Source organism: Epinephelus fuscoguttatus, linkage group LG3 (assembly GCF_011397635.1).
Source record: "Epinephelus fuscoguttatus linkage group LG3, E.fuscoguttatus.final_Chr_v1".
NCBI lineage: Eukaryota > Metazoa > Chordata > Actinopteri > Perciformes > Serranidae > Epinephelus > Epinephelus fuscoguttatus.
This window is the reverse complement of record NC_064754.1, coordinates 24,036,531-24,240,546: the sequence shown is the minus strand read 5'-3', so window position 1 is coordinate 24,240,546 and position 204,016 is coordinate 24,036,531. Positions and strand designations below refer to the sequence as shown.

At 40.4% G+C, this 204,016-nt stretch overlaps 1 protein-coding gene across 4 annotated transcripts; it reads left to right on the top strand.

Moving 5' to 3' along the window:
- The first annotated feature begins 6,064 nt into the window (after positions 1-6,064).
- fbxw7 (F-box and WD repeat domain containing 7) lies at positions 6,065-168,535 on the top strand. Of its 4 annotated transcripts, XM_049571244.1 has the most exons (15): positions 6,065-6,555; positions 20,640-20,791; positions 30,764-30,840; positions 60,994-61,242; positions 61,522-62,064; positions 140,015-140,097; positions 142,278-142,419; positions 147,376-147,510; positions 150,302-150,425; positions 150,605-150,741; positions 151,365-151,478; positions 157,594-157,775; positions 159,808-160,033; positions 161,043-161,253; positions 166,043-168,535. In XM_049571244.1, exons 4-15 carry the CDS (start codon positions 61,063-61,065, stop codon positions 166,309-166,311), a joined length of 2,346 nt encoding a protein of 781 aa, XP_049427201.1. In that variant the 5' UTR covers positions 6,065-6,555; positions 20,640-20,791; positions 30,764-30,840; positions 60,994-61,062; the 3' UTR covers positions 166,312-168,535. The 4 variants fall into 4 exon arrangements, with proteins under 4 accessions (XP_049427201.1, XP_049427202.1, XP_049427203.1 ...); XM_049571245.1 differs by lacking the exon at positions 20,640-20,791; XM_049571246.1 differs by lacking the exons at positions 6,065-6,555; positions 20,640-20,791; positions 30,764-30,840; positions 60,994-61,242; positions 61,522-62,064 and adding an exon at positions 77,187-77,588.
- Positions 168,536-204,016: the final 35,481 nt, after the last annotated feature.

Below are 204,016 nucleotides of genomic sequence, written 5' to 3'. Positions count from 1 at the left end.
TTAGAAGGTAGACAGGATGGTGTGTCACCTGGGTTAGACGCCTGCCAAATCACTGCAGATCACTGTTGGACACCAACAAACAACAAAACTGGTTGTGCTTCATAAGGCTCAGACACACCAAACTGACATCAAATGTCAACTGTTGTATTGCCTCACATCACCTGTGTCTCGTCCAAAAAGATAAGCCTGAACACAGCGCAAATGCCACAGCAAGCTCCCAACTAGCACGTATGCTGCTATCTGTGGTCTGTATTCATCATTCAAACAGAGAAACAGGACAGATTAACGATGCTAGTTAGCCAGTTAGCACATAAAAAACACATCCTGGTGTTAAAGAAGAAACAATATTTACCATGCGCTAGCGAACAATGACACAAAATTATTAACAAACATTTCTGCCAAAGAGCAATGGCTAGAAAAAAATCTTACTTAAAATAACAAGTTTGTTTCGATCTCATGCCCCCTTGACTTTAACCATCTGCTTACTTTCCTCACTTCCATTTCTCTTCTCGTGCAGTGAGCTTAACCCTATGGGCCCGAACGACGATAGTGTGTCCAAATTCACACCTGTTCTTCTCTACTGATTTTCTCTGCGACTGTTCTTCATAGCGAGAAGCCACGTATATCAAGTGAAACAGCGGAACTGTAGCTTTCCGACAAGACCAAGCACTTCACTCCACTTAGCTCAATCATGTTGTAACTAAGACATCCGCTGGAAAAAATATTTTTTTCACGGACCGTGACCGGAGTTATTACAGATACCGCTAATGGCTAACGGCGTCCCTGCTGTGCTGTCATCCCATCACGCTATAAATCCAGATCAATTGTCTACAAAATAAAAACCTGGCGAATTTCTTTACGATCCATTATACAGATCTTGTTATCAGTCACTTCATATAGTGAATATTGTATCTTACCACGTCTTAGGCTTGCGTGTGTTTCTCCCTGTCTATCCACATTTGTAGTCTGGCTTTCAAAATGCAAATATCTCCATATTGTCCAGTTGACACTCCATCAAACTTTGTATGACAAGACCACCACACTTCACCTTTGCGCACCCAGACAACTGAGGCCTAATTATGCATGCATGACAGGGCCGTAGTCACCATATTCATTGATATAAAAATTAATACAAAATACAGGCGCATAAAATCAAAATCAAAATCAACTTTATTTATATGGCACTTTTCATACAGCAGTAACACAAAGTGCCTCACAGAGGTTAAAAACAACAAAGATCCAAAACAGAAAACAAAAAGAAAAGAGAAAACCCAACCCTCCCACCCCACATAGAGATACGTAAATATACATATACGCGCGCACACACACACACACACCACACACACACACACACAAGCTATCACTAAAGAGACATGGCCTAGCACTGAGACCCGAGGCAAGGAAAAAGCCACCTCTGGGAGCCGTCCACACCGAGAGGGCCCATGGTCCACGGCCACAGGGAGCGCCACCATAGAGACCCCCCAACCCGGGCAGACATGAGGCCCCACACCGAGGTGCAGTGCCCTACAGCCACCCATGTCAGAGCGGTCTCCCGACGGCACCCGCATCGGGAGACCAGGAACAACTCTCAGTGTGGTAGGCCCCCATGAGGAAACACTGGAGCTAAAAGCTGAGGGACTAAAACAGTAAGATAGGATAAAAGGTCATCAACAGTCTCTGCAGCTCTGAGGTTCTCCGGCAGGCTGTCCCACAATCGGGGGCCATAATAATTAAATGCCGCCTCCCCGTGTGTTTTAGTCATAACTTGTGGTACGGTTAAAAGGCCGGTGCTGGAGGACCTCAGGATCCGCGAGGGTTGATATGGTAAAAGCAGGTCAGATAAATAAGAAGGCCCAAGACCGTTAAGACATTTAAAAACTAATAAAAGAACCTTAAAATTGATCCTGAAGCGCACAGGGAGCCAATGCAGCAATTTTAAAACTGGTGTAATGTGCTCCTGCCCTCTGGTCCTCGTCAGCACTCGTGCAGCTGAATTCTGTAATAATTGTAGATTTGAGATACTCTTTTTGGGAAGACCAGAGAGCATGGCATTACAATAATCTAACCTACAGGAGATAAAAGCATGCATCAGCACCTCCGTGCTGGCCTGAGAGAGAAACGGGCAGACTCTGGCTATATTCTTAAGGTGGTAGAAACCTGCCTTTGTTATGTTTTTAATATGTGGAATAAAACAGAGCTCAGAGTCAAAAATCACACCCAGATTTTTTTACAGATTGTGTTGGTTTAAAATCCTGTAGTTTTGGTAAAAGTTTCTCTCTCTGGCCTTCAGGACCAATAATTAAAACCTCTGTTTTGTCCTGGTTGAGCTGCAGGAAATTCACTGCCTTCCATGACTTTATATCTAAAATGCAGTTAAAAAGGGCATCAATTGGCCCTGTGTCATCAGGAGACACGGTGATGTACAGTTGCGTATCATCAGAAGGACATGGAATGATGGCAAATCTGGACAAACAAGATATAGCATGTGTATGTAGCATTTATAATGACTGTGATATGAGCTTAAAAGTAAAGACAGTAAAAATACTCCAGAAAAGGCCTAGGGCCCATAGGGTTAACTTGTAATCACATTGATTTCATTCACTGACAAGCTCAGCCAGCTCCGATTCACCATGCGGAAAAAAAGGTTGCAAGGACCGATGAGTGACAGCGGTCCAGGATACACTGCAAAAACAACTGCTCACCGATGGACTGACATTGACTAATGCTGGCTAATTTAAGCCAAAACATGACGTTTTCCTAGACACAATCAAGTGGTTTTGTGCCTAACCTAAACCACATGTTAACCACGGCCCTGTTGAAATGTAAGGTTCTGACATTTGCTACATAATAACATGCAAATGTAATGTATCCATGGTTTTCATAAAATTACCATTCTAACATTTTTTTCTGGTGATTGGGTTGGGATACCTACCTTTTTGGGTCACTAAAAATTCTGTAAATGAAGCAATCCAAGAAGGAAAATCATATGAGATATTACTTTATTTTCAGAGGTCACTGTTTAAGACAACCATGTATGAAAACTCTGGGACATAAAACAGTTTCGACATGAAGAAAAACTAACAGTATATGTATAACAAAACAGTTTAAAGAATTAAGCATGTTATGATGATTCATGTCTCTTCAAAGTGATCGTGGTTGTGTGTGTTTGTGGAAATACTGAGATACGATCTCAGTATTTCTAAAATCCTGGCTGCGGTGCTGACATTATCACACACACCACTCTGGTTTGTGCATTTTAATGTTTAGTTTCACTGACAAAACGATGAAAACAGCATGTAGAAGGATAACTCCGATGAGAAACTCAAGCCAAGAGCTCAGATTTTTTTGAGGAGTCAACTTCAAGGAGCAATTTCCATAAAAGCACACACACCGCTACAGAGAGTATTTAGTAACAAAGTGAGGATATTTACAGCCGTCCTTTGTTTCCAGGGTCTGCTTTTCAGTCTTCATTGACCAGATGCCAGTCTCAATTCCACACGTCTCAGGATCACATGTTTGGTGCTTAGTGATATCTCAGGGTTTCAGACTCTCCCTGGAGGATCCAGATACAGGGCATGAAAATGACCATGAGCCAAAGCTAACCATGGCTGGCACTGCAGGGCTAACTTGAGAAGCAGCAGCAGCAGCAGCAGAAGCAGCAGCGGCAGCAGCAGCACTCTAATCCACGATAACTTGCTTTTTTTTTGTGCCTATGAATAAATGAAGCTCAACATTCTGGAAAGAATTAGGTCTAGGTTTTCAGCCAGCATGATTTCTGACACACCATGCAAATTTGGATTTGGAGTCCTCCCATTTTTTCTCCCCCAAAACTTTATTGATGAAAATACAATAACACAATTACATTTTATTATAACAAGAACATTTAGGAAAGTGAATGAAAGGTACAGTCAAAGCTTATGTGGCACTACCATGCAAACTGCAAAACTTTTGTAGGGGCTCTTTTTGTTTTTATGTACATTTAAAGAAGAGTAAAATGTGAAGCCTTGAAGGAAGACTGCAAATATGGGTGTCATTTTGTACATAAACAACATCCACAAGTGACGTTTCAAGGTGCTGAATGCTCCTCTTCAGACTGCGTGAGGAGGAGCTTTGATAGTTTTAATGTCATTTTAGAAAAACAACATTTGTAAATAATTCACAAATGTGTGTAAAGCAATTTTAAACATCTTGTCTCATGTAATGAAAAGCTGCATTAGGTATAAAGATTATGTATTATCTTGTGACTTCTCTTTAGATGAACAACTTGTGAAAGCATCAAAGTATCATCAGCAGTACTGATGTGGAGGTTGTACAAAATTTTAGATTAGGTTTCTTTATAAATAACCCCCCTCATGATATCAGTCTTGCATCTTAAAGTTAAAGTTAAAGTCCCACTGACTGTCACACACCTGAGTGTGTCAAATTTGTTCTCCGCATTTGACCCATCTCCTGAGGGAGCGGTGAGCAGCAGCGGTGCCACGCTCGGGAATCATTTGGTGATCTAACCCCCCAGTTCTAACCCCTGATGCTGAGTGCCAAGCAGGGAGGCAGTGGGTCCCATTTTTATAGTCTTTAGTATGACCTGGCCAGGGATTGAACCCACGACCTCCCAGTCTCAGGGCGGCTTATTTGTTTAATGATAATGAGCACATATATGCTTACAACAAATTCATGCTGACTTGTCTACCAATGGAGAATTTGCATCTGTTTGCAAAACTATTGCATGGTCTGTCTTATTTAATGGAAAGAAATATTGTCTTTAAAGTCATTAAAAATTTAAACCACAACCAAATTAGAATCAGTGGTCTAGATAACACTTATTAAAATGCAATAATTAGCATATTCAAAAATACATTTCACAGACAAATAGAGACCACTTCAAATCCTCTAGGAAATTATTTTGGAATCAATTAATTGAAGATAATAAATGGAATAAAAAATGGGTCATTACCATATAAATTCTGCATATCCAATAAGGATTGAGAAACACACAAATAACCCTGCAGAACATGTTATCCCCAATTAATTCCATGCTTCACTGATAATAATGTTAATTGTAGCCTCATTAATTAGAATCACTGACTAGTATCAAGTTGAGGACCTTAACATAACATAGTACAAATAAAAATAGAGAGTAAAATATAACAATTAAATATAGCAAGGAATATGTTTCTTACATACTCAACCAGATTATGAATAAATAAAATTAAATATTAATAAAATTAAATACATGACATAAAACCTACTTTTATATGATTAGAACATTGTATTATTAGTAGTATATTATATATAATATGTATGAATATACGTAATTTGGGTATTTTTAAATATATTTAAAAAAGCGCTTTTTTTTTTTTACACTTTTTAATTTAAATGAAAAAAAAAGGTTTTTTTAGCTATATTTTTTCATAGTTTTTGCTGCAGTTTTCTTCCATCCTTTCTACGTCTCTTGATTTTTGCAGGACCTGCTTTTATATTTTAATGTGTGTATTTCAGTTATTCTGTGCCACTATCAATCATGGGCGTACAGTATCTGTATAAGTGACAGGTGTGTGGAGTGTATATGTTTTTATTTTGTTTTTATTTCATATAATTTGTACCTTTGTACTGTTGTATTCTTTGTTAGTCCTCAGTATTTTCCCTTTCTCTCTAGCTTCTGACTCTTGAGCTGCTGTAACGTGTAAATTTAATTAAAAATTATCCTTTTTTATGTATTTTTATTGTTAATTAAGTTTTTTGTCAACATGTTAATGTAATTTTTTTTTATTTTTTATTTTTTTTATCTGATGTTTATTAGTATGTCACTCTTTGTGTAACTTCTTGTGCTGCCTTCTTGGCCAGGATCCTCTTGAAAAAGAGATTATTATCTCAATGAGAATTCCCTGGTTAAATAAAGGAAATATATAATGCACCAGTTCCTTGTCGTGAAATATGAATAAATAAAAACCATATTCTGATTGTGATTTTCTCACGTGGATGTCGTCCAGGGAGTATATTATTACGTCATATTCGGGCGCCCACTAGCAAACAAAAACGTGCCATCATCATGTCGCGACAGCCATTCTCTCCAGTCGGTGGAGAGTCAGGAGACGAACAAACCTGGCGGCTGTTGAGGAGCCTATGAACGGCAAATCACTCACAACTGACACGCTGTTTGGTCTCACTGGATGTGTTTTCCCTCCTGTGATGGTCGGACGCCATCGCATGTCGCCCAGTCAAACAACAGAGCCAAAGGGGCGACCAAAAAACACTCCATTTGTCAATTTGACAGAGCAGCTAACGTTAGCGGTGTTTTACTAGCCAGCTAACATTACACGAACACGGCTTGTAGAGGCTAGTTAGCTCCCCCAGCTAACGTGCTAGCCTCTGTTAGTTACAAACACTTGACTTGCTGCTGGTGGAGGAGCCCAGGAGCGAAGAAGGAGCGTTTTAACCTCACCGGAGCCTGTGCCGTTAGCTTCACCAAGCTCCAAAGGATATATCTCGGTTTGGATACACGACCAAGAGGAATCACTGGAGAGGCCTGCTGTCTTTGTTCACCTCCACATTTCTGAGGTAAACACAGTATAAAATCACAAAGTGCAAGATCATAACTGGGGGATATTGTAGCGATGGACCAGTGGAAGTGGGCCTAGCATTAGCCAGCTAACGAGTAGCTCCTTCGCTAGCTGAGTTAGCATTGCTAACGCTAGTCAGCTTAACGCACTTCTGTTGATGTGGAGCTTGTTGGCTTTTTGAAAGAAGTTGTCGGTGTCAGGTTCGGCTCTCAGTGGCCGATCGTGCTCTGTCGTAATGTTTGCATCGTTTGTTAAAACAATCTGACCGAGTTTGGGAAGTGTAGTGGCTCACTTCGCTGCTGAAAGTTTGGCTTTAAAACAAGCTGCACAAACTTGAGTCAAACGCTGCACTGAGAGAAGTTCAGTCCGCATGCAACACGTTCATTATGTAATAATAATAATAATAATAATAATAATAATAAACGTTATTTATATAACACATTACGTGGGCCGTAGCTTAAAGTGCTAAACAATAAAGTGACTAAACAACACAATAGAAACAGGCAAGTGCAAATTCTGCAGGATTAAACCAAATAATAAATGAATAACAAACAGAAGAGGCAGCAGTTAGCAACAACAGATATGCTAAGAATAAAACGTGAGAAATAAAGTTAAATAAAGGCATAATAAAATAAAATAGAAAGAGTTTGAGTTAATTAAAGGCAGTGCTTTGTAATGCATTTTCAGTTGTTAAAAAATGCTCACAGAGCTTTCATCTTCTGCAGCCTTAGTCAATAGTGTTGTTGCCTTTTTTCTTACTTGTGTGATAGTTTGATAAACAAAAAGCCTTGTCGCAGTGTTCAAAATATGAAGGTGTAATTTAGGAGCTACATGATCGGGCTTTCTCTTGATTTGATGGAGGCATTAAGTCCCAGATGCTTGCAGACCCCATGCAAAGTTAACCTGTGCCACACTTATGTAACATTGGCTAAATCCAGATGTTCTTGGGGGGGGCACAGTGACAACAGTTTGTAGGTTGTTTGAACACACTGGATTGCTCTGATCTAACAATGCACAGGAGCTATTGTACTTTTACAGAAGGCAGTTTCTTAAGTAATGGTGGCTTTGCTGATTGTTAGACAAGCTAAACACTGTCCCATGTCTCTAATCCAGTAATCCAGTCATCAATAACAGCTCTCAAATAAATCCAATCTCCTTGAGGGGATTGTGGATATTTGGGATTGTTACCTGGGTACTTGTATCACTGTAGACAGGATTTTGTTTATCAAGTTCTAGATTATTAAAGTTTCTGATTATCTGCTGCAGTACAGCCTTGTCTTCTTGATATCCAGCAGATCTGTCATGTCTGTACTGACCGAGCTTCCTCAGTTGTTGAGGATGAACCCAGCTTGGTTTCTCGCTGCTTTAACCACTCTGGTCTCCATATACTGTTTTATAAAGGAAGACCAAATTACAACAGATTTGTCCTCTGCATTATTTACTTTACTTCATGAAGTAGACCATCATTATGCAATTTTTGTTTTATTTTTTTGTTTGTTGACTAATTTTAGTCAAGGATGCTCCTGCACGGTCTCTCAGCTGCCAGATTTCTATGAGAGTACTCCAGCTGGCAAATTCAGGTTTTTCAGAACTGGGATAAGGTTTCTGATACCAAGATATGATGTTTACACGTGCTTCACGTAACCAGGATAGTGCTACAGCACATTCACTTTCAACCTGAGTTTAACCTCTTCACTTCATGTCTTCAGTAGTGAAATCAGTGGGCGTGTGTTCACACAAACTCACGTCTGGAACTGTTCATTATGTGTTACTGTTATGCATCAGAATTGCACAGAATTACATTGCATAAGTAGTACAGAAAGTTTTGGTTTCACTTCTCTCCACACCCTGATTCTCTGTTGTCTGATCATATAGTGTCTTTCTTGTGTGCAGTTTCTAGTCTGGAAGTTCAATTTAAACTTCAACTTCAACTAACACTGAAATAAATTACAATCCCTAATGGAAAAGACAGTTCACTGAACAGGTGTCCAAAGCATGTTAAACCAAGGTCAAGAGGAGGGGTGTGAAGGCAGGTCAAATAACACACGTTGACACAGCAGGCACAGGTTTAACCTTCTTCACTGTGTCTGTTTCAAGATTACTTTGTCTCCAGGGAAATTCGCCTTGGACATAAAGGCCACCACATAAACAGACACAGTGCAGAAACACAAGTAAAGCATAGCACAGACACGTGCAAAAATAAAGTGTATGTGTGCAACATAGCTCCTCATTTTACACCACTTTTATGTCCTGGCTTTAGAAGATTCACTGGTAGAGGGCAACCCAATCACCAGAAAAAATGTTGGCATCATATGTTTCTGCAAACCACAGATGCGTCACATTAGCACGTTATTTTGGAGTGGATACGCTGAGACTTTACGTTTCAGCAGTGTTTTCGGTAACGCATGGTTGTGGTTACGCACGAAAACCACTTGGTTATGGTTATGTAAAGGTAATATTTTGGCCTTACATACCTGGTTTTGGGTGCACAGTCCTGGCAGGAAATGCAATGTCTTGGTAAAAAAAAATACATCTGCCTTACAACGAAATGCCTGCGCTTGGAGGCTAAAAAAAAGCATGTGAAAATACAGCCAGCAATGGCTCGCTAAAACACAACCACTTTTGTCTGCAGCTTGGCAGGCTTCTCGTCTAGGTAACATGCTGTCTACAGTCCCCTTCTCCTCCCGATGACAAAATTAGCTTGTATACTATATCACTTAAATTTGATATGATGTGTACGAAACATGAAAATGTACAGTGTTTGTGGTTTGTAGAAACATGCAGTGCCAACATTTTCTTCTGGCGACTGAGCTGTAGAAGGATGACAGAGTTTTTATATCTTCTCCAGTTTGTAATTGGACTCTATCATCTACCTGATGGGAGCCGTTTGTATTCCGAATGCAGGACATGAAAGATGTAGACTAGTGGCTCTTATTTCCTCTCCAGAAGATGACTGCTTCGTCCCCACCCTACCTGCCAGTTGAGTGAATTCACTTGGCCTCTCAGGTCTGAGCCTGTCCCTCTTGAGGTAGCAAGAGTAAGGAACATCTGTCTCTTGGTCACCACAAGTGGTTTTTCATGCGACAGAAACAGCATGGTAAAATGTGTGGGTTACCTTGAAGGTCTGAAAGCTGTAATAAGAAAACAATGAAAGGAAAGAATATATAGATGATGCTTTTTCTGGCGGTTGTCTTTTGTATTTTGGGCAGTATCTTCAAGGACAATGTCAGATGAGAGTCCTGTCTTGACACAACATCCTCGAGGTGAGAAATTGAACATTTCTTTTAGGCTATATAAAACAGATTACAGGAATGCGAGTGCGAAGATGCTCTTCTTTTTGCTCAAGCTCCGTGTGATGATGCACAGAGCCAGTCCACAGAATCCAACTGTTTACACACAGTCAGTCGACTTGTAGAATAGATACTTTACTATTTGCTTTTCAAATCTAAAACTACTCTGAGAAGACTTTTTCCTTTTTAGATAATTTAAAACAACTCTCTGTAAAACCATCATGAGAAGTCAACACCTCTCTGAGACAGTGTCAACAAAAGCTGAACACAGAGAGCTTAAAGACAGGGTTTATTTCAGTGCTGTTGGTTTGCGTTGGGCTTTGAAGCAGTTACTTATTTTAGTGAACATTTTTAGCAACATACTGTCAAGAGGTGCTTTGGAAGGCATTTGTGCAGCAGATGAAGTAGTCTGGACAGCCAGCAACATTTGCAGGTTTCCCACTTAATGCTGGGAATCTGGCTTAATTTGTTGAAGTTTGATATTTTGGCTTTTCATCAGCTTCAACAACCTACCGTACTTCTGTTACAAACACAACACTACTGACTATTCATCCAAATAAAAAAGAAGTTTGGTCCTAATTTAACAGTTTTGTGATTGCCGAGTATCAAATGAATCTATATGTGTATAGACTTTGTCTTTGTCTTTGATAATGTGCCATATACTGTGTGCATGCATGTCCTTAGAGGAGATATTAGAAGAGATCCATTGAGGACAACATGTTAGTCACAGTCACCAGAAATAAGTTTCTTTATTTGATTTATCGTCAACAGACAAGAACCACTTTGTTGTCTGGAGTTCAGCCCGTTCAGTTTCACCTTTGGCTTGATAAAGCAGCAATGTATTGAAAGCTCATTCGAAAAAAATAGAAAAATCATATCTGTACCAGTAACTTAGGAATCTATAGTAAGTGTGGGGACTTTGATTTGATCTCAGATACTAGTATTTTCATATTTTGTGCCCTTGTGGCATGCACACTCTTATTACTGTTCATCCGGTCATGGTCCAGTAATTGATAATTTTGCATCCTAATGTGATGAATGAAAGAGGCTGTTTATTATCCACAAACCAAGCAGCTACAGTTTTTTATTACCCACAACAAGTCAAACTACTTTTTATGTATCCCTCTGAAAGTGCATGAACATAGACTGAACTCTCAGTTCATTGTATGATGTCACGCGGGACATGTGTTCCTCCATCTAACCGTTAAGATCATATATATAAGTAAGGATTAGAGAAGTACGAAGATAGGCTGGCGATACCGAGACAAGAATGGCATATTTTCAGTTCACGTGGATCAGTGTGATGAAATACTATTTTTCTGGCTGTGATTGTTGTTGCAGGCCCTCGGAGAGTGAGAGATGAGGGGTATCCTAGACTTTGTTTGCAGAAAGCTTCACATTCCCACACTCCTGACTGTTGCCGCGTAACTGACCCCAGGGCCTTCCTAAAACTATTCTCATATGGACAGTGAGATTTCCTGGCTTTGAAGCTCGTATTGACAAAACATGAAGGGGGGGTATGAGTGAGTTTAGTTATTGAGGATGTCAACAGAGGAGACGTGTTTCAGGTGGCGTACATTCCTGGAGACACGACTGGTCTTTTTAGAATTAGAAACAATTAAAAGCACATTTGTAACCTACATGCATAAGTGAAACTAATAATTGGCAATAAACTCTTTGTTCATCAGGCTTATTTTGTGGATCTGGGTTGATAAGATATTCCCTGTAGGCAACAGCTTATCCCTCTGAATGTTTAAGCTACAATTAAACATATATAATCTTGGATTTCTGGGGAAACTGCTTTGATACAAAAGTTTCTTTGGATTTGTTGACTATTTCCTCCTGATTTTGCTGCTTTATACCACATCTCTTGTCACTGTTATCTCATCCGGGGATGCTTTATACAGGTCTTTCCTTTTTTAAGGCAAATTTTTTGGTTTTCGTCCTTCTTTGACCAAAGAGAGAGAAACAGGAAACATGAGGAAACTTGCAACTAGGACTGCCCCCTCTAATGCTTCGTTCATGTGGAAACAGGGAGACTGTAGACAGCAAACCCCATATCATTTTAGTGGATGAGAACAGGATGGTAAAATTAGGCGAAGCCATCTGAGAATATTGGCAATGGTAACGGTAGATGGCAGCATGGCAGGCTATAACCTTTGATAAAGCAAGACTTGTCTTAAACCAACTTGTAAGTACAAACTAACTAACGTAAATAGCAATACAGTGATGGAAATGAAAGACAGCTCTATTCTCAGCTCTGCTGCTAAATGTTAGCAAAATTGGCTACAACCTCTTCAGCCGTTGCTCAGTCTGTTTGACTCCATGGTTAATATGAACAGGACTTTGATAACTGAACTATGACCACGACACAATCTTCTTTTTTCTTTAACTGGGTGGAAATCCGATATCTGGAAAGCCAGATATTCGGCCTAAAGTAGCTCGAAAAATTGTGATTGGGATACTTTAAACAGAAGTCTGCAGTCACAGTTGAACGAGGGATGTTGGGATTATATGATTTGCATTTTATAGATTTATTGATTATATACCTCCTTGTCACATGTAGCTTGCAAGTGAGGTTCATGCTGTCCCATAAACTTCCCTCTGTTTTTTGTCAGTCCCTCAACAATTGAGAAGGCATTACAGGTGGTCCAGGGCAAGAACTTCTCCTACTAGTGCGCCCTCTGTTAAGTTGTTGTCATGTAAATAGACAGTGTAATTGTACAGTGGCGTCCAGTTTTTAGGAGACAAATCAGGAACACTTTGGCAGGATATAGAATAATGAGATCTGGAGTACATGGTCATAGTAGGATCTTTCAAAACAAAGTGCAGACACTACCGTTTGGCATAAAGAATGTCTTCATCAGAGTCTTAAGAGACTATGGCAGTGTAGATGTTTAAATTTGCTGCCATACATTGGAGATACCCCCAAGTCAACAAGGACCATCTGGTTTATGGTCGTGGAGGAAGTGGAAAGGACGAGGAGGTCGAGGACCGAAGAGAGAAGCATCTGTGTTGAAGTGCAGTGCTTTAGTAACGCAATGAGTGCAGTCTGATTAGAATGGGCAGTCCTCCAGACCTTTTGGGACCCAAAACAAGGTTTAGTGAAAGGGACATTTGGATAATGAGTGATTCATGACATCCGCTGGATTGGGGGGAATTGATGAGGGTAGTTTGATGAGCATCCACAGCTCAGAGAGGAGAGAGGGGAAGGGACTGAGGGCACAAGTCAGGTCCTCTGGTCAAGATGAGTTTGAGGACTTGGGAGATTAATGATTATGATGTCAGTCCAGAGTTTAAAAAAGCAGTTAGATTTTCACGTGATGAATGGATGTTTTAGCTGCAGAGCTTGAGTTTAGAGGGGAGAGTGAAAGTGGGAATTGTTACTTGAGTCAGTCTTGTTAAATGTGCCACTTACTTTTTATCCATTTTAATGAATTCAGACAATCATGGGGTTGTTGAGGATGGATGTGCTGCTCTAGAGGAGAGAGGACAGGGGATAGAAAGAGGATGAGAGGAGAGATAAAAATGTAGATGTGAAGGAATTGGTGGAAAAAGAGAGAAGACCAAGTGGAGGAAGTATAGTGAGTGTGGTGACTTATTTAGAGGAGTTAGTAAACTGGGGAATGGAGAAGGAAACAAAACATGAAGCGAAGCAAAAAGATTAGCGGAGCAGCCTCTATAAAAGTCCAGCCTGCCGTCAGCATTGTGTGTGTGTGGGCAGAGGCACTTGAGAGAAAGTGAGATCAAGGAAAGAGGAAATTAAAGGGCTTTTCTGTGGGGAGGTCCAAGTCACCTTGAAGAGAGAGGGATCTCCCATCTCCTGGAGATCTTAAAGAGAAAAAAAAGTCTCTAAGAAACCCATCAAGTAGGACTTCGGGGCAACAGCAGACAACAACATCAAGGAGGGTGGAAATAAAGGTTAGGCTGCAAGTAGGTCAAATGTTTGGATTTTATAACACACACGTTAGGCCTTTTATCTTCCTTCCCTCCTCCAAAGCAACTCTCTAGCCTCCCAAAACTCCTTATTGCTGCGTCCAGAATCCCTCCTCTGTTCATGCATTCAGTACTCCTTACCTAATAAGGAGTTTGCTCAAAAGTGAGCAGTGAATTTAGGTTTTGGAGGCTTGTCATTTTATTTTATCGATCGCTGAAAGGTTTAGAGTCACACAACAATTTTTGGATCTATAAACTCATTACATTGTGGGCTTGTTAGCAGAAAGTAGCCTAATTGCCATGGACAGTATTATTTTAACTTCCTTGTGTTTTTAACATAAAATTTCACACTCATTTTGGACACTCAAAAGCTTTAAGGGTAAATTATGTACACAATATATTTTATGGGGTGTTAGTTTGGCAACAGCATATGTTTTTGCTCTTGATGCATGTTGGCTAGCTACTTGCCAGCAGTAGGAGCAAACAAGTCGCTAATGGTGTGATGACGGGCTGATTACTTTGCGTACGGATACCTTACTTTAGTTCCAAAACAGTATCGTGTTGGGGATTTTACAGGAGGTAATGAAGAGAGATACATGTTAGAGGCAGTTGCTGCAGAAAAGCCTGTGACAGCCTATAAAGATCCATTATTCTTTTTGTTAAATCATGCTTTTTCTGTGGCGTGGTATCAAATATTCTGTGGTCTGGTTCCAGTCGCTGGTCTGGAGTTGACAGTCCCTGAACTCTACATAGCCACATGAATGTGAGGCATGCTTACACTAGCATCCACACTCAGTAGCACTATGGCTTCATCTCACCTGAGTCCATTTGAAGCATTGGGAGACATAGGTACTTGCAAGTGTAATATTTAGTAAGATTGGGTAAATACAAGGAATGGGCATGAGTACTTGAGTACACAATTTGGGTGTCAGTATTAGATCAACATATAGAGTAGGTACCGCCCAACCTCCAACAGGTGAACATGACTATTCTATTTTTTTGTCATTTAAATGGGTAAAATCTTATCATGAAACACGAGCAGACTACAGCTGTGGGAGTTTGAGCTCTGTGCTTGGAAACATTGGTGCGAGTTTACCTGCAAACACACACACTGGCAGGGCTAACTGTTTGCATCACATAGCAAACATGCCCTAACGGTCATTAATGGGTTTAACAACAGAGTTGTGCTGTTTTGGTGTTGATGTAAGTTCGTTTGCCTGGAGTCGGAAGTTCGTGGTGTCTTTGGTGTCAGCTTGTGCTAACCTGGCAGACGTTGAACTGACCGTGAGCAGAGCGGCTTGGAGATGGTCTTTTGGTGCTTTGTCTAACGTATGTAATGACAGAGTTTTCCTATGTTAACTTTGGATTTATGGTTTAAAAGGTAATTAAATGATCAATAAATGACATTTAAATTGCACTTGTTGACCACTTTATATTCCACAGTACTCTAATAATTTAATGAGCGTATTCTTACTTAAAATGCTCATCCCTAGTAGTTCTAGTTGTTATGATATGTAGTCTCAGCTGTAAGGGTATTATATTTTAGCATCATGGGGTTGAATACTGGAGTGAAACTATATTGTTGGTAAATGATGTGGAAGGTGATGTTTTCAGATATTAATCAGATAACGTTCTGTAACACGGAACCTGTCTGATTGAAATTACACTGAGTTTGTGAGTTATGTAAAGTTGTTGTGTCTGTCAAAGAAAAAGTTGTCAGTGTTGAGATTCATTTCACAGTTTTAATTTACCTGAAACTTTTTATGTATTCACTTCTCAGGCCTTGCTGTTATTCAGCACTCTAGTATTGTATACTCTTGTCACGCTTACGAAAAAATGAAGCTCCATATCTTAAAATTTAGTATTTCTTTGTTTGTTTTATTGCATGCTTTCATCATCCAATTCCTGCATCTATACTGCTGTTATCAATCATGTGATGGTATTTTCTGGTTCGTGCTTCCTTAATATGCTTTCCTAATGAGTTTTCAGGGTTAACTGGAAATTTACAGGCAACTACAGCCGAGCGTGGGTGTGTTCTGCAGTTGTGAATGGCCCTCTGCTCTGTATCTGTGAGGCACAAGGAGCACGTTAATAATTCAGTGCTGTGCCATGTAGCTCTGAGTTGGTTAATGAACACAGAGAGGAATCTCCCAGGCATATTGCTTTGATGTGGGCTATACTGTGAACGCTGTGTGACATAGTGGGGGGACGAGAGGAAGTCGCAGATTGGGACATAACAAGTCAATAGTGGATATATTATAGTTCAAAATTATGCTGTGGCAGACAGATTTTAAACTAACTGAATACAGATAGGAGAATGGAGCACAGTCTTCATCCTGTCCTAGGAGAGACACCTGCTTTGTTTCTTGGTGCTGAACAAGCACATTTTTAACAGTGCCAGTGTCCTTTCACTCATCATATCTACAGGAACACAGTGTTAGCACAAAGAGCAGACCTTCCAGCTGTAGTTTTTTGACAAATTTCTCTCCGAATAGAGTCCACATTTGTGGATTTGAATCAATAAATTCACATGTTTGAATCATCAATTAATCTGTACACCCCCACAGTTTTAAGACTGAAGCGGTAACCAGTTCTTAAAATGATCAGTAGTGATAGACAATATTGGTGTAAATTACAAGTTTCATCACAATACAATACTATATTGCTTCTTTGGACAACAATACAATATTTGCTGATACTATGGGATTTTGTTTTGATTCAAATCAAGGTCCTGTGATAGGGTTGTAATGCTATGAGATTTTCACAGTACGATAACCATCTCAGAAAATATTGTGGTTTCACGGTATCACAGCATTACAGAAATTATATCAATCAATGACCCTTAAAGGACTGAAAAGTGGAAGTGTTATTGTTGGTTGGACAAAGGTTTTATTACTATAATTGAAACTTAAGAACATTTTGTTAATGGAAGTATCCTTTTTGAAGATAAAAAATAAAGGGAAGATTCTCTGTCCAGTTGCATATTTCTTTTTTGTCAATTTTTATATCATGTTATACCTTAAAACCAGTATATCTCTGCAGCCCGATCCTGCGATCAACATGAGACGATATCAGTTAATATCTTGTCTTTTCTTTAGCTGCTTGCCATGCTCTGCCTGGCACTAGGCCGCTAGAACTGTTTTAATGTTTAGGAGGGAGGTGTGCTTGGACAGAAATGGTACCTTGAAAATTTCACAATAAAGGTGGCATGTTTTAAAGAGGACAATATGTGTTGATGTTATTACTTTAAATTGATAATATTTGATTGTTGATTATTGAATTGGTACATCGATCCAGATTAATGTATTGATCTCCTAATGAGCAATATGAAAAATATATTATTGTATGTAAAGGCGTGTATGTATCATCTGTGGTATCAGTAATTTTCTGAAAATTCAATTGAGGATCAGTTTTCAAAGAAATGAATTAGGCCTAAACATTTCATCAAGTCAGCCTCCTCACTTAAAACCTACAGTAACTGGTGTTTTTGGCCACATAAAAGCAGCAGCTTGTGAACACAGCATGAACATGTTACTAACTTTTAATTTGATACAGCTAAATTATTAGCAAATAGTTCTTTATTTACACATTTGGCAGTTAGGGTGCAACATTATCATTTGTTTGGTTTCCTGTTTATGGTGATGAATATAAATCCAATATTCACTCTGTTTTAGCTCTGTTTTTGGTCTCTACCAACTCCTGAGAGGAATTTTTGGCTCTTTAGCTGCTAAACGCTGCTAAACTATGTTCACCAGCTTGTTGCTAAAAGTATCAGTCTGCTTCTTGATTTTCTGCCTTCTCGGGCAAAAAACAAGGTTATGAGTGATGAGAGTGAACCAAAACGGTTAACTTCACTTTCAGAAAGCTAAACAGTGATCTGAAACTCAATATAAAGCTCAGTCGGAGGCGCTGCAGACTCTTTTCTGTAGATTTATCTTTACAAGTGTCCTCATTCACATTGTTGTCATTTGATATAGTTTTACAAAATATTTAATATAGCTCCTGTAAATTCAAGATTGCCTCAAGCATTTCTACTCATTGACTGATTATTTAGTCAATAATCTAATACAGCCAACTATAGATAGAGTTATAATGGAATAATGACATCATTGGTGGTTGGTTAATTTCTATTGTCTCATGATATATTTTTCATATCACCCAATAGGCTACTAATCAAAAGTTTAATTAGTATTGCTGTAGTCATTAGTATGAAGCCCTTAATGCATTCATACTGACAGCAAACATGGGTTTATATCATGTCACAGTGTTGGTGTGAAAGCGATATGAGTAGCTCCACAGCACACAGATGCATCTCCTGCCTTGGTGTGATTCGCTATCAGAGGCTCTGGGGCTTTCAGCTCAGACCTTTTCCATCTTGCCTTAATACAATTGCATCTCTTCACTGCCACCCACAACTCATTCCCTCTCAAATGCCCACCAGTCCTTCTCTGAGACTGCAGCAGAGGTGCAGGATGAAAACCATTTGAAAGGAGGCCTCTCCCAGCAGAGGTCCTGTTGGCATGGAAACGCCTGTCTTTGTGAATGGAGGCTTCTTTTACACGCCTGGTCAGAGGTTTCCCACTGTCTCATGGTCCAAGAGGACCCTGTCAGGCTGCTTACAAGCAATAGTTTACCTTTACAAGTTCACCAAAACCTGAGTTTATATTGGTTTTATGGTACTTTATGGTTACGTTCTTTGTTTTCTAAAGATTCTTAACTGTTGATTGTTTGTGTGATTGTGTTCCTGCAGGTTGTATGTTTTAGTTTCCCCATTTGAGGAACACTAGAGTGCTCTCATTCTTCTGGGGCTCACACTAAATATATGGGGTGAACGTGGACCTGAAGTTTAAAGAAACCGGACATTCAAAAGATTGCTGAATCAAGCAGGGAGTCCTCTTTGTTTCTTTTGTATGTGTTCAACACAATCAGCCAAAACTCTCAGGATTTCTCTGAACTGGTTCCATGGCCTACAAATCAGTTTTCAGGCGGAAGATTATATGCTTGTTTGGTACAGACCCCAGCAAAAATCACAACATCTCTAAAATCGCAACTCACAGTGCAATCGCAATATCTGTCAAAATAATTGTTTTTTTTGTTTTGCATATTGGCAGCCCTAGCATCTTGTTCATGGACTCTTCAGTTCATACAATTAATGCTGTTTCTTTTTAGTCATACAGTTTGGTAGATATGTCTGTAGGTAACAACTTACTGGAGGAAGAAATAGAAATGTTGACCAAATTAGGATTACATTTGATTTAAAAGTAGAGTAAAATATAATTGGAAAAGTATCTTAAAACATTTATTGCCATCTCCTAAACAATTGCGCTTTGCTTTTACAATCATAATACTCACTTATCTAATCATAATCACTTCCAAATATTGTAGTGTCCCTACCTGCCACTACAGAGTCAAATGTTGAATAGCTACAAATTAGTAATTAGCAGACATTTCAACAGTCCAATAGAGGTCAGGAAGAACAAACCCACTAATGATAGAGGTGAGTCAATGGTGAGACAAAGAAAAGAGTGTATTGTTAGTTTTCTATGCAGTCAGCCACGTCATTTTTCTAAATTAGACCGTGACAAGACGCCTTGAAGGAAAACCACCAAGTGTGTATACTCTGTGGAGCGGGACAGAGAACCACTGACCTGATTATTCATTTCCAAATTCAGTTTAATCAACTAAAAAGCCAAGGTCACTGCAGCATCCCGTCCTTGTCTTTTCTCCACCACGCAGGTGTCTGCAGCTGGCACACTCATCATCGTCTGCCCTTCATACTATTTCCAAATTGTGATAAAAAGTGTGGTTGCAGTGTTTGGGGTAAATAATAATTTCTCCCATAAATGTGCACCGTATGGTAGAATTTTGGCCATCCAGCTTTAAAATTGCCAAAACCAACCTAACCATTTAAGGCAATTAAATCTAAAACATTGTATTTAGGCTGTTTGTGGATTCAGTACAATTTTATGACTTTTGCACTGTGCAGTTTGCCAACACAGAAGTCGTCTCAGTTTGATGCTATGTAGATCACAGTTCTCTGGCCCACATTCCCTTTTCTTCTGGATGAATTATTTACTGTTTATCAAAATTAAAGTAGGTTGGGTCACGCTTACTGTAGCTCTAAAATGCATCTGATTTGATCCCAAGTTGACAGCTTTAAGTAGGCGTGAATGCACCCAAAATGCTTGAATAGCATGCTCAATAAGAAGGCAGTTTTAATACCTGCATTTAAGTTTATTTTCAGTTTTAATTCCCTTAACTGCATTTTATCCGGTTACTCTTTAGATCAAAGTTAAATAACAGGTTATTTGGGTGTCACAAAGAAGTAAAGGCACCATAGGAATGTGTTGCATTGTCATGGTAGGATATCCTCCCTCAAACTTGACCTGGGTGGCTTTCCGTTGGGGATGCAGGCAGCTGGCGGCTCAGTTAAAGTGCCTTTAAGTCTATTAGAGAGGATAATCCTTGAGGGAGAGTTGCAGTGAACAGAAGGAGCAGGCAAAACAGTCTGTCAGTTCACTTTCCTCACTTTTACCATCTGATTGTACATCCCCTCCCGATGCAGCCTATCGCTCTCCAACACATGGCCACCATATGCTTTCCTCATTACTCCCTAATACGAAAGACGGCCTCCCTAAACAAGACATAGAACACGAAGGAAAAGCAGTGACGTGACCTTAAAGTTTTATCTCTCCTCCTAACAAAGTTGCCATAAACGATCTCTGAGGTACATTTTTTTGACATTACAAGATGAAAATGAACATGAATGTTTTGTTTATGTCTCTGCTGTTGCTGTGTCTTTTGTAACCCACAGTTGTTTTCTCACCTTTTATTGCTTTCTCTACATTCTCTCTAGCCTCCCACCTTCCACCCTCGGTGCCCCTGGCTCGGTCGGTGGCTCAGCATCACTTCAAAGGGGAAGGTCTGTGGTGCTGCAGATAACAACGCTGTACCCCCAAGCACAGGCAAGCTTTTCCAGAGCCCCTACGCAGTCCCTCGACTGACAAGGTTCAGCCCCTTCTGTGTCTTGTAGGAAACGGTTTCAGTTACTCTTGTTCCTTTGCTGCTGTTTCTAGTGTTTTTTTTCCCTGTAGTAGCTTTTTGGCTGTTGTTCTGTGAGCCTCGGGCTGAAATATACACTTGAATTGCATTGTTGCCTAACAGCATTTGTGTGTACACATGGAACTTGAAAAGATGAAAGGCTGAAGTAACTTGTTGGTATTTTGTTAGTAGGAGTATTATGGCCTTTAACAGGTGGAGTCTTATTTTTTATGTCTTTCCTGTGAAAATTACAATTATACAAACATGTTTGACTGACTAAACTCACTGATCTGATACAGATTATGAATTGACACCTTAATACCTCTACATCAGAGATCCTGTAGAAGCTGTAGGCCCCGACTCATAATTATGTCAGTCAAATGCATTTTCACTATTCAGTACAAATATTTGCAGGGTGTCTGCAGGTCCTTAAAAGTCTTTAAAATGCCTTAAATTCAATGTTACAACAATAAGGCTTTAAAAGTCATTAAATAGTTTTAAATTTGAATTTGTGAGGTCTAACTACTACAAATATTTTATCTAATTTAATTTTTACATCTTTTAATTTCTTATTATGTATGTAAAGGTCCACTTTTCTAATGTTAGAAATCTTTAAAAAAACAAAAAAAACAAAACTATAATACTGTTATTTTCTTCATACTTGCAGTTACATGTTGGCAAAATATAGATCAACTTAATTCACTCTAATAACCATATTCTTACAACACCTACCTCTGCACAAGACCACATATATACTACCTACCTGCAATACCTAAATATGTAACATGATTTTGCCAAAAATCGGTCCTAAATTTGGTTAAAAGGTGTCTTGAAAGGGTCTTAAAAGGCATTAAATTAACTGTTTGATACCCGTAGACATCCTGATTTGACTGTTGTTTCCTTTTTTTCCATAAAGAGGTTGAGAGTTTGAACAGGGTTCGGCAGGACGTTCAGCGTGACAGCATTGTTTATGTGATATAGTAAATAAGCCAAGTTAGCCCTCCGAGCCAAGGTGTGCTAACCAGGCTAGCAACGTGCAGCAGCAACATTTTTTTTGCTGACACTGGATGTCCAACAAAAGCCAGAGACCATCTTGTATTAAGTTTCCGTGAGCTGTTAAGTCACCACTTACAAGCAGGAGGCAGAAGATAACGTTATCTTGGAGCTGACACGGCAAAGCCTCTCTTCCACCAGGCAGCTGCCTCCATCTCACTCAGACTCACCCTGGATCTGGGTCTGCAGCTGCCTGCACTGGAGAGCAGCATGAAAGAGAGGAACACTCACGCTACAGCTAAATCTGGGGACCAAAACATCCCTAAAGGTACACTGCATGCTTAATGAAAAACAGACAATAATAACAAACAAAACTATTGCGCGACTTGAAAAATCCCAGTCGACTGAGGGGGCTCCGACTTCTGGTCCGAATCTCCAACTTTCAGGCGGCAGCCCTAGAAGAAGCCCAACAGTGCTTTTCTAATGTATTGAAATATTCCCATTACATTAAAAAAAATGCATTTTACTACTTGGTGTACTTCACAGCGATTAATTACATCTTGTTTCACCCTGTGCGTGCCTCTGTGAATGATCACATGGCAATTATAAAGATCAAATATCCCTGTTTGCTTACACAGTAATTCAGTTTGATTCATGACCTTGTGGTTGGCAGATTGATTAAAGAGCAATTACTTTTCTCTCTTTGATTTTGTAAAATCATAATTTGACTCACATTTGGCCCAAGCTGTATAAACAAAATGTAATAATGAATGTCACGCTACTCAGATACACTTTAAACTTGCTTAAAAGTGACAGGAATTATATTTCAATCATTTTACTCACATCAGTGCTGTTATATAAATGGTAATGTTCCTTTCTGGCCAGTTTTGATCTGTGGATTTGAGCATCCCATAAATGTTATGGAGAATAGATGGCTGCTCGATAGAGTACCAAAGTATTTTGGTAATGTTCAAAGTCATGGCATCTGTTGGCTTATCAGTGTTTCCATGGCAGCAGCACGTTGCTGCTCAGGTTCCTCATGATTTCCTCTGAGATGAAACACCTCTTAATCTGCTCTCTAAGAACATTTTTGTCCGCCTGTGGATTTCTGTGTCACTGACTGTCTCTAGTGAAAAAAGACCATTATACAAGCACGTCTTCCTTGTAATTCAGAGCCAGATAAATCTCGCCAAATGTACCATCAATATTTAATATAAACGACTGATGTCATGCAGAGAAAATACAAATTATGAAAGAAAGCACCTAAAGATGAGTGAGGCCTCTGATAACAAGCTTCACTAGACTGTTGGACTACTTGTTAGCATAACAGAAAAAAGAAAAGATTGTATCACACCCTGAATAAAAGATCACTCACCTGTTAAGACATTGAAGTTAGGTACATCTTCGTTTGGTTTATTCTGTGGCATTATGCTGGTATGTCCCTCTCAGTATCATGCAAGTTATTTATTCATCCGTTAAAATGTAGGATATAAAAAAATATGAACAACACATTTTTAGACCTGCTATTTAATGATTAGATGTGATTTTTATACCCTCATTTCTAGACGTTATGACTCATTATTTGTAGGCATTGCAAACCAGTTTACAGTTAAATGTTTACAATCAAAAAATTACCTTCCACTGTTGTAACATTGAAAGTAATTATAGTAATTATAGCTTGTGCTGTGAAATCTACCACATTACATTTATCAATTCACATAAAGAAAGCAAACTTTTCAGACTTTCAATAAACATTAAAAGGCCTATAACTCAGCCTCTTTGATGGTCATTATTTTCAGTGCAGCTGTATGCAGGGGCATTTCTAGACATTGGGGGCTTAACCTGGACCTGTGTAAGGTGGTCTGTGGGATCCTCCTCTGTTACTTGATTTTGTAAACAAGATCTATTTTGATGCTTTAATGCACCCTGGTACTTTATTTACATTTTACAAGTACAAAAAAATCCCAGCGTGAATCAGTTTGTTGTCATTGTGAATTTGAAAATGGTTTGCAAACCACTTGGCACTCTTTTGGGCTAGTATCCCTACTCTGCCAGTTCTACCAGACTACTCGTTGCTTTTCTTTCTTATTTGTTGGAAAACCTTGGCTACATGATGTCTGCAGACTGAACGTTGATATGGTGCAAATTAGGCATGAGGCTAAATATCAAATCAAATTTTGTGATACTAAAAGTGGCCTACTGTTTCCTATCAATTGACCTGGTTTGGCCTGTTGAGGAAGTGTTTTTGTGAGTGTATGTGTGTGTCTGTGTGTCCGTCTGTCTGTCTCGGTGGCATGAGGAAAAGCTTGCTTGCATTCACTGTACCAGAGTTTTCCACAAGTGCCAGCTGTTGGCTGTTTAGCCAGACATTAAAGTATTTCCAGACGACTACTGTCTTATAATATTAGGTCATGCCACTGTCACTTGTTAGATCTTGGTTGTTGTTAACTGTATCCTGTAAGCAGATGAAGGATTTTAGTCATTGGATGTGTGGAGCTTACAGAGACGTGAGTTAACTTTAGCAGCAGTGGCTTCCATTTAAAAATCCTTACAAACTTGCTTTTGTTGCCATCTTCGGAGCCGCTCTCCGCTAATAGTCAGTTCATTGTCTGCTCGGTTAGCACAAGCTAACATAGGCAGCAGTGGCTAACATCCAACACTGAGCTGTCAAAAGATCTGTACAAACTTACACCGGCACCAGAATGGCCTGACACTGTTATTAGATGTGTTAATAACCATTAGGCAATGTTAGCTGTGTGATGCTGGCAGTTAGTCATGTCACTGTAGGTGTAGCTGGACAGACTCTCGCCACTGTACCCAACGCAGAGCTCACACTCCTGCAGCAGCAGCAGCTACAACCCATACAGTCCACGGTTTGGTGCAGTGGAATGTTGTGTGTTTGACAGAATTGGCAGCTGAGTGTGCTGAGATGCCACCAAAATGTTTGCCACCTTATTTGCTTTAGGTATTGAAAGAAGTACTCCATTGGTATCAGTATCCTTTTAATGGAACCGGTATTGGTATTGTAACTTTTTTAATGATACCCAACCCTAACAGCAGCTCAGCTCCCCCCACGTCAAAACCTTGTGAACAATAAACACTGAAGGAGTCCTAACCTTAAAATAAAATGGCAATTAGTTGTTTAACAATGAAGTCAGCAAATTCACAACGTCATCAAACTCTGTCTTTGGTCATTATTTTGACCCTGGGTGCTGACCACCCGCCCAGCTGGCTACTATTTCACCCAGCTGGACATTGTGTGCACTTGTGGAAAACACTGCTGTATATTGGCGGTGTGAAGTTCATTCAGTTCAGTGTGAGACGCTAATCAAACCAAGTGTTCATTCAAAGTTCAACATTAATGAAAAGACTGAAAAGACGTCAGTATGATTAATGATGTCATCGTCATCATCGCCGCTATATTCATTATTGTCACTGTTATTAATAAAACTCAAACTATCACAAACGATAAAGACCACAGTCCAGCAGAGGTTTTTATTCATCAGTAGAAATTGTTGTGAGTCTTTGCAGAGCCAGTAAAGTGGTTCAGAATCTCGACTCAAACCTGTAATGGAAACTTTAAAGGATGAGAACAATGTCTGCAAAAGCTTAAAATGATTATTCTTCGCAGCAGTGACATTAATCAACTCTGAATCGACAGCTCGACCCCAACATGAATGATCTTACCCTTTCATTAATTCTGCCTCCTCTCATTAGTGTCTGTTTTGCTTTGTAACGCCTGCTCTGCATGACTGGAATGTGAGCTAGTTTTCTTCAGGGAATTCTTTTTTTTTTTTGTTGGGACTCACAGCTGCAAATTGTGTCATGATTGTGATGGTCAGGTCTCAGTTGCTTGGTGAAGAAAGCTCCTGGAATCAGAGGAAGAAGCTGTTGAGAAGGTGGGGTCGGGGAGGAAATGAGGCTACATTCCAGCTGTGATTTATGAAGTGTCTTTCATTCTCTCTGTACTGCTGGCTAGTTTGCAGCTGCTCCAGACAGTTCCTGACTTTAGCTGGACCCACCTCAGCATACATATCGAGAGAAAGTCATTAGTTGCCACATGAGCCAAGTTAATACTGTGCAGTTTAAGCTGAGTTATAGTTGCTAATTTTAAGATTCACCTGTGGCTCTTGAGCCTTTTTTACCCCGAGTTTCGAAACCCCTTCACATTTTACTTTTCACTTATACATCATCCCTACTTGCATATTCCCCCCCTTGGCATCCTCATCAGTTTGAGACTGTGGTTTTCATTCACCCAGGAAATATCCTGAACCACACTCTCTTGTGGACCACAGAGCTTGGAACCAAAACTAAAAGCTAACTAAATCCAGGATGAGTCACCTCTTAAGCACGGGTCCAGTGTGACTAGACAAGGCCTGTTTTATTATTAATCTGTAAGACTCACTGCTCTGCTGTGTGAGAACATGTCAACCAGACTCGGCTCGAAGTTCACACCTGCAACAGGAATTAAAGACATTGTTGTAACAGCTCTCAGGTTTGTCCGACCATGTTGGAATAACAATTTATAGTCTACAGTGTGTAATGTTTTTGGCATATTAAGATTACAGTGGAAAGGCATCTGAAATTGGATTTGTCACTCCAAAATATTTACCATTCAGCTATTAATAATGTTAACAGACTGTTCATTATGTAGCAATGATCCTTTTATTCTACACCATCCAGATATTTCATAATGTAATCAAAACAATTAAAGCTTCTACAACCAAAGGTCCATATTTCACTTGAAGCAGGGATACAAAAATTTATTGGCAGAACACTGGTGTTAGCCGATATTTGCCTGTTGACTGCCATTAGTCTATTGGCCACTAAGATATGTTCACCCATGGCAGTGGCCGAAGTTTTCTATTGTCACGTCAATTCTGTGCAGGCTAAAAAGCAGGGCTCAGTGACTAACATCGTTCCATTGTCCAAGGGGAACAAAAAATGAGTTTGGGGCGAACAGAGATCGTCCTAAACACGACTGTTTTTCTGCAACAAATCCAGCAACAAGAGCAATGATTTTGTTCACTGAAGTTGCATAACCGAGTGCTTCTCTCATATTTTGACCAGAGTTACTCAAACTGAACCGAGGCCAGGAAACACGGCAGATGCATTCCTCCATGTGGACTCATTTTATTTGGCACATCCTGACACAGCTGACCCAGACTGGAGTTGCAGGCATCCATAACCTCTGTGCGTGTCTCACATAAAGGCCTCTGGGAAACATTCAGAACTTTTCCTAGAAAGCTCTTGAGTTATTTCTCCTGAAATAGGAGATAAAAGGTGGCTTATTTTGATTCTGAACACAGGAGTTGGCTGCCGAGTGGGCAAAACTGAAGTGGCAAACCTTTGTGTTTGAATTAAAAGAGAGGTGAAGAGATCACACTCACGAGTGTAACCCCCCACTGTATATCACAAATATGTGTATAGGCCTATTTAGTTGTCGGGGTAGTGGGTGTTACCGGTGTTAGATGTTGTTTTAGTCATACACCGATTATATTACCCACCGTTTTGATAGTCAGATGACAGACGCCACAATTATAAACTCACAGTGTCTGCTCTGTACAGCAGCAGCAGAGTGGCAGCACAGAGTGGCAGGAGTCAGATTTCACTTTTGGAGAGTTGACCAACAAAACGATGGCAGAGGATTTGGTGTCAAAGCCAAAAGCAAAATATTTGGCAATAGCTGGAATGTAAACCTAATGCTAATAGGGAACCTGATAACGTTAATGATAGAAAGGAGTTGGATACATCGCTGAAAAGTTGCAGGTTGCAGTCAGTCGCCTGCAGCTCTTCATCCACCAGCTCACTGTGGCTGCTCCTTCTTATTCCATTGCTCTCTGCAATATTTCAAACTGATCCTCTGTCAAAAAAAGCTGAAAATGAGTTTTGTCTTGTTTTGTAGATGCATTTTTGATGAATGATAGCGGTAGTGCTAATCTCACTAATAAACACACAGCATTTCCCGTGACTACTTCATAATAAAAACCAACTCTTGTTTCACCAGTTAAATGATTTAATGTGAAGCAGCAGGAAGTAAAATTTGATTTAACATTAATTTAGCACTCGATTTAGCACAGATATTAAATGTGAACAGCGATTATCTTTTCTTGTAAAATGTCCAGTGTGATCGGTAACACAGGTGTTGTTCATTAACTGGTGAGAAATTTTCCTCACTGTGGCATCCCTTCTTAGTAATCTTCTCTTCAGTCAGTCACCCTGGCTGAGTAATAATTTAATAATAATATACATAATTCTTTTTTTCATGAGGAGAGAGAGAAGTATGACATGAATTAAAAGTCTCCACCTGGAACAGAACTGGGGACGCCACGGCCACCACGGCCACCACGGCCACATTGCCTGCATCCCAACCACTAGGCCTCCAGGATACCCCAGAAGCAGATTCTGCACGTTTTTCGTTGTCCACTCAGAGCTTCAGTTTGTGCATTTTTTGACTCCCAATTCTGCATTTCATAGCAAATAAAAAGCCTATATAAGAATCCTGATTTGTGAGGCTTTTTATTCTGTCGACTGTCTTTCTGTCTCACGGTTATCAAATGTCAAACAGCTGGATAGCATGTCTGGGCATCTGTTCATTTCCCAGAACTGGAAGTTCATATCCAGTTTTGTTTACTTCAACTTAGAAATCCTATTCTCTCTGCACAAGCCAGCTCTTCGTCATCGCTGCTGGGGAGTCTAGTGGGTCTAATTATGTTTGTACCCAGCTGTCCAAAAACAATAGCTCCATTTCTCATATTAAAACACCTTTATCTGTGTTTTGAACTGTTCTTGAGCAAATTAAACTCAAGGGTTTAGAAATGAGCTGTTCATGGTTTCTGCAGTGTTGATTTAAGGATGAGAATTTCGTTAGATGAACAAATGGATTGTGTCAGATTGATCACAGGGACTCTGACATACAGACAGAGTGGTAGTAGTGTAGATCTTGCCCAGAAGTCAAAGGTAGTTTCCAGAACCCCAACAAAGTGATATGTCTTTTTACGAGTTTACGAACTGTGTCGTGTCAGTTTAATGAGTCATTCATTTTATGTCAATAATTTAAGCATAGAAGCGTTTTTTCCAGTATTTGTGTCCGAGTTAGTAGTCTCCAGTAGGGTTGCAGCTATTGATTATTTTAGCAATCAAGTGTTCTACGAATTAATCTATTGATTAATTGAGTAATCAGATAAGAAATACTTCTGCTTTATAAAAGAACAATAGTAAAGAAACATAGGAAAAAATAAGACAAGTCTCATAAATGAGCAAGTTGTTGGTTTCCATCCCTTTTAAAACACACTTTTTTGGTTATCGGTCAAATTGCATACAATGCTTAGACTTCTTACACCTGCTTGCTACTTGCACCACCTGATATTATGCTTTTTGGGATATTTTCTTAATCACTCACACTGAGAAGAGTTGGTGTGTGTGTGTGTGTGTGTGTGTGTGTGTGTGTGTGTGTGTGTGTATTTTTGTGTGACTATAATAATAACAACATGAATGAAGCTCAGGCTTTCATGAATTGACGGCAGCATTTTATTTTCTGTTGTTATGTCCCAAAGTTGGCTCAGTTTCGCTAAAAAAACAAAACATAGTTTGTGTTCGTGAAAGCCTAACCAGCTACCACATTTATTTACATTCTTAAAAGGGAAACTTTGCTGATTTCCATCCAGCTCTGTGCCGCCCCAGTGTGGGCAGTTCATGCAGATGAAAGGTGTTTGACTTCCATCCGTACTGCCTGGACCTCCTCGCTCATTTGCCAGCAGGGGTCCTTGGGTTTCATGTCAACCGGTGGATTAGCAGGGACTTCTAGATGCTGACAGCCTACAGGGAGACTGAGTATTATTTATGTCCATTTAATGTTACTGTTCACTTTGCAATGACACAGAGCAGCACTCACATTGATTTTCGTTAAATGCTAATGTTTATGTGACCTTGTGTTGGGTCTGCTCCATGAACTGGATGTACAGACTGGATGTTTTCTGTTGTGTTGTTGCAGCATTGATGTTGTGCTATTCTGGAAGGCTAGATCGGCTTTTAAATAGACGCACCGAGTTTCCGTTTTCTTACAGTTTGAACTAATCTCCAACTTTGGTCATTTTTTGGCCTATCTCTTCTCTTTGCCCCTTGCTATTTTCTCTCTCTTCCTCCACTTTGCAATCCATGCCATCAAATCATGTCTTATGAGATGACTTCTTCATGTCACATGTCCACAGCATAAGTGTGTCGTGCTATAGTAATAATCATCAGTGTGAAACACAGTGCACTGTATTATCTGGATTAAATAAACCTTCAATTCAGATAATTGCAATTAATGATTTTCAGTAATGGAGTTACTCGAGTTTCTTGAGGAATTGTTTCAGGTCTTGTCTATAGCTGTTATTTAAATGTTTCAAATACATCTTTACTAAATATTTGGGTAAATATAAGTGTTCAATTGGACTCTGAATCAGCAGATACCCATTGTTAAATTAATCGGATCTGGGCCAACAAACATTGGTCAGGAGATGCCTATTCCTTACTCAAAAAGTGAGGAGGATTCAAATTTCAGGTCGATTTTCAAATTTGCAAAGAGGCACCATCCTGTTAATGCTGTTATCTGTGCACTGGTTTGCCAGCAGCTTCCCCCTATTCACTTCCCATCAGACGAGACAGAGGAAGAACTGACGCATGTGGTGGTGACTCACTGTTACACGCTGATGCAGGTGTTGTATGTTGTGCCAGGTTGTTAAATTGTTCTGTTGTAGTCTTTTTGGCAAACCTATTGAAGAGCTGGCGTGTTCTGTCGGGGTTTTGGAGAATAAACTGTGAAATCCCAGCATCTATATCTCACTACTCCGGCACTCCTGCATTCTCCTCTCCTATTCCAAACGGCCCCACGGCCTGTTAACTCTTTGATGACCTCTGAGATAGCCGCACTGACAGCTCTTTTTTTCCCCTCTTTGTCCACAGAAAGAAGCAACCCTTGGAGTCGGACCTGGAGTGGAGAAGACCAATTGTGGCCTGAACAAAGACAGACAGAGAGAACTGTAAGTAAACACTGCAACTGTGTGAACTTCTCAGGGGTCAGGAAGTTTTTATGAGTGACTTGTGCTCAATGCAGTGCTTGTTGTGTTGGTTTACACACAGGAATGGTGTGATTTGTGGTTGTTTTGAACGGGTCATAGTGCACATGTGTATCTGAATTGCTCCTTGGTGTATCATACTGTGTCTGAAGCTTTTTTTGGATGTTTGGATCAAAATATAAAGGCTATAGATGTCTAACAGCCATTCATGAGACTGCTTGCAATGGTTTTTGTTTTCCTCAGACTGTGGGCTGTGTGTCTCTCTGTGCGTGAACAGCATTTTGTTCACAAGCTTTGTTTTCAGAAAATAAAACCTGGAAGACAAACAGTGAACAAAGCAAACAAGGATATTACACTTCTGTTCAAAAGGCGATGAAAAGTAGGCTGGTAGTAGTCCAAGTAGGGTTGTCTGTTTTTGCTAACGTATAGATCATTTTACAGTTTTCACACATCCACAAACACATTGAGAAACATTATAAACAGACTCAAGTTTATGTCATGTTGGTGTTTGTTGTTAGGAGTTACCAACAGCTGATAGGATGTAAGCTTGAAATCCGTTGTTTCCTAGCAACACATTTCCCATGTAAGGATCTGTTATGAAGTACATTTTATTCCCACTTCACTGTGGCATCAACCACCACAGATAAGTGCTCAACCTATAGGTAGAAATGATACCAGAGAATAAGTGCTTTACAGAAAGGGATCAAAAGCAGGCTATTTTATAAAATGAACATTAAAGAAAAAAAGTATGTACAATTAACATTATGACTGTACAAGATTCAAACGGGGGGTATGAAAAGGGTCCACAAAGTGCTTTACATCAGTATCACACAGAGGCTGTTGTACAGTCTTGTATTTCATGTCTTAAGTAACAGAAGTGAACTGGTGAATATGACTTACTTTTCTTCTTGACTCTGATGTAGTAAAAGATGATACAGCTTGTATTTGTAAGTAATCCAAAATGCACAACCACGTGTTGTAGATTAAAGATTGTTTTGGAGCTGTACAGGCATACTGTAACTATAGTTCCTACGGCTTGTTAACCAACACGTTCTCACTCCCAACTCGACAAATATGACAGCTTGGTCAGTGGCCCTTGCACTTCAAACTGTGATGCTCAAGGTACCTCTGTAGCGTCAGTTTTTTACTTGTCAGTTTCCACTTGTTACATGCATACGGTGCGTTTTCAAAATAAACTTGCATGTTCACAGGAAATGTAGGTTTCAGCATCTAAACTACTTTGCTAGGAAAAGATTATGCTTTGGGTTAAAATGACGCTGACTTTTGGGTTCACACGGGACATGAACAGCAGCCTACTGGGTGAAAGTCCTGTGTGTTTTTCACACACCTGTCCACCCCAACCTCCTCTCTGTGCAGACGTTTCGCTCTTTATACTATGTCACTTGCTCTAGGCGTTTAATATTGCCATGGAAGGTTCACATTGGAATTGAAGGCCTGGTGCATCTTATACAGAAGCTAAAGGGTGCCTCAAGTGTCAGTATCAGACGCTGACAGACAGAGCGTCACTGTGTGACGTCCTGGGGATGTGACAAAGTGTGTTTTCAACATCACTTAACCTGCAGATTTATTTCTAGTTCACAACATGTCATAGAAGTGAAACATTTTCATCACTAGTTCTCAGAGCCCAAGGTGCTGTCTCCAAATTGCTCGTTTTGTCCAACCAACATTTCAAAACCCAGATATGTTAAGTTTGCACTAAGAGAGTAAGATTAGACTGTCATGTACTGACTGATTGACTAATTGCTCTTGGTGTTTAAACGTTAACATATTGTGCTAGTGATTAACTTCATGTTTATCAGTACATAGTCACACTCACGGGATGTAGACTGTGGCTATAAACTGCCACTGGCGGGCTGATTTAGGCCGGTATTTCCCCCACTTTCTCAATCTGTGTTATCGTTTCTAAATTCCCTTTGCAGTGGTTAACAACAATAAACAACAACTATCTCAGAGCTAACAACATTCATGCTGAAAATGAAAATTTGGATCGTGCAGTAAGTTGGTGCGTTTCATTTGAGGATCCTCACCAACCCCAATCTCATGATCCAATATGGCTGCTGCGGGCATCAACGGCAGTAAAAGCTGTGGTAATATACCGTTTATTAGCATGTCTGTCTTAGGGCTGAAATATTTTCATCACTAGTTCTCAGAGCCCAAGGTGCTGTCTCCAAATTGCTCATTTTGTCCAACCAACATTTCAAAACCCAGATATGTTAAGTTTGCACTAAGAGAGTAAGATTAGACTGTCATGTACTGACTGATTGACTAATTACTCTTGGTGTTATTATCCTTTGCCTTTCTGGTCCCCTACCTCTTGTTCTTGTTTGAAATACTGGTGTTTTATTTGATAACATAAAGTGATAATGTGCCTAGCGTGAAGTAAAAGATGTCTTTTATGTTTCACATCAGTCTGTACTGCGTAGCCTACATTGACTCCCTTTTTGAGGACGTGTAAGCCATGTGTTTATCTAATGAAATGGAAAAAAAGGAGGACAGGAACATGACTGCTGTCGTGGATTTACGGAAGGCCCCACCCTGTGTTTCATTGTCAGCATCTCAGGCAGGATGCAGAGCTTTCACACTTGCACACGAGACACAGTGGAAGTTGTTGGGAGTTGTTATGAACAAACAGGAGGTGAATTCACTCAAAGGCATCCTGTGTGTGTGTGTGTGTGTGTGTGTGTGTGTGTGTGTGTGTGTGTGTTGGTCATTTGTGGAAGTGTGTGTGGAAGCAGGGAGCTGAAAAGGCGTATGAATAGCTGCAAAATAAATAATAAATACTGCAGCTGTTTTTGATTTGTAGCTTTATACTTTTTGTCTAGACATTGGTAGGGATCACTGAAATTCCTGGAAACCTTTTATTGTGTATTGGAAAACTTATCAGATGTCTTTTTTTCCTGTAAAGTTTAAAACTAAAGGCCCATTTTTGTAAAGTCAAGGTGCAAAAATTGACCACTGTGTACCTTGAGGTAGATGGATGTGTGGTTGAGGGGCCAAAAGCATACAGTTAATGTGTTTAAGGTGTATTTAGAGCTCATTGCTGTAAGGGGGATTCGTTCTTTAAAGCCATGAATGTGGTGCAAGTTGTGAATTATTCATCCTCGGCACACGCCGGTGAATTAGAGGTAAAGTGATAGCACATAGCAGTGCCTTGCTTGGCTTGCTGCTGCATTTTTAAAGTGTGGACTGGCACTCAAATGTCAAAATGTTAACATTGTCTTCCCCCTAAAACTGTTACCCTGGTCTCAGGGACCGGATAAAGGAAATTTGATATGGAGTTTTGAATAATTCAGGATGATGGTCTGGGATTGAATTTTCATCCAAGTGCAACTTCCCTGTGTGTATCCCTTGCTATATGAAAGACTCCTGTTGCAGACAGAAATGACAAATACTTCTAGGGAAAAAGAGGCTGAAATCAAATTACTTTGATATTTGCTTATTGAGCTGTGTGTGTTTCTGCTTGTTACATTCGTTGGAAGAAATTTTTGTTTTTAGATTGAACACGCAGGAAACAAAGAAAAGTGAATTACAGTGGAAAGGTGACTGCAGAATCATTGCGGGGAGAAGTGCACCGCTGTCACTTTGTGAAAAGGTCCTTTTTAAAATTTGAATTTGAAACTGCTTCCTAAGCAGACTTTTGAAGAGGACTGAGATTTAGCCATCCTCTGTGTCACTCCCTAATCAGTCCCACACCTCTCACCCACTCATTCTCTGTAAATAATTCAGTACAGCCTTTTGCCTGCTCCACAGAAGAGAGTACACACAATTGATAATAGAGGATAGCTGGGGACGTTAATAAAATCGCTGCTGACGCACATTTTAGATTTCTAGAAAGTTTAAAGAACTTTAACTACAGTAAGTCCCTCATTTTAAACATTAACATATTGTGCTAGTGATTAACTTCATGTTTATCAGTGCATAGTCAGAATCACAGGATGTAGACTGTGGCTATAAACTGCCACTGGCGGGCTGATTTAGGCCGGTATTTCCCCCACTTTCTCAATCTGTGTTATTGTTTCTAAATCCCCTTTGCTATGGTTAACAACAAACAACAACTATCTAGAGCTAACAATATTCATGCTGAAAATGAAGATTTGGATCGTGCAGTCAGTTGGTGCGTTTCATTTGAGGATCCTCACCAACCCCAATCTCATGATCCAATATGGCTGCCGCGGGCATCAATGGTAGTGAAAGCTGTAGTAATATACAGTTTATTAGCATGTCTGTCTTAGGGCTGGGCGATATAACCAAAATCTCATATCATGATATAGGTCATTTCATATCCTGATAACGATACATATCACGATATAGCACATTTTAATCCAATGAATAAAAATTTGCCCCCTTCCACCGGCATCTATGCAAAAGATGGACAGACTCCAAATGATGAAAAATATTGCCGTAAAAAGTGTAATTTGCGTCACAACGATATAAACGATAGAGCAAAATATGAAACGACAGGCATTTTTCTCTCATCACACGATATATATCGTCATATTGCACAGCCCTAGTCTGTCTTATTTGTGTCTCACTAAAACGGCCATACACACAATCCTGTCCAACTTCTATCTGTGTACATGTTGCTACAAGGTTTGTAAGTGAAAAATGCAGCGTCATGTGTTGTTATCAACTGGTATTGCTAACAACATCTTGATTTTCCGACTTGTTGTACTGGAACGCGATCAACTTTGGTATCATTTCCAGCTCCAACCTCTGACTTTGAGGTTAACATATAGATCTACAGTGAATAAAACACTTTGCGCGCACCTTGGAAAAATCCGTAGTCGGTCATACAGGACTCTCATTCCTGATTTTTTTATTGATTCTTTTTCTGACGTGGTCAGTCAAAGTTGAGTTGCCACATCTTTTTTCTGGCAGCGGTATGTGGCACACTCCACTCCACATAATGTTCTGCAAGAACCACATACAGCCAACAACTCATCTGTGGTCCAGTGAGCTTCTCCAGAACTTAGAGCAAGTATAGTATAGTATAGTATAGTATAGTATAGCAAGTATAGCAAGTATAGTCCGAATCAGTAAAAGTTGAATCACACAGTCGACATATGCCTTTTTAATGACAGTGCTCGCATCCCCATGTGCAAATGTTCACCAGAACAAGTTACCCCGACACTATTTTGCAAGGGCACCGTCACTGCATCCTGGGTTGAGGGTCACCCAAGATGACTGTGATTGGTGTAAAGAAATACAAACAAGCCAGAGCATTTTAACCCTATAGTACAATCACAGTGTGTGCTTCCAGACCTTTTTCTAGTTCTGACATTGTGCACCGTAAACAAGTCTGGCTGCACAAGACTAATCTATGCACATGAGTCCTAATGGACATCACTGAAGTAAACAGCCAGTAGCAGATGAAAAGTAAATGGGGTGCCATATGTATCTTCTTTAAACATATCATCAAATTGTATACACTACAGAGGAACAGTTATTCCCAGTGTGAGCCAAGTGGGTCAGTATTTTTCAGTAAGGCCTGACCTAGTGACAGTAGGTCAGCAGTGATGACAGTCAGCACTACTTGCTTCAGGCTTTGTAAGTGTGATAACAAGTCATGTATTGTTATGTGGACGTGTACTGCATTTTTTAATGACTTTCTTCTAAGAATGTCAACTCTATAATGTGAAACAGGATATGGTATGGGTAATAAATTAGCAACAGCCTCTGGGTTTTAGCTTGCAGCTTTAATTTTGTGCTCTATATGATGTTTTTATGGTTGAACATTTTATCTCTCTGTATAAGGAATGCTCTCTAAGTGTAATAGGAAAAGATGGGTATTGATGTGAGGATCTGTGTCATCCTTTGACGGTGCGGTTAACACTTTCTCAGTCATTCATGCCGTCGAGATCAGGTCGGAAACAGGAAATCCTACTTTGTCCCTGTGTTAGGGAGACAGGAAGTTGTGACTTTATGGGAACTCTTTTTGGTCTGGTGACTGGCGCAGTGCCAAGAGATGAGTTCTGATGACGGACAAATCGACTTCACTGTGTAATTTTCTGAGGTTATATCAAGTATGTATTAGTGAAATTATAATTATTTGTGTTATTTGTGAAAGGTTAAACCTCATCATTGAAGGTTTTACTGATGAGAATCAAAATAACTGATAAAATACATGTGCCAGTGAATTCACGCTGATGCTTTTAATAGTTTCAAGTAGAGAGAAATAACCCACAGTCTGCCTTTTCTCCACTAGAGTGCAGCCTACTCAGACAAAATGTTCTGTCTGTGAGCTCTGTATAATGTTGTGGTCATATTGAGGAATTTTTTTGTTTAACAAATCACCAATTTGTGTCATTGTTTTAATATTCATTTTTTGTTCTTTTAAAAAAATATATTTTATAAAATTACCTCACAAGAGTTAAAGATACAAAACCTGTATATTTGACTTGATTTCACCTCTGCAATGAAGCACTATTCATCAAATATGTATTTAAAATCCGCCATCCCATCCCTACCACCCTATCCACCCACCTTAAGGTTTACAGGTTACAGAATACATTAAGGTGAAGGAGGGAAAACACGATAAGATAATCAAATTATTGTATTAATTATTCAAACCAAAGGAAAAAGGAGTGGAGGAGAGGGGGAAATGCTCACTGCTGTAATGGGACATTTCTGGCTTCTACCCTACTCTTTATCAAGGGGTTCTTTTGGAGTCATAAATATCCAGAAAGGACCTCCATATCTTAACAAAGGCTTGAGAGCATCTTTGGTTTGTATCTTTATTTTGTAACTTTAAGAAATGTATAATATATTTGACCCAATAAGAAAAGGATGGGAATGCAATCAATCAGTCGGTTCAGTGTATTGTCATTTTGCCATACATCTCTTGTGCAAGGCAGAATTAGAAAGCAGTTTTTGGGATCGAGGGGCAACATAGATAAATTACACAATGTAAAAGAACGCAAACATTTATACAGCATGACACAGTCCCTGAGCCTGCGAATCTAAGATGTATGGCGCGCAAGTTAAAATAGTGCAAGTTGAAATAGTAAAAACGTAATAAAATAGTACAGACAATAAAACAACAGTGCTATGAAGTTTAAAAGAGGTGTCCAATGTAAGATAAAACATTTTATTGATTGTAACAGAAACTAGATAGATTACTTTTTTTGGCATGATGCAAACTGTAAGACAAACAGCGAAGAACCACACTTTAATTTATATATAAATTCACTTCAATCAGTTTTTTCCTTTCAGTGTGTCAAAATTTGGGAGCTTCATAATTACTTGTATATTGTATAATTGACATAATTTGCAAGCCCACTTAAATGTATCAACCACAAATTGGTTTGTAGAGATTAATGAGACCATTTGCCACCTGATTAACCACTGAAATAATTTGTCTACAAATTTTATTGCTCTTTCAAACCGTGTTGCTTGTCATTTGATTTAAACACTACTGATTAGGTCAGTGTTAGGTGAATAATTTACCTCTGCGAAGTTCTGATAACGTTAATGATTGCCTTGTTTTGTTTGGGGGAGTTCAGACTCTAAGCTTTGTCCATTAGACAGTGGTCACAACAGTCTGCCTTAATGTCTCATTAGTGGCTTCATCAGTCTCCTTGATAAAGACCGCGCCATAGATTTACTCGGCAGAAAGCAGTTGCAGCACAATAGGCTTTATACATCTGAAGGGATCATGACTTTAAAATGTTAAATCAAGGATATAGAGGCAGGTAAACCTTTTCTAATTTGCAGAACAAGAGGGAAGTAATTGACTCTTAGAGAACACCTTACATGACATCATGACACGTGTAACTGTAAAGACAATATGCTTTTACGATTAACCTGGAGAAGTTTTATCTGGGTTTTTAGGGATAGGCAGTATGAATATGGTATATCATAAGATATTGTCATGATACACAGTAACAGTCAATGGTTTGGACATACTTTCAGTCAAGTAAATGGGAAAGTGCAGGCTTTTCCTGGCTCAGCATAGGTCTTTGGGGGGTGACTATGCATTATCATTTAGCATACATTAAAAGCAATGAGCTTGTGTTATATTTGTCAGAAATCTGTGCTGTTTCCTGTTACCTCTAACAATATGATAAACAAAAATGTCTATTATGCTTGAATAAATGAAGCAGCAACTAACAAAACTGGTTACATTTTTTTATTACAACATTAGAAGGGGGGAAGGGAGTCAGTGTGAGGGAGAAGGAAGGCTGTTAGTTGCAGAGGTCACATCCTGCTTCAGAGCATTTCACTCTCCTCTTTTTATTGACTACATAAAAGGATCTGACAAGGACATGGTAGTCAATATACCCATATAAATACATGGAAAATAAGCAGATTTTCATTGGAAATGCAAGGCTAATGTATGCTCAATGTTAGATGTGTACATGGACACAGACGGAGCCTTCTGTCTGTACTCTGTGTTCATATTGTCCATATTTGTGCATGTTGTCTGAAAGCTAACAGATCCAGGCAAAATGGAACAGTAACACTGGACAAGGTGGGGGCAGTGTATGACACAAAGACATTTTACAAAACGAGAAACGGAACAAATTAGTAATATTTTGACGATATATTTCTTTTACAGTGGCCCAGTTTTCAGAAAAGCGAGCACACTCATACTTTGGCAAAATAACCACGTATGTAAGGCCAATACACCTTTTTTGTGTCCGCGTCTCTGCAATAGTCTGCTTTGGTCCTTGTGATGTAAATCTCATCATCCACCCATGTCAGCGAGGGTCCACCTGTCCACGTGCAACTCATTTTTTGTGGCCACGTGGACTGTAGGCATAGCAAGCGTGCTGACTGTGCATGCTCCACACTCCGGTACAGTCCAGAACACTGCTGTCAAGCCAGCCGCAGCCGCCCCACCGCTGTGAAGTTAGTTTTAAGTTGGATATTTGACAGATATTCATTCCCATACCCAGCAGCATCGTTTAGTTTCACTTTCAGCCCTCACGTTCACTGCTGGGGGCTGAAGCAGACTGTCAGTTGGACTACGAATAGGACCATGTGTGCATCCATGTGACCGCAGCTCTCCGAGGATGTTCATTTTGGAAAGTGTGTCTGAGCCATAATAACATCAGAAACGACATAAATAACAACGAAACATCGGAGTCAACTATTGTCCAAATTGTAATTTTAAACATCGGTATTGGTATCGGCCCAGAATCGATACATCCCTAAACAAGTAGCCCACAGAAAGTCTAAAATGACAACTGAAATACACAATGCAATCTTTCCTCCTCCCCTGCCATGTGAAGGCTTTAAAAGACATAATAAAACACACACAGGAAAGCTGGGTAGTCTCTGATTTGCTACTTGCTTTTAAGCCCCTCTCCTCTCTTTCTTGTTTTTCTTTTTTTTTGTCAGAGGCTCTAAACATAAATAAACCTAATTACATGCCAAGAAAAGAAATATGATCACATCTGACTTTATCAAACACAAGCCATATCAAATAATATGAGATCATCAGTAGTAGTTAAGTTTTTAAAGCTGTTGTAAATATCTCAATTGGTTTCATAAAGCTAGATGTGCAGTGTCTTAAGTTCTGTATCTGTGTACCTTGATAAACAAGAGCACTGGTATTGGATTGGCCCATAACAACGATTTAGGTATCAGAGTTGGCATCAGGAGAGAGAATGAGTGGAACTGGTGCATCCCAGCATTTCTGTGCAGCCTAGGAAATGGCTCAGAAGTAATTTTTCAAGATTGAAAATCCATAAAGAGAAATGTGATCTTTAACTAATGAAGACTAATAGCAGGAGGCCTTGCTAGAGAATAATTAAGGATAAAGTGCATTTTGAGTCAAAGTATACTGATGCATTTGCGGTAGTGATACAATTAAATATTTTGAGTGCTGAGAATGTGAACACACAACCACTATGCATGACTGTATGAAATATACATTTGTCTTGAGTAAGTTTGAACATTTCCTTGCAGAAGGCGTTTACATGTGGACAGATCTTAAATTGATGTCGGTTTGTCAGTGACTTTGACAGAAAATCATTTGTAAAAGCTACTTTTTTCCACAAAAGCAAGTATTCTAAAGACTACATTTAGAAAATGACATTGAAAAAATGACAGGTTGCAGCAGGGTTTGCATTTGTTTCGTCTTGTCTTTGAAGTCTCAGCTCGCATTGAAAACGTTGTGCTTTTAGTGCTGCTTAGCTCCACAGTAAACAGTGTTGAATATTTTAAGGCTGTTGCTGTAGAATGGAGGGCCAATCTGGTACAAAGTGAGAAATTTTCTTTTCTCACTTTGTGTTGGCCCTCCATTCTATTAAATTCCTCTCCAATTATGGACTGTCTGAGGTGTTAATATAGACCTCTGACACACTGAGACACATTTTATTGCTCACCAAATTCTGATTTGAAAAGCGCTAATGCAAGAAACAAAACATTCTGTGTTGACATTTTTCTTGTTCAGTTTGAAGTGCATCAGAGATGGATAATTAAAGGTTATACATGTGTTCATGTCAGTCACGCAGAATAAGTGGAAAACATTGTTTTTAAAATGGGCTGTATTATCTTCATGAGGGGATCAGTGTGTGGTGTGATGATGCCACATTTTCAGACGACAATGGCTGATGAGGCAACAGTGACACAGCTTTTGGTTTTAGCCACACGGTGATGGTTTGTGGTTAGATGAGTACAATTGTCATCATCCAGGGCATAGGTTGAGGTGGTTTTTGGTTGAAGTTAAATTTGAAGTGCCAAAAAATGGTATTGGCTTTCAGGCTGCTTTTTGTTTTATATCAGGACTGTCCTCCTCCAAAGTAGGTCCACATAGTGCTTTGTATACAGGCAGAAATTACAACTCATACTTGTTTTTTGTAAGGCACCAACCTCTAGTGGCCCTAGTAATTATTACGGGAGCAAAGGAGGAAGTCAGGCAATGTCATATTAAGAGAGAAAGTCCAATAAGGGTGGAATGGAGGGGTGGATGAATTGGTCAAACAAACACAGGGCATTAATCCAGGAGATCAGTGTTTGTGTCCCGTTTGAAACCAAAAGTGACTATGTTTTGTTGTTAAAGTAATTCTACATTCACTTTTGAGACGTAGAATTACTTTAACAACAAAACATAGTCATTTACATTAATTTAATAACAAACAATTTTGAGCCAAGCCATTGTTTTTTTCTGAACCTAACCAGGAAGTTTTAATGCAACTGCGACCATTTCACGTTATCCCCTTGTTCAGAATTGTGACCTTTAACAGTCATACGAGCTGTTCTGTCATCCTAGGTTTGGAGCACTTACTTAGGAAACGCTCCTGTAGGTAATATTCAGGGGTACAAACATACAACTTGTGTGGTCGTATGAGTTGGAGGTCTTGTTCTTTACATTGGTCGTTGAGATCAATGTCTGATGAATATTTTTTATAGCCTTTCATTTTCAGAAAGCCAGCTTGCGGGTACAGTGAAGCTCAAAGGGTTGTCATCCATTGTTAGGCCTTTAAACTATAGACTGTATATGAAGATGGAAAACATGACAGCTCTCCAAAAGTTAAGCCAAAACATCTCAGTTGCCTCCTGGTGGCAGGCTGCAGTATAAGTCATAAACCCCACCCCCTCCATGTTAGTACGTTAGGGGATGGGACATGGGCCAAACAAAAAGATCAAAGTACATATTGTGGCTTCCAAACAAGTAAAAAAAAATAGCCGCCCACCAAAATGGGAGATATGATAAACTCGCTGTCTTTTGGTTTAACTTTCTCACTGTTTGATGATCCACGGTGCTTCAGTTGGTTTAAGAGTTGATTGATTTGTAGGATATGTGAAGAGTTGTAGGATGGATATATATATATATATATATATATATATATATATATATATATATATATATATATATATATATATATATATACTGGCTCCAAATGACTTCCACAGCGCAAGGACATTTTGGCTTCTTTTCTGTACAGTGGTAGTAAGTAGGGACATGCTCTCTGTCTTCAGAAACAGCCTGTGCTTTAAAACTATAGAGATTTTATCCAGTCCATAAAGGACTATGAGGTCATGACATGGAGATGGCAGTGGTAATAGCTTTAAAATGACTTTGCATATTTCACTTGTAAACTCATCAACAGCTTTGTCTAATGCCTGATTCTTCTCATTGAGTACAAGAATCAACACAGATCATTATAGAGCCCAGTATTGATCTGTAAAGCTTATGCTCTGTTAATGCAGTGCTGAATATTACTCGAGTGGGCACACTGCAGAATGTAGGATTTACATAGGACAAACAACAATACTAGTGATATTCATGCCAGTCTAGCCTGCCCACTGGGATTTGATACTACCTAGCACTGCATGTAAGCCTTGAGTCATTATGTCTTGCTTTGAAACTCTCCGCGATGGTGCAGTGAGTCTCCTCTTTATGGATCAATACTGAAGCAGTGAGCTGACACAGTGAAAAGCAATATTCATAAATAATGAACAGGGCACCCTCTTACCCTGCCCTGTCTGTGAGTCCTGGCCAAGAAAAGAACAAAACCGTAAACAGGATGCTTATTTTTGTTTATGGAGTATTCTGATTTAAGATGAAAGACTGTGTCACTGCACTGCCTTAATGTTGGCTGCTGTATACATTATGTGAAGGCTGGACTTTTTTGTAATACAACCCTTTGTCCTTGCTCCAGTTTGACAGTGTTACACTTTTTCTTTATAGATGACTGTAGATAGAGGTCCCTGTGTTTGCTGTGTTCAATTTCTCTCCCGATGTGCTGTTTGTTCCGCGGAGACAGCAACCTGGTGTTTCAGGAAATCTCTGCTGCAATGAATCACAGTGAGGTGTCACCTTTAGTAGCACTCCCATCAACAGCACAAAGATGTGCCAGTGAGTGAGTACGGAGAACAGCTTTAAGTGCTTCATTATTACCCTTTTCACCACCTTTTTTTTTATGTTGGGCACAATTGGCAGTTGGTCACAGCTGCACACCAAATCATGATGCACTTCACCCAAATGAACGGATGTTGCAATAACAGTTCTTGTCATTTTTGCAATAGCCACCTGAAAAGAGACTAATGGCAGTCGATTTTAGAGTGGATCTCTCTGCGTCATTTAACCCAGCCAGCCAGCATGTAGAATACTGAGCAGGGTGGACAGCCCAGGGGTAGAGATTCTTTGTGCTCTCCGTGGATACACACTTTAATTGACCTCTTAAAGGTGTATTCAAACATGAAGCCAATTTTAGAGGCGCCGTATTGGCACATAAACTCGATGTAAGGACATTAGTGGATGTTGCTGGACCCAGATTTGCTCTGAGCAGGCCAAGCTGAGATGAGACGAGTCTGCACAAGTTGAAAACACTTCAATTTGAGTGAAAATGTTGCACTTACCTTGAGGTTTTATTATCCCTCTTCATAATTGTAAAGAGACAAGAGGAAAAAGAACAATGCTGTTGGAAATGTCAAAGAACTGGTAGAGAGCTGTTAGCATCTGAGCTGTCAAACAAACACACAGCCAGACTTCACATACACACAAAGTTACTGAGTGGGTTATGACTAATGTTTGTACAGTGGGTTCATTGGCTTTTTGAGGAAAATAAATGTGAACCTCAAAATTTACATTTCAATTATAAGATTGATTGTTTGTCCATACATTTTCAGAAAAAGGCAATGTTTGCATTAAACATTGCAGTACTTCTCTGAGCCATAGCTCCGCCAAATCTTAATGCACAGATATAAACACATTTACAATTCCAGAGGACATATCATCTCCAATGTCCATCGCAAATAAAAAGATGCTCTTTATGCCTGCAGAACTTGGTGGAAAATCATCACGTTTTTAAGTTTTCTTCAATGTCAAAGTAATCTAGTGATAGTTGCTTATACATCCACGGGTGCATTACAAAAAAGAACTGCTAAAAGCTCATTCAGCATGCTTTAAATGGTGCCAATTTGCTTAATAGGCAAAAGAAATTCTGTCTGACAAAGGGCTCCCGTTGTGTCAGACTTTAAGAGCTCCTGATGTAAGACAAAATGAAGCGTCAAGTCTTTACATTTGAGAGTCTGGAGCCATTTTTATTTTTCACTTGTAAAAATGGTTGAAACCAATAATTGATCAAAAATATCTGCTAGTTAATTATCTGTTGATTGACTAATGATTCAACTAATTTTTAAACTTTAAACCACAATATTTTAGAAATTGCAGTACATATAAAAGCAGCACCAGAAGTACCAATATTGGGCCTTTTCTACTTTCACTTCTGGCTGCGCCGGGTAAAGCCATGCCGCGATGATGTGCATTCCCATCGTGAGTTTAGATGCATCGTGCCACGCTGAACTGCGCCAGATTTGGACCCTTTTCAGAGTAGGTCCAAAAGCCGAGCCACCCGTCCTTCAGCGGGTAGCAGTGACGTCTCGCCAACTGCAGCCAACTGTGGAAGACTCTGCGGCTCTCCCTCAAACAAGCGGTGTGTTGCGTTTTTAAAAGTCTCTGTCTGTGCGATTAGCTCTCAGTCCTTTTGTAGCTTCTAACTGAATCTCTGTGGTTTGGAGTGTAGTTTCTGTCTTGCGCCCTGTTTGTACTTTAGATATCAGATTTATCTTACTGTTTCATGTTTGCCATCACCATTATTAGAAGTTGTGTGAAGTTGCTGCTCGAAAACCCAGTATTTCCCTATTTTTCTGCTTCACAATGAAAGTTTTTACATAACAAAATAACAGGGTCTTTTATTTTGCAGAATGTATGGGAAATTAAATTTATCACTGAATTAGTGGAACTTTGTTAGAAGCTTCTCTTCAGTGAAGGCAAGTCTGATAATACGGCAGGGAGGAAAGTGAAAGCAGAAACTGCCACAGTGAGATGTTGATGAAGAGCTGCACATGATAGGCTCTTACTACACCTCTGCAAACAGCTCACCACCAACGGGTAAACTTCTCTTACCTGCCCTGCTGTGGAAAAACACAAGCAGCAAACATAACAGGGGCACTAGCCATGGATCAACCCATTGCTCTTGAAAGTCATCGCCCAAGACAAGCCGTCATCAGTAGCCCTGTTGTGATGAAAATGGAAGTCCCTTTCCCCCATGCCCGCCCATGGCTGTCAAAAAGGGGAATATGATACCTTATTTTTATGTTGATTGTTGAGCCTATTAATCAATAGACTGTTTATTATCTGATAATTCTTTAGAAGACGTGCTTCTTGTAGCCATGTGTGGGGAAACAGTCAGTTCAGTTGAATAGTGTTGGTACTTTGCTGCATCTGCATAGCCTTGCCGCTTTTCATTGTCTTTGTATTGGTGGTGATAGCAGGCAGTGATTTTGAAAAGTCATTTAACTTTATTATGTCGGTGCTATTAATAGCAAGCTGCTGCAGTTCCTTTTACAGAGGACCCATTCTCAGTTTTTTTTTGTCAACCTATCTTTGCCGTGCCATTATTACCGCCCCTCCAACTTGCTATCTCTCCCTCCCCAGGCCTTACAGCTTCATCAACTTTGGTGACTATTAGCTTCTGCTCTGAGCAATGTTCATGTCGTCCCCGAGCATCACTAGACTCGTCAGGTTAAACATCTGTGATAAAGTGAGCGGTGAATATTCAGTCTCACTGAAGCTGCGGCAGATGTTGACACACACAAGGGAATTACAAAGGCTGCACTTCTTATTGCAAATGTTTGCACTGGCACTAATCACAGACATGCTGGCTGCATGTAGCATATAAGAATGTGCTTTTTCTAGTCGCATTAATAAAAGCTTAAAGCACTCCAGCCAGAGTCGCTCCCTGTTTTTCATTCAGTGTTCTTTTGTAAACAGAGAGTGGGGGTGTGGTTGATAGTCAGGAGTATTCTGCTAAGGTGGCAACCAGATTGCTGTTCTAGTGTGTCACGGTCAATATCATTAGCAAGGATAGCAATAGCATGGATATGAGCAGTGTTTTAGTCAAGACCATGACTGTATACAAAAATGGACGTAACCACCGTGATTTCACCCTTTGTTTAGTGGACATCAGTTTTAAAGCCTCGTGTTTGGCATTTTGGCCTTCGCCATCTTGACACTAGCTGCTAGCTTTGTTAGCATGGTGCATTCACAACTATGGTTAAGTGTGATAATACTCATGCTAACTTTCGCTATCAAAAAGAGGTTAAAAGGGGCGGTGGCCCCGTCGGTGGCTTAGTGGTAGAGCAGGCGCCCCATGTACAAGGCTGTTGCTGCAGCGGCCCGGGTTCGACTCCAGCCTGTGGCCATTTGCTGCATGGCACTCCCTCTCTCTCTCCCTTTCACACTTGTCTGTTCTATCCATTTAAGGCTAAAAAAGGCCCCAAAAAAGAGGTTAAAAAACAAAAAATCTGACTCCTTAGCGAGTCTCTTAGCACAACAAAATGCTAAATAAGACAATAACGTTACAGTTGACTTTTATGAGCTAAAAAATGGAAAATAGTCACTCAATGGTACCCACTTGTCATTCAAAGTGACCACGCACTAAAATTATGTATGACTTTAAACTTTAATAACATTTAAACACGTGAGTTATATTAAATTTAACCTCTCGTACAGTTGTCATAAATGGGGACATTGGGTAAAGAGACCAAAATTGTTTTTGTAACAGACTGTACACGTGTTTATTTCTGCTGTAAAGTTTGGCATTTTAACATACTATAAAAAAATCAGTACTTTGTGTTCGTGTATAGATACACAATTGCCGCGCAAAATTTGCGATACTAAACGATACCCCCCCGCCCCTTCCCCCCCCCCCACCACCACCACCACACTAAAAGTCTGTCTTCAGAATTGGGAAATAAGGGTTTGGGTTGGGTAAGGGGAAGTATTGTGGATTTTCAACCAGCTCTGTCATTGCGGAGTGGGCAGTGTGTGCAGATAAACAGTGTTTGGCTTCTCCTCATGCCACCACAGTGCTGCCAGCAGATGAGCAGGGAGTTTTCCTTTTACGGCTATCGCAACTTGAATTCAGCCAGTTGCTGTTGGTAAAAACAGATAAACACAGGGAAGGCATACATGTGTAAACAAAACTCAATAGATAAAGGACCACAAAATTAAGTTATTTGTCAAAAGAAAAGGCAAAGAGTGTGACTAATAGACATTGTCAGGAAATGACTCGGAAAATGAAATATCATAAAAATGCCATAACACACTGGAGTGATGCTTTATTAACTATGAATTGCTGTGATCAAGCTTGATAACTGCAGCTTTCCAAGTGTTTATTTGGTTCAGCGAGAGAAACTGTCATTGTCATACATTTTCAGCCTTGAAGTGGCCATTTTATTTCACTGATTATTACGGCAGACATCGGCGACATCTTGACCACTGTGACAGATTATTATCATAATAATCCTGTCTGCTCTGTTATTTTCTCCTAAATGCTTACCCTGGACCCCTCCCCCACCGCATCCCTGACTGTATCCTGCTTATCAGTCCTTCTGGTGCATGCAGAGTGGCTTGGATTTCTTATAATATTCTGTCCACTGCTTCCTCAATTAATGGAACAAACAGGAGCTCAGATGTCATATGAGGGAAGCACTTTTATCGGCAAGTTGGAGGAGCTCGGTCTGAGTGGTTTGCCGCTGGAGTTGCTGCTGCTGCTGGTGGTGGTGGTGGTGGTGGGGGGGGGCTGTACAGTGGTGGCAGCAGCGTTGCCGGGGATAGCATCCTCATTGCACAGCAGCCGAAGGCAGTGGAGGCAGTGGAGGGAGTGGAAAGAAACGCATGGAAATTGTGGGAGACAGAAGGGAGTAGTTGCAGACGTTGCATCCTGAGTATTATTTGCAATATCAGGAGAAGGTGTGTTGTGGATGGGATTGAGTTTGGAAAAAAGAGAGGGTGCTACAACGGGAGGCGTGTGCTGTTAAGAGATAGAAGTACAGCAGAGGGAGTGGAGTAAGTGAGAAGCAATCATGAGGGAAATGGACCGACAAACTGTACTTCTCAACTCACGTGCCCTCAATGTGGATTAAGGTGAGCATCGGCATCTGTATTGTGTGGACTGTAGATCAAACCAACCTGATCTGAGTGATGGAGTACCTGTGGATCAGCACCATGTGGAATAATAACAGAAAAGGCATCAGCTGGGAGGACAACTGAGGGGATTCGGCAAGGACCAGGAAGTGGCTGCGGCTTGCAGCTTGGCTCCTTTTTTCCACACGTCTTCTAACCCCAGAACAGCCAGGCTACTAATGAGCAAGTCGATGTGTGGCTGTGGCTGCAGCATCATCTCCTCTTTGATGAAGAGACTGGGCCGCACAGCGTGCTGCTCAGACCTCTTCTCCAGCCATACTTCAGAACAGCTGCAGCGACTGGCCACTGGCTGCCCACCTCAACCAAAGGTAACAATACGTCAGCGCCCACTGGCACGGCCACATCTGTGTCTCCATGCCCACCTGATCAGTCAGCTGTATGTTTTTTTTTATGTGTTATCACCCGTGTGCAATGCAGAAAACATATGGGGCCCGATATCAAATTGCAGAAAGCACCACGTGTGAAGTACAGCATCCTTCTTTATCTGCTCTGATTGTCCGAAACAATTTCTCCGGTATAAGAAGTGTGCTACGAGGGGGAGCAGCACAGCAATTGATTCTTTAATGGAACCAGGTGATTTAATGGCTGTCTTGCTGCCTTGACAACAGTGGACTTGCTTTCAGCTAGCAGAGTCATTTAAATGGATGAATGCCTTCAGACTGCCTGTGGTTTACAGTGACTGCTGCCCCTCATCAACTGGAGAAAAAGCTTTTTCTAATGGAACAAATAAAAGCCAAACAAGATTGTGTGTGTGTCTGAGTGCTTGTGTGCACGTGCCAGTGTCTGTGAATGAGAGTGTGACTTTGCTCTAACACAGGCTTCTGTCTCATGGCTGTAGCTTCTAGGGTTCCCTCTGTTTCATTGTTTGTTATACACATGACTGTTTTAATAGTTGGCTGGCACTGACTGGGATTTCAAGTCCCTTCCAGAGTCCTTCTGGCAGAAAGCCATTCTCACAGTAGAGGAGACTGATTCTCTAAGTTTCCAAGAAGATTTATGCTCTCATGAGTAATGATAGAAATCCACAAAGGAAAATGTTGTGGTATTATTGTGCTGTTGCGTGGCAACAATTCAAATAAAGAGATAATGAGTGACAGTTTTAGAGGAGGCGTAGTGCTTATAGACAAAACCTTAATGTCACTTTTATGTTGAACAGAAGTTATTGTTTTCCTCAGAAAGCATTGTCACAGAGTGAAGTACTTGAAACTGTGGAAATGAATGTGGAAAAATCTTGTCCCTCTGTCAAGCGGCTCAGGGATTGAGGTTTCACTTTCTTCCTGTGAGACATCACAGGGCACCAGCTCTAAATAGAAACATTGATTAATAGCTTCTGTATTGAATTGGAGACAGAAGGGTTTCAACAAACACTGTGTATTTATAGGATTTCTGGACTTTGTAGGAATCCTGGAAAACATTTTTCAATATTGCATTTCTTGGCTCAAAGACTTTGTAATTGCAAAAGTCAAAATCCTCATTAACTTTTATTAGTTTTTGTGTCACATGTTGCTGTTATTCGGTCGGCAAGTATTAGACATCATAACGTGTCTGTCTGCTTTAACACACTAATGCTGGTTTGTTCAGTCTTTACAACTGTCCCACTGTTAATATTTGAAAATCTAAGTGGAGCCATTATACATCCGCTCCTCGATCTATATCTGTTACCATGTGCTTTGTGGGCAGCCAATATTTTCTCCACTCTCTCCCACTATTCTATTAAGGTCATATTGGTGTGATTTATTGCTGCCATTTGAGGGTGTTCAGCTCATTCCTCTAATATTTTCCTTCCCTTATTCTCAGCGAGGTTTATGCACTCGCTGTGTCCAGTGGCCTTGAAACGATTGAGACTCTTTTAAGTTGGGTTTCATCTTTTTCAAAGCTGGAGATCATTGTCACACTTTCGCCCCCTCAGGATCTCAGTTTTCATAATCCATCATTAAACACAGAATCTCCTCACAAGCATATTAATCATGAACTTGAATGATTTGTATGATTGATATCTTTATAGATGCCTCACTTTTTTTAGACAGTCAACCTCCAACTCGGACAGCATTGATATATAAATAAGCAAAGGTCAGCAGAAAAGGGTGATTACTTTAACCATAATGATTTCAGTGCACAATATAGCCTCAGTTACTGGAATGAAAAGACAATCTTTACACCCCATTAAACCATACTTTAATGACAAAAGCCACTTTATTGCTAGTGGTGGTGACAGATGTTACATGAAGTTTGTTCAGTTGCTCAGAGTCACACTCTTGAAACATTTTCAAGAAATTGTAAAGTTTTACATTTGGTTACTCTTTCAGAACTAATTGTGCCCGAGTGTCTTCATGAACTTCTGTCCGAACTGTCTTTAATGGGAGAGAAAATTTTGTGTAATTTCTCCTAACCTTAAAACATTACTTTCTCAACCAACTTAAATAAAACAGCCATTTACTGGCAGCCTATTAAAAGAGGGGGAAATCACAGGATTAATGGGACATGATAAAAGAGTTCTGCCTGCTGTAAAGGCTATGTGGTGGAAACCATTAGCTGTGTTTGAGAGTTTTTCTGTTCAAGCTGTAGTTGGTAACTTTTATTAAAAAAAAAAAAAAGTTTTTTTTGTGATATTTCCTGAAACTGCCACTTTATTCACACTGTGATAAATGAGACAGATAATATGTAAACAAAAAAAAAAAAATCATATTCCTCTGCCTACTTTATTGCTTTGTAGCACTTCTAATAGCCTTACCGCACTTAAACTAAACTAAGCAGCGCTGATCAAATATTAACCAAGATTCTGTTACTGCATTGCCTATATCTCTCCTCAGATGTTTTCAGAAACATATTTAGTGTACTGTTTAACTGTAGCATGAGAAAGTTTGGGACCTGGTGGCCACGTTGGAAAGAGGTGAGCCGAAACAAAACACCGCCCATTGGCCTTTCTCATATTACAGCTAAACTGTACACTAAATATGTTTCAGAAAACATTTCAGGCGAGAAATAGGCAACACAGTAACTGAATCTGACAGCTGTGTTTGAGACTCCTTGACTGACTCTGGTTGTTTTCAGTAAGCTGTGGTAAATTCTTACAAATTCCATTAGAAGCAGTAGGAAGGGAAGGCGGGACATGATTTTTTTCTCCACAGACTGTTTCATGTACCTCTTTCAGAATGCAGGCACTCTTTCAGCAAATATGACAAAGTTATTTTCATAAATGTAGCTTTCGGGATATTGACTGATCGTCATTTGTTTTCACAAGCAATTTATTTGTTGCATGGAAATCATAAAATATGATTTCAGTAAAATGTCATAATTGTCAGTTTTGTCAAGATAAAGTAGCAGTAGTAATAAATAAATGCCAATCTTTAGGATAAGATATCATTCAGTATCCTTGTGGCCTGAGGGTAGAGGCTCCTCCTGAGATTCTCAGTGCTGGCCTGGTTTTACCAGTACCTTCTTCCCAACCTCAGCAGAATGAAAAGGCAGTTATCCGGGTGGCTGGACTCTTTAATGATTCTCCTGGCCTTATCTTTGCAGCGTCTGGTATAAACATCCTTTATGCGGGGTAGAGCAGTGCCTATAGTGTGTTTAGCTGAAAGAACCACTCTTTGCAGGGCCTTGCGGTCCTGTTCGGGGCTGTCTCTGTACCAGGCAGTGATGTTCCCTGTCAGGACGATCTCGATGGTGCAGTAGAGATTGCTCAGTATTTGAGGGGATACCCAGAATTTCCTCAGATGCCTGAGGGAAAACAGTCTCTGCCTTGCTTTTCTTACTACTGTGTCAGTATGCAACACCCAGGTCAGGTCCTCAGTGATGTGGACACTAAGGTATTTGAATCTATACTTCTCCACCGAGGACCCGTTGATATTAAGGAGCGCATAGGTCCTTGCCTGTTTCTTCCAAAAGTCCACTATTATGTCCCTAGTTTTGCTGACGTTCAGAACGAGGTTGTTGTCCTGACATCAGTGGGTCAGATCCTCTACTTCTCTCAGCAAAGTTGGCAGCAAAGTTAATTATGGTGTTGGAGTCTGAAGTAGCTACACAGTTGTGTGAACAGGGAGTACAGCAGGGGCCTCAAAACGCAGCCCTGGGGTGCTCCTGTGCTAAGGATGAGGGTGGAAGAGGTGTGTCTGCCCACTTTCAACACCTGGGATCTGCCTGTCAGGAGAGAGACAAGGATTCATCAAAATAACTGCAAATATAATTTCTCTGGCAGTAGGCAGGGTGCTGGGGGTCGCAATTGGTGTTGCAAATAGATTAGACCTTACAAGTGATACAGAACACTTAAAATGGCTTTATTGATCTGATACTGCATATTAGCACAGGACATGCCCAGAAATAATTTTGAAATAACAAATTGAATTTGAAATGTGTTACTTCTGGCTTGAGGCATCACAGCCATGACTAGATGGTATCTCAATATGCCTTTGAGTTTAATTTGAATGAACAGTGATTGAGTGTTATAGGAACAAGGAACACTAAACTGTTAATTTAGCTCCTGAAAAAGGTTTTACTGACTTGCAGTTTTAGTTTTCCTCTGTAACAGTAGGGAATGAGTTTGGATGTCAGCCGTGTGGTGGGGCAGGCAGGTTAACTGCTGCTCTGATGCTGTCCATTGAAAGTTAATGCATACCTGTTACCCACCCATCACAGCACGTCGAGAACTGAGTCCAGATCTACCCAAGAGAAACACACTCTTGCTGAAGTGCCCCATGTTGAGCCTGTGCACAAGGCTAAAGTAATAAAGTCTGTGCGTGCCACAGCTGTGGCTTTATCTGTGAAGTGCCAGCTTGGCACTTCCCCCTCCTCATCAGCAGCTCCACCAGGGACTGTCTGGATGTATGTTACAGTGCCAGACTGCTGGGCACACATTATCAAGGCTGATCTATATACATGTTATTATTCTAAGAAAATGGAAAATCTTTTGGACACTAAGCATAAATAGTAACATGTTTAAGGGCACAATAAAAGGAAATCTGTCTTAAGTTGGCACTCCCCACACTGGCTAGCTAAAGGGGCTCAGCATAAGCTTTCATTATATTTGCACAAATACTTTAAAGAAGTGAAACACTCTTTGTGTAAAGCAACACATTTGAATAATGAACGAATTGTTATGGTGTTTATTTTAGCAAACAGTTGCCCCTTTACTAGAGCTGCACATTTATTCCAAATATTATCAGAACTGCAATATGGCCAAGTGCAGTATCCAAATTGCAGGAACAGACATTTTTTGATAACGGTAAAATGTGTCACAACATACCATTATATTGCAGCATTGTGGTGCTACAGTGATGCCCCTGACTACATATCATATTCCAGACATAAGGGATCATGATTGTTTGCTACAGACCTCAGCAAAAAAACATCATCATCATATTTCTCTTTTTTTTTTTTTTTTTTTTAATGAAAGTGAAATGTAGAAATTACCATTCCTACTAAGATTGCTACTGTCATCGCAATCTCCAACTTTTAAAAAATAATGGCAATATATTTTTTTTGTGCATATCATGGAGCCCTATTATTTACACATCCACCAGACACATAACATTTGCATTTGTTTGGAGTTTGTGTTTTTGGCCACCTGACAAAACGTAAGTCCAGTATTTTTCCACTTAGTAGCTCTGTTTTGGTCTCCACCAACTCCTGAGGGAACTGTCTTTCTTTGTAGATGCTAAAGGCTCCATTGTGGTTTACCAGGTAGTAGCCAGTCTTGTTCTTCCTTGTGTGGTGTTGAGCAGGTAGGGCATAGTGTTTTTTGTAGCTTTTTTAAGGAGAACCCTGTCTTGTCAGGGTTTTCCCTGCATAGAAAATATTTTGGTGGCCGCCAAAGCCGTTTTAGCCCTCCGCCAATGGAAAATCCCCTCCGCCAAAGAGGGGTGTGGGAACAGGTAAGGGAGGAAAAAAATAATTTTTTTTTAAAAAAAAAATCAAATGTCAGTGCAGCCACTAATTTATTCAGTTATTGAGCCGAAACAAAGTTATCAGTTATTTGATTCATCAAAGATCAAAGTAACATGTTGAGCCCAACGCTAATGTGTATACGGTATTCGAAAGCAGTGGCGATATGTCCGGCTTTTCTTGCTGACCAACGTCAGCAGGAGTGATTAGCAAACACTACAGCTAACTAGCTGCCTATGGTTAGCTAGCTAGGTAGCTTGCTAGCTTTAAGTCTAGTGTAATATTAGTGATTGCAAATCACTTGTAGAATATATGGCATCGCTTAATACATTTGCAAGCACTAACATTACACTAGGCTTAAAGCTAGTTTAATGTTAGTGTAATGTTAGTGCTTGCAAATCACTTGTAGAAGATATGGCATCGCTTAATACATTTGCATGATCTGTAAATGTATACCCCCAAAATTTTGCGCGCGCTGCAGACATCATCACCAAAGCCCCTTTCTGAGCTAGGGAAAACCCTGCTTGTATGTCTAAAAACAAGACTGAGAGTAGAGTACACAAAAACCAAAACAATGAGCTGAAAGATGCTAAAACGCTCCATATGGCTGAGACAGACTGCAGAGTTTAGTAATAATTCACCATGAGTTTCATATTACACATATTTGATGTACTGTTGGTATAAAATCATTGTTAGAGCAGCTTTAATTATTGTCTGTTTCGACATGTTAGTTTATTGGCGATCAAGCTAACATGATCAGTAAAAGACGTTAAATAATAAAAACGACTGGCTAGCTCTGGGTATTATGGAGAAAATCAAAAAGCCTATCACAATATTTTTACCCAATATAATATACTTCTGGCATTTTCACAAAATATTTACACAGTGAGATTTCTGATAAATTATCACCAGTAATGTGGATGTTACAACTGTGTGTAAAGGCAAATAATAGAACAGCTCTTTCAGTTCAGAAAATTACATCACCTTACTGTAATGCAGCCTTTAAAGCCAGGAAAAGACAACAGTATCAGAATTTCCAAAATCTAAGACGATATCAGGTCTTATATCATGATATTGATATAATATCTATATATCACCCTACAGTGGACAGAATTGTGCCCCATAACTTAACAATGCCATAATTTTGGTTAAAAAATAAATAAATAAATAAAAAAATAAAAATCTCTGATCTCATTTCCTCGGTTTGCTCTCAGAGGCTCTCTGTCTCCTGGGCACCTGTGTCACCTGTTTGCTTTGGGAAACATAAATTCACACCTGCCCTCCCCAGCTTCCCAAAGCTATTTTTGTCCACTTCATAGCTCTTGTATGCACAAGTTTCATTCATCAGTCTCTATTCTTAGTCCTGCAATACTGAAGATTGTGTGCCAAGTCTTTGTTCACTACAAGTGCTCCTAGACTCTTTCTATGTGTCAGACGCCCCAAAACACCAATTCAAACACTTAATAGAATACAACAGAAGAACAATTCTTATAGTTGTACATACTTCTATGCTGAAATGATTGTCTGCTTGCTATTTCAAGGTGCATTTAAAGTCACAGAATGATCCACCTGAAAGGTGGATGATAACAACCTGTCTAGAAAAAAACCCCACAACTGTTATTTGGCCTATAGATGAACAAATACAGTAAATCTCTTGGCCAACAATGAAATCAGAACTCAGTTACGTTTATCATGTTTGATCAGCAACACGTTTTTATTGTGGGTCAGCCCCCCTCACCCTGTTTGCACTGCTCACAATTGTTTGAACAACAATAACAACAAACACATTTCATGCTGTGTTTAGGAAACTAATTACGGAAACCTTGGCCGTTCCGGTAAAAGGCAGGGACAACTTTAGCTATTCATAGCCTTCCTCTTCTGAGCTCACAGCAATGAACTGGCAGTCCCGAGGGGGGGCTGTGCAATCTGAGATAGGTCTAATGCTTCCCACCACAGCACCGGGACCATGCAGCCAAGACAGGGAGAAGACTTACAAAAGGGGACCAGTGACTTTTTCCTCAAGGTCAAAGCAGTTGGTTTTCACTGAGACAGATGAAGTATGTGAGCCTCCCGAAAAATATGTTCTCATCCGTTATGTAGTGCATAGAGGAGATTTGGAAGTGCAGTCTGCGTAGCTGAATCTTAATTTGTCACAGTTAAGATTAGTTAGAGACCTCATGTGAGCATTAAAAAGGCCTATCGGCACCATTTAAAGCTACATTAGCTGAGATTATGTGCAATTCAAAAGACAAATATAAACTTCTGCTCAGTAAGATGTGTGACCAGTAGTGAACCTGTGACCTCTTGTGCCTGATAGTGAACCACCAAATGTACCTAGTCTGTAAATAAAGAGAATAAAAGCTTTAAGTTAAGGATTAGCCTGGAAAAATGTATGCCAAATTTCCCTTCTTTGTGTTATTCACAATAAAATATTTAGAAAAAAGACCCCTTTTGTATTTATGATAGACTACTTTGAGAAATGTATGTAACGGCATGATGATCATATGGGCTTAAATCACAATGCCCAGAGTTATGTGACAGGAATGAAATGTGTGTTCAACTATAATAATGTTTTTACTGCCTTGTGATGCGCTGTAGTTTATATACTTCTTTATGACTTGCAGAATATGTTATTTACTTGGTCTTACAAAGCTCACTGCCACTACAAATGTACACACAGTTTGTGCCCTTGCATAGTACTTGTTGTTTTTACTACTTGTCTTTACAGCCTCACATGTATTGATGGAAGTCATTGATACAAAAGAGCCTTAAGGATGGAACTGCTTTGCATGCTACCTACTCAGCCCACTACCTCTTGGATAGGACAAATCCATGAGTCACTCATCCCACTTCCCTTTATTTACATAAGTCTTTCTCGCCACTTGAACGTTTAGTCAGAAGAATAAAATTCGTCTGTTGCTTTTGAGTGCTTTAAGTTGTGTTTGTTTAAGCTTTAGTCTTTGTTTCAGAATAGATTTAGATGTTATTAAAGACTAAAATGCCAAAGCAAAGAGGATACAATGCCCTTTTTGTTTTCCATTGAATCACAGAGGTTATATCTCAGCTGTTTTGATCCTGATCAACTAAAGAGGCTGGACTCAGTGGGCATTCAACACATGATGTGTAGAAGGTTTGTCTTCCAAAAGCCTGTTTTGTTTTGAAAAACACAGTTGCTAGTAAATGCCTGGCATGTGTGTTTAAAGATGTGATGCCTGTGTAAATATAGAAACATGACTTGCAAATCTAATACTAGTAATATATATTGTTTGGACAAGAAGAAAGATGGGTTTTAGTAGGATCATACTTAAGTATTCACAGCGTGTATGTCAGTAGAGCAAGCAGACTGTCCTCCTTCTCCAGTTTTATAAGGAATAAACAGACTGTGATCAGACCTTAGATGCAACAATTTAGTCAATTCGGCGACATCTTGTGTCTGAGGGGCTTTGTTACTGTTTAAAATTCATTGACGTTGACAACTGAGATTTTGTTTCCTGTTTGGTAGCTTTGCCAGATGTCTGAAAGAGTCAAGTCAGTTATGTTCATAGAGGCTCATCACAAATTTGCTTTAAAGTCTGCACGACATACACCAAACACTCTCTATCTGTAGAGCCTTTATACAGATAAAGAAAAGTCCACAAACAATCCTGGCTGTAAGATTGTAATACCATTTGGGTTTTTAAGATGCCTAGTGACTCTTAGGAGAGGTTTGCATGTTTTGTTTTTTTAATCCAAATTTGTTTTATTTATCTGTCCAGCCAAATCTGAACAAACCGACAGTACTGTTTATGGAACTCAACATATCCACAGGCACCTGGTAGCTTCACATTCTTATACCCATGATAGTAATTTAGCAACCACAGCGGTACAATTCAACACCACATTGTTACAGTTCAGCAGACACACTGCAAACAAAAAAGCCTGCCCATGACCTCTTAAAGCTTTCAACTTCATTGCTGACCCTAGCTAACGTGTTCGTATGACACAATTTCAAACATAGATTCCTTCCATTTTTCAAACTCTGGAGGTGATGAACTTTTCCAGAATTTAAGGATCACTCGAGCAGCTGTGACGACCCCTACATTTATCACAACAAGGTCATATTTTGATACATTTGGTATTTCTGTTTGGTCCCCCATAAGGCACAACCTTGGTGATTTCGGTACTGACATACCCAACCACTTCCTCCCTGTGTGATCCGCAACTTTTTCCCAAAATGGGTCAACCAGTTTACCTTCCCAGATTGCATGTAGAGATGTTCCTGTTTCTGTCTCATATTTCCAACATAAATTCCCAGACATAAAGACCCATCCTGTACAGCTTCAAAGGAGTAAAGTAAATCCGAAATTTCCCCTTGCTTCCTTTATATATCTCCCAGAATTTGATAGTATTTTCCAACCATCCGTCATTGCTTAATTCACACCTTATGTCCTTCTGCCGAATGATCCTCAGATTTTTACAAATATCTTTTGGTAACCCACTAAAGATTTTGTAGAATAGCCACCTTGTCTTGTGTGCTATACCAGGTAACTCCAAAAAACAGTAATACCGGGTTCTTATCTTGAATGAATTGGCCTCTAGTGATACAGCTTCTGATTTGTAAATACTTTCAAAAATTACCTTCGTAGTCCAGATCGTATTTTTTCATGAGTTCCATCTCCATCTCCATCTAAGTACAGGTCACATATCTTGTGAATCCCTTGTGCATGTAAAGAGGATGCATCTGCAGATTTTGGCAGGTGTAATGGAATATAACACGATGCAATGAATCACTGCTCACATTAGAACAACCTGTTCAATTTTTAGTGGCTTCTAGAAATAATGAAAAGTATAAAAAGATTATAGATTGGAGCTTAATTTGGGAAACAACACGGTTAAAGATATGGACATGAGGGAGGCATGAAGTGGTGACTTTTACAGGGTCTTTTATGTAGGGAGCCCTTTGGTTTATTTCTAATGACACTGACTTGCAGCAACTGTGATAATGGCGCTGTTGACATTCATGCAAAATGGGGAACACTGATAATTTAACTATAGTCAGTAAATGTCAGCTAAACAAGTCAGTCAGCCTTTTACCATTTGAATAGTGTCTTGTTCTTGTGTAGTGAAAGCCTGTTGCCTGCTGATACTGATCTTATTGAATCGCTCTGGTATTGGCCAGATGTGCCCAGTCAACATTTAGTTATGCAATTGCAGCAACACAATTTTCTAAATTGTATAAACAGTTTAATAAAGTTTACACAAGCCTGAAGAAAAGTTTGATTTATGAACATCTCCACTCCCAGTTAAGAAGTTATATTTACAGCAGCAGGAGTTGTTGTAGCAATGATACACAATAGGTGGTAGTTTGGGTATCTGATTTGGCATGTTGAGAGAAAAAGCAGAATCAGTGCATCCCTAGTTTTTGCAATCATGCGTGCAGTCAGCTGCGTGTTGGTTCAGGGACACATGGATTCAAAATAAATAAACTTCCATCTTGAGATAGTTGCTGCTTTGATGGTGACAGATTAACACTGTGTATTGGGTTGGATTGCTGTCTGCATTGCTGAGTCTGTGACACAGCGTCAGAGGGAGAAGCTGCCTCATTGTAGATAAAGCTCTGGTGCCTATCCTTCAATTCCACATATGGTTTGAGATGTTACGGAAGCACGCTATGTGACTTGTGTGTTTATTCAGTAGGTTTGCCATCATAATCCAGCGAATGCATAGCAGCAACCTGGCGGATTTAGAAGATAAACAACGAATCTTTCATTTTTCCGAAGCTTTTAGACTACTCAAATCTTAAGGACAGTTGTTGGACTAGCTTCTGGTACATTTAAGCCATGTTGTGCTTTCGTATTTGACAGATTGGACTTTGTTTATTGGCTTTGTTGGAAGCTGGAACACTAGTAGCTCTCAAGGCTTTTCTGCCCATCCGTCCGCATGTGAGGCACCAGTATCCAACGCTGTGTGATGTGAAGCCAAACACAATCACTCCCACCTTTTTTCCTTGTCTGCTGCTGAGCAGCAATAGTGTGGCTCCAAGAGCAAATGTTTAATGTCCATTATTGTAATTCAGAGGCAGGAATAGAACATGAAGAGGGATATTCACACTTTCTTTTGGAGGAAATAAGCAATTAAGCATGCGTTTGTGTGTATGGACTGATATCCAATAATCTTTTTAGCAGTTTTTTTTGCCTCACAAACACAGGCTGAGTGTGGACACAAGAAAACAATTAACATATTTTAACCATCTGTGTCTTTTGTCCTGTTTTTTTTTGTGCGTCTCTTTGCAGAATGCCAAGCCCTTCTCCTCCTCAGACAGCCTAGCGAAGGTCCAGGAGGTAGCAAGCTGGCTTTTGGAAATGAACCAGGATCTGCTGTCGGGGGGCAGCAGCAGCAGGCGGACTCGGGGGCCGGGGGGTCCGGCAGTGCGAGGTAACGCCTCCTCCACGGCCCGGGCACCCCAGCAGGCAGCAGAGGAGGGTGATGAGGATGAGCACATGAACCGGGTAGTAGAGGAGGAAGAGCAGCTGCAGCAGAGGGTAAGGCTGACTGACATTCAACAAATGATACTGAGTCACATAAAAGGATTTGATATATAAACCCATAGGTTTAAAGGGGATTAGCAGATTGTAAACTGAGGTGTAAACATGCGTAGATTAAATCAGGTATTGTAACTGTGGAAATTTGCTTTAGACGTGCACTGTAACTAAGTAGGAACTTGAAAGCAAATATACAGTGCAAGCAGAAGTGCAACAGATTACATTTGGCATCAGCCCTTTCCTCTAAGCTATTGTATTGTTTTGTCTGGCACTTCACAGCCTGAGGCGTCGCAGGTTGATGGCGAGAGAGAACAACCATGGGCGCCAAGTGAATCGGGAGCCAGCAACGGCCCTCGGGGAGAGGAGGAAGGGGAAGAAGACGAGGAGGGCCCTCCAAACGAAGTGAACGGAGGAGAGAAGGGAGCCCGATGGATGTGGGGGGCAGAGCAGAGGCGACTGCGAGGCCAGCCGCTGGGCGAGGAGGACGAGGAGGAGGAGGAAGAGGAAGAGAACAACAACAGCAGCAGTCACCAAGAGGAGGAGGAGGCGGAGGAGAGGACAGAGGGAGGGGAGGAGCAGGGGAGGGAGGAAGAGGAGAGGGAAGAGGGCGAGGAGGAAGAGGAGGAGGATGAGGATGAGGAGGAGATGGACCAAGACAGTGATGACTTTGAACATTCTGTGGAGAGTGGGAGGGAGGAAGAAGAGGAGGAGGAAGGAGAAGGGGAGGAAGGGCTGCGGTCTCCCTCTCTCAGGAACAATGTGTCTGCCCCCAATAACAACCTGGACTCGGGTTGTACACACCAAAGCTCTTCCAACAAGAAGGTAAGCACAGCTGTTGTTTGTTGAACAGTTTTCACTGGAAGTATTGTACCTCCTCCTGAAGAAACAGCTTCTATGTAAACAGTGAGCTCTGAGCTCTCCTCCAGAGTTAACACAGACACTGCTTCTGGAGAAGAATCAGCTGTTTGCATACTATGGGCACCACAAACAAAATTCTATTCACTTCTGTTGTATTAGGCTGAAGGCAGACACTGATACCTCAACACTTGATCAAATAAAACATAAAGCTTGGCCAGATTCCATTAGACTTGAGGGAGACAATGTGCAGTTTGGGTGAACTGACCCTTTAGGATACTTGTGCAGCAGGCACAGCAGTTTCAGAAGATTCTCACAGGCGGTGTTTGGTTATTATCACATCACTGCTGTGAAAACTCCCCATAATGTCCTGCACTGGCAGCACATGGTTCATATTTAAAACAGCAGCTCCCTCTTTTGGCACAATTGTGTTACTGCACGACACACTCATGTAGTGTACCCTAAACACTATTGAAACTGCATTATATATTTGAAAATGTACATACAGAAGGATGACAAGGATTAAAAAGGACAAAGCATGAATATGAGCTTGAGGCAGCACAGAAGACAGCGCTATGATTTGGGATTAAACATCAGCCTGGACTGATGCACTTTTTAAAGAATACTTCCCTTGCAAAATGACCGCTGGTATATCAATTACTCACCACATGTAACCTTGAATATGTTAAGAAATCTTTGCTTTTCATGTATGCCTTCGTGGTGAATGGAGAGGCCAAAAAGAGCGGAACATTCTTCATGAATTGAAGTCACTGGGGTACCCATTCAACAACAAAACTATATCAAAACATCATTTTACGAACTCACACAACACATGCAGTATTATCCAAGTCTCATGTATCCAGTCATATAGTCAGTACTTCCCAAACACATGCATTTTCAATGAAACGCTACAATATAAAACACTTCCGCCTATGAGTAGTGCGCCCTGAGTGTGCCTGAGCATACGCTTACGTTTGATCACTGCTTGAGAGAGTTTAAACACATGCGGGTGTCCAGGCTTGCGACTTGTCTGTGCACGAAACTATTGGTATGACATGTTTTAAATCAGAACGAGTAAGCACAAATGCATGTGTTTGGGAAGTGTTAAGCATCTGACTGGACACCTTAGACTTGGATTATACTGCAGGAGCTGTGTGAGAGTTTGTATAGGGATGCTTTGGTGTAGATTTGCTGTTAAATGCAGTCCCGGTAAATTCATGACGAAAGTTCCATTTTTGGATTCTTTGTTCACCATGGAGACATGCATGAAAAACAAAGTTTTCTTCTCAAATTTAGCACTACGCTCAGTGATCAATTGATATTCAAATGTCCTGATTCATTTATTCCCACTTGGTCATTTTACATTTGTTGCTGCAATTTCTGTCTCCCCGAATGCGTCATGTTCTTTCCCAATCTTGTATCACTCATGGGCAAGTGTTGACAAAGCTACCTAAAATCCTGGATGAGTTTTTCTTGTTGTTTCTTATCATCCTGTTGATAATGGTCTCTTCCAGGCTGACAGTATCTTCCATCCACAGGTCTCAAACGTTTGATAAGCATTCAAATGATGTGAATCATATGCCATAATCTCCACAGTCATCATATGTCAACCCAACTGAAGAGAGGAGAGTATAGACTCACATGTTAGTCACTACCGTCATCAAACTACGAAGCAAGGGAACAATGATGGAAGAACATCGTCTCATTGCCCCTGTAAAGCTTAATGAGTTGAAGAATTTAAAACCCCATCAGAAAGTGCATGACAAAGAAGATTTTTAACATTTTCTCAAGTTGGTAGCAGGTGGTTACCTGGAAAGGAAACATAGCTGCAAATTGAGAAACTGGTTAAAAATCTTACTAAGACAGTTGTGGTTTTTCTATCCTGTGTTTGCTTCACTGGATGGGAAGATCCAAGCTGGAACATATCACAGCATTTTGGATGGAAAGATGATCGTCAGAAGAAGTTTGTCATACTGCTGTCATCAGTACCAAAAAACATAGAGGTGGTTCCTGATAAATGCTGAAAAGTGCAGAGTTTATCACCATGGTCAAAAAAAGCAGCTGCAGTGTTCGGTCACAACTCCAAAAATTATCGGGAAAAACAGATTAACAGTGAGGAATCACAAGTAAAAGTAGGGGCGTCTTTCTTTGCATCTTGTTTCACCAGTTTAATCTGGAACTTGCATATTCTAGGACTAATTTGTCATGTGATTTTTGTGATAGAGAAGTTAAAGCACAGTGTGACATAATTATATCTCAACGGCCTCCTCATAAAATTCTTCATGCATGTGTAGAATGCACAGAAGCTTGTTTTAGGACATGTTAAAACTCCAGGCACGTTCACGCTTCACTGATTGATCGCGGCCTCGATGAGTGACAAGTACAGAGAAGTGCTTGATGTTGAGAAGACAAGTGTAACAGATTGTCATATCTTTCCTCAGTAACAAAACTAATGTGCTCAGTGCAAAGGGCTCTGATGTAGCACAACACCAGTGTTTGAATGTTGACGGCGGTGTCTCGTCTCAGTGGTGACTGATGGCATGCTTCAGTGGCCTTCACAGCACCTGTATTTAAAGGGAGGAAATGGATTTGGCCATAACGTTTTCTAGAAGCTAGAGATGATATTCATAATTTGCAGTGTGTTTGCAATGCACTGACACAGATTCTGACAAGAGCAAACATAAATCCAAGGGATGCCATTCCTAGATATTGGAGAAGGGTTCAGTGGTGGACACGCTGTACCTTATTGACCTCCCACTCCTCACTATACTTGTTCTCACGATCCTTCCCCTACGACGCTGTACCACGTGTCATGTCTCACCACATTTCTTCGCTCCCGTCTTTCTCTGTCTTTGGTATTGACCAGTCACTTTGTTGCTGTGCATGGATGTATTGTAAGAACAGTGTCATTATGGCTAGCTAACATTAGCTTAGATGCTGGTGGAGATGGGCTGTGTGTCAAACTCTTACTTACCCCCACTATACCTAAACAAAGCCAAAGTGTCCCGGATGTGGCCATTGCCATCTTGTACTCATGCATCGTTTGGCTAAGTGTGTTAAACTGAAGTCCACAGTGACTAGCTAGCATTAGCTGAGTGTGTTAAACTGAAGTCCACAATGGCTAGCTAGCATTAGCTGAGTGTGTTAAACTGAAGTCCACAGTGACAAGCTAGCATTAGCTGAGTGTGTTAAACTGAAGTCCACAATGGCTAGCTACCATTAGCTGAGTGTGTTAAACTGAAGTCCACAGTGGCTAGCTAGCATTAGCTGAGTGTGTTATGCTGAAGTCCACAATGGCTAGCTACCATTAGCTGAGTGTGTTAAACTGAAGTCCACAGTGGCTAGCTAGCATTAGCTGAGTGTGTTAAACTGAAGTCCACAGTGGCTAGCTAGCATTAGCTGAGTGTGTTAAACTGAAGTCCACGATGGCTAGCTAGCATTAGCTGAGTGTGTTAAACTGAAATCCACAGTGGCTAGCTAGCATTAGCTAAGTGTGTTAAACTGAAGTCCACGGTGGCTACCTAGCATTAGCTGAGTGTGTTAAACTGAAGTCCACAGTGGCTAGCTAATGTTAGCTGAGTGTGTTAAACTGAAGTCCACAGTGGCTAGCTAATGTTAGCTGAGTGTGTTAATCTGAAGTCCACAGTGGCTAGCTAACATTAGCTGAGTGTGTTAAACCAGAGGCATTGGATAAAGCGAGATACCCAGGCTCTGATTGGAGGGAGAGCTAACCACGCCCACTTAAGAGACAGGAAGAGTAACCGTTTTCTTAACATTGGATAAGCCTACGGTGGGGTATCTCCTTTATCCAATATCTCTGGTTAAACTGAAGTCCACAGTGGCTAGCGAGCATAAGCTAAGTGTGTTAAACTGAAGTCCACAGTGGCTAGCGAGCATAAGCTAAGTGTGTTAAACTGAAGTCCACAGTGCTAACATTAGCTGAAATATCTGATGGAGAGATGTTGTAGGAGGCAATGAGGTAGGGTGCCAGATGTACTTGACATTTTGCATATTACATCTCATACCATCTTATATTTAGGCAAAAAAGCACATAAAACGTTAAAAAGCATTGGGGCTAATTTAGATCTAATGCCATCATGATAGTGTTCGTGTATCATAGCTTGTTGTGGCACATGAGCTGTTGGAGTATCAGGATCACTGCAGCAGACGATGGTTAGAGTCTATTAAGAATAAAAACCCTTCCGCCAGTACAATTCTTTGTTTCAATTAAACTGATAACTATATTGTGCATTTGTGTCATGCATATGAATTAAAATCTGCAGCATCAGCCCCTAAATCCAGTATTTGTCTGGTTTAATTTTGACCTATGTCCAAATTACAGTTTTCTTTTCTGAAATAATACCAGAGGCAGATATTTGTATAACGTGTAATGTACCAATTCTTACAATGTTGTATGCGGTTGTATGGCATCATACATTCTCCTTAACACACCACAGGCAACTTAGAGGACACCGGAGATAATACACCCATCTCAACAGACAGTAATGACTAAATCAGTGACAGATTTGTCATCGGCAGTGTAGTCTCATGACAAGCACACCACTGTCCCCACGCCTTTCTGACAATAAGAAGCCGCACAGCAAGGAAGTTTTAATGATTGCTGTTGAAGAGCATGTGTCTCTCTAAACTGTCCCAGTTGTTTCCTGTATCGTATGTCATACCTGCGGTCTCAATATAGAGTGATGTTATGTGTGTGCTTGTCTGAGCCTTTGATGGAGGCATTGCCCTTGCTTATATTGGCCCTAAATATAGTAGTCAGTCTGAATTTGCTCCTGTGTGCCTCTCACCATCTGACACAGCTGTCAGATAGGTTTGTCAGGGTCTTAGTCACTGCAGTGGGCCAGCTGGCTTTGATGTTGAATGTACACATTTTACTTCAGCTGTGGGTCTTGTATGCCTGGAATTAGGAGTGGTGTTGAAAGAGTGGAGTGACATTTATTGACAGCTCAAGTGAGATTCATCTAACACATTTACACTCTGTGTTTTAGGTGTAATGTGCCAGTGTAGATGATGGCCTCTAAGTGAGAGTGATGTTGGATTTTTTTTTCCTGCATAACCATATAGAAGATTTTGACATTTCCAACCATAGAAAACTAAAATAAAAGCTAAAAGCATCTTAAGAAACATCAGTACGTGCTTTAACTTTTACTGTTAAATTTGTCCCCTGATTCCAGTCTGTACAAATTACAAATTACACGAGGCTTTTGAGGCCACTTCTGTAGCACTTTTCTAACAGCCGAGGTTTGGAAAGTGCTTTACAGAATGTAAAGACAGAAAATAGATGTGATCAGGCAAACCTAGGAAAATAATCCAGAGATAGGTGAATCAATAAAACCTAAACAGAATAGAATGAATAAAACAAGTTAAAATAGGTATATTCTACTTGTTTTGCCAACAGGGGACACTTTTGCAGAATGGCAGGAGACCAGTGGCCAGTTTATAAACGAACAGTAATACAAAAAGAAAGTTTTAAACCTCTTAACATTTGCTGTCCTCATTCATCTTTGCCACGGGGCAACAACAATCGCAGCACCCCTGCACAGGTATGAAGGGGCATTTCTAGGATTTGAGGGCGTTCAGGACTTGGCCCAGACCTCTGTCGGGGGCCACTTTTCTTTGATAAGCCATCTCTACTCTTATGCTTTTTATGCACTCTGGCACCTTATTTACATTCACAGTACAAAAAATTCCCAGTGTAAATAAATGGGCCACCTGGCACCCTTCTGAGGGCAACATTTGGCCCGCAGGCTGTATGTTGAGTATCGCTGGGTTAAATTGTTTAAAGGTTAAAACAACTAATTCAGCCACTTTGAAGCAGAGGTATAATTAATACCAAAGCTTCAGGTCGATAGCTGCACATGTACATTTTCCTTTAGTTCCTTTCTTTTCTTTGGGACACCCCTAGTAAGATTATTTCCATTATCAGTTAATCTCCCCATTATTGTTTTTTAAGTCCAAGAAATGTTAGAATAGTGAAAAATATCCATCACAACCCAAAGGGACATTTGGAAATTTTCTGTTTAGTGTGACCAACAGTCCAAAATTTAATAATATATTTAGTTTACAATAATATATAATAGCAGAAAAATGCAGAAAAATCCTCACAAGTAATACACCAGAACTAGGTAATGTTCTTTAAGGAGAGACACTCCAGGTGAAAACTAACAGATATCACCATGAAATTTCCCCTGCTGGTTGTTTAGATTAAGATAATTAGTTTGTGTATTACAGGTTTTCTCAATTTTTGTGTTTAAATATGCAAATGAAGCATCATCTAATGAAAAATGCACAAATTTTCATATATTATCAGAGCAGACATCTGAACACCAGATAAACCCAGGTTTGAAATTCTTGTTGTCTCTTTTTATCAGTCCATAAAACAGAAAGTACTATATACAGCAATAAATAAATAAATACATAAATAATAAAATAAAATAGAATAGAATAGAATAAAATAAAATAAAATAATATATAAAAACCACAATTTTTTTCCACGTCTTAGTTAATAAAACGTTATATGAATGATATATGAAGAAACCCCTCTGTAAAAACCTTCAAAATATAGATGGGAATAAAACTGGTGCTGACAAAAAATGGCCTTTAAAAAAAACCCTGAATATTTAAAATCATGAGTCCTATTAGGTGTTGATGACTTACTTGGGTAAAATAATCCTTCAGCCATTTATTTCACCTGCGTGTGATACCGTAGCTATCAGCATATCTTCAAATGCAAACAAGCAGTTGTAATCTGTGGTGCATCTGTTCACTAAATTAGTTTGCTCATTATGTAAAACTTAATTTGTATTTAATTTTTATTTTGTGTTTATATCTTTTATACTTTTAAACCCAGGGTAATAACGTGTTTATCAGTAGTAGTAGTAGTAGTAGTAGAGGATTGATTCAACTATGTTGCTTTGAAATGTCATGTTGTGCACTGCACGCATTAGAAGATATATTACCTTCATATAAGTTACACATTTAAAGGTCCTGTGCATGTTCCCATAGAGCACACGTATGCAGTCCTACAGACTATATGTGCATTTTGACAGCTGCAGTATCCGTGTGCCAAACAAGGGCCAACAGGTTTGTAGTTGTGGATTAGTACCCATGTTTGGACCAAGAATGTGTTGGTCCACGTGGGTTAGGTAATACCTACGTGCTCTGTATGTGTGGCAGACGTGTACAAACACAAAGACCTACATGTGTAAAGGTGTGAAGCAGAACTGTAAAAACTCAAGATGATGATGATCAGTTTTCTTTGCATGTCTTTGCATGTCCATGTTTAGGACAGATTGTGTTCCCGGGCTGCAGGTGGCGTAGGCTTGGGTCTCCAGAATTGGACGCCTCACCTCCTCTTCTTACTTGACACTCTTGTCTTTTGACCCTGTGCCAACACGGGGTCATGCCCATCATTTAAACTTTTTAAATTCTTAAAGAGCTTCATGAATCAATATTCAGTCTGTGCATTATCGTCCCTGCTGGCCTGATGTGCAAAGATGTTCTGGAGTTGAGTCCAAACTTCATTTAGATTTACATTTCTAGCGGATGCCTTTCTATTCAAGGGCACTAAAACTAGATTGCATGCATCACATGACATTTTCAAACACTGAGTGACAGAATATAGGGTGTTGGGTTAACATGAGGCTTGTATCTGTTGGGCTGTAGCAGGTGTTGATATCTGCATGGAGTATCATATACATAGGCCTCTGAGAAAGCAGATTATTTGACAGTAGCAGGTGGGAAAAAATGTTGAAGGTTGTTTAAGGTAAATGTTAAAGGTTGTGACATCATGTTTATAAAAGTGGAGGACATTTTTACTGAAAATTGTTAAGGATCCCAACTCGAATGGAAATGACATTTTCTTCACTGAACATTAAAATAACAGTATCTAAAGTTTTGATATTAGCAAACATTCAGGCCATTTGAGAACCCCCAGCAATTGAGAGTGTACAGTTACTACTACTTGGACTTGAAACCCTTCGTAGAGCTCAGCTTCAAAGACAAAACAGCAGGCAAGCTTTAAGGGTATACTATGCAGGGTTGTCAGTTACCATTCATAAAAATGCTTTCCATTGAAAATACAAGTAGAATCTAAACCCAGATTCACTCTCGTTTGGCATTTCACCTCGCTATATGTGCGTTTCTTCGGCGCTGTGTCTCTTGGATGCCTGCTGCTTATGGTCTGGCACCTAGTAACTACCTTTTTATAAAGCCCCGACTTCACCTGAGCGCTGTGGGGGTGCACGGTCATACGTGTCCCAATCAGCAACAGAAAATAAGAAAATACAGGCAGAGAGCACTCTCTGTATAAAAGAATACCACCACACACTACTAGTAGGTCTAAGTGATGATTGAGAGGGATTGCTTGTGTGTGAGTCTATACATTTTTTTCAGGAAAATCCTGCATAGTATATCTGTAAACTAACATTTAAGCTAATTTTCTTTTGTTAAACTGTAGAAAAAGTAGGAATTTGATTATTTTATTCCAGTATTCTCTATTTACATGACTCTGCATGAAGGGTTTGCAAACAGAAGTGGCAGACGTTGATATGTTTCAGGTGCAGTTTGTTGTTTTGTCCTGGTGTGGAAATTAAATGTGTTTTTCCATTCTACTTTAACAGCCTTTAAATCTGAAAATCAGGATGACAGATGATTGTTATTACTTTTTATGCTGCACGAGAGCATTAGACACATTTTTATAACCATTTATTTCCGAACCATAACCACATTTTAAAGTCTAAAAGTTATATTTAAGTATGTGATAAGAATAAACAGGAACGTGTTTGCCCATTTTAGGCTCCCTACAGTACACCGCTGCCTGCCCATCTAAGAATTAATTTTAACATATCACTCATGACTAATGACTAAGGCATTATGTGATCTTGCAGGATTAGATGTCTCATAATGACTCATCAGAGACCTTTGGTAGCAAATGGATCTGCAGAGCTATGATAAGGCAAAGCTGGAGGGCAGTGTGTTACATAGCTACCAATACTGGTTGCATGAAGCACTGAAGTATTTGCATTAGAGGGAATATATTGTGTGGTGGGTGGCTGGTATGTGAAGTACATTTTGTCTTGATTAAAAAAACAAATTACGATACCTTTTCAGCCTCTCACCTCGACCATATGGATAGTTAAACTGAGAAGATGTTTACATAAATAATGAATGTGAAGTATCTATTTAATCTGTTTGTGTCATCCATAGTTGTCTCCTCTTTGTGTGGTGTCTTATCATAGACCCAAAGCTGTTACTTTGTGAATAATGATGAAAGGACATTTAAAGGGAGAGAACAGCAGCTCAGTCGAGTGCTCATTGGTTAATGGCTTTGGGAACACTGTGACTTCTACAAGGTTGAAATAATATTTTTCGCTCTGTTGCTACAGCCATAGGAACACTGAGCTTTATGGCATTGAGCAATGTGGCTCTGAACTGTAGGAATATGAACTACACCTCTACAGTAATGTGTTCACTGTACTGCAGACTGCTCAGTATGCAAACAATTTTCATGCATTACTGTTTGAGGAATGAGCAATAACTTGATTCTACTGTAGCAAACTTGGACAATTTAAGGTACACTCAGTGCTCCGCTTTTCTTCTTCACACACACACATCGCCGCTCATTGTCACTAATTAAATGTTTTTCCAAAGGAAAGGCAGGCTGCTTATTGTAGGTGGCGTCTCCCACACACTGGCCTTGTCACACAGACAGAGATGAGCCACAAAGGACCAGTGTTCTCATCCTCCCACATGAAAGCAACTAGTTTGAATCACTACCAATATATATTGACAACGAAGTGTCTTCACTGAAACTCTCATTATATGCTGACACACTTGAATTGGTCATTTCCCACCAGTCTCTCTTTGCTGACGTCTTCTTTTACTCAAACCCAAGGTGGCAATTAATTGTCACAGTTGCTCATCTGTCTTGGTTAACACATTTAGTTTACTTTATTTGACACAATTAAGGCATTAAATCACACTCATATAATGGATCACACAATCATTTCACAGACTTATTTCCACTGGTGCAAAAATACAAGTTTCAGTTTGACAAGGCGACATCACAGGAACAGCAGAAACACACAACAAACAGGTGTATCATCATTAAGAAAGTAATTTGGAGTGAAACGTGAAAATATAAACTATAAAAAATTACACACAACTTTCAAGTTTGCCATAAGCTGTCTGTTCTTATTTATTTATTTGTATTTTCAAAGTTTTGTCTTTATACATAGCCACATAGGAGCTTCACAGGTGGAGGTTCACTCAAGGTTCACGCACCCATTGTGTGTGTTTTTACCTTAAACAACCCGAAGAGCAGCAGAAAGGATAATCCCTCACCGGCTTCCCACTTGCTGGGATTGGGTCGTCCAATCTTGCTGCAAACAGAGCCGCCGATTGTCGTCTGTGCTGCCTGAGATAGGATTTAAAAAGGGATAAAAACAAATCCAAGTTTTCACAATGTATAAATCCAAGTATTGTGCTAATTGATGTCAAAATCGTTCTGACTTATATAATTGCCTCGGGTAGGCTTTGCTCAGAAAATACTTCAGAAACAAACCAGGTCCCCAAATTAGCAAGGATATGCATGTGTGGTAAGAGACGGAGCTGTTCTGTTGTAAGGCGTGTGTGTGTGTGTGTGTGTGTGTGTGTGTGTGTGTGTGTCTGCGCGCCCACCACTCTTGCACACTCAGCGTGTTTTTTGTCGGCAGCTTTTTCTGCTTTAGAAGGTAACAACAAAGAAACATGGAGTAAAAGGATTTGCCCTTTTATGGAGCATACAGTTACATTAGGCTATACTCCTCAGGTTTTCTGTGCAGTGACAAATCCTGCAGTGGTGATCTGGTTAGGGCTTGTTAACGAGCCGATCAGGTTTAGTTATGGATGCTGAAATTGTAATTGGATTTATTGCATTGTGCAGCTTTAGCTTGCATTACAGACTAAAGTTCTTAAGGAAAAGGTTCATGGTTGTGCTATTCTTAAGGTCTCAATCGAAATCATTTAAGAGTTTAGGGATTATGTTGTCACCACAGTAGATTCATGAAATTTCCCGTAAAGACCTGCCTCTGACAGGACTTTGTTGCATTGGGGGATTTTGCGGTGCAGCGTTGTTGTCCCAGTCTTAGACACCAGAGGGAGGCAGTGTCCTGACAGTCATGTACATACAATAATACGTGACCCACAGGTTGTGGGTGCTTGTTGCAGCTGTGCTCAGACTGCACTACAGGCTTTACCCAGTAATGAACTGTAGCCTGTCTCACATGGACACTGTCCAGGAGTGAGTGAGCGTTCATGTTTTTGTTTTCTCTAGTACTGCCTCTGGGGTTTGGCAGAGGTTGTAGCCTCATCACTAGCTGATGTAGAGAAGGTGTGGGGGTGAGATTTTTTTGACTGAAAACCACAATTTTCCCATCTTCACTTCACATGTATCTACTCTATGGATAATTAAATGTAATAAACCATGCCTTGCTGCATGTCGGGTGGAAAACCAAATCATCTGTTACAGTTGCAGAACATGCACCGCAATGGTATTATACCTTACTTAAATTAAAAGGCTGAACAATCCCTTATGTACTCGTCACTTTAATCTAAATGCTTTGTTTTGTCCATTTCTCACTGAATTGGCGATAAGGTGGCTCCTACATATGTTTGGATTTGAGGCCTGAACACGACCTGCTCTCTGCAGGTTTGGTCTGCAGCATTCGTTACCATAGTTGCAATGCTGCTTTTCTGACTTTGAGATTCAATGTTAATAGATTTATATGACACAGACAAGGCCTACAGGGTCTCCCTCTCACAGTGCCGACATCTGCAGCCGTACCCTGTCATTTCTGTCGTGCTTGAAAGCTGGGAGTGATTTATAAGTGTACTGAGTTACTAGAAGCTAAACATTCCTGATCTTTAGCGCTCCAGGGATAGCAAACTCAATGACCAGGCAGTAATACAGGAGGACGGTATTAAAAGAAAGCAGACAAACAGACAGGAGACATTTGCCCCTGTAACAGCTCTGTTAGTGTACTTAATGTGTAGTTATGAGTTTGTACAGTAGTGATATTATGACCATAAAATGTTTGTGCAAAATTATTAGAGTGGTTTTATTTCTGGCATTGATCCTTTTATGTTTGGGTAGTCTTGATAACTGTAATGCTCAATGGGGCTGCGTGTTTCTATCTACCTTTTGTAGGTTCATACTTCAAATCTCCTAGGATACTCTCAACGCAGTTTCAGGCTTGCAGTATGTAGGAGGGTGTAAGGCTTGTCACTTTTCTACTGCACAAAGTTAGCACACCCGATGGGAACTTTGTCAAGAACTCCAGGAACTTTATTCCCTTTTTCCACCTGAGTAATCTCTTATAAGCTTTGGTTTATTGCTCATGGGAAAGCAAAAGCAATACAATCAAATTGTTTTGATGTTCCTTTACATGTTATTTCCTGGATCATTTGATGTAAAATGCCAAAATAGGCATTGAAGAAAAGTTTTCTTCTAAGCACTGCAGAGGATCCAAGGGTAAATATGCTTGCATGGCTTGCTATTTAACGAGTTACTTTGAGCCGATCACGTTGTAGCCGACTGGAACAGTGTCTGTCACATAGCTTTGTGGCCTAAGATTAGTCTGAAAGCTCAAGTAGCCTCTACAAGGCCTGGGGCAAGTCAGAGACAAGCAGCCGTTCACAGGTGCCTCGTTGGTTATTTCTCACTGCATGTGGACTACTGTCAATCATGGTTTGTAAACTGAAAGGGGAAAAGAAATTGATTATGTTAGCCAATCATTCAAATAATTAAAATTCTAAAAGCATCACTCTAGGATATTAATAAGGCCTGTTTTGTAGGTCTGTGTTGAAATACATTGCTTTCTATCTCGCAGGGTGGAAGTACCTCAGTCTGGCTGTTTTGGGAATCGGAGCATTGCTGTTCAAGTCAAGCTCAGACCAAATACAGAGTGTAGTAATTGGAGAGGTGCCTGTTCACCTCCTGGGCACTACCGAGTTACCCTTCTGCAAGGCACTGTTGCCCCAGCTCAGGGCATCATCTTATGAGGCAGCCCCCTTGCTCTGTACATTAATGTGAAGGACCTCATACAAAGACTGGGTATCAGTACCTGACACCTTTAGGGTATCGAACAGAATAATCACGTACCAAGCAGTATTGAAATCTATCCAGTCAAGTGACACCTGCATTTGGTCCTTTTTGTGTCGGGGGTCTGATCTTTCTGTCCATACTCCCCACTGAATCAGCAGACTTTCTGTTGCTGCCTTCTCCAGAGCCGTTTTCTTCATGACAGACGGTCAGTTCGACATCTTCGACCTTCCATTCACATTATTGGTATCGAATGAAGTACTCTGGTATTGGTATCACTTTAAGGGTACTGGTATTGGTAGTGTAATTTTTTAAACGATACCCAGCCCTAACACGCCAAGCTAGATCTAAACACCTCGTGCCTACAAAAGACCAATAGATCAAACAAATTGCGTCCCCTTAAGTTGTCTGTATGAAGCTGCACACTTTAACACGCTGCAAATATTGTGGCTGATGGTAAGCAGACTACAAACTGTATCATTGTTCTCATATGCTGTTAATATTTTGTGATTATGCTGAACAATATATATTTCTTACTTCTGTCAAAGCCGTGATATTGCCTTCTTCAGTGTGGAGCAATTTGTTAAAATGAAATAGAATGTGACTACCTCTTTTGGAATCCAAAAATCATCAATAAAAGGCAATTTCGCACAATATTTTCACCACCATCAATCTGTTTAGTCTCATTAAATGCTTTGAATACGAATTGTCAATATGTGTGTTTTAAAAGTTGCTGCTAGAAGTCTAAAAATCTTTGTCTCGCACAGGTGTTGTCATTGTGGCTTTCTGATTATGAACAAGCGGAGAGAAAAGACTGCAGTAGATTGCTGAATACACTAATTTGGACGGCTGAATGTTCAGTTAGAGAGCTCTGTCTCACAGACAGCCTCTGCTGTTTGTTCAACATGCTCGATTGGCTGAACAGCTGCCGATAAGGCGCCAACTTGCTCCAATTGTGCTGAACATACTGTAAAAACTATGGGCGTTGGTCTGCCACAGACACTCAATGGCGTCCAATGGCCTGGTTTGTCAGGGCCCTCAGTCAACTCTGATGGATGTTCTGGCTCTGTAATCCTCCTCAAACAATGGTGGATGTGAGAATAGAAGAGAGGTTAAGCCCTGTAGGTCTTTCTGTTACCATGTGCTCAGACATTTAAATGCAGACAGGGAAGGCTGTACATTTATACATATTCAGCACTGATTGTCAGCTGTTTTAGGCTGCATATTAATCGTCTGCCGGAGTCAGCAATTATAACTTTTCTTAACTCCCTGTTGTTGCACCACTTATTCACTCCTTCACTTCATTAGCACCCCTTTGTGTAGCAAAGTTTAATAAAAAGACCGAACTCCCGCTGCTGCTTCCCTCTTTGTCGCTGCATGTGAACACACTTTAATAAAAGTCCATCCCTCTTGACACTTGGTCAAGTGAATCCCTGTTTAAGTGCATGTGTCATACATACTAACATTGAACTACTATGTGATCGTCTCCTGAAATATCCTCAGCCTCTTTGCTGACATGGACAGAGTTAGTGACATTCCTGAACACCTTGGTTCATGGAGGAGTCACAGAAGGTTGGCATATAACAAATCCCAGCTTCAACTCTTGCGTTGATGGAGGTGATTCAGACGAGCATATCGTAATCTGCTGTTTTGTTGTATGCTGACAGTTTTCATGGCGTTAAGTTAACTGGGCTCAGTGATGATGTAGTCCACTAAGTTGGGAGGACCCGGGGGGGGGGGTCAGAGAATGACCACAATGAGGAAGCTCCCTGGACACGTGTGCTGCGTTGGACGACTGCTGATACGCATTCCACCACTGAGGGGTCATGAGAGCAGATTCCACAGTGCCTGTCTGAGGGGGGAGAGGCTGAGTTGGTCCATCCTCTTTACAGGCCCTGACGGCAGCTGCTCTGCCTGGCTTGGGCGCAAAAGTGACCTCACACCCCAGAGATATTTTAAAGGGTGCCAGTCAGCAGGGAGATGAGTTTTGAGTAGGTAGGTGAAGAGGCTCGGCGAGCGCAGTTGTGAGACGTCTGCACGATGGTTGTAAGGTCCAAGGGAAGTACTACGTTTAATAAGTAAAGTTATCTGCTTGCGACAATAGTCAGCCAGGTTTCGGAGCTCCTTCTGGGATATGATCCAGTAGACGGCCTGTTTTGCAATGCTGAGGCATTGCCCTATTCCCCGTTTCTCGTCTGGGGCTCGGAGAAAGATGCCAAATGTTGCCTCTGGAAAAGACAAGACCTCGTCCCATGTGCTGCTGGAGAACCAGCCACTTGACTGGGCAGATCCGAAGGACGTTGCCAAGGAACCGTTACCCCCTCAGAAAGTGCTCAAGATATTTAGCATCAACATCATCGCTCAGGGTTTGCCTTTCTGTCGCAGACGGGTGAGTGTTGTATGGGTTAGGCCATTCCTGCAGTTCGGAGTTAGTTGAGCCACAGAACCCAAAAATGTCAAAGGTCATCCTTTACTCTCAGCCCCTGTCACATTGGTTGTTGTTGCTTTGCGTTGGCTTATCACAGTTGCAAGTGAGGATGTATTACTTGCTTTGTTTTGTCAGCACAATGAAGTTTCCACTTCCCATATTTACTGCCAAAATAACACTTAAGTTCTGCTGAATTTAAAAATCAGTCAAATTAATGTAAAGTTACAACCCCACAAAACAAATGAGCAGAATATCTTCCTTTTTAATGATGACATGTTTTAACTTGAATACCTCGTAGACTGCTTCAGTGGTATTGGTAAGAATAAATAAGAACAATTAAGATATTTGCTGTTGCAAGATGGCGTTGGGTTTTTGTCAGATGTACTTCAGTCGTCTACGTATGTTCACAGAATCAAAAGTGCAGCGGCTCCGCCCATGGCAGCTGAAGGACACTAATATATAACCTTAAAAAGATCGATGCCAATAAGCCTATTTTTAGGCTGTTGTTAGATAAAGATACTGTATATGCATTATCGGAAAGTAACTAGGAAAAATACGTTCTTCATTTGCAGCTCTTGGAGAAATTATCACAAAATAAATAGTAAATTTATGCTACATAATTAATATCTCCAATAATCAGATCAATAAATATTTTGTTCATTTTAGATGGGGTTGTATAAGTTTTATATACAGTAATCTATACGTCTTGAAGTGTATACAAATAAAATAAATAGCCTCCATCTGTCAGTTTCATCCATCATGGCCCGTTTAACGGCTGACGATTTAATATTAGGTGTCTGCAGGTTCTTAAAATGTCTAAAGTCCTTTAAAGTCATTGAAAAGTCTTAAATTTGAATGTTTTGGGGGTATTAATTACCCCAAACATTTTACCTTATTTCATTTATCTATCTTTTAATTTCATTATGTCATTGTGAGTCAATATCTTCTGTGTGAAAGTTTTTCATGTTACGTGTCTTTAAACGTACCACTGAACCTATTACAGTCTTTTTATTTTATATGTGCACTGACTTGTTGGCAAAATGTAGTTTGACTTAATTGACTTTCTTAAAACTTACCTCTGCACATGAATACAGATCTGCTACTTATTTTTATACTTGCTTGCAATGCTTGAATAAGAAGACGATAATTTATTAAAAAATCTGTCTTAATTTTGATTAAAAATGATCTTGAATACGTCTTAAAACGCATTAAATCAAAGCGTTTGATACCTGTAGACACCCTGTAACATAAATCCCTTCTTTATGCCTTCTTTTGCTCATGAGTAGTTTTGTTTTCTTAATTGGGAGTTATGTTTGCATTATAATTGGCAATTCCTTAAACATGTTTGTGCAAGTTGAAGGTTGAAGCCGCTCAGAAACATCAGCGCTCTCTCACTATGACATTAGTAATTTCTTCTTCTTTGACAGCAAATTAGGTTGCCAGTAAGGAGCTGTAACAGTAACACTACTCGCATAAAAAGTCTCCTCTGACACGCCCGCTGAATTAATTCAGCTCGGAAATTAATACGATTAAACTCTCATGTCAAGTTAAGATGCTTCCCAAACGAACCCAGGGTAGTGTTTGAAAGACATAAACCCTCTAAATGACTCTCTAATCTCTCCGTGTTTTGTCACTGGCAGTCTAACGTTCAAACATCAAGAGATTATAGCCAGTTATGTATGACACTTTTGGAAATTGCTCAACCTTCACATTTTAATTGTATAATAAAACGTAGATTAAATAAATGTGCATAAACCAGGTTCATCAACACATGTTTTATTTATGCTGCCATTTGAGTTTTTCATCATTTTGATTTATATATTGTGCTTATGTCACTCCATTGTTTTTCTGTGAATTGTAGAAGATCAGAAAACAACGTTTTCTTAAAATGTAAAAATGTAAATGTAAAACAAATGCAGACTGAAGAAGTCAACATAGTAAATATTCCCTGAGGTCAAATGTTCAGTTTTGGTTGATTTAAATGTATAAAGCAGATAATGCTCTTTCTAGCTTTCTTGTACTGATCACATAATTGCGTTTTATAATAAATGTCTGACTTACTTCCACAGTTAAGACAACAAGAACTTAACAGGCATTTTTTTTTTTTTTTTTAAATTAACTTGACAGGATTTTAATGAAACTTTTAGCCGAGAACATCTCGGCAAAACAGACACCAACTGTTTTGTATGGCTGAGTCTGACCTCTGAGTTACACAGTGGTGCTGACAGTGTTTTCTTAATGTCACGAGAGATAAAAAGATAAGCAGTTAAAAATACCAACCTCCAGTCTGTCAGAAAAAAATCAGAGATAGATGGGTTAGTGAGGAGAAAGGTTGTGAAATATCAGACGAAAATAGATATAAGGGTCGATGTCACAATGACAGGGGAGTGTCAGCATGTCCTTTTTTCCATTCCTGGTTTTCTGTCAGATCAAAGCGAGCTGCTCTGTCGACCAGCTTTTTCCAGACAAAGGGTCCATTATGGTGATTTAGTTTTAATTAGTGATGTTTATGCAGTAGTTAAACAGTAGGTTCAAAGGATAAGCTGAGACAGACCACAGCAGGAGGTTTCTTTAGTTTAACCAGCCACAGGCTTAAAAATGTCCAGTCAGATCTTTGTTGCAAGGCGAGGCAGGGCTGATTTCAGACAGAAAAGGAATGCAGACAAAGAGCAAGACATATTTGTTTCCAGACTATTGCTCCTATTCTGTCTTCTTAAAAAATAAAAGTCAGAATTTCTTTGTAGCATCAATAATATTTTTATTCAATTTTAAAAGGTTTACACAATTCATGTCCACAACAAGTATCAAACTTAACAAAGCAAATATATGATGAGGAACAAAGCGTGAAATCCAATCACAGTCCTCCCCATTCCACTAACCAAGAATAACAGCCAGAATATCGTCAGCAGGACGGTTCTCCATCTCCTGAATAGTACAACAGTGACAGATGAGCTGAACATTTGCCTAATATTAAACTTGAGGAGAAGAGATACCTATGTAAAAAAAAAAACAACAAAAAAAACATAATTTCTTAAAATAAATCGATCATACAAGTGTTGCAAATGTTTTTAATGGTATTTTACGTTCTGTTCCAGTTCCTGCACCCAATTTTGAACCGTTCGGAGCATGTCGACCATAAAAAATTGGTTCGGAACCCCAAAAGTTGGGTCCCAGTTAGAAAAGAAATATCAAGTTTTCCTTGAACCTAAGTGCGAACCATGACGATATCGAGAAAGGATGGGTTCTTGCACTTGATAGTAATCTGTGTTTTCTTATCGTTATTAGTTGGTTCTATGTCGGGTTTTTTATTTTGGACAAAAATAAACATCTCGATCCACTATCGTGCTACTAGTGATTACTTCCGTTGAGGATGGTGCAACGCCTCCATTGATGATTACAATGGTTCTGCTCAAAACCTGTGAAAATGCAAGCTGGTTGGCTTGTAAGCATCACGGTTCCAAGAAAACTGAATGGAACCGGTTCAAGAACCAGCACTAAGTTGGTGGTAAAAGGGAATGTGTAAGAGTGTCGGCCAGAGCGAGATTGATGTCCTAGTAAGGAACGAAGTATGTTTTGCGACTGAAGACATACTCCTTCGCAGAGCTGCCTCCATGCCTGTACAACACAGCCCACAAAACAGCTTTGCTGGGGTTAACTGAACCAAATTTGGACACTGATGACCAAATTAGTTTGAAAGAAAATGCCGCAATATCTTTGAATTGCATATTTACAAATCACATCACAGTTAACCAAATAGTTGTCATGAAAAATAAGCAGACTACCCTTTTTGCATAAAGACACCATTACGACTGTGTTCATCGTCATTTTCATGGACACAGTACATAAATAAGGCTACAATAAGGCTGTGAAAATTCAGTTATTGATTTTTTTTTAAACTCATTTTGTTTGTAAATGAAACTAAAGTATGAGGGAAACAGTAATATAATGTATTCAGTGTGTTAGCTGCACTACTTAGCTACTACTTACTGACAATTATTTGGCAGTATAATGGAATACATAGTCAGAATGTTGAACATGTTTTTTTTTTTTTTTTTTTTTTTTTTTTACATAATAAACATCTAGATATTTGTACTGAGATGTCAAATATGCTCCGAAAATACTTCTGTTCTATTGAAAAGTCTGGAAATTTGACTCTGTAAAAGTATGGCATTATGATCTCATTTGTCCGCTTTTTAGTTTATGAACAGATTCCTGTAATAGTAACAGTACTCCCATCTGCCTCAGCTGTGTTTCAGGTGAGCCTCTAGCATGGCTGTTTATGTATGTGGTGAAAAGATGATTGCTGAGACTTGTTTATTTATGGGCTGAATTATGTTGTAAATGATGGGTTTCACATCTGCCAGTCTGTTAACAAACTTCACAGCAGTAATGAGATGGTTTTGTCTCTTGCAGGATGATAATTGGTTTGACTGTTAAACAAGAAAGAACTGGGGGAAAGCACAGTTGGGATTATGCCTTGAGTTAACATGTTAAACTCTGCCATCTGTATGCCAGTGGATTAGACAAAGGCATCTGTGTTTGTGCCCAGGAATACTTTTACTTCTTATTATTTTTCTTATTTCGTTGTGTGAAAGAAGAAACTTGAGCTGTTTGCAAAGTTGGTTTTGCTGGATGAACTAAATGGAGGGTCCCACAAGGCCAGATCATGGTGTTGGTGCTCCATGTGGAGCAGGAAGCCACGTAGCCGCTACTGGGCATGTGGCAGCTGTCTCCAGTGAATGGCATAGCTTGGATTTCCTAGGGTCTCTGGGGTATGGTGCCAACTTAAAGTCGCCTGAAACTCTGTCTTCAGACTGAACAGACTATCCTGAAAATACATTTTGTATGTTTTAGCTTTTTATAATGTTGCTTGTGTCGTCTGCTTTATCATTCCTCTATTTTATTCCAATTAAAATATTCATTTGGAGGTGGATGTGGGAGATTTCTATGAGGCAGTGTTTTTTCACTTATCTATAATGTCTCGTATCTTACTGTGATCTGCATCGGCCCTAAACCTTCTCCTACTGTGCTGATAAAAAAAAATAGCCCTAAATTAAATTTGAAACGTGACCAGGAGGATCCACACTGTATTTCCGGGAGCCAGAATGGGCATCCAGCTGTTGCAGGAGATAGTGATCAAGATATAGAACATTAACAGCAGGACATTTTAGTTGCGGTATTGCTTTTCTCACCCACCACACCCTGCGCTGCAGGCCTGTTGAGTAAGGTGATCTGGACTTGCCCATGGCAGCTATGTCTATATCAACAACTACCAGCAAGATGCATTTGCTGTCTGAGCAGGTGTTGTGGGTGTGTTGCAACTTTCTTTAGCAAGTTTGACTTGAGCCTCTGCGTTTCCTGTGGTTTTGTCTACGGACATGAGGATTAGAGCCACACAACTAGGGTCTGGAAATTTCCCAAGGGAAGTTAAGCTTGGGAATTTTGATGAAGCTTTTTTTTTTTTTTTTTTATACTTAATTATACTTTTTAATAGGTCTAAACAAGTAATCAAAGTTTTATTGAAATCCTACAATGGCCTACTGCAAATTTTAAATAGCAGGAGGTGTCAAAATATTATTTAAAAATCAAGTATTGTGAGGCGTCGGTGGCTTAGTGGATAGAGCAGGCCCCCCATGTACAGAGGTCTTGTCCTTGCTGCAGCGGCAGTGGGCTCAATTCCATTCATTCCCTTCATCGCCACGCCGTCCTGTCAATTAAAGTCATAAAAGCCCCAAAAAAATCTTTATAAAAAGCAATTAAATATTGTGCTGCTGTGATGCCCTAGCCCACACATCATATTCCCCAGACTTAAGAAAACATTTTATCTTGGTACAGACCCCTGCAAAAATTGTACCATAAATGTTTTAAAAAACAATTTTCAATGAAAATGAGGATAATGAAAAAAAAAATCAATACTGTCGCTATTGAAATCATATCGCAATTGCAATGTCAGTCAAAATCAATCAATTAAGTAAAAAAAAAAAAAAAAAAAAAAAAAATCATTCAGCCATACTTTTTAGTAATGACCTTATTTGGATGGGAAATATACATACATACATAAAATCTGACACAGAGGAAGTCCAATTAGAGAATATGGCCTTAGAGGAAAATCATAATTTTTATAGGTGGTTTTTAGGAAATGTGTTTGATTGTTTTCAATCAATGAAAGCTCAATACAATGTTAGATGAGCCAACCCATTGAATTAAAGTTCACCTCTACTAAATTGTTAATTTTTTTTTATACTGATATTTGATATTTTTTTTCGATTATTTAAGCAGACAGACAGAAAAAAGTAATAGCTACCAATAATGAAAAGCACAATGAAGAGCGATTGTCAGTGTATAGTTGCTTTGATTTACGCATTCGAAAAGGAGTGGGAAGGAGTATAAACTTACTGAATCCCGCCCCTTCTCCATAAGTCATTGACTGAAATGAAACAGACAGCTTTCTTATAAAGATAGACCAGTACCTAAGACTTTTCTAATATACCATTGTTATTATCTTTTAACGTTGTCACACAAAAATAACCTATGTATATGTATATGATAGCAATAACCAAATATCTATCTTACAAAAGCCTATCTTAGTATATAATATAAATTACCACTTATCCGTGACTTACAAGTACAAACCAGTCTAAATGTATCATACTTTGCCGCACAAACAAAACAAATGTAAGTATTAATGTTACATATCTTCATTAACTTGTCCAGCTATCTTTTTATATTTAAATAAGTGAACATATGAGTTATACGAAGTATGAATATACGTTTTTCTACCAATGTATACTTGTGTGTACACCCATATACCCATAAATGAATACTTATTTACATATTAATACATTGTTAATTACAGAAAAATAGAATATATATTTATATATATTCATACATATACATTTTTGAAATTTCTATTAAAAGGGTTTACATTTATGTCTGTTTCTGTCATTAAAATGTTTGACTCTATCTGCATGTGACACAACATGGTAAATACTGCCTGAGCAAATAATCTCTATATTCCTATTGTATTCATCTTACTTCCCATTAATTCCCATGAAATGTTTCCACCTTGACTATTTCCAGAATTTTACAACCCTACACACATCTCCTATATTTTATTACTCTGTTTACGTTTTGTTTGCTTCTAAGACTACGAGTTGCCATTATCCTGGTGGCCCATTTGTCGTATCGACAGAGGAACTGTTGTCGCATGTGTTTCCACGTTACAACAGTTTCCACTGTCAACTGGTTAATTAGGACAGGATGCCTTTCAAAAAAAAATCTTGAACAAATGTGTGAACAGAGTTTTATCCGCTAATTAGTAAGTTTGTATGCACATTTTTTAACTTAGTTGTGAATCTCGGCATCAAAATGACACCCAGAAGCCATCTGTCATTGTTTGAATGCGCCACTTTTTTAACCATCTATTTTTGAGAACATATGCCTGGATACACCGAGGATATTCGTATTCACTTTCAATTCGAGTTGTCTGTCCCTGCCCCGTTACGTGACAACCGGGGGTGACATGATCCGGCTCCTGATCCTGCTACTACCGAGTCAGATGATCTTATGGCAGCTCAAGTGTTGTTTGTCTTCACTATTCATATTTCAAAACCAACTGTTTTCCATCAACAAAACCTTGAAATCACCTCGGCTTATTCAACGTGGGGATTGTGCTCAGTTAATTTTAGCATCACTATCATGACCCTGCTCTTTGCTGCTTCTTTTCTGTTTCATATTTTTAGTTGTTTTGCAAAAATGCAACCTGTTGATGCAACTGCTCTGTGATTATCTGTGCACATTTAAAAGTATTTAAATGCTACATTTCTGAGTGGCAGAGTCGAGCAGCTTGTTAAATTAAATAACAAAACTGTGCTGCCTTATCTGAGTGAAATGAGAAATTAATATTAGCTGGAAAACAATTTCACAAGCAGCATAAATTTTCAAGTAAGGTGCAGTGGGGGGAATTCTCTGTGCTCATAATGAAAAATAGCCACAGCAGGAACACTAACTAACAGCAACCACCACAGGAAAACTAGATTTGTGCATCAAGCACCTGATTAAAATACTTCAAGTCTCTTAACAACATCACCAGCGCAGATTTTTTATGTGCTTTTTATTAAGTGCTATTAAATGTAAGTAAATTAATCTCCTCAGCCTCTCAGTAACACTAAATTTATTTTAAACTTCTCCGTGCTACATAAACGCTGCGGCTCCTACCTGCCTCCCTCGTTATTCATTAGCAGTCAGCATTTCACTTTCGATAAGCTCGCTGCCCTGGAGGAGCAGCTGCCTAAACTAATGTCGGCCTCTGTAGATAAGTGTTGTGAAGAAAGTGAGGCTCCCCCTGACAGTATCTCGCTGCTTGACAAACACCATCACTCAGGCCTTTTAACCGTTTTTCTCCTGTTTTTAGATAGCCAGATGTGGAATATTGGGTTTGACAGCACAAGAAGTTAATTAGTTTTTTGAAGTTTTTTTCCTCTTCTTCTATAACTGATGCAACACATTGTAACTCGGTGGTGTAAAGTTGCCACGGAGCTGGAGGGAGATGAGATTCTCTGCTTGGTTTGGTGTTTAACGATGTGTATTCAGAATTTCAGGCTTTTCTACTTTTGTTTCATCGCATTATCTCTAAAAAACTAGAAAATAATGATTAATTACTTGGTTTTTTTTACCAAGTAAGACATGTGGGAAGACTTTAACTGTCATGAAAATTTAGTTTTAATAATATTTTGTTGGTTTAGAATCGTCAACAGGTATTAGATAAGATGATTAGTCAACAAAAAATTAATCTGCATCTATTCTGATTATCTATTAAGTGATATTTCAAGAAAAAAAAACAACTGTTCTCTAGTTGCAGCTACTCAGTTGGGAGGATTTGAATTTTTATACGTCTTATTTGACAGTAAATTGAATATATTTAGGATTTTTCTAGTTTTTATTTTCTTAATTTTCACTAGGAATGCATTGTTTGCGAAATTCTGGGCTGATACTGATGTTTAAAATAACAATTTGGCTGATAGCTTATACTGTTTGTATAATGTTTTTTTTGTTGTTTATTATTTGTTTTTTGTTGTTATTTATCCCCACTTATTTGTCAGGGAACAAAGAAATCATCACTATAAAAAATAACTACTGTTTCAAAGTAATTGAACCCTTCATTTCACTACTTTTAAATGAGCACAAATTCAATCATACACATTTATGATGTAACCTTTCATACAATCTTTCACATGAAAAACCTAAAAAAAAAAAAAACCAACATTTTATTTATTTATTTATATCATACTTTTCTCTCCAATATTTATTTTATATTGCTGTGAACACATCATGAAGATGTTGTAATTTACCTTTGTGCAATAATTAGTGTTACTGAATGGAGTTTGAACACATCATACTGTAACTCAGTGTAACCTCCGTCAGCCGTTAGTTCCTGCCACCAGCTGCTTAGAGCTAACATTAACTAGCTCCCCTCCTGCTGATGACATCATGGATTTGTTGTTCACAGTGTAGCATTATCAGGGAAACAACAGGGTGCGTCCCCTGATGCGTTGATAGTGAGTTTACTGCATCCTTTCATCCCAACGGCACCCTGGGGAAGATCTCTGATCATCCCAAACATGTTTTCTGATGTCTTTTGGACATTGATACCAATGTGCGACAGATAAATCGGTGCATCAGTAGCTTTTGCAGAACAGCAAAACATCAGCACATTAAAATACACAAACCACATTAAAAAATACACAGTAAATGTTTGGTTGTCTGGAAATGTTTCAGGATTTATACATTTTTATTTATACTAGTAAGGCATTTATTTAGTTGGTGTTATGTCTCGTGAATGTTGCATTTTTTCCTTCTCTAATTTTAATTTATTTTTGGAATTTTCTATTATTATTTTTTTTAATTTTTTGAAAAAAATATATCATGTTGAGCTTTTGGAAATTGTGCATTTTTCACTATTTTTCATTATAATGAAAATAGTAGTTGCAGCAGCTGTAGAGAGTGAATCTGTGCATTGGTCGGACGGGCTGCTGTGGTATGTTCATATTTTATGTCACTGAACCTCCTTGGCTTGCACAAAGAGTCATCCAATGATGTTACCTTGATGTCCCATTTGTTGAGCACCTGCAGAGTCACTGATCGAAAGACGGCTGATTTCCGTCCGCCGGACTTCAGGCCTTTTTCTCTGTCCTGAATTAAGGACCACACCACAGTACACTGCAGGAGGTTGGATTCCATTGCCCTTGGGCTCCAAATAACACAGAGGGGAGGAAGGCATCTGCCATTGGCTATTCTGAGAAGCAGTCCCATTCCAGGGAGCACACAGATCCAGTCAGCCAGCTCCAAAGCACCCAGATGAGCCAAACAGTTTTGTTTACCCCTCGATTTTGATTGCGTCTCATGACTACAACACCCAAATACTGGGGTGTTTGTTGAGAAGCGTCTCTGCCTTGATTGAATGCTATTTAGCTGGGCCTTTTATGATTTAAGTGCAAATAAGATACCTTTTAAAATAGTGTGTTAAAAAAATATACATCTGGATATGTGCTCACACACCATAATCAGTAATCGACGATGTGAAATCTGTCTTTTTGACATTGCACATGATCTTTGAACTTTAAGCCTGATCTAAATACCTCTCGGGTTCAAGCTGTGGGCGTATAGTGATATACTGTTGTTGTGCTGTACATACAGAGCATACTGGATAGCGATGTGCTCCCACCTGCCACGGGGCTGCCTGAAGGCGCTGACATTTCCCACGCTAGTAGATGCTGTAGGAGCTGAGCAAAAGATCCACTCCTCCTTTAGGAAAGTGTCACAACTCCTAAACATGATTTTAAATGAAGATGTGAAGCAAAGTGAAAGCTCTTTTACACTTTCACACATACAGACACTTGCATTACTTGCCCAGTTTAATTATTCATCTCAGCTGTGCTGCATGGCACACACACACACACACACACACACACACACACACACACACACACACACACACACACACACACACACACACTTTGCTCCATAATTCAGCACAATTGGACACATTCAATAGACTTGAATCTGAAACAGCCACCTGGGTAACCGGCTCTCGAGGTTCAACTGCATTTCGGTGCTTTTTTAGCTCGTTCTTGTGAAAAGCTGTTGTTTATATATTACCTCCTGCACCAAATCTGCTGAGGTGTTCCTTTAAAACGTATGTACTCTTCTCTGATTGAAAAGTGCAGCCCTCCTGTGACAGTGACCACACTCGAGCTGCTCCGAGACGTTTGAAATATTTGGTGTTATTAAGGAGTCTCTAAGCTGCCAGCTATACGAGCATGGAATTTGTAAGCTGTCTATCATTTCTTCTCCCCACAAAACAAAATTTATAATTCAAGGGACTGTTCTCCCATGGTTCACACTGCATTAATTTTAAAAGCAACCAATATAGCGTTATCTCACTCGGGCGGCAAGCTAGCAGGTGAGTCCTCAAGGTTCTGAGCTGTTCTCAGTAGCTGGGACAGATATATGCTGCCATTCATTGTGAATGGGCTGTAAAGCACTTAATTCTCTTTTGAAATCTGATTATAATGATAAGATTTAACTTTATTTGTAGAGACTTTTCAAAAAATGGTACAAAGCTTTACCAGGATTTAATACAATGCAGTGTATGTTAAGGTACAACAAAGAGCACATGGTAAAAATAATAACAAAAATAGTCAAATAAGACTAAGGATCTGAACCTGCTGGCTCATAGGGGAGCAGCATCTAAGCAGTGTAGCTGGGGGCTGAACCATAAAGTGCTTGAAAGATGATTAGTAAAATCTCGGAGTTCAGTAAATTATATAACTGACTGGTAGCCAGTGAAGAGAAACTAAAATAGAGCTGGTATGATCATGTCTTCTAGTGTTTGTTAAAAGTCGAGCAGCTGCGTGTTGTGCTAGCTGACAGTGTGAGATGGCTTCTTGACTCTATTTTACAAGTGCTGTACAAGTTTTTAAACAGTTGTATGTGAATTGATTCACACATTCAGTTGTCTGCTGCTAGTTTGGTTGTTAGTGTTACTTGTGTGTAGAATACAATGATGTGTATAGAAAATTGCTGAATATTTAATAGAAACTATTGTAGTATAAGTTTTTGCTATTGAAATGGTATTATCTTTTCATTTTGAAAGGCCCTCATACTCTATACTCTTAATCCCACTGAGTGATAGGGTACAACAAGATCATACTATAGAGAGGTGAAGGTACGTCCAGTGGACCACCATGGGATTTTATTTTGGAAAAATGTACAGTAGATAATGTTGAGAGACATATAATTTATTTTAATCCCTGTTGAACTGTGCCATTTATGACACATATGATGTTTAGAAATTTAAAAGATAATTTTGCAAGTGAAGACAGTTTCACTTTGTTGTAAAGTATGACAAAGTAAGACTGTGGAAATACATTATTAGAAAAACTGCACACCCACGTGCTGGTAAGTGACGTCAAATAAGGTCTCATGGAGGACGCTGGAAGGGAAGGAACTTTGCCTATTTTCTACCAAAGTTTGATCAGTTTTGGTTGTTTTAGAGGTTTCTGTTTTTGTGGGTCAGGGTTGTACTGTACATCTGACTTTTGGTACATTCGATCAAATCCTATGACAGTGGGCGGGTTTAATGTTGATGTTGCCAGGAACATGTCAGGTAAATGTGATCAAACACCAAACACGCAGTCTGTGATGAAGCAGAATTATTGAGTTTTTGAGTGTTAAGCTCTTGTCAGATACAGCTATGGAAGTTTTTGTCCAAATTTTACGTTTGAGTTTAAATATTTAATGTTACAGAGGAATACTCATGGGCTCTAACAGGATCTGCAAAGGTCATACAAGTGATTCAGTTTGTGCTCAGAACTGTGCAGATGCTGTTTAGATGCCACATCTTAATACGTACATATATTTGTGTGATCCTGTAGGGGTAGGGGAAAAAATCTATACAGCATAGTATTGCTATATTTTTGTATGGCAATATCGTATTGTCACACAGAGCTAAGCATCGATTTTTTATTATATAAATTATTAATGTGACAAATACAAGTTAAACTTTACTATAACCTATTAGAATAATATAATCAATTGCTTTTTCAGTCCATGAGACACATTTTGCTGCTACAAAAAAAATGCCTGAAATGAGATAAACAGACTGAAAACTTGATCATACTGGATTAAACAGATGTTGACAAAGTTTTCCTTTATAATCTTTTACAATTTACAGTTGAAAAAAAGGTAATAAATCACAATATTTTTTGCAATATATTTTATCTCAATACTCAGCATATTGCAACATATTTAAAATCGCAATAATACTGTATTTTGACTTAAGTATTGTGATACTATCACATCATGGATCCTCTGGTGATTCCCACCCCTAGTACGGATGTAGGTGACATAAACACTACAGTTGATTGCTGTAACCCTGTTGACAATATTAATGGCATCATCATTTATGTTCCTTGGTGTAATTTCATCTTTACAATCCACCTGGCTTCGCTGTGATTTCCCTCCAGAAATGTGAGCTGTGAATCACCGTGTCTGGTCCTTCTCCCCCGTCTTTGTATCAGCATTTCTCAGCGCTGACCTTCAACAAGCCGGCCCTGTGCCTTTCACAGTGTCCTGCTCACTATATAATCTGGTCATCAGTGAAGACAGCCTATGAATGGATAGCTGACCGGCTGTAACTGATGCGGCCGTCTGCATAGTTTGTCTAATCTGTGTATGAACCCCGCTGTCTGAGTCACAGTGTGTGGTCCCTCTGCTTTTGATGTGCACTTCTGTTGTACAGCAGTGCTGTCTGGACACTTGCTGCCATCCTGCACGATCACATTACAGCAGAAATGACAGTGTCTAATGTCAGGTTTGTGACGTTGTTTTGCCTTGTTTCTGTTTAAGCAGTTTGAAAGTTTATGGTAATGTGAATGCTATATACCAAAGTTTGAAAGTTACACTACATTATCAGTCAGGAAGTTGCAACCAAACAAGCCTCATCAACGTCTTTTTAATATCAGAAAAAGGAAAAGTGTCTCTTACAAACAAAATCACGGGGATATTGTCACATCCATAATAAAAACCATGAAACGAAAGAACACTCACATTCAGGTCTGTTATGACTGAAGCTTTACTCAGTTGAAACATCCTCTAAAGCTCTTCATACTATTTGTAAAGGCAGAACACCTTGAGCTCGCCTCCCTTTAGTATTCACCTGCAGCCGATGAAGTATCAAGTGCCTCCTCAATCCTTTAACGGCAGGAAGACAAGGTTTTGTCGTTGAGTGTATGAGTGTGCATACCTTAGCTAGTGTCACGGAGGTTTCTTGTTCTAAGGGTAAGCAGGAATTGAAATACTTGCTCAGCAACAAGAAGATAACAGAAGAGAATGCAAGGCCTCTGAGAGGGCAAGACGATCAGAACACTTTTGAAAAGACAGGGAAGAGTATTGAAAAGAATATGTCACAATAATAGAGCACTAATGCAGCACAGGCAGTTCTGCTGGTGTTGAAGCTGTGTCTTTAGCATGTGTTCAATCTCATCAAGGCAACGGGACAAAGGAGCCTTGTCGGGTGCAACACTTTGTACATTACATTGTAAAATCAAGCTGAATACTGTGTGAAAATTTCTTTTACAAATAATTTGATTTTACATTGTTTTCCAGTGATTCATATCTGAAGCACACACTCTCCAAACATTCAAAGACACAAGACAATGAAAAACAATTATGTTGTGCGAAACGCTCATGGGTCAAACTGTTTTAACAAACTGTTCTTTGATTGTAGCATAAAAGTAATCTGTGCAAACCATTTATTGCTAAAAAAAATAAATAAATCAACTGTCATGAGCCAAGAAAAATGGTTTGTTTTCAGCTTTGGGACAAAGCTTTTTTTGCTAACTCAATTGTTTTTAATGTTGTTGTTTTTTTGTTTTCTTTAGCTTTTTAGTTGATTAATCAATCGGTTAATTGACAGAAAATTATTTGGCAACTGTTTTGGTGATTGTTTTAAATCCTTTATTCAAGAAACAAAAAATGCTGAAATTCTCTGGTTCCAGTTCCTTCATGTTTTATTGCTAGTTTCTTCAATCTTCTAATGTAAACTGAGTATTTTGGGGGGTTTGGACTGTTTATTGGACCCTTTTTTTAAAGGACTAGTGTGTAGGATTTGGTGCCATCTAGTGGTAAGGTTTGCAAATTGCAAGCAGCTGAAACTGATCCTTTGTGCCAAACACGTAGGAGAACTATGGAGGTCTATCTAGAGCCAGTGTTTGGTTTGTCCGTTCTGGGCTACTGTAGATGAACATGTGGAACCTGTGGAAGGGGACCCTCTCTGTATGTAGATATAAATGGCTCATTCTAAGGTAATGAAAACACAACAATTCTAATTTTTAGGTGATGACTAAATCCTACACACTGACCTTTAAACCATAAAAAATCAAAATAGCCAAATTTGGAGATGCATCTTGTTTTCGAACTGCTACATTATTTATCTGTAATGATAATCGTAACATAATTACGATGACTTAAGAACAAACTGCTGACTTTGTGTACCAAAAGTTAACCTTACATCCTCTCAGAGATGTTCAGTAACTCCTCTCGTGGCTGTCAGTGGACAAGTGAGCATATTCAGTCTATGTGAGTTGTGAGATACTGTACCCGATTCATCATCTGACATTGATTAGCAGCATGTACAGTGTGAGAGATGATGGATGACTGCCAGGTTGGGGCCATGACATCCATATTTATAATTTGTGCAGTTTATAAATGACCTTGGGTCTGGTGTACTTGTACCTCCAGATCTGACAAGGAAGGCCATGTTCAGACCAAAAATAGCACTCTGTTTAAAAACCACAAGGGGCTGCGTTGCTACAGGTACCGGTGAGAAAATGAAATATGATCCAGGAGGTTTAGTTTGAGGAGTACATCCATGACTTTGAAGGCTTATCACATGCCAGAACACTGCCCAGGGGTTTATAATAGTATGAGGTAGAATTTTACAACACCGGAAGGTTATCATGGCGGCAGTCATTTGATCCTCGGCCATGGCGTTCTCAAGGTAAACAGAGGAATTAACGCTCTTAATGTTGTGAGGTAACCTACCAGTAGTGTACGCTTGCACATACATGGTTTGATTGTGTGAGCTGTTTAAATGCAGTGTCCTGTAGGCAGTGGTGGAATGAAAAATCATGACCAGGTTACTCAAGATAATCGCAGATGGAAGCATGCACCTACTCCCGGATGAGAGGCTCGTGTTCATCACAGATGATATCCTCCTCGGCTGAAATGTAGTGTTAGCTAGCTCAGTGATGCTAGGTGAGCTAGCAGTGGATGCACACGTCTTTCTGCTTAGTGATACGGCTGGTGGGTGTAGTTTGGTAAAAAGAAAACAGTTCGCACATAAAAAAAAAATTGCTCACAACAAGGTAAACAGGTTTTGAGTAACCGGATCATGATTTCTAGAAAGAGACATTGCTGTTGAGTTTTTCGAGCGCCAACTAGTTCCATTACATTCAAGAGATATCGCTGGTTTCTCCAACACCCAGTAACTTACACCAAAACAATCTAGATTGATAACTAGCACTACTCCTACTACTTTTTAATTTGGATGAACTGTCCCTTTAGGTACAAGTTTAAGGTACTTGTACATTACTTTCGTATTTTCTTCTCACACTACTTTATACTTATATTCCACTACAATTCAGAAGGAAATATTTTACTTCGTCCTCTGCTACAAATATTTGGCAGCTTTGATTACTTTACAAATGAAGATTTTTGCACATAAACGTAAGAAAATGTACAAGAAGAGCTGGAATTATTAGTCAATAAATTGACTGACAAAAATGCAAAAACATTTCAAACGTAAAATCATGATTTTACATCAGTGCATGAGTAATAATAATCTAATGATACAGTATTTAACAGCATAACAGCCACAGGGGACATTGAGTACTTTGAATACTTTAAGTTTTCCTGATTATACTTTTACACTTTCACTTCAGTAACATCTTCAGTGCAGGACTTTCTCTCTAACAGATGACCCTGTATTTGTCTGCTGCAGTACCAACCTAAAGGGCTCATTGAAATGAACGAGTGAGCAGTGTTGTTAACAGTCTGAATGCAGCCAAACACACGTAATCCCCAAATTCCTACTTTTCTTTTTTAGTGCCTGCTAACATGGCATGAAAAGTTTAAACATTGTTACTTAAACTTAGTGTTTAATTAAATTAGTCTTCCTGCAGCCCTCTGACTTTGTGCATTTCATTATTCAAAACATTAAGGTATTGTTGCTGAGAGGAGGTGGATGCATTCATTGAAAATGTGGTAATATAAACGTGGCCAAAGGATACATCAACTGATCTTAGATATGTTAAGAATATTATATGAGTGACTGCCGCCCTGTAGCATCATACTTGATACTCTCTTACAACATTCAATTAGAGGATTTTTCTTGCTGCAGTAGGTGGAACAGGTAAAGCTTTCTTCCTCCTCGAGTTCATACTTGAGAGTTTCATCTCCATGGCAAAGAATAATACGCAATCCTCCCAGTCTGTAGAGAAATATGGCTTTGTAGTCTTTCAAGGACATACCTCTCCTTTGTGTCATTAACAGTACAGCGATGTGAAAATTATAGCTCCCTTTCACTTGCCCTCTGTGGGTATAGAGCAGACGGAGGATGGCTGCATTCCTGGCAGAGTATTGACTCACTGTTCATAAAACTTGCTTTACTTAACTTTTATGTCAATTTCATCATTCTGCCTTTCGACTTCTGCAGTCTTTTCTTTCATTCATTCATTCATTCATTGGATTTTTCCTTCCATCAGGAGAGATGACTTCTGGTCTTATCTCTGATGAGCAGAATCAACACCCTCCCTCCTCTCACTGGACGGGCAGCTTATTGTCCCGACTGAATTGAGTCATTCGGTCTCACTACAGATGACTCTCTCTGACTGAGCATTTCTCCAACACACACTGTTACAATGATTGATTTTGAAGCTTTAACTTTTCACAAAAGGTGCCATTGTTAAAGTTTGAATTACTTATTTATGAGCAACAAATCTATATTATATAAGTTTTTAAGAGTGACAGACAAAGGCAAGAACATTATAAACACAAAAAACATCTCCATCCTCTTTTGACTTTTGCCATAACCACTAATGTCTGCTGTTCACTTCTCATTTGTATGTTTACATGCTGAGTCTGCATACAGCAGCAACTTGCACCTCTCAAAAGTGAATTTCAGTAGTGAATGTATATAAATGCAGAGATTTATCGAAAAATGACATAAATTTGTATTTAACGTAGGCTTGGATGGTCACAAGTTATTGAGATATACCGGGCTATTTTGTAATATCCCATAGCTATGATTTTCAATACTGTCAAAAATACAGATGCTCCTCTTTTTATTAAACTGATATGGAGATGCTGTACTGAAGTGATGTAGTGCACAGCACACACCACCAGAGGTCATTATGCACTGGTGGAACAGGCAGCTGAGCTGAGAAAGATGGTGCAAGTGGTAGGGATAACATTACAGGAGCATTAAGGAAGAAAAATGCCTCTGTTCCTGTTTGGGAGTATTACCACATATCACTTTATCTTAGGGTGCTTTCACACTTGCCCTGTTTGGTTCGGTTCAATCAGACTCAAGTTCATTTGCCCTCCAAGTGTGGTTCGTTTGGGCAGGTCAATCACACCAGGGTGCGCACAAAAACAACCAGACCGAGACCTATTTGAAGAGGTGGTCTTAGTCCGGTTAAAAATGAACTCTGGTGCAGTTCGTTTGTGGTGAGAATGTGTTCTGGCTTCAAGCCGCACCAACTGCAGTTGTATTACGGATTGTTGGTGTTTAACAAACATGAGCATGTTACAATCCCGGATGATTATTAATGTGCGCCTCCTCCTGTACTGCCTTAATATGCACATACAGCACATCCAATGCATCAAAACATTGTTTTCAAACTGTATGGTTTGCCTACAATGAACAATGACAGCAATATAGTCCACGATGACCAGCGCTGAAATCAACCTGCGCAGTTGTCCCTCCATTGTGACATTAGAAAGTGTCACATTTATCTTACAAGTGTACTCTTCTTCAACGTTTTGTTTACTTCCTGGATTGTTCCACATGGAAATTCTGACCAATCAAGAGCAGCTTTCTCACCCAGGCATTTTATCTGGTCTGCTTGTGAATGCTGCCGTGAGAACAGGAACCAACTCAAAGCAATTTTGCAACAAAATTAGTCCGTGGTAAAATGTCAGGAAGGTATGAAAAAACAGATACCGCCCAATGCATCATGTTTCGAATTGACTGTCTTTTTGTACATGTAGCACATTTTTTTAAATTTGTTTATTACTTCTCCAAAGTCTGTGAAGCAGGAGAGTAAATGCTACAGTTCCCCTTCTATATTGCAGTAATTTGCAATGCAATTTGCAGTACTACTTAATACAGATAATGAAGATAAGGTGGGCTGGTGTATGCTCCTTAGAAATGAAAGTCACAAAATAACTCAATAATATTGTAAATGCTAAAGAACAGACTACTTTCAGACACAACACTACTTGAGAAATGTTTTCACTGGACAGTTTCCGGCGGAGACGTGATATGGCTGTGGTGTAGCTTGCGTGGACGTAAGATAAGACAGAATGAGGGAAATTGTTGGGCAGCAGTTGCAGTACAAAGTAGGAAAGAGTGCAAATATATTGCAAATAAAATACAGATACCCCAAATCAAAAATTTCCAAAATCTATACAATGCAAAAAATATAAACAAGTTTAAGTTGCTTCCTTGTGAGTTGCATATGGGTTTATATGAGAATCCCATTGTACATGAGGGGTAATCCTTAGGCTGCTGATGCTGTATTGTCACTGAACTTTATGTGAATCATTTAGCTTCACAGTTGATCAGATAGTTCAGTTGTATGAAGCACAACGACGAGTGTAGCAAAGCTAACAAAGGAGCCTTTCATACTGGAATGAATGGACCCAAGAATGTAGCCTTTACAGTCTGTTTGGGCCGTCCAGCTTTGGTCCGTCTGATTAAAGAAAAACTTGTCACAGCAATTTCAAGAGCTGCCTTTGAGAAAATGTTTGGAATGATTGCAGCAATTTTTGTTAATTTAGTTTGTTAGAACATTTTGGTCTCAGGGTTTGCAGTGTGTATAACTTTTGAATGAAGCAAAGAAATATGTGACAGTTAAGTGGGGAAAAAGTAAGTGTGGTTTCATTCTTGTGACTCAACGCCTTGGTCTCCTCACAGCATGTGGACCTCTGTGATTTGTGCGTGGGAGTTGTAGTTTTCACATTTTGCTTTCAGACTAACGACTGCACACTATCACTGTTCCTCACTTTTTTCAGCTTGGGTTTGTTCCTTCTGAGCCGAACACAGAAATTGCTTTTACTTTTCAGCTGTTTGTGCTGTAAAGGCTCGGTGCTGATACCATTTCAGCCGATGCCAGTCTGAACAATCAGTAGAGAAACTAAGGAACTGAAATTGATTGCTATGAACCAAAAGTGGATTGCTTCATCATCCACACAACATTGCATCAGACAACCACAACAAACACCTTCATCACAGAGATTTATGAATCCCACCCTTTAAGTCGGCCACACAGAAGGCCGCACAGTCCGTCTTTATAGGTTCAAAATGCTTCACTTGGTATGAATCATTTATGATTTTTATACTGAGCAGTTTGTTGTAACCCTGCTCTCTTTTTAACACATACCTCATTACTCATTCCTCTGCATCTTCCCTGCATTGATTGGAAGCTCTTACACCTGCAGTTCTGGTGTTTTAATATTCAATTTACAGGTTGAATGATCAGGTCTTTTCTGTGTGAACTCGCCAGGTAGATCAAAAGCTACTTACGAACAGTTCGACAGACATTTTAGAGTGGTTAGCTGCTATTTAACATTTCTGTCCATATCGTCTCCACTGCTGCAGTTCAGCATTATTTGTATGGCGACAATAATTTTAAAAGGTCCGCTCATCCAAATCACAAAAAAACTATCACTAAAGCCATGGTAGTATCCAGCAGTGAAGACTGTTTTCGCTTATATGCCCTTAATTTCGTGTTTAAATTCATTCATTTATTAGGATCGAACCCCTTGAGATGTGCCATCTTGTTTTTGAGGCAAACATGTATCGCAAAGCAAACTAAGGCAAAGCAAAGCAAGGAAATTTATATAGCAAGGCATTTAAATACGATAAAAAAACGAGCAAGGACTAGAAAGTAAAAACAAGCTAAAATATACTAAGACAAGTGAAAAATACAAGAGTAAAAGCTACAGTGCTGTGTAAGAAATGAATAAATATTTGATTTAATTAAAGGTTTCAGCAAACCAAAAAGTCTTCAGCCTGGATTTGAAAGAAATGAGAGTTGCAGCGGACCTGCAGTTTTCTGGGAGGTTGTTCCAAATATGTGGTGCATAAAAACTGAATGCTGGTTCTCTGTGTTTAGTCTTTACAAAACAACAGAGGAGTGACAGAATAAATAACAAAATCTAGACGTAAAATTATAAATGCCGCAACATACAAACAGACGAGAAACCACAAACATAAATTTATGGAAATTTGCAAACATCACAACCACAGGGTGAGTGGAGCACCACATAAAATCAGGTACAAACATCATATGTAAACACAAAGTAAAGACAGCTTCATTGTTTCTAACATTTGTTTTTTGGGGAGTTTCTCCTTATACGCTGTGAGGGACCAAGGGCAGAGGGATGTCGTATGCTGTAAAGCCCTCTGAGGCAAATTGTTATTTGTTGTATTGGGCTTTATAAATAAAGTTGAAATTAAATAACAGGAGCAGTCCATCTCAAAGTAAGAAGACAACGTGCCCAATGTAGGCTTCTTCTCTGGCAGCAGACCAGGTTCGATTCCAACCTGTGGCCCTTTGCTGTGTGTTCTTTCCTCTTTCTCTTCCTTCTTTCAAGTCACTCTCCTGCTGTACTATAATAAAGGCAATAAAAGCCCCAAAATGGCATCTTCAAAAACACATCAAGTGTTAAAATGGTTGAAATATCAACAGGTAAATTATTCCAATCTGCTGAGGCTCCAAAACTTCACATTTCTGTTTGTGCTGCTCCAAAAACCCAAAGAAATGGCATCTGAATAACGTCACAGAAGTGTGTGTTTCCAGAAACAATGTCCTCATTACTAAGAATAGTCCACAGATTTTATTGAGAGATTATATGGACGATTTTTCTGTACCATTAACAGTTTGCATTAAGTGTTGTTCATTAATGAGCTCCCCTCAAATTATTTTTGGTTGCTGCTGTCTGTTAGATTTTGTCTATCCATCCATCCTTTTTCTAAACTACTCACCCTGCTCAGGGCTTATTGGCTGGAGGAGACACAAGATGGGGTAGGACAGGTCAACTGTCCACCACAGGGCTCATGCTGGATTTAATAAATGATAAAGACTGAAGCACTTCGCTGCACATTAAACTGCTTGTATTGCAATTGTTGCTCTTAGCCTCTAACAAAGAGCCTTTTAGTAACAGATATGTGTTTTCTTCTCTCCTATGTCCTGCTCTCCTGTTATGGAACGCTTTGAACACACAGGTAAGACAAACCTCATCTTTTAATTATGTAGCACTTAGATATATTTCCACATCTTCATCTATAGCATTTATTCTATCGTTTCATCTACAACAGAGAGAACCTGAACATAATCCCACTGTGCTCTTCACTGGTGCTTGAAGCATTTTCTCTGCAACACATGCTGTTTTGTCACCTCTAGGGGGCAGCATGAACTAAAAGTTAAGTGGGTAGTAGAAAGCTCAGTGTCACCCTGGATCTTCCTGGTGTGTATACATATATATATATACAGCTGAGGGAGTTTGTGCGTTACGACTGTGTCTGTATTTGCACCCTGTGTGTTTAATTTCTCCGTCTTTGGCAGCAGTGAGGACATTTTGTGGTCTGATAGGATTCCTTCATGTTGTTTGCTGCAGTTGTTTTTGTATCAGCAGCGGTCTCGTGGCTCTCTGTTGTCATACTTTAGCGTTGTGCAATCATAGACACCTCCCAATCACATCTTTTGTGCCTGAAGACCGTATGACTCCTGCTGCTTTCCATCCACATCACCGCCTCTCGCAGAAATGAGTATTTATAAGCAGTTCTCGTGTCCCTCGGATACACATCTGCTGTTTTTCAAGCACCAACTCTCCCCCTCTTCACTTATTTTCCACATGCAGACACTGCCGGCTAAGAGCTTCAATAAATGTGCAGGTTGTTATGACGACTATGAGTGCAGCACTCAATACTACATTAAGAGTCTGAAGAAGCTCTTACACTGTTGCACATCTCTTCAGGTTTAATGCAATGGTAATTGTACAGAAAATCCTTGGAAAACCATTCCCAAAAAGCTCTGTGCGAAAAGATCAATAGGTTTTGTTAAAGTTTTGGTTTGAGAAACAACTTAAATTTAAACACGGTAATCTAAAGTATATTGATATAAAGTATGTCAGTGATATTGTTTCAATTAATGTTGTACCAGTTTTAAAAGTAAAGTTGTCCAATTTTTAAAAATCCATGGTAACCTTGATGTTGCTTTTTGGTAACTGGCCCATCCAAGCACACAGGTACCGTTGACTGGTGGCCTGTACCTGCATCAGACTACAGTGATATGCAGTCTGCAAATAGTTTTCCCTGGCATAATATTCTTTGCTTAATGAAATACTGCCGCACTGTTTGGCCTTCAGTCACTTCGCTGGGGTCTGGAGGTGGAATTGCTCAGCCATCAGCCTTGGGTGTGCTACACTTTGATGGGGCTCGAGTCAGCAGATGCAAAGTGACCGCCAGCATCACAACTGGGCATGACATAAAGTGGCGCCGGGATAATTAAGGACCTTGTGCAGCATCAGTGCATCCTGACTTCTCAATGGCAGTGTGGGGTCAAAAGCTGCATCTCTGCGTCTGACTCACTGCAGGCTCTAAGTCTGGTCTAGTGCACAGTGTTAGTCCACTGTAGTCATATGTGACGTCAAAAGAGCATCTCGTTTTATACTTTACAAACTGGTTACATTAATGTAAAAGAGCATTAAAGAACTACATTGTCACTTATTTTCTCAGACCAAAATTATTATTTTGCAAAGCTAAGGGTTTTGCCTATGTTAAAGGGTAACTTTTGTAAGATATTTTTTAACCTTAACCCTATTTTCCCATGTTTTTGTGTCTAATGGGAGCAACAATTTTTAAAAATGGTCCAGTCCACGGCGATGTAACAAGTTGCAGTTTAACCACTCGGGGCATGTGTACACCGTTAATGTACGCCTGCTGAAAGTGTTTGTTTTTGCCACTGACAGGCTCACATTATTGTTTTAAGTGTCTGACAAATCCTTTTAGTGGACGTAAATTGATGCACCAATGCCCTGAGTGCCCACTGTTATGCCTCTCTCTCAATACTGGACCAATTTCAAAAGATTGTTTTTAAAAAATACTGAACTTACCTTTTAAGTCTTGTTCCTTGTCAACAAATGTACTTTGTTTGTGCTCAACTGTTAAGACAGGTACGTTATTGCAAATTAAACCTGCAATGGAGACAATTGAACTGCTTATTATTAGTGGTTACTTATAAAGAAAATCCAGGAATTTATCTGTGTTCGTTTTCAATATTGAAAAAAAGGCAATGGAAAAAACTCAGGATCAAAAAACGCAGCTTATGTTGCCAATATTGTAACTTATTGTTTGGATAGGGAGGGGATAAAATCTAGATTGGACGTCACTTTAAACCACCCCTTTTTAAAAGCTCCTACTGTAAGGTTAAATGAAGAGTTACATCCTCTTGGTGAATTCACCGACATCCAAAACTTAACTAAGTAAACAGTATGACTTGTGTTGCACATCCTACTTCATCTTTTGAGTCATCACCAGCATCCTCCCTACCCCAATCTTACTGTGCCTTTGGCAAGTTTCCAATTCGCTTCATGTGGAATGAAATGCGCAATTTTTCTAATTTATCCGTTAAAAAATATGGACAGCATCCATTTCCACTTTTTCCTGCAGCACCATGGAAGTGTTGACATTTTTCAGTTCTGCCAGGTGTCTACAAGCATGAAAGGCATAAAAATCAAGTTGCCAGGCAGCACATCTGCATTCATGTCAAGGTCACATCAGGCTAACACAGAAGCATGAACCAGAGACATTCCTGTTGAACTATCATCTGTCCGATTGTGCATGGATGTCCACAGGATGGAAAAGTAGCTGCTTTCCCAGTGTGATGGTATTTTTCCTCATATGTATTCTCACTACTAAGGACAGCCTTGACCTCAGGTTGAATCGAGGTATTGTCCACGTAGAAGAGAGTAAGAATCTCATTTCAGCATCTCATTGATTCTTACATTCAGCCAGCTGCCTGAGTGTGTATGTCAAAGTATACACACTTTATCTCAGCGTGAAAGGAAATTATTTTGCAGCCTGAGGGATAATAATGGAGGAGTACCAATTGGAAGGAGGTGCGTGTTAAGGAAGTACTTCAAACGCTCCAGTGTTTTCTGGAGTGTGTTATCACCATCTCAAAGTGCTCAGACATTAGTGGCATGAAGTGCCAGGCCAGAAAAAGTATGTCACCAGTCATCTTTTTGTTGCTGCCAAGACAACATTCAAAGTGTGTGATAGGTCTTTGTATTTTCAGGCCAAGTTTATGGTATATAAGTATGCCAATAGCACCCACAGGGCTTTGATGTGATTTCATCAGAAATGGCAGTATTTGCAATTCATAACATGTTTTTTATCTGGAAAAAGTACATTATTTTTTAGAATTGTAAGATATCTAAAACTGTAATTGCACGCTACACTAACTCTGTATGTGTTGTTTAAAACATTATGGCAAAAAGAAAAGGATAAAAATTTGTTTAGGATGTAACATGTACCATGACCAGAGGGATCTAGGGGGGTATATTTCCAGAAATTGGATATAATATTAGGAGCTCACGATATATATCAGACCCATAAATTATCAGCCTATAATGGGACATTTCTATAATTATGCATTATTGTGATTATTTTGAAATTATAGCAGATAAATAGTGCCAATAGTATGAAGCCAGACTGCTTTCATTGACTTAACAAGGACAGCACCGACACACCTGACACAGTGGGTGGCGGATTATGCCCTTAAACTTGGTTTGCGGGCTGCAAATAAACACGAGAAGAAAAACTACAACAAATGCAACACACCACCCAGAGGGCATAACATATCGCGGAAGACAACAGGATTGCGCCGAGGATCTGATCTCCTAACCCCAGACACCAGTTAGACAGTGCGTTAAAGGACCGTCTCCAAAGTGTTAGCACGAGCTAATTAGCAGCAGTGGCTTACATCCAACACCAAGCTTTTAAATCAGCCATATTTTCTCACTACAGGTTAAACGCTTCTTTTAAAAAAACAAAAATGTGAAATAATCGGTTATCGTATCAGTTATCGGCCATGAGAAGCAGGTAAGATTTATTGTGTTTTTGTTATATTAGATTGAGCTGTTTTTTTTCTACATACAGAGGAGGTCCTCTTCTGCAGAGTCCACCATGTTGTTTCTACAGTAGCCTAGAACAGACAAACCAAACACTGGCTCCAGATAGGGGCATTTGCAATTTTCACCAACTACTGTAGTTCTCCTACAGGCTTGGCACATGGGAGTTGGTTGCAATGTTGCAACCTCACAGCTAGATACCATTAAATCCTAAACACTGCACCTTTAAGAAAACTTTTAATTGGCATCTTTCACTCTTCACTCTGAATGATTAAGCAAACAGTTGATAATGATAATAATCATGAGTTAAAATTCATCCTGGGCAGATGTCAGTCTTGCCCAGGATACGTTCTCATGTTTAATACCCTTAGAAAGTTTTTTCATGTCTCTTGAAGTATACATTATGCCCTTCATAAAAAACCCTTGCCATTCCTGGATTTCCAAATTAACAGACTAATTAAACAAGGTCACAACCAGTGACTCTATTCAGTTTTCTCTCGGTCCCCCAACAGTTGTTTGTTTTGCATGGCCAGGAATTGAATATTTACCCTAATGCAGTTCCCTGTAGAATTTGGATTTTTGATTAGCAATTCATGGCCTCCTTAAGGCAGTATAACCAAGCAATCAATATACTCTCTACTGATGAGGGGGGAGGAGGGGGGGGCACGATGTAGGGATGAATTTACTAATACAAAATGGAAAATCAATGACAGGCCGCTCACATAAATGCACACACAACGATGCACACATACATGTGCAGCTGGATCTTCAGAGCTTTTTGTTTACCTCAGCTGCAGTGTGTCAGCAGCAGCCTGTTATATTACTGTGATGGATGACAATGAAAGGGATTCCATGGCTACATTAGATTTTCCAGCTACGTCACCTAACTGGGCAGCAGCATCCGCAGTCTTTCATTTAAACAGAGCTCTGATGTAATTAGCACAGTCTCATTACTCTGCTCGTTACCCCTCCCACTTGTTTACCATTAGCCCAGTGGAAAAAAACACAGTCATGTCAGGGACAGACTTCAAGTTTAGCCAAATTAAAGTTACCACTGAATTACAATAAAGTTAACTTTAAGAGGCAGGCGTTTCCCACTGGACTTTTCCCCCTGAAATGTTGTCCATACTTATTTGCTGACTCCCTCCTCACAAATGGAATATGCTGTAATGAATCATTACTCTCAGTGAAGTATGTACAATATAGCTGTTTGACATCTAAGGCTTATTGGTGGTTTCTTTTATGGTCGAAAAAAGTTTAAGAAAAGACACCAGTCAGTCACCTTTAGTGGATTCTAATGAAATTAAGTGGCAACTCCACCAATTTTACACGTCATAACAGGTCTTGAAGAACACCGCTGCGTATGTGGGGAAAAAGATGTGAAAGCCTTTTATGGCTCCAGAGGGAGCTGCGTGAAGTCTGATAAGTTGCCACCATGTTGCTATTTGAGTCAGTGTTGGTTGTGTCTGAAGACGACAAGTTTGAAAATGAAAAAAACCCAGGGGGTGTGTTCAGTTCCCCGTCTACTCTCTCGTCAAAGCCACCAGACTCTATTGACAATTTTAGCTTTTTAGCTTGCAGTATGCTGGAGCTGCTGGTCCACCACTGGCCCGATCAGTTGGTTTCTTTTTGTTGAATCCGAGTCAACCCTGGTAAATGCCACACAAGTCACACATTAATACAAACAAAACTGATAGAGTCAGGTACATCAGCAGCTCCTGTGTTCAACAATGTTAAATGTTTTTCTTACTGAGGTCTGGCGTTGGAGACAGCGATATAATGGTTTCAGTTCCCCATCAGAAATCTCCATCTGACAGCAAGGTGAAGTGATGAAAATATTCACAATATAGCATACAGTTAGGTGGCTAAAATATGTTTTGCTGCGGCCCCTGTCCATCACAGTGCATTGCATGTCTTGTGTGTCAGCAGTCCTGTCTGCTTCTCCAAATTAGAGACAGGCCAACAGACATCTACTGTATGTAATACACAAGCTCCAACCTTTGAGGCTGAAATAGGAAACCAATGCAGAAGTGCCAAAACTGCAGAGTGTAAATCCCCATAGAGAAAACCAAGCGGTACAACGGCACTCACGGATGAATATACTTATTTAATGTGGGCAAAATAAACAGAAATGGACGCATTTCAGCTTCAGAGCCATCCTCAGATTTATTGTTACATTGATGATGGCTAGTTCAATAACACACTAACAATGTACAACCCCAATTCAAAAGATCCGAACTATCCCTTGAATGACTAATGCTGTGAAATAATATTTAAAATTTGCCAAGTTTCCTTTTAATATTCCATTTCCTATCTAGCAGTGTTTACTAATTAAAATGACCAAATATTTGTGCTTCACAAGTCTACAATGGTGGCCTCCCACACCATCTGCAATACAGAATCTTAACACCTGCATTAAAGTCCTTACTTTAGAAACTTAATTCTGAGCTTTTTTGGTATTCATAGTGGAGCCCCGTCATAACAACTAACATATATTACACCTGGCAGTACATGACATATTGTATAAAGAACAAAAACAAAAAATGCCTTCAACCTGAACTGCCATTTTGGGGCAGTTATCTTCGGGGTAATTTTATAGGACCATGACTTTACAGGATGAGACAGCACAAAGAGTTCCCACATATTCCCATATTCCAAGACTATTCTCCCATATACATGTCGGTCCAGTTGGAGTGTTTTCCTGAATGCCAGAAGGAAGTCAGATGTGAGCTTTGGCCTCCTCAACCACAAAAATCTACATGATGAAATCCTTTTGAGAAGTTGTCATGCACGTTAGATTTAACAAAGTCAGTGGAGATGAAGTTTCCTCTGGAGTTGCTTAAGGCTCACAGTACCCACATGTGCACTTCATGCCTCATCTCCCCTGATCTTCTCAGGGCCTCCCTTACACCTCCGTACAACCTCAGCATGCTATAGTGGATAAGATAAAGTGCTGATTTGGTCCGACTGGCCTCTTTAATTTGTGATGAGCGTGGGAGAGTGGGACCTCATGGGGCCATCGGAGAGCCTTGTGGCCAGGTTGGGCTGCTGCTCCATCCCCCTAGCCAGCTGTAGATGCACCTGCTAAGTCAGCGCCAGCTACCTGGTTCACTTTCTTGTTCCTCTCACCTCTCACTACTGGGAAGAGTAGGATTTGCAAGCTCAGAATTGACCTCCTTTTTTAAGACCAGAGAGCAATATGAAAATGTCACTTTTCTTCGGGTAGATTGGTGAAATTATTCTTAAATGTTACCCTTTTATGTAAAACTATTGCACACCAGTTATCCCCAGACTTAATTTACTTTTAGGTCACAGAATACTTTGGTGTCCAGTCTCATTTTGCCAATATGCAAAATCATGTTTTAATACTTGAAAAGGACTTTACTACTTCCAGTGCTACCAGGCCTTTATAGCATTATAGATAATTTGTGGACCCTTAACAAACTGTAAAACAGGAAAGTATGTTGTAAAACCATTTCTGGAAGGTAACAACATAAGAGATTCAATTTCACAGTATGTGTTTTATATACCTTAGCTGTTACAACGGATAAATGTGGTTAACTTGACTCGTTAAAAGGGATAGAATTACTCAAGATAAAACCTGCTGAAATCGTTGAGTGCATCTCACACCAAATCTGCACAAACCTGATAAACTCAAGATGATCCGCGCATTAAAGTGAAAGCCTGACATGAGTAATGTGGAGAATCAGTTGAGCATCGCTTGTTGCTCTTGTCCTATATCACTGGTGATCAGATGGAGAATCCAGCAGACAGTGTGAAAGTGCAGCCGAGTCCAGACAGCAGTAAATTTCAATGGGTTCAACCTGAAATGTGAGGAGAATTCTGTCTGTGCCGAAATGACAGAGACTTGTCTGCACAGATAGGAGACATCAGTTTAAATATCATGTCCTAAATTTGACCAAAAAGATATAACAGTGTGCGTATAAAAGTACTTGGTGAGATATGAATTCACACATTGGTGTTATTTCCCTGTGGCAATCATTGGTCGCTATAGTTTAACAAAAAAAGAGTATATCTATCCTATATGTGCAAATGGTGAAATACTGCTTATGTCTATTTTCCTGGGGCTGTTCTAGCCTCACAAAGTAATTTAAAATCCAAATATTTATAAGACATAATGAAAGCAGAAAGAAAGCTACTTAAGATAATTAGTTGTATTCAGTGTTGGAGAGATACATTAACATTTTATTTTCATGTTACATGCCCATATGGAAATTGAAACAGGTTTCCCTTGCTGTAGTCATTCCTCCTGTCCATACTGTCCTGCACTACAACTTCCTAAAAGGATTTTAATGTAACTTATGTAAAAAATAAATCTTAATGGGACACTACACCGATTTTCAACCAGCTCTGTGTCATATCAGTGTTGGTAGTATGTGTAAATATATTGTGGTACACCTCTCTCCATCTAACCAGCAACTGGAGTTTCACTGGCTTTGGGGCTGTCATTCGAATTACAGGCTGTACTTCCACTTTTTTGTATTGACTGCCGTCCATGTTGCCACCACGGACACAAAGAGTATAGAAAAAACAGGTCTGCCCCGCTAACTCAGACCAAACTCCTATCACACAGTCCAACTAGGCAGTGCTGGGGGAATATAAAACAAGATTACTAGGCGTGTAACGGTACACAAAAATCTTGGTTCGGTACGTACCTCGGTACACAAGTCACGGTTCGGTTTTTTTTTTTTCTTTTCGGTACAGTAATGAAAAAATAGACAACTATTAAATATCTTTTACTTATTGGTAACCTTATTAAAACATACCACCACAGCAGTTAACTCTTTTTACACAATTTTTGAATGAAACAAATATATATATATAAAATCCTGCTTTTTCACACTGTTTGAATGAAAATAGAAATATAAAAGTGAAAAATAAAATCCTGCTGTTTTTTTAACACATTTTTTGAATGAAAAATATAAATATACATTTCTGCTTTAACAGTTTTACTCAATTAAAATAAAAAGTATAGTGCAGCTGGTCAGCTTTAAAGCCTTACTTAGCTTTCCCACTTTGTTAAAGTGCAGTAAGCAAAACATGCTTATATCTAAAGTGCAGCTTAAACAATTTTACTCAGCTCCAGTGGTGTTGGTTATTTCTTTAGCGTGATGGTCAGGGAAACGCTCTCTTTTTAAACGAGGACAATATCGTAGTTTGCACGAGATTGCTTTTTCTAGTCGTGCCGGTTAACGTTCAAACTTGGGTGGTGTTGCTTTAGATGCGTTAGCATGTTAGACCTGTTTCCCAGTACATACCCCACCGCTGTTCTGCAGTGTCGGCACACTGCTTTTGTCTTGTCCACTTGTTTATCCATCTTCGTATTTTACCCTGAAACAAAAGTGTTCCCGAACGGAGGACTTAAGGTTTGCAGGTGGGTCTTCAGGTTTGTCAGGCTCACTTGCTATGTTGTCAAAATGCGAGAATGCGCTGCACAAAGTGAAAGCGGAGATTTACGGTTGGACTCGGTCCGTCACTTAATTTTGTCCGTCGGGGAACTCGATAATTTAAATGGTTCGGCTCGCAAAAACGGAATTAAAATAAAACAAAATAAAATAAAATAATATCCTGCGCCCAATAATTCGGTACAGGGTCGTGCCGAACCGAAAGTCACGTACCGAACGGTTCGACACAAATCATGTACCGTTACGGCCCTAAAGATTACATAACTGTGCTGCCAATTTCTCACCTAAAATGTTTTCAGAAACATATTTTACTGCCTTGTTTAGCTGTAATGCGGAAAGCTTCTGAACAGGAAGTGGGTGCCATACTGTTATTCTAGTGTTTTCATAGTGAAAATGGAGGCTGAAAGAACTGATTCTGTCACTGAGTTGCCTATTTCTCATGTCAAATGTTTTCAAGACCATGTTTTAGCTTACTGTTCAACTGTAATATGAGATTGTTTGTTACCAGCTGGCTGCCATTGCGCCTAACGTATGAGTTCGCATTATTACCTACCAGTGGGAGCGTTTATTGGTCTGATGGGGCGCAGTGCGCTCTGTTGGTTGTAGGTTTTCTACCTCTCAAGCAAAAGCAAATGTCAAAGACCTTTTTCCTGGTTTTATTGGTCACGCAGCCCAGTTTTATGAAAAGACCATCTCCAGTGGTGAAATACTTCTTCAAGTTTTGGTATTTTTAGTTGGACAAATTAAATGGGTATCTCTGAGAGTTACAGTCTCTGTAGTCCACATTTTCCTCTTTGTGCCTCTATCTCTCCGCTGCAGCTCGGCAAGGAAAGACTGTCCAGGGAAACTAGAAGAGGCAAATTTGTGCTAAAAAATATTGTAAATGTGGAAGATAGTCATGTGATTTATCTAACTCAGACTGCTGGGGGCTCATATTAGTTTTGTTTTTCATTTTGTTCTCCATCTCCTGCATTGAAGAGAACTCTTTGCAGCCAGTATTGACAGGAAGAATGAACACGGCCATGCAGCAAAACCTGTTAACTGGGAACCAGTCGGTGGTTCTCTGTGGTAGGCAGAGACCCACTGGTTTGTACTGACTTCACCTTGGAAGACCAGCTGAATGCAAAATGAGAAAGTGATTTTAAAAGACAGCTGAACTTCAGAGAGCGGTTTGATGCATGAATGTGTTAATTTAGAGTGCTGATGTCTAAGGAGTGTGTTATATAACTAAAATTAAGGTTCCCATGCTCGGCTTGTCTGTCAGAGACTTCAAACTCATCCTCAAAAATGCTGTGGAATATTTTTGCACTTCTGGGAAAAAATCTTTCACTTAAAAAGAAGAAGCGCACACATCTTTTTTCTGCTAAGACCAATTAGTAACCGGTGAACGTAAATATTTGCTCCGAGCAGTACTGCCTCAAATGTAACCCGCTGCTGTTGATTTGCTTTGTTTATTATCAGGTGTATTCACATTTCATTTCTGAGAAGCTCAGCACTTTTCCTAATGAAAAACAACAGTCTTTCATTAAGACATACTTTGGTGTGTTTTAATGTCATATGAAGTACAGCAGCGTGCGTGCTGAGGTGTTAGCTGAGTGTGGAGCCTCTAAGCCTGAATCTCTGTCAGCTTTCCCTCTCAGCCCCAAAGACAGATGTTTTCTCTTGTCCTTTGACCACACATTCTTTCTCACTTATGTGTGTTAGAAGATTTTATTGATACCAGTGCCATTTCTGCTTGTCGGTCTGATTCTTTCTTGATTTCCTTATTGATTCTGGATCAATTTTCTCTGTGGAAAAATAGTAGGCCTACGCAGGTTTTCAGCATCAAAGCAAATGTTTTGTTACCTCTAGTGTCTGAGTCTAGACACATAGATGAGATGTGAGAATATTTGCACAGCATTTGTTTTCAATTAATTTGTTTTTTTTTTTTTGTCAAAGGAAAAATCTGCTAAGCCTGCCTGCGTGGCACTAATGTTATTATAACAAGATATTTACCCTCAGTAACGGACGTGCTGATCGGTTGGGAGGCAGCGGCACTCATGCGTAGAGTTTCAAATACATGGCAATCCTGAGATTTGAGCTCATGTTGAGGAGAAAGATGTAGTGTATTGCTGGTGGTTGAATTTTTAATTGAAATGATCATTTTACAGACATTACAAGCAGCGTTGTTGTCATCTTTCTTTGTGAAATGAAGCCACGCTGCGGACCGTTTCTACCTCACCGCCATGACTCCTTCAAGTTTGCAGCAGCTCATTGTTTTGCTTTGCACAAGTGTCAAAAAAATGTGCCGGCATCGATAAAAGGAATTGATGAGCTCGGAGGCATACGATTCTGATGGAACAGACAATTTGGAACCGGCTCATAACTGGAAACAGCTCTCGATTCCTGTCCCCACTGTTAGCTTTTATCCTCAGTGGATGTTGCGTAAATCATTTTCCCATTTGGTGATGCATTCATCTCCTTCATCCCAATGTACTTTATACATCTGTGTGCACAATACAGGCGAAACACAGATGAAGTGGCTATTTTGGAGACTGGCTGAATGCTTGGTAACAATCCATTTGTTGTAAGCACATCTCCCCTGCATAACAATTAAGCGTCATCGTCACTGAGAGCATCAGAGACAGATGGCATGGCCAGTACAGGAGGGAAAAAGAGAAACTTCTGGTGGTTTTGTGGTTTCCTTTTAAAGCTGATTGTTTCCATCCTGCCGGGGCTGTGGCCTGATGTTCATGGCATTGTTTTCTGAGCGAGGTGAGTGACAAATTGTGATAATACACACAGCAGGAAATACCTGGTACATGCTCGGCTCTGCTTTATGATTTTATGTCACATTTTGAGGTGAGATTGGCCTTAGCCTGGTGAAACTGAAACCTTCATTAGGAGCCTCTGCAGAATTCATTACTGAATGACAAGCCCTGCATCCATTGCCAGAATTGGTTGACTCTAATAGCAAACAAGAGCCTTATCCCTGGATGAGGCCAGAGGCAGCACACTGCAGCCTGGAGGCCAGTGAGAGCGAATCTTGTTGCCAGGCAACCGTTTACAGATAGAGGGGAGGGGGGGGCGAGTAGCAGGGTCCTTCACTGCTGCCCACGCCCCTGTCTGTCTTTCGTCATCGTCGCGTCAGGATTAGATCTGCAACTTGCCTGGCCTTGAATTATTGATTAGATTTTCCCCGAGCATCAACATTTTACTGCTCTGGTCCGACCTGAGACATCTGACATCAGCTGTCACTGATCGCCTGTCTGCTATTTGTTGAAGCTCAGGGAGAAAATAAAACCAACACTTGAAGCAGTACTAGGCTAAAATTTTAAAAAATTCTTCTCGATTTTAGCCATAAAAGCTGCCACTCTTAATGCCGCAGTTCCTTTTACTACACACCGACTATTAAGAAAAGAATAAGTGAAGAGGTTTCTGTGCTTGATGTTGTCTCTCCTAATTACTGCATGTACTTTGTTTTCAAAGGGAGGGAAACCACAAGGTGGCAGGCAGAGTTCTTCAGTCTCATCATTTAAGTAGTTTATGAATTCCTTCTCCTCTTTCTTTTTTTGGGCGGGGGGGCTTTCTCTGCAGACTTGTGTGTTTGGTTGTTGTTGTTTTGGATTTCGGATGCCCGTCTGTGATGGAGCCTTATTTGTTTCCTGAATGTTTAATCTGCCAAGTTCATGCCTTTGGCTACCCACTGAGAAGGGGGTCCTTGTTCTGTGCCTGCCTGGCAATCCCAATGACTGCTGCTGTCCCCGGCCTCTTGTGCACATTAACATACAGCTGTCCCACAGGATGTAGTGAGACAGACACCCATGAGCTTCAGAGGGAAGCTGGGCACTCCCTCTCCTCTCCCATATTCAACTCACAGGCAGCAGCCGCAGCAGATGGGCCGTGGAGATTAAACCACTAGGCACATGGCAGCTATTGTGGACTGCCTATTGTGAAATTTAAAGGTCATCTATAGGGTCAGGGCTGAATTGGTGTGGTGAGCCCCGCCTCCCATACATGAACTGAGGTGGTGAAGGATTTTACTAATGATAGCTTTTTTGGCTTGTCGGGAAAATTGATCAGTAGACAGTGTGTTGAGGGGTAGAGCGCAGGTTATATGCAGGAGCACAGGGTGAAATTTCTGCATCACATGCGTCATACACAATTTCTTTTTTGTTGAAGAACAAGTCTTGTGATTTTCTATATTTTCTTTATCATTATCAAACACCATGAAAAAGCATACACAAGCATGTATCCTACTAACAGCTTTTGCCTGTGTATCCAGAGCTTATTATCATGTGGCATCATTCGGGACTGAAAAATGAAGCCTAGGCGAAAGTGCCAAAAAGTTCCTCTAATGGCCACTTGAGGCTGGTTCTAGAAGCGAGTCATTCTCCATAGAACCCCATCTTACAATGTCCAACTTTAAAACAGGAATAAACGTGTACATCCTGGTACATAAAAAAAAAACACGTTTGGCCTGTATAGGTAATTTCCCCAAAATGACAACTGTACGGGGCAAGAATTTTCATATAACTCACCAGTTTGAATTTTTTTAAGCCTTAAAGGTATGCATAATTATAAGCAGAGCAGCTATGAGTGACACAGACTAAACGTAGCTACTGTCATGTCACCCAGTTGTTTGTGGACCCCTGTTTTGAAGACCCAAGTTCAGCATTTAGCCATCACCATCTTGGATTTTGGAGCCAGTGACCATATTTGATTCAAAGAGGGGAACTGTGGAGGACCAAGGGGTGCATATGACTCATAGATACACCTCGCAGACAGCCTTTTAAGATTGGTGTCAAGGAAGATTGACTCACTTCTAGAGCCAGCCTCAAGTGGCCATTCGTGAAACTACAGTTTTTCCATTGGTTTCATTTTTCAGCCCTAGAGGTTGCGGCTTGGTGACAGGCTGTCTGCTAGGCAACACCACATTCCATATGACAGATTCATCCCTCACTCCGCTACAGCTCGAATCCTCTCATCTAAATATGTTCACTTCTGGCTTAAACAAAAAAAACCAAGATGGTGATGGGCCAAACTTGAGACTTAAAAACAGAAGTCCACAAACCAACAGGTGACGCCTCAGAAACCATGTCCACTTTTTTTTATACAGTTAATGCTTATCATTATATATTACATTATTTCTCTGTGCCGTAAACCTCTGCTGTTGTGTTAACGACAATCAAAACAACATCACTCAGCCACACTGCTGCACTGAGTGGCATCTCTCTTCATTTTGAAGAACACGGGCACTTGTGTTGTTTTTTTGTTTTTTTTTTTCCCTGAGTCGATCCCGCATACGCTCTCCTGCTGCTGTAAACAATCAAAAGTAGTCTCCAACAAATTTACTTATTACTCTTGTTTAAGTAACGTTGGCCAAAAACTATTTTCCTGCTGTTTTTGGAAATTACTCAGCCTTTTTTTAAATGAAAGTATGTCTTCAGTCCATTATCTGTTTTCAGAGATTAACTGCTGCAGTAGGAGCAAATGTGCTTGGCAGTGAGCACCACAGACAGGCTGTGGAAGTCAGAAAGTATTGAGAGATGGGCCCACACAGCTTTTTGTGAGATTTTTTAACAATAAAAAAAGAATACCAGCCTATTTCTTTCATTGTTTTTAATAAAGTACCTCAATCTTTTAGGCTCAGATATACCCACCCACTCAGTTAAAACAGAGTAAAACAGCCACAGAGATCACTACAAACCCTCTAAAGACTGTCATAATGAAATGAGGAGCAGAACATCCCGACTTGTCAGTAATCACAGTTTGAAGCAGCTACATCATTTTGACTTCCCTGACATTTAAAAGCTTGAGTTTCAGTTTGCATTTGACTTAAAGGTCATGAAACATGGCAGAGGAAATACAAAGTGACTGAAAGTGATGAAACCCTTTGACTTAAACAACCTCTGCTGGAGTTTAGCTGATGGTTCATGAACAGCCAGTGCAAACCAAAAATACACTAAGTTGTCAATTTTAAATTTCATGAAATAAAGATTTCAGCAACTCTGAAGAAGTGGAATAAGTTCTGTCAACACCCACTTAAATGTCTTTTCCAATGATGGCGATGACATTGGGATAACCTAATCTGGTTTCTGCGTGAGTTCAGTTCCCTCTACTTTCCTCCCTCTGAGCGGTATTGACCCCCAAGTTGTGTCCCACTATTTTTTTTAAAATGCAGGCCAAAATCCCCTAAAGAAAGACGGTGTGGTTTCTTTTTGGAAAACATTAAAGCCTCCCATGCTGTTGCGGTGTGAGAGTATGACAGTGTGTGCTGAGGGAAGCCTATTTTTGGGAAGTTGTTCCAACCTCACTTCCAGTTTCCACTCTTGTGCTCATTTCATTGACTGGCCGGTTGGCTGTGTAGGTTCTTTGTTGGGAAAGTTGGGGGGAAAGTGAAGGAAAAGAAGTGACAGAGTAACATGTCAACTGGCTCTTTATAAAAGAAGAAGTGACAACCATTCACCCAACACAAGCAGTTGAAGGTTATGTGGTAGACTGAGTTAAAACAGCTCCTCCAGAGATTTAAAGGAAGAAAGGCGTCTGATTGTTGAGTTATGTTTGAACATATCAAACAAACATATTTTCAGACAACAGTTGCTGTCATTTTCACAAGGCATTGTGTTGAGTTAAAACTATCCTGATGCGTATTTCAAAATAGAAAGGCCATTTATTTCAAACTTTAAAACTTTGAGTGTTCCTGATTGCTGCTTGATCCCTGGAGTCCCTGCGCCATTTAAACAAGGAAGGCATGTTTACTTTTTTTCATGCCATCTGCTGCCTCCATGCTTGCAGTAGCTCTTTTAGAAGCTGGTTAGCTCACCCTCAGGCTAGATGTCATTTCAAGGTAGACAGCTCATCAAGATGAATGACAGGTTTTGGAGACTGATGCGGGACAGTGACAGCTTGAACTAACAATACACTTCCTGCCACAAGGTGAAAATTTGCATGTTGTAGCTTGACCTCTGTGTTAAGTGGACAGATATTTTCAAGTTAATTCTACACCCATGACCTGAAACAGAAAATACTAACAGGATGATTGTTCTTTGTTATTTTAATCAAACTGAGTCCACATTGAACAAGCTACCAAGGAAAAAATTTAAGTCTTATATTCTCAGTTCATTTATTTCTCTCAGAACAGGGACACAAAGGAGCCTCAGCATCAATGGAGTGTGAAACTCCACATACTGTGTTCATTTAAATACCTAAATCTCTCAACATTTTATCAAGCAGTTTGTGTAAAGGCCTGGGCTATTAAAAAAACTGAATAAAGCCAACAATCAACAATGTGATAGAAAATAATACCACAGTGAAATATACAGTTTATAACCTTTATTTATTCACGTAGTCTTGTTGAAATAATGATCTCTTTTGTAAGAGAAACCTGAGTACAGCTGAGAGCAGGAAAAACAAAGGCAAAAGCACTTTTACTAGGGTTGGTTACCAAACTCTTTACTTTCAAGGGTACTGAACAAATTACTTCTGTACCAAAAACAACAAGAAGAACAATGACCTATTCATGTGAAATCCATCGGTGCCAAATGTCGGTACCTGAGAGCAAATCTGGATGAGAACATCGGGTTTAGACCAGAGGCAGAAGTGCTGCAAAGCACCTCAAAGCCAGCCATGAAGCTCCAAAGTGGGCAATGGAACTCTGTGGAGCTGCTGGGTTCAGCTTCAGACAGGAAGAAGAAGTGGCTCGAAGCCAGGAAGCTCTTTTGTTGGCGGCTCCATTGGCTGCTCTGTTGGCCACTCTGTTGGCCGCCCTGTTCGATGCTCTGTTTGCCGTTCTGTTCGATGCTCTGTTGGGCGCTCTTTTTGGTCACCAGCGAGCCAAAACCATCGCTGCAACACTGATCTTCCGTTGGGCGCTCTGTTGGGCGCTCTGTCTGCTGCTCTGTTGGATGCTTTGTCAGCCGCTCTGTGGGCCGCTCCATTGGCTGCTCCATTGGCTGCTCCATTGGCTGCTCTACTGGTTCATCAGTGGGCCAAAGCTATCGCTGCACACTGCTCTGCCACGATAGTTTCATTGTCTGCTCTATTTTCTTTTCAGTTTTATTTCAGTAATAGCCCAGTATCACAGCTAAACAAGCAGGCAAACATACACACACAAGGAGACACAGAGACAGAGACAGATGATTAGCTCTACGTATGGTTAGACGAGCAAAAAGCAGAATTGCGTTTTAGTTTACTACGTCCCCCCCCTGCAGTTTCTTAAAATAGAGTTTTTGTTATTACAGAGAATGCATAGTACTGATAAAAGGCACTGTTGGGTACCAGAACCAAATTCTAGCATCAGTTCAAATGTGAACGGTACCCGATCCTAACATTTACATACATACATACATACAAACAACATAGCCAAGCAGAACAAAAGCACATATAGTGTCAGAGACAATCACAGACATCACTGGATGAATTAGAAGTTTAAAGTTTAAAATCAGCCCGTGGAATGAGACATTCAAGTTTTAAAATCCTCTGTTATCGATTTCATTTACGGGGTGCAAATTAGAAGAAGGCTATCTTCCAAAGTTCAGTCTTTACCCGTAGGGTAACAGGAGTTAAACAGGTCTGGGATCTGGTTTTGTAAGCAGTGGTATTAAAGTTGAGAAGAGAAATACTGAGGCAGCTTTTGCAGGAGAGCTTTATAAATAAAAGAGCTCTCTTCTTGTTTCTAGTGAGGACCAGCCTACTTTTATATATAGCACACAGTGATGTATATGGTATTTATCTCCTGTTGTGAAACACAAACTCAATGATGAACTGTGTTAAGCTGTTATTAGTTGGAGTAAGCAGCACAAGAATAAATGTCTGATGTTGAGCACAGACATGATGGTTAGCTGTTACAATTGTTTTCCTGTCCTCAAAACACACAAATGCTTTATTCCAATAAAAGAAACACATTGGTATCTTTAGATTCTGTGCCAGTTGCTTCAGGAGGAGACATCAGATTGTCTTCGGTGTGATTTGGGTTAATTGAGAAAAATATTCAGTTAACAGGAAGTATTGTTAGACATGGCTGTGACCCTCTTGTCAAATAATTTCTCTCTCTCTCTATATATATTCATATATGAAACAATTAAACCTACATCATGTTGGGGAGAGCATTTCTCTACCCAGAAACTTTCTTCTGCAGTATATCAGTATCATATCATGCACATAACTTGCACTCTGCTTCCTGGCATATGACTGCGCGTTGTATTTTCCTGTTGCCATGGCTCTTGGGGGAATTCCTGTATCCATTATGTATGGCATAAAGCACTTCACATGAGTGCAAACAAATCATCAGACACTGACTCCAAGCTCCTAAAGGTGCCTTTCCAAATGACCCAATCTACTATTCTCGCCTTATTCATTCTCTGCGAGATAGGAAGTAAGAGAGTAGAGTCTTCTGTGTAGTTGGGTGTGTAGGAGTGCTCTTGGAGTATGTGTCAGACGCTGTATGAGTTGGAGGCAGTGAGGAGGAGAAGACTGCAGCAAAGTCTGAATCAAATCAGTGACACTTCACTTCTGCTTACAGTGTGAGTGCCCTTTTTTGAGGGTTAGGCCTCCAACAGAAACTTGGAAATGCTCGCTGCTAAACATTCACTTTAAACTACTTATCTTAATCAAATCAATGTCAGTTAATTTGCTTGTGTATTGGAGACGTAGTTAGACAAGTTCTTGCAGCAAAACTCAGACTTTTGAGGAGTTTTGATGAGCACAAAGTATGCCATACCCTGCCCTTTTCACATTAAAATGCATTTCCAGCCATTCAAGATTTCTCTTTGACAGCAGCTGGGGCTTTTCCTCTGTCCTCCGTCTGTCTCCATGCTGCCCAGCATGGGATATAACTCCTCAGAGACCCCATGCTGTCAACCCTCACAGTTGGACAGATTTCCATCCTAAGATGCAGTGGACATATGCCAGCCACCTAAAACATCAGTCTCACCAATTATTATTGCAAACCTAGTTTGTACATTTATTATACTTCTGTACTGTGGTTTTTCTCTAGTGGGTTTATAAAGTTTGAAGACAAAGTGTTTGCAGTAAACCTCCAATTTTAGGGGCTGTTCATCTCCTGTGTTTTGTAGATTTCTCTTATGTTAGTCAGGGGTGTGTGCAATTAGTTGACAAGCTGATTAAACGTTGCCACCCTCGCCAGTCGACACCACAAGTAATAGTTGGTTAAACTTTAATTATTAAGATACCAGAGGAAAACAGGAGGAATTTGGATCGGCATGCGAGACCAACCAGCGGCTCTGATCATTAACCTCTCTCTCTGTCTTTAACACACACACATGCACAAACACACACCCATGCTGTCAGACTCGCTTGCATGTCTGTGTGACTATTACAAGTCTGTAGTTGTCTGTAGGTGTTCAACGTAGAAAGTATGTCCAACCCTCACACACACTCGCACTAGCTAGATGTTGGTAGTTTCGAGCTCCTTGAGAATCCTGGACGCATGGGTTTGTCAGTTTGCGGGCACACTCATGTATGAGTGTATGAGAGAGTTACCACGAGTGTGTGTGTGTGTGGAGATGAGTCGGGACGTGGAATACTCAGTAAATAGTATAGTACTCAGTAAAATTAGTAGTTATGAACATCCCTAATGTTAGCCTTATCTAGTGTTGAGCTTTCTGTCTATCGTCTGATATTTTGCCCACATGAAGCCCCATATTTGAAGAGCACTGCTACAGTGGTGTCTAACCTGCACACTCTCTTATCTCTGCATTGATACATAAGATAGGATTTTTCTGTCTACAGCTGCTGCAGTGGTATTAAGTATTTGTGTCTCTGTGTGGGAGTGAGACAAACATGCTTGCAAGCCAGCAAAGGTTCACTGCTCCTCTGCCCTTCCAGAAATGAAACATTTATGACCCTTGACCTTTGTCATACCATGCAGCCTCTTAAATCTTGTGAGACACATCACTCCCTCAGCATCGCTATTATCCATCTAACCACGCTCTTGAAACATGATGGTCTCAGTTTGCTCTGTATTGTGCCTTTACTGTGTTGTAGCATAGCCGGTCCTCTACAGAACAATGAGGTCCACTCTTTCCCTCATATTGTATACAAATTCCAACCTAGATTACTTTTCTTATTAAGTCGGATTGCCTCGGCCAGAAAGGCTACTTGATCCCCAGTCCTTCCAGTATGGCAGATTAAACATGGTAAATATGATCCCAAAGCACAGCGCACTTCATGAACCAAATCATTGCATCGAGTATGATCATCTTTCTGATGCATTCTTTCTCCACAAGTAATTTTCAGTTTGCCTCAGGCTGTTTTGTTAAGAAATAGCTGCACGTCCTCTGTGTTCACAGCGCATACCACCATCAAGTGTCTGTATTTGTTATTAATGTGGCGATACATTTCATTGCCATTTCTGATTGTGCACCACTGAAAAATGGGATGGTAGCAATGACAAATATGTCCACCTATTCAGACCATTTGTATTAGATTTTATTTCATTTTATTTTATTGTTTTTTTCTTTCCTTTATTTAGTATCACACTTAATAGCAACAGTTCACACAGGCATCTTGAGTTAGGTACTCTCACTCCTAGAGTGATCCATCTTTTCAGTTTTTTACAATGTTATTGTGAAACACAAACAACATGGGGTGTTTTTTGTTTACAATAAATAAATAAAAAATGATAATAATGTAGAGCTGAATGAACAAATTTAAAAGAAGAGCCTTCGGGGAAATATACATTTTCCTCTTCTAAATTTCCTCAGATTTAATTTCCTGGGTGTTCATTAAGGTAGATCATTCTTTCCATTAGAAAGATTTCATGGTGCTATCATATCATTTCTCTATAGATGGGGTGTCTGGCTTAAGCTATTTCTGTGTAATTGCTTTTCTAGCAGCCACACTCAGTATTCCAAATAAGTATTTTTGTTTTAATATTTGTAGATGAAAGTAGAAGTCCAATAAGGAGTTCACCCCACTTAAATTTGATTTTTGTCCCAAATATATTCACCAATTCTGTATGAATCTCTTACCAAAAAGCATTTACTTTCGGACAAGTGGTGGTGGTTTGCTTCCTGGGAGCCTCAATTTGTCCAGCAGCTGGAAGAGTAATAAGACTTCTGAGCAGGTTTTCACATTTGGATTTTCATATCACAGAAGAGTGAGGAGTTTCTTTTTATTCAAAGATTTTCAAAACAAGATTTTTGATTTCTTTGATTAATATTCATGACAGATTTTACAATGATGAAGGCTACATTTAATCAAATTCATTAAAGCAATGTATTCATTAAAGCTGCTTTTAAATGAAACAATTCAAAGTAGATAGAAGAAAGAATTATCATTAAATGTGCCAGTTAAAAAAACTTATTTCATCTTTGAATTTTAAACAAGTCAGTCTAGTTTAAAACCAGTTCTTTAAACCAGCAGCTATAATGTGTTTTAAAGAATCAGGTGTTTTCACTGGGGAAAAAGAAGCTCTCAGTTAGCGACTAGCTGGTGAACATAGTGGAGCGTTTGGTACCTAATGAGCCAGATATTGCCCTCAGGAGTTGGTAAAAAAACAAAAAAGAAGAGTGATTATTGAACTACATTTTCCAGGTAGCCAGAAACACAACTCCAAATGAAAGATAGTGTTACTCCATAACTGCTGGATGTGTAAGTAACTGTTTGCTAATTCGTCCACCATATTAACCATCACAAAAGCCTGTGGTTGAGCTTTAGTAGTTTCATGTAGTTAATGTGTACTTGAGTAAAATAAGGTCAGGTCCAGTCCACAGTCAAGTTGAATTGCTTTTACGTTGCATCATTCATCTTTACCAACAAATGCCCAAATACAGAGATGTTTGAACTTTCATGTGTTGCCTTTTTGATCTCTCTTTCGCCATACAGCCATTATGTGAGTCTCATTTTGTGCAATCAGACATGGCAGTTGATAGCAGTCAAGTCAGGCACTTAAAAAGGTTGCTATCACCCACTCTGCTGGTGGTGCATCAGAGATAACCATAATCCCAAACACTTTAGACAAGAGCCTTGGCTTTCAAAGCATGGCCAGTAGACACATCTAAACAAGATCAAATGTGCCCTTCACTTTCTGGAAATTGGATTCCAGCGTCAACATGGGAGTCACGTATTTCTCTCTTATCAAACGTTTGCTTACTTTTTTGGTCACTGTCCATTTGTGCCACTTTTCTACTTAACCTGGCTATCAAGAATAGAGCTGACAAAACAAGAGCTGCATTTTCAACTTAAAGCTGAGCAAACCTGCTACATGTTTTACCTGCATTCTTTCCAGATTGCCTCATTAGTGAGGCTCACCTGTCAGTAGGATTCCCCATAGCTTAATCTTCAGAAGAGGCAGAGACAACAGCGACAGGGCCTCTTCTTCAGTTTCCTCTGATCATTTTCCTTCCTGTCTTCCACTTTGTTGATCTTGAGGTAATTCGACAAGTTGTTAAAAGTATCCCTCCATTTACTCTAGCAGTGAAGGGGGTGCCACCCTGCACTCTTTGCTCTTTTGTTCCTCACTGGCTTGTCACATTGAGAAAAACACTACAGTCTGTCCTACACTGAAGTTAATGATCTTTACCTCACAGAAGAACTTGTTGATTTTTCAAGGAAACTTATGGAGGAACATTGCTGAGACAGATGGCACCATCCCCTCAAAACTCTGTTGTCTCTATGCTTCCTCACATTCTGGCGGATGAGGCTCGATGAGAATGCTTATTAGTATTATTAGTAGTGCCATTGGCATGCAACTTTGAACTATTTTTAAACACTGAGCTCTTCTTCGATCATAACATAAGTGTAGGGTAAAGGCTGTGTTTTTGAGTGAGTACTGTACTTACGCACCTCTGGGAATCTTAGCTTAGAGGCACTTAACATACAGTATGCACCAGTTATAATTATACAGAGTATGCAAGGTTCATGTAGCAACACTGTTTTTGAATAACAAGTGTTTTGAACTAAACAGAAGCATGCTTGAATGCCCTCGGGGCAAAGCAAACGTGAGTATGTTTAGCAGTTCTAATGTTGCTAATCATGTTTACCATCAGCTGAGGCTTAATGTCATTCACTTTGCTGATATTTGATCATAAACCAAAATACTGACTTATTTTGACTCGATAATGGCACTACATGAAAGGTTCAACAATCCCCAATATGACTAGGGAAGAGGACATGAATTCCTGTTCAGAACTTAATGGTAATTCAGTCAGGAACACTTTTGTCAAAGAAAACTTTATTTCCATTTGCAGTATTATATTTGCTGGTATGGCTTTGTTTTGGAGCCTCTCTGCCCTTCCTCAGGCCTACACAGAAAGCCTCTTCCACATGCCTACGTGGAAAGCCTAAGGTGGAAAGATAGCATGTCTCTGCCCTTCCATGCGCCTGTGTGGAGAGCCTTAAGGCAGAGAGAGTATACCTGTCTGCCCTTCCACATGCAAATGAGGAAGGCCTGAGGCAGAGAGAGCAGCAGCAAAGAGGCCCCAAGAACAGAGCAGAGCAGCATCAGTGACAAACAGAAGTGACATTGATAAGTCAGACACAGCATTAAAAGGAGGAGATGGGGTGGAGGCAGGTTGCAAAGCAGTTTGCAGAGGAAGCAGCAGTTTAAATAGGGCGCCCTGAATGAGATTTGCCAATTGGTTGCATAGAAAGGAATCATGTGATCTATCGGCTGACTCCCTTCCATCAATCAGCTGCTCCATTGGTTGATTGGGCTGTTTGAGATCAGCTGATGTAGCTGGGATGTGAGCTGAGCTTGACATCGTGTCCTGCCTGAACTAACGCTATGCTCAATTTCTTCCAATAGTCGTGACATTTTACTCAAAACCACTAATGTTAACTTTGTGGTGGCACCAGACAATCATAAAAGATACATCATCTGAGAGCAGTGGATTTATTTGCTAAATTTCATGGTAATTCATTTGGTAGTTGTTGAGATATTTTACTGGATAAGTGAACATTTTGCCCTGGTGGTGACACCAGAAGAAAAGCCAGAGGATCTCCAAACCCAATATGATTCATCCTCTGAATCAAAATCCATCCAAATTTACAGGGCAGCACAGCTGGAGTGTGAAGTGCATACTTGGCGTCACACCTCACAGAACCTTATCATTCAACAGTGTGGATGCTCACATCGTTAATGTTAAAGTTATTGTTATAGTTAACGTTCTTGGTGAGGACGTCTCTTAAGGCCCAGAATAAGGGTGAAGGGTTGAATGATCAATACATTTGCTCATTTCATTGCCTCCAACACACTGTGTTTAAAAGCATCCTCTGATCTCTGATCCGCTGAGATTAAGGTAAAATCTCCGTTCAGAGGTTACTCAGGCTTGTTTTCTTTTGAAATCCTTTATTTGGAACAGCAAACATGCAAATTACTGCTTTGTTGGAGAGATAAAAGGGTAGTATGAGAAGATGGTGTTCCAGATGAGATCACTATCACACGGAGGGGATAAAATACCAAAGGCAGTGTGATTCACGAGTTTCTGTAGCGAGCTCGGGTCAAAGCGTGCGACCGAGTCACCGTCAGAATGTCCCCACGCGGTTTCCCACCACCTTTTCAAACATATTTAGGGATCTACAGATGACAGGCAGCACCCAGCAGGCACAATTTGGCTCGCTCTGCTTCATCTGGGATGCAGAGTGGTAATTCTGGATGATTAAAGAGGTTTATTCGTTTCTGTGTAAATGTTGATGCCAGCCCCGGCCAAGTTTCACCTGGCTCATCACACACATTTCCATAACCCTCTTTCATTTCTGAATGAGATATGACAGCTCAGGCTGCATCCAAATGCAAAAACTAGATAGGCCTATCATTGGGAAGGGATTAGAAATGGAGGGAAATGTTAATACCTCTATGGTGAAATTTTTCCTGTTCAGTTTGCCGTTAGAGCATATAGTATATGACCTCCTCCTCAGGTGCTTAGCGTATAGTGTATTAGGAATTTTAGCGAAGTTATTTAACTGAGAGAAAATCCAAGTTTCATCACTCTTCCTCCACAGAGCCAAAAGCAGCTTTAAAACTTTCAAACAGTCCTGACTAAATGAAAGTCCTGAACTTCACATGTATCCTGAGGTCTTCGCTTGAAACTCTATTTACTTTATGTTGTGCTTAACATTTTATAACTCAAAATCTCAACCCACACTGCGACTATCATCTCCGCCCATTGTACTATTGTTCGCCTCTTCATGAAGGAGTGAGGCTTTCATGTTTTTTCCAGAAAGTTTTTCTTTCTCTGTATCATTGATCTGAAGGATAGAAGGTGTCATTGTACAGATATTATAGTACAGATTGTAAAGTCCTCTGAGACAAACTTATGATTTTTGGCCGTATAAATAAACTTGACTTTGGACAATTGAGGAAGGTGATGCAGTTCAGAGAAGTCACTCACTGAATAAAAGCCATCCAAACTTGCTGGCTAACTTTTCTGTCGTGTTGGAGGTCAAATTTAAGGGGCTCTGGCTCTTGGAGAGGGTCACACTTTTCACTTTGAAGCTTTTTCTTCCATCAGTTTCCAGCAGGCGAGTGCCAGTGAGCAGATGTATGCTTTGGACACTTTGCCGATGACCTTAGGATTAGGGTGTGATGCTTGTGACTGGACAACATAACGACTAAGAGCATCATTCAAGTTTTTAAAATGCAAAGAAGCATGCCTTTAGTCATTGACTACTTGGATTCATCACTTCTTGCACATCAAATTTAACACCTCTGTGGTAAAACTAATGACGCTGTGTCCATCTTTATCCCCACCTCTAAAGTTCTTCCCAGCAGGACTACAAGGACAACTGAATGGTGACCAGGTGTCTCTGTAGTCCTGCTGGGAAGAACTGTAGTCTGCCAGGAAGTGCATATTGTTCTCCTCAGGTGGGACTGTGGGTATTACTGCTAAAAATTAAACATGTACTTGTATTGTTTTAACATTAGTGGGAATGGCACAAGTGTACTTTAAGGCAAAACTTTCCCTTTTTTTCCAGGAAACATTTGATGGTTTGTTTTATACATTTCTGTGATATATGACAATTGAAATCATTAAAGGATTTCAGGGGTTAGAGATAAATCAGAATACAGTAGACACATTGTTATATATATATTTTGTGTTATGCTGGTGATTGTAAAACAATTAATTGTGTACAGAGGTTATTAACAGATTTATTAATTAATTTATCAGGGTGTCTGCTGGTCCTTAGAATTTCCTAAAATGTCTTACGTTCTATTTTTATAAATATATACATAGTCATGAATTTGAATTTGTGAGGTCCTGATTACCACAAATATTTTATCCAATTTTATTTATCCATCTTTAAATTTCTTTTTGGCAAAATGAGTCAAGCTCTCTCCACATTCCTGATGTTACAAATCTTTAAACCTACCACTGAATCTAATACTTTATGCTTGCACTTACCTGTTGGCAAATTGTAGATTAACTTAACTCACTTAAATAACATGTATACTACTCACCTTTATACTCATCTGCAATGCTTGAATAAGAAAGACGAATAGTTCAAAAATAAATCTTAAATTTGGTTTAAAATTATCTTGAAAAGATCCTAAAAAGCAATCAATTTAAGTGTCTGATACCAGTAGACACTTGTTTATTAAGAATGGTTAAGAATGAAGCAGTAATTTGTCTCTCTGTTTGCAGACTTCCTGCATTCAGCATGCACATTGAGTCCACAGTGTCAATATCATTTTCCCTAAGCACTCACACCAGACTGACTTATTTTCCGCAGGGAAATCAACTTCTGTGTCTTTTATTGCCTTGCTGAGCACTCTGTGGTCAATTTTAATAGTACACATTACTGAGTAAGGAGACAGGATGGCTGTTGTTCCCTGTAATGTTGTGTGATGACAAGAGCCAAAACAGAGCTCGAGACACAGATGTACTGTAGTCCCAGTTGAGTTTCATCTTTGTAGTCCAAGCTGTTTTGCAGCTTTCATGTTGGAGGGGAACTGTGGGGAAGTCCACATTTTAAGTTCAGGAATAGTTTCTGTGCTTTGCAGACAGATTTTTTTTATTTTCATTGAGTTCTACTTTTCAAATCACACAGACTATAGATGCTGTACCGATGCAGTAGGAAGGACTGTAATTCTGTTAGGAAGCTGTACAGAAGCCCACAGCCTCCACTTAGGAACTACTACATTCAAGAAATGACACGTTCATTTTCTACATTGCATCATTATTGTGGTTTTCTGCTTTACTGCCTTCTGCTGATTGTTAAAGGAAACATCGTGGTGACAGGCTTTGTTTGCAAAGATACAATCAAATGTTTAAATCTCTGTCGTTAACCAGTTCATATTAAGCTGCCTGGCTACACTGCATTAGTCTTTATCATAAAATGAGACTTCACCACTCATTAACTGGCATAAATCCCCATTTAGATTCGATTTAGTGAGAGATAAGCAACAAATAATACTCAGCGTAAAGGGACAGTTCACCCCAGAATCAAAAATACATATTTTTTCATCCTACCTGTAGTGCTGTTCATCAATCTAGACAGTTTTGGTGTGAGCTTTAATGTTACTCATAGACAAGAAGTTTGTGCTTGTGACAACATAAGACTCACACTTTCTTCTGTGCGGTGATACGATTAGTGGGTGTAGTTCTATAGAAAGAAAATAGTTCCTACATAAACTGCTCACAACAAAGTTTGTGGATTATTATTATTTATGATGGAGTAACTTGGGCATGATTTCTGGAAAAAGACATTGCTGTTGTAATTTTCCAATGTATTTTTTTGGTGTTTTGAGCACCACAAGCTGAGTGCCATCTAGTTCCATTATATTCGAAAGAAGGCAGACATCTCTACAGCTGATATCTCCAACACTCTGCAACTTACACCAAAACAATCTAGATTGCTAAATAGGACTACAGGTAAGAGGAAAAATATGTATTTTTGATTTTGGGGTGAACTGTCCCTTTAAGCCTTTTAGTGTATACATGTATACCCGTGTTAATAGAAGCAACAGGAGACACTGGCTTTTTGAATTTCACCACTCTCTCCTTAGTGGTGAAACTTTTGTACGTTTTCATTGTGCAGACCAGCTGTTCTCAACTAGTCGTTAACGGCCCACTGGTGGGCCTCAGAGTGCTGTCTAGTGGGATATGGAAGTCAGATGGTTAGATTGAATTTATATATATTTTTATTTTATGTTATATATTTTTAATGTTCTCAGGAATTCACATATTCACATAATTTTAATGACCAGTTACGCTTGAATATCACCATGCCAACCACCACACTTCATCAGGTAGAGACAAACTTGTTTTGCCACTGTTAGCTAGTCAGTGTTCCCTTGGGTGCAGTGGCTCGAAATTTTTCTTTTTAACACAAAGGTGATGTGGGAGACAGCCCTTTTAAACCGTGTGGTGAGGACATGTGGCCCTGAATACAATAAATTTGGATTTCTTTTCTTTTGTCAGTGCACCTGACATATTACAGCCCAGTTTCTTTTTTTCTCCTTTTTGTTATGTTTTTTTCTTCTGTATTTGGGAAAACGGTCCTTTTTAACTATCAAAAGTGGCCTTTAAGATACAAAAGGTTGAGAGCCCCTGGTGTAGACCATTTCCTATTAATTATTTTCTCTCTACTTGTATACCCTTTAAAATGCTGCATCTGCTTGAATCTTTCTAAATAATTGCCGCTAATTGCAAATACTGACCTCTGTTCTTCATTTATTTTCCATGAGCATCATTGATGTCACGAGGGAGATACCAATGGCTCTCACTTTAATTTCTTTTTTGACCTGACCCCTTCAAACTTGAATGTTTCAGTCGCGTGGGTGGCTGCAGGATATGTTAATTCCACTTCATGCAGATGATGCTATTATTATCCTTCGCAGAATGCCATGATCCATGGTTTCCTTATTCATCAAACCTCCCCCACATGCATTACATCTGTCCAGCCTGGATCAGGGCTCACACTTCACCGTTTCAGGAAAAAAAAAAAAATCTATTGAAAGGAGGACCCCCTCGTCCTCATTTTTTTTTCTCCACAGAGAGGACAATCACACAATGACACGGCGCCATTTAGTGATGCATCACTGCCCAGGAAGTATTTGCCCAGACCAAGTTCACCACCTCACATTAAACATTTGCTCAAGAAAGCTTCTTTTCTCCTGTAGTGAAGCTTTTTCACCAACATCTGTTGATTTGGAATAATAGGCTCAGTCGCATTCCTCCAATTGTACGAGACAGGTGTTAGACCTTTAATACCTCTTCTGAAGCTTCAACGAACAATTGGTGACTCAACGGAAATTTGATTTGACAATTTAGATCATCAATTTAGGGCTGCAACTAACTTTTATCTTCATAATAGGTTCATCTGCTGATTATTTTCCTGGTTAACAGATTAATCTTTTGGTGTATTAAATTAAAAAAAATCCCTGTTGCAACTTTTCACTGCCTAAGTTGACGAACATAACAAAACCCAAGATATTCAAACTGTTATCACAGAAGATTTACATTTTAAAAGCCGTAACTAGTGAGTTTTTGACATTTTTCCAATTAATAAACCGTTGCAGATTAATTCTCTGCCCATCAATCAATTAACTGATAATTTCAGCTCTAAATCAGTTCATTCTCTAAGTCATTTATCAAGTCAAAATACTAAACAAGTGCTTCCAAACTGTGAGGATTTTCTTGCTTTTAAAAATAGCTTTGCATAATTGGATTGTAAGACAAAACCAGTGTAAAGACATTTGGCTTTCTGCTAAATTGTGCAGAGCTTTATTAATTATTTTTTGACATCTTATAGTCTAAATAGCCAGTTTATTAATGAGGAAAAAGATTAATAAATAAACTGATATGAAAAATGATCAATATTTGCAGGCAAAATGCCTCATCCATTCATTAATCACCCTCTCCTGTGTCTTCATACATCCAAGGATGCTCAACGTGTCTGCGGGCTTGTACAGTATCTGTTGAGTCAGTGTGCTGAAACCTTGGCATTGATGTTGTCTATTCTTTGTGCACAGTCAAATGAGACAACATTTGCATTTCCCCACAAGCTATCTGCTGCACTGCGATGTAATGAGTGTATTTTTATACATCCTCTGCTGTTCAAATATTGCAGCAGAAGGAGACAGTGTCTGATGGGGCGGTGTACCTGAGGAGGTTTGTTTGTTAAATAATTAAACAAGTTAAAAATGAGCTTCCTTTTTGAGAAACTTTTTGTTTTTGCAGCTTCATGTGTGACCAGCATGATTTTGGTTTTGATAAGCAGAAGGTCAGTATCAGGAGGGGGGGTGAGGCCTGTTAATGCTTTACCAACTGGCAGAAGGAGAGCGACAAAGGAGGCCACGGCCTATTCAAAGGCCACAGTGCAACCCCTCTTGCATGCCAAGCATTCCAATGTGCTGTGTAAAGGTTGAGCCGGCGGAGAGCAACGAGAGAGCCTTTCTCATGAGGGCCACCTTAAACACACACAGACAAAGCTCGACCAGCTCTGTCTGATGCACCCGCCGTCCACCAGTTCGGGTGTTTTTATGTGTGTGTGTGTCTGCGGAGAGAAAGTGTGACTAAAATGCCAGGGATTAGCCGAGTCCTCTTACACCTGTCGTGTCCTCTCAAATGATTCAAATCTCTTCTCTTTGCTCGCTCATCCAGATGTTTTTTCAGACTCACTGTGCATAATTAGCTTTTATTTACTTTGCAAACCCTTTAGCTTTTTGCATGGTGATTTACCAGAGCGTCACATCACATCAGTTTCTTTTGCATCTCATCCAAAACAAATCAACAGTTCCATTGTGGCAGTTTTTTTTTTTTTAAACAAGAACTCTGTTGCCAAGTTTTTCTTTTCAGTGACAAGCCCGAAAATTCCCCCCTGTGTCAGGTCACACAGTAATTACAGGTGTAAGCCAGGAGTGTCGGAGAGGCTGCCAGATCTCAAAGCTTCATCACCTGTGAATAGAGCCCTTCCCATGACCCTCAATTGTGTCCCGTGTTTCGATGATCTAATGCTGACGTCTTGTGAGGTCAAGGGTTGCAAATGGTGAAGAATGGTGAACATTTCCTAATGGTGTGGTCCAAACTGGTTTGAACTGGATATATAAAACAGAGAAAATAGTGTTGTTCCCAAAGGCCAGATGAGCCTTATGCCTTTAGAGTAAGTTTAAATTAAAGGTCCCATATGATGCTCATTGTCAGGTTCATACTTTTATTGTGGATGTCTGCTTAAGCATGTTTATACACTTTAAAGGACAACTTCGGTATTTTTCAACCTGGGCCCTATTTCCCCATGTGTATGTGTGCGTATGATTAATGCTTACCACTCGTTCTAAAATTGGTTCAGTATTGAGGGAGGCGGATGCAACCGGAGCCGCGAAACGAGCTAAAACGGTAACGGGGGCAAATGTGTCCCGTATAAGTTTGCAAATTAAAAGTGCTTTTTTTCGCCACTGACTGATTCAGATCGCCAGTGCTATGAGTGGAGTCAGCTGTCAGTCAGTGTTGGAACAGAGAGGGGGAGGGCTGCCCCGCTGGGTACTGTAAGTGAGTATGTGTGTATGAAGTGTGTGTTTTTTCGCCACTGACTGGTTCAGATCACCAGTGTTATCTCTGTAAAGAGCATACTAGCCTTTCCCTTACCTCTGGGCTGTGTGATGTCACGAGCTTTGCTCCACTGGTCTGTAGCTCTCTCTACTCGTGGGACAGCCATTTTCTTGAGGAAGAGGTGTTTCGGGATTGGATGTCTTCTCTTCTTCGGCCGGCAGTAGTCATCTTGGGAGAAGTGAGCACTGCAGACCCGACGGTCTGCAAGGCGCAGTGTCTGGAGAGGAGTGTTAGCATCCATTTGTAGCACAACTAGCCACAACTTCAGCATCTCGCTGTCCGACAAAGGCAGGCTGTGAAAGCTGTACGGGGTGTTGCGCGACATCCTGTTCTTGCGTTCGGGAAAAAGGCCTGTTTATTTGAGCACTCCAAAAACTCCGGTAACACTCCAGGGGGTAGCACGTAAAAGACTCCGTCCCAAACTCTGACTCCTCTAGCGTAACACACACACTTCATACACACATACTCACTTACAGTACCCAGCGGGGTAGCCCTCCCCCTCTTTGCTCCAACACTGACTGACAGCTGACTCCACTCATTCACACTCACCACTGCCCCAGGGCCGCTACAATATGCTATTTACAGAGATAGCACTGGCGATCTGAACCGGTCAGTGGCGAAAAAAAGCACTTTTATACGGGACGCATTTGCCCCCATTACTGTTTTAGCTCGTTTCGCGCCTCAATACTGAACCAATTTTAGAATGAGTGGTACCCATGAATCATACACACATATACACATGGGGAAATAGGGCCCAGGTTGAAAAATACCGAAGTTGTCCTTTAATGGTTAAAAAAACACATCATTCTTCCCTAACTGTCTGCCTGAACATACCTGTGTTCACACTCTGACTGAAACACCCTGTTTTAGCATCTGTCTCTTTAAGCCTCCCTCCCGAAAAAGCCCAGTATGCTCTGATTGGTCATCACTTCCAGGTCTTCGTCACTGTGTCATTGCAGCTGGGGGAATGGCTGTAGCGGCTCTTTCTATCTTTATAGACCGTTTCTCTGGAATAGCATTGCTAGCTAACAGCTTTGGTTCATGTTTACTTCCTGTCAACTGATGTCATTCACATACCCTGCATAACAGTACAACAGGAAATACAAAGGGACCTGTTTAGACCGTTCATGTTTCAATATTGAAACGATCTATAGACTGAATCACCCTGACGTCATGCTAACAACACTCACTTCCGGGTTGACAACTGGCAATTTATATGAATTGCAGAGATACGTAAAATAGGCAAACTTGTTTATTTCTGTTGTCATTTTCAGCCGTAATTGTAGTGTTCAAAGATATATAGTTAAACACGATGGTCCGACCTATCTGACATTTCTGCTGTGCTTACTTTATGCAGTGCATTGCTTTGCTAGCGTGTTTGATATACTACATATACCAGCACAGAAGTTAAGCAACGTACTGCTGTGGACGGGGGTCGCAGCAGAACAGAATTTAGCCTCCTAAAAAATCAGTATCAGTTTATCACACTCTATTATATCGCACTCTAACAGATCAAGGCAGTGGTACACCGGCTACTCCCCTGTTCTTAAATGACTGTTTTTGTCAGCGGAGTCTGGTGGCTTTAAGATAACGGCTCCAGTTGACTGTCAGAAAAGGCTGTATGACGTCAAGAAAGTGGTGAAAATATTGTAGATATAGCTACACTTAAACTGATATTTATTTTTTTAGGTGCTTTTTTAAAAACTAACCAATTGAGGCAGAGTTTGCACAGCGCCATTGTATTTAGTGTACATGACATGGGGATTTTCCACCCACAAACATTGTGATTCAGTCTATATAGTGTAGTTGTGACATCACAACTTCCCAGAAGTCCGGACAGCTCATTTATAGGCAATTTTCTGAATATGGACTGTGTGCATCTCGCTGTGGATTGAATGTTTGGATACTTTTACAGTATTAATATAGCGTCTCTACCTACTTTATGTTAAAAAACACATGGAAACCTGACTTGGGACCTTTAAACTACACAAATTGTCAGCTAATAATTGGCAGCTGGTCAGTTTGATACAGAATTGCATTTCAGATTGGCCAGGGACATTATTTAATATTCTCTGCTCTCAGTGTGTCCAAATTAATCAATCAAAAAGCTCCTGGTGTATTAATTTGTGTGGCTAAACAAGATTAATATGTGTAGTTTACACCCCCCTGTACTAAATGTTCATGTATTTTTAAAGTAAAGCTGCCATCTTGAGGCTGTGGTGTTTTTTAAGGAGCTGAAATAACAGTGGTGGAGCCATCAGCAGTGTGTGTGTGTGATGTGTCTAACAGGGCAGGTGCAGTCACTCATTACCTGCCATACTGAAATGCAAATATTGGCCTGTTCAATGTGTGTGCAAATAAGCAGGTGCAGCAGACGTGGGTCCATTCAGTCTGGTGTCTGATAGGTTATAATGGCAGAGTGTTTGCTTTAGAATTCAGCACGGTACTTTGCACCTTTGCATATATGCTTTACATGGAGGCATGTTTACATTGTATATGATGCAGAGCTTTTTGGGAGCGAGGATGCCTCCTGCGTAAAAATAGAGAGCCTTGGGCGTGGTGCATGGATGGATTTTGGTTCCGCAACAAGTGGAGGTCCACCTTTAAGCAAAAAGGACAAGCGCGCACCCCACCCGGTCCCCGTGTGCCGCCTCGCCTGCTCCGCATATGTCCCCGGTATCCGAGGATGCGCTGCGCACACAGTGTTGAATGTTGGACTGCACCATTCCTGCCGTCTCCACCGGGGAGGCTGTAATCCGATCCTGTTTGGAGGAGCCGTCGTGCAGCCTGTGCGAGGAAGGAAGGAAAGGAAGAGGGCACTGCTCTGCTTGCTCTGACGCTCTCCACTCCACTCCTCCCCTTTCTGCCGAGTGTCACCCTCTTTCTCCCTCATCTGTTCACTCCCTGCTCGGTGAGGCTGGTCGGCGGCGCACACGCCTCCGGGATCGTCGCATCGCATTGTTCACCCCACCGACCGAGCACCCATTTAAGTCGGCGTGACACGGCGGAGCTTCTTTTTCCTCCTTCCTCTCCTGTGCTTCTATTTTAATGCCTTTACCGGGGGAATCTACCGCATGCACGCCAGTCCGGTGACGTGCCCGAGCATGTTCACATCAGAGACGGATTTACCTGAGAGTACGCTGCCCTCACACTGTCAGAGCCATCTCCCCACCGCGCGCACACATTTGGACTTCACCGATTGTCACTGAAGAGGAAAAAGGGAAACACACCGGATTACAAGGATGGGGTTCTACGGCACTTTAAAGATGATTTTCTACAAAGTGAGTAGGATTTGTGCTTGCATCACCTCCAACACATCCCGTCTCTTTATTATTTAGTCTTTGACTCGCTGTGTCGCCCTCATTATCTCTGACGCGCCTCTCGCGGCAGATTGTGCGGCCACTGCGGAGGATGAACAGCAGTGTAGCAGACCCCCAGAGACGCAAGCTTTAATTGCCCGGGCCTATATGTTGTGTTTGCGTTAAATGTTGGAATATCACGACGCGATTTTGGCATCCTTTCCATCATAGTAACTTCAGCCGTGTAAATAAACGCCACCGCGCCGATTCCAATGGTTGTGTTTGTAAATGGGTTACTGCTGTGGCACTTATGTGACCATCTCATCCTGCAAGGCTGGATGAAAATATGTTCATATTTCCGCCTTATGCACTACTGAATTCCCCGTTTCTGGCTGGCACAAGATCCCATTTTGCCTCAGTGCTGGCTCGATGCTCCCTTGCACCTGTACATCAACTGTGGTCCTCCCCTTCACATAACCTACCCGATGCTTGAGTTATAACATGTATACTACATAAAGATGGCTGATATCGGCTTTTTTAATGTATGGAAGCATGCAGACTGCCACTTTTGCAAATAACTATCAGCACCAGGAACCCAAAAACCACCCGTTCCCCCTGCGATCCTCCACAGTTTGGAGGGTTATTATGATCCTACATTATGCAGCAGTGGTTATCTTGCAGTGACCAAAGTGACTGCTTGAGATGCATGCATGTGATCAGTCTGCTGTTGCCTGTTTGGAGCAGCCTATCCCCTGACATTGTGCACTCGCCTCCGGCTCCAAGCACAGATAATGGGTCACTGTGTCAGACTGCGTGAGGTAGAGAATATCCTCAAGGATGTTGGGTGTATTATGCTGGATGGCAGCCATGAAATGATGCTCCCTTTAGTTGGAAATGCAGAGTACAAACAAGAATATGAAAGGGAATCCATTACGCAGAGTGTGTAATGTAAACAAATTTGTTGATCACATATCATTCAGTCCCTTGTGGTGGGGGATTTTTTGTGTGGTTGTGTGCACTTTGTCTGTGTGGTGTCGAAGCTTTTACTCAATTAATCCTTGTAATTAAGTGAAAATGTCATTCTTAATCAATGGGTAATAGATTATTGGATTGAATGGTGACCCATTTGTATTCTCTCCATCCATTTTGTGCAAGTGCTCACTCTTAAAATATCAGGATTTTGAAGTCAGCCCCTGCAGCTCGAATTATTTCACGTCGCTCTTTGATGGTACTGACAGAAACTCCATGTTAAAGACATGTTCAAACCCATTTTTTGCTTTGATTGCAATCCTGGTCCTTATGAAGTCTTTCCCAAAATGGCCAGTTCTCAGATGCAAGTGTTGCTGTGTTGCTGATTGACATGATGAAACTGTTTCATGGCTGCTTGAAACAGTATTTGAAAAATGAGAAAAGATTCTTCAAGTGACTGATGCTGCAGGATGCAGTCTGCGGTGAAATGAATCAACACATTATGCAAGAGTGATTGCTGTCTTTAAAATATCATTAACTCTCGGTGTATCCATCTGTCGTGCTTTTGGCCAGATAGAGAAGGGGGAAGCCAGGAGGAAGGGAAGGAGGGGAGGACTGATTAGCGGTGATTTACAAACACTGCGTGCTCTGGTTACCTTTTTCCCAGGCTGAAACACAAGGAGAGGCCGGTTACACGCTGTTTTTTTCACGCCCGCATTTAGTTTGAGGTTTTCTTGCATGTACACACAGAGACGCACTCAAAGCCAGCCAGCCAGCCAGCGCTCCCCCCTTTTCTCTCTCCCACTTGCAAACACACACACACACACACACAAATTCATGCATACACACACACCCAGGCTCTCCTTGGCTACTGAACTGCCATTGCAGTGAGATCACCGCTTTAAGAACAAGGCAGTTGGGTTTAAGAGCTGGATCTTAACAAACACGAATATCATATAAACCCCTCTTTATAGTCCTCAGCAATCAAACAGGCTGTCAGCCAGATATCCGAAATGTAGACAAGTAGAACATAAGATACCTACCTTCCCAGCTTTTGAAAATGTTTGGACTACATTGGCATGTTTTTTTGCTATGCAGATTAGTTTTCCCAGAGCCTCTTCTATACATTTTTGTAATTTAATACCCAAGATTTGTGTGGATCTTCCCTTAAATCAACCCTGCAGCTTAACAGTGTTCTCCCAGGAGCTGCGCTGGCTTTGAAGCCAATTTTTGTAGTGGCCAAACTGTGGAATTATGTCCGTCAAGTGATCCCATGTCACCCAAAAATACTTTGTCTCATAGACTTACAATGCAAAAGAAAGGTCTCTATATATGTGAATACATTTTTTTTTAGCATCAGAACTTGCTCGAAATGACTCACTTAACTATTAGAATTTGATCCATACAGTCCGATAACATTTCAAAAGTCTAGAAGAACTTTACGATTGAATCCTTTTATCCCCATTAAAGTTAGCAGGGCGCTAAACAGAAGTAGACGGCTTGGTTAGCGGAAGTCTCTAGTGCGCCTGCTCTATGGAAGAATCAGTGCAGAATCAGTGCTGATCATCCAAGTAATTTTATACGCAACAGTTTTTGGCTTCACTGAGCAACTTTCATAGGAATGAACAGGGTCCTGACTCCAACACTATCCATTTCTCAGTTTTTACTTCCATACTTTACAGAGGAGTCGACTTGTGAGGGAAAAAAAAGGGTCACAAATCAATCATTGGATCACAGTGTTATGTCCAGAGGGCATCTAACCTGCAGTACAAGTTGGTGTGCCGGTCATATCCACATGCCTCTATAAACTCCGGCTTTGGCTGTGTCAGTTGGTGCATTGATTCATTCTTTAGTCTACACTGAGGCAGAGAAGCCTGTGTTAAAACCCAGTGCATAGGTGCAGTTGCTTATAATCCTACTCATAACTCAGTGTTTTCTGAATTGTTTCTCTTGATGCATCATTGTTTTTGATATATTGCGTGCCGTTCCCAGTGCTCAAATGTGGCCCTCGGGCTGAATACACTGAGAGTACAAACACACATTCACCAAATTATAGTGATAAACAAAAAACACACATCTTGGGGAGAGACCTGTAATCATGCCACTGTAAAGCCAGACAGTATGTAGTCAAATGTCCAGCGCTGCATTCTCAGCATCTGATACTACAATAACATACTGGAAATACATTGAAAAAAAGCATTGTTTACTTCAAAAGCAGGGGAGGAAAAAATGGTTTATTTTGAATGTGGTTTCTGGTTTCTACGAGCCATTATCAGATTCTACAATAGCAGGAGGACAGATGGAAGTTCTGCAACACGTCTTCCAGTGCAGGTTGTGTCTTGCAGCACAACAGGCTGCACTCTGACTGTAGACAGACTGTTGCCAAATTCTTTTGACCCTAAATGAAAGCACAAAAAATGATTGTTATGCCACAAGTAATGTAAGGGAACCTCCTTAAAAACATGCTATGTGCTGCAGTGTCAGAATAAATCATTCATCTCCACCATGATGTCCAGCTTGTGCTCAAAATACACCCTCGGTGCTACAATAAAGCATATTTGAAGTCCAGAAAGAGAGTTGAGAGCACAGTATGTTAGTCTTTACTTGAGGCTGAAACTGAAGGGCAGTGATCACATCTCGCTAAGCTTTCATTTAAACATGAAACATGTTTAATTAATCAAGAAACAAGGCCATACTGTTACATTGTATGTCTCCTTTTGGCCAGACACTTCAGTTCAGTTATCCGTTAGCTTGTGAATCATTAGGGACTGGTGATGAGAGGGTGATCACTTGCATGTGTGGTGCGAGGCCTTGCCAGAGAGAATGGCAGGCATGGGATGAAGAAAATTAGCTCGCCCGGTCTCACACAGGCTCCTTTGTTTGCGCAGTAGGGTAGGTGGTAACAGGGACCGGGGTGATGTGCGCACATGCAGGTGATAGAAAGAGATAAAGAACTGACTTGCTTTGTTTTGCCCTCTCAAGTATCAGTAGGAATCAAACTTCATTGTCTAAGAATGCACCCTTCCCAAACGAGTTTCTGTACCTTGTGGTTATTTTGTGTGTGTGAACATTCTGTATGCTCGGAGCTCTGGGTGTGAATGTGGGAGTGCCTCTGGATATTAACGGGGTGTCTGTCTGGTTGCTCAAGAATCACCTTCAACATGAAACATAATCAAAAGACAGCACTGTTAAACAAGCACCTGCTTTGTGTCCTCCTATCTCATCTACAGATAGGTCGTACCTCTCCGCTTTGTTATGGAACATGTTAATAAAATGAATCTCTAGCCCATGCATTAAAGTTTAATTTCCGATTTGCATATAGCTGTTGCAAGACTGTGGTGTCGGAATTTTAATATGCTGGATTTCAGACATAATGTTAACAAAGTCTGTGACTTGCAAAAGCAATTTTCTGCTTCCACCTCTGTTTCTTAAAAACGTCTATGACGCGTGTCCTTTTTTAAAATTGCTTTTCAAGGAACTGGCTTCTCGCTCAAAAAGTAAAGTGACATGGACTGTTTTTGGAAGAAGGTTATTGGAAACAATGATGGATTTTACAACACATGCCAGAACTACCCCCTGCAGCTAAATTCTATGTGGTGTACATTTACTACCTAGAGGGATGCGCTGTTGTAATTAGGTTTGCATTTTTAAATACCTCCTCCATTGTCATGCTCTGATGGTTTCTAATGTTTCTCTTCTCTTGTCTTTTTCTCTCTCAGATGAAGAGAAAGTTGGACCATGGCCCCGAGGTCCGATCTTTCCCTTCAGGAAAAAAGCCCTGCAAAGGCCCGGAGTATCCAAGGTAAAGCCCAGATTTCACCCATAACACCTCCAGTTGCTCATCAGAGACACATCCTCTCCGAACTTTCTTTGTGCTGCAGTGTCCTGCATATTTCCCCCACCTTAAAGTCAAAGGGATTTCACTAGAAGAAAAAAACATTTTAATGAGACTTATCTCCTTGTTTTAGTGCTATACACATATTAAATGAAGCTACCATGAAAAGAAATAACAAAAGAAATATCAAGAAGCATGAACAAAGAAGCTGTATCTTCAAACAGAATGATGCTTCACATCACATTGCATCTCCGACATCCAGCCCGCAGGCCCAGATGTTTCTCTAACCCTCAATATTTAATGCACGTGTTCACATGTAGCCACATTAAAATTCAGACTGAACACAGCCACTTAACTGTAAATGTTACCATGTAGCTGGCTCCGTCTCAGCCTCCCTGCCCATTAAAAATGAATCAATAATGAAATGGACCCCCAGCTTTCCCTTTTGCTGTCAGCAAGCGTAATCTGAGGTATTGAGGGTGCTCGCTGGACGGCTTCTCCCCTTGCCCTTACATTGCAGGGGCACATGGGTGCACTTTGAAGTCCTGTGCTGCTTTTCACATCCAGGTTCTCACAACGGGAGAGTCTGGACTTGAACTTGAGCAGGAATCTGCGGGATTGTGCATACTTTGAAGTTTCCGAGTTAGAAAATATGTCTTGGAGGTACTTTCAGGCAAATATTTACTGAGTTTTTTTCCTGTGATTTTGACATTCTGCATGTCAAATTTAGTTCTCCCTCTGTGACCAACAGGATAACTTCAGTAAACGTTAAAAATTGTGTTTCAAGGACATAAAAATATGCAGGTTGTTCTGAACGTTTCACTGATATCTCAAGTTTTATTAACATTTCTAAATTTAATTTGGCAGGGTAAGAACTCAACAACAAAAACTGTTTTTTATGTACACAGGCAGGAAATAATTAATATTTTTTTTTTAGGTCCAACAGCAGCTGTAATATTCATACACAATTCATTTTTTCACCCTAATATTGTGGTAACATATCTTTTTAATTGGTCATAAATGGTCTAATTTTAATTTGCCATCATAGTAGGCGATTCATGCTTTCAGCTGGGGATTTTATTGCTAAATCAAATTAGCAAAATGCTGTAGTTTAAAGTGTAGCTTTACGTATTCAACTTTGCTCCTCCAGTGACCCATGGGCCATTGTGTGTCTTTTTGTCCACTACAAAATTATTTCAAGTGGAAATATCTGCAGGAAATCAAATTCTGGAACAACTAAATCCCCTCATAACAACCTTATTATTGTTCATGTTGTTGTTCTCATTAATAGTGTATCCTTAATATGTCTGTAATGTTACCACAATGTTACCCTTAAAGGGTAACTTCAGTATTTTTCACCCTATTTTCTCATGTGTTTGTGCCTAATTGACTAATGGAGCAACAATTTTTTGGTCTGGTATTGAGTAGAAGCGCTGCAGCAGGCAGCTGCAAAACAGGCTGTAATGTAACCACTCGATGCCTAAAGCGCCTATTTTTTTACATTCAGGTTCAGATTGTTATTTTAAGTGTCTGACAACTGTTGGAAAGGACTGCTACAGAGATAGACCTTTTCATTAAAGAATAAGTTCCTTTTTGCTTCCCCAGAAACAGCCCGGAAATTGCTACCAGCAAACCCACCCGACTCCTTTTAACTAAACAGTCATTTTATTGTGTATAGACACAGCATATTTTCACATCTGACTGGGTAAATTAAGGGTTTATTTCAGGTAAAACCAGAGTTGGTGGTTGTTGGAAGAGTGGAAAGACAAATCAAGACAGTTTTTGTGAGTTTTATTTTGTTTCTGTTGACTTTGAATGAAGAGTGTTTTATGATGATAAAATCGCTGTTTATTACTCTTTAACAGAAAGGTCTGTCTCTGTAGGGATCCTTTTCATAATGTTGTCAGACACTTAAAAACCAAAATCTGAGCCTGTCAGTGGCAAAACAAGCACTTTAGGGGATGTACACTGATGGTGCGAATATGCCCTGAGTGGTTACATTGCAGCCTGTTTCGCCGCTGCCACCTGCAGCACTCTCACTTAAATAAATAGTTCTCTTTCACGTTCTCTGTCTACTGTCGTCTATTTGCCCTGAAGATCTCATAATATTAGGTTTTAATGGTTTCTTCTTTCCTTGTACATTGCAGCCCAACAGGCATTGTCCCATGTCCAGCCACACCCACCACATTTGGCCACATCAGAACAGCCAATGGTCAGGGGCAGCAGAGACGGCGCATCACCTCGATCCAGCCACCCACGGGTCTTCAAGAATGGCTCCGAACATTTCAGGTGAGCACACTGGAGTTTTCTTCTTCTTTTCCTTCTTCGTCTCTTTTTCCTTTCCCCCACGGACAGCTCCAAACCCTCGAGCAAAAGCTCATCAAAAAGCAGATGTTGTGCCCAATCAATGCTCACTTAGTCTCAAAGATAATTGCCGCCTTGTTGTTAGGGCCCACCACATTACCATAGCCACTGTAGCGTGGAATTGGAATTAGCCGTACCTGTTCAGACTTAAAAGTAGAGTTATAACATCCCATGTTTCGACTGTAGGACTATAGTCTGGACTAAAAGGTGAACAGATGTTGTATTCTATGTTCCTCTAATATAAAGAAATTAGTTACTGCAGTATAAATGAAACCTTTTGTGACTTTGTCATGTATTTTTGCTACATTATCCAGACAGTAATGAGGATTACGGGTCTCTCAGGAGGTCATTTTGTGTCCATGATTAGCAAACTTGTTAAAGACTTATTGTATGTTGTTACATACATGTTGTTGTGATTACTGTCAGTGTCTGCAGAGCCCTGTGATGGAGATGTAAAACATAATACTGTATCCATAGTTTACCCTATTTTTATATTAATTCTCCTATATTATTGTCCGTACAGGTGCAAACATAATAGAGCCATTTCTCTCATGTTAGACTTCGGCTCTAATGATTCCAGACTTCATGGAAATAGGATGTCATTTCAACATATTAGCCTTGATGGGGTCTCTCTGATTTCCTATATAATAGGATGCCATGGACTTCATTACCTGAGAGAGCTTAAACTCATTATCCTCCAATAGCCGAGCGAACCTGTGACACCTCAGTGTTTATTTTACGTATATTAGTCTTCAAGCCTGACCTGCTGCAGTCTTTAATTTGACAGCGCACACTGCAGTTGCTAAACCTCAAACTTACATTCTGTACATTCCCCAGTCCAGTCCAAGCCTGTAGCTGCTATTAGAGAGGGAAACTACAAGGTTATATACTGTAGCTAGAAAGAATGTTCTCACAGAATTGCCTGATGTTATTTTGGGATTATGTAAAGGGAAACGCAACGACACATATGGCCATGGCAAAGTCCCTATATTACAGTAAATGACAAGTTTGAGATTTGGGAAATTCACCCTTTTGAAGAGAGTTAGATCAATGCCACTCATGTCTCTCCAGTAAGTATAACAGGGTTCCTGCATATCCTTTAATAGTCTTAAAGGGTATTACATTTATTAGTCTAAAAATATGGCCTTAATTGGTATTAAAATGTCTTAATTTAATCTCTCAAAAGTCTTAAAAATGCTAATACAGGGGTAGTAGGATTTAATGACTCTTTTTTTCTGACGTTGCATTGTAAAATCTCAAATAATTGCTAACATCTTTACAAAAAAAATAATATACCTGTCACGTAGATCAGGATAAAGGAACCAACAACAGTTATGTCTTGTTTCCAGTCAGGAAGTCTGAGCAGAGGAGCCACTGTTTAGCTAGCTAGCTGTCGCTACCCTGGATGACACGATGTGACTCAAGTCAGTGGAATTTAACATGTGGAGTGAGATACACAAAATAGCCAGTAAAACTTTGAACACCAGGCGCCTCACAAAAAATTCAAGCTTTTTGTTACAATAAACATTTTATGAAAATTTTCCTTCCCCCCTTTTTTTCTTTTTGGTTACTGTTTTGGTTACAGTAAAATTCGTCTTAAATTTCATTCCAAGTGACATTAAAAAGGTCTTAAAAAGACTTCAGTCTAACTTACCTTAAATTTACAACCAGCAGCAGGCTAGCTTGGCGTATTGTAAAGAGGGTGGCTCCATCCTTTTGTAACAAAATCAGCTACCGGCACCGTTGAAGCTCAGTAATTAACACAATATGTCTGGTTTGTTTACTATAAACACTAAAAAAACTATTTATTTTATGGACCCAAAAAAAAAAACCCAAACAAAAAAGGCCAAAAACAAAAGGAAATAAGCTTGTTTCCCGAAATCTTAAACTAATCCTTTAATTCCACCAACATACAGGCACATCGGCCTTGATATCATACATAAACTTTTTAAAATATATTTTAATTATGACTACCATAGGAGATGTAATAACTGCCTCTTTAGTGTCCTTGGAACTCACTGAAATGATACCTCAATGATCTGTTTTGTTGCAGCCAAAGAATTCAGTCTTTTTGAAATTAAGTGGTTTTCAGCAGATACTTCAACACCTGTTATCAGCAGGTCATAATGATTAGCTGATCAAGAGTAACGTGTGTTTCAGTGAGCCTGGATTCCTTCTATGCTTAAGGGTCAGCACTCTGATCCTAGATGTTTAGATGTTAACTTGTGGTTTGTTTTGCAGCTGTTCTCTGAAGACTGTTGAAGGAAATTCTACAAAACTGAAGAAATCAGTAGCTGAAGCAGAAATAGGCTGCTGAGGGGAATAATAGTTTACCAAAAATGATACTCAACAATGAAGGATAAGTGTTTATCCAGCAAGCTCTTGAAATACACTGAGCCCTTCAGAATTTACTTTATAAGTAGTTCCCATTTTGTAGGTTCTTTGGTAAAACAGTTACTACTTGTACATTTATGATTACATAACAGACTAGAGGTAAGAACGTTAACTAACAGTTTAAACAAAAAATTCCCATCTCAGGTTCAGATTAGAGGGCCTGTAGTTGTTGAAACAAAACATACTAAAAACCTATGGCAGAAAATTGATGTAACACATAAGTAGCTGTTGCGTTGTCCTCCCAGTGGCAGGGAGGAGGTCTCTGAACCCCCTGATTACCTCCAGAACCAGCACCTCTGGCTAAAGCTTTTAGCTGCCAAATTACAGGTGGTTTGCGTGTGCCAGATTTTCCATCCTGCCTCATAGCCTGTAATCACTGTTAGATTTCAGTGCTCCATAGAGGAAAACAACTGCGGCTGTTGAGTCCAACATACAGTGCAGCTCGTGTCATCAGCCAGCGTTAAACAACTGAATGTTCAAGCAGAATAAATAACCCCACAGAGTCCTAATAATGTTGTTGATAGAGTCTGGTTCCTGATGTTCACATTTTCCACTAATGTGTTGGCTGCTTGAAATAGGCAGGTGCCTCGAGCAACTCTGTGCGGCACGTAGGGAACATTAACGGGTTGCAGACACACTGCACAAGGCAGTATGTTTCCAAGGTGCTCCAATCACAGTAAAATAAGAGCTTACATAAGCGCGCTAAGGTGTCTAGTTTGACCACGATGAATTGGCATAGTCGGCCCATAACGCTTCACTTCTATGGGCTACAGCTTTGATGGGTGTGGCAGTCCAGAGGTGGAGGTATAATCAACTTCATCTAGTGTACTCCCACCTGTAATGGCGAACTTGGGGGGGGGGGGAGTTTTTCCCTTTCATTTTTAGAACCTCTGGAGAGGACAGTACAGAGAGAATACAGAGAGTACAGACTGCAGTGAAATGAAAAGCAATAAAAGCCAGCAGGATACACTGCTGTACAAGTCAGACAGTCTCTGTAGTATTACACTGATACCATATGAGAGCAAACTCACAAAATAGCTGCAGCAGAAACTGTGTTAGTGCATGACTTAGTGTATATGTTGTAGTACAGTTTGGGCTGCGTATTTCTGTCTGAGGCCGACACAAGTCTAAAAGAGTACTAGTAACCAAGCCCGACCCGAGCCTGACACCGTTAATGTCAGGAAAATAGCTCTGGTGCTGCTACTGAAACACATTGGTGACCCTCTTTACACCACTCCGTCCAGTGCAAACTATAAAGGACCATGTCAAGTCAGTTAGGCTGAATTGGAACATTATATGCAAATATTTGTCCAAACCCGGCCCAGCTCATCAGATTCTGTCAGGCTCGGGTCAGGTATTCTCACTCTAATGCACATCAAACAACTGCAGAATCACTAAACACAACCAGACAGAAAGGAAATTATAGCAATGGAGAACGAGATAGATGGGTGTCGCCTAGTCTTGATTAATAAGCAAGCACAGGTGGGTGACAGCAGTGGATTACAGTGAGAAGCCATGTGGAAAATGACATGCCTCCACAAGTGTTGAGAAAAAGAAAAAGAAAACCTGTGCGAAAATGAAAAAATACTAACCAAATATCAAAAATATATGCATGTAAAAAGGAAAGCAATAGTCAACAGTTCAACAATAATCAGCAATAATAACAAGAACAGATCACTTGTCATATAATGATAGGAATGTTACGCTGTGTTTGAGACTGTGGTGAACATGGTGCTCATGAACAGCAAGGCACACAAACTCAACTGTCCAAAATCTCATGAATGTCAGTGATAAACTGCTTTGATAAACATGTAAAGTATCTTACATGGCTGACCAGGGCTTATTGTAGGGTTGACTATGGGTCCTTGAGATTGAGGATAAGATTTTTGATGAACAACCATCAGTAATGCAGCTATAAAGACTAACTATGTAAAGACAAATAATAGAACAGCTAGCACAGTCTGGTAAGTTCAGAAAATCACATCACTTTACTGTAATTCAGCCTTTAAAACCAGGAAAAGATGACACTTAGGATATCCAAAATCTCAGATGATATGTAGTCTCATATCACGCTATCAATACAATATCGATATTGCCGAGCGCTACGGCTGCAGACCTGTTCAGCTCAGTGTTTTAATTGGCTTCACCTTTTCTTTATTGACAGCAGCCGTCGCTGTTTGTGATGCAGATAATGTGAAACAACACCACGGTCAATCTGAGCTTCTTAGGTGTCCTGGATTTTATCTGGAGCTGTATCTGCAAGTTCTCTTTTCAATAGGTTTTCCATTAGCACAGTTGAGACTGCTCTTGTGCTTTCATCTGGTATGCATTGAGAGTTGCTAGTTTCAAGTGGTCTGCCACCCCATACTAGCACCAAAAAGCTATTAACTTTGAGTTTTTATGATATATATAGTGTAGCGTCTGCCAAATGAATATCATGCAGAGTGATGTCATTTTAAAAAAAAACCTCTGTCCTCTGTGCTGCAGAGCTGGACTGGCCCCGAGAAGCTGCTGGCGCTGGATGAGTTGATTGACAGCTGTGAGCCAACACAAGTCAAGCATATGATGCAGGTGATCGAGCCGCAGTTTCAGCGAGACTTCATCTCCCTGCTGCCCAAAGAGGTGAGTTCCTGAATGCGTCTTTCTCTGTTGTCAGTACACAACTTCCATCTCCAGTCCCTTTCCTTCTGACCTGAACCCCTGTGGGAATCCCTTCCACTGTTTTTAAATATACAATACATGACAGAGGCGTCCGCTCCAGCCCTAATCCTGTCGCAGTCTTCCTTCACATCCATAGTGGGGTGTCTTGTTTTTCCTCTGCATCATAACTGACAATACAAACTATCTGAAGTGCCACACCGATGATAACATCACATGAGGGATTCTTGCAAACCAGCCTCAGTCCACCGTTATCTGGTGTAGCTGATCAAATACGTAACACCTCGTCTCTCTCTGGCAGTTGTTTGGATGAAAAGCGGCGGCCAGCAGCATAGAGAGTGAGGCAATAGGATGCAAGATTTCAAGGTGTCAGCACCGCTTGCACCACAGCGGCATCATGTGTGTTCTCACCAGGACATGAGCCCTCTCTTTTCATTTTGTTTTCTGGTCCTGCCTTTTTTTTATATGCATCCTGTTCTCTCTGACTTCTTTTGATAATCCTGTCTGTCCTCTCCGCCAGAGCTGCTGGAAATATATTGAGGGGGGCTGTCAAGTAATTTTAACAGGACAATCCCTGTGGCCGCACTATAGATACAGTTGAAATTGAAACCATGAAGAGAATCTGCAGAAGGCGGTGTGTTGGGCTTAAAAAGCAATCACTCCGGGCTCGAGGTCCATTCATAAAACTTTTGAAATATCCTGAAGCCCGGTAATGACTACAGGCTCAGACAGGCTTTCAGGTGATTTAGGTATGTCAAGGTTTGTGGGTCTTGTCTGGGGCAAGTGATTTGAAATAGCCCTAAAACTAAACTGTAACACCTGAAAACCTTCGGCAGGGAGACAAAACAACATAAAAGTCTTATGATTGCCCTTCATCATGACCCTCAGTTCTTTTTAAAATGCTGTCAAAGAAGTTTGAACCGTGTAAAGTTGGATATTTGACATGGAAACGTCTCTAAACCTTTGAGGAATGAGGCATTCAAGAACTTTCATGAAAGACGTTCAGATCAGGCGCCTGGTTTTACAAGGAGAATTGAGCAAATAGCGTAACTGTTAGGGATGTCTGTCGGTACCCCCCCAAGTACCAAGTAGTATTGAAACGTCATCCAGTTTTTGTGACGGGGGTCTGATCTCAGACTGTCCCGACTCCCTGCTGGATTAGCAAACTTCCTGTTGCTGCCGTTTTCAGAGCTGCTCTCCTTTTGGTGAACAGTCACTTCAACATTTGCTTGGTTAGTGCGAGCTAACACAGCAGCGGTGGCTAACATCCGACAACAAGCCATTAAATGGTCCCAACAAAATCACACCGAAACGGCACAACAGTATTGTTAAACCCATTAATAATCGTTAGGTAATGTTAGCCATGTGGTGCTAACAGAGAGCAGGTAGTCCACAGCCGGGCGGACTCTCGCTCTGTGTTGGAGCTTACGTGCCAGCCGCAGCAGTAGCTACAACCCATACAGTGTGTGGTGTAGTGAAGTCGAGTGCGTTGTATTTGATGGAGTTGGCAGTTCAGCGTACTGAGATACTGCCAAAATGTTTGAGAGTATGATTATACAACACACTACTGCATTCACAATGTAGGTAGCAAACAAATTACTCTTTTGGTATCTGTATCACTTTCAGGGCTCTGGTTTAGGTAAGGGTGTCATAGTTTTTTAAAATCTCATCTGGAAAAAAGATATTAATTTATTAAATGTATTAATTGTTTGTCATTTTTCAAACAAAATTACCCAACAAATTCTCTGCTTCCAGTTTCTAAATATGAAAAATTTGATGTTAGCTTCAATCATAAATGATAGTTAACTAAGTATCTTTGCGTTTTCAATATTAAGTCCAATAAAACAAGCAATATGAATACATCATGTCAGCCAGTGAGAAATTATAACAGGCATTTCTAATTATGTTACAGATTTATCAAGAGAAACAGCAGGTTGACAATAAAAATGACTAGATTAGAATAGATCTAAGAGCAGACTAAAGACTGGCCTTACACAGACCACGCTAAAATGTCTTTGTGAAAGCGGCCCCTGGTTATTGGAGCAACCCGGACATTTGACTCCTTCCTGATGTTCATGAAGCCACTCCTGAATTTGTCACACAGCGTGCTGTGGGTCATTATCATCTCGGATTATTGTAATATAATAAAAGAACAATATTTGCACAACGGGTTACACAATGAACCCATAATCCTTACCTATATTATGATGATACAGAGCAATCTCTCGTCCTAACAGCTGATCCGCTGTTTCATTGTTGCCACAGATACTGTGTGTGGTAAGACTTTTGTCCAAAGATATACCTGTTTGAAAAAAAAAAAACAAAAAACAATAGACTGTAGTGTTTTCTCTGTCTATTGCCCAGGGGTCCAGATTTATGCTCATTATACCAGGTTTTGTGTCTTTTTATGCCAGCTTTGGCTTAACGAACTGTAGCCCTGGCATTATTACTGGCTGTGTGAAGATCCTATTGTGTATTTTTTTGTTGGGCTTTAATAAAAATGTTGATTCAATTCTATGGTAATACTATTGTCTACCCTTGTCAGTTCAATTCACGCTGTTAATATTGTGCACATAGTTTCTTCGGCAAGTGTGTTTTCTCAGCTGTTCCTTTTTGTTACTGTGATTTAGTTACTTCAAACTTCAAATCCTCTTCCACGAGGTGTTTGTGCTGTCGTATACACCCACAGCAGTGAATAATGGGTCCTTTTTGTGTCTCCTTTTCCATTTACACCTCTCACATTGTCTTTCAACAGCTGGCTTTGTATGTGCTGTCATTCCTGGAACCGAAGGACCTCCTCCAAGCAGCCCAGACGTGTCGCTACTGGCGCATCCTGGCAGAGGACAACCTGCTGTGGAGGGAGAAATGCAGGGAAGAAGGTGAGTCTTAAGTCTTTGCAACAGATGCGGACAGACAACACGCAGTCGCCCAGCGTGAGCAGTCTGGAGCTACCGCTGTGGGCGATGCTGTGCTTAAAGACACGGCTGTTTTTTTAAAATAAACTTTTTAGAGGAGAAACATGAGTCCAACCTGCCTCCATCTCTGTCTCTCCTCGCAGGCATCGATGAGCCTCTGCTCCTCAAGAAGAGGAAAATCGTCAAGCCTGGCTTCACTCACAGCCCCTGGAAGAGTGCCTACATCAGGCAGCACAGAATAGACACCAACTGGAGGAGAGGGGACCTCAAATCACCCAAGGTAGCTTTACGTTCACCTTAAATTCCCCGCAGCATAGCCGATCTTATAGATCTGATATCAAGCTGCTTTGACTCGCAGAAAGTTGATGGAAAGTTAGCAATAGGTCAGATCTCTGCAGTATTCTTCTTGAATAATAAATGAGGTGCAGCACTGGATGATCTCCCTCAATCTAAAAGACTCCATTTGTCTTTTGCCTGTTTAGAAGTTCCCCATAAAGCATGACCAGTATGCTAGAGCTGATCCTTAATGGCCCTTGTATGCTTTTGCTCTTTTTTAAAGACAGCCGCGGGTCATTTTAGGCCACCGCCGATGTAAATTTGGTTACTGTGCTCTCCGTACTCCTTTGCATATGCAGCGTGCTCTGTCGTTTGCTGAGCTAGCAGTCCTGTGACCCAGTATTGTACACATACACACACACACACACACACACACACACACACACACTGCGTAAAGAGCTGTGTACACCTGCAGCACTTGATGACATTTTCCTCTTATCTCCTCTTTGATGTACAAAGCACCGGAGACGTGTCACTGTCAGCCTCAATTCTTGCTGTGTCATTCCGCATCCGTCCCGTCCTCCATGTCTCTCTCACTGCAGCTCTCTTTATCTGCCCCATCCAAAGGTGCTGAAAGGTCACGACGACCATGTGATCACCTGCCTCCAGTTCTGTGGCAACCGCATCGTCAGCGGCTCTGACGACAACACGCTCAAAGTCTGGTCGGCCATCACAGGAAAGGTATGTGTTAACAGCTTCTCTATTTCCTGTTGTTTCCGGTTATCTTAATGTTTTTCTTTTCTTCTGCGTTGTTGTCAGACATTAATGGACTGAAGGCATGCGGTTCACGTTGAATTGACTTCATTAATATTTCAGACTTGTTGATTAGGAAGTGAAAGAGACAGCCATCTAAATTATTGCATAGTGGTTCTAAGACTTCCTGATGTACGCTTGGCCATACATGAAAACAGCTTTCTTGTCTGACACCTAACTGTGTCTGCACTACTAACCTGATGGATAGTTGCCCCGTCACACAAAAACATCCTGGCAGAGAATCCATTCTGTCTTCGTCTTTTCTCTCTTCTTACATTTTGCCGTTTTGCAGACTTGTTACACAGCACATGTCCGCAAGAGGTGTTAGTATTCATAGCTGAAGCTGGTGCAGCCACACAGGCCTTGGCTGCAGCTTTACGCTGTGTATTAAAAAGAAAAGCAGTGGTTGTACTGTGGTGTTGGAGAGAGGTTCACAGATTGTTGTGAATCGCAGTGCTTTCATGCCTCGGTGTCGGACTCCAATTTCAAAAGAGCTTGTTTTTTTCTTGACTAAAAATCTTCCGTAAACTGTTGTTGCATATTCCTCTCTTCCCGTCCGTTCCTTTCATTATGACTTGGTGAATAAATGAGATACGTTTGGGCTGTTTCACTTTACAAACGTACGTTTCAAAGAAAAGCCTTTAGAGGAGTTGATTTTCTGCATTATCACACTGCAGTAGGTTTCTCTTTCTGTTGGACACAATAGACCAGGGAGCTTGCTTTTCATTGCTTTAAAGACTCGGTCCAACATAGTCGAGTTGGCATTCACCCAAGTGGTGATTACACGGCATATCAGTCACAGCATTTGCTGATCTGGACAGATCTAACCAAGGTCATCTGATAAGCACGGAGCACGATTTGGCTCTCCTTCACCCACGGACTAACATCTGGATGACAGGTTGTTGAGTTACAGCTGCGGCGGCTCCACATCGCTGGTGGCAGTCTGCGATGAGTCACATCACCAGCAGGCTCAACTGTTTTTTATGAAACCACCCTGCGCTCAGACCGACGTCACAGACGCGCAGTACATTGTCTGTGGCTTCTACAACGCTAATCCACCTCGGATTTGTTTGTTTACATTACTCATGAAGAAAAGATGAGGCTAAATCCGTTTCTGTTTGGGTGCTGTATTCAGAGCACAACCAAACTGTGGATTTCATCTCTTTGCTTCCTTTGCTCTCGAGAGAGAATCTCTCACTGGAGAGGAATGGCCAATTAAGTCTAGTCGACCATTTCGGGTGAAGTGGCTGTCGATGCCAGTGAAACTGTAAAGTAAAAAAATACAATGGGATTACCACCACCTGCATTTGTTTTTCCTCCGCTGTCAACATTCTTTATAGTCTCTGCCAGCGTATTTGAAGACTTGATTGCTACGTTTTCCTCGCCGTCAGTTTGTCCCCTTGAGATGCTGGCCTGTAAAGTGGCTATCAGTGATCTCAAGGTGTTACACAGTTTGCAGCAGCCCTCAGATAAGTTTCTCTCGAGGCTCCAAATCCACGTGCCAGCATCCATCCCTCCTGTCCTTCATATTGCAAATAATATCTGCTCCATAATCTTACTTTAAAGGGGATTTGTTTGACCTTGGTGCGCCTTTTACCTCTCACATTAATCCTCCAACTTCAAAGAAAGCTCAGGGTGCCCGTCCTCAGCTCAGCCGCTAACACCAGAACTTAGGTCTCACTCTGATTAGATCAATAAGAGATGGCAGCACAATGATCAACAGAGATGAAGAACTCTTGATGTTGGTCTTTAAATGGTCTCCTTTTGATGCCTCATGCCATTAGACTGATAGCATGTGTGATGCAGATGTGGGTTTCTTTTCTTACTTTCTCTGAAAAGATTTGATTTTGGGTCGTTTTCCATTCATCAGGAAAAAAGAGCAGTCCCTGCGATAATGACTTTGGTGGACGATTATAGATTACAAGGTTAAAGTGGCTCACGCTCTCGGAGATCAGCGGTTACTTCTGTCCTTTTCCTTCAGAGGAGAGATTTGAAATGCAGCTCCGGCGGATTGCAGTGCAGGTAGAGAATTTAAATTGATGGGACGGAAAAAGAAATTGGTCACAGCATAGACAAGTTGTGCCAGAGGTAGAGCAGCGTTAACACTTCTCCTCGGCCACTTGTGCCACTTCTCCTTGGAAACCTTGTGTTCAATTTAGAGCGATCAAAAAGATTCCCCCTGTGATGGGACAATGTGGGAAGAATCAAGTGGTGTTACATCACTTTGCGGCGTCTAAATGTTATCTCGTGTTTCCTCCACTCACAGTATTCCCAACACATCTCTAAATAGTGCAGCAGTTACAATGCTGACAAGATTGTAGCAGATGTTTCTATCAATGGTTTAATGAATCTGTCCAATATCCTTTCTTCTGTTCAAAATTTGTTTGTGAATCCTATTTTTTTTCAAACTGGCTGGGCATTTTAGGCACAGAAAGCAAAGAGTCCCATCATATTGACAGCATTATTTGCATGAATATTGATTAATATTAATGTGTTTCAACAAATAGTCATCAGCTCAGGTTTGCCAAAGCTTCAAGATATCTGCTAATGTTTCATCTTTGCTGCCAGCTTTGTCTTGCCCTTGATTTAGCTTGTTATATAAAACACAGTGAATTGAACCCTTGCTGTGAGGCAATCAGAATTATTATATGAGAACATTATATGTAAATGCCTCCACCTCTAAAAGCACTGGGCCGTTGCTTAGCGATCAGGTAAGACAATGGGGATTTGATTGTGGCTGAAAGTATTGCATCAGAGATTGAGCGAGCGCAAGATTAAGAGGAATCCGTTGGAGCTTGCATGTCAAGTTCACATTTGCGGTCTGGAGGTATTTTAAAAAGCTTGTTTTCCTGCTGAAGCAGCGGTTGCTCAGACGACACCTGAAGGCTTTCTGTCTTTACCTGACGGACCTTTGTCTCTGCACGTCCTCCAGCTTCAGTGAAAGATGTCAATCTTCTGCGCACAAACAGCCGCACACATCTCGCTGCCTCAAAGGTGGCTGCCTGGTGCTTAACAGAGCGGCGCATGTCCTTGGTGGTGCCTGTTGGCAGCAGTCTCAGCTGTCAGGCCAATCTAAGATGGCAGACCTGTGGACTGCTGTCATACCCAGGGAGCGGTGTCTTCTGCCAGATGCTTTGGCTTCTCCCAGTTTAGCGTCTCGAATGAACAGACGTTATAGATTGCTTATGGAGCTGTGAATTTAACCAGCAATATTGTGAATATGATCAGAGATTAAATTAATGAAAGCCATCTAGCATTTCTGTTTGGTTTGTGTAAATACACAACAGATGACGCCGTTTTTTGTGGAGTTTGTAGCCAACTAGTAAATCATACCCATGATGTCAAATCAGCAGCGGTAGAAATTAAAAGGGCAGTAACACATTGCCATCCTGATCCAGCTCTCAGAATACCTTTACACTTAATCATTTTGATTTATCCGCTCTGTTCCGCCAGCTGTTTCCTGTTAAACAAGCTGAGACCACGGTCAGATCTTGCAGTTGCAAGGGAAAGCATGCCAAGAGAAACTCTCGGTGGCTCAGTTGGCTAAAGTGTCCCAACAGAAAATAATGTAGGAAGCACCAGCAGAGAACTTTCCTACCCCAGGTTCATGTCTTTATCTATTGGGATGCTATTAAGTGGATAATTTTACATTGAAATGGCCACAGATCAGAGAGGAGAAACAGAAAAACTAAAATGTTGTGTTCCTTTTGGTTTAACGATTGATTAACTTAGCTTCAAGGGTATTTATTATATATCATCACTTTGTGTTGCTATGGTTGTTAAAAACTTGAAGGAAAACATCAGGTTTTTTCCAACTTGGTCCCCATTTTTTGTGTCTAAGTGACTAATGGGAGCCACACTTTTTGAAATTGGTCCAGAATTGAAAGAGTGTTGCAGCTGGCAGCAGTGAAACAGGCTGTAATGTAACCACACAGAGCAGGTGCCTGACAGGCTCAGATTGTTATTATTAGTGTCTGAGAACAATATGAAAAGGACACTACAGAGAAATAAGAACTTCTTCTTTATCCTCTCGCTTGTTCATGCTGTTTGTGTCCAGGTCTTGCTCAAGGAGAAGTCTCACTCTGAAATAGCCTGTTTGGACACTGCCAGCTGCAGCACTCTCTTTCTCAATACTGGACCAGTTTTAAAAAAGGTTGTTTCCCATGGGTCAATTAGATACAAAGACATGGGAAAATAAGATCCAGGTTGAAAAATACCAGAGTTCCCTTTTAGTTTGGGCTGTGTTAAATAGACTTCCTTCATTCAGCCAGGCAGAAACATGCATTTTTCATGGATGTGGTAGAAGTACAGCATCCAGGGACATGTGAGATCTTTCTCTTTCTCGTCCTTCTGTCTTCTTTCCTGTCAAACTGTGAAATCAATCACTACAAAAACGTGATTGGTCTTTTTAGCACACTGAAGGGAGATTCATCTGTAGCCTGAGTAATCTTTTAATCATGCAGCATGAGTCAATGATGGGATGACTTGGCCTGAGGTAGTTTACTTTAACCTCTGCACATCATTAGCTCCATTAGCTTTAGCCCTGTTGACCCTTATTTTCTGATATTTCCTGTTAAGGCCAAAGAAGGTGGCTTTTTCAACACTACAGTGTATAATCAGTCTTACATGGTGTAGAGCTCCGTGGCTACAACACTGGATACTCACGCTCTGTTTATTCTTTACAGGAATACAATGCAAATGTTTATGAAAAACCCTCGTGTTTGGAAAAAAAAAGGCTCATTAAAGGAATGCAAATCTTCTTTCACTCTCAGGGACAGCCTCGTTTTATGTTTGTTTCATAGACCGATAAAGACGCTTAAGCCCTTCATTTCAGGTATTCTCTCTTCCTACGCAGTGTTTGAGTAGGCTCTAATCACACACTGTGATTCTTGTTCTTGGAACCTCGACCACTGGCTCTCATTCACGAGAAAAACCTTGCATCCTTGAGAGTAGGAACACAATAAACGGCAGGCCTGTGTTGCAGAGGAAAAGCAAATATTTATCACAACTGCGGATTAAGACACAGCGGACAGTGGGAGCGTTGTAAATAATCCCGATAATGAACCACGACATTTCACAAATTGCCCACGAGGGTTTTAAATGCACGATAAATTGTAATTTAGCCAGATGTTTGTGCAGCTGCAGTGTTATTCTTCTCACTGCTGCATGAAGCGAAGAAGAAGGACCATGGTGATAAAAACAAGAGACTTTTAACACGGGAGTGAGGTTGATTGTCAGGTCATGCCACATTGGCCCTCAGTTAATGAAGTGATTCTCTTTATCGCAGGACAGAGAGGGGGGAAGACAGGCTGCAGAATCATCTTCCTCTTTTTCTCGCTGCAATAAAAACCTCTCGCCCCGCGCCACCATCCACTGCTCAGCGGCTTATCAGCTGCAGTCAGGGGGTCACATGTTGAACACTTCGACACGCTCCGCTCTGGACCTGACATAACCGCAGCATTGCCACCAACCCCATCCACAGTTCGCTCCTCTCCCCAAAGAATTTTAATTTAATGCATTTAGGATAATTAAATCGAGGCACAAATTGGAAGCTGTGGAGACGCAAATTCAATTGATCAGAAAGATTTCCATAACTGCTGTAATCAATAGCTAATCTACCATCCCTAATGAGGATGAATGGGCACATATTTTAATTGAAGACAGTTGTCAAAGCTTTTCTGCAAAGAGAATGAATTGTCTGCTTTTCCAACAGATAAGTAAAAGCAATTATAAAAGCCCAGGGAGAGATTTTGTCCCGGCACTGCAGCAGCAGGTATTCACCGACAGGGTTCTGCTTTCACCGAAAAGGTCACAGAAATTTCATTTTCCTTGTCTTTTTTTTCCCTGAAGATGACGGGAGGTCACAGTGGGAAAATGTGCAAATGTGATTTTTACGAGCTCTTAAACTCAGATGTGAAATATATGAATGAAATTACCCTGAATGTCTTTGAAACCAACTTTTCCAACATCTCAAGTCTGACTGTCAGCGGCAACGAGGAATATCCTGATCAAGACAACTCTTCCTCTTCTGTGATCTTTGCAGTGTCTGCGTACGTTGGTGGGCCACACAGGGGGCGTGTGGTCATCCCAGATGAGAGACAACATTATTATCAGCGGCTCCACTGATCGCACACTCAAGGTCTGGAACGCAGAGACAGGAGAATGTATCCACACCCTCTATGGGCATACCTCAACAGTGCGCTGCATGCACCTACATGAGAAAAGGTACGGCGCCATCTCATCATTAAGCTTTAAAAAGTGTCAAATGAAGCTTTTGTGTCCATCGACACCATAGTGCTTTTGATGTGAGGAAAATTTAATAACTTTTAACCAGAATTAAGACATATTTCTTATTCAAGCATTAAAGGTAAGTAGTATATATGTGGTCCCAAGCAGGGGTAGGTTTTATGTAGAAATATAGTCACTGTAGGGAATTAAGTTAAGACTATTTAATGACCTTAAAGGCCTAATATTTATAGAGTTGACTCCATGTACCCTATAATGTGTTGATAACAATCTCCAGTTCCAGCTTCTCAGCTTCTCTTATGTGACATTAAACTGAGTATCTTTGGGTTTAATACTCTTGGTCATTAAAAACAAGCAATTCTAAGATGTCACTCTAAGTTTCAGGAGAGTACGATGGCCATTATTCACAATTTTCTGCCAAATTAACCAAACAATTCAGTTATTTGAGAAACTAATGCGGGGGAAAAGAGAAAATGAAAATAATCCTCAGTTGCAGCCCTAAATAAATCTTATAAATGTGTTAATTAGTGAGCTTTACAAATGGTTGTTGCTGATCCAAAAGTTTATTTGTAAAAAAAAAAAAAAAAAAAAATTGAACAGTTAGTTTGATATTTGCCGCTTTTGTGCAGCAAATCAGTCGCTTCCAATAAACAACGAATGGAAGCAGGTTTTTGAGCATGTGTAGTGGGGCTGCACCGTAAAGCTCATTAAATAGCAAACTTTTCTGTCACTGGATTTGTCAAAAGCTTCATTAATCAACAGGCTCTATTGGTGATGAAGAAGCTGTTCCCCCTGGCTTTGTTACAGTGATTGGCTGAAGGAGTTTGTCTGTCACAGAGAGCGAAAAAGTCAAGCTCAAGTCCATGGGACCCATCACAAGTGGCTTTCACTGAGATATATATTGTGTATTGCTATGCAGAATAAAAAAATATTGAGATATGATTTGAAAGCAAATAATCATTTGGACTATCCCTTTAAGGCACCCATGCCCTCTGTTGTTATTATTAGAATCATTACGCCCGACCTAACGGCGATCTCACCGAGCAAAATGAGCATCCGAATAACACTGTAAGAGCACAGTATCTCCATGAAAGTGAGCATGTAGCCTCATAGTGATTAAATAGACCCTGCGAGCCGTCTTAAGTGAACTGCTGCTCACTCATTCACTTAGTATTACACTCAGGAGATTCAAAGTGCTCTTTTCGCCTTAGGGCCCACCAAGGTTTTTGTGTAACATTTGATTACTCACTCAGTGGAAATGCTGCGAGCTGCAGGCAGACAGTGAATAACATGTGGGTGATTTCCATCTCTGTAGCGCCATGAGGCATTTTATAAATAAAGAGTATGTGTATTTACCGCAAGGGTGTTTTTTTTAATGGAAATGATTTTATTATATGGAGGAATGTCTGTCTCAGTGTTTACTGAAGTGTCAGGATCTGATGGAAATTAAGGAAAGCGGTGTCGATCAGTGACCTGATTTTAATATGTTTATCCCCAGTGTCTCATTCTTAAATAATATCCTGGTACAAACTGTTCTTACTGTAATAATCCTGAAAAAGAAATGTAAAACTTGAGTAACAGTTTTACCTAAAGGCAGTTTCCCTCTCTATAACCTATAATATCGCTTTTCTTTTCCACGCTGGGTGAAGACACTGCCGGAGGGCGGCGGTTTGAGTTAAATAGGTGTTTTTGTACTTTCAAGTACGAACATGAATATTACGCTGTAGGTTACTCGATGTCAGAGGAGTGAAAGGAAATGTTCATACCTGTCTCATTATTCTGTCAGTGCAGCTGCCACAGTATGAATAAATGTGTTGTGCAGCCTATTGAATTTAATCTTACAGACTCGGTAACTTGAGGGAGACATTCCTCCTGGTGGGACAGTAAAGCTCAACATAAAGACTCCACTATTTGTTTCGCAACCAGATTCATACATTCGACCCTGACTGTGTCTTGAAAATTGATGTTTCACCACGTGTACCTGACTGGTGTCTGTCTGGTTCTCTCTCAGGGTGGTCAGTGGCTCTCGTGACGCCACACTGCGCGTCTGGGACATTGAGACAGGTCAGTGTTTACACGTCCTCATGGGCCACGTGGCGGCGGTGCGCTGCGTCCAGTATGATGGGCGGCGGGTGGTCAGCGGTGCCTATGACTTCATGGTCAAAGTGTGGGACCCCGAGACGGAGACCTGCCTCCACACGCTGCAGGGCCACACCAACAGAGTGTATTCATTACAGGTGAGCAGCTTCATACTGATCAACAGGCTCCCATCAAATTTAAATTCCATCTGCATAAAGAAATACAGCAGGATTTTAATTTTATTATTATAAGTCCTTCCTAAATTCTTAGAACTGTTAGCTGGATTTGATTTTTTTTTTCCCCCCTTACTCTTTAATCTAAAAATGTTTGCATCTAATTTTTTCAGTTAGTCAAGTCAGTAACCGTTACACGTATCAGATACTGGGTGTAAATGTTGAGTGACAGCTAATCTCAAGTGTTGTAATTTAATTATATTTCGACTGAACCTATGAAAGGTTGGTGCATTTTGGTTGAGTTTTCTGTAAACTGTTTGATTCTAGGACTATAAACCATATCAATATGTCCACACTGAAAATACCAGCATCCTGTTTGTGTTATCTGCAGTGCCTCTCCTTGTGTTCAGTGTCACAAAAAGCCATAAATAAGTCAATCTTTATCTTACTTTCTCATGTTTTTACTGTTTTTTTTTTTTGTTTGTTTTGTTTTTTTTTAACATATTTTAATGTATCCTCTCCAAACGTGTGTGTTTGTGTGTCTGTGTGGGTGTCTATGTTAAAGATCCATCCCCCTGTGTCCTCTAAGATGTCCTCTCACCCACTCTGTGTGATTACGGTGCACTTTTAGCCGGTGCCATCACCCTCAGAGAGGAGGCTGTTTGCTGCACTGATAGATTGGTTTTTGTAGCACGTTGCATCATTAGGCTTTCTAAAGCGTTGCTGCTCTACTGTTGGACGTGTGAACACGAAGCAAAGTTTCATAGATCAATAAAATTCATTCATTTCAATGAGTTTAATCTTAAGTTTGTTAATAGAAACAAAGTATGCCGCGTAGGTGTCAAGTGCGACTGCATCAGCTGCAAATGAAGGTGAAGGTTACTGTTATCTCGGAGTGGCAGCTTGATATTCAGCCAGTTTGAAATGAATTTCATCAACAGTCAGAATGAAAGAAAGTGTCGAAGCTGAACTTTTGCCCTCCTCTGTCTTCTAGTTTGATGGGATCCATGTGGTGAGCGGCTCATTGGACACGTCTATAAGGGTTTGGGACGTGGAGACGGGCAACTGCATCCACACGCTAACGGGGCATCAGTCCCTAACCAGCGGCATGGAGCTCAAAGACAACATCCTGGTCTCAGGCAACGCAGACTCCACTGTCAAGATCTGGGACATCAAGACGGGCCAGTGCCTGCAAACACTGCAAGGTGAGTCTGTCATCCCAGCTGGCTGTCATAGCTAGTCTGTGTTGAAGTCAAAACGTAGCTAGAGTTAAGGTAAAACTTTTTTTTAAGTCACTCCTTAACTGTTGTCACGGTGGAAAGGTTGGACAAATGGAAGGTTTCTCTAATATAACAGAAAAAGTTAGAAGCAGGAGCTCATTATCCAGGACATTTATGATGAAACCTGACATGAATATGTGATGTATATTTCCTGTTACTTGGAACAGACGAGTGCAAATTTGTTGCATTCACTTGTGATGGGAATTGCTGCTGTTTAGGTGTTTACCTCAGACATATTTGTTCAGTCGAAATAACATTGAAGCACAATTTGAATTATTAATGAGTTATGTGCAAATACGTATTGTATCATGTTAGCTAGTTGAAATCGAGTCATCTGCAACGAGGAGTGTGTGAAAACTAGTTAGCAAGGGAGCAGATATGTCTCAATCAGTTAGCTAATAACACTAGTAATTAATAAATGGTGAAAAGGCTGAAAGTAAAGGATAAATTGTTAAAGTATAAACAGATTCTCCTCCCCCTAGCATTTCCAAGTGGTATTATTGTTGGCGCCGCTGCTGCGAAGACAAACTGCTTTCCATTTCCCCCAGAACCCAGTAACTACTGCAGTATCCACAGTTACTTTAGTTACTCCACCGTCTGACATTTGTGTGACTGGGGATAGTAAAGACCTTCCACTGATACTCTTTGGTAACTGAGGATCATTACAGATAGCTAGCAGGGGAAAACAAAAGTGCTGTCCACTTTCTGTGTTGGTTTTGCAATACGCACTTAATTTGTGCCGTAAATTGAGCCTTGGCTTTCCCGGGAGATCGTACCCGGTGGCAGAAAGATTGCAAAGTTGAAGCGAGGCTCATAGGGAACCAATCTAAATGCAGATCAGTGCATCAACATTTACTTCATAAAGATAAGATGAAGCAAAAACACATGTCTATTTCCACTTTAATAATCCAGCTCCTGCCACTCCAGGTGATAGCAGTATGATTGTAAGCTTGACCAAACCAACCTTTAAACATCGACAGTTCAAATGTATGAAAAAGTACATTGTAACCATGATATTGTGATGATAATAGTGTTGAATATCATCCAGTTTAAAATCAAACCCATTGACTACATATGTAACAAGACAGGTGGTGTCGATGGAGGGGTTCTTGAGCTCATTGGACCAAAGAGGTTTGGAGCTTCTGTCATACGTTTCCTTTTTAGTCTGTTAGGTTACTTAATTTCTGTCACCAGTTGGTTGCATCTTCCTGCACTGAAAGATGCACCACAGTAGATGAAACTGTACTGTACAAAAGTAGTGAGTTTATGCAACAGGCTGCAGAAACATTCAGACATAGGCATAGATTTCAAGAGGGATGCCAGGAACAAGTCCCCTCGTTATTTAGAATGTGCATGTATCCCCTTCGATAACCCAATAAAAACATGAGGGCATTTATGGTGATAAAATTGGTCCAGAAAATGCAAAAATTGATAGGAAAGGAATAGGAAATTGAGTGTTTGATGCTCAAAATTTCCAACGGAAACCCTTGTTTCCTGTGTTGTTCCTCTCCCCCCCCCGGTGTTGAACCAAACCTGTGCCCTCAAATAATAATAAACTATAAACATGTAAACATGTAACGTAAACGTAGAAAAATGGCGGTGACAGCCTTGAACAACAACAAAAAGCCCACAAGACGGAACTTAGCCTGAAACTGACAGCCCAATTAAAACGGAGACTATAAATGACCTGTTTGTCTGTGTGTGGCAGTACGGAGCCAACACCTTGTGGGCCTGCTGGTCCTGATTACACTCTCATTTCCTTTGTGTCTGTTTGAATAGTTCAGACTCCATTAGCAGCAGCGGCACTACTGGTGCCTCACAGGAAGTGGGAAATCCTTTACTGAATAGCAGCAGCATCCACCAGCGCCCCCACCCCTAAATGCCCTCATTAGCAAACTACAACCCTGCATGCCGGTCCCACAAACACCAACACACACACCCGTTGAACAAAGGGATGGCCCAGCGAGAGTCTGAAGAGAGAGAAGGGGTTTAAGACCGACCGGGGGGAGGGTGTGTGTGTGTGTGTCTTGTGAAGAGCGGGTGACTACAGTGAAGAGATGAAGGCCGGGGGACTTTGTAGGTCATATAATTAGGTCAGCGGACAATTTCTGCTATTCATTAGTGTGTTTTGATAAGACAATAGGCCGACAACAAGGATGTCAGTGTCAGCTGAGGAGAGTATAGGTAATGATGGAGCAGGCTTTGTCGTGGTAATGCAGAGACGGAAGGGAGGAGTGAGGCAGGCATGTTGGGGGTTGGTGCAGAGCAGTGTTGTATACTCGGGTAAATAACAGCCGTTTGAACTAACTGGAGACAGAAATATGCAAACGCTTGTTGATAGGGAGAATTCAACAAATCTTCTCCACAAATGGATAGTGAAAGCAGAAAGAAATAGAACGTGTCTGAATGAAATAGCTGCTATAGCAACATCCTGGTAGAGGAAAAAAAAAGCAGTTCATTTGCCAGCACTTGATTCTCCGCTTGTTTGTGCTTTGTGTCACCCTAATTGATTTAATTAAGATATCATTTTCAAGCCCTTAGGGAAATCTTAAGTCACTGCACGCGTACAGTCACAAATAAAGTCACCTCAACGAAGGCAGTAACAGCCGCCATCTTCACTTAAAGTGTGGCCTCCTGCCAGCTGCCAGCACACAAACACACAGCAGACGGAGGTGTAGCTGGAGCTGCTTCGCTTCTGTGACAGTGACAGGCTGGAGTCCTAAAACCTGCCTACAGTAGGAAGACTTTACTACACTGTCACAACTGCTCCAGGGATTAAAAAAAAAAGATGAATTCTGCCTTTGTCTCAGAGGTTTTGTTTTGAGGTCTTTATTCTGGATCGAACTCTCTACCCACTGCATAACTATTTTTGACACATGGCTGTTTCGGACTAAATTATACCAGAAACTACAAAGGTCCAGAACAGTGGAGGTGGAAGGCCTCTCATCTTGTGATCAATTTCCTTAGAAGATGGCAGCCTAAACAATTGGAAATGGCATTTCTTTTCTGAAAGAGAGCTGCAATGATCAGTCGATTAGTATTAAACGAATCGTCTTATCTGACAATTGATTAATTGGTTTAGTAATTGTTTAAGAAAAAGCTAAAACTCTCTGATTCCAATTTCTTAAATGTGAATATTTTCGGGTTCTTCACTCCTCTATGACGGTACGCTGAATATCTGTGGGTCGTGGGCAAAACAAGACATTTAAGGACGCCATCTTCGGCTTTGGAAAACATGGATCAGCATTTTTCACTATTTTCCGAAATTTTCCAATCTAAACAGCTCATCAAAATAATCGTCAGATTCATCGTTAGCTGCAGCCCTGCTGTTAAATGGCGCTCATTTTCCTTGAATGTTAATGTTTTGGTTAATAAAACTGTATACATTTTTTAAGAAAGGGGGGTGGTCCTTATTTCAAACATGGTGGAGTACCTCTGCTTGAAAGCACTGCGAAAAACTCTGCGGGAGCTAAATCAGGAACTTTAAAGTCCCCTCCTGCGCACATCATTTAGGTCACATTTGAAGAACGGTAAAAGTAAGGTAAACCTGCTGATTTTGTGACACAGTTTATCGCACACAAGTCAACAACACATGCTACAGTCTGAATTGCATATTTTTTTTAACTTCAAGTATGTGCTGTTGGATGAAGTATGCATACAACTGAGATGTACTACCTCGTCATAATGTTGTGCCTTGAACTTTGACGGTCTTGGTGGTGTTTCTGTCGCATTCCTGAGAGTGAAATTTTAAGCAAAAAGAAAAAGTATGCGATTTGGAAGGCAGCACATCCTGACATTATCACTTATTGTAACTTTGTAGATACAACAAAATGCCATTTGCCGAGCTCACTTGAGATGAAGGTCAACCTGGAGAGATCTGCTGTTGGTCATCTTTATGATCATCTTGTGGTTTCTGTCAGCTGTCAGTGAGCTGTCACCTGTTTGCAACATTGTTGATGTGACGAATCCTCAGCTGTGCAGAGGATTGTGGGTCACGATAGCCAGAAAAGCATGTTGACTTGCGCACTGCAAACTGCGACTGGATGCAGTTGGACATCCTGGTGTTTTTGGCATGTGACATGCTATGTATTGGGGCCAACCGAATCTTTTTTCTGGCATACTAATAGTATGGTAGTATGAATATTGGAACGCAGCTGTGGTCATGTTGTTCTTGTTTTGTTTTTTTATTGATGCTTCAGTGCATGTTAGAAGAGAGATGAGCAGAAGCAGAAATGGACGCTTAAGTGTTTTCTTGTGTTTTTTCTGACTTAGTGAGTCAACAAAGTCAAACATTAAGTTAAGTTTTCCATCTACAAGCAATTCCCATTTCAAGTCCTGACTTTGATGACATGGGCAGCCAATAAATGTTGTACGAAAGTTGAGTAATTGAAGTCATTTTTGCACATAAAAAACTCCTCAGTGAATATCAGGGCAAAAACCATAGAAGATGCAGTATGATCAAACACTGCACAGTAACAGTGGATTCACATTTTTGTAGGGAGAGAAATGAATTCTCCTCTTTTCACAAAAGTTGTAGCAGCCTTGAGGCATCAGTGACATGAAGCACTACTAACACTGCCCCTGATATTTCCAAAAAGTTCTACCCCTGGAGCAGGGACTTTACGTCTGAGGAGCTAAATTTAGACCGTGGTTCCTCTCGGAGGTGAAGTCTTTCTTTCCGTCCCTCTAACCGTCTGCCTCTTTGTGTTTTCAGGTCCCCACAAGCACCAGAGCGCCGTGACGTGCCTCCAGTTCAACAAGAACTTTGTCATCACCAGCTCGGACGATGGCACAGTTAAACTGTGGGACCTGAAGACGGGCGAGTTCATCCGAAACCTGGTGACTCTGGAGAGCGGCGGCAGCGGCGGTGTGGTGTGGCGCATCCGGGCCTCCAACACCAAGCTGGTGTGCGCGGTGGGCAGCCGCAACGGCACAGAGGAGACCAAGCTGCTGGTGCTGGACTTTGACGTGGACATGAAGTGAGAAGGGACGCGGTGGGGAAGGACGAAGAGCGAACCGCGGAGAGGAAGGAATAGAGAGGGAATGGGAGATGAGGCACCTGGAAAACCGAAGGGCCAAAGCCCAGAACTCTTCACCCAAAATCTACAACCACCACCACTGACAGTGGGCTGTCCTGTCCTCTACCATTATCTTCCCCGTCCCCCTTTGGGCAAATGTTACTGACAGAGCCACAGACCCTCACACGTGTTCAGCCCCTGCTTTCGACCCCCCGCCACCAGTACAAGGTGGAGTCGGAGGGGATCGGGCTGGAAACGGGGCGGCGGGGCGCGACCGGTCTGTCCCTCGATTGGAGAAAGAAGAGAGGAAGAAAGGAATGACTGATGAAGACTGAACTCTTTTGAAGTGACTCTCAACCCTTTCGGTTTGGGGTCCGCTTCGCACAGAGACTTGGTTTCGCTCAAGCCTGACAGATTTTGAGATGTACAGAGATATATTATTTTTTAAAGACCCCCCCACACACACACCCCTCCCCCTCCCATCAGTGCGCGCCCACACACACATTCACTCAAACGGCCAACCAGAACGTGGAAAGCATTGACTGTAGGGAGAGATTGAGGACGGTGGGAGACACTTAAAGGTGAATTTCCACACACACATACACACACACAGTTACACCTAAAGAGCTGCTTGTTGTAGAGGAGAGAAAGCGATTGGAGGGTTCAGCCTGTAATCAGGCTCGTTTCTTGTCACTCCATTTCCGTTCTTACTGTTCTCCACTCGGTTTCTGTAGTTTGATTTCTTTATGATATCGCACACAAACACAACTGTGAATTTCAATACGTTCTTGGTTTATCATATGAAAGGGGTTTCTCTCATGTTTTTTTTTTTTTTTTTTCCTTTCTTTGCGGTTGCCAACAGCAACAAATCCCAGTATTAGAAACCTCCTCTGTTTAGGTTTGCTGTCATTATGTCACAAAGGTTTTTTTTCTTTCTTTCTTCGTCTTTTTATTTGAGTTGTTTGTTCTTCCTTTCTGTTCTCTACATACCTGGGTTTGGAGCTCCGTCTCCACATAAACATCAATGCTGTCCAGAATTTTTCAGAGTCTAGCTGGGGTGGTTTCCTCAATGCCAGTGCTGTGACGAGAGGAAGTAAAGCTCTAAGCGCTGTGGATTAACGCCCCTGAACCCCCCAGCCCCTTCCCCTCTACTGTTTTCTCCCAGTGGCCAAACTGTATTTATGCTGCTAGATGAACGGAAAAAAGAGAGAGATGGAACTTTTACTTGCTGTGACGTTTTAGTCCCAGGCAAAATTCCAAATTGAACTCTATATGTTTGGACTTAAAGAAACAAAAGATCACAAAAGAAAACATCCGACATTTTTGTTTTGTTTTGTTTGTTTTTGCCACTGAAACTTGAGCCAAACGTGCCTCTACGAGGCTGAGAGGAGGGAGCGTGTCCGACAGATACTGACGGGATCGCCTGCAGAGAGGAAACAAGGGGATGTACACTGTTGGCGTGCGTGTGTGTGCGTGCATGAGTGCGTGTGTTAGCGTGTTAATGGGCAACTTGTAAACACATTCCTTGGGACAACGCTCTTTCAGCCTGTTCTTTGGGGAAATGTACAAATGCTGTGTGGACTGGCAAAGAAAAAAAACTAGCAGACGTTATCATTTTAACACGTGAATGAGAGAACTGTCCGTATCCGTGTGTGATTGTTGTTCCATTCAAAGATGTCTGAAGCAACAGAGGAGACCATCACAAGCATCAACTGACAGGTCGAGCTGCCAGGAGTCTTAGTGTTACATGTGTTGCAGTTAAAATCACCGGGGCGGCTGCTCTGCAGCGGCCGCAGCCTCGAGGATTGTCAGTGGGAAAAATAAAAACACAAAAGGCAACAAACGTGAACAGAAACATTGTAGCCAAACGAAAAATCGTCTCAATCTCCAAGAGTCACAACTCAAGCTGAACTGTGAAAGTGGTATAACACTGTATATTAAAAAAGAAAAAAAGAAAACAATCTTGCTCTATCTCCTCTCGTTGTTTTCTCCCTCTGTTTTAATTTATGATCTGGTTTGAGAAATCAGATTTGTTGCAGGTGTTTTATTTTTTCAGTTCATGTAAACTGCCTGGCAAAAAAGAAAACAGACAGAAAAAAACCTTAAAGGGATTGTGTATTGTTTGATTCACTTAGAATTTTATTTTCTTATAACTTAAGTGCAATAAAATGTGGGTTTTTCTTTTTTCATTTCAAGCATATCAGTTGTCTGTTTTTGTTACCTGTGTGAAGGCATCTTATATGTTCAATAAAGCAAATTATTTGGTTAATTACATCCACGAGGGAATACTTTAAACATGTATCGCAGTGCAGCTTTGTAGTACAAAATCTATCTAGCTAACCTCTTATATGACGGACCTTCATTGTAGCAAAACTAGCTAGCTGTTAGCAGGTTAGATTCTCCGTATTCATAAGGAGCTCCCTTCAGTTGCAGTTCTACTTGACTCACTGCTAGAAAGGAGTTTTATTTTACTTTATAGATCACACATTTTCAATTTTCTCCAGCAGGTTTGTCAACTCACGTTTATTTAAATCATCCAGTTTGTTACTTTAAGTCTTAACAGCTCCACAGTAGCATCAGTTCCCAGTAGGGGTGGGCAATGCCACAAAATTATTATCTAATGATCAGCTAACAATGACAAATGCAGTTTGAAAACATAACATTTACCAATGCTGCATATCCAGTTCGACCAGAATATTAATTTCACCACAGTACACCTGGGTATCCCTTGCCTGAGCCTCAGACTCTGCCAGCAACTCTGTCTCAGTGTCAGAGGTGTGGACGCTAAGGCGTTTCCTTCCTCCCTTCTTCTCTGTTGCTGCTCCCAGGTTCTCTCTCATTTCAGTCAGGGTGCGCACCGGGCTGCAACACATGCACATGTCGTATGAGTGAACATGACAACAGCAGCGGAGAAGCAAAGAGTACATGCTGCACTAGATGTGTTCATGACAACAGAATGTGTTTACACAGACAGTTCAACTCTTGAAATACAAATGGGAACAACATAGAGGAGAGAAACTGATCCTGTTTTTGGTATCGATCTAACTGACACCTGAATCGATCTTCCACGTGAAAATGTATTTGTAGCATCGATATTTTGATATCAGTCCACCCACTCCTGCTTCCCCACCTTGACAAAGCTTTGTCAAATTACTTAATAGGACATGACCTGGGATAGCAGCAGTCTGAAAACAAAAAAAGAGTAGGCGGGCTGTTACCAAAATATAAATACTACAAATACATTTTCATTTTGAAGACTGGTAACAGGAAAAAAAACAAAACATGGATAATATTGATGCCATATACAGAATACTGATAGATAGAAGGTTTGTCTTAAGGTTTTCATCTTCAAATCCTACAAACCCAAGGTCACTTTTCAAAGGAGAATCCTAACCCTGATGGTAAATAAACAAGGTTATCAACAGAAAATGTCGTTTTTTGATAAGCAATCATTGGGTTCAGTCATTTATCAAGAAGAAATTCCAAATATCCACCTGTTTCAGCTCCCCAAATATGAGGATTTCTTGCACTTGTTTGATTTTATCTTCAAAAACTGAAGAACTTGACGATGTGACTTTGGACTCTGGATATTTTTTGCGAAGAATGTGTCACCATTTTATGATCTAAACAATTAATCAGAAAAAAAATCTTAAGTTGCAGCCCTAATGCTGACACATTTGCTACAAAAAAAAAAAAAAAATCTGCATTGATCGGCTTGACTCGAGGTGGAAGCCTAATTGTAGAAATTGTTGAATATTTTTTAGCGCACGCCATTTTTGGCTTGTGTTTGTACATACATTTTTAGCATGGATCCTACACATTGATTTATAAACGAGACCCCAGGTGCTTCTCTGTATTTAGTTTTCCACTGCAGACAGTACAAGTCAATGCAGGTGACATTTTTAGCTAATCGTCATGACAAGGTTGCGTGAAACTGCTGTGACATCATCTTCAGCGCTCTTGTTGGATCTGTTCATCGGCAACCAAGCAGAGAAACCTCTGCACTTGGTCAGTTGACCACGGCGTAGTTTTGCAGAGTAAAATTTTTTAAAAGTTTGAGTTAAGTCAATAAAAAATTTGCAGTCGCTACTGATGGTAGCTTGGCAGGTTTACAAGGGATGTCTTGTTTCACACTCTGATAAATCAGCGGCCTGCAGTGTTTTAACTCCATCTTCTTGTATCGGCTCAGCTCGCTTGAAACCTCAGTCCAGGTGGTACCAAAAAAAGTACCAAGTATTGACCACAACTTTTGTCACGGAAAACAAAAAGAAGAGCTGCTCCAAGCGAGACAAGTTGTGCCAGTACCATGCAGACAAAATGAGGCAAGAGAAAACAGACGGTTAAAATTAAAATTTGAAATTTAAAATCATTTTTCAAGAAAAAATACAAACAAAAATACAATAAAAAAGCATTTTCTGATTCCACCTTAAGGGTGAGATTTCACTCATCAGGGTATTCTGTAATGGCTTTCTAGTTGTGTCATGCTGCTTTAATAGCTATTATTAAGCACAGCGTGACACTGACACCAAGGTAGCCTGAAGAGGCTGGCAAAATTTGGGAATCATACTTTAAATCCGACAGATTAATCTTCCCCTGAAAACATGAAAATGGGTTGTTGTTTTTTTTCAATTTAGTCCTTAATTTATTTCCTGTTTTTGAGCCTGTTGAGATAATTTATAGGATTTTAGTCTCAGAAGAACATGTTGCTTTCATGCCGCTGTTTCTAAAGCACCACGAAGACGACCACTCTCAATGTGACCCTCTGTGGGTTTTTTGTTTCGTCAGTGTCAATTATATCCAGACCGTTATCTGTCATGAGCCCATACAGCTCACTGTAGCAGCAGTAACAGAGTCTGTGCTGTGCTGCGGATTCCCTTCCTGCCTGTTGCCTAGTGATAGCTCGTCTCTGGCCGGGCCTCAGAGCTCAGTGTGCACTCGCAGTATAAATGGTATTGTGAGGAAGCGGCGATGGCTGTACATCCTCACATGAATGGACGCGTGGGGGAGTTTCCACTTTGGTTGGCAAGGTTACTCTGAGCGCCTGTTTGTTCCCAGGCTCCACTCATGTGTTGTGTAAGCAGCAGCAGCTCTGCTCCGCTGACTGGGCACGGAGGAGAGTAATCTCTCTTTTTTTTTTTTGGAGCTAAATATTTGTTTTTTTAAATGTGTTTCTGGTTTTACAAAACGCTACAACAAATCAATGATTTTGGACTACAGCAATAAGTCGATTGACAGATTTTAAAACAGCAACCACTTTGACAGGATGAATCATTTTAGCTTTTTTTTTTTTTTTTAGCAAATACTCTCTGGTTCCAGCTTCTCCAGTGTGGGGATTTGCTGCTTGCTTTAGTATTATATCACTAAATTCAATGCATTTGGGTTTTGGACAGTTGGTCCTACTTTTCAGAAATGTGGTGAGCATTTTAATCCCTATTTTTTGACATTTCATAGACAAAACAATTCATCAACTAAATGAGAAAACAGTGGCACAAGTGCTCAGATCTTTAATAAAATAAAAGTACCAATACCAGAATGTAAGAATATCCTGTTACAATTAAAGTCCTGCTTATAAAATCACTCTTAAAGGGGAAGTGCAGCAATTTTTCTGAAGTCAGATAAATGTTCTTCACAAGTAACATTAGTACAACATGCGAAAAAATTGCCTCAAGTGATGTCACTTGGGGCAGTGTTGTTTGAAAATTAAAGAAATCTGGGGATGAACCTCACCAGTAGCTCCTCCTCTCTGCGTGAGGCTAACGGCTTAACACACCTGATCCTCCTAATAAACTACCAGCAGTCAAGTTGCAGTGTGGGTAATGTAGGCACCAGGTTTGAACAAGGAGGAAGAATGTGTGCAATAAAAAGACGATACTTTGAGTTTTGCTACATCAATTGTTTTAAAAAACTGTGGTTTAAGTATCAAAGTGAAAGTACTCGTTTTGCAGAAATAAGATCCTGTGACTGATGAATTATTTTGAGTCATATTATATCATTACTGATGCATCAATGTGTAACTACAAATTTACGGTCATAGCTGGTCAATGTGGAGCTAAAGTATGCTATGAAAGATGCCATTCTAAAAAATAAATGTTGCATTAAGGGGAGTATTATAATCATCCCAGTGATCGGCACATCTGGGTGATGCCGTTAAATGCGTGTTAGCATGTTGGATTTGTTTCCATTTACAGACCCTAGAATGGTGGAGCAATGCCAACACAGAGTCGTCATCACCGCTGTCTCTCCGGTGCTGTTGTAGCTGACTGGGAACAGGAACTGGGAGCCAAAGGGTCTTCCAGCGCTGGTGTTTTCTTTGAGCTCGCCACAGAGTGACTGAGAGGCCGTTTACACGTGGCCGGCTATTTTCATAAACGGACATTTCACCGTCTCCGTTTTCAAAAAGATCTTCGTTTACACTTACCTGTGTATATATACACACAAGAGCACGCCAAACCTGTAGGTGGCAGTGTAACGAGAAGCTCAAGCCTTCCATGTATCCATTGTCACCATAGCAACATAGGTCGCACTTTTGACACAGGCGCAAGTTCTGGCGCATACTGTGACGTAGGCTGCCTATAACTCCGTTTATCTCCGTTTATCTCAGTTTACATGCAAACGCACAACCGGAGTTTTCCAAAATCTCCACTCTGGCCGGAGTTTTTAGAAAGACTTGTTTTCAGAGGAGAAATCTCCGTTTGCGTGTAAACGAAGGGCACAAACGAAGGAAGATGTCTCCGTTTATCAAAATCACCGTGTACGTGTAAACCGCCTCTGACTCACACGCCAATCAGCTTGTTGCGCTAACCTCAGCTCATGGTGACGACGTATGGCAAACAGTTTCCAGTTGGAACTTGCACTTGTGAACTTTGGTTCCGCATTATGTTCATTAATATATGTACTGTGTTCGGTCAGAGTACACGAACCATTACAGCTCTGTAGCACTAACCTTACTGTTACAATCCTCCACCACAAAAAAGATATCATCAAATAATATTTACTGCAGCCCTACAGTATAGATATTTTTGTGTTCATATGAGGAAGCATCTTGTAAAACATATTTTTATTGGATAAAAAACCTTCACAGCAGGTATACTGTAACAAACAAGATCATCTGGAGTAGGAGACGCTGATGTATGTCCACGGGCAGTCCTTTAATGAACTTAATTTTAGGAAGTGATGAATCATCCCACTCCTTGAGGTTATAAGCCATTTATCTACCTTACACTTACTGCCACGATTGCACTGCACTTCCTCTTGATGAATGAACGTCCCTCTCGCTGCTCTCGCCACTTGAACGAACCTCGTCTGCACTTGGCTTTCAGCGCTTACTCACAGGACAACAAACAACACGCCACGGACATGAGAGATGGAAGAACGAGGGAGGGATGCTGCCTTGCAGAAATGAATTTGATGGTAAGGGAAGCATTTAAGGGGTTTGGATGTCAAGATAAAAAGAGGTGGAAGGGGGGCTCCCACACCTCATTCCTATCCCTCCATCTCTTTGTTCAGTAATCCTGCCCTGCAGCATCGTGGCTCTTCTCATTGCCAGCAGATTCTCAAAGGGCCGTAGCATTAGCAGTGGTAGCGTTCCACGTCTCCGCTTAATCCTATTTTGGACCTTTGTTGTAGCCTGAGAACTGATAAAGGAGCACTTAATCACCATAACCTGCTGTCAATGGATGATGTTGAATGGAGGTACAGTATTGTAGCTCACCACTGATCCATGCACACACACATAGGTAGATCTAAAATGCCTTTGTTTCCTTTGGGGAGCTGATGTTGATGTTGGCCATTAATCTTGACGGCTGCCCTCCGTGAGGTCTGAGCAGGTTCACCCAGCTCAGCTCAATCTGTAAGAATGTGTCTGACCTTTTTCTCCTTTTCACTCATCTTGCTCCCCAAAAAAGCTACAATCCTTGAAAATCCCATTGAAATGCCGTGTTCGTCAAAATTGGCAATTTGAATGAATTCCTTCATTTGCTCACAGCTCAGCAGCGCACCAAATCACATCTTGTGTTTCATAATGAGATGTGTCGGAGCCATTCTTGACTACAATAATCCTGCGTGAGAGAGCTAGAAGCAGAAATATTCATTCACCTTTTCTCTCTCTCTCTCTTCACATCAGGCAAGGTTAATAAGAGCCAGGTGAATACAAGGCGGATCAGATCAGCTGAATCTCTCTGATTGCCCTGATGGGGTTCAGGCCCAACTGCCTTTTTTTCAGCATCAAGAACCTGACAGCAGGAAGTAAAGCTGTAGGGGTCGTTCACTTACTTCACTGACAATCCAGCAGATTTCCAAACGCAAGATATTTATTTAAAATCAAAGTCAAGATTTCAGTATCTCAATAAATTACCAACCATGTGTGGGCTGAATTATAGAGAAAAAATGTACGAGATGTCTAAAAATTTCTGTTTGATCAAATGATGCAGCAACACAAATATGGCATCTCTGGTTTCAAAGTTTCAACCAGTATGTGTGTCAGAGCTTCAGCATCTACAAGATGAGATGTTTTATTATTCACCCAAGAGGCACTTCACTTCTGTTTCAGGTATTTTGACCTTTTCTTTCGGGTTGTTTACACATTGACGTCACCTCAGGGTCACTAAGGTCACGTGAATCACCAGAGCCGTGTGAGTTAAGACATGAATTGGTGTGAAACTGCCTGAGGGATGAGGATGTCAAGATGGTAATTCCTGCCAGTGAGTACTTCAAGCACTATTATCCTCTGACCTGGATGATTTAACGCCTCTTCACACTGTATAATTTAGGGCTTTCTTACCAAAGTTGACAGCTGTGAGAGAAATGTGGTGAAATCTCTGATCTTTGCACTGTGAGATACAGTACTTCTATAAACATCCCTTTTATAGCTTTTACTATTACAGACAGTCAGAAATATAGGACCGAATTCTCACAATGTGGCTGCGGCTACAACTCATGTCTACAAACTAACCAACTGGAATACATCATGAATTGACAGACAATACACTGACAAACACTAGCATTAGCAACACTTTTAGAAACAAAGACCAAATAATGTGCCCTTTCTATGGTTAAATGACAGCGTTATACATGAATGGCTTAATGTCTCCGCTTATGTGCCCCCAAATTTTTATCATTACAGTCAGACACAGATTAACCAAGATTTTACTACTCCCATTTGGACAGTGCAACATGACACTGTGCGAGACGTAATAAACTTGCATGATTGTTGTAACACTGTGTAGACATCCTAAGGTTCCTCCGAAATAAACAGCTTAAAGGATCTGGGAAAAAACATCTCCTCACTCCAGTGGTTTCTAGCCACATTTATAATTCAAATAAATACAAAATATAAAGAAAAAAAAGTGCTTTACTAGGAAAGACAACCAGGCACAGCCTACCAATATAACCATAAGCAAATTTAATCATAATCGTAAATAAACTTAATAAATTGCCATTATTATTATCACCACTGGTTCTAGTATTTATGAGTACTGTAGGTCTGCGTGTGGTATGTGCAAGTGGTATTGCTGTACCCCAGCAGATATAGTTTCCCGACTAGTGTAGGCAGGTGCAGCTAATGTCAAACATTGTACTCTCTCTATGAAAAAAATAAAAATAAATAAATAATAGTATAGTATGTCAAAAAAGACATAGTATAACATGTAAAAGAAAGTCATCATATAGTATGTAAAAAAAGTCATAGTATAGTATGTGAAAAAAACCATAGAATAGCATGTAAAAGTTCATAGTATAGCATGTAAAAGAAAAAGTCAGACTAGAGCATGTTTAAAAAAAAGTCATGTAAAAAAAAAAGTCATAGTATAGCATGTTAAAAAAGGTCACAGTATAGCATGTCAAAAAAGTCATAGTATAGCATGTGGAAAAAAAGGTCAAAGTATAGCATGTTAAAAAAGGTCACAGTATACCATGTCAAAAAAGTCATAGTATACCATGTCAAAAAAGTCATCGTTTATCATGGAAAAAAAGTCAGACTAGAGCATGTTAAAAAAAGACATAGTATAGCATGTAAAAGTCATAGTATAGCATGTGAAAAAAAGCCATAGTATACCATGTAAAAAAAGTCAGACTACAGCATGTTAAAAAAAAGACATAGTATAGCATGACAAAAAAGACATAGTATAGCATGACAAAAAAGTCATCGTATAGCATGTCAAAGTCATAGTATAGCATGTGGGAAAAAAAAAGGTCAAATTATAGCATGTTAAAAAAGACATGGTATAGCATGTCAAAAAGTCATAGTATAGCATGTCAAAGTCATAGTATAGCATGTGGGGAAAAAAAGGTCAAATTATAGCATGTTAAAAAAGACATGGTATAGCATGTCAAAAAGTCATAGTATAGCATGTAAAAAAGTCATAGTATAGCATATAGTATAGCATGTGGAAAAAAATGTCAAAGTATGGCATGTCAAAAAAGTCATAGTATACCATATAAAAGTCATAGTATAGCATGTCAAAAAAGTCATAGTATAGCATGTGGAAAAAAAGGTCAAATTATAGCATGTTAAAAAAGACATGGTATAGCATGTCAAAAAAGTCATAGTATAGCATGTAAAAAAAAGTCATAGTATAGCATATAAAAGTCATAGTATAGCATGTCAAAAAAGTCATAGTATAGCATGCTTAAAAAGTCATAGTATAGATTGTGAAAAAAGGTATGGAGGAGGATTATGGCCATATTGGGGGGGGGAAACATAGATTTTGAGAATAAAGTCATAATATTACAAGAATAAAGTTGTAATTTTGAGAAAGAGAAAGAATATTACAAGAATCAAGTCGGAAATTTATAACAAAAAAGCTGTAATATTACAAGATTAAACCCGTAAACTTAACAAGAACAAGTTGCAGATGAGAGCTGGAAGATAAGATGACATGGTATGTATAGCGACAATATCCCTTAAAACTGCAGATGTGGTGGATGAAAGGTAAATGCATGAGACATTGATGCAGAAGGTTGTGGTTTGAGTACCATGTATGTTTATATTTTTAGAAGAGAAAGAGAAAATAGAGAAAGACAGAAATAGAGCATCTTTGCCTCTACATCAACCATGGCTGAGGCAGCTACAGTTCAGTAGGCCTACAGGTATGAGGATGGCAGAGTTACCTCAGTTGCCTTGTGGTTCTTACGTGCATCTTAGAACACTGATTCACATGCACACCGATTCCACTGATACTCACACCCTGTTTATGTTCCGTTATGTGTTTGATTGTGTTGTTTTTGTTGAATAAATGACTTTTGTTTGAACACTGAAATGGTGTGTCACTCATTATTGTCAAGGCTGAAACCCCTGGTCATGAGTCGTGTCAAAATAGTGTAAAAAAGTGTCTATAAGAACTGCTTGGATCTGTTACTTACTTAAAAGTATTAATATGACACTGCAGAAACACTATTAAAAGTAAAGGCCCTGCATTGAATGTAACTTAAGTAAAAGTAGAAAAGTGTCAGCATCAAAATACACCATATTATAGCTTATCAAAACAAGTCATAATATAATATAGAACAGGTATGGTATTATATCAAAAATGTCATAAAAAAGTCAAGTCATAGTAGAGCATATTATAACATGTAAAAAAGTAAACAAAAAGTAATGGTAAAGCATGTCCAAAAAAAAAAAAAAGTTGTGTTATAGAATGTCAAAATACACATAGTATTGCATGTCTAAAAAGTCAGTAGTATAGTATAGCAGCTCTAAAAAAAAACTTGTGGAATAGCATGTCAAACAATATATAAAAACTCATGGTATAGCATGTCTAAAAAGTCATAGTAAAGCATGTCCAAAAAGTCATAGAATAGCATGTCAAAAAGTAATTAAAAAGCCATAGTATAGCATGTCTAAAAAGTCATAGTTAAGCATGTCAAAAAAAGTCAGAATAGTATAGCATGTTAAAAAAGTCATAGTATAGCATGTTGAAAAAAGTCAGAAAAAGTCATAGTATAGCATGTCAAAAATGTGATATAAAGTCATAGTATAGCATGTCAAAAATGTGATATAAAGTCATAGTATAGCATGTTGAAAAAAGTCAGAAAAAGTCATAGTATAGCATGTCAAAAATGTGATATAAAGTCATAGTATAGCATGTTGAAAAAAGTCAGAAAAAGTCATAGTATAGCATGTCAAAAATGTGATATAAAGTCATAGTATAGCATGTTGAAAAAAGTCAGAAAAAGTCATAGTATAGCATGTCAAAAATGTGATATAAAGTCATAGTATAGCATGTTGAAAAAAGTCAGAAAAAGTCATAGTATAGCATGTCAAAAATGTGATATAAAGTCATAGTATAGCATGTTGAAAAAAGTCAGAAAAAGTCATAGTATAGCATGTCAAAAATGTGATATAAAGTCATAGTATAGCATGTCAAAAATGTGATATAAAGTCATAGTATAGCATGTTGAAAAAAGTCAGAAAAAGTCATAGTATAGCATGTCAAAAATGTGATATAAAGTCATAGTATAGCATGTCAAAAAAGTAATAAAAAATCATAATATAGCATGTCAAATAAGTAATAAAAAAGTCACTGTATAGCATGTCAAAAAAAGTCAGAAAAAAGTAATAGTGTAGCATATCATAAAAATAATAGTATAGCATGACAAAAAAGTCACAAAAATGTCATAGTATAGCATGGCAAAAAAGTCAGAAAAAAGTCATAGTATAGCATGTCAAAAATGTGATATAAAGTCATAGCATAGCATGTTAAAAACAGTCAGAAAAAAGTAATAGTGTAGCATGTTAAATAAAGCCATGCTATAGCATGTCAAAAGTCACAAAAAAGTCATAGTGTAGCCTGTCATAAAAATAATAGTATAGCATGACAAAAAAGTCACAAAAAAGTCATAGTATAGCAAGTCAAAAATGTGATATAAAGTCATAGTATAGCATGTCAAAAAAGTCATAGTATAGCAAGTCAAAAATGTGATATAAAGTCATAGTATAGCATGTCAAAAAAGTCACAAAAAAGTCATAGTGTAGCCTGTCATAAAAATAATAGTATAGCATGACAAAAAAGTCACAAAAAAGTCATAGTATAGCAAGTCAAAAATGTGATATAAAGTCATAGTATAGCATGTCAAAAAAGTCATGGTATAGCATGTCAAAAAAGTAATAAAAAAAAAGTCATAGTATAGCAAGATAGCAAAATTCTCCTAGGAGGAATTTCCCTGAAAGGCTGGGCCACAGAAAGTGGCAAGTGAAAATGGTCCCCCAACCACCCAAAGTTAAATTGTGGCCCTTCCTATATTGTTATGGTTTGTCCCACCAAAAGACCAAAGGTGGAAGACATTCAATTTGCTGTAATACACATTAGAAAATCAGCAGAATCAGAAAATCTTTAAACTGGCACATATTAAAGTTTGGCGTTTGGTTGGACAAAGTTTAGATTAGATTAAACTTCACTGTCATTGCACAGAGTAAAAGTGCACAGACAATAAAATGCAGTTGTCTCAGTGGGTTTTTTTTTGTGTAAGCAACCTCTCTTGGTGTTGTGACCTTGAGTTTGCAGGATTTAAACGTGGGAAAGTGAAAGTGTGTTTTCCTACCGTGGAGGACTGTAAAGGAGCATTCAGCTTCACGCTACACCAGAGCCCATCTGCCAGCACATACTGCTATGGAGAGGGCACACACGCTGACTATCCAGCACCACCTGTCTCACTCGGGTAACTGATGAGCACAAGGTGTGCAACGGTGTGTGCTCTCATTTATCTGCAGAGGAGATGAGTAAGCAAATTCACCTGTGGTGTCGTCCTCAAGTGCTAATTATGCGGTCAATTTTCTGCAACAGAGGACAGAGTGTGAGCGTTTCACAGACACATTTATAATGTTTGCATGAATATGGAACACAAGTGTCTCATATTTAACTGATTTGATGTCTAAAGAAATGTGGTTGTATTTGCCCTTTTTTCACGTTGAGGCAGTTGTTTGCTCCTGATTGTGTGTGGACGTTGTTGCTGGTGCTCGCCTGCCTTTGCCCGCTGTGGTTTGGCAGTGAGACACTGAGCAGGAGAGTGCCGCAGGCAGAACTCAGGCATGACAAGCCCTTCTGGAGGACGTTTATGACTCAACAGAGCTGAGGTACAAAAAACACTCCAGTCCCTAATGCCCTGACCTCCTGCATAATTCTCACACTATATGTGTCCTGTGCTGAATTTTTTTTAACCCTTTAATAGATAATCTTGGTTTATTAAAGGTATACTGTGCAAAAATTGCCAGTTACTGTCATCACCATCATTAGTTATATTTGGGAAAGGGGGTTTCGTGCTGTGTTCGTAATTTTTGTAGCTTCCTCTTAGATGTGTGCTGCTTACGGTCTGGCACCTGGTTGCTACCTTTTTATAAAATCCTGACCTCACCTATGCACTGCGCCCATAAACACAAACACAGCAAAATTAGAAAATTAGAAAAAAATAAAATTGATTTAGAGGGATTACTTTTATATAAGTGTATATATTGTTGTTATGAAAATCCTACTTAGTATATCTTTACACGTGGGTTGTATTTGCACGATTAGGGCGATCATTTCCATCACTTATAATATTGTTGGAATAAAGTGTCATGACATCCTCATGAATTTAAGACTGTAACGACTGGCTGTGGAACTTTGTGGTTGGGCTGTTACAGGTGTATGACACCTGCTGCACCAAATTGGTGGAGGTGAAAAGGTGCTCCTGAAAATTAAAGCTAAAATTGGACTGACTTGAGCCCTGTGGAAAAAATCACATCCCTCACTGATGTGACTGAAGGAGGAAGTCCCATCAGGGCACTTGGTGTTATCGCAGAGGGCTCCAGTAAAACAACACAGGGTCGTTCGTAGGATTGGATATTGTTTAAAAAATATGCATACAAGTACCCTTGAAGTGATACCAATACCAAATAGAGCACTTAATTTGATACCTTTTTCTCTACTTTATTCAGTACCAATTGTGAATAGAATAGAGATGTTCCAATACCTTTTTTCCTTTTTAATACTGATTCCAATACCTGAACTTGCGTATCAGCCTAACCTGAGTAAAAATTAACAGCTGCATAATACTAACCCTGTATGGATGTGACATTATCAGTGTCATTTCTGTTCGTCATTGATGCTGCTCTGTTCTCTTTCCGGGGGGTCTTTGCTGCTGCTGTTCTCCCTGCCTTAGGCTTTCCATGTAGACACATGGAAGGGCAGAGGGGTTTGCTCTCTCTGCCTCAGGCTTTCCTTTTTTGCATGTGGAAGGGCAGAGAGGTGTGCTCTCTCTGCCTTAGGCTTTCCACGTAGGCACATGGAAGAGGCTTTCTGCGTAGGCCTGAGGAACGGCAGAGAGGCCCTAGGACAAAGCCATACTGCCAAATATAATACTGCAAATGGAAATAAAGTTGTATTTGACCAAAGTGATCCTGACTGAACTTTTATTATGTTATTAATCTTTATGATTTCCAGGACAACCATTGTGTCCTGGTGTGAAACTACTTTCAATTTTATCAATAATCATGTGGCACCAAATTGTTGTATTGACTTGCATACTTGCTGATACCCTGTCTAGGCAGTATGAGAGGCATTTCAATTATGGTATCGATATTGAAACAACTCTAGAGTGGAAGCATTCAGTTGGGTAAAATGCCAGCAGACGCCACAGGCGTGTAGTACAGCCATACTTTCAAAGGTTATGGTGGCATCTCAGCACGCTGAACTGCCAGCTACCAGAAGTGGGCCAATCACAGGTCGCATTAAATCAAAGAACACTTGCAGTGATCGGCTGCAAGCAAAACCATACAAATAGTCATGTTTTTCTAAATCTGGAAACAAAAAGGGTCGAATGAGGATTTCATTTGGATACTGCTTGGTACTGAGTTGATTTGAAAAAACTGAACCAGGCTTAACTTTTGGTGTAACACAACTCTACATCACTCAGAAAGACAGTCAGATTGGACAGTCAACTACATTCAAAGCACATAATCCTGGTGGATAACTTAGTAACATGAATGCTGTATTTCTACTGAGATCTTTGCATCAAAAGATAAAAACATTTCCACCATTATAACTTCGTGCAGCATTTTGGCCTCTCAGAAGCCTTAAACACATTAATCTGTTACTGAAACTGGACGCCCAAACCATTGCAGCTCCCTCTGCCTTGGTTTGATCAATGCAGAGCTGTTTTCAGTCTGAGTCCCTGCTAAAGCTGTTACATTCTGTCCTTCAGTACAATCCTTGCCATGAGTTGAGTGCATCGTCTGTGTCTAAAAATTGGTTATTTACTCAGTAAGTTTCTGAATTAGTTAGTCCCAGCTGGGGTAAAATGCGTGCCTGGCCCACGGGAGAACAGTTGACTGCCATAACAACAAGAACAAAAGGTTTATCTGAGTTGGACTGCGAAGATAAGCTAGCTCATTTTACCAATCCAAATGCCAATGCCAGTGAGTAAGTGCGAAAGTGGAATAATTGAAAAAATGCTTTCCTTTATCTGGGTTAAATATTACCCAGAGACAGAGAGGGAGAGGAAGGATGCAATGGAGCAATTACTTGAAGTGCCTTTAATACCAGGACACTAATTATACACACCATCTGCAAAATATTGCACAGCAGCGATTCCCAGGACTGCCGTGTTGATGTGCTTTCATCATGATCACACTTTTCCCCAGGAGGAAACACTTCATTCCAACCTGGGACCGATACAAGTCTGCAAATGTCTCCTGTCAAGTGTTGCAGTTTAACAGTATGATTATTATCCTGTTAGAGGTCACAGCAGCACTGAATCAGTCTTGTACACATGTTCAAGTTAAAAGAGCATAATCGGATCGTAAGTGCAATTTAAAGTGTTTTACAAGGTGACAAAAACAATAAAAAAGGTTAATACATAGATAGGCACAGACAACGTATATTCACACAGAAAAAGATGAACGTGTTTGTGCAAACCTCAAATGAGCAGGCAGGCTGTTCTGGGCTTTAGGTGCATAAACACTGAATGCTCCGTCGCCAGATTTAGACTGAGCTCTGGGAATTTGAGGGGGACATCTGTCTAGTGACCTGAGAAATCTGTTGGGCATATAAATTGGAAACATGTCAGATATATAGGAGCCAGACCATTAAAAGTTTTATGGAGCTGGAGCGGGATCTCAAAGTCGATTGTGTAATTAACAGGTAGCACCTGGAGATGTTCGAGCATCAGAGTGATGGGATTGGATTTTTTGGTCTTTAGTATGAGGTGAGTGACTCCATTTTGAATGAGCCGAAGCTCTGAAGTAGCTACAAGTGAAAAGACGGCATTACAACAATCTAGCCAGTAAAATTCAAAGGCATCAAAGGCTTCCAAATCTAAATGGGACAGGATGCATTGAATCTTTGAAATATGTAACTACTTATTTGACAGAATAATCTAAATCTGTGTGCTGAGCATGGAGATTGGGGATATTAGCCAATTAGCTTAGCCTAGCATTGAAAACCTGATTGAGGACCTACTGTGCTGCAGGAATGAGTCCTAAACCCTGCTAATGAGTTAGCATTTTACCGCTCCTGGTTTCCTCGTCTCAAAGTCAAGGGGTTTTTCAAAATGTTTTTTGGTTAGATGCCTGAAATAAGGTCTGTGCTTAACACAAGCTAAAGAGGCTTTCAAGGTTTGGACATAGATTACATCTGTAAATACCCCACTTTCAAATTCTGAAGCCTTCATGTGTCTTAAAAAAGACAGCTGCTGCCAAATGGGTAAATGAGACTACAGAGAGTACATGAACACAGCCTTGCTGTGGTGGAGACATTACTCTTGTGGCTGTGGTGTAGTTTGTTTAAAGCCCAACGTTAGCTTTTTACTTCTGGCGACTGCATTTACTCTTCAAAAATCATAAAAGTGGTGATGCCACAGGGCTTATTTTCTTCAATAATCCAAAATAGAATGAAAAATACCATTGACTGTTTGCCAAGGGAACCTGGGCGACGCTAACTTCTGAGTTGGCCTACAAAATAACCGTCATCCCTGCAGCACTCTATTACACCTAATGACTCCCACTGAAATCATTTGTCGTTGGCTGTTCATAAACACAACATTCAAACTTGGCCCCTCCTCCTTGGGTCACTGAGACTGAGAGAGCAGCGGTGGTAAAAGCGAGCTACAGAGTGAACGAAGAGAGGGAGCAGGCTTAATGAGAACAAAACCGTGAATCAGAGAAATAAAATGTTATTGTTTGATTGTTTCACTGTGGTTACATTTTATCGATTTCACTTTTGCATGAATTCAGCCAAAGCACACACTTCATCCTGTGGACTTGGCACCTCTGCTTTGTATGTGTGTGTGCGTGGTTCAACCTCGCCCTCGATCAAACAGGCACCCACACCTGCAGCAGAGCAGAGGGGAGAGAGACAGAGACAGTGGTGTAACCTGATCGCTACATCTTTACAGAGTCCCCACCTCATGCTGCTATTGGCTGGGGGCTACACACCACTACCCAAAGGCTTACACCCAGAAAACGCATGCATAGGGCAGGTTCTCTGCAGATACAGACACCATCACACACTGCCAGTGGGTCAGAAGTGATGATTAGGAAAGATTACTTTTGCACAAGTCTATATATTGTCTTTTTCTTTTAGTTTAGTTTTGTTTATCTGTGAGCTTTGGATGTACTGGTAGATGTTTTTGAACTTGAGAACTAATTCATCTGTATCGCTAAAATAAGCTAGTCACCTCCTGACTCCAGCTCAATACTTAACATGAGACATGAGAGTGGTATCTTATATCCTCATCTCACTGTCATGCAAAAAGCAAGTGATTATTTCCCAAAATGTCAAGTTATTCCTTCATAAACTCCATTTTGTAAGTGGACTCCTATGAACAGGGCCAACAGGTGCAAGTATGCAGTGAGAATCCCACCCAGACCAGAAAGGACTGCTAAATAATCACGGACAACCAGGAACATCCTTTTACTTATGTATGTCACAACATTTTCCACAAACAGTTTAGATCTTTGCGCTCTTAACACAGCACCACTGGGAGAAAGACTGGAGTGAGCCAAAACCAGTCATCAACTGGGAAAGGGTCAAAGTCATCGACCAGGAGTCGATGGAGGCTGGAGCAAGATCAGATTAACAGACACAGTGTGTGCATTTCAATAATGGTTAACAGCCCCTCTCCATCACTTCCCCTCGGGACTTCCTCTTGTGGGAAACCCCGTCACCATAGCTCAATATTCAAAGTAAGGTCGAGGGAGCGAGTGAACAATGATGCAGACTCAGGTCTGCCCAGTGTGCTCTGGGTGGTTGTGATAACCAGCGTCAGTTTATATGAACAAACATTGTGCTTTGTTTTTTTGTGTTTAAGACCACTTTGTTCAGAAATGTGATATACCGTAAAAATTCAATTAGTAGCCCGGGCTATTATTTGCTGAAATCACTGAAACCAACAGGCCTATTTGGGACAGACCTTTAATTCCTTTCACACAAAACTGTTGCTCAGCAAAGATGGGAAATACAATTCCATATGGCACCCAGCATACCGACACGACACCACTTTATCCTTGGATTAAATTTTTTATGATAAACCTATTTGATTCTTTGATCTGAGGACTCTTATATGGACTAAAGGAATATGAATAACTTAGAGGGTAATCAAGGAATGGACACATGATTTGAGGTAGCCAAAAACCCGCTTTTATACATCCGAAGAACTTCTGTGAAAAAATGAGCTGCTTGGCAACCAGACCAGGCGTCTAATTGAGACAGGTGTTTATTTGTCAAAATGTGTCACCACACCAGGCTAATAAAAGAGACTGGGTGTTTAATTGGGACTAGGCTTTTAACTGAAGTTTTACAGTAAATACATTGCATAGCTATTGCTATCAGAGACACTGAAGAATTCACCTGATGACAAATGCAATTGCTCATTGGTGAGACGCAGTACTTCAGCAAACAGCTGTTCCATGATTCATCATTGAATAGTTGATGTAAAGTCTGCAGATGAGGTCAAGTATGCTCCTTCCCCTGAGCTTGTACGACTTATGCAATATGATGTGACAAGGGGAAGTGAAGGAGGCAAACGATTACTGAAATGCGCAAGAAGGTGTCTCCACCTTTATATGAACACATGTCACATTGCAGCCACATGATGACAACTGGGCAAACTTCATCTGCTGATTACAACTGTATACGGTTTGAAAGCCTTGGGAAAAGCCAGTAATGCTACATTGAGCTGCAATATTTTTGTCAAGGTCAAAAATGAACCTTCACGCTCACTTTAAAAGCTTGTTGTGATGACATTGTAAAAGGCTTGTGTGAAATAAGAGGGTCATTTGGACAATAAATGGTCCCAACCCCCTCGTGACCTCACTGTGACCTGAAGTCATTGCACTTCTGGGCTCTGTTACATTATTCCTTTTACCAAATGGCTTTCTGTCAGTCTGCAGGGTGTGATGTATTTCTCCAGCAGTATGATAAAGCTTCCAAGACAAGTGATTTACCCCGAAACGTTGAGTAATCATTATTGATTCTCATTGTTCTCATTTTGTCTAATCACCTTAATTGCTAAAATACTATTTTAGAGAGCAGATAATCACAACCATAATAACTCCGGTGCTTGTGCTAATCCTTCTCCAAAGCTACTGAAGAAATGTTGTATTTTCTTTTTTTTTTGAAATCTCAATTAATTAGTGTTACAGTACATCAAAGGAGCAGTCTCACTCTATAAGCAGGAAATGTAATTAGGCACTAATGAAGAAGAAGACTGTGCTGCTTTCATTCCTCCACAGTGACACTAAAGGCTTGCGTCACATCAATTTTTTTTGTACCCCCCCCCCCGATCAGCCAGTCACTGGGTGAGGCTTTAACCCCCCCTCCTCCCGCCATGGGTGAGATGAGACATACAAGGGAGAGGGAGGGGAGTGCTGCTCCTAATGACAAGTGTAGGAGAGCTCAGACTGTCGAGAAAGCCCAACTTCAAAGGGGCGAATGAGAAGAGAGAAAGACGGCAAACACAAGCAGGCGTAACGTGTCAGAACAGAGAGCAGGCTGAGGGCGTCTCAGGGAGCAGAATATAAAGGTTTGGGAATTAAACCAGAGCCGAATGCCCTCAAACACTCTCAAGGAGACACCTGAGCACTCCCGTCCACTCACAAACACACACTCTCACCTTTTGAAGCCTGCAGGACTTTGTTTGTGATGTATAATTAAGAAAACTGGCTGCACGGTGGCACGTTGCAACGCCCTGGACTGTATTTTGATTGATAATAATGATGGTAGCCCCCGGCTGTGTGAAACGACTTGCATGATGATGTGCAGCAAACGAAACTGATCAAAGCTCCAAAATATGAAATGTGAAATTAATGTTTGGAATGAGAGTGAGAAAGGAAGAACGATAGAGAGAGAGAGAGAGAGATCCTGGAAGAAAAGATGCTGGTTTCACCATAGAAACAGCAAATGAGCAAATGAATGCATATCAGACGTTTTACAGAAATAGACTCTCTTTCTCTCAGGGAGGACTCGTTCAAATCCCGGTGAAATAAGGCATGCATAAAGGCCTCCCCAGCGGACCGTGATGTATGCGATCAGTTTGCTCAACACATAATGAAGATGCTCTGGGCCCGTTCAGAGCGGATTCGGCGGACGTTTGCTGTGCAGCTGATGACTGCCAGAGCCTTGGGATAATGAGGCCTGGGATAAGGCGACTGTGAAGAGGGATTGGAGGAATCTGCGGCAGACTGTTGGCAGGCTTGTGTTGTCTGAGCCAGGCTCTTACACCAACTGCACTGGAGGACGACTCTTTCAGATGAGGGGAGGGTGGGAGGAAAGCGGAGGAGGCCGTTTGTGTGAAAGAAAGAAAAGAAAAACACCCACGTGTAACAGCAAAACATTCGGCCTTAAAACGTGCTCGATCTCCCTATGTGGCCTGCTGCTACCACAGAGACAGGAAGCAGAATAGAGGGATGTCAGTCAGTCAGACAGTGAGTGGGATGAGATGATCTGCCAGCAGATGAGATGAGTTGACATCACCAAACATACTGTATCATGTCTATATCAGAGAAGAAGCAGAACGGTGTCCTGGTTTTCAGCTGTTTTGCTGTTTTTCAAAGTGCACACAAACCTAACTTCAATCTTTTATCAGAGACTGAACTTTGCAGGAGCGGCACATTTGGGAAATGTGTAAAAAAATACTCACATTTAGGCCTTTGCAATAAACTGGATAAAAATGTACATTATATATATATTGTTTTTCCGATCTATAATACAGAATGTTTCCCAGGATGTAATCAGGGCATGGTACAATTGTCTCTCTGTTCATCTTAAAGCTAAACTGCTATGTGCCTGAGTCAAGTTTCCAAACTGTGTGTACTAAAGTAATGTTGTCTCTGGATGGTAATATAACGTCTGACCCCTCTCACATTTTATTTGAAGAATATCAGCTTTTGCCACCACACAGAAGATTTAGAGTCCCACAGGCTCGATTAAACAGGTTGAGGAACTCATTTATTCCTCAGTCTGTCAACCTATTAAATCAGAGTATGGCTTCACAGTAGCCAGTGTCAAACACTGATTGAAACAGGTAATGAGTAATGTGCTGCGTTTACTTTTCATAATGTCTGCTGTGATTTGTAGTTTTTTTTTGTATGATTTTGTTGTTTGGTTAAATGTTGTTATGTATTTATGTGAAACAGTTGACGTCCTGGGACGCAAGATATATTTTACAACCTCTTCTGACAATAAAGCAAACAACACATCTCTGTGGCTAATTGCTTCTCTTTGTGGTCATTTTGCCAATTTTTGTTTTTCTTTTCTATCTCTCTGTGGTTGCTTGGCATATGTCTGTTGTTGTTTGCACCTCTGTTGATGTTTTGCCTCTCTTTGTTGTCGTTTTACATCCCTTTGTTGTTGTTTTGTGTCTCATTAGGGTCATTTTGCATATTTTGTAGTTATTTTGCATATCTTTGTTGTTATTTTGCATATCTTTGCTGTTGTTTAGCATCTCTTCATGATTGTTTTGCATATTTTCATTTTTGTTTTGTATCTCTTTGTTGTTGTTTTACATATCTCTGTAGTTGATTGCACCTCTGTTGTTTTGCCTCTCTTTGTTGTCATTTTGCATCCCTTTGCAGTTGTTTTGCATGTTCTTGTACTGTTTTGTGTCTTGTTATGGTCATTTTGCATATTTTGCATTTCTTTGTAGTTGTTTTGTCTCTCTTTGTTGTTGTTTTATGTCTCTGTAGTTGTTTTGTGTCTCTGTTGTCATATTGCGTCTCTCTGTTGTCATTTTGTGTCTCTGTTGTCCTTTTGCGTCTCTCTGTAGTTGTTTTGCGTCTCTGTTGTCATTTTGCGTCTCTCTGTAGTTGTTTTGTGTCTCTTTGTTGTCATCTTGTGTCTCTCTGTAGTTGTTTTGTGTGTCTTTGTTGTCATTTTGGGTCTCTCGGTAGTTGTTTTGTGTCTCTGTAGTTGTTTTGTGTCTCTTTGTTGTCATTTTGTGTCTCTGTAGCTGTTTTGTGTCTCTTTGTTGTTGTTTTGTGTCTCTTTGTTGTCATCTTTTGTCTCTGTAGTTGTTTTGTGTCTCTTTGTTGTCATTTTGTGTCTCTTTATAGTTGTTTTGTGTCTCTTTGTTGTCATTTTGGGTCTCTCTGTAGTTGTTTTGTGTCTCTTTGTTGTCATCTTGTGTCTCTCTGTAGTTGTTTTGTGTGTCTTTGTTGTCATTTTGGGTCTCTCTGTAGTTGTTTTGTGTCTCTTTGTTGTCATCTTGTGTCTCTCTGTAGTTGTTTTGTGTGTCTTTGTTGTCATCTTGTGTCTCTCTGTAGTTGTTTTGTGTGTCTTTGTTGTCATTTTGGGTCTCTCGGTAGTTGTTTTGTGTGTCTTTGTTGTCATTTTGGGTCTCTCGGTAGTTGTTTTGTGTCTCTGTAGTTGTTTTGTGTCTCTTTGTTGTCATTTTGTGTCTCTGTAGCTGTTTTGTGTCTCTTTGTTGTTGTTTTGTGTCTCTTTGTTGTTATCGTTTGTCTCTGTAGTTGTTTTGTGTCTCTTTGTTGTCATCTTGTGTCTCTGTAGTTGTTTTGTGTCTCTTTGTTGTCATTTTGGGTCTCTCTGTAGTTGTTTTGTGTCTCTTTGTTGTCATCTTGTGTCTCTCTGTAGTTGTTTTGTGTGTCTTTGTTGTCATTTTGGGTCTCTCTGTAGTTGTTTTGTGTCTCTTTGTTGTCATTTTGTGTCTCTCAGTAGTTGTTTTGCTTCTCTTTGTTGTCATCTTTTGTCTCTGTAGTTGTTTTGTGTCTCTGTTGTCTCTGTAGTTGTTTTGCATCTTTTTGTTGTCATTTTGGGTCTCTCTGTAGTTGTTTTGTGTCTCTTTGTTGTCATTTTGTGTCTCTCAGTAGTTGTTTTGCTTCTCTTTGTTGTCATTTTGTCTGTGTAGTTGTTTTGTGTGTCTTTGTTGTCATTTTGCGTCTCTCTGTAGTTGTTTTGTTTGTCTTTGTTGTTGTTTTGTGTCTCTTTGTTGTTGTTTTGTGTCTCTTTGTGGTTGTTCTGCATGTTTTTTATTTGTTTTGTGTCTCGTTATGGTCATTTTGCATATGTTGTAGTTGTTTTGCACCTCTGTTGTTTTGTGTGTCTTTGTTGTCATTTTGTGTCTCTCTGTAGTTGTTTTGCTTCTCTTTGTAGTCATTTTACATATCTTTTGTTTTTGCTTTGCATCTCTTTGTAGTCATTTAGTGTCCCTCTACTCGTTTTGAATTACTTTGTAGATGTTTTTCATCCCTTCAAGTTTTTTTTGCATCTCTTTGTAGTTGTTTTGTGCTTCTTTGTAGACTATTTGCATCTTTTTGTAGTTGGCTGATTGACTATCACCCTCTAACACTGGTAGGGGTGCTTGTGCCACCCCTGTACAGACAAAACAGATGTTTAGTATGCAAGTGTAAGTGACAATGTTCCACCTTTTAGAATTTCTATTTATCACAAACATTAATTTTTCCAACAAAAACACCATTCAGCGCCCCATTTTCAGTTGGCAGTGCAGTTCACAGGGCCATTCATTACCCTCTCTCATTCATAGTTCCCCCTTGAACCAAAGGGAATGATTAAAAAGCCCCCCGATTGGTTGGAGAGTTTCTGATTCTGCAGTTGCCCCAGACTTCAATCAGCCTCTAATTGAAAAGTTATAATGAGGTTCAGCCGAGCTCAGCTAAAGCTCTCCAGCTTGACTCCGATTCCATGTCAGGCTCGTCTCTCGGAACAAAGGGAGGACGCAGCCGTTTGAATTTTCACACAAACAACCCCCGTGGAAGCACATCTCCACCAGAGGCTTTTATTCCGATTTTTTATCAAGCTTAAAATTAAGTGACATTAAAGCCAGATTTAATGCAAATTGAATGCGCAAAAGCAGTTTGTATTTTTCATTTTGCTGCGTGTGTAATTAGTTGCAGTCCATTCAGAGTCACAGAGGAAATAGAGGAAAAACAATGCATACATATTGCATTAGGGAGCAGACGGCTGGGGAGGAGCATCATTAATCAAAGATCCATAAACACAGCTCATAATGTTAATCCAGCGCTCATTTTCAAAACTGTGGACACTTGTAATGAGCCATCTATTTCAAGTTCTAAAGTATTTCTACAAAGTGAAAAAAGATGCGAAGCCAGAATATGTGTTAAATTATCTATTAGTAGGACTTGCACAGCTCCCACCTTTTCTATGTGCTTATTTTTTCCACCCAGAAACATGAAACATCAGTTCTACAGTCCCTGATGTAATGAGAGTAGTATGTCAGCTCCCATGCTTTTTATTTTCACCTCGAGCCCCAGCGAGGCCCTGTTAGTATTCTTCATACGTCTCATCTCACTGCTTTAGCTTTAGGGTATGTACTGTATATGTGCATGTGGATGTATGATTTTTTTATTGTAGAGGTGCTTCAGATGAAGACTGGCTGCCTTCCTGTGGTCATCACAGCGACACAGGAGGCAGACAATCAATCGCCACTCGCCCGAATCGCCTCAAATTAATTTCCCAATGATTACCTCCAGGTATCCGCTGCTGCTGTTTTTCCTCTGTGGATCTATAATGCAAACACTCTGCAGCAGATGCACGTGTATGTGTGTGTGTGTGCATGTGTGGGTTTTGTGTGTGTGATGCACAAGCCGTCCACAGCAAACTATGGCTTGTTGAAAAATGAGCACCCCTGGGCGCTGAGGGAGGGAAAGCAAGAGAAGATGGGGAAGAAACAGGAAGAGTGAGGAGGAGATGGAGCTTGTGTGTGTGTGTGTGCGTGTGTGCGTGTGTGTGTGTGTGTGTGTAGGGAGAGGATGAGAACAATTTTTCCTGGACAAAAGAGGCAAAGACTTAATATAAGAAGTCTGCCAAAATGTTAAAGGCCTAACGAGAGGCACCAGTCAATCTGGAGACAGGCTGCGAATGAATCGGTCCCTCTGATCAATACTCACAGGATCCTCTTCTGTGTGTATGATGCTTACATAAACTCAGTGGCAGAGCCCATTACTGCGCACTCAGCTCAGATATATAGTTAAAATATTGTTTCATGCTTCATTGCCCCTTAGCTCATTGTCTTTTTTTTTAATAAAACCGAAGAGACATATCCTGGACGAAGGCAAAATGGATTCATAATCTTTTCTTGTACATCTGCTAAATCACGCTGAGGCATTGCTTGCCTGTTTGCTGATATCCAGAACAAGCCCATCTCCAATATCCTGTTGGCATCCTGCCGGAGAGGATGAAAAAAGAAAAGAGAGCACACGGAAGCAGCAAATCCAAACTATCATAAGTCCAAATGAATCTATTACCATAATTCTCACAGCTATTCAGTTTTTTTCATATCTCTGCTCTCAGGGGCGACGCTCGGAGCCTCTTCTACCCATCTCCATTACCCTCAGCTTGTCAGGAGGCAAGCCGAGCAGAACAGGGAAGGAGGAACAGCGGTCATAATGAGACAGACGATAACAAAGCAGAGGATGGAGAGATGGCAGTGACGGAGTGAGATGGTGCTAAGATCTAAACAGCGCGAATGGCCTGGAAATGAAGCGCAGTCATTTCTCACGAGCGCGGCCTTCGACGAGGAATCGTGAAACTCGGAGCGAAGGAAATGACAATTAGTGGGTTTTTCATCATTTCAAGTAGTCTGCCGTTGTCCAGAGCGATATTGAGCGCTGCCCTCTACATCATTTAGAGAAAACTATGAATTAAACATGGCCACTTACCACAGTGGCGGAGATGTGCTGAAATTCAAAAACATTACTGACTCGTGTTTTTACGTGTTATTTAATTAACATAGTGGCCACAAGCACGCAGGACTCCGAAGTGATGAGTGGTAAACTGGGAGGTGAAATAAACCTCACTGTTGCTAATTTTCTTCACAGTGTTATTGCCTGTGGCTATTGTAACACCGGTATGAAATTATTCATTTGCAGCACTGAAATAAAATGAATCAATTCTTGTGCTTCCAGCCTTCCTGCTCCAGTCGCCCTTTTTATCTCATTTCGTGTCTGTTCTTTTGGGTTCATCTGTGTGGTACGGCTAAACCTTTCAGTCTGTTTTGCCTGCAGCTTCAGCAGGTGTATCCACGGTCCGTCACAGGTCACTGATCCTCAGTCCGCCCACCTGCTCCGTGTCTGTCCGCCTTCAAGACTGCAAACAGGAAGCTGTGCTTTCTGCCAAAATAACAGGTCAGAGGCCAAAACGCTGCTCCCTTTGCTTCTTATGAGACTGTGGCCCAGTTCCAGCGTCCACTCTCAATACAAAGCACTCTCAGACTTCAAATGACTTCACATGCATGATCACCATAAGAACCGTAATAAAGGAGGGTAGAAGGGCTCCAAATGCTGGAGGTGGAAGGATATAGCATTTGGTTTAATCACATGCGAGAGTCATTCCTGTGGCCACATATTTAAATGATAAAAGTCCAGACACTTGCTCCCAGGAGCATGTATATGCATGAACATGTTCCATCTCGTTTCATGCTTTTAAAATGTGTTTTAATGAGTTGGGATTTCCACTGCCAACGCTTTCGTCATTATAACACCATGAACTGAGCACTTTGATTTACAGAAATTGCAGTTAGGGCTCAAAAGTTGACCACAGAGCCATAAACCCCTGTGGACCACATGAAAAAACTAGAGTTGTACCCAACTCAGAGTTAAGGCAGCTGTCTTCGTCTCCCTCAGATTCACCCTGAGTCTGCAGCTGCCTGTAATGGAGAGGAGTGGGAAAGCAAGGAGCGCTCATTCTGCAGCTACATCTGGAGTCCCCACTGTCCCCAGAAGTACACTGACATGACTGCTCAACTTGAAACATCTAAGTTGACTGAGGGGGTCTCTAACTGATGATTTGAATCTTCAACTTCGAGGGGATCCTAGCACTAGAACAAACAAACCCCCCTCATTCATTTCAATGAAACCATCACAAAGTCATATCTAGGGTGCTGACACAGGGAGTGCCTGCAGAAACAGTGCATGGTTATTCAGAAAAGTAGGTGGACCTGACTACCTTTTACTGCAATGCAGCAGAACACTTTTGGCAACCAACTGAGCGGCCAATCAAAGTTGTTTCACTAACCGTTTTTTTCCCCCCTGTGATAAGTTTCCAGACATGTTAACTCTGACAAGCCTCCAAAGCCAAGGTATGCCTGAAACATGTTTACTGCTCTTCCAAATGGCCACACTCAAAGGTGGACTGAAAGGCAAGATACTGTATAATAGAAAGAGGCGAAATGTTATAATAAATTCAAAATTGGTGTAATGATGCTCACTGTGGGACGGTCTTTCCTTGCAGGCACTCAAGTTGTTGCACTTTCTTTGAGTTGTATACAAGGAGTTATTCGAGTGTATTCGATTAAGTAATGAAAATGAAATTTGCTGCCTGCAGATTCATTATTCTGGCTACCTGTAATGTTGAGGATTGAATTCTTTAACTTGTTTTTAAGTACCTTTATCCCTCTCCAATTGCTTGTCTGAATATGTTCCGGCCTGTTCCCTCACGTTGTTTAGCACTGGCTTGCACCAGCCCTGTGTCTGAAGGAAATGTTGACAACTTGGCAATGTATGTACCATGAATCAATACATTTGCATGTTTCATACGTATCGTATTGACGTTATTGAAGTGGCATGAATAATCTGACTTTGTCATCTGGAGGTGGAGGGGATGGTGGATGGTGTGACACCTAGATGAGACGTTAGCCAAGCGGCAGACCACTGTTCAAGGGCAACAAACAACAAAACCAGTTGTGATTAAGGAAGTCATCTTGGCTTTACAGGCACCAAATGTAGGTATTTTGTAGCAACACTTTGTTGTGCTCCCAGCGGCTTTTTAGGCACGACAAGTGGTTGTTTTTTGTAAAGACATTGACTGTGCCCCCAAAACAGGTATTTTAAGCCAAAACATGATCTTTTCCTAACCATAACCATAACCATGCAGAAACATAACGCAATACATTAACCACAGCACTGTTAATACATAAAGTTTCAACCTATCTGTTACATGATAACTTGCAAATGTTACATATCTGTGGTTTGAGTCAGTGAATGCCAACATTTTCACTGATCTTGCTTTTTATTAACTCCACTTTTACTAACAGCATTGTCATTATTCAAAATCTTTTATATTTTGCAATCTTGTTTGATGGTTCCTGTTTCTTAAAATTGCTTCACCATTATCATTATTGTTGTTGCTGTTGTTATTGTTATGATGACTTGATGTTGTGTTGTCTTGCTATTGTTATTGCTGAAGCTGTTGTGTCATGAATATGAATATGCTTATAGCTAACTCTGGTGCACCTATGTAGCTGTACGTTATCCCTGTTAAAAAAATAAAATAAATAACTTATTTTATTTCTAATATTATCCTATTTTCTCTTTATGATTTTATCATTTTCTCTCCTTGTGTCTCCTGTTTTTAATATCTCTTACTGATTTGTTTGTCTTGTGAAGGTGCTATATAAATACAATTGTTATGATGATGATGATGACGATGATGGTTATTTTATTTAATTCTATTAAAAAACCTATTTAAGACACACTGGAGATGGCTGTCATCTCCTACACAAAATCAGTGACAGTGCCTGAAAGTCAAAGTTGATGCACAGTCGGGATCAACACTCCAGGAACTATGAGCAATGCAATATTGATGGTCGGGTCTAAATAATAAATCCAACAGAAGAAGAGAATGTCTTGCTGCTTCACATCAACAGATTGTCAAAGAGCAGAAAGTGTCTCATCTGACAACACCAAAAAAAAGAAACACAGTGTAATCAGTTAACCATCAGTGACCATTCATAAGATCTTCTAACATTTCCAAGAACAGACTTCATCTCATGGCAAAGCATTATTTAAAGACGTAGCCCACTTTTCACTCCTTGTTCCCGTATTCCCTTTTCCTTTCTAATCATCTTCTCGACAGCAGCGAGCACTGCTGTATCCCTTGCAGTTTGTCTTGCACAATAGCGAGCGTACAGTATCAGAACCCTAAAATGGAGCACAATGGCGTCCCCAGATAAAAGCCCCCAAAATTGGCATCCACGGATGAGGAACAAGAGTGTGTGTTTCCAGCCCGACCGTCTCAGTCTCCCTCTGCTGCTCTGACAGCTGTGTCTGTTTCACAGGCCTCATTATGAGCCTCTCTGTCTCAGCTTTCTCCCTGCACCTCACCCTCTTCCTCATGTTTTTTTTCTCTATCCCTGTGACTGAGCCTGATCTTTGACTGCCACCCCTTTTTCTTTGCAGGTCCATCCACTGCCCTGACTGGCAGGTAATTTACCAGCCAGGTGACAGCAGCCTATTCCAAGAGTTGAGAGGTCATCAAGGTTTTTTCTTTCTTTTCTATTTTTTTTGGTGCACAGAGTTTTCCTGAAGTTCTCAGCGACGGATTCTCCTTGTGAGGCAACGCTGGGCGGTGACAGAGCAGTGCTGTTAGTTCGGTCTATCTGTGTGTGGTGTTGTCAGTGCTGCTCCCATCCACATTCTCTGAAGCCATCTTTGATCCTGCGACTGAAAGGCGGGGGGAGAAAAAGGGCTCGTTTTCCGTCTTGACCACTGTTATTACAGTGGGACAGGAGAGTAATTGCTCTGATTCAAGTGCGTGTGAGGTTATGCAGAAAAACGCTGTAAACTAAGTGGAAAAAGAAAAACAAAAAGCAACACGAGAGGAAAAGATGAGAGAAGGCCTGAAGACAAAGTGTGTGAACAATGAGATAAAGTGGCAGTTTAAAGTCGCAGGGAAATGGCGTCCCTCTTGTTGAACAGTGTAGGGAGGACAGCTCAAAAGCAAGCAGGTTGGACTGTGACAGAGACTTGGAAGAAGCACCTGTAAGTTTTTTTGTTGTAGATGCCCTGTGTTGCCTCAAGACTTTCTTATTGAAGCAGGTAGTGCACCATATTTGACTTTAAAATAAGTAAAGTTGTTGGTTTTGTATGACGCAGTAAGGGGATTTAGAGATCTGTGATGATTTTGTTGGTTTAAATTTTTAATGTAAGTTTTTAAAGCTGTATTAACTTTTAGATAAAATAACTTTCTATCACTGTATCCATACGGGAGTGCAAAATAATATCATGTTCCTCTGCTTCCTTGTTATAATGGCATCTGCTAGAATCCACTGTGGCTGATGGGACACAGCCAATCAGTGCTGAGGAGTCTCTATCTCTAACACAGCTGTCAATCATGTCAATCACTGCTCGGGAAATGATTTCGCTGAGTCATGGTAGATTCTAGCAGATGCCATTAGAAGCAGAGGAATTGGGAGGAGGAACATGATTTTTTTTTTCACACATTACTTTCTCATGTACTAGAGTGACAGTTCAGCAAATAGGACAAAAGTTATTTCATAGAAGTTACTGACTGTATCTTTAACATGGCATTACCTGATTTTTGGGGCACTTGGGGGCAGGAGACAAACTGTAAACACAACTTTGGCATTGATCAGCATAAAAAGTTATTGTAGTGAACATGTTAGCAAACAGTAATACATCAAGAGGACACAGAGCAACATTAGCATAAATTCATGTGGTCACTTGACAAATGCAAATCCAATATTCACTCTTCTTTTAGCTTTCTTCTTGATCTCTCCCGACTCTTGAGGTAAATATCTGGATACGCTGTAATGCCCTGAAAAGCTGAGGGAAACTGCAAAGTTGGGTGAAGACTCTTTGGACTCTTCATTGCGAGCAAGCCCGTGACATTTTATCTGATCAAAATGTATTGTTAAAATAATATTAACCCAGTCGCCAGAATAAATGTTTGCACTGTAAGGAAGTAAGTAAATAAGTAAAATTTATTTCTACGGCGCTTGTCGCAGACATAGGTCACAAAATGCTTCATAAGGGCATTATACAACAAGAAAGACAAAACAAGACAAGACAAAGTGACTACCTGAGCCACGTAGTGAAAAGTGCAGAACTAGCAAAAAAGAAGGATTCACACTACACAACGACAATACACAAAATTTGAAAAAGTACAGCTCTGGTACATACAAGTTACCCAGACACCTGTCGAAACAGGTGTGTCTTTAGCTTGCTTTTAAAAGAAACCACAGAGTCAGCAGATTGTAAGGGAGCAGGCAGAGCTTTCCAAAATGTAGATGCTACGGCTGCAAAAGCTCGATCACCATGTATGTTAAGGCGAGTGCGAGGGACAGACAACAAATGTAGCGTATTTGATTGAAGAGCACAAGCTGAGGCATGTAGGTGAAGCAGTTCAGCTACATAAGAGGGAGCCTGACCGTGTAATGCTCTGTACATTGTACATTTCTGCAAACTATGGATATGTTACATTTGTACATTTCATGTACAGATATGTTGAGACTTAACGTGTCAATTTTCAATTATAAAATATTTAGTTTCGGTCCTTAATCATGATTGTTTGAGTCGCTTTCAAAGCCACTGTAAAATACTCCATACGCACACAGCTGTGACTACATTATAACTCTTGTTTTAAGACTTTGCTGCAAATTTTGATTTACTGGGTGGGCTAAGAGTGGATAAGTGGTTGAAAGAGATGGACAGGATAATGGATGCAGATAATAAAGAAAGGAGACTCGCTGAAATGAACAAGAGAGAAATTTAAGAGTTAGAAAAGTCAAGAAATGAAGCCGGGACCATTTCACAGACTATGTAGCCTGTTCACCATGTGACAAACCATCCCACCACCAAGTGTTAACAGAGGCAGACTTTAAGAAAATAAAGCACTCTCAGGTTCTGAATCCAAACACACCTGAGGGTCCTGTCAACAAAGTCTGGGTCAATGAGCGGCTGAATATGGGATACAGAGCTAAAGAGGGCAACTGCCAAACAAAGCCCAACTCATTTATCATCTGTCAGGATGAGACCAGTCAGAAATTCATATTGCCGTCATTTCTTCAAGGTATACACAAAAACTATTAATGTTTGAGCAGCCAGGAAACCCACTGTGTCCTGTCGCTTCATTGGAGAAACACCTGTTGTTGCTGCTGACTGATCCACCGATCTTTAATCTCCATTGAAAGTAGACAAACTAAAGCAAAGTCGTGCCTTACAACACACCTTAGCAGTTCTAAAATCACTGTAAACTATGGCCTCCTGTGGCCTATTGCTTAATTATATGTTGTGACAATGCTGATGTTAATGTGTGGTTAGGTTCAGCACAAAAACCACTTGGTTAAGGTTGGAAAACATTGTGTTTTGACTTAAAATACCCAGTGTGGTCACCAAAAACATGGCTGAACATAGCATTAGGGTAAAGGACCTGTTATCAAAAAGCAACCACTTTTGTAGTTTAGTCAGGACTACTTTAGTCAATGAAAACTTTATTTCCATTTGCAGTATTATATTTGGCGGTATGGCTCTGTTCTGGGGCCCCTCTGCCTTTCTTTGGGCCTACACAGAGAGCTTCTTCCATGTGCCTACATGGAAAGCCTGAGGCAGAGAGCGCAAACCTCCCTGCCCCTCCATGTGCCTACATGGAAAGTATAAGGCAGGAAGAGCAGCAGCAAAGACCCGCGGGAACAGAACAGATCAGCATCAATGACAAACAGAAATGACATTGATAAGTCAGACACAACATGAAATGGAGGAGCTGGGGTGGAGGCAGGTTGCAAAGCAGCTTGCAGAGGAAGCAGCAACAGTAGGCAGGCCAGAGCAGTTTAAATAGGGTGCCCTGAATGAGATTTGCCAGTTGGTTGCATAGAAAGGAATCATGTGATCTATCAGCTGACTCCGTTTATCAATCAGCTACTCCATCAGTTGATTGGGCGGCTTGTGATCGGCTGATGTAGCTGGGATGTGAGCTGAGCTTGAAATCGTGTCCTGCCTGAACTAACGCTATGCTCAATTTCTTGAAAAGTGGTCCCTCCAACTCCTGATGAGAAACTCAGCTCATATACTTGTAATCTGAACTACATAATATGTATGAAAAGTACAAATGAAACATATCTGTGTTTTGCAGAAACATTTTACATTTTATTCTGGTGAGTAGAGATTACTGCACCTTTAATGTAACACATTAAAGAATAACCGTGACATAACTACTAAACAATTTGGTTTTCATTTAAACTTGAACCCATTTGTGTCATAATTGTCCTTTCAGTTAAATCATTATTAATTAATGCCTCAGTGTGCCCTCATATCCGTAAAGTCATGGGTACAACAGCCTGTCTGTTTCCTCTGCTTCCTGGTCTTTTGTCATGCTAAGTGGTTTTAATTGTTGTCTGTGTGATGTGGTCAGGTTTCTGCTGGCCGCTACCCCTCATTTATCTCATTCACAGAATTAACACATTAAAACAACATCCTGTGGCTACATTTGTTGTTCAAAGACCCTTTAGCTCCTCACTTAGTATTAGCTTCTCAGCGCTAATAATGACACATGCTAACTACAAAGGAAACAAGACAGAGCAGCATTAGCGTCATAATGTGCTTTATAGTTAATCATGAAGCCGCAGCCAAGAGGTCAGCTTTCCTTGAAGTGTATTTCTTACCTTTTGAACTTTATAGTTTTGTTCAGGGTGTAAAAGCAGATGAACTAAAGAAAAGAGACTCAGCTGTTCCTGTAAAACTGCCAGAGGTTAAGTTGAATCACCCCCCATCTGAGTGAAGCCACGGCTCCTGTCAGAGTGACGCCCTTGAGATATTTTCAGAACAACATGAACAAGTTGTGTCTCTTCTTTCTATTCAGCATACTGTTATTGCACACTTGGACCTTGGTTACATAAGACTCAGTAGCCTTTATTTAGCCGGAGAAGGCTCTCATTTGAGGTGCAGCATAAATGATGCAGTGCTCTGAATGACGCACGTAGACACAAAAGCGATGGAAAGGTTTCCCACCGCGGCCGCCACTTTGGACATAAACAGTCGCCTCCATGCTGGCAACATGGCTGAGTCACAGACTGGACCACATGTATGACGTCTGCACCTCTACTTAAAGTCTGTGGCTCCCGTCTCCTCCCAGGAGCAGGCAGATCGAGGTGAGCTCTCGTTTTAGAGGCTCGGGTGCATAATTCAAGAATCAGACATTGAAGCATGAAAGCAGAGCTCACAGAAATGTCTCTCGCTCGGGTGAAAAAAGGAGTCTCTCTTTGAGTTAAACATTGATGCTCCTCAAATCGCTACAAAGACAAACAGTCCTGCAGACACACATGAGGGTGTGGTGGGAGTCGAGGCATCCACTTCCACAAAAACCAACACCACAGAACATTCTGGAAACTGCTGACTGTCTGTTTCCCCGCCGCAACCACGCCGCCATGCAGAACCATCATTTACCAACAAGACGGTGCCTTTTTGCACCAGCTAACCCTAATACTTACTCCCACACATGCTGACAGCGCTATTATCATCTCAGAATTACAGTACTTGCTCTTCACTCCATTTGTAAAAGCAACACCAAGCCTCTAAAAGTCTCTCTGTTTGGCCCTGTGATGCTTCTGCACGTATTGACGGCAGCAAGAGATAGAGGGACGTGGTCTTCATCAGAAAGCACCCTGTGTCCTGATTGATATGCACCAACTGTCCTCATATAGGCTACTACTGCTGCTGCTGCTGCTGCACTGGAAGAAAAAAAGAAGGCAGGCAGGCACAGAGCTACAGAGACATAGATGAAAAGCCCACAGCTCACTCTATGATCCAGCTTCTGTGTTGAGCCCTGAGAAAACAGAACAGAGCTGCACTCTAAGCCAAACAGACCTGCCGATGTGAGATCGTTAATCTCATGTAAACCAGACTAATTGATACTCCGCTGCTGCTCAGGAAACAAGTCCATTCTTGTTTTGCACCAGCTCGTGCGATGAGACCCGAAAGGTTAAAAAGATTGTCTCCAGATGTGATTGCATTTGACAGGAGTCTTTGATCTGTGGCAAAAGAATTGAAGAATTTATCCCCGGTGATGCAAGGAAGAGAAATTCAGTTGTCACGGTGTTTGTGCGCAGGCTTTTATTTGGTTGTCTATTTGCAAAAAGGTCAGCGATCCTGCTGAGTGGTGCAAAATAATCGAGATGTATGCCACAGCCAGCAGACATCACAGGGGCTTTTCAAGATGTTTACGAAATTAATGGGTTTCAACGCACACATAAACGGTCGCTGCCAGATTAAACAGACCCTCGTGCTGCATTACCTACAGTATGGCAGCCTTACCATGACTTAGCTCATTAAATGGAGACAAAAGAGAGCTTGACAGTTTACATAAACCGCAGCAGATATGTGCCCTGTAGGCATAATCAACAACACCAAAACATCTCCTTAATTAAAAATCATTAACTTGATGCATTTGCTATTAACAGCACCAATTAATTACATACAGAGCTAATGTCTCATAAATAATGGAGAGGAGGGTAGACGGATGAAAGGGTAGATGGATGCACTCACTGTAGCGCAAGAGGGGAAGAACAGATGGATGTTCCTTTGCTCGTTTTGCTGCGTCAGTTCATGTTCAGTCTCCCGCCCAGACCACTAAACTACACTAATGGGGTTCTGGTGTCAGCGGTCCAGCGGTTGATGGCGACAACTTTGTTTAGGGGAACAAATGAATCTGTCTGAACCACTGCTTGAGCCATCTGTTGACATGAGCCCACTTCCACTGACGGCCGCTGCAAAGACATGAGGGCCCGGTATGAGGTCCCGCATAGCTAATTTCATTAAGTGTGTAAGGGGCCACAAGTGTCTGCACACACACTCACACACACACACATCTGCATGTTGTTGCAGGAGGAAGTGTTTCTGGGTCGCAGCAGCAGATGGTCAAAGCGAAGAAGCTTGTTTCTGTCATGTGTGACCATCACATTCCTGTCACTGAGCGAAGCATCCATTTTTATACATAAATTAAAAAAACCTGGTTATCTTTAAAAACCATGAGGATCATTTGAAAAAATACTTGCCCTAAAGGGGAACATCACCTAAATTAACAACTTAGGCACAATATTTCTACGGCAGAATAAAGTTCAATTAATATTTGTGACCATGAGCTCCTCTCTCTTAAAGCCGGGAACCAGAGAAGTAAGTCTCAAACTTGTGATGTCATCTAGTATGGAGCTGCTCCATAATGAATGGGAGAGTGATTTTGCAATCCCACAACATGTTAGTTTTCTTTTTTATACCCAAATGAGCTTCATGTGGTTGTAGTGTTCTAATTTCTGAAACAGAAAATGGACCCAAATACTCAGAACATTCCCCTGGGTGCTCTCACTGTCATCTTCGTTCACCATTCATTGTCTATGGAGCAGCTCCAGACTTTATGACATCACAAATTTCAATTTTAGCACTATAACCTTTGGATTTGGGAGAGAGTTGTTTGTGTTGTTGT

Coding starts and splice junctions, on each gene's coding strand:
- fbxw7 (XM_049571245.1), top strand. CDS start 61,063: ATGAACCAGGATCTGCTGTCGGGGGGCAGCAGCAGCAGGCGGACTCGG. Junction 61,243..61,521: donor AAGAGCAGCTGCAGCAGAGG/GTAAGGCTGACT, acceptor GGCACTTCACAG/CCTGAGGCGTCGCAGGTTGA. Junction 161,254..166,042: donor GTGCCTGCAAACACTGCAAG/GTGAGTCTGTCA, acceptor TTGTGTTTTCAG/GTCCCCACAAGCACCAGAGC.